Below are 242796 nucleotides of genomic sequence, written 5' to 3'. Positions count from 1 at the left end.
TTTCATGGCTGCTTAGAGCAGGGATTCCTACCCCCACCCCGGGATATTTCCCCACCATCTTTGTTTAAATGTGTTTGTAGGAACTTTATTACACCTCCCTGATGGTGATCAAAAATAAGTAGGTCTTGTTGGGGGTTTTTTTGGAAGGAGGGAGACAGGTTTTGAATTGCAGAAAGTTGTCAAGATGAGTGTTCATAGATCAATTCTAGATGTGATCAGCAACATTAAGACAAAGGCGGCCTCTGTATGAAAGACGAAGTTGGAAATTGGTTGGACTGGGACATGCAGGCAGTTGTCACCTGTTGGTTGAGTAACTGGGAACGTCAGACGCCTCCTTAAACCATTCCTGGTGAAATCACAAGGACTGTGCGCCAAAAGCACCTGTGTGCATACCTTTTGGGTTTCAGCTGGGCTTGCACAAGAGATGATTCCTCTGAGCTGTGCAAAATCTGAAGGTTAAAACTTCACTGTCACATGGGAAATGTATTGGGATTCTTTAAAAAGGCAAAACAAAACCAGTACGTTTTGGGATTTCTACGGTTTCCAGACAAGCAGCCATTTTTGCCGTGATGGTTGAATCTCAAATAAGCCACCCAAACTTTGGGTGTATCTTTTTTATATGGCAGTGAGGGATTTGGAAAGTCTTATGCGAATGTGCTGGTGGGTGGCAGCTTCCCCCTTTGCCGCTCTTTTGGGCCCTGGTCTGTGGATTTCTGCCAAGAACAAGGACCTGTAGGCTGTAGTTAGCTGGGGCTTTCATTTCCATGGGGTTTCCAGTTTGCTCAGCCACACATGGAGGCATCGCCTGAGCGGTGAGCTTTGCAAACACTTCTATGGTATAAGCAAGTCTGCAGGCCCAGCAATGTGTGTGTTTTCTGTGTCTTTAAAAACCCAACAAGGAGCAGTCGCCAAGCACCTATTAAATGACCCAGTCAGAAGAGATAGGCCAGGAGTCACAGCTGCCCTCAGGGAATGCAGGCTGGCTTGGCTGTTGCCTTTTTGGACCAGGGTAGCCAATGGAGTGCCTTCAAGACATGAAGGACTCCCATCAGCCCCAGCCAGCATGATCAGTAGCCAGGGATGAAGCCAGGAATGATGTCCTTGGCATTTGGAGGTCACGACAGCTGCTCAGGATGGGGCCCTGAGTGCCTCTAGGCTAGAATGATGCTGGAGTGGGCGGCCGTCATGTGAGAAATGTCCAGGCGGGGTATTACGGGAGTTTCCAATCAGAAGACCAGGAGATGTTACTAGCACATTTCCTCTTTTTGTGTGCCTTCAGCACACTCTGATGTTGTTTGTTCGTTTGAAGCTTTCTCATGGATGTACACTTCTAAATATATATTCCTTGTTTTTATGAAGATAGTTAAAAGGGGATGGTAAAATCTATCTATTTTCTTTTTTTGGACTTAAGCTTGGGTCTACCGCTTGCAATGGTACAAGGTGGTGGAATAGCTCTATAAGGTTACTGCTAAAGGGTTGCCCATTCTGACAGCCCTTCAGATAAAAGAGGGGGGGGGAATACCATCATGTAAACTGGAATCTGACCTGCCATGGTTGTAGGGTTGACCTGTCACACATGTTGCTTTTCTGCCTGATGGTCTCGTGATCTGGTGTCAAATTTTTTTTATAAAAAGGATTGATCATTCAGAAATGGTGAACCCTCCGCTTTGAAGTGGAACAGCCAGATTTCTGCCACATCAAGACTATACCACCTCGTGCCTCTGCATGTGTGTAGACTAAGCCGCTGAGGTTTACATGCACGTTCTTTAGCAGCATCGCCATCCCATGCCTCCTGCCTTATCCAAGCACTTCTGCAGAGATCTTGAGATGCCCTCAGCCAGTCCTTGTCTGTGACACAAAAGGTTGATGGAAGGGGATAGAGAGAGAGACCCCATGCTCCCTAAATGAATGGAGTTCTGTTGGGGTTTCGTGGCTGCCTTAGCATTAGGGAAAGTGTGTGTTTCACCCACCCTTTTGCAACAGGGATGAGGCGCCTGAGGGCCTGTAGATCCTGTTGGGCTACAACTCTCTGACTACCAGCTACCAAGGGACTCAGGCTCTACAAACAGGTTTTACAACATACACCTGAGAGTTTGATCCAACCAATTTTGCTGAGAGTAAACCCCTTGAAATGAATGGCCTTTAGTTACATCTGCTAATTTAAATGGATCTTCTTCTGAGGGAACCCTGAATGTTTCTCTTTCCTCCCCAGCGTCTCAAGACCTTGTCCGTTTAGTTTTGCGCAAAGCAAATTTTCAGCTCTTGACGGTAGCGTCAACTGCACTAAATTGTGTTATGTGTGCGTTATATATTTGTGAAAGGGTAACTATTGTAAATGTTTTGTGTGCTAGAATATTGGATTCGGGTTTGTTGGCTGGTTCTGAAACTGGGTCTGAATTGGGCAAAATGTTGTTGGCAACATTTGGGAAAGACGTTTCAACCAGCTTTTGAGATACCTTGGTTTCGCTTATATTTTATAGTACTGTATGGTTATGTTACCACTGGTTTTTTTTTAAGTCAGGGTTTTCTAGATGGCAGAGAGTGCACTGTTTTTGAATCACAGTCTTGCTTTCTAATCTGTGAAAATAGAGCTTTGCTTTAAAAAGGCAATGACGCCCCCGACACCCTTAAATGCAAGAATTAAGAAAAGGAACAGAATAAAGGACTTCAGGTTGTAGCCAGCAAAGCCCTCCTGCTAGGGTTGCCAGACTCAATAGAGGACAGGACCTCTGTGCCTTTAATTGCCCTGCTCTCTCTTTTGAGTCTGGAAACCTTAAAGAGAAACCAGCAGACCCTTTGTTTAATTTCCAAGCAAAGGGTCTGCTGGTTTCTCTTTAAGGTTTCCAGACTCAAAAGAGAGAGCAGGGCAATTAAAGGCACAGAGGTCCTGTCCTCTATTGAGTCTGGCAACCCTACCTCCTGCTCAGAGTAGACCCACTAAAATTAATAGACGTAAGGTAGTCGTGTCCATTAACACCAATGGATCTAACTAAAAGTAGGGCTGGTATTGAATAAAACCTTTTTATATGAAGTATGTTGAAGGATTAATATGCTGAGGAAAGACTTATTTGCAGATGAGATGACAAACTAAAACAAGCCTTATTTAGAAAATCTGAGAGGTTTTTTTTTTGTAAACTCCCCCCACCCCAAAATAAATTAATTCAGCATCTTTAGTGCTTCTTATTATTTAAACTAGTAATGTTTCTCAGGATATTTACAAAAGCAACCCTGTTTTAAGGTCTCCCCAAAAAGTCTTTCATTACTGCCTCCAAACTTGTTTCAGTTTACTAATGAGATCTTATAGTGCACAGGTGAGCTTTAACTTGCTCTGCTGGGATCCTGAGCAAATATCCCCCTCCCCCGTTTTCCTGATTTAATGGGTTAATTGTCTCCTTCTAACCTAACTGCTGCAGGCAGACAGGGGGGAGCAGGCAACAGAACCTCTCAGAAAGGCAAGCCGTGTTGATCTGCAGCCTAAAAAAATTGTACCCGGACTTTCTAGTTGTATTGTTGCAATTAAAGGTGGCATCCTGGTTGTGGCTAGGGGTGCATTTTTGCTCCCTCGCTTTCAGTACTCAGGGGTGGGGGCCTTTTGCCCTCTGGGTATTGCTGGACTACAGCTCTCATCAGCCCCACCAAGCATGGTCAGTGGCCAGGGATGTCAAGAACTGTAGTTCAGCAACATCTGGAGGGCCAAAGCTCCCGCCACCCTTGCAATGCACCATTGCCTTAAGGCCTCATCTGGTCCTTGCATCTGCTATTGGGGACCGCTGTCTGTCCTCTGCAAGGTTGAGAGCTCGGCTGGGCCCAAGGGCTACCGCCATCCTATGATGTGGTTGAGCACTGAGCCATAAGGCCTGTATGATTTTCTGCAGTTCTTGCAGGTCTTCCTCTTTAGCCGCTGATTGGAAAGGAAACTGGTTCCTGAGCCAGTTTCTGTTCAAGTGAAGAGCTCCCAGAGTACAACCCCATTTAACGTATGTAACATTAACACTGCAGCCATCGCTTCTCCTGAGGAACAGACAATTTGCCAACGGTTGGCGGTTGCACAGAGCTTCATTCTACAGGCTACCTACCGTGTGGAATATTAAAGCCCCGTTTTCTAGAGCAGGCTGAGAAAATGGGTAAGCAGAAGGCCTAGGCAAGGAGAGAGCAGGAGGAGTTAAAAGCTAGGTTCTCCTTATTGCAACCCCTCCTCAACACTGTCCTTTAAAGGAAGCACTGAAGCTAAGGTCAACGAACACCGCCTTCCTGCATTCTGAGTTCTTGTTTCAGCTAAGTAGCTGATTGGTTTTTGGCTTGTTTTTGATTCACTAGGTGTTTAAGATCTCAATCTCTCCCTGCCTGCCACCCCTTTACGAGCAGCAGTATGGTGAACTGATAGATCAGCTTGCCAGGAATGGGAGCTTGCAGGATGGGAGTCCTGACCAGGAGGTGGAAGTACAGTCAGGCGAGGGGACTGTTCACAGGGAGTCACTGTAGAATCATTGCAGAGTTGGAAGGGACCTTGGTTCCCTTCTGCATTGCAGAAATAAGTAGGTGTGCTGAGAATATGGCACGTCGGTTGGATCTCCAAAGAGGTCCTTGGCTTTTTCTTTAATTCAGCATTAGTTAAAATGTTTTTTTTGGGGGGGTGAACGGGTCTGATCCACTAATCCAGTAGGTTCCCCACTTGTCTTGTGTGACTTCTGCTTGGAAGACCTGTTGACATACCTGGCCTAAGCCCACTCCTTTTCCTTTACAGTGCTTTGCATAGGTGCCCATTCCAGGCTTCCTAAAACATGGCAGCCTTGTTGGGTGTAGCAGAGAAGGGACAGAGTGGCAGGCTGATGACGGCGGGGGGGGGGGGGCGTGTCAGGGAATGCACAGTCCCACAGATGCTGCTAGAATCCCACCTCCCATCGTCCCTGACCTTGCTGGCTGAGGCTGGGGCCTTGCTGGCTGAGGCCTTGCTGGCTGAGGCTGGGGGGATTTGGCGGGATGGGGGTTGTAGTCCTACTCAAGAGCAGACCCCTTGAACCCAAGTTTGTCAAGGTCATTAATCTCGTCGGGTACAACTCTGGGAGTCCAATAACGCCAGGAGGTCCACAGGCTCCTTAGCCCCCTGGAGTAGGCCTGATGTGGTTCATTCATTGTGTGTCAGAGGTCCCCCGCCCCTCCAAAGAGGCAAGCCTTGTTTCACTCAAAACTTTAAAAGTGTTGATGACATGGCACAGCGCCCAGAGTTCCGAACTTTATAAAGGAAAAAATAAAAAAAGCCTAACGTTTCATATTGTTACTGCTTTGAAAAAGACTTGTTAAATATTGCTGAGAGCAAAACTATTTTCCAGACCTTTTCAATAAACCTTTTTTTTTCCAAAGTTGGAGTTTGTGCCGTAGCATTTTTTAAAATAAAAATTCTTTGCTCTTTGCAAGGCATTAAAACACAGTGACTTGTTGCAGGGGGCCCACAAGCAAAGGACGTAAGAGTTCTGTTTTGGTTAATATCAGGTTTGTGGAAGGGGAGAGAGAGCTCAAGACTGGGCCTACTGCATCAGTCCTCTTAACGTCCCATCTGCTTTCATGTTTTCAGCAACGGCGAACCAATCTGCCCTTCAAATGTGCTGGGCTCCCAACTTCCCATCATCCCTTGCCACCATGGCCAGTCGTCAGGGATGACCTCCAGGGTAACCACATGGGCTATCTCCGGGTTGAGAAGCACCATGGAAACTAGAGAGCGTAAGAGGAATCTGCTGAATTAAGCCAATGAACCACCTATTCCAGCATCCTGTTCTCACAGTGGCCAATAAGATGCCTGTGTAGGAGAAGAGTGCTCTCCTTTCCTGCGTTTTCCACCAACTGCTTTTCAGAAACTTTACTGCCTCTGACCAGAACATAACCATCATGGCTAATAGCCACTGAAAGCCTTACCCTCCATGATTTGCCCACTCAAAGCCATTCCAATTGGCAGCCATTTTTCTTGTAAGTGGAAGCTCTCACAAGTGGAAGCTGCCACCATTTTGAAAGATTATGGGGAAGTGGAAACATTACAGCGAACATGGGTTGGCAATGAGAGCGCTACAGTACTTCTCTTCCCGCTTTCCATTAAGGAAAGGTTATTCTTCCAAAAGACAGATAATTTTCGTTTTGTCACAAGGGCGATGTTTGTGCAGGGTTGTTGGTGGTTGAGAGATAACAGGTGGGAGCAAAGTAAATAGAAAGGAGAGATGTGGAAAGAACTCTTTAAAATAAATAACCGGAATGGGAAGGGAGGAGATTTTTTTCTACCCAGCTCGTTGCCTTTCAGCAAGAGCCAAGTCAATGGAGGCAAACAAGGAGTGAGCAAACAAGCCCACTGCCTGGCAACTAACAATGAAAGTAATGGGCAATTATGTAATCTCACTATGTTCAAACTTAATATTTTCCTTTTTAAAAAATGCTTCCTTTTTGGAAAGGCAATGTTGAAAAACAAACCCTCTAATTGGTGGTATTGACACTTTATTGAAAAATACAAGGCCAGTAACAAACCTCTTAATAAATTAACAAAGCTTTGAATTACTGTATTAAACATTCTTTTTCCTTAATTAAAAAAACCACCCTCACTGCTGTTGAAAAGCGCATCAGTTAAGACACTCACATAGGCTTGGTTAGTTTGAAAAATTAGGACCAAAATAATAATTTAGGGTGTGAGGGGAAGAAATCAGGTAAGGAGGCAGAGAAATTATTTGGGACTTAGCAAGAAGTCAGCCACACAAATACCGACAGAAGCAAATTGCTGAAGCTTTAGCAAGTGGGAGGTGGAAGCACTGTCCAAGCAGCTTGTGGGCAGCTTCAAGGAAAGTGTCCTGTCCCGTCCCCACAACTTGGTGCCCTCCAAAGTTCTGAGCTACAACTCCTATCAGCCCCAGCCAGCACAGTTGGGGTTTGTAGGCCAGAACATCTGGAGGGAGCCAGGTTGGCAAAGGCTGTCCTTGAAACAACAGGGGCTAAGGCTTCCACGGCAAAAGCATCTTCTTAAGAGCCCTGTGTGGAAGAAGAGTTCTCCCCAAAGTGCTGTAGGACAAGCATTTCTGGGGTGGGATAGGATCAGCAAAGGCATGGTGGAACCTGTGCCCCCCCCCCACGTTCTTGCAACATTCAATAGCCCCAGCCAACAGTCGGGGCTGTTGGGAGCTGTAGTTGAACATATGGGGAATTGCCACAAGCTGCCCACCCTTTGCTTTGGTGCAGGTGTGTGGGGAAGCCTCTGGTTGTTTGCTGAACTACAACTCCCACTCAACATGCAGGCTGGTGCTGATGGGAGCCAGGAGGTCGACACAGCTGGTGGGCCAGAGCTTCCACGCAATGTCTGGGGATCTGCAGATTCCTCATGCCTGTCTAAATCTCTCTCCTGTTTAAGGCACAGACATACTCCTTGGAGTCAGATTCTGGAGTTGGCTGGGGTGGGGGCAGCCCTTCTCCATGTAACCTTTGGGGAGGGTGCCTTCCCTTTGCCCCAAATCTTCAACCATTCTGATGGTGCTGAATCAGCCACTCTTCCTGGGGCAAAACTGGAACTTGAGGCTCTCCTATTTCTCAGGCCCTCGGCCCTCCACCAAAGGGATGGGACCAGAAGCAAGAGTGCCAAGACGAGTAAAAACAGCGTATCTTGCCACCGTGAAGGTCTTCAGCAGCACAGAAGCCACCTTCAGCACACACCAACATCAGTACTTGGGTGTTGTTCTGCCAGGGCTATAGGTTATCGGCTAGATGGGGAAATGGCTGTGGCTGGCCAGAGGGGTCACGACGGTGGTTATGCAGTTTGAGCCGTATTTCCAGTTTCAAACCAAACACACCCATTTGGATTTGGGTTAATGGCAGGCAAGATGGCTTTGCAACCGCAGAGGTGCTGGGTTTCGAGCAGCCTCTGCAAAGCTTGCGCCCTCGAGATGTTTTGGACTACAACTCCCATCAGCCCCAGCTAGCAGTGCCTGGGGCTGATGTGAACTGCAGTCCAGAACATCTAGAGGTGGTGCGTCCTGAAGGCTGCATGTGGTCCTCATGCAACTTTTTAAGCAGCCCACGAAAGCTTCAAGCTGCCTTCCGCTAGAATTCTAATCTTTGGTTCTATGTGAGAGCCATAAATTTCACCGGATGGGGGCTGTCATCTTAAAACAGATAAAACTTTGGAGGAATGTCGGCTCCTCGTTTGCCAGGATGAGGCTCTCAGCAGTGAAATACGGCAAATGAGGGCACATAGTGTCGCCTAGGCCCTCCCCACCAGGTTTCCAAAGCCCAAAGCTAATCTAGGTGCAGGATTGTGCTCGAGGAAGAAAGCACCAAATTACTGGTCCGTCAGCAACACTCACCGGTGGTAGGCAAGCCACGGCAGGAGGGGGTCATCCTGGCAGCTGTTTTGAAGGTGGGGTAATGGGTGAAGTGGTATCTAGCGTAAACAAACAAACACACCGGAGGAATCTTGACGGGGTTGCTGCATGCAGGAGCTGTTTTGCGAAAGGACTCGAACTTGACGGAGCAGAGTTCTTGCAGCAAGCCCCAGGAGGTGCAGGGTTGTGAAACGTCTTCTGTTGAACTGTGGTCAAGCTGGTCCTGCTGCAACCTGCCTTTTGGGTCCCCACTTTCTTGGGTCGGAGCAGGGAACTGATCTCTCACAGCACACTTTCACTTTGTAGGAGTGTCGCCTCGTACCTGGAGAAGGCGTCATGCTTCACGAGTCAATCCTTCCATAGGAAGAAAACACTGCAGAAGTGGGGAAAAGAGTTGCGGTAAATGATAGGAAGAATCTCACCATTTTTTAAAAGAACGTTAAAGAGCTTGCTGGATCAGGCCAGTGGCTTATCTGCTTCAGCATCCTCTTCTCACAGTGGCTCAATGGGAAGCCCACCAGCAAGGGTGCAACAGCGACTCTCCCTACTTGCAATTCCTAGGCAACTGGGATTCAGAGGCATACTGCCTCTGACGGTGGAAGTATCACAAAGTCATCCTGGCTAGGAACAATGTATCATATGTGGTGGGAGTGTGTATATATCAAACAATTTTGGAGTGACGTTCAAGAGAAACTAAAAAAAAATGCTTAAAATATCATGTAATAAAAAAACAGAGGCGTTACTCTTGGGAATTATATTGACTGACATTCCTGCCGCTAGGAAAAAAGTTTTCTGATATGCAACTGCTGCGGCTAGAATGATTATAACAAAAAAATAGGAAGGGAGAAAAAACTCCCTCAGTAAGAGAATGGCAAATAAGATTTTGTGAATACATAGAATCAGCAAGACTTACAGCAGTGGTAAGAGGCCAATCAGATCAAAAACTGATAGAGGAGTGGACTTGCGTGAAGGAATATATGAAAAAAACATTGTTCTGGTATAAATATATCAATATGCAATGAATGAAATTTATAGAGTAAAAAACTAAGAAGAAATGGGTATAAGATGAGATAGTCAAAAATAAAATTGATAACACAGGGAAAAGAAGAAAAGAAAAAGGAAGTCACACATAGGTGGAGGGAAGTCAAGATTTATGTTTTTATGTTTAGTTTCTTTTGTAATTTAAGTTAAAAAATTTTTTGTTAACATTTGTTTTCCTTTGGCGGAATTAAGAAGTTGGTTGGTTGGTTGTATGTATAATAAGTTCGTTTTGTGTTTTGTTTTGCGTTTGTGAGTATTGTATTTGTCAATAAAAGTTTTAAAAAGCAAGAAAATAACAACAAAATCATCCTGACAAGCTGACCATTTCTTAGCATGCTAGGCAGCTCCTTCTGCACATACTCCTTGCACACTGATGCTGCAGGGAAAGTGCACCGAATGCAGCGGGAATTTTGTGCTGATTGGTGGCCCTCTCTATCAATCAGCATGCAGTCTCCGCTATTTGGATGGGCTAGCTAGATGAGGCTCTTCCCTCAAGTGTCCAGGGGCAGCTAGCATTCCATCAGGCTATAGCAGAGGAAGAGAGCACTGCAGAATCTTTCCATCAGCTCTGCTGGCTCCATCAGGTTCCTCTCTATTGCCTCTCTATTGCCAGCCATTCCAGGAGGCTGCATTCGGAGGGAGAGAGATGGGAAGCAGGGCTGCTGCATCAATGTCAGTGGAGAGACCAGCAACCGACTGCACTGGCTGCCATTTGGTTTCTGGGCCCAACTCAAAGTGCTGGTTTTGACCTATAAAGTCTTAAAAGGGCACAGGACTGCAATACCTCAAGGACCACCTCTCTCCATATGAACCAACCCAGACACCTGAGGCCGTTCTTCATGTGCCTCCTCCATGAGAGGTCTGGAGGGCAGCAACACAAGAAAGAGCCTCTTCTGTGGTGGCTCCCCACTTGTGGAATGCTTTCCCCAAGGAGGCTTGCCTGGTGCCAGGCAAAAACATTCCTCTTTTCCCCGGTGTTGGCTACTTAAACAATCTGTGGCTTTTTAACCTTTGTACTGGGGGTTATTGTTTCTGTTATTAAGATACTGTTTTTGTAAACTGTCCTGTGATCTTCGGATGAAGGGTGGTATAGAAATTTAATAAATAGTAATAAGTTTCACTCCTCCACTTCTCCTTGAACTCTCTTCCATTCCAGCTAATCACTACTAAAAGCTCTGTAAGACCTCCAGCCCGAATTTGCCTTCCTCCTCCCTCCCAATCCCTTTTCCTTTTCTGTCGTGCCTTTTAGATTGTAAGCCGGAGGGCAAGACTTATCTTACTACTGACTTTTGAAAACTGCTCAGGGAACTTTCTCCCACCCATCCACCTTAGCTGAAGAGCAGGGTAAAATGCTTCAAGTAAATACATGCCAGCTGTTTAACATGAATTTGGGCAGGGGGGGATAAAATTCTTCTCACTGTGCCCAGCCAGTGCTCCAGTGAAACCCATGAACTGGACATGATTGGTCCATCCTTCTCCCTTTGCCCTCAATCCCAGAATCCTCTGGGCTTTTCTATGTACCTGTGTGTCTGTTTTTCCTCCCCCTGGATTAATCTCCTCCAATACTCACTCCTTTCTCTCAGCCCTTGCCCAAAGCTGTGGTAGACATGGAACAACGCCCAGAACAGGACACTTTTGATCATCACAGAGATGCAGGAACAGGTGATGACAGCTGCTTCCAGCGCATAGGAACTCCCTTGCCCCCACTCTTCGATCACCTGGGAAGAAAGCACATTCCACATAAAGAAATCACATTTTCAGACGGAGAAATGAAAGGAGTGAAAAGGGCAGGATTGTCCCATCTACCCAACATTGCAGCCGGGGGGGGGGGGGGCGAAATGATGCACCTGCAGGAGAAGTGATGCTTGGGGAGGAAGAGGAGAGGCGATGGAGGCCCCACAACAACTGAGCATAAAACAATCTAGAAGACAGGCTTTGGGGCAATTTGCAATGCCAGAGGAGACAGAAACATTTTGCTAGTGGGGCACTGGATTGTCATGAGAACAAAATAGATTTCTCCTTAGAAGTGGGGCAAAATACATATGGAATGAATTACATGGGAAGCCAGCTGGTCCTCAGTCAGGCCATTGGGCCACCTAGCTCAGGACTGTCCGCAGTGACTGGCAGTGGCTTTTAGGCAGGAGTCTCTCCCCCCCCCCACCTTACCTGGAGATGCCATTGTGAACTGGACCTTCTGCACGCAAAGTGGATGCTCTATGACTGAGCTAGGGCTTTTCCTTAACATAGGAAGCTGCCTTCCACCAAGTCAGACTATTGGGTCCAGGTGGCTCAATGACTGGTGGCAGAGCTCCATGGTTTCAAGACAGGGGTCTTTCACAGCCCTGCCCAGAAATGCAGGGGATAAGCAGCTGCTCCGCCACTGAGCTCTGGCCCCTTCCAGAGCTACAGCCAGCATGTATGGATACAGCAGGAATGGCAGGCGCTGTCCCCTCTTCCTAGCCTGGACATTGTCGCTGACTCTGCTCCTGGACCTGATCTGGGATGGAAGCATGTTTCGAGGGGGCAGGCAGCAAGACAGCCAGAACTGCCACTGAAATTGGTTGTAACTTCTAAGAACTCAGGCTTGAGCTTGCTATCTCCTTCTCCCCTTCCTTTCTCCTCATGTGCGATGTCTTTTTGTCTTTTGTCTTTTTTAAGATTGTGAGCCTGAGTGCAGTTTCAGTACTTTGTAAGCCACTCGGAGGGTTTTCAGGCTGAATGGTGGAGTTTGAATGTCATAAGTAAATAAACAGGCAAGCAAGCAAGCAGGTAAGGCTCAGGTGAAAACATGGGAATTCCTGGGAAGAATTTAAATCATGTTACTGACAGCAACTGAGAGCAGACAGGGAAAGGAGAGGAAAGTGTGTATAGTTCTGGTTGCCTCAATTCAAAAATAGATATTGTTGAGTTGGGAAAAGATTCAGAAAAGGAAGGGGGAGAGGGCTCTTGTGCTTAGATCCTGCTTGAAGGTTTCCCAGAATGGGCATCTGGTTAGCCACTGTGAGAACAGGATGCTGAACTAGATGGGCCATTGGCTTGTTCAACAGGCTCACCATATTTATGAAAACTAATGACACCTCCCCCCAAAAGTTTTTTGTTTGTTTTTAATGGCAGTGCAAAATGGAACTTGGGCCAGTAGTCCAACAAGGGCATCATGCCCTAAAATCTCTTGTGTTGTCTCTCTCACTTCCACCTTGGACTTGCAATCCCAATCCCTTCACCTCCGCTGACCTTCTCGTCTCCCACCCCCACTCCTTCTTCCTAACCAGCCAAGCCAGCTTGACCTTTCCCATAAAGCCATGCTGCTTTCCACACAGCTGTGACGAGAGAAGAAGCTGTCAGATGGCAGGTTTTTGAAAAGCAATGCAGTCTTTGAGATCCCGCTGCTGCTGCTGCTGCTGCTGCTGCTGCTGCTGCTGCTGCTGCTGCTGCTGCTGCTGCTGCTGCTGCTGCTGCTGCTATAACATCAAGAAATCAAACACCCCCCCTGTCTCCAAAGAAAGGGAAAAGCTTTCCAGTTTCAGTGCAGCAACCAATCCGAGCCGCTGGTGTGTGAACAATTCATTCTGGTGTGTGAACAATTCATTCTGAAACAGCAGGTTTCATTTCCGTTATGGTAAGTGCCAAGATGATGGCTCCCTAGGGGAGCAATGAGATGCCAACTCTGTTCCCAAAGGATCATGGGAGTCTCATGACTGGGCTAAGTTTCTGTTGGCTGGCACAGGAACAAAGGGAGCTACTGCATGCAGAGTCAAATAACTGGTATGCCTAGCTCAGTATTGTCTACATCAGGGTCTCCCAAACTTGGTTCTCTAGCTGTTGTTGGACTACAACTTCCATCATCCCTAAGTAGCAGGACAAGTAGTCAGGGACGATGGGAATTGTAGTCCAATAATAGCTGGCGACCCAAGTTTGGGAAACCCTGGTTTCAGACAGGAGACCTCTCCCAGCCATACCTGGAGGTGCCTGCCCAACCTGCCCAACCTGCTCCACTTCAGCAAAAAAGATTCTCGAGCAGCTTCCAAAACGAGCTCAAAGATGGCCCTTCCTTGCCCCCCACCCACCCCCATTCACAATCTCATAAAGCATGCAAGGAAAAAGGGAAGGGGAGGGAAGAGAGAAAAGCAAGCTCAAGCACAAATCTTAATGCTATCGTTCCAAAGGCAGGGACCGTCCCTTCGGCTGAAAAGCGGGTTAACACTTTAAATACATAATCTCCCGGACCTCCTGGCTTCTGTGCCTTTCGGAGAAATTATCTGTGGATGAAACTCTGGGGCTCTTCCCCTCTAATCCCTGGGGCTTCCCTTCTTTATCCCTGCTGATACACATTCAGAGCTGCCTGCCTGCATCTCTGTGATGCATTTTTAAAAAAAGAGAGGGTTATTGTTGTGTCTGAATTTTCCCTGCTTTGCCTTGACCAGAAGCAAAATCCCAGGGCACCCTGACACAGAGGGATTTCAGAAGCCTTTTGAGCACCCCGACGCTAACCCTTGGATGCCTGGCGATGACGGGACGTGGGAGCGTTTGGCCGCAATCCTGGAATGTTCTGAGCCCGGCTTGAGTTAACCGCTTCCAAGGGTCATCAGAAATGTGGGAGTAGCACCGGATGGGCATCTGCATTGCATTTTTCTCAGGGGCTTTTGGATCGAATAAGCCACAGTTAGTGGGGGGGGGGGGACGGGACAATAATTTATTAGTCCCAGAGTTTTGGTGTTTATCTTGTTGGGTCTATTGGACCAATTGAGATGGTCATGTTAAACCTGCAGTGGGTGGGCCTTTTTGAGTCCTAAAGTATGCATGTTGTGGTGAAATAAGAGCCATACATTCACTCTTTTCCCAGCCCCACTGCAACTTCTGTACAAAGAGTTGTGAAGTCTAAACTTGCCCTGCTGGTACATTGAGCTCTCAGCAACCTCCTTGCTCCCCCTGTCAGCTGATTGGCACTGGGCACAGCCAAGAAGCTACAGGATTGGTGTACTAGTCAGCTCTTCCTGTCACGCTTCTCCCCCGTCCCCGACCCCCAGCTGTGATTGGTGCTGTTGACTACATTGCCCGCCCCCAGAGGCTGAGGAGAAGGAAGGTAGGTACAGGGGGAGAGCCACTCTTGTGGGTTTTCTTCCCTCAGGTAAATCGTGCTCCAAGCAGCAGTCACCGGGCAACCCACAGTGAGCCACATGGGGGCCCTGTAATGGTCAGATGCAGCCCACAACTTCCCCTCGCCCTGTGGGACCTACTGTGGCTTAAGTGCCTGGGAATTAGCCAATGGCTAGTGCACTCTCATCTCCCTTCTCATAAAGAGAAGGCAAAAGGCACAGTTTCCTGGTACATAGGAAATGTTAACGAAGAAACCAGGAGTTGGGTCCAATGCCCGCCTTTCTGGGGTTGGCCACCTGCTGTTAATGATCATCGGCCAACCTAGGCCTATTCAGTTCAATGGGTCTCCTCTGAGAGGAACTTGGCTGAATACAGGATCTGAAATGTCAGGTTTGTCCCAGAGTTACAATTAGTTAGGATCACACTGATAATCAGTACCGACTGCTTCAGTTTTGCATATTTGTCCACACAGCCTAGACCTGAAACCATAGGGGCTAGCAACCTTTCTTCTTAAAAATAAAGCGTTAAAACAACCCAACTTTATATGGTGAGACGGCCAGTTGCCTGCACTCTGGGAACATGCAGCCCTTCCTTCAGAACAGCCCCTACAAAAAAGGGCCCACGTGAAGGCAGCCAAGCTAGGGGCTTAACTTGCTTGCACTAGCAATCAGCATCTTGAGGACTGGAATAATTCCCCCTTCCCTTCCTTCTCATTAAATCAACAAAACCCTTGGCACGACTTACCGTATAGATCAGGTAGGCGAGATAAGCAACCTCAGGCAAATTCTGACTCAGAAAAATCCAGGCTAGAGGTTTTAACTCTTTTAAGATCTGGGAAACAAGGGGGGGGGTGAACTGAGTTAGCTTCACAGTCATTGGTTGGGTCTGCTTTAGCTATACGTACATCTAGCTTCCTCTCAAAGTAGTCTCAAGAGTTATCATAAGCATCAAAGGCCGTGGGGCAGAGCTAGGGCAGCCCCCCACCCTGCTTTCCCCTGCTGGTAAAACAGTGGCAAAACTAGGAGGCAATATGAGCAAGGACCCTTCCTCCTCCTTCCCAGGCCAAGAGGTGGGCTTTCCCAGCCAACCCTCACCCCCATGCTGGAGAAGCCAGCAGCAGCTGAACAGACGTCCGGTCTGGGAGTTGAGTGTGGCCCCCAGCCCTCTCTACCTGGCCCTCAGAACTCTCCCCTGACCCCGAGTGGTGTTGCCTGCCTGAAATGTGTCCCTGAACTCTGATCATGCCTCTTTCTTGTCTATATGGAGCAGAGAAAGGGGGTGCAGGCATTTGTAGAACCTGAGCTACTCCACAAAGGTAACGTTTAACTCTGTTGCCCCGCCCCCTTTTGCCTCTGTCCCTGCCCACTATTGGCATGCAGCCCCCCAGAAGGCTGCCCAGAAGGGATTGCAGCCCTCAGGCTGAAAAATGTTCCCCGTCCCTGCTTCAAAAGGGGAAAGGTGGCTCCTCAGAGCAGGCAGGGGCAGCTGCAAGACTAGGCTGCCCACCATGCAGAAGGCTTTTGCAGGTCACTGAAGCAAAAGCTCCCTTTCAGGCGGTGCTTGGTCCAGGGAATTTCACTTGGCCATGGCCTTGCCTCAACGCAGTTGAGCCACATCTGTGTCTACCTGAAGAGGCAGCACAAACGTAGCCTGCTTCCCTAAGAGCTTGGAGCCCAACTGGCACAAAAGGGGACGGGACAGACAGCCCCTTTCCCCATATAGCTGTAAGAACAGCAGAGCAAGGACAGCCACTTCTCTGTGCTGGTGGGATTCTGGCATCCGGCAAGACAGTAGCCAGGGCTCTGTGGATCCCTCAGAAATGGAACAGGACCCGATTCAGGATGCAGAGTCCAGCTATCTTTTCTTTTGAAGATTCTAGCCCTCATGGTTGTGAAGAATGTGCTAGCATCTGAAGGGCCAGAGGGGACACTGAAAAAGGGGTGACGACCCAGGGCCCTAAAGATCTCTGCCCAGCTCCCAAAGCAGCAAAAGCAGTGGATATGCAAATATATGCAAGGACGCATAATTCGCATAACTCACGCCAAGTTGCAGAACTTTGCAATTTATGTTAGTGCTTTGGCACAGAATGCTGGTCTTTCTTAAAAAACAACAACAACAACCAGGGCCCAGCATTTCTTAGAGGAAATGTCCCTGGTTTACCCCCAGGAAATGCCCAGTTGATCAAGGGGGGGGGTGCACTCACAGCAATGATGCCACAGACAACTTTCAGCCCAGCCCACAGAATCCCAGCCGCCAGGAAGATGCTGTGCAGAACTGAGATCTCCCGAATTGAGGTGAGCAGCAGAACGCACAAGCAAAGCTGGAAGGCAGAAAGAGAAGTTTAGGAGGTTGTGGCAGCTGCAGACATACCCCTTAACCATTTGCAGCCCCTGGTTTGTTGCGTTGGTCAACCAGCTCACTCTCCAGAAAGGCAGGCCATTTCATGACCTGCGCTGGAGTGTTTAAAAGAATCAAAGAATTGTAGAATTGAAAGGGCCCAATCCTCTGCAATGCAGGAATATGCAGTTGTCCCATAAGGAGCTCGAACCTGCAACCTTGGCCTTATCAGCACCATGCTCTACCAACGGAGCTATCCAGGCTAGAAGGAACACTTAACAAAAATGCAGCTATTCAGGGCTCAGCCCCTCCAAGCGACCATTCAGAACTGCTCTTCAATTTTAAGAAAAGTGGTGCCTGATGTACACTGATTTCAGTGGGCCTACTCAGAGTTAAACGTAAAATGTGACACCCATGCTATGTGCTTTTTTGTAAAACACGTTTAACAAAACTCTCCATTTCCTTGGCTTTTAATTTTTATACGAGTTGCGTGTACCTTGCAGAAAAGCAGTTGAGAGAAACCCAGGAGGCATAGTTGGGAGATAGATGGGCCAAGGGATTCAGGCCATGGTTTGGACTGAGGCCTGGGCCTACCTGAGCCTGGAGGTCAAAGGTCAGCATGGAAAAGCAGAGGTTGAGCATGAAGTATTGGGCCTGGAGGCTCTCCAAGGCTCCACCCACCCGGAAGGCCATCATGCTTTCGGTCTGAATGAGGACAACGGCGCAGATCACGTCGAAGGCGCCGACTAAAAGGATCAGGACGAAGCGGGCCTTAAGAGGGAAAATGAAAGCAAGACCGTCAGAATGGACCACATGCCCCTGCGGCAGCAGAAGAACCTCCACCGGGTTCAACGTGTTTGATGAGCTTGCAGAGGAAGGACACATGCTCGCAGAATTTACTAGAATGCTCCACATGTAAGGTCGCACCCGCACTGCACATTTAAAGCAGCACCATGCCTCTTTAAACCGCCGTGGCTTCCCCCAAAGACTCCTGGGAAGTGTCATTTGTTAAGGGTGTTGTGCATTGTTAGGAGACCTCCCTGTTCCCCTTCAAAGACCTACAATTCCCAGAGTTCTCTGGGTAGAGGGGCTGGCTGTTAAACCCCCCCCCAACTGGGAATTGTTGTTCTGCAAGGGGACCAGGGTCTCTCCAAACAGCTCCCAGGAGTCTTTTGACGGAAACCACAGCTGTTCAAAGTGCTGTAAATGTACCATGCAGATGGGGCCTAGGCAATGCAATCTGAGCAGCATAGAAGCAGGAATTTTAAATTCCACACGGACAAAGATTGGAGCCTGCTCTGGACAGAGGGGAAGTCCAGACCTGCCCCTCTCCGAAATCATAAACTACTCTGCTGCCTCTCCTAGCATGCACCATGCCCAAGCCCTTTGGGAGCAAGTTTATCCCTCCGTCAAAAGTGACCTGCAAGGAACTGAAGTGTACCGGTTTGGGGCGGCTTGCATTTCCGCCCTCCCTTCTCGGATCCAAACCAGTTATGCATCCTTCTAAAAGGGGGGCAGCCATCTTCTTAAAACCAGGGCACAGCAAAGAAACAGAAGGTGATGCAGGGACATCACGACACACACAACCCTGTGCTGAACTACGCTGACAACAGGCCCCAGAGTGATCTTGCACGCTCTAGGAAGCTCCCGCCAGGCCCTTGGTTCAAGGCAAAGACCCAACCGCTGACAACTCACGAGCAGTTTGGGCTTCTGCTCGGCAGGCAGGACACTGAAGTTGACGACTGAGCGCAGCATGACCAGCGCGACGGAGAGGACGAAGACGATGAGCTCCTGGCGGTTCTCTTGCAAGATGCCCCGGCTCACGTAGTAGATGCAGAAGACTGTCGGGGAAAGAGACAAATCCCGCCATCAGCCATCTGCACAGGGGAGAAAAAGGTGCCTTCGAAGCTGAAGGTTGACGTCAACCTAGAAGGCATTTCTTCGTTTTTTAAAAATATATATATTTAGAGTTAATTAGATTAGATTGTTGAGGCTTTTTAATCTCCAGGGTAGAGGAAACATCCATTAATTGGCTCACCTGTCCTCCCAACAACCCTCTTGTGAAGTAGGGAGCTGTTCCCTGGCTCTGAAGGCAGGGAGTGGAGGCTGAGCAATAGGGAGGTCATTTCAAAAGCCTGCAGCCTTCATGAGTGATTTATAACTTGTTAATGTGTTTTTAAAAGCTAGCACTATCTTGAAAGAGGCACTGGGTTGTATTCAACTAAGTTATACTGGCAGCAGACCCTCTCTGTCTCCCTCTTTCCAAGGGAAGAAGTTTCCTTAGGATCCAATGGCTGCTGCAACCCCAAATATCTCTGGAGAAGCCTAGAAAAATTAAAGGTGTGGATTTTCTAGGTGGGGAGTGGGCAGGAACAAACAGGAGACAACAGTAATGGTTCTGGATCGTGCCATCCAAGTCAAGACATTTCTGTGTCCAAATCTGATGACAAATGGGATCCTGTCCAGACGCATCTGCCCAGCAGTTGCAGGCCCAGAGAGAGGAAAGCGAGATGCTTTTCTGCAGAAATATTTCTGAGCAAGGCTAGCCCTAAAGGTGGAGTGGAGTGGGGGCATCGACTGACTTATCTGTCTCTTTTTTTCTTTTCCACAATGAGTAGGGAGAAGTCGAGCTTGCTATGAGGCAAGGGATTTTGAAGGTGGCAGAGTAGGAGGCAAACATATCTGACTTGGCAAACTGGGAAAGGACCAACTCAGTGGGGGACCTTAGGTTCAGGTCTGAGACCCTGAAGAGCCACTGCCAGCCAGTGTGGGCAATACTGAGATAGATAAACCAAGTTGATTATCACCCAATTCCATATAGCACAGCGCAGGGAAATGCTCGATTGGCTTAGTAGCAATTCCTTTTAATATACATTAACTGAGTGCAGTCCTCTCTCGCTTTAATTGTTGGCCACCCAGATTCTGTGCGAAGAAGAGATGCTGATATTTCTGATGGTAGAGAGCATAGCTTTCAGGTAGTTTTAATGAAGTTTGAATCAGAGCCTAAACTTCAAGCATTTGAGTAACCAAATATATTTAGGGCAGGTTCAATCAGCAGCCCTCCCTTATTGTAACAGAACTTCATCAATGCCCTTGCGGTTTTTTGTGCTTTGACTTTCAATGCCTCCATATGACACTTCCAAGAGAGGGTTTCACTAAAGAGTAAATCCAGGTATCTAAATAAGAGGGATTGTTCTATAGCTTGGTGATTTAAACACCATTTATACATAGGACTGTTTTTGCCAAAAAATCATCATCTTGGTCTTATCCTGTTTACAGTATGTGCAGAAAACCTGCAAGAGATTTTTGAAGCCCATTCGGGAAAATGAGAAGAGCACTAACCATGTGCACGTATCAAGATTACTTGTTCTTAATAACTGGAGATACCCTCTCTATATATCAAGCTCTTATCTCTCCATTTTTGGAGATAATTGTTCAAGGAAGGGGTGGGGTGGGGAATGAGACCTTGTCGGTTGATAAGAACAAGAAATGTTTACCTTCTACAGCCGCAGCCAAAATTAAATCATTCCTAATCTAATTATTGCTTATAACAAATCTCTGGAAATGTAATTAACATTCAGCCTGGGTAGCATCAAGAGTCAACATTATGGTTATTTATGATTTTAATGTATCCAGGACAGCAATTGCCTGCTCTTAGGGTACAGCTATACTCTGCCCATATTGCTAGTATTTTATTTTTTGAGGTGATCTATGCTATCTACTGTCCCAGTCAGACTTCTAGATGCATAGCAAATACACGGGGATCTTAGAAAAAGCTCAAAAAGGTCATCACTGAACTTAAGTTTACTGAGAATTTCAATGTCTTGGGTTTTTAATAGGTTTTTTCTCTCTTTAGAGCAGGCATCCCCAAACTGCGGCCCTCCAGATGTTTTGGCCTACAACTCCCATGATCCCTAGCTAACAGGACCAGTGGTCAGGGATGATGGGAATTGTAGTCCAAAACATCTGGAGGGCTGAAGTTTGGGGATGCCTGCTTTAGAGCCACATTTCTGGTTCTCGTGATTGCACAGGTGTGCTCCAAAGCTGCTGCTGAACCACATTGCTTTCCCGATCCTCAGGATCAGCTAAACCAGAAATTAAATTTTATCCTTATTTTTGTCAGTAAAAAATACACTGTGCAAGGTAGCATGCCATGGAAGCTGTACAAAATGGGAGGGAAAATGTGCAGATATTTCTTTACTGGTTTCACTGTTCTCTGTTAGGGAAGCCAGCCTTTCTCGGCAAAGAACATGCAGAATTGTTGCTGGAGCACAAATGGCCTCGGCCGCCTTATGTTCGTATCTTCCTTTCTCTAAGTTCTCAGGGCCCTCTTCATTACCTACTGCCCAATCGTTGCAACTGGAGTGAACCTGACGCCTTTTGGATTCAAAGCAGGTATTCCACTTTTGTGCTGGAACAGGGGTGTGAGGAACCTCAGGGCCTGGCGGCCAAATGTGGCCCCCGAGGACTCTCTGCCTGGCCCTTAGAACTGTCCCCAGGTCACACCCCTAACCAACCTGCTATGCACCTTGCCTGTGTGCTTTTGCCCCGCTGGAAAGTGCGACTGAACTGTGATAAGGTATCCTGCATGCCTGGAGATGTGTGTGTAGTCCCCTGTCCTAAGTCACGCCCAATGCTCTGCCCACTTTCCCCTCTGGCCCCACCTGCCACTGGCATCTGGCCCCTGGGAGGTTCCCCATAAGGGAATGTGGCCCTCGGGCTGGAAGAAGTGTTCTAACCCTGTGCCACTCTCTCTCTCCCCCCCCCATCTCTCTCTCTCTCTTTTTAAAGGGGGGCGAGTGGGGTCTCAATACTATATCCAATGGACAGGTTTATATGGGGAAATGGGGAATACCACCACGAGTTATTGGAGGATACAAATATAACCATTCAAATTTGTAAGAATAATTATTATTTATCATCAATGGGCCCTGCCAGGCTCGTTCTTCTCTGCCCTGCCAAAATCTGTGCCAATACTAAACAGCACCTGATGTTTTTGACCAATCAGAACCTCAGAACCTGCCAGCATTCAGATTCCAACTGCCAAACATCCCAGGAGGGCAGCGCCTGTGAAATATGAACCTTGTCAGGGGCCCCGTGGCAGATTCATGGTTTGATTAGAGAACATGAGGCAGGTGGCATGATGTTCACGAGGGAGGAGAGGGGAAAGGGAGAGTGTCGGTAGTGTTGCGCAGCTCCCTGCTTGCATCACGAGGTGGTTCTTGGCTCAAAAGGGTCCATGGGGCGCAGTGGTACAGAGCACAGGTAGGCAGCTTTGGGCTCTCCTCATGTTGCTGAGCAACAGCTCCCTTCAGCCCCCAACTAGCATGGCCAACGAGCAGAGATGGTGGGAGTTGTTGTTCAGCAACATCTGGAGGGCAAAAGGTTCCTCACATCTGGTATAGAGACGGGAAAAGTCCCTTGATCAGAAGTTGCCAACCTTTTTGGACCAAGGGGCACATTTTGGATTTTGAGAGAGGGATGCCAGTCACAATACGGCTGCCATGGAGGGTGGGGAGGTAGCATAACACAAAATTAGAAAGAGGATGAAGTCCCCTATAATACTTCCCATGGGTTCCACCAATTGGGGGCCTGCAATAAAACGTTGCAGTGTGATGTGCTTCTGTCCCAGGGTTCCATTCCCCCACCCAGTTTTCTTTTTCCCTCTGCCCACTGAGCATGCACAATCCACAGTGGGTTTTTCTCTCTCCTTCCTCCTTTTTTATTTTTTAAAAAATGCCCAGCTCCATGACAATCTTGAATGTCTCCTTTTGATTTGATGGGCAAGTTTCACCTCTGTCTGGGGTGGGGGGCATTAAAAAGAGCTTTCACGGTGTGAACGAGGAAACAACCTTTTCAGACACCAAGTTGGTTCTCTCTACCTTTTTTATATCTATGCGTCTCCTTTTCCAGCTGCCCCCATTCCATGCCCCATCCCACTTGGTTGTCGATTTTTCTCTTCTCTGTCGGTCAGCATTCTGTAGCCTTTTAGTACTCAATGGACAATTCTGGGGCGTTTCTGTGCTTTGGGACATTTTTTAATATTTTTAAAAAGTAGTCCTGCAAACCACCAAGTTATCCTGAGCCTGCTGATTTGTGTGGTTTTGGCTTTGTATGTGCAAGTATGCACAACCATGTCCAAACTTGAACTGGAATAGTTATCTACTAGGGTTTTGAAGTTTCACCGCTGGATTTGGACATAGCAAGCGGGAGGGGGAAATCCTAACCAGACTCCTATCAGGGATATGGTTGTGCTAGAGGCGCCACCTACAGTCCATAAGTAGTATTGCCCACAGTTCCAGGACAATGGAGGTCAGAAAACAGAAAAGGTCCAAAGTCCTGGGAGATTGGACTTGGGTGGGCACCAATGGTTATTTTCTTAGGCCTTAGTTTTTCACCTGCAGAAAGGGAATGATCTCTGCAATTGCACTGATGTGAACAGGAAACGATATAACAATTGCAGGAATGCAAAAGGAGCATAGAGAGCTGTCTCTATGGTCCATTTAGCTCAGTATTGTCTACACTGACTGGCAGCAACTCTCCAGGATTTGTGGCAGGGAGTTACCAGAGACCTTCTGCATGCAAAGCAGGTGTTCTACAGCTCTTTCCTGTGGGATTAACCATTAATAAGCAGGATGATGATGATGATAATTTATTATTTATACCCCACCGATCTGACTGGGTTTCCCCAGCCACTCTGGGCGGCATCCAACAAAATATTAAAATACAGTCATACCTCGGTTTGCGACTGCAATCCGTTCCGCGGAGCCGGTCACTCCCCAAATCGGTCGCACCCCGATGCACGCTTCTGCGCGTGCGTGAAAAGCCAATAGAGCACTTCTGCGCATGCGCATGCTGCGCAGATCGCTTCTGCGAATCCAAGCGCTGTGGAACCCGGATGTAAACACTTCCGGGTCCGCAGTGGTCGGAAACCGAAGCGGTCACAAACGGAGGCAGTCGCAAACCGAGGTATGACTGTACAATAGTCTATTAAACATTAAAAGCTTCCCATACAGGGCTGCCTTCAGCTTCTAAAAGTCTGGTAGTTGTTTTTCTCTTTGACATCTGGTGGGAGGGCATTCCACTCTCCCCCCTGGCCCTGCTCCCACGATGGAGTCTACCTCTTCCCGAATCTGAGTGACTTTATCTGCAAAATAACTTTGCAAAATCATTGCAGGAGATCATGTGGCCCGTACTGGGCTCTGATGGAGCGGGTGGTTCCGCTACATTGCGAACTGCCTTAAAGAGTCCCCTGCTGCTGTTCTCTGCAGATGCAATAGAGGCGGTAAAGAAAGTCTTCGTCGCCACTGCTATCGCCACTTGGTAGGCTCAACATTGAGCTCTAACCCGTGGCCAGTCAGCCTCAAAATGAGTTATTTGCCACCGGCGCTCTAGCCGTCTCAGCGATTGTTTCATTGCCCTCAGATCCGTGGAAAATCACGGGGCTGTCCGGGCTCCATGCAATCGGAGAGGGCGCTTCGGAGCCAAACAGTCAGTAAAGGTAAAGGTACCCCACCGGCATGCAGGTAGCGCTCTGGGTTAAACCACAGATCAGAGGGGCCCGATCAGAGGGTCGGCAGTTCAAATCCCCACATGACCCAGAAGCTGTATGCCGGCTTCCTCGACCAGTAAAGCGAGATGAGCGCCGCAACCCCAGAGTCGTCCACGACTGGACCTAATGGTCAGGGGTCCCTTTACCTTTTACCTTCCTGCCAGTGCAGTACCTATTTATTTACTTGCACTTTGACGTGCTTTCAAACTGCTAGGTGGGCAGGAGCTGGGACTGAACCACGGGAGCTCACCCCATCGCAGGGATTTGAACCGCCGACCTTCTGATTGGCAAGTCCTAGGCTCTGTGGTTTAGACCACAGTGCCACCCGCGTGCCTTTCAAACAGTCAATAGCCCTGGTTAACTCCACACTCCAGCGGGCCACCAGAGAATCAGCTGAAAGGCCATCAACATGGGATAAAGCATCCCCTATCACTCTCTGGAATCCATTTGGATCCATTAAGCGGCGGGGGCGGACCATCCAAATCGGTCCCACCTCCCTGCAGAGGGGAAGGGTCGCAGAGAAGTCCAGTTGCACCAGAAAATGATCTGACCATAGCACTTCTTTAGTCTCGCTTTTACTTAGTGTCAGATCACCAACATCCATAGAGGTGAACACCAGGTCTAAGCCATGTCCGCGGCTATGAGTTGGGCCAGACTTATTCAGGAACAGCCCCAGGGAGGCCATGCTTTCCACAAAGTCCCGAGTGGCCCCTTGTAAGGTCATGTCAGCATGAATGTTAATATAGGACAACTAAACTAAGTGTCTCCAGGAGAACATCCGCCACGACCTGAAGCAGCTCGGGCAGGGAATCCTTGGTACAGCGGGGATGTCAGCACACCAAAAGGAATCCTGTACTGCCCCTATTGCCCAACTTCCAGGATTAATAGTGTCTGGGAGAGAATAAAGTAGCTTGTCCCGTTCATCTCCATGCACACCTGAAGTCCGCTTTGCTCAATAATGCCATTTCTTGAAGAAATTATCTCCAGGCAGGGAGGCCAACAGTAGATGATGCCAAAGCCAATGAGAGGCAGAGCTGGTTAATTCTTGTTTGGCCCGAATCCACCTCCCTGCTCAGTTCTACAAGGTTAATACCGAGACTTAGGAGGAGGAAGCTGACAGCCCATGCTACCAGCTGGAGTCCTTCTAAGAAGACAGGCAAATGGGGGCTGGCTGAAGGCAGCTCCACTCACCCCAATGGACCAGACCTCCACTACTCTTGACTATCTCCCTTATAAACATGTTGCCATTTGTTGTATGGTTAGATTGCAGAGGGTGCAAAATGTCAGGCCGGCACAACCTCCATTAAGAAGAATCATGTGTATGTGTTTGTGTGCTTCCATGTGCAGACACATTTCCTCCACTACCCCTCACCTGAGGCCTCTGCAAAATATAGTCCTTCTTCCCACCCATCAAAAACATAAAACAGGCATTTTGCTGTAGAGTCCCCTCTTCCTTACCGACGCCGATCAGCTGAATGAGAGAGACAGTGAAGTCTTCGTCCTTCTGCTGAACGAGGTTCTCTATGGTTAATCCGATGACGCTCAACAGGGAGAGGATGGTGACGCAGAAATAGATCTTGACCGGAGAGGACAGCTCCGACCATGGTTTTATCTGCAATTGGAAAGGCATGTACATGTTCTCTAAGCAGCTTTGCAACTAGGTAAAAAACAACAACATGGTTTCAAAGCAGCCCTGCAAAATAATCCAGTGTTGTTTTGGCAGGGTGTGTTCTTTGGAACTCCCTGCTCATATGTAGCAGGCAGGGACCTTCCCTGTATTGTTTTCTGTGCCTGAGTAAAACTTTTTTGTTTAGGCAAGGCTACCCAGGCAGGTAATTTTAACAGGTATATCTATTTTCAAACTGCTTGTTTTCTTTATAGCTTGTTAAACATTATGTCAACTGGTTTTTAAGGGTTGCTTTTATCAATACAGTATTTTAAAATGAATCTATTGTGCCAACTGCCAATTAAGTGGTATATAATTTTTGTTAAATAAATAAAAGTTGGAGTTGGGGAATGGGTGAGACTGAGAGATGGTAGTTAATGACAAAGTGGTCCACCCCTGTTTTAATTCATTCATTCTATCTATATCAGGGGTCGGCAACCTAAGGCTCATGGCCCACAAGCAGCACACGGGGGTCGTTTTACTGGCCCACAAGTCGCCCGCTCAGCAAGTCCCTGCGCGCTGCGCTAAACCAGCACAGCACGGGCACGGGGACTCACTTCCACAGCGCCAGAAATCGCATCTGAGCATGTGCAGACACCGGAAATCACGTCTGCGCAGACGCAGACACCGGAAATCACGGGCACGGGCGCTCACCGCAGCAGTGAACTGGCCCAGGCAAGGTAAGCCTTGCGAACCCCTGATCTATATCGTGCCCTTCCTCCTGAAGGAGCTCAGGACAGCAAACCCATCAAGCAAACTTCATAGTGCTTTTCATCAATAGGCTCTGTTTCAGGCTTTCAAAATAATCAAGGTTTCCTGAATGATGTACATTTACGTATGTCAGGTTTCCCACCTATGCATTTATTATCTAAACGAAGCTAAATGAAGAGGTTTGACAGGTCACCACCCCAAGTGACTTTTAAAAAAATAGCCACATGGAAAACAGAGAAAGGAGATGGGGTAGAAGCAGGAGATAAAACCAAAGAGGGGTATGTCATTACTGCAACAAACACACAAGCCAGGTGTAGCTCTAAGCATGATAAATGCAACTGAAACTAACAAGAAATTGATTGGTTCAGATACTTACAGGGCCACATGGGGTAGGGATGAGGTCTTGATGTCTTGGGGTTAGATTTGGCACCACAGAGGTTAAAACTTCATTTGGCAGGGGAGGATCCTGCGTCTCCTCTGAAGGGAAAAGGAGGACCCTGGAGGGAGAGAACAACGATGAAAGGATGTCTGGAGGTGAAGCTAAGTGGAAGTGTCACATATACATGTGGGGTGGTTTGGGGGTTCACTGCGTAGCCTCTGAAAAACCATGGCTCCTGCCCAGCCAGTCTTTTACTGAGTTGATTTCAGTTTGAACTTCCTGATCCAACTTTTTGAATTGGAGACCTCATGGGCGGCGGGGGGGGGGGGTGTATCCCCACCAAGCTGCCTTTGCTGTTAGCTAGCATAGCTCCTGCCCACCTAGCAGTTCGAAAGCACATCAAAGTGCAAGTAGATAAATAGGGACCGCTCCAGCGGGAAGGTAAACGGCGTTTCCGTGCGCTGCTCTGGTTCGCCAGAAGCAGCTTTGTCATGCTGGCCACATGACCTGGAAGCTGTCTACGGACAAACGCTGGCTCCCTCGGCCTATAGAGCGAGATGAGCGCCGCAACCCCAGAGTCGGACACGACTGGACCTGATGGTCAGGGGCCCCTTTACCTTTAGCATAACAAACATACTTGTGGACACCACAGGCTGTTGTGCAAGAACAGAGGCAGCTCCTTTTGTGAGTCAGGACTGCAAAAACATGCATGCTTTTCTGCTGCATGAAAGTCTGGGCCACAAAGACATGCTCAATGATGTCATGATCTCTTCCCCCATTCTGTCTGCACTTCTTTTGTTGCTGATGTAGAAGCAACCAGGGTGGAACCTTCCCCATGTCATAGTGTGGTGTAGTGGTTAGAGTGTTGGATTAGGACCTGGGATAGCAGGGTTGAAAGTAAGCCACAATGTGTTACTTTGGACTGCTGACAATCTCTCTTGCCTAAACTACGGTACCTCATTGGGTTGTTGTGAAGATAAAATGAAGGGAAGCATGCATGCTTCCATGAGCGCCTTCTAATAATAAATACCGGTATAATTATTACATTTATTGTATGTATGTATGTATGTATATGTATATGGTATGTACCTACCACTGGTCACTTAAAAAAAAACCACAAGGTAACTAAATGCATCTGTATAAATTTAATAAGAAATAAAATACGTTTTTAAAACAAATTCAGAATTTTTGAAGGGCTTTTTTCTTTTCTTTTCTTTAGAAAAAGCACCTCAGACTTCTAAGTTTGGTGGTGGTGGTGGTGGTGAAATGTGACGTCAACGGTCGCAGTGAGGTCGCGGCGTGACGCGGCGCTGACGTCACAGTGCATGCAACACTTCAACCACTTTAATGCGGGCCAGAAGGAGAACTCTCCGGTCCAGACTGGTAGCTCCACCCTCTCACCCCATCGCCGCCCTCCCCCGCCCCACTCACGCTCGCTACGGGTCCCCGCGAGGCGCAGGCAGCGGCAACTACCTCGTGTCGGGAGGCTCCATGGTGACAGAGTCAGTTACATGGCCCGACAGGGAAGCGAGCGGGCGCCAGCTCCGCTTCCAGGCCTCAGGCGCGTTTTTGGGAGCGGGTAAGCCATAGAGACACTGGCCGAAGTTCCTATACCGGTGAAACTTCCGGTACAAACAGGAAGTCTATGTTCCCCCTCCCTTGCTCTTCGCTGTTGCTTATGTAGAGACTTCGCGTTGGGAGTTCAAAGGAGGAGAGCCTGTAGAGATATAAAAGGTTAGAGTGACGCATAACAAAAGCACAACTTGGGCGTCAGGAAAGAGCAGATACTAGATTTTTTTCTTTAATAAAAAGCCCCCCTTTCAATTTTAAAAAGTACTATTATAGGGGGGGGGTTTAAAAAAAGCTGCTGTTTCGGCCATCGCTTCGTATGACGCCTTGTGTGATGCAAACCCTCCACTTTTGACAGAAAAGTGGATATACAGAGATAGAAAGTTTAGAGTGACGCACTCTGGATTACAGCCAGTGTTAACCCTACTCAGAGTAGAATAATAGAAGGCTCATTTTATTTTATTCCAGACCCACTAGAATACATGGACAACAGCCCCAGCCAACAGGAATGATGAGGGTTGGAGTTGAACAACATCTGGCCACAGGTTTGCTTGTAGCCTTCCAAATGCCATTGCACTACAACTCCTGTCAATCCTAACCATTGACTATGTTGCCTAGAGTTGAACCATTCTGAGAGGCGAGCCAAAGTTTCCTCAGCCCTGGTTTGCAGAAAGAAAAATATTTAGGCTGGAAGTGCCCATGGGAACTGGGCGGTGGCGGGGTGTGTGTGTCTGTGCAGACACCCAAGCATTTAAATTTCACATCCCCCCATAGGAACTGTAATTTGTTTAGGGTGCTATGTGAGGGATAAACTACAATTCCTAGCATTCTTACGGGGTGGGGGGTCCTTTAAATATATTGTGTATGTGCCACAATATTCACACATATTTCCCCTCATTCCTGATACCTAGGTTGGAGTAAAGTAAAGGGGGGGGACTTCCTCAAGTAGTCTAGAAACTTGGATTTTCTCATAAACTGGGACATATTTTGTTTGCTTGCTTATTGGAAATATTTCAGCTTCATGGCGGCGAAAGAAAGAACGAAGGGGCGGGGGACATTATTTCCTCCCTCCCCTAAGGTGAGGGTGTGTGACCTGAGTCGTCTCTAGAAACTTACAACTCTGTTATCGTTAGCCCCTTCTTGTATTAACTAACGCTTGCTAGTTATATTTGGCTGCAAAATCGACAGTAACCCGGAAAAGAGACGCCGGGAAATTCGTCGCGCTCTGCACGTGCCTAGCGGCACAGTCACCTTTCGATGTCAGGTTTGGGGCCGGGCAAAGGAGCCTGGTCCTAAGTGCCAGTCGCTCTCCGTCGCCTTGAGAATTAAAGTATTCATCGCATTCATAGAATCAAAGAGTTGTTAAGGGACCGCGAGGGTCATCTAGTCCAACCCACTGCAATCCAGGAATCTTTTGCCCGACGCGGGGCTCGAACCTGGGACCTTGAGGTCTCTTTCTCACTTCCCACAACACCTTGCTCCGCCCGATCAGAGGAGGAGCCCTTTGCAGACCAGGCGGGGCTTCTCCATTCGCTGAAGCGGCCGTGATCATGGCTGCGGAAGGGAAAGGCGAGACTTCTCCGGGACTGCAGGCAGGTGGGTGTGTCGGGGGAAGCATTGTGCGATTGCATTGCAATGTCGGGGGTAATTCCCACCCCACCCACACCCCCAAAATTGGGAAGTTGCTGGAGACATTTGCAAAGCTAAGCGCATCCACATCCACCCCACCCCCCTCCAACGGTGGCGCTGCAGGGATTGCAATACTGTACTGTATATTGTTTTGTGTGTTCAGCACAGCAACGCGGTGCGTGTTTGTGTCTCTTTGAATGGTTATTTCTGCCGCGGCGTCTTGCAATTGTTAATTTTGGGGCGGGGAGATTCCTGGCTGGTTTTTTAATTATTGCCAGGGCTCAGGAGGTCTGAATATAGTGGTCAAACTATTGAAGTGGGTACGGGTATTTCTCATCGGCTAAACCAGGGATCACCAGCCCCCGCACCCCCTTCCAAGGGTAAAGTGTGGGGTGGTAGATACAGCTGAAATAAAGGCTGGCAGTGGTGGTATTGTAGCGGCGGTCTTTGAATTAACCCTGGAACTGAATCAGAAATTAGCACCTTAAAGTAAGGCTGCATGAGCACAGAACAGGGTTAACACACAATTTTTCCTCTCCCAAAGAATCCCTGGAACTGTAAGTTGTTAAGAGCTCTGTGAGGGGTAAACTACATTCCCCAGGAATCTTGCAGGGTGTGCTTTAAAAAGTTAGGTGGGGTATACAGCCTAAAGGATTAATTGTGCCATGAACCCTTTTGGACTTCACCAGATCATGTAGAGGTGTCTCTGTAGCTGTACCCACACTGTGTGTTTGTGTGTATGTAATAGCACACTGATGTTGTGGTGTAGTGCTTAGTGTGTGAGACTAGGATCTGGGTAACTGGGGTTCAAATCTCCCCCACTTAGCCATGAGAATCACTGGGCAGCTTTTTCCAGGGTCTAATTTTGCCTCTGTGTGTGATTAGGTATAGAATGATATTTATTACTGTCAGGTAGGTTAGGCCATGATAGGGTGTATAGTCAAAGATCATCAAAGAGCTTTGTCGCTGAGTGTGAACCTTGATCTTTCAAGTTGAAATCTGACACTTTCTGCATTTTACATGTTCCTCTTCTTCAGCAATCACTCGTAGCCAAGTAAGACTGTCTTCCATGAACACAGTCTTAACAGTGAGTCTGTAAGTGACTGTGGAGGCCAATTCTGGATCCACATATCCTTCCACAGTGGGGACATAGGTTTCCAGGCGGGAGTTGATCATGGTGAGGGTTTGCCAAGCGTGCCTTCCTCTTAGCACAGGGGTCAGCAACCTTTTCCAGCTGTGGGCTGGTCCACCGTCCCTCAAACCATGTGGTGGGCCGGACTATATTTGGGGGGGGGGGGAATGAATGAATTCCTATGCCCCACAAATAACCCAGAGATGCATTTTAAATAAAAGCACACATTCTACTCATGTAAAAACACCAGGCAGGCCCCACAAATAACCCAGAGATGCATAATAATAAGAAGAAGAATTTTTAATAAAAGGACACATTCTACTCATGTAAAAACACACTGATCCCAAGACTGTCCGTGGGCCGGATTGAGAATGCAATTAGGCCGCATCCGGCCCACGGGCCTTAGGTTGCCTACTCCTGTCTTAACACGTTTCTCCCTTTTGTCCTGAGTTTGAGCGTCTTCAAAGCCTATGGCACCTTTGGTAAAGACTGTTCTCCAACTGGAGCCCTCGCAGGCCTGTGTTTCCCAGTTGTCAGTGTTTATAATGCATTTTTAAAAGATTTGCCTTGAGAAAGTATTTGAACCTCTTTTGCTGACCACCAGCATTGTGCTTTCCATTTTCAAGTTTGGAATAGAGTAGTAATAGTTGCTTTGGAATACTATAATCAGGCATCTGAACAACATGACCAATCCAACGAAGTTGATGTTGAAGAATCATTGCTTTGACACTGGTGATCTTTGCTTCTTCCATTGCACTGGTATTTGTTCGCCTGTCTTCCCAAGTGATATGTAAAATTTTTGGGAGAGACCATGATGGAATCTTGGTTGGCAGTGCCCAGGCCGTGTGTGTGTGCAGGGGTGGGGGGAGGACACTGGCCCAGCCCTCGCCAGTGACACCACGGTGAGGACTGGACAGAGCAAAGGAGGGCCACTCTGTGCCTCCTGCCTGCCTACACCGGGGGGGGGGGGCGGCTGGCCAATGTGGCCCTTGGCGGGTAGAAAGGAGCAGCATGCAGGGCCATGCTGGGGTCACCTGCATGGGGGTGCCTGGTTCATGCCCCCTCAAAAATTGTGTGCTTGGGGCTATGCCCTGACTCTGAGAATTGTGTAAGTTGAAACTGTCCCATTAGGAAAGAGAAAAAAAGGCAAAATAGACTTTGCATATGGAAGGTCTGTTTAGAAATCGTGACTAACTGAATGACTATCAGTGACTAGCTGATAGACTTGCCTTTACCATCATGACTTTATCTAATCGTCACCATTACTGTACTTAATAAGCACCCTGTTGGGTTAGTGTAGGCATGTCCAAAGTCCGTTTCAGGGGCCTAATCCGACCCGCCTGAGTTTTGTCCTGCAGATGGTGACAGCAGTCATCACTGCAGATGGTGACAGCAGTCACGAAATTAAAAGACGCCTGCTTCTTGGGAGAAAAGCAATGACAAACCTAGACAGCATCTTAAAAAGCAGAGACATCACCTTGCCGACAAAGGTCCGTATAGTTAAAGCTATGGTTTTCCCAGTAGTGATGTATGGAAGTGAGAGCTGGACCATAAAGAAGGCTGATCGCCGAAGAATTGATGCTTTTGAATTATGGTGCTGGAGGAGACTCTTGAGAGTCCCATGGACTGCTAGAAGATCAAACCTATCCATTCTTAAGGAAATCAGCCCTGAGTGCTCCCTGGAAGGACAGATCGTGAAGCTGAGGCTCCAATACTTTGGCCACCTCATGAGAAGAGAAGAATCCTTGGAAAAGACCCTGATGTTGGGAAAGATTGAGGGCACTAGGAGAAGGGGACGACAGAGGACAAGATGGTTGGACAGTGTTCTCGAAGCTACGAACATGAGTTTGACCAAACTACGGGAGGCAGTGGAAGACAGGAGTGCCTGGCGTGCTATGGTCCATGGGGTCACGAAGAGTCGGACACGACTAAACGACTAAACAACAACAATCCGACCCGCCAGTTGGTTTAATCCGGCCACTGTAGCAGTTTATTTCCTAGGGTAAAATCCTAAAAAAAACCTCAACTACTTCAATCCTTTAAAAAAGGTCAACAACTTTGGTCAGCCCCAACGGCCCTTCACTTCATCAAATCTGGCCCTCTTTGAAAAAAGTTTGGACACCACTGGGTTAGGTTAAAGTCCCATCTAGCCAAGTATCCCATTTCCAACAGAGGCTGGCCAGAGGCCTGTTGAAACGAGGCATGAGAGCTACTTAGCTCCCTTGTGGTTCTCAGCATCTGATAACTGTGCATGTACATGGAGGTTCTACTTAGCTAACTGTTGCTAAATGCTATTTATAGCATGTCTCTCAAAGTGGCTTTCAAAAATGACTGTGTCTCCCCCCAGGTCACAATATAAAGAGATTTGAAGCGAGATGGGAAATGAGTGGGAGGGAGTAGGAAATGGAACATCTTAAAAGTTACAGATCTTAGCATTGCAGTTGATATCAGTGGCAGTTCTGGCCGTCCTGTTCTTGATAATAATAATAAAAACTCTTCTCTGAAGCACTCTTCTTCTTCTTCCTGCCTCACCCACAAAATCCCAGCACCTGCCTCACAGTTCTTCATTCAGAACTAGGATAGCCCTAGCCTCCACGAATTTGTCAAATTTTCTAAGTTATTTGAACTAGGGGCACCATTGAAATCAGTGGGACAAATGATTCATGACTTGCCTTCCACTGATTTCAGTAAACACTAAGTTCAACTACCTTAGTCACTCTGGACCCAACCCTATTCTTTGTTCAACTCGAGGAGGCTCCTTGCACATTGAAATGGTAGACGATCAAACATCTCCCGCAAAACTAGGTGAAGTAGAAAGCACCCACACCCCGCCCGAGAAATCACGCAAACCAGCAAGAGCTATCAGCACAAAAAGTTAAGAGCAGAGCACCAAAAGAAATATTTTTTATTTTATTAAGAACATTTTTCATCTAGCTCTCGGGATAGCTTACAGTTAAATAGAATTCTGGAAAGCAATGAGGTACTGTATTTTTCGCACCATAGGACGCACCTGACCATAGGACGCACCTAGTTTTTAGAGGAGGAAAACAAGAAAAAAATATTTTGCTTTCTTGAATTGTCCTAGGCTTAGCAGCCAACTCCTAGAGGCCTATGTGCCTTTGCCCTCCCCCCAATTTAATATTTGAGGAAGCTTATTTTGCAAAGGGTGAAAGCTCCATTTTTTTTTTAGGATCAGCTCAAAGTTGTGCAGCTTTTTTTGCAAACGGGAAAAGGCCCGTTTGCGGGGGGGGGGGGGTCAGCTCAGAGTTGTGCATCTTTTTTGCAAAGGAGGAAAGCTCCATTTTTTAGGATCAGCTCAAAGTTGCTGAGTTTCCTTGCAAAAGGGAAAAAACCTGTTTTTATGGGGTTCAACTCACAGTTCTGCAGCTTCTCTAGCTTCTCTGCATTTCTACAGTTTCCAGACAGATAATCTAATCAGCCAGTCACATGTCTCCCTCTGGAGACAACAATTGAGGCCTAGGCTAGCTCCCTTAATTCCCTCTCCGATCTCTTGCAATCAGCTGCTGAGCTGGTTCCTTTCTCTTTCCCTCTTGCTTGCCTTTCTTAAACACACACACACACACACACACACACACACACACACACACACACACACAAAATTGGCCTTTAGCTCCTGGGCAATTCGGCTCCAGGGGTCACGCATTCGCTTCATAAGACGCACAGACATTTTCTCTTACACGTACATTTTGGAGGAGAAAAAAGTGTGTCTTATGGAACGAAAAATAAGGTGTGTTATAAAAGGCAAAGGGGAAAGGACAACAATAGGAGCTTGTGCAGGATCTTACCTGCTGGACCCAGCCACTGTTTGCTATCCTACCAATTTCTTATGAACTCCCGTAGGCTCCCTGCCTCATACAGTTTAAATAAAATATACCTGCTTTGCCTAACCTTTTACTTTACTGTGGATACTATCACAGCTTGTTCCTTTAACCTTCTACTACATATAGTAGTGGGATAGAGGAGATGAACAGACCCACAGAATTGTACCAAATACTTTAATAAAAATAAATAAATGTAAGATTTACTTGCAAAGTAAACAGCTCTTGGCTTTGATTCTTGCTTAAATAGGTCACTCAAAGTATACAGTTGCTCGAACATTGATACTTTAAATTTTATCATTGCTGCTTCAAAAGAGGGGGCTATAGAGTTGCCCTCGTTCTTTGCAGGCCAAGCAAAGCTACTAGACAGTTTTGCTGGTCTCCTGCCCTAGTTACCTCTGGTCAGGGGACTACAGAAAGGATAAAAGACATCTGAAGGTAGCTCTGTTTAGGGAAGTTTTTAATGTTTAATGCTGTATTGTGTTTTTAATATTCGGTTGGGAGCCGCCCAGAGTGGCTGGGAAAACCCAGCCAGATGGGTGGGGGTATAAATAAATCACAAGTTTCTCCCTGGAATTCTGAACCCTCACTGGCCTATAACTAGAATTCTGAGTCCTCATTGATATGAAACGATGGTTTGGGATAGGATGGTCTGAGCGATGGTTTGGGATAGAATGCCCTCTGAAGGACCTTGCCACCAGCCGACCCTTTTCCATTCACCTGAACCATATAAAAAGCTGGATTCTGTTGCACTCGAAACAGGAAAGCCTTGCAATTACATAGCAAATGCACCTATTCTGAACAGCTATGCTGCTTCTTGGCAAACATACTTTGTATCTTTCCTGCTTCTGAGAGTTGTTAGGAGACCTCTGTTTCCCATAGTGGAACCTCGTGTTACGTACCGTCCTCCTTGCGAACGCTGTGGGTTACGAACTCCGCTAACCCGGAAGTAGATGTCCCTCGTTGCGAACTTTGCCCCGGGATGTGAGTGGAAGTCGCACACCAGCAGCGCAGCAGCAGTGGGAGGCACCATTAGCAAAAGCGCACCTCATGTTACGAGCGGTTTGGGGTTACAAGCGGACCTCCGGAACGGATTAAATTCATAACTGGGGGTATCACTGTACTATGCTCGCCAGAAATGGGTTAATCCCTCTTCCCAGAAAAACTCTGAGAATTGTACCTCTGTGAGGGAACAGGGGTTTCCTAAGAACTCTCAGCACCCTTTATGAACTACAGTTCCTAGGGGGAAGCTATGACTGTTAAAGTGATATTGTACTGTTTTAAATGACTAATGCAGGTGGGTGTATGGAAAGTAAATACAGATATGGCCAGTCTACTATTACTTGGTTCCTTTTTAGGGTCAAGCCCCCTTAAACACTGCTTCCAACAATATAAGCTTCCAAAAGTATAAGCTACTAGCTGGCCCTGCCACGCATTGCTGTGGCTAATCCCTGTGACTGTCCCCACCCTGTGCCGATCCATAATGTATCACATCCCCTCTTCCCCCCACTCCCCGGCTCATCTCTGTGAATGGTCCCACCGTGTCCTGACCTATCCCATCCCCTGCCCCCCCAACCCCCACCCAGGGAGTCAGTACCTCCATTCGGCCTAGTCTGTAAAGGCTTCAGCCTCCATTCAGCATAATCTGTAAAGGCTTCGGCCTAGTATGTAAACGGCAGCTGAGGTGCTGTTGAGTGGGAAGGTTCTATAGATGTAGTACCAGTGTAGCAGCCGCTAGAGGGCGCTGGTTTGCAACCTGGTTCTTTTCCCAGCATGCACTTTTGGCTGAGTGGTGCATTCTGGAACAGGGTTTTTTTGGGGTTTCACCTGGCGGAGGTGTGACACCTGTCTTTATAAGGGCCTTCGGACATTGGCTTTGGACGTTGTGTTCAAATTTGAACGGAATCAGTGATGCGGTTTCGGAGAAAAGTGGATAGTAACCCACATGCCCAGTTTACATTGATAGATAGATAGATAGTGCATTTAATGTATGAATTGCTTCCCATGGGACACCCTGAAGCAATTTAATCAATTGCTATCCCTCACATTTCATTTCATTTATTTCTTACTACTTTATTATATTTTATATCCTACCTTTTCTTCAAGGAGCTCAAAGAGGCATGCATGGTCCTCTCCCTCCTTTTATACTCACACCAACCCTGTGAGGTAGGTTTGGCTCAGAGTTGGCGGCTTTTCGCCCGAGGTCATGCCATTAACTTCACAGCCCAGCAGGGGTGGGGGTGGATCTGAACTCTGGTCTCCCTGGTCCACCATCCTAACCACTGTGCCACACTGCCCGCTGCACAGCAGGATCGCATCACACTCATTTTGTGGGGTGGATAGCCCTTTAACGGAACTTTCAAATATTTTTCTGTGCATGTGGTTCGCTCTGACCCTCCTCCATCTCTGTTCCAAGTGGGAACATGTTAGGAGTGTCTTTTTGCCGCTGTGGTGACCACAAAGTATTGTTTTCAACCTCATTGTTTTTGAAAATGCATACATGCATTCTGGCAGAGAGTGAGATTGGGGGCAGAGAGAGAGAGAGAGAGAGAGAGAATTTCCAAAATACGTGGCATATAATCACTGGCTTGTTCTGTGTTGTTTCCTTCCCCCGCATCTGTCTTGATGCCAGCTTAATAGCTCAGCAAACTGGTTAAAGTTCTTATGGCAGCCGTCTTCCCTGTTCCATTTTCCAACTTCTTGCAAAATTGCTGAGGATGTTAGAGGGTAAATATTTCATTACCTCTTGATTTATTTGTCTAGAAGCCAGTTTTAGTCAACCCGCCGTGGTTTTGTTGAGCTGGCGCTTGGAACGAGATCCGTGCAACGGCTTTAAAATGTTGTGGGTTTCTCCGAGAGGTTTCAAATCCCCAAGAGGCCCTGCTTCCCAAAAATGCGCTTCCCTGCCAACTACCTTCAGGATTTGAACCGAAATATTTGATTTGGGTGTGTGTAAGCAGCTGAAGAAATAAATCTTAGGCTGTAATTCTATACATGTTTAACTGGCACGAAGCCCCATTGAATTCAGTGGAGCTTACTTTTTAAGTATATTTACACAGTGTCATGCTGATACTGTGATTTAAACACACTGCCCAATTTGCGTATTATCACATTAGGAACATTAATTTCAGTGGGTCTACTCTTGAGTAAAACTTATAGAGCTATAGCCCAGTCTGTTCAAACAGCTGTGAAGCATTACTTGGAATTTTTGTAAACATTTCTAAGAATGACAACTCAACGGCAAATACTTCCATTGTGTGCATTTTCAGGATTTTTTTTGAGGGGGTAGGAACTGAAAATCGACACAGATTTAGCAGAGAATTTTAAGAGAATCTATATTATTGTTTTTTAACAGGGAATTGCGTGCATTTTTAATAGAATTGATAAGTGTGTATTTCACAGGGATAACTAGCTAGGAAATCATTTTCAGCTTTGAAAGTGCCCAGTTGGGCTGGTGGTATACTTATTTCTTACGTCACTCTGGTTAGAGTGTCAGGTTAGGACTTGGGAGCCCAAGGTTCAAATCCCCACTCAGCCCTTAAGCTCATTGGGTGACCTTGGGTCAGTCACTTTCTTAGCCTAACCCGACTCACAGGGTTGTTTTGAGGATAAGGGAGGGAGGGAGGATTATTTAGCTGTGATTCCTGCATTGCAGGGGGTTGGACTAGAAGGCCCTTGGGGGTCCCTTCCAATAACTTTGTCTATGTACAATTGATTTTGTTCCTGTAGGATCACAGATGGTGGCATTGCATTGTTATAGAACAGCCAGGGTTGGAAACTGAGATATGAAAACTAGGAGCCAAATGGCACTTTAAACCTATATTATGGGCACCACAACGGAGTGTCTAGGCACACTTTTTTTATAACAAGAATACAAAGCTGAAAATGAATGAACTGCAACTAAAATCTTAGGTTCATTTTTCACATGGTCTAGTCCTCATCTGAAGACTGCAAAAAACCAAAGCCATACTCCCCTTGCGCGCCTCCCCAATCTTCTTATGTGGGTCCCTTCTTCAGTCTTCAGAGAGTGGCTGGAAGTGGGGAGGCAGTGGCAGTTTAATCTGAAATCTTAGGCTCAGTACTGCCCCCAGAGCTCCAAAACTGCTCACATTAATGAAATTCCCTGTCACAAAACGCACCTAGAAGGATGGGAGTTTCGAACGCTGAGAACAGCTTTTCCTCATCTTGGTGGTTTCCAAAATGTTAGGCTGTATTCCCTGTCAATTCCCAGCCAGCAAAGTCAATACAGTAGTCAGGGATGATGTGAATTATTAACACAGTGTGGTTTAACAGACAATTCCCTGCTCCCATGTGGTGGGCCAGACTATTTTTTTTGGGGGGGGGTGAACGAATTCCTATGCCCCACAAATAAATCTAGAATATGTTAAGGAGTTTAACAATAAAGAGTAGAGTGTTTTGAAAACTGAAGTATGGTACCAATATTTTTATCGTAAACACCAAAATAAACATGTATTAACAGTTTCTGCTATAAAAAATGTGATATTAACAATGTGTCACTTATGTGAATTGCGTATTCATTCATGCTTATCAAAATAATAAATAAAAAGTGTTGCTGACCCCCACCCCCAGTGGTGACTAGACATTCTGTTTTGGCGCCCACAACCCAGGTCCCAGAAGCCATTTGGCTCCTAGCTTTTCCATCCCAGTTTCTAACACTGCCAGTGAGCTTCATGGCTTAGTGGGGGATTTGGACCCTGGTCTCCCAGGTCCTAGCGTGACACTCTAACCCAGGCACCCCCAAACTGCGGCCCTCCAGATGTTTTGGCCTTCAACTCCTATGATCCCTAACTAACAGGACCAGTGGTCGGGGAAGATGGGAATTGTAGTCCAAAATATCTGGAGGGCCGAAGTTTGGGGATGCCTGCTCTAACCAGTATACGACACTTGACTGTGGACTATTGTTTATTTTTTTATTTATTCAATTTTATAGACCGCCCTTTATGAAAAGATCCCAGGGCGGTGTACAAGAACACATTTTATGGAGTACAGTAAAATAATAATGATGATGATGATGATGACGACGACTAGACTAGCTTCTGAAATCATAATCCCTAGGAAATGTGAAGTCAAATTTTGCAAACCTTTTAGGAGGGGTGTTTTTTAAAATTGATTTTTAAAAATATATATTTGCAGAGAATGGAAGTGTACTCTGGAAAGAGCACTTGAAGTTCCCTGTGAGCAAGAACAACTTTGGAGGATAGCCTGTGTGGACTGCTGGAGGTGCTGAACCTTTCTCCCCACTTAAGCAGAGCGTCGCATTTGGCCGATGTTCGCTGGGCCCAGACAACCAGCTGTTGTTTTGGGGCCTCACGATGGCCTCCCTCGCAAGCGTCCAGAATTTGGAGAATGCTGACGGTGTCGCCGCTGCTTCTTCTCTCCTGGAGGAGAAGTCCAAAAGCAAAGGGTTTTTCCAGCTCGGCTCCTTCTTCCATTCCCGGAACGAGAAGTTTGTCATCGCCAGGAGCGACAGCGTCCCGGAGGAGAACGTGTTGAAGATCACCATCACTGAAACCACTGTCATTGAGTCGGACCTGGGCATCTGGAACTCCCATGCACTCATCTACCTCACCTTGTGGTTTTTCTTCAGCTTTTGCACACTTTTTCTTAACAAGTACATCCTTTCGCTGCTGGAAGGGGAGCCGAGCATGCTGGGTAATTACTTCTTCTTGCAGGGGGTTCCTTCTTGCTCTACAATGCAGACGTCTCTCAACAATATTGTATTTTAATATTTCTGTTGGAGGCTGCCCAGAGTGGCTGGGGAAACCCATCCAGATGGGCGGGGTATAAATAAATTATTATTATTATTATTATTATTATTATTATTATTATTATTATTATTATTATATAACTTACTCAGGGGTTACATTCCAGGGATAGGGCACGAAGCCACAACCACATATAGTCAAAACACTTTGTGTCCCATGGCAGGTGGGATTGCTTAACTCTTTTTTCTCAGACGCCCACCCCATCTCCCCCCTTTTTATTTTAATATTTGTCCAGCTGGATGCGCCCAAGTTAAATGTACGTAAGTTGCGAGCTACCTGTTCTACGATCCCATGGCTCTGTGAAAATGGTCTGGGCAACCTTTGGCCTTCCAGATGTTGCCAAGCTACAGCTCCCATTCTCCTGAGGGTTGCAGTTCAGCAACATCTGGAGGGCACCTTGTATACACAGTTTTGGTCAGGGTGGGGAAGCTCCAGATCTTGCCACACTACAACTCCCATCATCCCTGACTGTTGGCCATGCAGACTGGGGCTGAGGGACTTCTTCAGCATCTGTGGGGACACCAGTTCCCCCTCCCTGGTGTACAAAATGGGTTGGATCTAGACTAAGTTAGTAATATACTCTGGTTTCTCTTCAGATCGTATAAATCTTTCGCCCTTTTTAGACTAAGTTAGTAACTTTTGAGTCCCTTTGAAACCATCAGGGCTGGAGTTAGAGCATGCCTGCTTGCTTGATGTCCATGGTACTACTAAGCCTGACTAACTTAGTTTGGAGCAATCCTTTATTCATGTGTTTGTTTGTTTGTTTGTTTGTTTGTTTGTGTTGTTCTTTTAAGTGGCAAGCTGACGGTTGCAACCAGTATACATGGTTTATTTGTGTGTGTTTGAATAACAATGATAATATTTCTTGAGTTGTATCCAGACAACAGCCCGTCTTCACTATATATTTAAAGCAGCATTTAAAAATTCATGGCCTCCCCCAGAGAATCCTGGGAGCTGTAGGTCATTAAGGGTGCTAACAGACGTTAAAGAGGCCCCAATTCCCCTCACAGGGCTACAATTCCCAGAATTCCCTGGGAGGAAGCCTTGATGATTAAACCGCTCTGGGAACTGAAGTTCTGTGAGGGGTTTTAGACCGAGAGTCTCCCCCAGCCCTACATGGAGATGCCTGGGATTGAATGTGGGGCCTTTTGCGTGAGAAGCAGATGCTGTAGGATGAGACCCAGAGTCTTAGGGCTGTTTGAATGTTCAAGTCCCAAATTTACCATAGACCGTAACCAAGCCTTTTATGCAGGTTTTTTGAATGGGAGGGAGAGCAACGGGGAGGTAAGGATCTGTCTCATTCTGGCTCTGATTCTCCCAGGCGCCGTTCAGATGTTGTCTACCACTTTCATCGGCTGTGTCAAAATGTTCGTCCCTTGCTTCCTCTACCAGCACAAGACTCGCCTCTCATACCCTCCCAACTTCCTCATGATCATGTTGTTTGTCGGGCTGATGAGGTAAGAAGCGGCTAGAAATCTTTCTAAGGCAGGGATTTTCATCAGTAATAAAAAATGCAATAAAGTAATCAAAAGGTCACACACACTCTTTCAGCTCAGATCTTGTATCTGGGCCTCTGTTTCAACACAAAGGAGAATGTCCACCTGAGCAGCAAGAATGGGGATTTCGTTGTTGTTTGTAATCCTAAAGGCCGTATTCACTTATGGGCAACATTCTGAGGGTCCCATGTTAGGGGTGGATGGGGCCAGCAGTAAAAAAAAATAAAAAATTGGGCAGGGCAACACATGTAATTTTTTACCTTTGACCACTAAGCTAGCTTCAACACACACACACACACAGACACAGACACACACACACCATCCAGGCAACAAAAAAGGCATTATGAGAGTTCAAACACATAATCTGGCCAGGCAAAAATGTTTGAAGAGAGTTCTGCGGGCCAGATAGAGAGGACTGGAGGGCCACATTTGGCCTACAAGACTGAGGTTGCTGACCCCTAAGGAGAGGTGTGCTTGTCATTTATTTATTTATTTATTTGTTCATATATACATACATACAGTGGTACCTCAACTTACTAAGGCGATCCGTTCCGCGGCGCTCTTCATAAGTCGAAGTCTGCAGTTGTCGAAGCATCCGTTATGCATGAAGTGCGATTTTGCACGACTGCGTATGCCGCTTCTGCGCAGGCGCAGAATGCACGTGCAGCGAAAAGACTTCCAGGTTTGCTGACTTCGGAAGTCAAAACCTTCAGAAGTCGAGTCATTCGGATGTCAAGGTACCACTGTATGTATACATATATGAAATAATGTGGCTATTTTATATCTCACATTGGGATGAACAGATTCCAGGCTGCTTCACTTTTGCATGTGTTCATTTGTCAGTCTGTGAATTTCTTTTAAAAACTGCATGAGAATCCATGCTTCAATCCCTATTTAAACTTGTCATTCTGAATATATTTTCTCAAAAATATGCCTTTCTAAAGATATATTTCCCCCTGAAAGTGTGCATATCTAAACATGTTGTAAGCAGCTGAGAAATGGGTGTTTTGCTTTTACACACAAACACAAACACAGAAAAAAGCTGTGTTATTTAAAACTTTGTTACCCCTCTTCTCTTTTTAGGTTTGCAACTGTGGTCTTGGGCCTAGTCAGTCTGAAGAACGTAGCTGTCTCCTTTGCTGAGACAGTGAAAAGCTCCGCCCCCATTTTTACCGTCATCATGTCCCGCATGATTTTAGGAGAGTACACAGGTAAGTCTTGCTGAAACTTAGGCCGCATCTACACTATCCATTTAAAGCTGTATCACCTCACTTTAAACAGTAATGGCTTTCTCCAAAGCATCCTGGGAACTCTGTTAAGGGTGCCAAGAGGTGTTAAGGGCCCCCATTCCCCTCATAGAGCTACAACTCCCAGAGTTCCCTGGGAGTAGGGAATTGTCTGTTAAACCACTCTGGAAATGGTAGCTCTTGCAAAGCCCCTTGCATGGTGCTAGGTGAGAAAGGCTCACCTGCTGTCTTTGGGATATGCCCACCTATCCAACTTTGCCCAGGTGGAACCAGCAGGGGGCAAGGGGAGCCAAGGCTCCAGACCAGCAGCCAAATCCACTTGCAAGCCAGGCTGTTGGGGCGGCAAATCCTACGTGTGAAGAAGGGCTCCCTTCTGTTTGTCCTGGTCTGTCCATCCTAAATCGCAACAGGTCAGCCCAATCTCTGGTCCCTGAGCTTACATAACCATAACCCAAATGCCAAGCAGCTTTGGAAATACAGTATGGCTGTGGCCTGATTTATTGCCTTTAAAAATGTCTTTGCCTCCTTCCCCCTCCCTCTCTGATCAACCCCTTTTCCCCCTACAAAGGATTGCTCGTAAACCTGTCTCTTCTCCCCGTCATGGGAGGGCTCGCTTTGTGCACTGCGACAGAGCTGAGCTTCAACGTCCTAGGCTTCTCGGCAGCTTTGTCTACAAACATCATGGACTGGTAAGTACCGTATTTTTCTGTGTTTAACACGCCCCCACGTATAAGACAACCCCTAATTTTTTTGGACTACAGCAACAAAAAATGGGGGGGGATTGGCCAAATTGGCATTGCCGATCTCCTGCTGGCTGCTGCCCGTCCCCTCTCTGCTATCCATGTATAAGACGACCTGCAATTTTGGCCTATTATTTCTAAGGAAAAAATATATAGTCTTATACATGGGATAATATGGTATATTGGAGCCTGCAGACAGAAGTGTATGGGATGAGTGTGTGTGTATACAAGAGAGACAGACAGACAGACAGAGTTTCCTGTGGCTGTTAGTGGGTGAAGTTATTGTGCGTATGTCCGTGTGCGTGTAATAGATATAGATATGAATTGGATGAGTTGCACAGGGTTGGACCAGAGGACCCTTTAGCTCCCTTCCAACTCTTAACAGTTCTATAATTCCATTACTTCTGTTCATGATATACAGGCGTCATCCCCACCCCTTACACGATGGGGGTTACGTTCCAGGCCCCTGCGTGCCTGGAAAGTGGAATTGTGTAAAGTGTGGAGCACCCCACTTGAATAGGGAGGGTAGATGGGGAGGAGAGAAAGAGAGAGACCCACCGCTGCGTGGCCTGTTGAGAACCTGCCTGCCTCCTCGAGGGCAGCCAGCGCACATAGCGGCTGGCCGCGGAAGAGGACGGCCAGGAAAGGTGCCCAGCGAAACTCCTGCCAGGATACACATGCATGGCAGAGGCAGGGAAAAGCCCCCCCCCCCCGAATCACTGGTGGGTCAAAGGCTGCCTTCCCTCACTCCAGCAGCAGCCCCGAGTGACTTCCGGGCAGCTGAGCAAGGGAAGGCCCATTTATTCATTTAGATATTTATTTCACGGCATATGAAATAGTCATGCTTGAGTGGGGGGTGCATAAGTGTGTGTGTGGGGGGGTGCACCTGTAATGTATTTCTGTTTCTGTTTCTAAATTTATTTATCTGCTTACTGCATTTATATCCTACCTTCCCCACAAAGGGGCTCAAGGTGGCTTACATAGTTTCCCTCCCTGTTTTTTCCTTGCAACAGCCCTGTAAAGGTAGGTTAGGCTAAGAATTAGCGACAGGCCCAGCGATGTGTTGTGAAACTTGCTCGGAGACCTTTGTGTAGCAGCATGTCTAAAAAATAATAATAATAATAATTCCACACACACATATATATATGCATACACACACACACACACACAAACAAACAAACCATGTTCCTTCTCATCAACAAACGTGCGGTTTCCTCCCCCCTTGCAGCTTGCAGAACGTTTTCTCCAAAAAACTGCTCAGCGGAGACAAGTATCGCTTCTCGTAAGTACCTGTCATATTTCGGAAACCAAAAAACCCTCCGTATTGATGAAGCATTGGCGAGTCCTTCTTGTTTTGCCACCTCCCTCAGAGGACAGCAGCCAGTTTAGGAGGGCTCTCAGAGCCGTCCTAAATCCATCTCTTTCTTCACAGAGGTCTTAGCGAGTTCCTTGGCTCCTAGCACGTGAGAGGGCTGGGACTCTTCTCATCATTTGGGCTACTGCAAGGGTTGTCCATGTGATGATCTGCAGGTGTCATTGGACTCCAACTCCCATCAGCCCAAACCAGCACGGATTATTGAGGATTAGACAATAACAGGGAGGAGAAGGCTATTCATGGCTGCTAACCACAACGACTGTGTTCTGCTTTCACTGTCGGATGCCTCTGAAACGGCTGGGAATCCCTAGCGGCAAGAGTTGGTCTTGTGCTCAGTTCCTGCTGTTGGGTTTCCTCAGAGGCATCTGGTTGGCCACTGTGAGAACAGAATGCTGGACCAGGTGGGCCTGACCCAGCAGCTTCTTTCCCCCTCTTTATCTCTCACGCTTTTGACCAACATCTGTGTTTTCTCTGGACTGAGCTGCCTGTCTGTTACACAGGACAAAGGGCCTTTTGGTTCTCTGCCCAGGCAGGCTACTCAAGCTTCCCCTGACCTCTGATTTACTGGACATGATCAGATAAGCATGCAAAGCAGGCTGCATCTGCCCTCTGAAAGAAGCTTGCTTCTTCCTGTGTTGAATTTTGTTTCATTTAGCAGGATTTGTATCTAAAAGAATTAAGCAGGTCTCTAAGCCTGGGGACTAGTAAGGGTCCCAGTTTAGCACCCAAGGCTACTTCCCCTAAACATATCCACCTGACATCATATATGGGGCAGGGAGAGACAAATCTGGACTGACTGAGTTCCATGTGGGAAGCTTGGTCACTCATTCAATCCCCTCTGAAAGCAGGCTCCAAAGGCATCACGTTTTCAGAGTGATTGACCATCTATTTCCACTCATAGAGCTGAAATTCCCGGAGTGGGAACTTCACCACTTTTAACAGCAATGGCTTTCCCTGAAGAATCCTGGGAACTGCAGTTTGTTAAGGGGTGCTGAGGGTTGTTAGGAGGACCCTGTTCCCCTCCTATAGCTACAGTTCTCAGAACTCCCTGGGAAGTGCCACTTTGGAAATTGGTGGTGTGTGGGGGGGGGGGGAATAGGAGTCTCCTAACAACTCTCTGCACCAATAAAAAATTACAGCTCCCTGGATTCTTTGGGGGAAGCCATGACTGTTAAATTGGCATGATGCTTCTGTATAGTGCAGTTTTGTATGTGTTGATGCCCAGCATAAGCCATGCACCTTCCATGCATTTAAAGCCCATTCCCCACCCCCCCTCAAAAAGTATCCTGGGAACCGTAGTTTATTCATACGGAGCTACAATTCCCAGCACCTTTAACTACCCACACTTCCCATGATTCTTTGGGGGGAGTCACACGCTTTAAAAGTACGATGTGTAAGGAGCCGTATGTATGGACCACTGCTGTGGGTAACCATCACTCTGTCACAGCTGGTTTTGCTTTTCTTTTAAAGAACATCTCCGGTTTCATCAGTGTATTGAGTTTGGGTGTTTTTCCATTTCATCCTTCTGACTGTTATTTCCATTGCAGCCCATGCAAAATACTAATTTCACTTGGTTAATTCTCCCCAACCAACACCACTTCCATAGCGCTCCCGAGCTTCAGTTCTACACCAGTGCAGCCGCAGTGATCATGTTGATTCCAGCTTGGATCTTTTTCATGGTGAGATTTTTTGCACATTCTCCCCCCCCCCTCCACCCCACTATAAACTAAGAGTCCTTCTCCATTTTCAAAGCACCCAAATTCAAATCTTGCCTCTATTTCTAAGCAGCCCTAAACAAGTTAGGGTCCCTCGGCCTCTACTTGCCTCCTCCTGATCAGCAGTATGGGAAAAAGAATGCCAGCTTGTATCAGGCTGTTGTGGGGATTATATTGACATGCTGTATGTGAAGGGCTCTGACCGCCATAAAGCAAAGATGAGGAGGGAACCTGTGGACTCTTGACTTCTAGCAATGAAGGGCCAGAGCTTAGTGACAGAGCATCGGCTTGGCATGCAGAAGGTGCCAGGTTCAATCCCTGGCCTCTCCAAGTAGGGCTGGGTGAGATCCATGTCTGAAATCCTGGAGAGCTGCTGCCAGTCAGTGTGGACAGCACTGAGCTAGATGGACTAATGGTCTGACTCAGTACAAGGCAGCTTTGTTTGTTCATAGGAAACCTTATAGGTGGTGTATTTTGTCCGCATCCATCTGCAGGCCACAATTTTTCTCCCAGCTGTTCAAAAAGGAAACTGTCTTTGAAACATCCCTTTGAGAAATCTGTCCCTAGGAGAATTATACAGGAAGCAATACTGCACATAATGGAAATCTGAATAATGTAAGAAAAATGCACATGAGTGTCCAGAATCTGAAAACCTTGGAGAGCTGCTGCCAACCAGAGTCAACAATAATGAGCTTATATAGATCAAACACAGCTTCCTGTGTTTCCTTACTCTTCAGCGACCCCTTTTCTGTGTGTTTTAATGAGGTCTTCACTGCATCTCATATATCTCCCTGTTTCCTTTTCTTTCCTTCTTAGGATGTGCCAGTAATTGGGAAAAGCGGGAAGAGCTTCCAGTACAACCAGGACGTCGTCGTGCTCCTTCTGATAGACGGAGTGCTGTTTCATCTCCAAAGTGTTACAGCCTATGCCTTGATGGGAAAGATTTCCCCTGTGACTTTCAGGTTAGGAATCCCGCTTCCATTTTGTCTGGGTGGGGGGGTTTAAAAGATTTGTTTGCAGATATTTGAACGATGGATTTCTTTGCCTTTTTGACCAGAGATTGGTCTCTTATGGCGACTTATACAAGGTGACTGCCTGGTAGGTCAACCCTAAGGGAGCGGAGGGTGGCCTTTTCAGTGGTGGCTCCCCGTCTGTGGAATGCTTGCCCCAGGTAGACCCACCTGGAGCCATCCTCGTCCATCTGCAGATGCCTCCCATGGTGGTGTTCATATTTTCATAGAGTGGGTAGGACTGAATGAGTGTTTTATGGGTTTTGAAAGTTTTAAGAGTTTTCTGGTTCTACTTTGCTTTCATTTTGTTGTAATTTATCTTGTCAAGTTGCTCTGACATTGTGTCTTCAGTATAAAGTGACTGATGCATGTGGTTAATACCAACAGATAGTAATAATAAGTTGCTGGATAATTTGCAGTACATGGGCAAAGGTTTCCTGATTCCATTGCTGTTTTAACGAGTGGGAAAGACAGTATAGTGGGGTGCAGGGTCTGCCAACATGGTGCCTGTGGGCACAATCACCCTGATCAGCCCTTCACTATATTGGAAATAGCAATCAGACAATCATGGAAAATATAACCAAACAAAAAACAGAAAGCAGTGACAATTGACAGTGAAAAATATTATATATATATATATATATATATATATATATATATATATATATATATGTATGTATGTATGTATGTATGTATGTATGTATGTATGTAGAAGGTCCATGTTTGTTAAGCCGCGACGTTCTCCGAAACCACTTGCCCGATCGCGTTCAAATTTGGCCACAGCGTCACATGGGGATATCCAAGTGTTTCCATGCGCTTAGATTGCCCACATGTCACACCTGTGCCATGAAAACCAGGTAAAACCCACTGGTTTGGAACCCTGAAATCAGAGGGCCAGGGAAGCTGGGAAATAGAAGGCAGAAGAGGTTGCAACACAGCACCCTCTAGCGGCGGCTACACTGGTACTACAGCTAGAAAACCTTGACCCTCTTTCGGAGGCTACACTGGTACTGCAGCTACTAGGCCGAATGGAGGCTTGCCTTTACAGACTAGGCCGAATGGAGGTGGGAACTCGCCTGGGTGTGGGTTGGGGGCAGGAGGGGACGGGATAGGTCATGGATCAGGACAGGGTGGGGGGAATCACAGGGATGAGCCACAGCAATGCGTGGCCTGGCCAGTTGGTATATTATAGTAACAGTGTAAATAATAATAACAAAATATCTATGCAAATGCAATGGCCTGATGCATACATTCAATGGTGTACAAACATTACTAATCTCTTTCAGTCTAAAGTGCAATAGTTCACTTGGGAATCATAAATGTTCCAGATAAGTATAAAGGTGATATTCATTGGTGTTCTTTTTCCAGCAAAATTCCTCAACTATCCTTGTCTACCCTGACAGGTTAGATAGACGAGGATAGTCGAGGAATTTTGCTGGGAAAATTGGGGTGCACATCTGTTACGCCACATGCTAGTGGTTAAAAATCCCCACAGCCCCAACCGGTCCACCTTTTGCTGGTTTTGAATCTCCAGAAAGCAATGCTCTTGACCCTCTTGGGCTTTTGGGCTGAAGTGGTGGCTGACCTTCCCCTATCCCAACTGACCATTGCTTTGTAGTCTTTTCGAAATGCAGACGCTTCAGCTCAAGTCCCTGCAACAGATGTGAGGGATCTGCGGCACTGTGGCAGACGACGGGAAAACTTGCTGTATTTTGCATTGCATTCCCAATTGAACTATTGCACTTTAGACGGAAAGAGATTAGTAATGTTTGTACACCATTGAATGTATGCGCCAGGCCATTGCATTTGCATAGATATTTTTTTGTTATTATTTACACTGTTACTATAATATATTTAATATTTTTCACTGTCGATGGTCACGGCTTTCTGTTCTTCACTATATTGGAAGCTGAAGCTTAACAGTGGTCATGGAGCAGAAGAGCCAGGGCCAAAACTCCTGAATGCAAACAGTTTGGCCCTTGCGGGGGGCAGGGGGGAGGCATAGCTCAGTGGTAGAGCATCTGCTTTGGAAGCAGAAGGTCTCCAGTTCAATTCCCCATCGCATCTCCAGGTGGGTCTAGCATTGCATACAACCCAATGAGCCTCCCCGGAGCATAATGTAGGCCCCATATGTTTCAAGCACCACTATACCACTTAAAACGACCGTGGCTTCCCCCAAAGGATCCTGGGAGCTGTAGTTTGCAAAGGGTGCTGTGAGAGCCCTATTTTCCTCACAGAGCTACACTTTGCAGAATATCCTAGGAAGGAGGATTGATTGATAAACCACTTTGGGCTGTGCACCTTTGTGAGGGCGAAGAAAGCCATAAAAGCCTGTAAACTCCTGGGTCTGGCCAATAAAACTCAGGAGCCAGGAGGAGATAAGAGTCCCATGAGTTATTACTTTACAAGCGATAGGTTCAGCAGATAATCCACAGAAACCTGAACGCTGTCCTGGGGGGGCATTTATAAGTTTCTTACACATAGGATTCCAATTTCTTCCAATCATATGCACAGAAACATTTCCCATTACATCATCATTTTCTTCAAGCGATAGGCTATCAATTTTGGGGGGCCCTGGGGTCCCCCATCAAGGGGAATGGGGGGGTCTATTAACAGCTCTCGACACCCTTAACAAGCTACAGCTCCTGGGATTATTTGGTGGGGAAAGGCCTGACTGTTGAAAGCAATGTGATGGATGCAGCCCTACAGTTCTCTGTCTCACCCAATCTGTTGACCTGCTCTGGGAGCCTAGCTCTGTTTTTCTGACTTTGTGTCTCACTCCATCTTCCTCTCCATTTCCAGCGTTGCCAGCACGGTGAAGCACGCCCTGTCCATATGGCTAAGCATCATCGTGTTTGGCAACAAGATCACCAGCCTCTCGGCCATCGGGACTGTCCTGGTGATGGTTGGGGTTCTGCTCTATAACAAGGCCAAGCAGCACCAGCAAGAGACCATTCAGAGCCTGGCAGCAGCCTCTCCTCCCCAAGGGTCCCAGAGCCTGAATGAAGACACCGAACCACTGATTCCCAAGGACTTGAAGCCCTACGAATGAGGCCACCCTCTGTCCCTCTGCCACAACTTTGCTGCAGAGAAGCATGGGGTGTTTTTATTGGGGGTGGGGTGTAAAGGATACAATCCCAGCGATTAACGCTGCTGTGGGCGCTTCCTGGGGACAAGGCCTATTTTCTGCGGTTGAGAAAAATGAGTTGCATGCCAACAGAGAGAGAGAGAGAAAGAGAGAGCGCTCTTTAAGAAATGGATGTATAGAATGGAAACATATGGACTTTTGACTCTGTCTAAAAAGCGGGCAAAATGTCAGGCGGTTGCTCGGGGCCCAGCCTCCACCAAAGCAATGTGGACTGCAGCAAGTTTCTCCGTCGTCTGTACAGCGCCGCCGACCCATCTCATCCGTTGCAGCGACTTGAGCTGAAGCGTCTGCATTTCGAAAAGACTACAAAGCAACGGTCAGCCACCACTTCAGCCCAAGAGGGTCAAGAGGGTTGTTTTCTGGAGATTCAGAACCAGCAAAAGGTGGACCGGTTTGGGGCTGTGGGGATTTTTAACCACTAGCATGTTGCGTGACAGGTGTGCACCCCATCATCCCTGAGCCCCAAACACACAATGGACTGAAAAGGGGGGATACCACTGTCTCTCACTTTCTCTTATTGGCAAAACCCTCCAGAGACCTTTCAGCCATATAATCAGTTCTGATAACAATCCACACACACACAATTTTGGTAGCCATCTTACACACACACACCCCAAGTTTAATTTCTAGGTGCCTTCTGAATGAAATGTACATTATTAAAAGCATGGCTGGGAAATACTTTGCACTAGAGGTCAGGAAGGTGGGCAGCTTTGAACATCTTCTCTCACCCCACCTCCAGTTTTGAGACTGTGTAAGTAGGCAGTAAATAACAGACTCTTGGGAAATGTGGGAGTACCAGCTTGATATACATAGCAAAACTTGCTTCTGAGAATTATGAAATGGGAACCAAAGGAGGGAGAAGAAGGGTCCCTATTTTTTTTTAAATGGAAGAAAGAAAAATAAGGAAAAAATGGCAGAGGTGATCCTACCTTCTCGTGAGGTTTCAGGTTAGTTCACAAGGTTGTAACAGCAGGGGTGGTGGGGACACTGGGGTTTTCTGGTTCTGTCCTGGGTAAATGGCTCTAGTCAGCAACTAGCACGGCCAGAAGTTTGCTTTGAGAAGGAAGCAGAGGCTGGTGGGTTGTAGCCCCTGCTTGCCCTACTTAGAGGAGACCCACCGAAGTTAATAAGCAGGACTCGCTTATTTCACTGGGTCTTCTCTGAGTAGAGCTAAAGTTGGATGCAGCCCATAGGAGCAAAGGAAGCTGATTCATACTGTGTTGGCTCAGTGTTGTCTGCACTGACTGGCAGCAACTCCAGTGTTTCAGACAGGACTATTCCCAGCCTTACCTGGAGATACCAGGGGTTGAATCTTAGGCATGCAAAGCAGATGCTGTAACACCTGAGCTGCATCCTTCCAGGTAGAAGGTGACAGGACAGACTCTGCCTGCAAACTCACAAGTAGACAGCAGCAGGCCAGCATAGACCAGTGATCTAAGACTTGGCATGATTTTGAGTAGGTTTGCATGAAATTTTGTACACTCTCTTGCAAGGACAATTGCACCCTAAAAGGCATTTTATAAGTTATATACGGTGCCATCCTAATGGTGTCTACTCAGAAGTAAGTCAGTGGGGCTTCTTCCCAGGTAGGCACGATAAAGGATTGTAGCCTGTGGTCTTTGTGATCCAAGTTTTGTGCTGGATAGAACGGGAAAGAGGGAGAGAGCCCATAAGCTAGGACCTCTCCGGCCCACAGAGATGTGGTTGCAAATAGCAGAGTAATGGCAGAGTAAACACGCTTAACTTAGGGTTGCGCTGCCCAATACTGTTTAGCATTGTGTTACATTTCAGCAGGGACACCTTCCCTTTTGCAAAACAAACAAACAAACAAAAACGGCATGTCATGAGCCACAAGAACACCAGCCACATTGCTACAGCTCAACGGAGGCTGGTCCATCTGGGCATGTTGCCCCACCAACCTCAGCCGGCCCCAACCTGCCTGCCTTCTTACTTGCAGCAAGACCAGGAGGTGGGAGTGGCTGTCATTCTTAATGTTTCCTGTGGAGACAAAATTAGAATTGGTTGGCTCTGGCGCCACCTACTGTTGGACTCCCTGATTTCCGCCCTACCAGACACCACTGACAGGACTGGCAGCTGGTAAAATTTTACCCAAGTCTGCCAATCACCAGCTAGTTTAACATCGCCATCCTATGCATGCCTACTAAGAAATAAGCCCTCGCTGAGTTATTCAGGGCTTACTCCCAGGTATGTGTGTATAGGATTGCTGCCAAAGTGAAACGCAGCCATAGCTGTAAAGACAAGCATTTTGTGCATTACATATGTTAGACCTGCATATCACAGTAAGTGCCACTTTATGGGGTGTTCACTTCCATGTGTAAGAGAAATAGGAGTACCTCTTTCAAGCTGACATATTTTTGTGTGTTATCAGTGTTTTATGCTGTAGTTGTGTGTGTGTTTTTAATCAGCCACGCGATGAACAGAGGAACTTTTAAAAAAACTTACCAGTAAGCTTATCGTCGGGTAAGCAAATCAATTAACTTATACTAAACATTTACCAACTGAATGTTTGTTTGAGGAGTTGCCAACTTTTTTAGGCCTGTCTGCGACACTGCCTCTGGTCACCTCCTCCCCCTCCCCAGTTCAGCCCTGCCCTCAAGGGCCAGAAATAGAGAACCTGTGTACTGTATTTGCATACTTTGTGTCCCCCCCCCCTCTGTGTAAACATCAGATCCAGTAGAGCCTTGAAAAGAGTTGAAAGAGGAAATGGGAAAGTGTGCCTCTCTATCAGCTTCCTCTTTCATCTCTTTGTATCTTTCGGTTGGGGGGCGGGTAACCACCCTCACCAGTTTGTGACAGAGGAGACAGTGAGTGGATAGGGCAAGGGGCTCAGAGGCTTTCTGGGTGCCAGAAGACCTCAAGAGCCCTATGATGCCTGCGGGTTTCATGTTGGCAACTGGTGGTTTAATCACTAAGCATTCCAGCACGAATCCTTATAAACAGCATGTCTATGTTTCAGCATTGCATGGGCTTTTGCAATAAGAATGACCTCAAATAGTCAGGTTCAGGATGGTTGTACCAATCTATAAGATACCTCATCCCACGATACCTGCCTCATCCTCTGGGCTGCCCAGAAAGAGGCATAGCCTGGCTACAGACAAAACTGGTATAGCCACAGATTCCTCCCCTAATAATCATGGGAAAGGTAGTTCCAAGAAACAAACTACTAAGAGAATCAGCATAATTCTCGGCCCTCTTGTCAAGCTACAATTTCCAAGTCTACCAGGGAAACAGTGACAGTTAAGCACCTCATGGCCATCAAACCAATTTATGTCTCTGGTGTGGAACAGTGCTTTTCCACTAAGTCCCTAGTTGATGGTGGGTGCAAGTCCCGCTGTCCCTGACTGCTGCCACAGCTGGCCAGGAATGATGGGAGTTGTAGTCCAGAAGCATCTGGGGACCTAAGGCAGTCAGTTTTTGACGGTGTTTTAATCAAAGATGGTGTTTCTGGGAAATGCCTGCAATTTAGATAAATCGTTCACATTTGCTCTCCAGAAAAAGGCAATATGTTTTTTCCTGCGGAAACTTGAACACACAATCTCTCATGGGTGCTTTTTTTTTTTTTTGCGACGGGGCCAAACCTTAAGTATACTGTATTGCAGGCATCCTCAAACTTCGGCCCTCCAGATGTTTTGGACTACAATTCCCATCTTCCCCGACCACTGGTCCTGTTAGCTAGGGATCATGGGAGTTGTAGGCCAAAACATCTGGAGGGCCGCAGTTTGGGGATGCCTGCTGTATTGGGATACCAATATGAAAATAAAAGTGCATGTAATACATAATTGAGTATGTTCACTCTTCCAGTATTGACTTAATGTGGAATGTCCATCCGCTTTATAAACCTGCTTTCAAGCACAACCAATTTGATGTAACTGTGACATCCGCTTAAAGTCTCCAAACGGACCAATCCTGTGGATGAGCTTTTGCTACCTGCGTAAGAGGCAAAAATACAAGCTGCAATGTTGTTTGTTTTTAAAGGAAAGAAACTTGTAACTGTACATAATCCTGTTTTTGTTCACTGTATCTTCTAAGAATTCTCTTTTTGGTAAATAAAAACAAAACCATGTTTTGCTCTCTGTTTACTTATCCCGTCTACGTGAGTTGAGGGAAAGAGCAGGGCTGGGGTGGTGAGGGAGGCAGGAGGCCGAATGTGGGGAACCCTCCCTCCACAAAGGGGGTGGTATGACTTGGTGGGTCCCCCCCTCAATCCTCACCCCCTGATATACCTCAGTTTTGCCCAAACCAAAGCCCAGCTTCAATTCCCCCCGCGTCTCCGGATAGGGCTGGGAGAGAGACATGTCTGAAATCCTGGAGAGCTGCAGCTTGGCAGTGTAGACAATGCTGAGCTTTATGGGTTGTTGTAAAATTTGGAGGTCTCTGGGCACCTGGAAAAAGGGATCTTGACCCAGGTAGAGTCCGCAGATCCTGGTAAACTAGCGCAATTGCCGCTGCTTACCGCTACGAAAGAACAGAGCCCCAGCCAGAGCTGTCAAAGCAAGGCAAATTTATTAACCCACAAAGAAACAAAGAAATAAAAGCCGTTGCAACAGCGGTTCCCCCCCCCCACAGCAAATGAAGTGGAGAAGAACCCCGAACAAAGGAAGGTTTGGACTTTTATAAGAACAGCTCTCCATGTTACTCAGTTAGAGAGAAAAAGGCGGGAAGCGGGCGGGGAGGAAGCAATCAGGCATGTACAAAGGCTTAACAGTCCGTGATGGGGAGCGACAAAAGGTGACGGTCTTTGGTGATAGCCGATTGATGCGTGGGTAATTTTCTTCTATTGTTTCAGGATGACTCAACGGAGATGCGGAGAACGTCAGCGATAACAAAATCTAAATAAAGTTGTTTTTCTTCCTTGATTTGTATATTAGTGTCATTTGTCCGCGGCCAGCTAGATGGCAGTGTGGTATCGCACATGTCGAGGCGGGAGGGACAGTCAGTAAAAGTCCGTGGAATATATGAGAGTTAATTTACAGGAGTTCATAAACATCATAGAAGTCAAGCTTGCAGTAATGTGCTGATCAGAGTATACAGTATTGATGAAAAGTAGCAAGAAGTTACAGTTCATGTGCATTCTTATAGAAGGTTACATACAATTGTAGCGGGTGAAAGGAAAAGGAGCGGTTACCTTCTGACAGCGATCGTGCAGTGACAGCTCAGCGGAACAATTTGGCATTCAGTAACAAAGTATAACGAAATCTCAGGCCAGACAAGTATATGGAGGGAAACATTTGTTAGAAACAGTATAAAACAATTTCTCCTTTATTTAGGCACAGTTTATTGCAACAGGATCGGCTGGGTTCCTTTGGAATCAATAATCTCCCTTCCTGGGAGGGGGAGGGGGAGACGCTTCGTCAGCAGCGACAAGGAGTTTGTGTAATTAAACGAGATAGCTGTCATTTCCAGACATCCTGGCTTGGCTTTGTTATGTGTATCTTTCTATGGGATTAGGGCGGGGGTTGTGGTGATCTGATTATGTTGATTGGGGTGGCGGAGAATACCGGGGCATGTCTGGTTCAGACAAGGATTTCCCCATTCCCGGTCTCAAGTCAGCTTCCCCTTTGACCTGATTTTTGGTACCCTGTGAAACATGGCCTCGGTGTGGCCAAGAAATGCGTGTCCCCCTCTCTGTTCATTACTGAACCCTTATTTCAGGGTCAATGATCTCCATATAAGGCAGCTTTGTATGTTCCTATGAAACCATATTAAGGTAGTACGGTGGTACCTCAGGTTAAGTACTTAATTGGTTCTGGAAGTCCGTACTTAACTTGAAGCGTACTGAACCTGAAGCAAACTTTCCCATTGAAAGTAATGGGAAGTGGATTAATCCGTTCCAGACGGGTCCGTGGAGTACTTAAATTTAAATTACTCAACCTGAAGCGTACTTAACCCGAGGTATGACTGTATAGTTATCCCTATCCATTAGCAAGTAAATTTTTCTCCCTACAATTCAGAAAGGAATCGTTCTTTTATGAAATCCGTCTCTGGGAGAATTGAACGAGAGAGCAAAACATAAACTGTTGAGCTGCCAATAAGCATAGGATGGCATCCGATCCAACTTAAAATGGAAACAAGCCACATGTACACACACAGAGAACCTGAATTTGAAATAGGGTTTTTTTCCTGCCCAGCCATAATTAAATGCAAATATACTATTTTATCCATTGATATTCGTGGGCAGCTCTCCCTTAATTCCACAGCTGGGGGTGGGATTTTTTTTTGGAGTGGGGAGCCATAAAAAAACACCCTGGAAGTTAGGGAGCCTTTATAAGTCCACACTTTATGCATGCCTATAGAAATTGTGCATTGATGTCCACAAGAAAAAGTTTGATTTCTGTCTTGGAGCTGGGAGGCTTAGTGGACCCAGAAGTACGCTACCCCCTCACATGTCTATACGAAAGTCTATGGGCTTCCGGCTGACGTTCTGCGAACGTCCACAAGCGGATGGGCCTCTCCCTTTAACTGTCTCCGGACCGGGATGGAAACTTCGCCCTTTCCGGTGACGTAACGGACCCGCGCCGGAAGAAATGCGTGCGCCACGCGCCGCGCTTCCGGGCACTGCATCTCCGGCAAGTGGGTCGTGGAGGCGGTGGCGGTAGGGGCGACAGGGAAGGTAAGGGAGGGTCGAAGGCGGGGAGGCTGCAGCTGCGGTGGGTCGCCTTCCCTTCCCCGCTCCCCCGGGGCCGGGGACCGGGTTTCAGAGGGGAGGGAAGCGGGGGTTTGCTGTGGCGGGAAGTTGGGCCGTGGGAGGGCGGCCTACCTTGCATGGGTGGCGTGTTGTGGGGCTAGGCCAGGGGTAGACAACCTAAGGCCCGTGGGGCCGGATGTGGCCCAATCGGCTTCTCAATCCGGCCCACGGACGGTCCGGGAATCAGCATGTTTTTACATGAGTAGAATGTGTCCTTTTATTTAAAATGCATCTCTGGTTTATTTGTGGGACATAGGAATTCGTTCATCTCCCCCCCCCAAAAAAAATTAGTCTGGCCCACCACATGGTCTGAGGGACAGTGGACCGACCCACGACTGAAACAGGTTGCTGACTCCTGGGCTAGGCCTACCTTGCAGCGGGTGGTGATGAGGCATCCTCTCGACCTCTCCTTAGTTTACTAGGATTTGGAGGTTTTCTTCTTGCCTTTCCCCCAAGACGCTCGGAATGGCACGTGGTAACTTCCTTCTCTGTCCAAATCCCTCCCCCTTTCATTCAGGTTCTGTTCACTTCATTCAAGTCTGGAGCCCCGTCAGGGCTCTTGGCTGAGTGGGTGTTTTATTTATCTACCGTTATTTATTAATTAAAATTATATACCGCCCTTTTGCCAAGGGTCAAAACCAAACAATAACATCCACCCCAATTCGAGCTTTTGATCTTCCTGGTCCTGCCCTGTACCACCACTACAAAAACGATGCTGTATGGGGTTTGTGTGTGTGTGTGTGTGTGTGTGTGTGTGTGTGTGTGTAAGGCTGCAAAATTCAAAGGCTAGCTTGTGGACTATGAGCTTTTTCTTTTAAGGAACTTTTGATGGTGTGGTTTGTTCATGGTCGCTGTACCTGCTGAAATTCCTAGCTCTAGTACAGCTGTGCAGGGGCCCTGCCTTCTGAATACCTTTAGCAATGGTGCAAACTGCTTGTGGAGGCTGTTGCCCACCAGTCGATAATAAATGGGGAGGAAACAGATTGAAGGAGTGGGGGCTGCCTGCATCGCGTCCCATAAGCCCCAGGTTTAAACCTTTGGCCTTCCTATTATAACATGTGTTGGAATCCTTTGGTGCTATAGATGTTGTTGAACTACAACACCCATCATCCCTGGCCATTGGCTGTGTTTTCTAGGGCTGATGTGAGATGTAGTTCAGCAATGCCTGCAGGGCCAAAAGTTCCCAGTGTCGAAGTTTAAATAATAGGTAGCAGGTTATGGGAGAAACCTGTGTCTTCCTGAGAGGCTGGAGAGCTGTTCAAAGGAGACAATAGCTGAGATAGGAGAATCAGGTGACTGATGTGCTCCAAGGCAGCTTTCTATGACCCTATTAATAAATGAATGCTGTAGTTACATTATACTAGCAACCTCTTACCCAGCGTTGCTTGGGAATTGTATATAAACAACCCAAAACCAGTACATTGAAATCTGCAGTTTTGAATGGTTCAGTCCACCATTTCAGTTCAAATGACCTTGTATCCAAACATAGACAAAAACTTGCTCTTTGAGCTCATTCAAAATTTTTGTTGCAATATCTTAGGAAGTGTCCAAATGCATAGGCAGCAGACAAGCAACTTTCTGAAATATATAGTAGATGTTTTTCATGATGCCGACCCAGCTAGCACTGGCCTGTTTGTTTTGGGCTAATTATAGTTTCCAAGTGCTTTTCAGAGGCAGCTGCAGGCAGAGTACCTTATCGGTAGTTTTAATCTCGGTGTTATTAAAAAGTGGACAGCCAGGTGCATGATAGGGTAGTAGCAGCCTCTTTTGATGGTTGTCTTTTCTTTTAGTGCCTTTTTAAACACAAATGGGTGATGAAAAGGAATCTTGGAAAGTGAAAACGTTAGATGAAATTCTTCAGGAGAAGAAACGTCGCAAAGAGCAAGAGGAGAAAGCAGACATAAAGCGCATCAAAAATGTAAGCTGCCCTTTTAGAGCCAGTGCCTATAAGGGACATGAGTATGTCTTCTTTTCCCTCATTTTATTCCCCCCTCTTTAATTAGAACAAAGCTTCTTCTAGTATTCTCAGGCTGCAGTCCTGTGCTCACCTGCTTGAACTAACTGAGACTTGCTTCCAAGTGTAAACACATAGGATTGCATGTCTGGTGAAAGTCCTTTGTGCTAGTCGAGTACCACTCTCATGCTGACATTGTGCAGTTTAGAAAACTACCCAAACTTTGCTCCCTCACTTCTAATTAAAGGGAAAGAGTTATATAGCTTGTTATAATCTGCCCTGGGACCTGCTGGTGGAGGGCAGGTAATAATCGTAATCTCCTCGGGCGGGGGGGGGGGTTATCCTAAATATTATTTTGATTATTTTTATGTTTTATTTAATTTCTATACTGTCTAATAAATTAAAAAGATCTCCAAGTGGGGTACAAAAAACTGAAGCAGCAACAGGCAACTTAAACAAAATATTACAAAAATACAGTTACAGTTATAATGTTACATTGATATAAAATTACTAATATATCTATACCTATATAACTAATATATCTATACCTATACATGAGTTCATTTTCCTCCTGACACACCCTTCGGGTTATCACCCAAGGTCCAAACAAACACCCAAAAAAGTATCATAACAAGAAGAGTTCCTGCAAACAGCATACATCGCCCATGTCTCTTACTCTAGACTTGCTTTTTATGGGCAGGCCCAAGGGGGATGATACTTCCTCAGGCTGCCCGCAGCTGTGTCCCATTCAGCTGCACTCTCCACACCCAGTTCCAGGTACAGCAGGTTTGTACTTTTGCAAAGCTCAGTGTTGTTGTTGTTGTTGTTTACATTTATATACCGGTACCACCCTTCATCACAAGATATTAGGGAGGTTCACAGAACCAAACTGTCTTGCCAAAGGCAAGGTGGTTCTTTTAAAATGAGATTCAGAAGCAATACAAAACACACAAGTGAGTGGGAAGATTAAAGTTTTTATTCTAAAACACCAAGCAATATATAAATACCAAGCAAGCACTTCAATCTCCCACTTGGAAGCACTCAAGAAGCTGTGAAGCGACTCCCCCAGGTAGCCTCAGTTTGCACAGCCCTGCGGCCACTCAGTCCGTGCACAAGCTTCAAAGAAACTCTGCCCAAACTGTCCAATTTTATAGATAGCCTGTGTGGCTTCCAAGACTGACTACGTGCAGATCATCCATTAACCACCCTCTTCCCAATGGCTTACTTTCTCAAAACAATGTCCAACATCAAAGAAGGTACTCAGCACTATCCTCCACACCTGATTAAGGCAGCTGTGTGTGGGGCTTCACCTCCTCCCAATGTTCTCAGGACATTAAAGACTGTTCTCGCACCAACAAAAAACTTAACAAGAGCGAGGGAGGGGGAAGGAACAGAGGCAGGAAGGGTAACCATGTGAGATCAGTAACTCCTTGATACATTTTTGTCTTCCGGATGCATTTCCAATACACAAACACAAGATAAAAACACAGTGTTCCGCCTAACCTGGCAAAATTATTGCAAAAGAGCTTCCACATTCACTTACCACCCCCTATGCCATACACATTCACTTGTTCACACACATGCACATACAGCAGCCAATTAACACTTGCTTCCAGAAAGAAAGTGAATTGGATTGGAGAGTTCAAAATAATTGTCCACAGCAGCAGCATGACACTACCCAGGTTGGAAATAAAAACCTATTGGATTATGGTGGCATCCTACTTATGTGCACTGATCCCCAGAGGTGAAAGAGTGTGCCTGCATGATCTTCTTTCCCCACTATACTTTGGTTCTACCTATTTGTCCAAACTTCCCCGGAATATTTGTATGAAACACTGCATCAAAATACACGTCAAGTAGCATCCTGGGATTCCCCCCCCCCCCCTTGAAGTGAATATAGCACACAAATAGGTCAGGTTTCCCCTGTTTAAATGTCTGTGTGATCGGGTAACAAAATAATTGTGGAGGTAAAAGTATGAATAATCTTTCACTGCACAATTTCTGAAAGCCAAAAATATGTGTTTCCTTCTATCGCCGTAGTCTGATGATCGGGACTCAAAGCGTGATTCCCTTGAAGAGGGAGAGCTGAGAGATCACCGCATGGAGATAACTATCCGGAATTCTCCTTACAGGAGGGAAGACTCTATGGAAGACAGGTAAGAAAGCTGCTAGCACACACACACACCGGTTTAATTGCGCCTACCATACGATAGGGATGTGTATGGGGGGTCTGTAACCCTTCCAGATGTTATTGGACTGCAAGTCCTGTCATCCTTGAACACTAGGCCTGAAGGAGGTTGGAGCCTAGCAATACCTGGTGGGCCACAGATTCCTTTTCCTCGCATCGAAAGAAAGCAGAGTTGTGATGGTTGTAGCTGGGGGCAATAAAGGCAAGGGATTGTCTAGCTCAGGAATGGGGAGCTTGTGACCCTTCCAAGATGTTGAACTGCAACTCTCACCATCCCTGACCATTCTGGCTGGGACTGATGAGAGTTAGCAACATTCAGAGACTTCTGGTCTTTAGAGATGTGGCCGTTACGATGGGCTGCACCTGAATTAGTAGGCTGGCAGGTTCTAGTTCCAACTTCCCTTCGCAGCTGGCTTTGCTTCATTGGCAGTATTCCCTGTCATCGTCTTTGGGACCATCACCTCTGCCTTCCACAATTGCTGTACTCTTGTAGTGTGGTATACTTCATTTCTCATTTTTAAACAGCTGTGTTTTACTAAGCACTGTGCACACATTATAAAAGTCTCTGCTCTGCAGCTTACATGAGGAAAACAAGGTGGGGAGGGTTAAAATAAGCGATCTTGGGCATGTACTTTTAAAGTGACATAGTGATGACCAGCTTGAATAGAAGCGATTCAGGGGAGGGAGGTAGCCAATGAGCAGCTGGTTTCAGTTGCCACTATCCCACCTCTCAGGCTGCTGCCGCCAGATGGAATGACTCCTGATAAACAACAGTAAACAAATGAACTCTTGTTCTCCATACACATGATACTTTTCCCATTCCCCCCCCCCAATTGTTGTGGACTGCAGGGGAGAGGAGGACGACTCCCTGGCAATCAAACCCCCCCAGCAAATGTCACGGAAGGAGAGGGCACACCACAGAAAAGACGAGAAGAGGAAAGAGAAGCGCCGTCATCGCAGTCACTCGGCAGAAGGTACTCAGGTCCCTTCTTAGCATTTCCTCCTCAGTGTCTCCTAACCTCTGGTATCCTTGGAAGAGGGTTGGTCTCTGGAACCCAGCACAATGATGAGTTCAGTTAAGGCAGCCTTATATATACGGCCAGAAAGTTTTGTAGCCAGCAGGCTCCCTCCACCCCAGCCCGCTTAGAGCACAGCTAGCTAACTTACAGTTCAAGATTCTGATCTGGGCTTCAATAATTATTTTTGCTGGCCCTTTAAGGACTCAGCAATCTATACTGGCAGTGGTAAGGGAACTTCTTCAGCCATTGGCTCAATCGCTCATCAGGTTGACCGTTCCTACTTTTGACCACACCCCATTATGTTGGGCTAACCAATGAGCTGTAAACGGTGGACCTTCTCATCTTAGAGGCTAATAGCCTCTGTTTCCATCTCCGCCTTTCAGGGAGCATGGAAATGCAGAGGGTTCTTTAAAAGGGTAGTTTAAAAATGCTGTGGCTTCTACTGAGCCCATCCCTTTCCCTCTGCATTTCCATGCAAGTTGTGGAGGAAGAGACTTTCCTCCCTATGCAACTAGCCTGGGAACCAAGCAGAGGGGCTGATGTGCTCTGTCCCTCCTCCCCCAGAGCACTCACTTACCTGCATGGAATCCCTGGTTGCCTATGGCAAGCGGTTGAATATATGAGCTGACCCTCCCCATGTAAGGTGGTCTGCTGAGACACGCCCAGCATACTTCAGGGTGTAAGCTCAGTCCATGTGGGGCACTGGGTCTTTCGGGCCTCACCATTGATGTATGTCAACTGAGAACGCACCTTGGGTCTATCAGTTGTCTGCTGGCTAATAGGCCACTTGGTACCTTCTGGTTGCTGGCATCCATGAGGAGAATTCTGGACCATCAAGAAGCTTCTTATGTTCTCAGGTGAGAGCTCGGAGCCAGGGTAGCTTTTACCCTGTATCAGTAGAGTAATATTGTTAATAGTGCCAGCTACAAAGTCACAAGGAAGGGAAAAGTTCCAGCTTTTATGGAAGTCAGTTTAATTTTAAAAAGCCCTTTAACTGATGGCTAATCTTAGCCATGGTGGCTTGTGTGTTGTTGTTGTTTTTTTAGCAGAGTGCCAAGAGAAATGATTCTTTCATAATCTGTGTTTCTCCCTCCTCTTTTTCATCTGGTCCCTTTGCTCATTTTGCGACTTCCGAATGCTGTTTGGGAGGGGGGGTAACGGTTTGGCATTTTTTTTGTATCTCTATTATTAGGGAAGCATGCTAGGGTGAAAGAGAAGGAGCGCGAGCATGAACGTAGGAAAAGGCACCGCGAAGAGCAGGATAAGGCCCGCCGTGAATGGGAGAGGCAGAAAAGGAGGGAATTGGCTAGGGAGCATTCCCGGAGAGAGAGGTAAATCCCCCCTGGCCCTGGAGCCCCAAATCCAGCATTTCCTCCCCAGAACCAGCTTCTTAGGGACATTATGCAATCAATCTAACAGCTGTACACCTGCTCCTTTGATTCTATGCTTATGTCACCTGCCACTAAATAGCTGTCTGGGGGCCGTGATCACAAGAACTGCAGAGATGTGGCAATTTGCTTAACAGTGTAAATCAAGCACTTAACTGGTTTAACTGTGTAAGCAAAGGTATGGGCTATTGGAATGTGGTATTATTTCCATGATGCCACATAGGTTTGATGCAGCTCCCAGTTGTTGATTTGGGGTCATGGAGAGCTCCCCAGAAAAGCTGAACTAGACCATGGAAGCAAACTTATTGGTTTGGCTGAGAGCAAAATGCACACTTCTATTTTTTGAGAAGGCATTGGCTCTGCTGTTTTACTGTCATGAATCAAAAAGAAGATGCAGGATCACAGATTAGCTATTCCTGACTTAACAGGACATGGACAAAGCCTAATAGCCCCCTGGGCTCACACCCTCTCTCCTCCTCTGTGGCTGGGAGGATGAGCTTGAAAGCTTTCACGTCCACTTGTAGTTCAGCACAGTTTGTCTTGTCATTTGAGCATGGAACTGTGGTTGACATTGACTGCGGTTGGTTTAAAAACAAGCCACTATCAAACCATGGTTTCTGAAGCTGTGTTGTTGAAAGGAGTCATACTTAACGCAAACCACAGTTCCTGGTGTGGGTGGCATGGCAAGTTGCACTTAACCAAAAATACAAGCTGACAGAGTCCTCCCAACTGCATAGTGGGAGGAGAGCAGGGAGCTCGTAACCTCTTAGCTGCTGTGAGAGGGAGGGGAAAGGGTTGGGGGGCATGTTGGGGGTAACAGCTAGGCTCCAAATCATAGCTTTGTGTGATATCTGAACATAGCTTTTAATTGATTGAGAGACTTAATAAGCTGAGTTCGGCCTTCTGTATCAGGCATCAGAAGCCATGGTTTGGGCATCTAACTGAGTGTGCCTGTTGAGCGATGGGTGGAGCTGGGGTTAAGAGTTGCTCCTTGTGCAGAAATCTAGCTAAAGGAGGACATTCTGCACCTACCACCCATGGAGGAGTCCTGTAGCCCTTTGGACGCAATTGATATGTGAGCTTGGAGAGGAATGTACAATAGTGATTTGAACCAACATTCAGAAAACCACCTCTAATATGAGGGATCTTACAACTTAAGAAATGGACCATGCATTTCACACAGCTTACTCCTGCATATCTGATTCACCCCAGTGGGCATCAGGAACACAAAAGCTGTCTTAGCACCTGTTCAGACTATTTGTCTGTCTTGCCTAATATTGGCCACTTTGTCCCTCCAGCTGCTGTTGGACTCCAACTCCCATCCGCCCCTGCCAGCATGGCCAATGGACAGGGAAGATGTGAGTTGGAGTCCAGCAGCATCTAGACATAGTGCCTCCCCATTCCTGGTCTGCTATGACTGGCAGAGGTTCTCCATGGTATTGGACAAAGAGAGGACCTTCCCATCTGCTGCTACCTGCTGTTTAACTGGGAATACCTGGAATTGAACTGGGGACCGTCTGCATCTGAAGTAGGTCCTCTGCCACCAAGGTCTGTGATCCCTCCCCTACAAAATTCTCCAGCGTGCAGGCCTCAAGTCTCCTACCAGCCCATAAAGCAATGTTACAATGGCTTCCCCTTAAGAGAGAACATTTGGGCACTAGATCAAGTGTATGGTTAAGAAATTGTGGGCTGTATCCAAGGTCCGCCCTGCTCCAAACAGATCCATTGAAATCAGTCCACGTGGCTGATTAGGGCTCCTTAATTTCAGTGTGTCTGCTCTGAGTAGGGCTAATACTGGATTCAGCTATGTGTTACAGGGATGGAGAACATCTGGCCTCTTTTATCTTTTCCTTGGGTCTCTTCCCAGGCCACCACCTCTCCTTAAGTGGTTTTTTGTTTTTGTTTTGCCTAGCCAGAATGTGCCCTTGAATTCTGATAATGCCTCTGGCTTTTCCGGAACAAGGATAAAGAGTGTAATGTAGAAACTCACTTGCTGGTGGAAGGTGAAATTCACACCTATTGCTCTGCCCGCTTTTGCCTCTGGCTTCACCCGCCACAGGCATGTGGCCCCCAGAATGTTGTCAAGAATTGAATGTGGCCCTCAGACTTAGAAAGGTCCCCCACTGCAGTTGTACTACGTCGGTGGTACTATTGCCAGAACCATGAGCCAGGGGGGATGTTGGTAGTCACTGTCCTCTTGCGAATTTGAGGAGGGTCGAAAGCAGGTTAGGTGGGTGGGCAGTCAATAAATCTTTTAACATCCCGATTTGTGTTGGTGCTGACATGGCTAAGCAAAACCTCTCTTGATAAGGGAGATTCGGCCTTTGTGCAAATGCCAGAAGCTACGCTCTTGAAATAAATATTGCTAATCTTTCTAGAGGGAATGCAGCGAAAGAGACCATATAATTCAAAATTGTTAATTAAAACAAACAAAAACCAATTCGATAAAATAACACGGGCGCCTGATGAAACCCTTCGTAGGGACCGCCTGGAGCAGCTTGAGCGGAAGAGGGAGCGAGAAAGGAAAATGAGAGAGCAGCAGAAAGAGCAGCGGGAGATCAAGGAACGGGAGAGGCGAGCGGAGGAGAGGCGTAAAGAACGGGAGGCCAGACGAGAGAGTAAGTAGCTCAGAGGTGGGGGCAGAACGGTGCGAGGGAAGCCTTATTTCCTTGCGGGTACGGATCGTGTGTTTATTTCGTCTATGACGTTTATGCCCTGGAAACCTTTGACACAGACATGCTCGGCTGTCTTACGCCGCATCAGATTCTTGGGACGTCAAGCTCAGTACTGCCTCTTAATTGACTTTCCATTGGTATCAGCTCTCCGGGGTTCCAGGAAACCCTACCTGGACACAATGGGGGATCAAACCTGGGACCTTCTAATGCAAAATGGATGCTCTGCCGCTGAACAGCAGCCCTTCTCTTAAGACCTGGGAACATAGGAAGCTGTGTTCTCCTGAGTCAGACCATCGGTCCAGCTCGCTCAGTATTATCTACACCAGTGTTTCCCAAACTTTGGTCTCCAACTGTTTTTGGACCTCAAGTCCCATCCTCCCTATCCAGTGGGACCAGTGGTCAGGAATGATGGAAATTGTAGTCCAAAAACAGCTAGAGACCAGAGTTTGGAAACCCTGATCTACACTGACTGGCAGCAGCTCTCCAGGGTTTCAGACATGAATTGCTCCCAGCCCTACCTGGAGATGCTGGGGCATTGAAACTGCTCTACCACTGAGCTACAACATTTCCTAAAAATAAAAGCAGGGTTCCAGTCCTCATGTTTCTGAATAAAGAGCCAATTTAAATAGGAACATATTAAGCTTCCTTGTAGGGACGTGGTGGCGCTGTGGTCTAAACCACAGAGCCTAGGGCTTGCCGATCAGAAGGTCGGAGGTTTGAATCCCTGCAACAGGGTGAGCTTCCGTTGCTCGGTCCCAGCTCCTGCCAACCTAGCAGTTCGAAAGCACATCAACGTGCAAGTAGATAAATAGGTACCGCTCCAGCAGGAAGGTAAACAGCATTTCCGTGCGCTGCTCTGGTTCGCCAGCAGCGGCTTAGTCATGCTGGCCACATGACCCAGAACCTGTCTGTGGACAAACGCTGGCTCCCTTGGCCTATAGAGCGAGATGAGCGCGCAACCCCAGAGTCGTCCGAGACTGGACCTAACGGTCAGGGGTACCTTTACCTTTTAAGCTTCCTTGTACAGAATGCATCTATTTCAGTGTTTTCTGCACTGACTTGCAGGGGTCTCTAGGGTTTCAGACGCAAGTCGTTTTTTCCAGCCTTGCCTGCAGAAACCAGGGGTTGGACCTGGGACCTTCTGTAAGCACAGCGCATGCTAGTCTAGCACAACATTGTGTTTTTGTCTCAGGGCACAGAAGAGCCAGAAGGGCATGGGCTCTGGTTCTGGCTGCCGAATTGCCACTTTGCAGGAATCTCCACTTTCTTGTTTTAAAAGAGAAAAAGAGTTTATAGCCTTTGCTGCTGCCACAATAGGCTTGGAAGTGTGTGGGCAGAACATGGGAGCTGAAGGCATTGCCAAAAACAGCTTCACTATGGTTGGATGCAGGAGTGCTGTGCTGCAAGATGCTCCTGTGGTTATTGGAAGCAGGAGAGCAAAATAACACCCAAGCATGGCTGCTCCTTTGCTGGTTGTGCAGTGGCCTTACGATAAGCAGAAGGTTTGCGGTGGAGGAGGTTCCTCTTCCTGGTGCTCAAACTACAGGGCATGCTTAACCTTTTTCGTTGTCCCCCCCCCCCCAGGTACTCCTTTTATTTTGTAGAAAGCTTGGGGGTGGGGAGTGGTTAGCTAAAAGTGGGTGGGGGGCAGGAATAGTGTTTGGATTTCATTAAGTCCTCCCTCCGCCACCCCCCACATTAATTTGTATTTTTTTTTAAATCCTCCACATTTAAATTTCCAAATGGGTTTTCAAAATATGTAAAACTCTCTCACCCCACCCCCAGTATTATTTCCTGCTCCACATAGTCTCTTAAAGTTAGCTGGTGTATTGTTGCTGTGTCTCAGTGCTAGCTCCTGCTGTGATTTTGGGTTTGGCATATGGGGAAACTGACATATTGGGGTCTAAATGGACCCTAGCATGGTGTGAACTACTCATATTTAGCAACCTAATAACAACTCTAGGTTAATCTTTTATTATTGTTATTAAAAAGCACCACACATCTGTATATCTGCTATATATATTTTTGGAGGTTGTTCATTCGCTGTGCATTTGCATCACTTTTAAGGTATCATAGCCAAATTTTTGCATGATGGTTCCTGAGATCAAGGAGCAGGTTATTGTCTGTGTTTGGCTACACAAAACGGATGCCATTTTGAATCAAGACTGGGCACTGAACCTTTCAAAACCTCTACTTTTAACCACTGATTTGAAAACTACCATGGTTTTTTTATGTTGTTGTTGTTCCTTAGAATCCCAAGAAACGCTGAGTACGGGGCTGGTAGAGAGAGTGTGCGCGCTTGCTTGCTTATCTGTGTATATATTTTATTGCAAAAATAACTGAAAGAAAAAGGAAATAAATGTCAGATTGCATTAACAATCATGCATCAGTCCAAATTTAAAAAACCACATATATAAATGCAATGAGTCTGGATGTCCAAACAGATATCCAAACAGGATTGATGGTTGTATACATTAAAATGTAGATAGGCAAGTAAAATCTCCATGCTGTTGAGTAATGGATGGTGGATATTTCCCCTTCCAATTGTAACGTAGAAGTCTCTTTGTCCCACCGTTACCCTCTTAATCTTCTGGAAATACTGAGTTTGAGGAAATCGGGCAAGAGTAAAAGACCTGTGATTTGTGAGACCTCATAGGTCCCCAGGGAGTCACTATCTTCTATTGTTTCCAAAGTTCAGGTTGTCAGTGCCATTGATTATGTAGCAAAAAGGGTGCTGTCTGTGCAGGAGAGAGAGGCATCTGCAGACTAGGGAGAACCCCAAGGTTTGCAGGTGGACATATCTTCTTATATGTATAAAAACATAAGTCTGTCATCACACTGCCATCATAGCCACCAGTAGGCAACCATACCAACATGACAACAGAATGGCAGGCAGGTGAATGAGCAAGTGGCCTAGGAGAGCTGTTTCATGGGGGGAGCTGCAGTTTGGACATTGAGGACTGAGCATGCTTGGTGGACATGGAATGCTGACTGACCGGGGGTGGAAAACAGTATGTGAGATGACATGGAGTGGCTGAAATGCTGAACAGCACCATTCCACATTTGCAACATGATATTGCGAGTTCCACATAGGTAGCTGGCTTATACTGACTCAGATCATTGGTCCATCTAGCTCAGTATTGTCTGCACTGACTGGCAGTGGCACTCCAGAATTTCAGAGAGGGCCTCTCTCCCACCTCTATCCTGGAGGTGGTGGGGTTTGAACATGGCACCTTCTGCACTCAAAACAGGTGAAGTCCTGACTTCTGGCTGCACTTTTAGATCTTGACATCTGGCTTGTTTCACTCTGATTTGTTAGCAAGGAGGTTATCTAGGTAGCTGTCTTACACTGAGTTAGAACTTTGGTTCATCTACCTCAGCATTGTCTACCCTAATTGGCAGCAGCTCCAGGATTTCTGTCCATCTCTACCTGGAAATGCCAAGGATTGAACCTGGGACAATCTCCATGCAAAGCAAATATTCTGCCACTTGGCTACAGTTCATCCTTGTATAGACTCTGGATTCCTTCCCTGTCTAGCTATTTGCTGGTCGTTTCCCCCACAAACAAGTCATAGATAGATTTCTGAAATAAATAGTTCTTCCGTGCTATCATAAATATTTGATTCTTGGTACATATTTTTAATGTTTAATTGGAGTCATTGTGAGAGTCTTCTGATTGATTTTAAAGCCATGTCTTAATCCGTCTGACCCTAATAGCACATCACCGAGGTGCATTTTCAACCTTACGGAAGGTTGAACCTTAATTAAACATTGCTCCTTATTCGAATGTACCAGCGTAGTACCGGTAGGCAGGGAAGGAATTCTCATTTGTGAAGCAAATTGCCATGGTGTAAGAACAAAGATTTCAGTTCAGGACTCACAAACAGATGTTTTGTTTTTTCTTGTGCTGACCAGTTTCAGCACACCACAGGACGGTGAGAGAAGACTACAGCGAGAAAGTAAGGATCTGGAGCCGCAGCCCGCTACGACAACAGAGAGAAAAGCTTGAACAAGGAGAAATCCGAAAGCCAGGTAGCTTTTAAAAGGCATCAATGTGTCTTCCATGTGCCAGGGAGGAATTGGAATCCATCAAGCTGGCCTAAAGTATATGGCATTTTAAAATTATTTCTACTTGGCTATTATCCACCCTTCAACCTAAAGTCCCAGGGTGTGTTACAGGAATTAAAACACAACATTAAAAATGTTTTTTGTTCTCAAAAAAACAAAACAAATTTACAGTCATAAAAATACAGTAAGGTGGATCCTAAGAACATGTACCTCAGGTGCCCAAAGCCAGGGTAAAGATGTGAGTGTTCAGCATCCTCTGGAAGCTGCATATTGAAGGGGTCAAACACACCTCTGTGGGGAGGGAGTTCTACAACCTGGGGGCTATAGGAAAGTTTCTACTCCCTGTATATCATTTGAGCTCAGTGATTCAGTTTACTTGGCTTTTATTTAGTAAACAAAACACAAGGCTGCCTTGTAAAAAATTATCTGCTCATAAATTATTTCCAAGTGTTTTCGTGTGGCTTAAAGTTAACAAACTGAAATACTGCGTTAAGAATAAATAAATAAATAGATCATCCTTCCAGGGCAACTCCGTGCATGTTGACTTGGTTGGCCAACTTGGTGGCAGATATTTTCCTTGCATTCTTCAGACCAAGGAGAGGGAGGGGAGGTGTTGGCCCTTTGTTTGTTGCTGGGGCTGATGGGAGTTGGCTTTCGGGTGGTCAGGGGTTCCTCACCCCTGCTTTAGATTTTTAAGGCAGAAAAAAAACTGCAATATTGTACGAGTAGAATTCCTTAGTACTTTTGAGAATTGGGATTTCTCAACCCCTGTTCCAATTTTTTATAATTAAAAATAAAAAACAGTGAAAGAAGAAAAGCCAGAAGAGAGAGACCCCCTTTCTGATCTACAGGACATCAGTGACAGCGAAAGAAAAACCAGCTCAGCAGAAACATCCTCAGGTAACCGCTGGGGTGTAAGGAATTTAGGGGTTCTTTAATGAGCCAGTAGCAGTTATCTTGAGAGTTGAGATCAGTTTGAAGGGTTGGGGGTTTTTTTGTTGCTGTTGTTGCATTTTTTTCATCTTTGTGTTTGCTTTCTTCAGGGGAATCTGCATCCGGTTCGGAGGAGGAAGAGGAGGAGGAGGAAGAAGAAGAGGAGGAGGAGGAGTCCAGCAGTGAAGAGTCAGAGGAAGGAGAAGAGGAGGAGGAAGAGGAGGAGGAGGAGACAGGAAGCAACTCTGAAGAAGTGACAGAGCAGTCAGCTGGTAAGTGTCTCTCTCTCTCTCTCTCTCTCTCTCTCTCTCTCTCTCTCTCTCTCTCTCTCTCTCTCTCTCTCTTTCTCTCTCACGCACACAGCAGCATTCATGTTTCTACTGTGGTCTCTTTGGAAGAGTGTGTGTGTGTGTGTATGTGTATGCATGCACACTTTCTGCCTCTCAGGGTTGGGGGAGCTGAGCAAAGACGGTCGCACCCACAGCACTGGCTCAAAGACCCAGTTGTGCCCATGAGTCTAAAAACGTTGCCCACCCATGAAACCAGTCTTATGCAGCTCTACCTAGGGATGCCATTGATTGAATCTGGAACCTTTTCCATGCTGTACCGCTGCTGTGTCACTCAGCCACGGTATCATTTTAGTAGTGTTATTTCCTTTTAACCATTGCAACCAGAAGGAGGTCATAGTTCAGTGGCAGAGCATCTGCTCTGCATGCGTAAGTCCCCAGGTTAAATCCCTGCCGTCCCCAGGCAGGGCTGGGAATGTTCCCTGTGTGAAACCATAAAGAGCCGCAGCAGAAACGTCCTTAATTGAACTTGACATCAGCCTCTGTTCTAGAGGTTGCAGGATCTGGAGCTGAGCTTCAAAAGAAACTTATGGAAGACTATAGTCCTTGAGATAAGTCAGGTCTAAAGTTGTTAAGGGTTTTATAGGCTGATGCTGCCATCAGCTCTTAAAAGTGCCTAAAAGTTACAAAGCACCGTACAATGATTAGAGGACCAGCAAGATGGCCCCCACCCCCTGCCCACAGAGGTATGAAAGTAATCAATTTCTTCCCAGCATGTCTCATTCTTTCCCCTTTTTTTGCCTTGCAGAAGAGGTAAGCGAAGACGAAATGAGCGAAGAAGAAGAGCGGGAGAACGGAGATCACCTCCCAGTGGGTAAGAAAACAAATGGCGAAATGTGGCTTTCTGTAACCTCTCTCTCTCCTTATGCTTGTTACATGACCTTGGTGATCTTTTGATGGTTTGGAGTCACCTCCTAAAAATATGGTTTGCGTACTAAGGGTATCCCCTACCCACCCCAGGCTGGTTCCCGTGTTTGCAGTCTAAAGCAAATACTGTATAGGGAACCTCAAATGCGGCCCCCAAGCCTCTCTGTCCCTTGAGACTCTTGCCAGGTCACACCCTTCTCCATGCAACACCTTTTTAAAATTAACTTTGCTACATTAAATATGCATTCTGCAGCTGTCCTCCTTTCTGGTGTTTCATTTTGTAATCTTTAAGGTAATATTTTAGTTTCCTGTTAAATTAGGTTGCTTTTGAATGTGTACTGTGAAGTGTCTTACTTGCGTGGCTATAGAAATTTCTGGCTTTTGCATGACTTGAATGTATCTGTGATTCTTGCATTCCAGGGGTTTTGGACTAGGTGATCCTTGGGGTTTTGGACTAGGTGATCCTTCCAGCCCTACAGTTCTGTGATTCCAATGTAGCCTACTGTACAAAGGCAAGAGTCATAATTGTTGCTCTGCCCATTTTCTATTTAACTCAGGCTTCAGGCAGAAAAAATAGTTCTGCACTCCTGAACTGGAGCTCCCTCCTCCCTGACAAATACAAATATTTGGCAGCCGCTGAACACAGATCCTGGCCTGATTTGGCTGCAGGTTCTTGAAGGGCAAAAGGGGGAGAAGCTTTACACAGTATATAATTTGACTTGCGGACCTTGCTGCCGCAAGACATGGTTAACAGGTGGATTCAGGAAGGATAGGTCTATCGGAATAGCCATGGGAACCGTGTCTAACGTTAGTTCTACTTGCAATGAGTAACACAGGTTCATTGATTTCAGTGGATCTACAACTTAGATACAATCCATGATATTGAAATGAAGCCTCCACACTCAGAGGCAGTTTTGTCTCTGAGCGCTTTTGAAATGTCCCTTTTGAACTTCTGGGGGGAGAGGATTCCCAAACATCCGCTTCCTGCCACGATTTGATTCTTACGTTTGAAGTTGCAGAGTCGAGGTTTGACCGGGATTCCGTGGAGAGCGAAGGAGAGGAGGAAGACGCTGGCGAGGGGACCCCGCAATCCAACACGATGACGGAGGGCGATTACCTTCCTGACTCACCTGTGTCATCACCTGTGGAACTGAAGCAAGAGTTGCCCAAGTATCTACCTGCCCTCCAGGTTAGGGGGCCACCATAGATCTCTGGCCTTCCTGTGGAGGGGCCAGGCCAAGCCATTGGTGTCTTTTGCTGACCTCCAAATGAACAGAGACTCAATGAACCTATCACAATGGCCCACTGAGATTGGGCAATCTAAGGGTCTGTCCTACTGGCTGGAATCGAAAAATGCAGCCATTCTGCTCCTTCCCAGGCCCTGCTGCCACTGTGCTACCAAGGTCTAAGCCAGCATCCCCAAACTGCGGCCCTCCAGATGTTTTGGCCTACAACTCCCATGATCCCTAGCTAACAGGACCAGTGGTCAGGGATGATGGGAATTGTAGTCCAAAACATCTGGAGGGCCAAAGTTTGGAGATGCCTGGTCTAAGCCATGGTTCTTCTTAACTTTACTTCCAAACCTGGTCTCATGGTTTGTCTTGCTCCAGACAAGCCATTGGCAGGGTTTGTTCTTGGTTTGCTGCGTGTGGTTTGTCTGGGAAAGAAGCAGTATAAGCCTTGTTCAGCTGTGACTAGGGTTGCCAGACTCAATAGAGGACAGGACTTCTGTGCCTTTAATTGCCCTGCTCTCTTTTGAGTCTGGAAACCTTAAGGAGAAACCAGCAGACCCTTTGTTTAATTTCCAAGCAAAGGGTCTGCTGGTTTCTCTTTAAGGTTTCCAGACTCAAAAGAGAGCAGGACAATTAAAGGCACAGAAGTCCTGTCCTCTATTGAGTCTGGCAACCCTAGCTGTGACCCTAAGCAAAACCACAGCTTCGCTTTGGGTACTGCAGCAGCAGGACCAGAGGGGAGAAGCAAAGCACTCACATTATTTGCTAAGTGTATCTGCATACGTGCTCATTCATGCTAAACCATGGTTTGGGCTGGCATTGGATGAAAACTGGGTCTGCGAGAGCCTCAAAACAATACTCTACACCACAAATAGAGAGAGACTGAAACATATCCATATAGTTTCTATTTTATAATAATACAAATTAGCATGACAAAATCCCACATGACAAAAAAAACCCACCCACCCCATCCTCCGACTATGGATCACATGTAACTAACTCGTTTCAATTATGAGTCTTTCTCAAGTTCCTGCATACTCCTGCTATCAAATATTATTTCTAGTGTCTTATTTCCTTGGAGTTGGGAGGGTTTTTTTTTCAGATTCCAGCTCAAACCAGAGATGAGCACAGCTCCACTCAGGATAGTTGCATGATAGATGGCTTTGGCTCTTACACTGTGCTTTGAATAGAGCTTGAATTGGCTCTCTCTCCACTCCCATTTCTTTCTTCCTTTTCTAAAGTTTCTAGTCCCTATGAATGTGAAAAATCACAGGGACAATCACAGGAACTAAGAGGGATTGTCTTGTGGCCCTGCGTAATTCCTTGCCCCTCCACCCGACTTCTAGAAGCAGAGCAATTTGAAAACTAAGAGAAATTATGTACATATGCAACTTTTATTCTCTCTCTCTCTAGGGCTGTCGTAGTGTTGAGGAATTTCAGTGTCTAAACCGGATCGAGGAGGGAACGTACGGGGTGGTTTACAGAGCAAAAGACAAAAAAACAGGTTTGTTGTTTCTTCAGCACTGGCACTGCTTAGAGCCTATAGTAACGAAGCAGTGCATAAATGGTCAAAATAAGTAGATAAGTTAATAATAATACTACTACTAATAATAAATGCTTTCCAGATGAGATTGTGGCACTGAAGCGGCTGAAGATGGAGAAGGAGAAAGAAGGTTTTCCAATTACTTCTCTAAGGGAGATCAACACCATCTTGAAAGCCCAGCACCCAAATATCGTCACTGTTAGGGTAAGGCCGCCACCACTTGATCGCTTGTTGATGTGTTAGCTGGGTGCCTTGGAATTGTCCAGGGTTCTAGTCTGTGGCATTCCCTTGTTCTAACAAAGCTGCAGCATATATACCACCCTTGCGTGGAAGCCTATATATGTAGCTCCATATCACTTAAGCCCCCTTTCCCCACCACCACCACAAGGCAAGGGGACATTGGCTTTTATGAAAACATAAGAAGAGGGTGATGGATCAGGCCACTTGCACCTCTGGTACCGCATCCTGTTCTCACAGTAGCCAGCTAGATTCCCGAATGGGAAGCTTCCAAGCAGAGGCTGGATAGATGGCTCATTAGCATGAGCCAGAAAAGTGCTTATTATGTTCTTAATTTAGCACTACATAGCTGGGATATATGGATGATTTGTTTTTGAGACCTGAAAGAAAATCAGGGCCTGAGCACGTGAGCACTTTGCCCGCTTCCTGTGGCTTCCAGCAACCTGGTATTCAGAATATTACTGCCTCCAGCCACGGAGGCAGAGCATACGTCAATATGGCTAGTAGCCGTTTTTAGCCCTTTCCTCTGTGAATGTGTCTAATAATATTTTTAAGCCATCCGAGTTGGTGGCCCTGCCTCCTGTGACGGTGAATTCCATAGTATTTACTAGGCGCTGTGTGAAGATGTACTTTCTTTTATGTGTACTGAATCTTCCAACATTCAGCTTCACTGGATAAGTTCCAGAAAGGAAGAAAAACATTTCTATCTAGCCTTTCTCTAACCTTGTGTTTTAAGCACTTGGCTGCAGAGGCGTCGTTAGGGCATTTAAAGTGTGGTCCCAATTCCTCTCCTAAGTGTCCTAAGTGTTTTGGGGTAGGTAATGAATTCAGGAGATAAGTAAATTGGGGTGTGTATCCCGGGCTACTGGCTAGGGGAGGGATAGGGAGAAATATTATTTCAAAGTGACCTTATCTAGAGGTCACTCGAAGGGTATTGAATGGGAGAAATTGAACTGGGTTTATTTGGAGCAGGATACATTGGGAAATTTGGGGGTAGTTTGGAGTGATCTGAGGTGAGGAGCAAATTTATTCAGGGTGGTTCGGAAGGGAAACTAGTTGGCTGGCCTCCAGTTTCATTTTAATTGAAAAGAGTCCACACCTGTTACATATTACATGTTAGCATATGTTAATTTGTATCTGTGTGCTGATGCCCCAGATCTTCCCAAGTATCTAGTTATGTCTCGGCTTGGCTGGTAGTCATAGTCTGCAAGGAATCCCATACACTTGAGTGAGATGTAAGTAAGCGCAAAGAAGGAAGGAAGGAAATGATGAATTAAACCCTGCAGTCATCCAATCTGTGGCCTTTAGGATCACTGGTGCGTCTCATTTCGGTTTCCAGGAAATTGTCGTTGGCAGCAACATGGACAAGATATATATTGTAATGAATTATGTGGAGCACGATCTCAAGAGCCTCATGGAAACGATGAAGCAGCCATTCTTGCCAGGTATGTGGCGTTTCTCAAATTCTAAACACACTTGAAATAAACTGAAGCTTAGCAGGGTGACAAACGGATGAGTGGGTCTTGGCTTCTTTCTCCACCCTCTTAGGATCTCTGCTGTTGTTTATTTCAGGGGAAGTGAAAACCTTGATGATTCAACTGTTGCGAGGGGTCAAGCATCTTCACGATAACTGGATTCTTCATCGAGACTTGAAAACCTCCAACCTGCTATTGAGCCACGCTGGCATCTTAAAAGTAAGAGCCAACTTTCTGAAGCTGTTGCAAGCAGTCAGATGTGTTCATGGCAGGCTCTCTGCAGAGTACATTTTGACCCATCCAGGGTTGTTGTTGTTTTTCCAAACGCAACGTAAAATGATACATTTTTATTGCATTTATTTATTAAGCTGTATGCCTTTCCTTTCTATAAAACATTCAAGGTGATTGTCCAAAGCTGCAAGAGAACCCAACCACCACCAGTGGGGTCTGGCTTCATTTGGTGACACTGCAGAATTTTAGAGTTGATAGAGTATTTAGAGGTTTATCCAGCGCACTCCCCACTCCTAATACATATCTTGCCACTACACATCCCTGGCAATAGGTCGTCCAGCCTCTACTTAAACAACCCTCACCTTCAAAGAGCTGGCAAAATAGGGGCCTCTGGTATTTCAGCAGAAAGAGCATTTCGCAATACTGGTTCCACTAGTGTAAAAGCCCCCCTCTCTGTTACCAGACTGAGTGAGTGGACTTGCCAGGATGTCCTGTTCCCAGACAGATTGAGGGCTTTAAAGGCTTAGAAAGGAGTGCCTTACTCAAACAGAAGCCAGGACAGTGACACAAAAAGCTTGTGACTTTCTAGGGGCATGAAGCTGACTGCTGCCGAAAACCATATAGCTTGTGGTCCCATTTGTTCCATTTCTTTCTCACCAGGTTGGAGACTTCGGGCTGGCCCGAGAGTACGGATCGCCTCTGAAGCCGTATACCCCCGTCGTGGTGACATTGTGGTACAGGGCGCCTGAGCTGCTACTTGGAGCCAAGGTTTGTGACTTGTAGCCTTTCCTGCTTGGGAGTTTCCAAAGGCAGCTATTTTTCATCATTCCCCTTTTAACATTTATCGTGGCTGAATGTACCGTGCAGCTGACGAACGGCACTCGCTTGGTTGGTTTTCCTTATTAAGTTGAGTGACCTCAAAGTTTCATAAACCTCTATAATATTCACCCTTGGCCATCTTTTCCCTGTATTTTAAAATAAATCTGGGGTGTTTGCATCTACCTTCCCTCAATATGATGATCCCACCCATATATTGGGGTGGGGGGAGGGGAGGAATAAGTGGAGGAAATGGACGCTGCTCGACTCAAGTGCCAAATGATAACCTGCCATCGTGACTTAACCTTTTCAACCTCACCCACTCAGCAGCACAGTTTCGGAATTATTGCCGGGGACTCTTCGCTCCCCACCCTGCAAAACGAAAACAAAAAACCCTTCCTTGTTCCAGAAATCTTCACATGCCTGCATGCCACACCATACTGATCTGCCTTAACCAAGGCAGCCATGCTTGCCGGCCCACAAAATTAAGCAACTACAGTGGTACTGCACAACAAAAAACTTGCAAGACGAAAGCGTTTTGCTGCGATCTTTTTGTTAACTCTCAAGATGAATTTTTTTGCAATTTTTTTTGCTTTGATTTGTTTAAATTGGAAAACCGCAAGACAAAATTCTTGCAATTCAAAACGACTTGCGGAACGAATTAATTTCGTCTTGCAAGGCATCACTGTAACTTAATTTCTTATTCTCCTGCCTTCCAGGAATATTCCACAGCCATCGACATGTGGTCCGTGGGTTGCATATTCGGAGAGCTGTTAACCCAGAAGCCACTGTTTCCAGGGAAGTCGGAGATTGACCAAATTAACAAAGTTTTCAAGGTATGCCCTTAAACCGTCATGCAAACACATACACCGCCCCCCTCATCATATATTTGCGTAATGCCTGCAAGGACAAACAAAACAAAACAGGTGCTAGCTTTCTCTTTTCTGCTGCAAAGGCCCCCTAAAGAGATGTTGTTAACTCCCCATTTTTCACTTCTTGATATTCTGGCCCCCGGTGGGTCGAAAAATAAGATGCTTGTTTTCGATCCAATCTTCCTCCTTTGTTGCCAAGCAACTAGCTTGGCAGGCTATCAGTGTCTTGCTCTCCACCTGACATGGTCTGGATGGCACAGACATGCATTTAGTGACTCACTAAGGACACGGGTGGCATTGTGGGTTAAACCACAGAGCCTAGGGCTTGCCGATCAGAAGGTCAGCGGTTCGAATCCCCGCGACGGGGTGAGCTCCCGTTGCTCGGTCCCAGCTCCTGCCAACCTTGCAGTTTGAAAGCACGTCAAAGTGCAAGTAGATAAATAGGTACCGCTCCAAGCCGGAAGGTAAACGGCGTTTCTGTGCGCTGCTCTGGTTCGCCAGAAGCGGCTTTGTCATGCTGGCCACATAACCTGGAAGCTGTACGCCGGCTCCCTTGGCCAATAACGTGAGATGAGTGCCGCAACCCCAGAGTCTGTCATGACTGGACCTAATGGTCAGAGGTCCCTTTACCTTTAGGGAGCTGTAGGCAACTAGAAATTCCTTGTGGGCGAGTGAACCCTTCTAGTGGGCCCCCTTCCCCCCCCCTTTGATCCTGTACTAACTGCAGAAGAAGGAAACTATTTTTCTTTCCCCACCCACATAGAAATTCAGTGAGTCTTTTAATTTTTTTACTAGCTGAGCAGTGGCTCTTGGTACCCCATGGTAGATACTTTTAGGGTGTAAGGCAAGGAGCCCTAACAGTATTGTAGGGCTGGAGCCAATCACAACTCACTTGAATTTTGTCCCCACCCTCCCTTCCTGCTGAGTTCTACAAAGGCCATACTGACTCGGAGGAGGAGGAGGAAGCAGCTGACAGATGCCTTCCTCTGGACAGGTTGTATGTTTTAAGGTAGGGGCTGCCTGAGGTCAGATTGAATTTTCAGTAACAGAAGCCGAAGTCACTAACAACAGATGCATACCAAAGGCCACAAAAGTTCCTAACAATATATCACCCAAATGGGATGATACTTCCTGGTTTTTCAAAACTTCTGTTCTCATTCTGTCTATGATCCTCATTCCATTTTCTTGATCTTCACTATTTTTGTCCACAGACGATCCTTGGTAGTATCATACTGACTGGGGCAAGGGGAGAAGGGGGGGGGGGTTGAGCCATTTTAAGGCAGCTTCCTTACATGGTTTTTCATAATTATTCTTTTTCGAAGGATCTGGGAACCCCCAGTGAGAAAATCTGGCCTGGGTATAACGAGCTGCCGGCAGTGAAAAAGATGACGTTCACGGAATATCCTTACAACAACCTCCGCAAGCGGTTTGGGGCACTCCTTTCAGACCAGGGATTTGATCTCATGAATAAGTAAGTCCATAAGAATATCAAAAACGTAAGGTGAGCCCTGCTGGATCGGACCAAAGACCCATCTAGTCCAGCATCCTGTTCTCACAGTGGGCAGCCCAGTACAGGAGGAGGTAGAGCATAGCCATCATGACTAGCCGTCCTCCATCAAATCCTCTTTTTAAGCCAGGCATCCCCAAACTTCGGCCCTCCAGATGTTTTGGACTACAATTCCCATCTTCCCCGACCACTGGTCCTCTTAGCTAGGGATCATGGGAGTTGTAGGCCAAAACATCTGGAGGGCCGCAGTTTGGGGATGCCTGTTTTAAGCTGTCCGAGGAGAGAACCATGAATTAGAACATTAAAATAGGCCTTTGGGATCAGGCCCATCTGGTCCACTTTCCCTATTTGTAATTCCCAGCAGCTGGTATTCAGTTCCCTCCAAGAGTAAACTGCTTTGAGGTTTTATTACAATCATGCTGTGAAATATACTATATAATTTGGAGAGCTGTTTGTCCTCTGCATTCAGGCACTCCTGAAGTTATTGCCACCCAGTCTGGCCTGATGGTTCCTAAGATGTAGGAGTGGGTTTCAATCTCTGTTCAAGTAACTGTTGGACACAGATGGTGGAATGACCCTTTTCAAACAGCACTGATTTAGGCACCTCTAGAGATGCCACCACCCGCTTTGGCACAATGGTCCTTGAGATGAAGGATTGGGTTTTGATCTATCTATGTTTGGATACCATTGGGTGCCATGTTGAATGGTGGGTAGACTGATTTTAACCAAATTTGGCAGGAAACCTGCAAATCGCATTATATCCGTTAATGAATCTCAGTGCAGTTTCTTTGGTTTTTTTTTTGTTTATTAGAATTTCTGAGCAATGCTGCGTACTTTCTGCTAGTTAATGAATAAATAAATAGGCAGCACAGAGAAAACACAGTGACCATGGCTAGTAGCCATTGATAATAGCCTTATCTTCTATGAATAGCACCACATTCAAGAGGCAGATGCAGCCCAGCGTTGCAGGGAAAATTGAGCCGCTTGGGTAAGGTTCTGACCCAAACCCACCCGACCTTGAGGCACATTGTGATCGCTGCACACACCCCCACACCCCAGATGCTGTGCCACAGCAGTTCTTCCCAGTGGGGAGTGAAGTGGTGTATGAAATTGTGCTAAGTGAACAATTTGCAAAAAAAATCATCTTTGGCGGCATCTGACTTCATGCTCACCCGCATTTTTCTGCCCGAAGCTGCCTGCTGCTTTTTTCCAGCACAGCGAGCAAATCATCAGACATGAGAATGTGAAGTTCTGGGCTCCTGCTTTGTTTTGTTTCTAAAAGGGCTTTCAGTGAGCTCTCATCCAGGTAAAATAGAGGCCACTTGGCATTGCAGGGTGGCTATGGTTTGTACTTGCCCACTCTGGCTCACTTCTTCCGAAATTCATTTTCTTCATCATTCCCATCAGCTCATTGTGCTAACCCTTTCCCAGGTTCCTGACGTACTACCCAGGCAGAAGGATCACCGCTGAAGACGGCTTGAAGCACGAGTATTTCCAGGAGACGCCGCTGCCCATCGAGCCATCCATGTTTCCGACGTGGCCAGCAAAAAGTGAACAGCAGCGAGTGAAACGTGGGACGAGTCCACGGCCGCCAGAGGGGGGCTTAGGATACAGTCAGCTGGTAAGTTTCCTTGCAGTCGGCGAAGCTCTGTGTAAAAATTCACCATCCTAAAAAGGCCTCTGTTTTAAAAGAGAACAAGTTTCTGGACCTCACTGAAATTTTCAAAACAGGAAAACCTAAGGTGGAAGATGGTGCACTTTCAGTCTATAACGCTTCCACCATAAATCCCCCTTTATCTGTATGTTATGCCAATTTTATGTTCTCATTCTTTGACCAAGATGAAGTAACCGGGTGAAGAAGTTCTGGGTGTGCTTGGTTTCTGAACAGCCTTTTTCTTTTTAAAAGAGGAGGAAGTCACAGTCTTCCTTCTCTGGGCTGTACCGGGGGGAGGAACAGTTTTGAACACTCGTCTTGCACCCTTCCAAGCAAGAGCAGAACCAGATGCTCTAAGCCAGGAAGGAGAGGTGGAACACAGCTTTCCTGGAACCAACTTCCCCCTCTTCAAAATCACCATGTGCCACCTCTTTCTACAAATTATGCAGATCATCCTTGCCCCAATCTGATGCCCTCCACATATTTGGACTATAGCAGGACCAGCAGCCAGGCAAGATGGGACTTGTAGTTCCAACAACAGGTGGAGACCCAAGTTTGAGAAACACTGGTCTACACTGACAGCCGTTTTCAGGGGCTTCAGGCATGGGACATTCCTTGCCCTACCAGGAGATGCCAGCTGGGTTTGAGCCAGGGACCTTCTGCATACAGGGTAGATTCTCTGCCATTGAGCTATCGCCCTTCTCCAGCAGCGCTGTAACAGGAAGAAGGTTCTGTTACATAGCTCAGTGACAGAGCACTCCACTTGGCATATAGAACACCCCCCCCCCCCGGCCCGTTTCTATCAGTCCAAAGGATCAGAGATAGCAAGCTGGCTCCTTCATCTCTCCTTCAAAGGTGGCTGGCAGCAGTTAAAAACTCACTGCTAAGCCTGCTGCTATTGCTCATATTGCAACCACCATCCCGTCTATCTTGGTTCCCCCCCCCCTCAGTCCCAGACAGTGACTGCATTTGGCTTGGTGGGTTTGCCACCAGCGCAGGCCTGATCTAACTGCCAGCAGGTGGCGCCGTTGCTTTGTGGAAGGCTTTAAGGATATATGTGTGAGAGAGCCCTTTTGGATCAGACCAAAAGGCCTCTCTAGTCCACCATCTTCTTCCTCACCATGGCCTTTGGGAAGCCCACAAGCAGGGCCTGAGAACAGTTGCCCTTTTCCCACTATTGGCTCCCACAGACTGGTACACAATTGAAGCTGTTGCTTGAGCTACCCTCTTCCGCTCATAAGCCTCATTCCCTTCTCGAGTCATCTTGAACTAACAGCTATCGGTGCATCTTGTGGGAGTCAGTTCCATAAGTTAACTATGCACCTTGTGACAAAGTCCTTGCTTTTGTCTGTCTTGAAATCTCCCACCATTCAGAGGCCTGACATTCTTAGAATCTGCGGCCGACTGTTGACTAGTGGAGCATCTTAAGTTCGCTTATCCGTTTTATCATTCTAGGGTGACGACGACCTGAAGGACACTGGCTTCCATCTTACGACCACAAACCAAGGGGCATCAGCCGCAGGACCAGGCTTCAGTTTGAAGTTCTAAAGCGTAAGGCGAAGCAGCGCAGGAAGGAGACGGGGAGAAGCCAGAGGGGAAGCGAACACTTTGCTTTTCTGCTCAAGCTGTTGGCAAGCGTGTCAACAAGCGCTCCCCATGTGTCTTTTGCCCTGGAAATCCACTCCTCTTGGAAGGGGGGGGGTGTCTTTTTGTTTATTGCAGGTTGTCACCTGCATATGTGAAAAACGTTCTTCCTGGATCTGGCACAAAAAGGCATTGTGATTCCATTTCAAGGATTGGAATTAATCTGAAAAGCCAAGGACTCTTTTTTGCAAAAAGAAGAAAAGAAAAGGCAAAACAAAAAAACAAAATCCCAACGAACTTGAATGGTACAGTTTTGGAAATGATTTTTTTTTCCTTTTCTCTTGTTTGTATTTAAATCTTCTACTCTGGATGGGATTTTTGTTTTTGCTTTTGCTTGTACATTTGTAGAATAAAGAAATTCAATTTTTAATTGTTTACCCTGTGTAAAGGAAACTCTTCTTCACTAGTGCCAGACTTGGAAACAGGAAATTATTTGCAGAAAGGCACGCAGATCTTCACCCCTCCTTCATTTTCACCTTTATCAGCACTTTTTGTTTCTTTTTCTTTTTTTGCACTGCTGTAGTTTTCCTCAGTTTCACTTCTGGAAATCGAATTACATTTCCAGCAGGGGAATAATTTGGTCAGCTTGCATTTTGAATGTGTACATTTTCCTTGGAAGTTTTGTGGTGCAATGTTGAGTGGCATGTCAAAATGTTTAGGGGGAAGCGTGTATGAGTCCAATGATCGATGGCAGATGCCTGCTAAGTTACTCTGGTGGTTGCTAACCCACCAAAGTCTGGGACGATGAGTGCTTTTGTTTCTCTGTCTGCCTCCATGTCTTCCATCCTCTATTCCCCTCAAGTGCAGAAGGCCAGGGCTGCCAGAGGCAACACCTTTGATGCTCACCTTGAAATTGTGCAAAGTGCAATGCCCTTTGATTGCACCCAAGAGCACAGGAGCGTTCTGTTGCACAAGCTTGTTGGAAACAGAACAACATCAAGAGACAGTTGACCCAGACGACATCCGGAGTCTTTTGAGTTCTGACTCAGCCTGCCGGTTACTTTTTATTGTTAATCCACAGAAACGGGCTCACGTAGCTGTAAGGGACAGGCACGTATGATTGTATCCAACTAACTTTTACTCCCAGTAGACTCATCAAAATTAGTGGACCTAAGTTACTTGTGTCTATTAATTCTTAATAGGTCTCTACTCTGAGCAGGACTCTCACGGGTTACAAAGCTGGTAGCTTTGGGGAGCTGTATAGCTGAAAGTTTCTCCAAGCAAATGCAAATATCAGTCCCTCGATAAAGCAACTCTCCCCACTCACCAAAGGTGTTGGGGACTGTTCAGTTGAGGCAGTTTGTTCTGCAGTTGTTAAAACTGTCCTTAAATGAAAGCAAAGGATTGTGTGTGTGTGTGTGTAATATATTTCATATATATATTAGAAGTTCTACCAAGTAATCAGGGACCGTAATGCATTGAAATTGTTCCACTGCATCTTCCTGGCAGGTATTTAAACACAGAGAGTGGGATGGCAGCTGACTCGCTCGCAGCGTACATTTCTGCCAAATTTTCATTTATGCCGCCCCCATGGACTAGAGTATCATCAGGTACCCTCTTTTCTTTTTGTCTCCTCCTGTGGATCCAAGTTTGTTTTCCAGGTACCTCTTTTGCCTTCCAAGATCTGACGAGAATTGGATCTGGTCAGTGTTTAAAAAAGCCCATTTTAAAGCAGAGGTGAGCATGTGGCCTTCCAGATGTTGTTGGAATACAAGTCCCATCTTGACTGTTGGGCCATACTGGCTGGGGCTGATGGGTCTCACAGCAGTTGGAGGGCCGTAAGATGCCCCACCCCACCCCCTTTTCACCACCACAGTTGGAAAAACTAGATTACTTCCCCCACCCCCAACCAGGATCTGCCTGCCGTTCTTAGAATCTCCTCATCCACAACACATCCAACCCACCTCGGTTGAAACATGTTTGGGATGCACTTTAAATGTACAGTGTAGATTTGGCCTAAGACTGTGTGAAATTGATTTGCCAGGCTGTCGGCGTGCAACGAAACCTGGGAGACGTAGCATTGGATGCAGAGTCCTGCATCTTGAAAATCTCAGGGATAACCGCTTCCATTCGAAAACAACAACGGTGTGAGAGTTTCTAGTCCTCGTGACGGTGGAAATAACGCTTGGAAGTAGGTTGGCCAACGTCTGCTGAAATTTCATATGACAGAGAAGTGGCAGAAAAAGATGGACAGAACCTAGAAACTTGCAGCAGAACAAACCCAGCTCAGCCTTGCCTACTCAGACTGGCAGTTGTCTTCTAAGATCTCAGGCTGTGACCTTAACCCTGGGACTTTAGGTGAGAGGCAGGTAAGAAATCTGATTCATAATAATGAACAATGATGATACTGTTTGAGCATATCTATGCACACACTCTTGACAAGTGCTGTATGTGCGCATGTTACACTGTCATGTGGCCAGTTTTTTTGGTCACGTGAAGCTCTTGGTCAGAATCAGGTTAATATTCCTTGTTTAACTTTTATTTTTGTACGTTCACCAAGCAAGGAATTTTGTTTTGATCCCGAAGTGTTCTGCTGGGTGTGAAACCAGCAGAGGGGAGTGTGGGGTTGGTTTTTTTTGTACTTTTGCGGAAGAAATATAATCATGACTTGTACATAGTGTTTTCATGTAATGTCAATGGTTTTGCTACTGTGCTGGAAAATGTACATATATTAATACTTGTGTACGACTGAAATGTTTTTGGGACTTTTCAATATCGTTGGGCGTATTGAAATAATGTAAATGCACAAATTCAGACTCTCTCTCTCTCTGTGTGTGTAGAAGCCAGCCTACTGCACCCAAAGGTACTATTTACATTCATAGCTCTGCCCACTTTTGTCTTTGGCCTCACCCACCTCTGGCCTTTGGCAGAAAAGGGTTGCCCACTGGGTGCTCTAGGGTTGTCCTTGTAAACTGGGCATTGTAGTCAGAGTAGGCCCATTGAAATCAAGAGACCTAAGTCAGGCTGGTTAATTTTAGTGGGTCTACTCTGATTAGGGCCACACCCATACCACACAGCTTCATCTGTGGTATGGATGTGACCCGGGACTTCTTCGCTTCTTTGTTTGTTTGTAAGTTGCTTTGGGTTGGGGCTAAAAAATAAAAATGTTAGATACAACCCCATGCTTCCCCAGATATTCTGCTGCCAGAGGGAAGCCAGCTGTTTGTACATCTGATCCTTTCGACTGAAGATGGAAGGAGGGGGGGAATGAACTGAGCTATTCCCTCTATGAATTATTATGTACTGCGATTCATTTTGATGGCTTCGCGAATGCAAGAGGGTGGGGTAATTATAGGTCAAGAAGGGTTTTAACGCAAACTTGCATCTGTCTGCCATTGCTCTCTTAACCTAATTTATTGGGGGATCTGGTTTTCTCTTAGAAGGATTTGCGGGCAGCATAATTTCTACATCAACGACAAGAATGACGGCAGAGTCAGGAAGCACTTTATTCAAACAGGAGAACCGCAGTAATTTACCAGTGAAATTCCTAGAGGATCAACTGTCCTTTAGCTTTCCAGAAGCTGTAGACAGCTCTTCAAGAGGCTCGACCGAGGGATAAGTGCATCACAACATATGCAAGGAATTTAACAGTGTCTCGTAAGCTTGCTTGAGTTGCCATCACAGAGAGCAAATCGGAGAGTCGATGGCTCATGGTGGACAAATCTTTTTTGTTACTCTGAGGAATACGCGATCGTTACACCTAGGAGCTACGTAGCATCTTCAAGTGCCGCTGAACTACAGCTCCCATCAGCACCAGCAAGCAGGGATGATGGGAGTTGTAGCACAGCAACAACTGGAGGGCCAAAGGTTCCCCACACCTGATTCTATATCTTATCATCACTTTTGTAAGGAAAATAAAAATTAACTGCAGCAATAGCAATATTGCAGCTGAATTTATTACCCAAGGTGACATTTCAGTTATTCTCCATCTGGTAGACACTAGACATTTCCACTTCCCAAAGCTGTTGGGACCTCCCCAGACCTAATGTCCACAGGTGTGTGGGCTTTGTTTGGGTCCCCCCACCTTGTACATTTTACAGACTCTCTTTTCGTAATGGTAGCAAGATAAACAAAACAACCGTTCTAGCTCCCATCTCTTTGACCTGCTAAAACTAAAATATACAGAACAGATGAATTTTGTACTCATCTCCTTTTGGAAGCGGTAATCTGTTGGGGAGGAAGGCCCAGCCTCCCCACACATTGCCCAAGCCACACCTGTGGATGGGCTTTGCCGTTTTTAAGATTGGGTGCTGAAAGTTAGATATACAAAACGACAGGCAGAAAAGAGGAAACCCAACATAGGACAGAACCACTTGGGTTATACCAAAGTCCTTTGCAAAGGGTTCCATGCTAGTGCTTCAGCCTGACCCTCCAGGAATACGTGGTGAGGATCTGAGACTTTTTCTTCACTACACAAGTATAGGTCCCTTCATTGATGACGTTGGCTATGATGCTCATGTGGTCGTCATTCAGAGACAGGTATCCCGGATAGGAGTATTCCAGAAGCTCCTTCTCTTTATACCAGCTGTGAGGGAAAAGCAAGAGGGGAAGATCGATATTCACCAGGTTTGATCCCTTTAACCACGGCCTGGAGTCCTGGGTCCAGTTCTGGGCACCTCATTTTAAGGAGGATATCGACAAGCTGGAACATGTGCACAGGAGGGTGATTGGAACCAAGCCTTATAAGGAATGGTTGACTCCGTATAAGGCAGCTTCCTATGTTACCCCTGATGCTGGTTGTCCCTAATTCAAGGTAACCCGCTTTCCTGCATTGCAGGGAGTTGGGCTAGATGAGCTTTGGGATTCCTTCCAACTGCACAATTCTAATGATTCCCAAAGATCACATACAGACACACACTCCAAACCAAAAAGTTAAAGAGGCATGCATGCATGTCTGGCTCAGTCCTAAGTGAGATTACTTACTAAACTTTGCCTTTTTTATTAATGATCTTCTGGCCACAGCGGAAGGTAACATTCCTGCCTTCGGGAACAATCCTCGTTTTCATCCTCGGGGGAGGCGGAGTTGGCATCACCGTTGGGAATGGGAATTCTGCCAGCAGAACAAGGAAGGGAAGGGAGATCAAAACAAAAAGGACATATTGTCAGCTTCGAGCTACAGATTTAGGATTGCACGATTGTTTTCCTGTTTTCTTACTAATTTTGAAAATCGAGGAATCTTGGGAAAGGGCTGGAGTTCAGTGGTTAGAGCATCAGCTTTGCATGCAGAAGGTCCCAGGTTCAATCCCCAGCAGGGTTGAGAGAGACCCCAATCTGAAAAACTGAAGAGCTGCTGCCAGTCAGTGTAAAAAACACTCATAGAATTATAGGGCTGGAAGGCACCCCAGGGATCATTTAGTCCAACCTCCTGCTGCAATGCAGGAATCACATCTTAAGAATCCCTGAAGCAACTACCAGAACTACTGAGCCAGGTTCAAGGGCCTTGTCTTAACAAAGCCCTGAACAGCTCAGAGACCACATGAGCCCTTATATCTGGCTTGATAACCTGCAGGAGCATAGCTGGTCATTTCCCCAATCGGTGATGCTAATTTGAAATCAACACAAAATGCAGCCTTTAGTGCCATTGTCCCAGTCATGTGGGAACTCAGCCCATAGAGGTTCATCAGGCACCTTGTTTTTCCATTTTTAAATGCCTGCTGAAAACTATGCCTCCAGGCTTACGCAGGCAATTAACAAACAACAGTTATCCGATATCTGATCTTTTTTTAATGGCTTCATGTGTGGTTGTTGTAAACCACTCGGAATTTTTTTTAAAAAAAATATGAGTAAAGGTATATACATATTCTATTAAAAACTACATGATCATATTATCATTTATGAATAGCTTCCCATGAGGCATCCCATCTTCCTAAACGGTTTTGGATGTTGCATTCCAAACACCAGAGAGAGACTCCCAGCTATCAGGAGAATGTGGCCTGTCATTAGCTCCCATTAATAAAATATCAGCCCATTATCCTGAACAGGCCAAGCTACCAGTCTAGCAAAAGAGCATTCTCCCCTAGTGTCTATTGCTTATAAATATATTATATATCCCTTTTAGAAGCAGATATCCTGGAATGCTAGATTCAAAGCAAAGTATATTCATTACCTGAGCAAAAGTCGCAGCTATACGGACAATGTTTCTTCATAAACTTCCTGCGTGTTCTGCAGTAGCCTTTCTGAGACCATGAAGGACATATGAATATTCGATCTTTACAGCCTGAAATAGGAAGATTCATTAAAGGTGGAAATAAAAACTTTTAAAAAGCTGATTGAACTTTGTGCACTTTGATTTCAACCGATGTTAGTACTGCCAACGGAACTGTACCCACATATTTATTTATTGGAAGCATTTTTTTAATCCTGCTTTTCAGCTGAGAAAGGCTATACAGTACATGAGTGGCTTACAGATATCAGTGGTAAGACAGCCCATGCCTTCAGGCTTATGGAATAGCATAAAAGGAAAAGACATGGGGAGGGAGGTGGAAGAAAGCAAGCTCAAGGCACTAGTTACAGGGTAAAAGTTCCTGTAGTAACCAGCCGACATGAAAAACTTTGTAGAGAAGGAGTCCAAGGTAGCTGATCTTTCAGCCGCGCCTTTAATTTTTCTTTGATCCAACAGTTGAAAAAGCATGCTTTTGAGGGTGGATGGTTTGAGTGGAAGAAGCATATTCACAAATATATGTGAAAACTTGCCAGGTCACACAAAGGGTTAAGAGTCATGCATCCACTGCTCCGCCTACTTTTTTCCTCTGGCCCCGCCCACTTCTGGCAGGTGGCCCTAGAAGACAATGCAGCCCCTTGGGGGCTGCAAAAATGCCCCCCCCCCGGTTGTGTTTTGCATCCAGCATTGCAGATCCTGAGTGGAGCAGGAACATTCGCCTACCTCCAGGTTCCCTTCTGACCCCGACTCTTAAAAGATGCCCAGGTCAAAGGAGAAAGGGGAAAGAAATAAATAAACCAATATCCCCCCCCCAAAAAAATAGGAATATCAAACTCAGCTGGAGCCCATTTTGGCTACACAACTATCGGCACTTGTTATTAGAAGGAGTGAAATGTGCGACTGGGTAGGTGGCACAGGCTTGGCGCAGAAAGCAGTCCTTCGACGGCAAAGCCAGTTCAACCCTTTTTTCAAACTGTAGACAAGGCTGGCTCCTGATCCCTCCACTGCCAGAGCTATGTTCTCATCAGGCCATTTTCTCCTCGCCCCACCTCACCCTCAGCTGTAAATATAGCATTTCACAGAATTTCTATGATGGACCAGAAACGTATCATTTTCTCTCCCCAATACTAGTTTTCAGAGGCCCAGCCTCGGGAAATCTGGGGAAGTCGGAGCCAGTAGCTGCCAAACTGAAGACATGTGGTGCGGCCCCAGGGATAAATGCTGCTTTCAGGAGAGCAGAGGGAGCCACTGATGTAAACACGTTTCAGCAGGGGGCAGGCAAGCTGGCACTCAAGAAGGCAGCTTGGTGTAGTGGTTAGAGTGCCAGAGCAGGACCACACAGCCACGAAGAGCTCCTTGCAGGGCTAGCTTGGGGCCAGTCCCTGTCTCTGTAGCCTACCTCACAGGATTGTTGTGAGGATAAAATGGGGGGGGGGAGCCACATACAGCCTGCATTGTGTGTTGGAATTGTTTAAAAGGTGTTTTCCTAGAGGAATCATAGAATTGCAGAGTTGGAAGGGACCCTGGCGATCATCTAGTCCAGGCATCCCCAGACTGCGGCCCTCCAGATTTTTTGGCCTACAACTCCCATGATCCCTAGCTAACAGGACCAGTGTTCAGGGATGATGGGAATTGTAGTCCAAAACACCTGGAGGGCCGAAGTTTGGGGATGCCTGATCTAGTCCAACCCCCTGCAATGCAGGAATATGTAGTTGTCCCATACAGGATCGAACCTGCAACCTTGGCATTATCAGCACCACACTCTAATTTTAAAGTGTTAATTTTATTAAAATTGTTTTATCGCTGCTTGCCACTCTGGGTTCCTTTTTGGAGAAACGGCAGGATTATAAAGTTAATAAATAAGTAAATTATATGTCACCATGAGCTCCTTGGAGAAAGGCAAGATAGATATGAAATGATTTTTTAAAAAAATTACAACATTTGGCCCCTATAAGCTCATCATCTAGCCACTTTGCAGCCTCCCACTTCAGAGCCCCCTCCCCCTGCCTGAACCCAATCCACAAAGGGCTTTTTACCCCCTCCTCCTCCAGGGAGCCACCATTGCCACTGAGCTAGAAGCCAGTCTCCACTATCACCTCTCAGGCCATTTTGCACATGCAGCAACCAACGCCTCTTGCGTGAAGGGACAGGGCAACAGGGCTTAACCGTGCAATTGTTGGTTGAGTCCTTCCTTTCCCACCTTGCAGCCAACAATGCTCTCGCTCACCGTAAAGGCGGAAGATCCCCCACATCTCGTCCTGTGAAATGGTGTTTTTCCCAGTCAGGGTGGCATTGATGTGCATCAAGGCATTGGGGTCCAGGGAGTGCATGAGGCCCAAAGCGTGGCCGATTTCGTGGGCTGCAACGTGGACCAGGTCTGTAAGCCAAACGCCTAAAGAGAGAGAAGGAGAAAGAAAGGTGTGTGTGTGGGGGGGGGTATGAATAATCAGTGTCCTTAATAACACAACAGACCAGAGCACCAACCGGATGTACAAAGCCACCTTTTGCCGGATCAGACCATTGGGTTTACCTAGCTCAGTACTGTGTAATGTAATCCAATCTGATTTCAACCTGAGATCACAGTGATGCTCACACACCGGGGTCCCGAGTTCGGGTTGATGCCACCTTTTCACTGCTAAAAGCAGTCAGGAGAGTTGGATGGAGAGCAAGCCAAGCAAAACCTTTTACAATCTACCAGTTGGGTTTTATCAATCTGATTTGGAGGAAAGATGCCTTGTGGACTGTTGGCAAGAAGCAATCTTTAAAATGTCCATTCCCCCCCCCCACCCCGCTTGGCCCAAAGTGGAGGAGTTGTGAAATCTGCGGTGATGGCGGTGAACTAATCTATACTGGTCAGTTAAAACGTTATAAATGCATTATAAACATGTGACACCAGAAGGCTCTGCGGAACAATGTAAAATCATCAATGTAACATAGCATTGAGAGCTGTATAACTTTATTTAAAGCGTTTTTACAATCAGTATAGATCCAGCCGGTGTTTACGCACAATAAACCCCAAGGTGATGCAACACCTTTCTATTTTCTCCTAAATATGAAATGGGCTTGCAAAGCCGTCTCAAGACAGGACACATGGGAAATCCTTCCCTATCAAGCCAGAATGTGGATAGAGATGGAAGCCAACCATTCACATTTCACAAGGTCCGTGCCTCAGCAAATCTGTGCATGGAACCAGAAAGATGTGAGAGCCTGCAGTTAAGTGCATTTCCCTCCAGTGATTTTACAGCTCTGGGTTTTAACGGAGGGTTTCTACTGGTCAGAGCAACCCACCTCACGCTTGGAAACCACAACCCAGGAACTCGTGAACTGAATTTTATGGGCTGGTTTCGTCTCTTTGCGCCTGGCAAGGAGGGGGTCTCCTATGAGCCTAGCAGTCAACCCTGTCATGGGAAGCTGAACCATAAAACAAAGCAAGCAATAAGGACGAGGGCAAAGGTTAGCCTCACCTTTCCAATTGGTGCTCTGAGGGAGATAAAACTAAGGCCACCATAAGTTTAAAGCACTGTGATACTACTTTCAACAGTCATGGCTTCCCCCCCCAAAGAATTCTGGGAACTGTTATTTGTTAAGGGGCACTGAGAGTTGTGAGGATAAATCTCTTCCCCTCACAGGACTACAATTCCCAGGGTGGCATAACAGGCAATATCTTCCCAGGGAACTCTGGGAATTGTAGCTCTGGGAAGGAAAGAGGGGCTTCCCAACAGCTCTGAGAGCTCTTAGCAATAACGGTGTGAATTAGGAAGGTTCACCTTTAAATGCAATCTGACCCCAATTTCTCTTCCAGCTCTGTCTCCAGATGAGCTTTTTATCCAGCATTTATCCTGACCTGCTTGTACAAATCTTATGCGGCAGTTAGACTATGTCACTCTTATTTGTTTACCGGGCGGTTACACACAGTGCTATTTTTCTAGAAAAAGAGGTGCTGGAACTCACCATGAACACCTCTTCTTATAATGGCAATGGCACCCACTTGAGAGGTGCCAGAACTAAGTTCCAGTGAGTTCTAGCTGAAAAGAAGCCCTGAACACTCATCCCAATTTACTTTTACATGTCTCCCCATAAATCATTCACCCACTGCAAATTTTTCAACACATATCCCTGTCGCTTTCTTAACCGCCAAAGTTGATTTTTAAAAACAAAAGCAGATTTGCCACGCCATTTGATCTGTGCCAAGTGCGCCAAGTTCCATACCCTCCAACATTTCTCTGATGAAAATAGGGACGTCCCAATTGCATAATTTATACCCCACACATCTTATTGGGTTGCCCCAGCACTCTGAGCAGCTTCCAACATATATAAAAACATAATAAAATATTAAACATTTTTAAAAACTTCCCAATACGGGGCTGCCTTCAGACGGCTCAGGGGTCGGATAGCCTCCAACATTTCCAATGAAAATAGGGACATCCTAAGAAAAACCAGGACATTCCAGGATCAAATCAGAAACCGGGACGACTTTTCTAAATTAGGGACGTCCCTGGAAAATAGGGACACTTGGAGGGCTGAAGTTCTGGTATGTGTCCGAATGCTCATAAATTCTCCATCTGGTCACACTGTGAGGACTGTTGTAGGGTTAAAAAATTGGGAGGTTTGGAAAAAATAAAGGGGGCTGGGCTGGGGTGGGGACAACAATTGTTGCAGACACTTCCCGTCCCTATTAAAGACCCATCTGCTTAGCATTTAATGTCAAATGGAGCCTTTTAAAGAGCAACCCGGTCCGTAATGGAGGCATCTGCTGCCCACAAAATGTCCACGTCTGCAGGAAAGCTGGTGATCCAAGTGAACAAAAATGTAAACAGCCCACCCACCCCCACCCCGCTTTTTTCTCTCTCTTTTGGATGAGAATTCAAGGGAAGGGACAAGGCAAAACCTCTCCCCACTGATAGCACAACTGGCTGGATCTATGCTGGGGGGGGGAATGCTTTGTGCAACTGTGGTTGCAGCAGCCCCACTGAGTCACCGAAAACTGAAGCTGGAACCGGCTACCCCTAAATCTGGAACATTCTGTGTGCAGAACTCCTTCGTCAGCTCACGTCGCATACATTTTTCTCCCCCCCCCCCCAATGTCTGGCAAGACAGACGTTGAACCAGAAAGGGGGCGGGGAGCTGTCTAATCTAAGTCAACCCCAGTGAAGGTCAACGCATCAGAAAGCTTTGATGCTCCTCGTGGGAAGAGTCTGGGCACATCTTAATTGTCTAGCAAACCACTCAAGAGGATCGCAGGCAGTTTTTTGTTTTGTTTTTAACAGTTCCCACTCCCAACCAAACAGTGTAAGGAGCCCCAAACAAGAATAAAAATAAATCGATATCTTTAAAATATCTGTGATGAAAGTGAGGCTGTGTACGCATTACAGTATAGGCTTAAAGAATATTCCAACGTGCGCCCCCCCCAAAAGAATCCTGGGAACTTTAACTCACAGAGCTACAGTTCCCAACAGCCTTAACAAACTACCATTCCCAGGATCTTTTGCTGGGTGTACTCTGAAGGATAGTAGGCGGCCTCTGAGTGACTGAGAAATCCTGTGACCTGTATATGTATTTATTATGACTGAGTATATTTCCATAATGTATGCCACAAGGCTGAGTTCACACAGTATATTCACAGCACATTCAAAGCACACCCTTCCCCTCCATAATTATGGGCAATGTAGTCCCCAGAAACCCCATATAAAACTGCAGTGTCCAGAATTTTTTCAGGGAAAGAAAGCATATTTTTCACGACCAAAGGGACTAGAAACTTGTTTAAAAAAACCACAAAGAAACCCGGAAAGCACCTGCAAAATAACACACAAGAAGAGCTATGTGTAAATTCCCTGAGGAAAGGCAGCGAAATGGCACCACGTTACCCACGATGACATCAGCCTCAAGAATCGAGACACGCGATTCCCTTACCCTTTTTCCAGCTGAACCTCGTGTTGCCCACGATCCAGTATTCATGGTCGTCAAAATGGATCTCGCCTGTCTGAGGGAAAAAGGCATGTGCAAGCTCTCCCGTTGTGCCATCAAAACAGTGGTGGATACTGGACTCCAAGCAGTCTGTATGGTTTATGGAATAGAAGCCTGAGGAGAAATGAAAACGGTGAAATGGGTTCACTTTATAACGGTGGAAGCTGGTCCATTAGGGCCAAGGAAGCACTTTCCCAACAGCCTTAGTTTGCCCTCGGCCCCCACCTGCCCAACGGTTTAATTTAAAAAAGGAAAAGGGAAAATATTATATTGATTTTTCAAAGTCCAGTACTGAGGGGATTCTGGCGGTTCCCTCGTTGCGAGAAGCCAAGTTGCAAGGAACCAGGCAGAGGACCTTCTCGGTGGTGGTGCCCGCCCTGTGGAACGCCCTCCCATCAGATGTCAAAGAGAAAAACAGCTACCAGATTTTTAGAAGACATCTGAAGGCAGCCCTGTTTAGGGAGGCTTTTAATGTTTAATAGATTATTTTATTTCATTTTTCTGTTGGAAGCCGCCCAGAGTGGCTGAGGAAACCCAGCCAGATGGGTGGGGTATAAATAATATATTATATTATTATTATTATTATTATTATTATTATTATTATTATTATTATTAAAGTAAATGAAATCCCCCACAGCCAACAATGCCCTCTTCCCACTGCACCCTGCAAATGCAGTTTCTTTGTGGGAAAACATTGAGTGTGTAACAAAAGAATGCCATAAAGTTATCTTTCTGGTTAATGCCTTGACTTCCTTAGTTAATTTTTCAGCGAGTGCCGAGGTCCATACTTCTTGTTGCTACTGCGATTATTCCAAATGTCCTAGGGTTGTGGGAATATATGTGCAAGGAAGCAAACATCACTGTCCTAACTAAGACAGGGTGAACGGACAAGATGGCTGCCTAATTCTGAGGTTGTACACACATCCATGTCTTAAAATGCAGAAGCTGGTTTGAGGGAAAGTGCATCAAACAGGAGCATTTCTCAAGAAACTACAGGATGGATATGGGTTGTGGCTGGTGTCATGTGCCCTTGGTTTCAAATGCCAGCAGTGGGAGCTAGAGTAAACGCTAATGTGTACACAGTCTGAGTCAGACCATTGGTCCATTTGGCTTAGCATCATCCACACGGACCGCCAATGGCCCTCTAGGGTTTGCGACAGGGAGTCTTCCCTGCCGTACCTGGAGAATCCCCAAGATAGACCCTGGGACTTCCTCATGCAAAACCACTGAGCTGTGCCCTTTCCCCATATCAAAATGGTAACTTCAACAAAATGTTGCAGTGCTGTTCTACAAGGTGTGACCAGAAAGTTTGGTGAATGGTCACAGAAATTTGACAGCAAGAAGTATTCAAACATGCAATCATCATTGGAAACCCACAAAATGCTCACAATTGTGTATGGAGATGTAACTCAAAAGACAGTGTATGAGTGGTTTAAACATTTCCGTGAAGGGCAGCAAACCTTCAAAGATTACCCTCTATCTGGCAGACCGTTGACAAGCATAACAGCAGCAAATGTCAACAGAGTTTGTGAGTTATTGATTTTGTCCGTCTGAATGATGGCGGAAGAATTGCATATTCCACGTGAAATCGTTCCTGAGGTTACTGAGTTCTCCCACCCTCCATATTCTTCCGATCTGACCCCACCGGATTTCTTTTTCCAAAACTGAAACCAAAACTGAGATCTGCACTGAAAGGGCACAGATTTCCCAACATTTCACAAGTCCTAGCTGCTGTGGGGACACGGGTGGCGCTGTGGTCTAAACTACTGAGCCTAGTGCTTGCTTATTGGAAGGTCAGCGGTTCGAATCCCCGCGACGGGGTGAGCTCCCGTTGCTCGGTCCCAGCTCCTGCCAACGTAGCAGTTTGAAAGCACATCAAAAGTGCAAGTAGATAAATAGGTACCGCTCCAGCGATAAGGTAAACAGCGTTTCTGTGCGCTGCTCTGGTTTCACCAGAAGTGGCTTAGTCATGCTGGCCACATGACCTGGAAAAACTGTCTGCGGACAAACGTTGGCTCCCTCGGCCAGTAAAGCGAGATGAGCGCCGCAACCCCAGAGTCGTTCGTGACTGGACTTAACTGTTGGAGGTCCTTTACCTGTACCTTTTTAAGCTGCTGTGATGAGAGAACAGAAAGCAGTACAAAAAGAGGACTTCTCCAGAAATTTCCAACAGTTTTATGAACGTTGTCAACAGTGCATTGTATCAGTGGTCAACGAAAGAGGTTTAAAGACTGTCTCAAGGCAAATTTTAAAAAATGACAGAGTGCCTTAAGAACTATGGATGGAGGCTTGTAACATTATACAGGAGGCAGCAACGAAAACCATCCCAATGAAAAGGAAATGCAAGAAAGCAAAGTGGCCGTCCAATGAGGCCTTACAAATAGTACGGGAGAAAAGGCAAGCAAAATGCAAGGGAGATAGTGAAAGATACAGGAAATTGAATGCAGATTTCCAAAGAATAGCAAGGTAGTATAAACACAAACAATTGAGAAACACTGGCCTGCGAGTACTCCAATTGGAGAACAGCCTTTACCAAAGGTGTCATGGGCTTTGAAGACGTGCTAAGAGGAAGGCACGCTTGGCAAATCCACACCATGATCAACTCCCGCCTGGAAACCAATGTCCCCACTGTGGAAGGACGTGTGGATCCAGAATTGGCCTCCACAGTCACTTACGGACCCATTGTTAAAATTGTGTTTATGGAAGACAATCTTACTCGGTCGGCTTTGAGTGATCGCCAAAGAAGAAGAAGAAGTAGTATCAGAGGGGCTGTACTCTGAAGGCCTGTAAGGCTCAAATATTTCTCGCTGTCCAATTTCTGTACTCATTCACCAAATTTTTCGGTCACACCTTGTATGTTCCAGCCAGCCATGCCCTCTGTAGGGTGCTCCATTCCATCTTCCTTGTCCTTCCCCCACCCTGACAACAAAGCATTCTGTAAGCAGTGAGCATGTTTAGTCCTCAGGGGGCTTGCTGTGGGCCGTCTCCCACCCCCTGCCGCCGCCTTTCAGAGTTTTCTTCTGAAACCAGCACTATAAGAGGAGCCCCTACCAATTTTTAGGTCACTGGCTGCCCTCGGCGGCACCTCTCGGAAGCTGAAGGGCGAGACGTCACTCCACATGCGGAAAGCAGCAGACAGGCCCTTCCTTGTCTGGCTCTCGTTGATGATGTTCCTAGGAAAAGACAGGATCCTGGAAGGAAATGGAAATGAAATGAAATGAAAACAAGAGGCAGCTTTGGAACTGCCAGAGGGATCGTGGCCAGAAATGGCTGCTCAGCCCTACCCAGGCTTCGAAGATCACATCATATCACATACAGAGAGAGATGGGGGTTGGGAATTATAGGGACAGAACTACCCAAACTGTATAGGAATTTATTCATGTATGCAATGACAGCAGCAAGAATGTTACTTGCCCAAAAATGGAAAGAAGAAGCCGTCCCAACGAAAGAAGAATGGATAACAAAAACTTATGGAATATGCAGAAATGGCAAAACTTACCGGAAAAATAAGAAACCAATATTAAAAAAAAAACACTTTTAAATAAAAGAATGGAAATGGTCTATTGGATATTTACAAACAAACTGTAAACAGATAAGAACACTGGCAGGATCATTGTAATAACCTGCAGTTTTATATTTCAAGTACTGTAGATGAACAAATGAGTAAATTAAGATAATTTGGAATATGCAGAAAATATAAAAAAAATAAATTTAAGAAACCACAGAAAGAGGGGGAAGGAAGTCGAGTTTCGAAATGTTAAAATGCCGGTAATTGTAAAATTATTGAAATGTATACAATTGAAAATCATATTTTTTTATTAAAATAATGGTGCGGGGTGTGTGTGTGTGTGTGTGTGTGTGTGTGGCACAGATCCCTGCAAAGGGTGCCTGATTAAATCCTTCCTATTTGAAACCTTGGCTTGCAGCTTAGACCCGGGCTGGAGAAACTGTGGCCCTCCAGGTCTTGAGGATTCTAGCCAGCCATGCCCCTTTCCAGCATACTCCATTCCATTTCCCCTCCCATTAGGCTTCCTTGTCTGCCCACCTTCCAAATGGAAAGTCAGCATTGTGGATGGAAGACAGAGCCCTCCCCTTTATCGTTTCCAACCCTTCCCAGAAACCAGAATTCAGACCAGGAAAAGGGAGAGAAACTTACATTGCAATGTATTTCCCCCAAACAATCCCTAATCTGCACTTCCTCCAGTGTTAGCCAAATCAAAATGCTGTTAAACTTAGAAATTCCCGTGCCTCCGGCGCAGTTTGCCGAGTCCCCCCAAAAGTACAAAAATATGCGTATTTGAGGTATGCAGGAAAATGCGTATTCATTTGTAAAAACAACAGGCATAAATGTAATTTAACAGAGAAAATCCGTTGCAAAAACTATTAGTATTTCTACAAATCCTGGCCTTACTTGTACGTGAGATTGAAGTGGTCCCACTTCAGGTGACCTGGCGTGAGCGTGTAGCGTTTCTTCCGGCTATGGGGATGGGGTGGAAACTTGCCATCTCGGAGAGCAGGGGGAATTCCAGGAGGGAAAGCGTGAAGTGCAGGATCTGCCTTTAAAAAGCCAAGCCAAGCAGGTCAGGAGGAGAGCTCAGCATGTCAGCCTTGCACCAAAGCCTCTGGGTTGGGTCCCTGTTATGTGAGAGGCAGCGTGGTGTAGCAGTTAGAGTGATGGACCCAACTCAGCAATGATTCAAACCGGGATGACTGTGGGAATGAATGTCACAGAATTTGGATGAAAACTGAATCAGAAAAATTGTTCCGTGGCCAGAAAGGAAATCAATCCAGCAAGTACAATCAGGATCCGCTGTTTTTGCTCGGTCTGCAAACAATATGTTGTTCCATCTGCAAACAATACATAATTTATTCCTTGCCCCCTCACTGCCCAATTTGCAATGTGTTTCCTTTGCATTGAATGAATGGGGGGTGGAATAACATCATTTACACAATTAATTATGGAAGCCGTGTGATTTTGCCACAGTGAACAGGATATACCAATAGACAGAACAGATATACCAATAGACAGAACTGCCACGGATATACAGTACCAATAGACAGAACATTCAATTGGGAGGCTAAAAGAAGACTATAAGGGACACCTCATTCTTTTATGAAAATGCTAATGTCGCCATTCTGCCACTAGGTGACAGTCTAGAGAACAAGGTGGTTTGAGGGCAAAACTAACTCCGACCAGCATTTTATTTTTGTAAACTGACCCCAATCTGAAACACTGGAGAGCTGCTGCTGGTCATTGTAGACAATACTGAGCTAGGTGGACCAACGCCTTGGTACAAAGCCAGCTTCTTATATTCCTCTCTTCTGCCGGGCAAAGGGAAACCTGAATGTTAAACTAGCATGAGAAGTGGGCTCTGGATCTCAGCAGGGGAAAAAAACAAGCGGTGCAATTCAAGGAACTGCCAGATCCTGCCTTGGATTTCCCCCCTAGCTCTTGTCAGCAATGGTTAGTCTTGGAGCTGAGGCCAAGCTGGCTTAGTTGAGATGTTGGACTCAGACGACCTTTCACTAGGTACGCAGCCCTCGGTCTGAACAGCCCTGATGAGCTGCACACAGTGGAGGCTGGTCCATTAGGGCAAATGGGGCACTGCCCCACCAACCTTATTCTGCCTGTCTTTTTTATTACACCAAGTCGAGGGGGTGGCCCTGCCTGCCAGCGTCCTCCTCCTCCTTAGTCTCAGGGACAAAACTAGAATCAAGTAGGCTCTGCCCCTCACTGGCTCTGGCGCCACCTGCTGTTGGGCTCCCTGCCTTCTGCCCCATCAGCCTCTTCTGCCACATGATGCCAACCAACTCCCAGCTTCACGTGTTTTTTCCAGGAAAGGACCGTGAGCCAGGGAAAGAGCTGGCTGGTTCCTTAAAGAGCTCGGCTGAAGGCAGCCAAGCACAAATGGGCTTTCTTTAGGGCTGCCAGCTCTCTGGTTGCAGCCCCAGAGACTCTTGTGTTTCAGGGTCCTTTTTTTCAGGAGCTTGGAGCTGGAAATTTTAAGCATCAAGGCTATCAGCTTGTCTCTAAATCCCAGGCTTGAAATCCAGGGGTGGCTGGTGCACACTGGGGGCTGGTAGGTTGGAAGGCAGGGAGGCAAACACTAGGTGGCGCCAGAGCAACTATGGGCTGAGCCAACTAAGCCTATGTTTGTCCCCAGCCTCTTCCTCCCTGTTGAGTTGTACAAGGGGCAAGACCAAGGAGGAGGAAGCTGGCACCTGGATTGGATGGAAGTAAATGACAGTCAGAAGCTGCCCAATGGCAGGTTGGGGTTGGTGGGGCAGGCCCTCATTTGCCCTAATAGGCCAGCCTCCACTGTTCAAATCCCCACTTGGCTACAAAGCCCACTGGGCGATCTTGGGCCAGTTGCTCCTTCTCAGCCCTGCCCTGCTCTACCTTGCAGGGTTGGTGTCGGGCAAAAATGGAGGGTGGGGAAGTGAGAGTGAGCTATCTTGAGCTCCGTGTCTGTTTGCCTCCTCTGTGTAGTTGTAATAAACCGGCTCAATTAGCAATGCGTTGCAGGGGGTTGGACTAGATGATCCCTCCCAACTCTGCACTCTCTTCACAAAAGCAGGCGGCTTTGAAACATCCTACCCCTTGTGGAAGTGAGGAAGGGGAAATGCCACATTGAAACAAGGCTCTTCTCTAGCTCAGGATCTGTCCTGAAACTTATATAGGGCACACAGACATGTGCTTTTCCAATGCATCTGTAAGTAGGTCAAAAGTCTGATCTCACTCCCAAATCTGAAAGAAAGAAAGAAAGAAAGAAAGAAAGAGTGTGTGAAACTTCCATTTTTGGTCCCCTCCCCACAAAAAAAGGAACTTGCAGAGATGGAAAAGCTTCTGAAAAAGGAAGCCAAAAGGATCAAGGGGGTGGAAAGACACCCCCCCCCCAATGAGGAAATGTTGCAGCATTTGGACTTTGGGACAAGGAGAGGTGTGCAGGATAGAGGGGCAGGATAGAGGTGTATAAAAATGCTGTAAAGTATGGTGAAAGGAGAGGCTTCCCCATTCCTTCTTCCATAATACTTGATTTTTGGGCCATCCCAAGGAGCTGGATGTTAAAAGATTGAGGACAGACAAAAGCAAGGACTTCTTCACACAATGTACCTTTAAACTGTGGAATTTTTGATGGTTATCTGTCTGGAAGGCTTTAAATTTAAAAGATTAGACTAATTAATTCATGGAGGGTAATTGTCTGGGGAAACTGAAGTTCAACCCATCACTCAGCCCTGAAAACTCAGTTGGCAATCTTGGGCCAGCTGCTGTCTGTCGACATAACCTGCCTTGCAAGGTAGTTGCAACCATTAAACAATTGAGAGGTGTGTGTAATAATAAATTAAATCGGTGGGCCTTACTTCTAATTAAGCATGCACTGTTAACCCCACCAGAAGCTTTTTCTGCCATGCCAGGAATCTAAAAATGAAATATCAATAGGCAATACTTGAACTCTTTGCTATCTCTTCTGCCCAGGCCAGTGGGCAGGGTTGCGGGACCCGAGTTCAAATCTTTGACCTCCTTGCAAAAACAAACAAACCCAAAACCCCAAAAACAACAACAAACCCACAACACCATGAGATATAATGTAACAGATGAGCAAATATTAAAGTTCCCATTCCATAGAATATGACCACACAACAAAGAAAAATAAATGGTGAAATGTAACAAACCTGAGTTCAAATCCCTGTCCATTGGGGCAATCTTGGGTCAATCACAATCTCTCCGTCTAACCTACCCCACAGGGCTGTTGTTAGGATGAAACAACCACCTTGAGCCAATTTGGGGTGGGGCGGAAGGCAGGATATTAAAGCAGCACACAATATTTGGAAGAAAACGGGTCGCATCTTACCTCAGTCTCTCTTGCTTTCGTCTCAAGCAAACCTTCCCGAGCAGCCAGTAGACCCAGGAGCGGAATAATGCATAAGAAACTCAAGATGCAAGGCCATTTAGGGCTTCTCTGCTTCTCCGTTGGTAGAAAGCCACGAGAAAAGCCGGCGGAAAACTTTTCCATATGCTCCATGCCTGGCTTTAATTTTAAAAAAAAACATCAACAATGCAACACAGCATGCAAGCGTCTGCAGCAGTGGCAAACTTTGCTGGAAATTGACAAAACTATTTGGAGGGGAGTGTTGAAGGGGGGGGGACAGGAGGGAAGAGAGGAGTAGACTTTACATTAAACTTTGGTTTGATGAGCCAAGTGGATTTAAAAAAATAAAATAAAATAAAATCAGCTCCTGCCAAGCCGTTTCATATTACTCTGTGATTTTCTGTTAACAGAGGAGGGAGAAAAGGGAGGATGGACCGCTGGACAGCCCAACAGCTGTGCTCAGGGAAGAGAGAGAGAGAGAGAGAGAGAGAGAGGCAGCTGTGTCTCAGCAGCTGGAGCAGGGAGGCGATTTATGCAATGACACCCTGCTCCAAAAAAGTGGGGGGGGGGAGTATAGGAGGGGAGGAGAAAGTGGTGGGATGGAAAGCAGAAGCAGAATCCAGATTCAGAAGTTTCCCTTTGGAATATTTCATCGTGTGTGTGTGTGTGTGTGTGTGTTCCGTGTTAGGAAACGGTGTTGTTCATTAACAGGCATCTTCTAGGAAGGCAGGGTGGGCAGAGACCAGTATGAGCATCCGTTTCATCTGGTTGCTCTGCTCTCAAAAGCTGGTAAACAGCACTAGATCAAAGAGAGAAAACGAGAAGATCCAGGGCAATGCCAGTAACCGCTGCTATTCTTACTATTCTTATTACATAGAAGCCTCATGCCCAGTGTTACTCAGGAGTTCTAAGAAACAGAACACAAAACAGTGGAGTCTTGCCATTGGTGGGATTTGGAAAAGTTCAATCCGCCATCTTGATTCAAAATGGCGCCCAGTTAAGGACTCAAGAAGAGCCTGCTGGATCAGACCAGTGGCTCATCTCGTCCAGATACCTGTTCTCACAGTGGCTGTCAAGATGCTTGTGGCAAAGCAGCAAGCAGGATTTGAGGATTCTCCCCTCCTGGGGTTTCCAGCAAGTGGTATTCAGAAGCATTGCTGCCTCCAACTGATGAGGCAGAACGTAAACATCACGTCTAGAAGCCACCGACAGCCCTCTCTTCCAAACGTAGCCGAAAACCAGCTCCATTATCTCAGGAAGCATCACGCAAAATTTGGATAAAACCAATGTGGTTCTAAAAGGTTGGGTCGGCCATCTTGTTTCAAAATGGCTTCCCTTTGTTTCTAAACGTCGGTGGCAACTGGCTCCTCGATCTCAGGACCATCGTGCAAAATGTGGTTCACCTTAAGAGGTGTCCAAATGCACAGAAAGTGAACAACTATCCAAAATATGGATACAGATTATGATCTCTTCGATTTCAGCCCCACCTTTTACCAGAAGGTCAAGGTCACAGTGCAAGGTTAAAATCTGCAAAGCAAAGTAGAAATATGAAGAACTGAAAGCAAATAATGTCGGGGTGGTGCCAAGTAACAGTGTGGTATAGTGGTTAGAATGTGCAAATGAGGACCAGGGAGAGTTGAGTTCAGATTTTTGCTCAGCCAGGAGGTTCAGGGCTAGCCAGTCTGTTGCTTGAAGCAAAGGTCAAGATGGAACCCCCCTCCCAAAAAATGCATGCATATAAAGCAAAGTGGACAAGGAGAGGAAACTTATGTCAGTCTTAGCAAGGCTGCAGCAGAGGTATGGGGGGGCAGGTGAGGCCGGGGGGGGGGGTGCAGAAGGGGACTCCGGGGGAACAGTTTGGTAGAAGAAGGGGCGACCACCACTGCTGCGTAGCACCTACAACTTGGCTGCAGTTGCCTCTACCTAATGGTTGGGTTTGCCTTGACGAAGCTCAACGGGTGACTCTCGGCCAGTGGCCATCTCACAGCCTTGCCTACCTCACAGGGTTGTTGTGAGCACAAGAAACAGTGGGGAGTGAGATTTGTGCACTGCCCCAAGCTGCTGGGAGCAAGCTCTTGGTTTCAGGGGAACCACCAAACTCTAACTTCCAGCTGATGCCCTAGATGAGCAGAGTGCCGCTCTGAGACCTGGTGGGTATTGCAAATGTTGCCTCCAAGCTGCTTGCAGGGAGGGGCTGGAAAAAAAGGGGGCTGGGGCATAGGAAGCTGCCACCTGCCGCTGTCAGACCGCTGGGTCCATCCAGCTCTGTGCTGTCTGCACTGACTGGCAGCAGCTGTCCAGGGTTTCAGATAGGACTCTCCCAGCTTGGCCAGCGAATGCTTGTAGCTTCGTGGCAGAGCATTTGCCTTGCACCCAGAAGGTCCCAGGTTCGATCCCTGGCGTCACCAGGTAGGGCTGGGAGAGAGCCCTGCCTGAAACCCTGGAGAGCTGCTGCCAGCCAGTGCAGGAAGTACAGAGCAAGATGGCCTGACCCGTTATAAGGCAAGCTTCTTGTATACCTGCAGATAGTAGAGATTGAACCTGGGACCTTCTGCGTGTAAGGCTCTACTTGCTGATCTGCCTCCCTCTCTCTACTCCAGGCATCCCCAAACTTCGGCCCTCCAGATGTTTTGGACTACAATTCCCACCATCCCTGACCACTGGTCCTGTTAGCTAGGGATCATGGGAGTTGTAGGCCAAAACATCTGGAGGGCCGCAGTTTGGGGATGCCTGCTCTACTCCATCAGTGATGAGCCCTAAACTGGCACCACCCCAGAGCAGGGTAAAAGAAAAAAAGAGGATTATAGGAAGCAATGAGGAGATATAAGATACCATTACCCAGTTCTTTCCCCTGGAGCCTCCTTCAATCTGAGACAGGCAGAAAAGGCTGCAGTTTCCCCGGAGCAAGAGAAATGGCTTGCTATCCCTGGGCAGGTTAGGGTCATGCTCACGCCAAGGCGAGGGTGGAACGGTTTTCTTTCAAGCCAAAGAGCACTTTCTTGGAAAGCAAAGCTCTCTCGTTCCCCTCGTGCTTCGAGGCGGAGACAGACAGAGCTCCTAATATGAAGTTAGGGGGTGCTGGCTCTTTTTAAAAAAAAAGTCAGGAGAAGCGAAATGTTTGCTCTGAAGGCAAGATAGCCAAAGAAAACCTTTGGTGTTCGAGCAGCGGGCATTGCAGCTGGGAGGTGTGTGTGCCAGGGGAAAAATTAGATGGAGAAAGGGACTCTGGGGAGAGCTTGCATAGGTTTAGCAATTGAAGACTGGGAAAATAAGCCCCAATTCTCCTCCCTTGCAGGGAATTGATAAAAATCAAAAGGGTGGCAAGACGAGACTTGAATGAGGTGCAGTCTGCAGCCCCAGTGGGCAGAGATGCCTGAGTGGGGTTCGAAGCCTGGGCAAGCCGTCAAGGTTAAGTCTGTGATCCGGGCACAGGAGACGAGTTCAAAGCCTGAAGTACTCGTGCACAAGATCCATTGCGTAGGCCTGATGTGGCCCACCAGGCCTTTTGATCCAAATCACGAGGCCGTATTGGCCAAGTCATACCCACAAGCCACAACATCAAACGTGCATGGTGTTTTGCAGGCTTGGGCAATTAAGCTGCTAAAGAATCATGGGCGTTTTTTCTTTTTAAAGCCTATAATATAAGCAAGTTCATTGAAGACAAAAGGAACTTCGATCTGGCCTAGGCATGCTTCGGAGAGAGGTGGTGGAATCCCCAGGTCAAAAGTTTACAGCTTCAGATCCTAAGTGGGGGTTAGGCTTATCTTCCTAACCATAATGAGGACTAGCAACTTGTGGGCTTTCTTTAAAAATGAAAATTGATAACACTTTGCACTGCATTCTATCCCCTGATTCTATACCAGGCCAGGGCTTGCCCCAAAGGATGGAAAATAGCCCTGTCCTTAATTGAACCATGCTGTTACTTTCTCCATTTTTTTAAAAAAAGGAGAGGCTGGCCGTGTTTACATGCTTTGACACACAGCCATGGTAAATGGCATTACATAAGCAGCACAACAGGCTATTCTTAATTCTCCCTTCTCTTTAATGAGTGTTTCTACCTTTCCCCCCCTTCTTTCAATTTTCACATCTGGCTGTTTGACTTGGCCGGTTCTCAATGATTGTTGAATCCAGCTCAATTTAATTTTGGCCCAAGGAGAGGGGAAAATATTCCTTGCAACCTTGCATGTCTTTTTCAGTCCTGTGTCAAGAAGCGAGATAGAAAAGACGGCGGGGAGGGAAGGTCCTATGGAGGTATAAGAGAAAAGCCTGGGCATTGTGGTCATTTGAGGATGGGGGGGGATTTGATGGGGGGGAGTTCCCCTTTACAGGTCAGCCTACCTAAGTCACGCTTTCTGAAACAATAAACCAACTGAAAAGCAGCACTTGTTCAAAATTTGCACTTCTCTGAATTTTGCAATGCAACATACAATAATGTTTTATAAGGGAACATTGCATTCTCAAAATGAGCACATTAGCCAACAATGCAGACAAAATTGTGTGTACGTCAGGAAAAAGTACGCACAGATGGGTTTGCGCGAGGACTAAGGAAGTCGGTCAATCTGCAAACTGATGTGGAAATGTGTAGAATGAAACTTAATATTGGAAACTGAGCGAACATGTCATGGAGGCAATAACAGCACATTCGTGGTGGATATATACTGGACCGTCCCCACCTAATTCTGCTTTATTAGTTGGTTCTGCAATACTTCCCAAATGTTGCCGCACTATAGGGCAACAGAAATGGAGGCAGGGGAACAAGAATCCCTGGAAAATTTGTGGTACAAAAAGTTATAGGGTTTCAGCAGAAGTCACATCACAGGCACTGATTGGAAACGAAGCAGTGTGTGTCCACCTCAAAACTTTTGCAGTGACACCACTGCGAACACAAATAATCATGAGCGCACAAGGAAAGCATATGCCTGGAGGGCCTGAAAAAGATGAAGAACAAAAATCTAAGGAGCAATGGAGAAAACGTCTTCCGTCAAGAGAATTCCAAGAATTTTAAAATTTGTTTGCGGGACAAGATGTCCCAGACAATTATGCAGACCCACAACTCGCAAACAAATCTCTCTCTCTCTCTCGTCAAAAGCAGCAGGCTCAAAAATATATCTGAGATTAGAACGGAAATGCAGACAGAAATTAAAGAGAAAAACATCGAGACTTAAACCAGCTGCTTGCGGAGAACAGCAACACAGTTTATGTCTTTGATTCACTGCCCTGTTTGCAACCACAGCTATCTAGACACCTCTAGCAGCTCATAAGCAGGGAAGGAGGCAAGTGTCTGCTGCCCCCTGGTGTTTCTCCCTAGGAACTGGCATTCAGAGGTATCCTGCTCCTGTACAAGGAGGATCCACTCTTTAAAATTCTTTAATCTTTAATACCATTAAAATGTACTCATATTGTTCAGCAGCAGCACATGCTATTTACCCATATACTGCCTCTGATGCTGGAGGTTCCATTTAGTCATCATGGATAGCAGTAATCGAGGTGTGTGTGTGTGTGTATCCAATCCCATTTTAAAACTGCCCAGGCCAGAGAGAAAAGGTGTTACATGGGCAGGACACGATTAGACTCGCATACATTTCTCTCAATTCACAAAAAATATTTCCTCCTAAGGAAAAGGTTGGTGGTCTTTAATAAGCTACTTTATAGGTAGTGAGGATTAGAACCCTGGTCTCCCAGGTCCTAATCTGACATTCTAACCACTGACTCAATTCTGAACATTGGGAATTTCTGCTCCAGCATCTGTTTTTCATCGAACTTCTCCAACATCCCTTTCATTTACCTAGGAATTGGGCCCAAGCTAACACCCTCACTCCCTTCTTTGCTACTTATTCCTCCAAGGTAGGCCATGACTTTCCTCCTCCTCCGCTCATCACAATGCAAAGGGTGAGAAGCCAGCTCACCCAGAGGTTGGCAGAACTCTCAAATCTGTTTCAGCAAAATAAAGCAAACAAACATCTATCTGGAGAAAATGCAGGTGGTCACTATTCAAAGGTGGCCTTTTGTGCTTCCGATGGATGCCGCTCCATGACTTTCCCCTAGGAAAGCCAAACATAAGAGAATGGGAGAGGAGGAAACAATCTTTTTCGATTCCCAGAGGAGGAAACAATCTTTTTTCGATTCTAAGTCTTTGTAAGACTTGTCAGTGACCTTTGTAGGCCGCCCCGGGAGCCTGCTCAACTGGATAAATAAGCCAGGCTCCCCCCAAATCCAGATGCAGCCCACCTTGACATTTAAAAAATAAAATAAAATTGGCAAACTTGAAAGTGCACCAAGAGCCGGAATCATCCAACCCACAAAACAGCGAGTTCCCGGGGCTTTGTAATGAGCCTGCCAGGGCAGGACCTGCTTGATCGCACCACGGGCTTTTTCCGTTCTACAAAAATCGAGCAGGGAGGAGATTCTCCCTGCCTTCCTCTTCACAGCAGGCTAACCCCGACTTCTCCTGCCCTTCACAGCTGGGCAGAGAAAGGGAACTATTTGTCCGTGGTCTCTGAACACTCTCCGCCTGTTCACTCAAGGTGCACGTCTTAGCACTGGGCTAAGTGATGGAAGAACAGTTTGCTGCAGGGTTGGCCAGGGGTGGAGACAGCAAAGGGGAGAGCTTGCAAAACTAGATGCAGTCGACACCCGAGGGCTCCCCTGGACCAATGTCTTTTTTGTGCAGCATGTCATTGACAGAGTGATGGTGCACTGGTGGCGGATTTCACCAGATTTGTAGGAGGGACTCTCTGAGGGTCATCTAGTCCAACCCCCTGCAATGCAGGATTCATACAGCCCTGTCCACACATCGTTCTGCTGCATTAGCTGTTTGGTGATGCTCTCCTGATATGATCGCGGATGACAAGGGCATTGTTGCGCTCTGTCATAATCACTTATGTTTATTACGCACACTACGCCAAAAAGTCCCAGGGTCGCTTGCAACTATTTAAAATTCAAATTAAAACAAATTGCAGTCCCAGGAAGAGAGCAGGTGCTGAAAATCTATGTCTCTCAGGTGTCAAATGCTAAGGTTGAAGAGGTGCTGCTTACTTATGTTACTGAAAATGTGTAATTGATTAGATATTATATTATTATAATGATGTAGCAGCCGTAAGCCTTTTTAGCATGTAAATGGCAAATAAATAATAGAATCATCAAGGTGGGAGGGACCCTGAGGATCATCTAGTCCAGGGGTCAGCAACATGCAGCCCATAGGGGTCATTTAACCGGTCCACGAGCCGCCCCCGAACCGAGCCGCCCACTCGCGAGTCCCCATGCACTGCACTAAACTGGCACAGCACGGTGCAGAGACTCACTTCCATGGCACCAGAAATTGTGTCTGCGCAGACGTAGGAAATCGCGTCTTTGCAGATGTCGGAAATCGCACACGCGATCTGGCCCACGGAGGGATCTTCGCTGGAGTGAACCGGCCCAGGCGAGGTAAACCTTGCTGACCCCCGATTCCAGTCCAACCCCCTGCATTGCAGGAATATTGAACCTGCAACCTTGGCTTATCATCATGATGCTCTAACCCAGTGTTTTTCAACCTTTTTTGGGCAAAGGCACACTTGTTTCATGAAAAAAATCAGGAAGCACACCACCATTAGAAAATGTTAAAAAATTTAACTCTGTGCCTATATTGACTATATATAAAGTAATTCTCCCACAGCACACCAGGCAACATCTCACGGCACACTAGTGTGCCGCGGAACAGTGGTTGAAAAACACTGCTCTAACCAACTGAGCTATCCAGGCTGAGTGGGGTGGGCCATCCTCTTGGCCCCCTTTCAAAGCTACCTCACGACTGCAAATTCCATACAATAGAATTAACACTTCCTGATTTTGCCTTGTTTTGCTTTTTGCTCTTTGTCGGGTGGCTCAAGGAGCTGCCCAGGCTACAGAAGCCTCTCGTCGCCACCAAAAGCGCAGAAAACCTTAACTAGCCACCCTTCTGAGATTTCAGCCATGGGGACTAGAAACTTTTTATAAAAAACCCACAAACCCAATATCATCAAGGCAGCTGAATTCTGCAGCCAAATGCCACACAGTGGTAGGGAAAATAAGACAAAACACTCACCTTGCCATCTGTTCAAGTCGACGCATCTCACTGATATTGTCCAGAGTCCTTCAAAAGGAGCAAAGGCACTGGTGTTTGTTAAACCTGGGTGTCATGCCAACCATGGTTTATTGTGCCATTCTGGAGGCAGAGGATACAGTTCAGGATCCTCTGCTTGGTTAATAGCCATATAAGGTCCCATAGCTCCAAACCTATTGCCATGTGGTTGGTTCCACAGAATAAGAGTATGAATTAGCCCCCCATGGGAGAACCTCTTGTGAATGAAATATCCCCAAAGAGGGCATGGACAGGTGGCTGGCTGGCTGGCACCATAAAATGAGCACCCTACACTACCACATTTTACTGCAGGCTCCCTTTTATCAAAATACATACAGTTGTACCACGGGTTACAAACACCTCGGGTTACAGACACCTCAGGTTACAGATTCCACTAACCCAGAAGTAGTACCTCAGCTTGAGAACTTTACCTCAGGATGAGAACAGAAACCACACCCCAGTGGCACGGTGGCAGTGGGAGGCCCCATTAGCTAAAGTGGTACCTCACGTTAAGAACAGTTTCAGGTTAAGAACGGACCTCCGGAACAAATTAAGTTTTTAACCAGAGCTACCACTGTATAAAACTCCTACTCAGCTTGTGAAACATATAGCCGTTAAGGGATTTTGGGAAACCAGCTGTCTTTGGACCTCCCTCAGCTCTGTCCTCACGGCCAGTGTCCAATCAGGCTACCTGAGCAGATTCTATCCCAGCTGGCCATCATAGTAATTTTCGGCATTGGTGCCTTGTGTTTCCTCCTCCCTCACCAGTCCTTTTTCCTTGTGTGTCATGTATTTCAGATTGCAAGCTCCAGGGTTCAGGGACTGTCTCAGAGCGACCTGGAAAAATCAGGAAAGCGCACCGTTTGGGGCTCCAACTAAAATACATATTAAAAAAACAGTAGCTCCCCCCCCCATCACTAAAATCCTCTGCAACACGCAGAGACCAACAGCAAGGCAAGCCTAGCAAAGAGAGTCCCTGGGAAGTTTTGAAACAAGGTTCAGCAAATGCCTTGCACATTTCCACCAGACCTGTGTCAGGATCTGCTTGACCCTACGACTCACAGTTGCATGAAGAGTTTGGACGAGCGTGGCTGACTCAATTTGGTACGTTGCAGCAAACCATGGTTTCCCAACACACAACTGAACTGTGGCTTAGAGCAACTAGTTGGTTTTCATTCTCAGCCCCCACCCCAACCTACCCAAAACATAATAAATTATCCTTCTTTCTTTATGATGCAACAGCCTCTGCAAAGGGACTGTTGCGTTTGCTGTGGCTTGTCAACGTTCAGTTCACACCAAAGCCCAGATTTGGCTCCCTTTAACAACAAGGACAGTGTTAAATGCCTGAATCATTTGCACTAGGCATGGCCAGGGGGTGGGATGTGGAAAATGTCTTAAATCAAGGGTGGGATGGAGGGGGGGAATTCTTTGTCAAGTCATTTTTCATTTTTATTGTAATCTCTCGACTTTTAATAGATCTCTCTCATTGGAAAACACCTGCGTGTGGCATTTTGGGCATTTTGAAGAAATAAAAACATTTGCACTTCAACATAGAAGAATATTTCTGTTTCAGTGTTTTGGGTTTTTGTTTTTTTACCCAGTACCTCTCTCTCTCTCCCTCTCCCTCTTACACACACACACACACACACACACACACACACACACACACACACACACTGTCCATCACCATTTATCATATTGGATCATGGCTTTGTTAAAATAGAGGATCTTCAAAACTGGAAGGAGGCCGGGGTGGGTGGGAGAGGGGAATGTGTGGAATATTTGGTTGTGAGCGTCCTCTCTCCGAGGCCTGCCCCTCTCTCCAGGAAATGAGGAACCCAATTTACCCTCCACTTTTCTTTTTTAAAGTGCAAGAATACTGCTTTCCTTGCCCCCCCCCCGCCCCTCCCCAGTTTCCCACCCTCCATGGAACTGAAAGAAACGTGCTTGTCTTTTCTCTCTCTCTCTCTTTTTTTGGAAGATCGTGTATTTTTGTCCCTTCAGAAGCTGGATAAGGCTACGAAGAAGGAATAAGAGTCCACGCATTACACCAATAGGTCTTTCTCTCTGCACACCACTGTTTTTGGCCCTCGTGGGCTTCCGTACACAGCACCCCTCAGTTGCATCCAGTCCGCCTTGTGGCCCTTGACCACGCTTATTCTAGTTATTCTTAAAAAGGGGAGGGGGAACGGAAAAAGCAAGCCATGTTGGGCCTTGGAATTCAGGGGGCCCCAAATCTCATGATTCTCCCACCACCAACTGCCTCTCCCACATTCCTTCATGGCTATTAAGAAACAGGCCAGGCCAGTCGTGATTCTCATCCAAAAGGGGGGGGGGACTTAAAAGGGGAGGGTGGGTTTGCGGCGGGGCAGAGAAGGAAGAGCGAGCTGTCTTCAAACGAAGATGTGTATCCTTTCCCGGATGGTCTGCCGGCAAATGGGGCAGACGGAGAGGGCAGCGCTGCACTCCTGGCATGATCCGTGCCCGCACTGGAAGATCAGTTTGATTTGGTTGTCGATGCAAATGGGGCAGGTGATCCGCTCCTCCATCTGCCGGTAGCGGTTCTGGAGGTCTTCCATCAGCTTCTGTTGGCCGGTGGATTCCGAACCAGAAACACACTCCACCTCCGTGCTGTCTGTTCGAGGGAAGAGAAAGAAGACATATTTTGAATTCACAAGTCACGTTACACCTTTTCAGCGCCTCTTTCCTGGAATTGGGGATTTGAAAAAAATTCAACACACCTTAATGTGAGAGTTTAAAACGAACTGTCCTCACCTTGCTTTAGCTTCTTGGTAATTGTCATTTGGCATTTGATGCATTTCTTCATTCTTCTGGAACATTCTAAGGACGAGGAGAGGGGGAAATGGTTGGAACAGGTTCCGGTTTATTTATTTATTACATTCACACCCCGTCTTTTTCCTCCAAGGAGCTCAAGGGGGCCTACGTGGTTTTCCCCTCTCCGCATTTTATCCTCACACCAACCCTGCGAGGTAGGTACTGAGAGGCAGGGATTTGATCCCTGGGCCTCTCCTCCCCATTTTGGTGCAATTTTGCTTTACAGCACCCCAGGGAGGAAGTGCAAACAGGAAAAGAAAGGTATGCCCTCAGGGATCAAAGATGACATGCTCCCCTCTCATACCTTCACACACGATGCTGTGCTGACAAGGGGAGAAGTGGATGAGCAGCGCCAGCTCAGAGCAGACCAGGCACTCGGAGGGAGCTGCCACCTTCGCCACGCTGAGGTTGGTCATGGTGTTGGGGGTGGTGTGAACTCGCCTCTGGCTGCACACCACCGTGGAGTTTTCTGAGGGGTCCTGCTGCTCCCTGCAGACGCCAGAAGCAGAAAAGACACAGAGAGGAACTAGGCGTCGGGTCTGAAGCTGGGTGAGCATCCGCAGTAATGAATGCTGTGAGTGTGTGCTGTGGGCGCCAGCTGCAAAATGGCCGCCGTAGCAGCACAGCACAGACACAAGATGGCTGCCATGGGCGTGTGGCGTGACACAAAAAGGCTGTCACCTCTACAAGAGCAGAAAGCGGGGTGCCAACTTGAATAAAATATTGTGGGGGCCCAGGTGAGCCCTGCCCCGCATAATCAATCACATGACACAGAGCACACGCATCATTCGAATGGGAAAGCCCATCAACTTTGGGGGGGGGGGCAACCCCCTCAAATATGTTATTGTGGGGGCCGGAGCCCTACGGCCCTTAGGAGTTGGCTCCTATGGCATAAAGGGAGGTAGAGGGCCACAAAGTGTGTCAACTCCATCCCATCAATGGAGGGGGAAGGCGCTTAAATCAGCCACTGTCGCACTTGCTCCCAGAGAAAGCCTTTGCTCCACCCTCTGTCAGAACAGGAGGGAGAGCGGGTGTCTGGGCCCAGTTTTCATGGGCAAGCCGGGGGGGGGGGAAGAGAGCTGAACAGTGCAAACAAGAATGGAGAAGGAAGAGCAGTGTTTTGTGCATCACAAATTTTTGAGGACATATACTTTGTGGGCAATGTGTTGGGTCACAGTTGGCATAGAGCATTTCAACGAAGGAATGAGGAGAGGGGGCCCTGGAACGAAGACAAGGAGGGAAGTCAAATTGGGAGAGGATGGGGCTGGTCCTACCTGAATTTTTGGGAGAAGTTCTTGATGAGCTGCGCTATACTTCCATCCGAAACGAGGTCAAGGGGGGACTTTCCCCTGTGGTTGGCGTAATTGACGTCAGCACCTTCTTGAGCCAAGTAGCACGCGATGGCCGCCCCCACATTCAGCTCAAGATTTCCAAGGAAGCCAGAGGCCTGGAGCTAAAATGAGGGGTGGAGAAGTAAATTTTAAAAAATGGTTTTAATCATTTATTATATTATAGTTGTCAAAGAATTAAAATACTCATTAGCCCCCTTTTAAGGAAAGTGTCTTAAGAAAGCGGCTTCCATAAAAACATAAAATAAATATACCAATCTACTATATACAGGTATTTTGCACCTGCAAAAGTTTTGGGGCAGACATGCTGCTTTTATTTCCAATCCGTGTATGCCCCGTCACTTACTGCTGAAATCCTGCAACTTTTTACACCACAAATGTCTAGATTTTTTTTTGGGGGGGGGTATTTCCTACTTTTGTTGTGCTACAGTGCAAGACTTGTCTCCTCCAGGCTGCAAGAATGGTATGTGGGTGAGTACAGTTTAAATCCACCGCAAATACACAATTGTTGTGTCAATGACATGCTGAATAAGACACCCGCAAAAAAAAAAGACAATGCAGCCTTTCTTATCTAAAACACAATTTAGATGCAATTAGGATGTAGATGGGGAACTGCAGCCTTTCAGATGCTGCTCGACAATTCCCATCATCCCTGACCACTGGTCCTGTTAGCTAGGGATCATGGGAGTTGTAGGCCAAAATATCTGGAGGGCTGCAGTTTGAGGATGCCTGATCTAGGCAATTGGTTCTAGGAGATTGGTTCAGAAACCCTCCCTCCCTCCCTCCCTCCCTCCCTCCCTCCCTCCCTCCCTCCCTCCCTCCCTCCCTCTCTCTCTCTCTCTCTCTCTCTCTCTCTCTCTCTCTCTCTCTCTCTCTCTCTCTCTCTCTCTCTCACACACACACACACACACACACACACCTTAGATAAGAGGCTTTCCTCTCCCTCCTCTTGCTCCTTGGCCATGATGGACATCAGGTGCTCCCTCTCCAGGACGATGTGCATGGCTGTGTCACCGTCCTCGTCCTCCGCGTTGACATTGCAGCCCTCGCTCACCAGCAGCCGCACCATCTCCATGTGGCCTTGCGTGACAGCCAAGTGCAGTGGGGTCTGGTTGCGGTTGTTCTTGAGGTTGATGTCGCAACGGCCCTGAAAAAGGGAATAGGGTATGCAGAGGCCATGGGCACGCTGGTCGGGTTGAGGGCAGAAGAAAGATGGCGGTGGTGCTTGGCTTGCCAAGACGACACCATGGTTCCAGTTTGCAAAACCTGGCTCCTTCTCCACATCGCTCAGCTCCAATTGTTTGTCTTTCTGGGCCTGCAGCGCTGCAAGAAAGCAGGCTCTGGACTCTGCCCCCAGCGGGGGAATATGGGTTGCTGCTTGTGTGTGCGAGACAGAACCTGGATCAGGCCAAAGGCTCATCTAGTCTACAGCCTGCTGTTCTCGCTGACCAGTGGGAAGTCCTTGAAGACAACAGCTCTTCCTCGTTGCTACTCGTAAGAGGAGGCTGGCTGGTGGATCAGGCCAAAGGCCCGTCTAGTCCAGCGTCCTGTTCGCACAGTGGCTAATGAAATTCCCCAGTGGGAAGCCCAGAAGACTTGAATTGCACTCTCCCCTTTTAAAGCCGGAAAGAGTATGATGAATGAGATGATAAGGAAAGGCCCAACTTATGATGGCTAAGTTCCACCTCTACCGCCACCCCATAACACTAGAGCTCATAGTCACCCAATGAGGCTGAACGCTGGGGAATTTGGGGCTCAGGAATTTGTGCCCCCCCAAAGATGTAGTGTGGGCTGCCAAATTGGATAGCTTTAAAAGGATGAGACAAATTCAAGGAGAAGACCGTCAGGTCTAGCTTGAAAGCTTCATCCCTTTGGACACTGTGAGATCAGGTTGCTGGACTAAGATGGGCCACTGGGCTGATCCGGCAGGGCTCTTATCATGCCCTTATATTGATTTCCTTGCTGCTTACCTCTTTGATTAAGATCTCCGCCACCTCCTTGTGGTTGTTCAAGGCGGCGAGATGCAGGGCGGTGAAGCCATCTTCCTTCTTAGCGTCGACCAGCTGCCGGGCTCTTGCCAGGATCTTCTTGATGGCTCTGGGAGGTGGGAAAGATCAGAGCCAAGCGGAGTGGGAGGGGAAGGAGAAAAGAAAAAAGAGAGAGCAAGTCTAGGGCACCGGATGTCTCAAAGGGCAAGCATGCATTGCCACTCAGTGGTTACTAGTGGCCTAAATGGTGGCTGCTGGAGGTGACACAGTCCAACAGGCAGGAAAATAAGGAGAGGCAGAAGAGCAAGAGAGCGTGCACTGATCTTCCCAGGAACTGAAATTAGGAGAGGAGAAGGGACGCTTTGGGTTTACCACCGGTGAGATAAAACAAGTGTGGGGGAACCTTTGGCTCTCTGGATGTTGCTGAACGACAACTCTCATCACCCTGACCATTGGCCATGCTTTTTTTCTTTTCTTTTCTATTCACATAATATATATTCTTTATAACAGACAAGTCCAAAATAAAATCATATATAGCAAAACCATCAGTCTCATATTATCATTTACACTGATCTCCTCTCTGATACCTTTACTTGATATTTCTTGATGCTTCTTTCCTTATTTTAATTCTCTTAAATCCTGTACCAATCTTTAACAATTTTGATTAATACCTTCACCTCCCTCCTCCGTAACCCAGTGCTTCCCTCCCCCCGTGTGCGATCTTTTTTGCTTACTATTGTTTTTGTTATTGTTGCGTTACTCACTTTATTTGCTATTCCATCCTTATTATTTATTTGTTATTCCATCCTTAATATAATATTATTTATCCTGTCTCCATGCGCCTTTTGAACTTTTGCATATTAATTTTTAAGCTTCATGTATTCCTTAACGCATTCCCACTCTTTATTAATTTTTTGATTAGAGCAGCCTCTAATTGATGCTGTTAATTTTGCCATCTCCACGAATTCGAAAAGTTTGGTTCTCCATTCTAATAATTCTGGTATTTTGTCAGTTTTCCAATTTTTCACCACTACAATTCTGGCTGCTGCGGTTGCGTAAAGGAACACATTCCTTTTATCCTCGGGGATATCATTCGATACTAAACCCAGCAAAAATGCCTCTGGTTTTTTAGAGATTGGACTCCTAATTTTTTTTTTAGCGCTTCATGTATCATAATCCAAAAGTGTTTCACCACTTTGTACCCCCACCACATATGGTACATCGTCCCCACCTCTGTTTTGCATCTCCAACATAGGTTTGATTGTTTTTTGTAAATCTTTGATAATTTTACTGGGGTGAGGTACCAGCGGTAAAACATCTTCCTTATGTTTCCCTTAATCAAATAGCACGCTGTGAAATTTATATCGGTTTTCCATAGCCTTTCCCATCTATCTAAGTGAATTGTCTGGCCTAGCTCTTGTGACCATTTTTATCATTGGTTCTTTTATTACCTCATCTTTCAGTTCCCATTCAAGTAGCAAGCTGTATATTTTCGGTATTATTTTCTTATTTGGTTGCAAAAGTTCACTTTGTAATTTTGATGTTTTCTGTTCAAATCTGATTTGTTTTTTTAATCTTGGTTTGAAGATATGCAATACCTGGTGATATTGCAGCCAGCTGTTACAATAGTTCTTAACCTCTTCATATGGTCTTATTTTTACCTCACCAAGTTCTTTAATTAATAACTGTTGATATGTTGGCCATCCCAGATTGCTCTAATATTCGTATCCTGTGTTTTATTTATTTCAAAAAATTCCTTTAATAATTCTTGTGCTTTTTTCCACTATACTTTCATTGTTTAGCAATGTTTCGTTTATTCTCCACCTTCTATTTATTTCCTTTCTATCTTCTAACTCCAAACTAACTGGGTTATGGTCTGTTATAGATTTAGATCTTATTTCTTAAGGTCATTTCACTCTTTTGCTTACAGCTTGTTCCCTTTCAGAGCCGAATGTTGCAACAGATTGAATCCTTGTTGGTTCTGGACGGTGAAATCGATGTTGGGGACTTCGGTGAGGGCCTCGATGATGCACTTGAAGTCGGCCGTGATGGCGTAATGCAGGGGGGTGTCGCCGTACGAATCCTTGAGGAGGAGAGGTGGGACGGTACACAAAATCTCTGTCAGGTGTCTCCAAGAGGGGAGGGAGGAACAGACACATCATGGCTAGCAGCCATTGATAGGCTGATCCTCTGTGAATTTACCCATCGCCCCTTTTCAAAGCCACCCAGGGAGAGTACAATGAATAAAAACACAAGAAGATCCCCCGACTGCTGGATCCCGTCAAAGGCCCATCTAGGTCCAGCATCCTGTTCTCAGCAGTCACCAATGGGAAGCCTGCAAGCAGGACCCGGGCAAAACAGCTCTTCCCACACTCCATTCAGGGGCACCATTAATGCCCTGACCAGCAGCCAATGACAGACTTCCCCTCCGTCAATGTGCCTAAACCCCTGTGGATGTCCTCTAAGCTAGCCACTATCACTGCAGGTGTCTACCTCTTTCAATCCATAAAGCCCTTGCCTGTTAGCTGCTCAAATCACCTCCACTTCACTGACGGGCACAAAGAATCCACAACACAACATGCCTCCCCCCAACCAGCTCAGTTGGCTAGAGCAGGGTGCTGATAACACCAAGGTCACAGGTTCAATCCCCACGTGGGACAGCTGCAAATTCCCTGCGTTGCAGGGGGCTGGATTAGATGATCGACGGGGTCCCTTCCAACTCGATATAATTCTATGATTCCATGAGTTAGAATGCAAATGCAAAGATTCATAAAACGAAACAAAACCCACCGGCAGGTTGACGTCGCAGTTGTGCTCACAGAGAGCCTGCACGACCTCTGTGAAGCCTTTGTTGACGGCAATGTAGAGGGCTGTGCACTTGGCGTTGTTCCGGAGATCGCCATTGGCCCCTTTGCTGACCAGGAATCGGGCCACGTCTGCTTGGTTCCTGGACAGCGAGAGGGGTGAAAAATCAAGAGGAAAGAATGACAGGCCACAGGTGTTGAGGAACACTGAAAGCTGCCTTCTGCTGAGGCAGACCATTGTCCCACCTAGTTCAGTATTGCCTGCACTGATGGGCAGCAGCTCTCCAGGGTTTCAAGCAGGCATCTCCCTCCGGGAAATGCTGGGGGATAAACGCGGGACCTTCAAATACTCTTGCACTGAGATACAACCCTTCCCTTAAGACAGTGGTTCTCAGGTGGATACAAAAACTTATGGAAGATGCAGAAATGGCAAAACTTACCGGAAAAATAAGAAATCAAAACAATGAAAATGCTTTATGGAATAGTTACAAACAGATAAGAACATTGGCAGGATTATTGTAACAACCTGCAGTTTTATAAGAGTACTGTACGTAGATATTTAGAGTAGATGAATAAATGAGCAAACTAAGCTAATTTGGATATGCAGAAAATATTAAGAATAAATTGCAGAAAGAGGGGGAAGGAAGTCAAGTTTTGAAATGTTAAAAGGATTGTAAAATTATTGAAATGTATGAAACTGAAAATCATAAGATAGATATAAAAAGATGGTGGTTCTCAAACTTTTTTCTCTGGGTCATGGTTTCAGAATAAAAATTTGCTCCCACCACACCAATTTTTTTTTAATTGATAAGGAATACACTGGAAAACAAAGAAACAACTCCTACCAGTGCATGATTTATAACACAGAACACAACTACTTTATAATATGAACATGGGGCATCCAGAAAGTATAAAACAAGAACACAAATCATTCCCAAAGTATAATTCTAAATGAGCCTGTACCTTAAGTATGTATACAAACTCAAGAAGAGGTGTAAGCTTGTTTTTGCTCATTTATATTAGGTCTAATTTGAGACAAACTCTCATCTTATCAACACGAAGAAGCCTCTCTCTTTTCTGATCTTTCCTATTTGTCAGAGTTGAAAATCCCTGTTCACAACAGTATGTCGTGGAGAACTGTAAAAGAGTAGCCAGTGCCCTTTCATTCTGAAAAGATATCTATCCATATTCTGCAAATTAAAAGGAATTATTTTGATACCATAGTATCGGTGTGGCGACACTGAAATGTTTAAATGTTTCTTTGATTGTCCTTGAATCTTCCTGCCACGCTTGCCATTCCCTCCTGCCACACCCTTTGAAAACCTCTGCCTTAAGACACAGGAAGCCGTCTCGTACTCTGAAACATCTCAAAGCAATTTTACAATGCAAGAAAACAGTGTACATTGAAGTACTCCTTGGAGTAGACCCATTGAAATGGGTCTACTCTGAGTAGGACTATCACCCTACAAAAGCAGTTTCAAATATATAAATTGTACTGCCATATTTAGGCTTTTGTGTGAACTGCTTTGAGCAAGCCCGACTTGAAGAAAATAGGGTGTATATAAATAGAACAGGCTATTATTAGAACTATGCCTGCTGTGATCGGCAAGGAGGGCTTAGAAGAACTTTTTGGAGCGGCCCCCAGATTCATATTACAAACATTTATTCTTCAGAGGTTAAGTCCAGGGGTCTTAGTCAGTGGTGGCTGGTTCCCTCTGAAGTTGACAGGGAGGAAGGCAGGTAGACCAATGGGAGGCAGAGCCAGAGCAAAGACAGACAGAGCTAAGCCCTGATTGGTTGTAAGTAAGAAGGCAGGCCAAGGCCACATGGTGGACAACTTCCATTGGACTAAGAAGGCCAAATGCACATGTTGAGTGACAGCTGTTCTCAGGGGTCACCACCTACCCAAATGCTGCGTAATGCAGAGCTGTGTCCCCTTCCTCGTCCCACAGGTTGATGTTGGCGTGGGCCTGCAACAGGATCTTCACCACTTCCACCTGTCCCAGGTAAGAGGCCACTTGCAAGGCTGTCCTGCCCTGGTTTTTGACGTCGACCTGATGAGACAAGGTAAGGTCATCGTTTCATTTATTCAACAAGAAGGCTGGTAAACAGCCAACTCAAAGCAACAACAACATAAAGATCACGAAATTATGAAGACCAATAAATTTACAGAACAAGGTGGATGACACTGAATCAAATTAATTCTCTAAAATTCAATTAATTTTTCTTTTTTTAAAAGGAAAAAACTCGTCAAAATGAAACAAAGTTTACTGCAGGTGATGAAAGAGCAGAAGTGCAGGTGTCTGTCTGGTTTCAAGGGGAACGGTGTTCTCAATTGCTAGTGCCGCTTCACTAAAAAGTCTTTGCGAGTTCCCCTGAATACCAGTTCCTGGGAATCAACTGGGGAGAATGTTGCTGCTGTATTTGCAGGCTTCATTGAAGGCATCTGGCTGGCATCTGTGAGAAAAGGATGCTGGTCCAGGTGGACCTTTAGCCTAAGCTACCTGCAGGGCTCTACTTAGCTTCTTACTGTTGTTTGCATTTACATCTGATAACTGGATACAACCCACTATTGGTTTTTTAATGTTCTAAGCAGTTGTTTTAATTGTTTTCACCAATAATTTTTATTGCTTTATCCTTTTCGTAAACTGCTTTGAAACTCTTTTTTAAAAAAGACCACTCTCTCCTGCAGTTTTCAGCGAATGGTAACGCAGATTTGGTTGGCATGCATACTTTTCGTATGGGAAAGGTAAGGTACACAAAGGATTCTATAATCACTTAATTAGGAGATCATTAATGAGAGTGTGGGAAAGAAGGAATAAATAAATACTTTTAAAACAAATTTGAACACATACACAGGAAGTTTTAAGATATTTTAAAAAATGCAATATGCGTCCCATTTCCAGAGACGACTTGCCTTCTCAGGATATTTCTGAACCAGATCGCGGACCTTGGATACATTTCCATGTGCTGCCTCTATGACCAGGCGCCCAGGGCTGTCCGCTTCCGTCTTTTGGGACAGCAGCCTTCCCACCACAGAGAGCAGCGTGCCTGTTAGGAGAGATGGAAAACAGTCCTCCAATTACTACACCAGGCAGACAGGGACGGCATGAGATCCCCCCGCTCCCACTTGTGGATTTGCATCCCGTCCTTCCTCCTGAAGGAGCCCAGGGTGGCAAAAACACCCACAATTTTTTTAAAGCATTGTAAAACCTTCTAAACACAGTTGTAGTAAATGTGTAAAACTATATAAGATCTATAAAAATGATCTAAAAACAGTGACAATTAAAAATGTGATTTCATTCAGTGACCTCGGGGGAGGGATGCTGGGAACAGTATTCTTCAGCCACCAAATGCTTTTCAACAGGGCTGTTTTCAGTTTCCGCTGGAAACTTAGTAACATTGGAAACAGACGCATCTCACTAGGGAAGGGATTCCACAAATGCAGAGCCACCATTGAAAAGGTCACATCTGTGGCAATTGTATCAACAAAACATTCTTCTTCTTCTTATATTAATTTATACGCCCCTTATATGCCCAAATGGCTTTTAAGCGGTTTACAACTATAAAATCAATCCCTAATTAAAATACACAGTGACATCAAAACACGCTTAGTTAAAATATACAATGAAACAATGAAAGCAGTTAAAATAAAAAATCCTAAGTTCAGTTCAGGGGACCGGTGCCTAGACAGGTGTGCTTTGGGGAGCCGACAGAATGCCCATACTGATGGGACCTCTCATATTTCAGCAGGGAGGGGCATAGGAATTGAACATGGCAACATGATGGCCATAAAACATGTTTTTTATTACATACAAAACAACATTATTGGGAGGTCCATGGGCCACTTTCGAAAGATATTATAGGCAAACACGCTACAATGGGCCCTCTCTGAAAGACAAGGAAAGGCTTGTGTATTTTTTGGTATTGTATTGTTGCTTGAAAAATAAATAAAAATCAAGAGGGATAATTGTCTCAGTACCTGTGTTCAATCTAATCAATTTTAGCAAGCCGCATAAATGTACAGCAGCCCACAAGGAACTGCAGAAACGTCTCTTACACAGGCCGGGCTGCAAACAGTCTGAACTGCTTTATCCTTTTAGCAGCTAGAAAGCTCCTGAACATTCTGTGCCATCACATCAACTCAGCCCATCAGTGCCAAGGAAATGGATGCTTTAGCTTTCTGCATTGCAGGGGGTTGGACTAAGTCTAAATGACCCTTAGGGTCCCTTCCAACTCTACAATTCTATGATTCTATTAATTCAAAACACAGGTGGGGCTTCCTGTATGCCCTTCTTATGTCCTTAAATGAAATGTAATACAGATTATTAAAAGGTTTCCCCCCTCCCTCCTAAGCTGGTTACTGCTTTCCTTTCAGACTCCTCACTTTTAGATTCCTTGGCATCCTCGGTGGTCATGAGGTTTGCATCTTCCTCCCTCTGGTAGGCCGTCAGGCAAGCGGGGTTGAAGGTCCAGGACTGGCCTGCAAAAGACACCCGCAAGTCCCCATCTCCAAACACTTTGATCACCTTGCCAATGTGCCCCAGGGTCTGCAAAGGGAAAGGGAAAATTGAAACGTGAGGGGTCGGGGGGGAAAACCTCCTTCTTGTTACTCATCCTTTTTGTTCCGTCTAAGTAAGAAAAGCAGCAGAACATTACATTGTGGAGTACTCCTGTTTCCAGCCAGCCATGTCCTTTTGAAGAATGTGCAATCAATTTCACTAGCCGGCCAGCCATGCCCCTTTCCAGTATATACCATTCCATACCCCCTCCCCACAACTGTCAAGTCAAAATTCCATAGCCAATGAGCAATATATAGCAGGTGTGGGTAACCTTCAGTTGCTGCTGAACTACAACTCCCATCAACCCGAGCAAGCTTGACAAATGGTCAGAGGGAAGATGGGAGCTGGCAGTTCAGCAATATGGAGGGCCAAAGGTTCCCCACACCTGGGACATGGGATTCCAAGACAGCAAAGCCTTAATGCAGGCATCCCCAAACTGCGGCCCTCCAGATGTTTTGGCCTACAGCTCCCATGATCCCTACCTAGGAGGACCAGTGGTCAGGGATGATGGGAATTGTAGTCCAAAACATCTGGAGGGCCGAAGTTTGGGGATGCCTGCCTTAATGCAAGGAGAAGTCAGGCGCTTTTAAAAAGGTATGTGTGTCAATCAGCTCCTTCTCAGAAAAAAAACAAAACCATGAAGTGCTATGGAATAATATCATAGCTGTCAAGTTTTCCCTTTTCTCGCGAGAAAGCCTATTAAGCATAAGGGAATTTCCCTTTAAAAAAGGGAGAACTTGACAGCTATGAATAATATACTAGATGCGCAAAAACTCAAGACGGGCGGAGCAAGTTACGATCTGTGGGTTGAATGTGAGATACTGGTCATATTTTTGAATGCTTCCCCCTTTAGCGCTGTTACCAGGTTTTTAAAATGTCTTGCTGAATGAATCAGCGATCCAATCAATTAAAAGCGGATGCAGTGAATCTGCACACAACTCAAAATCCTGCATGCAAATGAAAAGAGAGAGGGGGGAGAAATCATTCTTTGATTTTAGATGTCATAATGAAGGCTTTGGAGATTTTTAAAAAATTGATTTATTCTAATCATTTGAGCAAGGCCATAATCCTTTTTTAAACAACAACAACAACACATTGACATTTTATGATTATTTTACTTCACAAAATGTATATATCGTTCACTTGACCATTAAACTGTTTGCTAGGGAGCAAGCCTTGCTGAACAAAGTAAAGAAATTGTATGCAATGTATACAATGTTTTTTTTAATAAAAAATATGTATCAAACCAACCAATTAATCAAGTCAGGCTGCAATCCTTAAAAGAAAGAAACTCACTCACTAGGGAGTAAGCCTCACTGACCAAAGTGGGACATATCTCTGAGGAAATATGCACATCTCCAGAATTAACAAAATATAATGTTGCATCCAAAAATATTTTGTTTGCAGGAAATGAACACTGAATGCTTCTTCTCTTTTGTCTGTGTGTCAGCTGGGAAACAGTGTTTTATTTATTTCATTTCATTTCTATCCCACCTATTTTCTCCAAGGTGCTCAAGTTGGCATATGAGGTTCCCCCCACCTCCTCATTTAATCCCCACAACAACCCTGTGAAGTAGGATAGGCTGAGAAGCAGTGACTGGCCCAAGTGAGCTTCATGGCTGAGTGGGGATTTGAACCCTGATCTCCCAGGTGTTAGTCTCTGACCCAATGGTGGCCAAACTTGGCCCTCCAGCTGTTTTTGAACTACAATTCCCATCATCCCTGACCACTGGTCTTGTTGGCCAGGGGTGATGAGAGTTGTAGTCCCAAAACAGCTGGAGGGGCAAGTTTGGCCACCACTGCTCTAACCACACCACACTGGCTGGGGGACATAATAAGGCAAAGATTTGGTAGTGGGCAAGATGGGATTGAATACCCCTTTGCCGGGGTCAGCTTGGGCAGAAGCCAATCAGTGGGCAGAGCTGATGTTAGGAAAACAGGAAGCTGCCTGATGCAGAATCAAGACCATTGGGTCCATCTAGCTCAGTACTGTCTGCACTGTCTGGCAGCAGCTCTCCAGGGTTTCAGACAGCTGCCTCTCCCAGAGATTGAACCTGAGACTTCCTGCATGCAAAGGGGATGATCTACCAGTGAGCCCTTCCCCTACATGGTGGCAGCTGGAGACCTGCGTTCGAGTTTTAACACACCAGGGGAGAGGGGGGAGGGCAAAGCATGGACTGGATTGTTTTAAGTAACTGAGCTGTCTTGGAATAGGAAGGACACTCACAGGGGTCATTTCATCAGTCCACTCCCCGTGACCAGCTTGCAACTGCTTGATTCTTTCCATATCATCTATCACCCGGACAACATCATCAACCCAAAAGGTGTTGAGCTACAAGGAAAAAGAAAATCAGAAGCTTTTTTCTTTTCGGTGCGCGGGGGAGAAAGGAATCATAGGAAAGAAAGAGATAGATAGATATATAATATATTTTATATTATAAAATAATATAATATACACAGCTGCCCAGAGCTGCTGGGGCAACCCAGATGGATGGGGTACAAATAACTATATAAGTATTGGTTACAGGTAGGTAGCCGTGTTGGTCTGGATCGAAGTAAAATAAAAAAATTCCTTCAGTAGCACCTTAAAGACCAACTAAGTTTTTATTTTGGTATGAGCTTTCGTGTGCATGCACACTTCTTCAGATACAGTGAAATGGAAGTTTCCAGGCACTTATGTAGAGAAGGGGTGGGGAGGGGTGGGGATGGGGAGGGGGGATCACTCAGAAGGGTGGTGGAAATGGGTGATTGACTGACTGATAGCTGTTGATGACCGCAAACGACTGCAAATGGTTTTGCATGAAAAAGCAAGGGTTGAGATGGCTGAAGATCGCTTATCATGTATAATGAGATAAGAACCCGATATCTCTGTTCAAACCAGGTCCCTCCATGGTTTTGAGCTTGCTGAATTGCAACTTATCACCAAGCTCAAAACCATGGAGGGACCTGGTTTGAACAGAGATATCGGGTTCTTATCTCATTATACATGATAAGCGATCTTCAGCCATCTCAACCCTTGCTTTTTCATGCAAAACCATTTGCAGTCGTTTGCGGTCATCAACAGCTATCAGTCAGTCAATCACCCATTTCCACCACCCTTCTGAGTGATCCCCCCTCCCCATCCCCACCCCTCCCCACCCCTTCTCTACATAAGTGCCTGGAAACTTCCATTTCACTGTATCTGAAGAAGTGTGCATGCACACGAAAGCTCATACCAAAATAAAAACTTAGTTGGTCTTTAAGGTGCTACTGAAGGAATTTTTTTATTTTATATAAGTATTATTATTAACTATTGTTATTGTTATTATATTTTTTAGACAGCTAAATCCATCAAGCATTAACCGTGGAGACGCAGGATGGTGGCGGTGACCATCCCTGGGTAAGATTTCGGCAAACATTCGTAGGGCCTTTTAACCCAGTCGCAGGCCCCCCAAACGTTTTCGACCCCAAACCCTGCCACTCACAACAATCCACAGTGGATTTTTGTGGGCGCCATTTTGATTCAAGATGGCGGACTCACTGAACCTTTCAAAGCTGCCTCAGTTTCAACCACTGCACAGATCTGATGGTTTCTTATAATTCCCAAGGAAGGCCAGGTGAGAGGCTCCTAGTATCTACCATTTCTTAACATTGTTAAAGTATGTGGGTCCTCCCCTCGCATTTCAGACAAACATATGCCCTTTAAATTAAAGGAAGTGAAGCTAATTGACAGGGCCGGCTCATCATAGACCCCCGGTGGCGCAGGGCACGATGGCGCCGGCCCGGGGCGGGAGGGCGCCGGAGAGATCGCGCTGTGTCTGCCCGCCTGCCCACCGCGCAGCAGCGCCGCGCCCACCGCGTTGGGAAACGGGGCGGAAGGGCACCGGAGAGATCCGGCGCATCATGGCGACAGGCGCGCTTAAGACGGCGCTGCTAATTGATTTCTGTGTGAGGGGACCCCCTGTTTTCTCTTTACGCTGTGTGCTTTAAATGGGCATGTGTTTAGGTTCTCTTAAAGACCAGGGATTGGGAACAAGATTTGGCCCTCCAGATGCTGTTGGATTCCCAGCATCTGCCAGCCCCAGCCAGCATGACTAATGGTCAGAGCTAATGATGGGTCATGGGAGCTGGAGTTTACAGTAACAGATGGGGGGGGTCGTGGGCCACCCCATCCAAGTTCTTGAGCAACATAATAGAAACTAAAGCAAAATAGAGACTACCCTTGTTCAAACAGGAAGGGACTCCTCCTCCATGAACATCTCCATTTGCTTAAAAAACAACAACAGGTAGCCAGCTTTTTTCCTTCGATCACGTGTTTCTTGTTCCTTTAATCGAGCAACTGATTAAACTTCACTTTGATTAACAAGGGGCTTCTGGTGGGGAGGGTGAGACAGCCACAACTGCCACTGACATCGGCAAGGGAGGAGGGTAATGCCATCGAGCCCCCTCCCATGAGGAATCTGCCATCAAGACTCAAGCTGTGTGGCAGGAGCTGCCCTGGCCAGGACATTGTCACGTACGATGTTCCTGGATCTGGTTTGCAGGAGGCGGGCGAGAGCGCTTTCGGGGGAGAGACTACCCCAAATCAAGAGCAAGTCACCCAGACAAAAAGAGTGCCACTGACAAAAAGAGTTGCTTGTCGGAACTTGTGCTGGAGCCAAGGACAGCCGGAGAGAAAGCGGATCGCCTTTCTCCCCACCCCTTCGACACAACAGCAAGCAAACGCTGAACGTCAGAATTAAGCGACTGCCAACATCTTATTGGTGTATCTCTACACAACTTCACATTTGTCACTTGGGGAGGGAGAAGGATTTGCGGACAATTGTCCACGAATGTGACAATGACCAATTCTTGGTAATTCACTGAAATATACACTTGCTGGGACAAAACAAAGATCTGCGGGGGTAATAACATAGGAACATTGGGGAAGCGTCATGGAACAACTAATAAAGCAAAAGGACATGTGGATGGTCCAGTATAAATCCACCACTAATGTACCCAGGTGGCGCTGTGGTCTAAACCACTGAGCCTAGGGCTTGCTGATCAGAAGGTCGGCGGTTCGAATCCCTGCGACAGGGTGAGCTCCCATTGCTTGGTCCCAGCTCCTGCCAACCTAGCAGTTCGAAAGCACGTCAAAGTGCAAGTAGATAAATAGGAACCGCTACAGCGGGAAGGTAAATGGTGTTTTCGTGTGCTGCTCTGGTTTGCCAGAAGCGGCTTTGTCATGCTGGCCACATGACCTGGAAGCTGTACGCCGGCTCCCTCGGCCAATAATGCGAGATGAGCGCGCAACCCCAGAGTCGGTCACGACTGGACCTAATGGTCAGGGGTCCCTTTACCTTTACTTTTTAATGCACTACTATTGCATCAGCGACATGTTGCAGCATCCCCCCCCCAAAATAATACATCAGCCAACAAATGTTATTCTCCTGCTAACAGGCTCACTTTCCATTCCCTCTCCTCCCCCCCAATCTGTCTATGAACCACGGCACAATTTTTAGATCCATCGCCAGGATGTGTCGGCCGCACTCACCTTGGTCAGAGCACCTGGATGGAACGTCCAACGGGTATCGCTATTGAACTGGACTCTGACGTCTCCTCTGTCTGTGATTCTGTGGACAGTTCCTGTTTGGCCAATGAACTTTGGAAGGAAAGGAAAGGAATGGAGAAGTATTGGGGAGGAGCAGGGAGATGAGGAGAGAGAAAACTAAAGGTTGTCATTTGAAAGCAAGAAATGCCAGATTTTACCATTGGATGCCTCCCCTGCAGCAAGCCAGTAGCCCCTCCTCGCTCACAAATACACTTTCAAACCGCTGAAATATTTATTGCTGAAGTCCATGGCCAGAATAATATCCATGGATCAAAGTAACAAAAGTTTAAAACACAAGTTCACACAAACAGCAACCATCCTGAAGTGGGTTACAAATGGTTCTTATTATTTCTTAAGATTTATCTTTTGCTGGCAAATGGTGATCAAAGTCTCCAAGCGACTTACCCGCATTTAACTTGCATGCATTCACCTTTAAACACTCGACAAAAACAAAACAAACAAGAACAACCAAGGGGGTGGAACGTGGGCAGGCCCCTGGGAAAAAAGACTTTGGCAATCCCGCCCGCCATTGAACCCAATGTGTTTTGACTATACACGATTTGGATTTTGAATGTAACCTCTGTGTACATTGTGTCTCACCTGCATATTATTCCATTAAAAAGTAACATGAAACATTAATATTCTCATACGCCGGCTCCCTCGGCCTATAGAGCGAGATGAGCGCCGCAACCCCAGAGTCGGACACGACTGGACCTGATGGTCAGGGGCCCCTTTACCTTTACCTTTTTACAAGCACATATAATTTTCTCTTACACCTGCACGCACAACAGGAACAGTAAGCTTTGGTAGCACACTAACTTGGGTCCAATGCTTTCAATGGGTCTACCCTGTGTGCAGGTTCTTCTTCTTCTTCTTCTTCTTCTTCTTCTTCTTCTTCTTCTTCTTCTTCTTCTTCTTCTTCTTCTTCTTCTTCTTCTTCTTCTTCTTCTTCATATTTACATTCTATAGATGGGTTAGGCCGAGAGAGACTGACTGGCCCACGTTCACCCAGCAGGTTTCATGGTTGAGTGGGGATATGAACCCTTGTCTCCTCCTAGATCCAATCTAGGACTCTAACCAGTATACCACACTGGCTTAGTTAGAAAGAACTTAGCTGAATACAACCCCTGCCAGCAGCAGAAAACATTTTAAAAATTGATAGCACAAATGAAAACTGCAACAAAATGTTGCAGCGTGGAGACCTTGCTGTCTAGGATTCTGTTCCATTCTTCGCCCACCAACAGTCCATCACAATTCTGTGGCCACTGAGCATGCTCAATCCTCCTGGAGTTGTTTTTGGACCTCCTCCCAAGTTTAAAGCCCCCCCCCCCTTTTTTAAATGCGGTCCCCTACCTCAGCCATTTTCGGGTTCCATCCCCCGTGCCCTTCCTGCATCTCTCGTAAGATGTCGATATCCAAGAGGCATTTCACTTTGTCCCCATGCTGGAACGGGTGCCTCTCAGTGCTCTCTTTCTTCTGCAACTCGGCCGGCTTACCTGGAGAAAGAGAGAGAAAGAGCAGCTGCCGACAATTTTGCATCTTGAGTGCATTCAGACAACAAACTAAATCCTGGGGTAGATGGGCAATCTCTAAAAGCAAGACCATAGGCACAAATTGCTGCACATAGGAGCTGCTGCTGTTCAATTCCACTCCTCTCCTCTCTGACCCTCTCTGAAATCAGTCAGCAATCCATGTTTATTTGAGAGGGTGTTATTTTAATTTTTAGGGAGGGCCCCCCTCTTTTCAGAACTTTTTCCTTTTTCCTGCAAACGCTGGATTCCCCAAAACCTGCACGTGGTGCCATTCGGGCTACACAATGAACGGCACTCACAGCTGGAGCATTGGAAGGAGAAGGAACAGCAGCCCGATCTTCTCTTCAGCTCCTAAATCGGTGCGTGGGTTTTGTTTTCGCTTTTAAAAAAAGTCCCAAAAAGTTACTGGGGGAAACCCCCAAAAGTGTGCTATTCAAGACCAGCATTTAGCATGACCGCAGTGCAAATTACACTGCAAGTACTCGATGGGTAGAACTCCCCCCCCTCCCCTGAGAGGGTTTCACACACGTACCTAATCTGGGGAGATGTTCCTTGTAGTAAAAGCCCCCCGTCACTTCTGCAACGCACTTCAGGTCCACTTTCCCTTTGTGCCCGACTCGGTACACGTTTGTGGTGCCGTCGGCCCACGTCACGCTGGCGACGCTCCGCCCGGTTTCCACATCCCAGCCACGGATGTCAACCACGCGCCCAGCTTTGCCTTCGCCACCTGTCCGCAGGAATAAGAAGAGGGCACAGTTGAAACGTGCCAATTCAACCATTCTCCCCCATCCATAACACACACACAGAGGTTTTCATTTCAAGCTCTTTGCCAGGAGGTTGAGACGGCTTACGTGAGGCCACCTGCAGATCACGACCTTCCGTGGCTCTAACTGCAACAAAGCCCCAAAGATTAGAAAGAAGTTCCCAGGAAAACAGCAGGGAGGAAGAATCCCTCGCAGGAGAAGGGGAGCTTAATAGGTCAAGAGTGGAGCCTGTCTGACCCAGTGGCTGCACGTCTCCAGTCCTGTCAGATCACCTGCCTTCAGGGGTGGGGGGAGTGGAGTAATAAGGCGACGTACACAAAGGGAACCCGCTCGAATCCAGCCTCCCTGCGAGGCAGAGGATTCTCAAAATTCCAACCGCACAGCAAAACAAACACGGGCTGCATTCGCAAAATACTTTTAAAGTGCTCCATCCCTTTAATAGTCATGGCTTACGCTCCCTCCAAAGAATCCTGGGAGCTATAGTTTAAGGGTGTGGAGAGTTGTTACACGACTCGCAGAACTACAATTCCCAGAGTTAGAATAATAAAATCACAGAATTGTACGAGTTGGAAGGGACCCCCAAGGATCATATCGTCCAACCCCTGCAATGCAGGAATCCTGCCCACAGCTGTCCCTGAGAAGAGGGATTAATTGCCAAACCACTCTGAGAAGTGTGGGTCAGTAAGGGAAATAGGGGGCTCCTAACAGCTCAGAGCACCCTTAACCATAGCTGCCAAGTTATCCCTTTTTTAAAGGGATTTTCCATTATGCTGAATAGGCTTCCTCGTGAGAAAAGGGAAAACTTGGCAGCTATGCCCTTAACGAACTACAACTCCCAAGATTCTTTGGGGGAAGCCATGACGGTTAAAGTGGTATCGCAGTGATTTGAATGTGTGGTGCGGAAGTGGCCTAAGTTGTGCAAACATTAACACATTTGGGTGTTAAACCAACCTAGCCATACTCGAGAGTAGACCTACTGAGATCAATGGGCATGACTGACTCAAGTCCGTTTATTTTGATGGATATGATCTTGTTGGATACGACACCCCATCCATTTTTATACAATTTACCGGGTCCTGATCCAAGCAAAACTATTTGCTGAGAGTGGAGATTGATTCACAAGCGCTCTGCCCTTGATGGTGTGATTCCCATAATGGGCAAGAATAGGATATTGATCTGGATAGACCAGGCACCCCCAAACTTCGGCCCTCCAGATGTTTTGGACTACAATTCCCATCTTCCCCGACCACTGGTCCTGTTAGCTAGGGATCATGGGAGTTGTAGGCCAAAACATCTGGAGGGCCGCAGTTTGGGGGTGCCTGGTCTAAAGCCCACTGAGTAACTCTCATTTAGATTGTCCCACTGCAAGCAGTTGCAAGAAGGTTCCAGAGACAAAATGCTACTCACTTCTTAAAGAGTCCCCCCCCCAAAAAAAAAGAACAGAGGAAATAATTCAACCCTGTAGCTTGGGCCCTTAATCAATCACACATACCGGGTTTACGAAATTTAGGACAGTAGCCTCAAATACTAGTCCTACACAGAGTAGAAAATGTATCCTGACATAATTTTCTGTTTTTATACATAAAGCTTCATTTATTTTCAGGTTATGTCTAAAGCTATGTGCACCATTTGTTTGTTTGTTTGTTTGTTTGTTATTTAATTTAATAATTCAATTCCTCTTTACCCAGGCCTATGACTACTAAATAATCTATGGCCTGTGAAAGTGTGGGGGATTGGACTGTTATTATGATGATTATTTTATTATTAGGCCATCTGTTATTATGTTTTTTTTTAATTATGTTTTTATTATTGATGTTCTGTGATGTGTTTTTAATGTTGTACACTGCCCTGGGAACTTCTGATAAAGGGTGTTATTTAAACTGAATAAATAATAACAGGGTGCAAACAGATACAGAATTCTAAAAGCTATAACATGCAACACACAAAGAAAGACCTTGCAGGGCAAACTCTACCTGCTGCGCGCCGTAGTACATGGTTGTGCTGACATCCCCCGTCATACTTATATCGTCAACTTCCAGTTTCTCTCCCCTTCAGCGCCTGTATTAACTGCTATTATTATCTGCATCTAAATTATGCCCTTCGGGTTGCAGGCAACAGGGTGTGTTCTGCTTCTCTCATGCCTAGAAAGCACAAGACCAAACCGTTTTCTGCTTGCCTCGTGCTTTCTAGACATGGGTAATAGCAGTCTTGCTTTTGCCTCACTGCTTTCACCTGGAAGGCAGTAATCCATGGAAAACCCAAGCGTCGTTTGCTCTAATTGAGTGCTAAACCATGGGCTTTCCAGGGGAAAGAGGCGGGGCAAATGGGAAGTGTGTGAGAGCTCAAAGTTTCAAGGGCTTGTTATTTTTGTTTTATTTTGCAAGGCTCCACAGAACTAGTGCAACTTTCGTTCATTCAGAGTGGACCCATTCAAATTGATGGGCATGACATACTGAGTCCCACTGGTTTTCAGCAGGTCTATACTGAGTAAAACCTGGCTGAGCGCAAGCCACCAGGCAGATTGAGGGAAATGTATTCCCCCCCCCAAGGCCCTCTCTACAGATCCATTAGGCCCTAGGGACAGAGCCTCTTGCTTCTTGTCTTGAATATAGAATTTCTCTGCCCACATCAATCACAAGGAGCCAACTCCCACTCCCCTAAAAGGCAAAAAGCACCTCACCGTCCTGGTTACCCCATTCCCAGTCGGGGCCCCGAACCACTTTCGCGCCCTGAAAAGTCCCCTTTAACGCGATGCGTGGCAAGTTCTGTCGTGGGCTCACAGTGACTCTGCAAGAGGGAAAGGAGAGAGAAAACACCATGTCATTTCCCCTGCTGCTCATACAAACAAAGCCAGTTTGGAGGTGAAACACAGCCAGTTTGGAGGTGAAACACAGCCAGTTGGGAGCATCACCAATGCAGACAAGTGCCTGTACACCCATATAAAGTACAAGGAGTCCTCTTCCACATTGCGTACCATATTTCCTTCAATTAAAGACTCCTGTTATTTAGTAGTCAGCCTACCCAATTAGTATATATTTCCCATTATAAGCTCCTTGGTTATCTTCCCTTACCCGTGGTTTGGGCTTAGTGTTGGCATGCTAACCAAAAAGCTATAGTTTGTCTCGCTCCAGCCAAATCACATGCTGTAGCCGAGGACTGTTGCTAGCTTACTGCTCATGCTTTTCGTGTAGGGGAAGAGAAACCAAGAACCTGGTTTGGGACACAACGCTAAGCCAAACCATAGCTTAGCTCTGGGTAGCACGGCAGTGGTAGGGCCAGAGGAGGAGCACAGCACCCATATCCCCCCCTCCACCCCTGTGAATACTTATACTTAGCCACACTTTGGCTTAGCATTACATTGGGGAAGGGCTACAGCCCAGTGCAGAGCATCTGCTTTGCATTCAGAAGATCTCAGGTTCAATCTCCAATGGCATCTCCAGGTAGGGCTGGGAAAAGACCCATCTGCGAGCCTGGAGAGCTGCTGCCAATCGGGGTAGACAATACTGAGCTAGATGGACCAATAGTCTGACTGAGTAGAAGGAGGTTTCCTTTCTTTTTCGTATGTTCCAGGTCTTTTTCTTGTTTTACTGACGTTTATGTCTGCTGTCCTGGAAATATAATTTGTTGAAAGGGTGTGTGTGTGTGTGTGTGTGTGTGTGTGTGTGTGTGTGTGTGTTTGTAGGGTGGAATTATTTATTAAATTATGTGTACTTATATCTATATCTATATAGCTAGCACCAGGGCTAAGAATGCAGTGGTGGCTGGTGCCCATTGGGACCAGTAGGGCAGAATGGAGGGAGCCCAAATAGTAGGCGGAGTCAGAGACAATAACTGGCACGGCAGAATATATATGTATATCCTCCTTGCCCGCAAAGAGAACATAGCCTTTCCACAGGGCAGTTTATTGTGGAATCTGGGCTGCTCATAGAACACCGGTCCTGAAAGACGTTTCCGAGCACAATTAAAAAATGTTGGTGCTGACCTTTAAAGCCCTAAACGGCCTCGGCCCAGTATACCTGAAGGAGCGTTTCCACTCCCATTGTTCTGCCTGGACACTGAGGTCCAGCTCTGAGGGCCTTCTGAAAGTTCCCTCACTGCGAGAAGTGAGGTTACAGGGAACCAGGCAGAGGGCCTTCTTGGTAGTGGCGCCCGCCCTGTGGAACGCCCTCCCATCAGATGTCGAGGAAATAAACAACTATCTGACTTTTAGAAGACATTTGAAGGCAGTCCTGTTTAGGGAAGTTTTTAATGTCTGATGCTTTGGCGTGTTTTTAATATTCTGTTGGGAGCTGCCCAGAGTGGCTGGGGAGGCCAGGCCAGATGGACGGGGTCTAAATAAAGAATGATGATGATGATGATGCTAACTTATCACATTGTCCACACAACATCATTCTCATCAAAATGCCACCCCATCTCTCACAGCCCCCCTAAATCTGGGTTTATAATTTTAACAACAACAACATAGTCGATTTTCTTTCTGCAGCCAACAATAAACTGCCCTACTCACAAGCCCTTGCAAGGAAGCTTACAGGTAAATTTAAAAATCACAGTGAGACAACTGTTGAGAAAAATAAATAAATACAGTAGAGGTCAAATATCTATCTCAATATAAGGTTCCCCAGGCTTGTTTTAAATCAGAGCAGCAAATCATGCAGAGACATGGCAAAGAAGCCTCCTTTCTTGATGATGCTCCCAGCTCCCGGAAGCTTTTAGTTCTCCCAGCACTCCCTGCTGGACTATGGCTCCCATCATCCCTGACCACTGGCCATACTGCCTGGGGCTGATAGGAGTTGGAGTCCAACAACACCTGGAGGACCATAGGTTGCCCATCCCTGATGTAGAACCACAATTTATAGGAGCTCAGAGTAGACCCACTGAAGTTAATGAACAAGACTAACTTAGGTCCATTCACTGTGTATCATCTAGCTGGATGAAACCAAAACCATTTTCATACACAATCATGTGTGACTTTTTCTTTTGTTCAGAGGGATTGAAAGCAACACCACAGAATCCCTAGGCACGATGACATGGGATGGGTGGACATCACTCAGAACTTGTCTCAATAAATATCAATTTGTTTTAAATGAAGAAACGCATTAGCCACCTCTTCACCTGTAACGCCTTGCCATGTTTTACTTTACAACATAATATGTATTTTCGGAATGTTTTGTTTAAGATGCTGGTTGTTGCTTCTGTTTTCTGCACACCGCTTTGAGATATTTTTAATATATTAAGCGGTATGGAAATTAAACAATGAATCAAAACAATCAAGAATGATTATTTAAACCAACATAAAATTTTCGTGTTGCTTCTCTGCTTACAACAACTCTCTGTGAAATGTATATTTTAAAAAATCAGTAACTGAAACATTTAGAACAGCAAACAGAAAGTCAAGCAGTATAAAAAGGAGAAACAGTCATTGACACACATTGTTAAAAATTAAGGATACAACAACAACAAAAACAACAACAGTTCCTGGTTTCCTTGCTTAGAAGGATCTCAGAAAGCAGTTGATGGAAAAACAACCCTTTTCTCCCCAAGACCCTGGAGAGGTGCTGCCGGTCAGAGTATGCAGCCTTGTTTGGCCGGGTCTCAGTTTTGCCACACCATCAGATTCAGCCAAGAGGCAAAGGTTTCAGGTTGAATCCAATGACAGTCCCATGCAAAGTGCATCCTCTGAAGCTAATGGACATGACTCACCTGGGTCTAGTACTCTGAGCATAAGCAAGCTGAACACATGTTCTTAAAATGTGCACTTAAACCACACCACACTAGGTTTTACTGAGAGTTAACCCACAAAAATTAACGGACCTAAGTTAGCCATCACCAATAATTTCAATGGCAGGATAACACAGGACACAAACCTTTACGTTTCTTCCTGAAACAAAACCTCGCTTGCACTACTGAGACTTACAACCCAACGCTTCCTCCTCCCCAGAAAGTCAAGCTAAAATCTACAAAAGGCTCAGGGCAAGCAACAAGGATACGTCTCTGCACGGTACCCACACAATGGTGAAGATGGGATCTGACGTCCGGTTAAAGCAGCTGCCAATGCCCATAACGGGATCGGCATTCGTCGCGTCCCAAAATCAAACCAAGTGCATTGGATTAAGCAGAAGCTTCGGGCCAAGCCCTTCAAGAATTCCAGCTGGGGGTTGAGGAAGCAAAAAACTCTCCCACCGCCATAATGAAACCGCTTCCACATTTGCGCGGCTTCCGTAATGGGGGAAGAAGAGGCATAACACTTCCAAGCCCCTTATTTAGCGCTTAATACCCAGCAGCAGACGGCAGAGACTTGGGCGGATAAACCCCTGACGCAGCCTGGGAACCAGCAGCCCACTGCGCCACTAAAATTAACCTTTGGCTCTCACCTTGGCTCATTAATGGATTGCTTCGGTGGCGTGGCATGCCTGGGGAAAGGTGCTTAGGGGAGAAGACCAGGGGGCAGGTTTATTTGCACACACGATGGCTAATCGGTATCTTCCCAGCGGCTTTCCGTGATCCAGATTGTAACGTGATAGGAGCCAAGAGCGAGGAGGGAGGGCAATCCTGCTCAGCCAGCCTCTGGTACTAAAATTCTGTACCGGGGTCACATCAATTCAGCAATCAAAAAAAAAGAAAGAAATGAAAAGGATTCCACAATTGGAAGCAACTGATACGTTTTTCCTCCAAGAAGTTCAGGGACATACAGAATTCCCTCCAACTTATTTTAAAATAGCATCATAGTGCTTTAAACGTATAGTGTCATTGTGGTCTTGGACTGGTTCAAAACCAGAGGACCGTCCTCTGTAAAGTAGGGCATGCTACTAGACATAATCCTGAGTGCAATTTGGGGTTCTTGTTGTTTTAATTCAGTCCTTCCCTGCCCAAAGATATTTTTCTCCTCTGACACAGCATCCCCCTAAGGAAGTGGAGAAACAAATTGCACAGAAGAATTCACAGTCAAGAGGCAAAGCGCCTCAGGCCTACCCATTCCCCTCGATCAAAATTTGTCCTGGAGGGTCCCTGCCTGCCTCAGTCAATGCCGTTTTATTCACAGCAATTTCCTCCTAAATCCTCGACCAGCAAAAGGGCCAGCTGGAAATCTGACAGAGCTGGAATCCCTGGGTCAGCACCGATCTCGAAAATGAAGGCCTTAATTAAAATGGTTATTAAAAGCAATATTGCAGCGATTAAATGCACCCCCCGGGGGTGAGGTCTGCGGCACTCTTTAATAGCCTTGGTTGTTATCCAGTATTCGGAAGCAAAACAACTCAAATTAGATTAAAATCCAGGAGGCGCTTGGCTCCTGCTGCATCACTTGGCTTCTTCGTGGCTGGGTAGAAAGCAGAGACGGTTCAGTTCAAGGTTAATGTTTGGTTCTCGAGGGGCTCGGAAGAAAAAGTAGCCCTGTCCTGCTTCTGTGGAAGCTTGTCGGGACAAATAAGGACATCAGAAGAGCCTGGCTGCAGGATCAGGCCAGTGGCCCATCTAGTCCAGCATTCTGTTCTCAAAGTGTCGAACCAAATGCCCGTGGGAAGCCTGCAAGCAAGCCTGGAGGAGCACAAAAGAATTCTCCCTTCCTGTGGTTTCCAGCAACTGGTATTCAGAAGTGTTTCTGCCTCTGACAGTGGAGGTACTCGAACACACCTCCATGAAATTGTCCCACGCCTCTTTCAAAACCATCTAAACCGGCGGCCGTCACAACATCGTGTGGGAGTGAATTCTTCGGTTTTAACTAGCACGTTCCGCGTTCCTCTAGCTGTAACAGGATACAAGACAGCACTTGAAGGACAATGGAAGATCACCTGCAGACACGCCCCCCCTCCACCAAATTTCTCTCTCCTCCCTACTGAACTTTGCTGCCTCGGTGGAGAGTGTAACTCAGGGAGGATCCACCCCTGTGCGCCTTCCTCTCCAAGCCCATTGCAAGGGGGCAACAAAAAGGGTGCCCACCCCAAATCTAGCAGTCAACAGAGGCCAGAACATCCTTCCTCTTCCCTCTGCAAGCTGAGTCCCCTTGGCTCCCAAGGTAGCCAGGTTTTATTACTTGAGCCAGCTGAGAGCTTCCTAATCAACACATTGCCATATGGAGCAAAAAAAACCAATAACCTTGACTTTCTGGAGACAATGCCTCAATGGAAACATCTGGTCTCCATGCCGGTGTGTGTGTGTGTGGGGTGGTGGAATTTGGCAATCCACCTGATGCAGTCCTGTAAGCTTTATTCAGATTTAATGGCCAAAGGAGAGAGAGAGAGAGGAGGGAGGGCAAGAGAGGGACCTTGGAGCCAGGAGGCTCAGCCCAGCCACAAGAGAGAATAAAAGGATCATCTCAAGCAGGAAAACGGAATAAGCCTCCACACACTGACCTTGGAGACAGAGATAAGGCAATGTGAAGGTCCCAATGCAATCTGTGGCACTGCTCTCCACACCACCATGGCCAACAAGAAACACACAGCAGAAGATCAACAGAACTGGGTCTCATCAAGACGGCTGTTTTATCACGGGTGTACCGGTATGCAGCAGCCTGTCATTCACCCATGAGCAGCACATTTGAAGTGGATTTACCCTGGACCACCCTGCCTTATCAGTTGTTCAGTAATGCTTCTCCAACACTCCCGCACTAATGCCTCTATACTTTTAACTCTGCCATTCCACGGTCCTTGTCTCACACCTCACCCCACCCCACCCAACATAGCTGCACTAAGACACCGTTGCACACACAGCTCCATCCAGACAAGCAAGAGGCATCGTCAGTATTCAAGGGCAAAGTCTAGCATGGCAAAAACACTCCAGGAGGATGCAAAGAAGCAGCCAGTGAGAGAGAAAGGCCTGGAGGGCCACTTTCAAACTTGACGTTCCTGACCTCTGCTCTAAGCCAAGAAAAATGAAGGTGAGGAACTACATTAAAAGATCAAGATCACAGCAACTTCATATTATTTATTTATTAATTAGCATTATTATTCTTATTATCTCGACTAATATCCCACCCTTCCTGCTGAAGGAGCCCAGGGTGGCAGAACAGATTCTTTTGCATGCTGATTTCTCCTGGCAAAATGGGCATGACACAAGCTAAAGTCTCCACCTCACCAGCTCAGACGCTGTTTCTCAAAGCATTTCTTTTTAAATAAAGTCCTACCAGGCACATACTCGAGAAGTGTCACAACACGCAACACTGGCTATGTTTCCGCCTGGGAATCAGGTCGACAGGCCCAGCTGGGCTCGCGTTCCCCAATTACCATCACCGAGGCAGCGATGAGGCTGGCCAAATTTCAGAGAAGGAAACAAAACAAAAGGCGAGAGAGTTCTCACTTTGGGAGTTCTCTGCCCAGAGTCCAGCCGTTTCTAACTGATTGATCTGGCCTGGTCTCCAGCCACGATGCCATTGTGAAATTAGGGAAGTCCCTTGGATCCTGCAGGCGGGAAAGAACAGCACGTAGCAGGGAAAGTGTCATTAATTCTCTGTCGCAGGAGAGCTCTGGCCCTTCAAATGTCGGTGGACTACAACTCCCATCAGCTCCAGTCATTGGAGGGATCACAGGTTACATACCCAGCTCTGTTTGGAAGGGTTCAAGATTCAGATAGGTAGCCGTGTTGGTCTGACGCAGTAAAAATATATTAAAAAATAGTCTAGTAGCACCTTTGTTGTTGTTTAGTTGTTTAGTCGTGTCCGACTCTTCGTGACCCCATGGACCATAGCACGCCAGGCACTCCTGTCTTGCACTGCCTCCCGCAGTTTGGTCAAACTCATGTTCGTAGCTTCGAGAACACTGTCCAACCATCTTGTCCTCTGTCGTCCCCTTCTCCTAGTGCCCTCAATCTTTCCCAACATCAGGGTCTTTTCCAAAGATTCCTCTCTTCTCATGAGGTGGCCAAAGTATTGGAGCCTCAGCTTCACGATCTGTCCTTCCAGGGAGCACTCAGGGCTGATTTCCTTAAGAATGGATAGGTTTGATCTTCTTGCAGTCCATGGGACTCTCAAGAGTCTCCTCCAGCACCATAATTCAAAAGAATTATGATTAGAGACCAACTAACTTTGTTCTTGGTATGAGCTTTCGTGTCCATGCACACTTCTTCAGAAGGGTTCAGGCAGTGTCCAGCGACCTGGAAAGATACCCCATCTAGGAGAAGGAAAACTCTGGTGCTAAATCTCCTCGGCCTATTTTAGGGACTTGGCGTGGAGTCCCTAAAATAGTTGGATGGCGCCTTGTAGGTCTCCTGCATCCAAGCTGGTGCCAAACGTATTGCTCTGCTTTCCTTTGGACCACATCTGTGAGGCCAAGAGGGGAGTCTTGTTATCTGGGCAGCCGAGGACCACCGTACACACTGCCCAGGCTTGTGCCCCAAGGGGTCACTTAGTTGCTATGAACGCAGTGGTTTGACTGCACCCCTGGAGGCACACTCCACTGTCTCTCGAGACAGACAAATACCAAATACCAACAAGAATGCATCTTCTTAACTTATTATTACCAGTACTTATTATTTACCCACCCTTTACCATAAGGTCAAGGGCAGGTTATTACATTAAAACACAGTATTAAAACAGTTTTAAACAACTAAAAATCACCAAAGTAGTGGGGGTCCCAAAATATACCATCTCAAGTGTCAGAAGGCCAGGTAAAGAGTTTTTCCAAACAGTTTAAAAGTAATCTTTACTTTCTGTGTTTTTTTATAATCCAAGATAACTGCAATTTTTCTATTGTTTGGGAACTGGAACGTTCGACTCCCAAGACGTTCGGGAGCCGAGGTGCGACTGTATTGGAAAGTAGTTCCCTCGGTGCGTATACGGAATGAAAAATTCATTGCTCAATGGGCTTTAAGGGTCTGTTTGCTTGAGATAAAACTATTTGATTAGCTGAGAAATATATATTTTGAGGTATGAGCAGCCAACTTGTTTCCAGATCTCTGAATATTTCTTTTAGTTAGACTCCTATCAGAGGGTTTTATTTTTTCTAGCAGTCTCTTTATTATGTGCAATCCCTTCTGTTTCCAACCACTGAATTGCATTTCTCTTGGCAATTATTTAAGAAGCCTGTTTTGTAGGTGAGGTAACAGGAAGAAAAAAGTGATTTTAAAACATATTGATAGCAAGTGCCACATAATGTCTGTTCTGCACTTGTAAGCAATCAATCTTTTAGTGCTTGTTCAAACAAGCCTACCCAGATACGTGAAGTTGACATGCATTTTTGCCTTGTAATATAAGGGTTGTAGCCTATACTAATCCTACTCAAAGTAGACCTGCTGAAAGTAATGGGCATTAGGACCATTAATTTCAATGTGTTTACTCCAAGTAGAACTTCGTTGCAAACATCCCCCCCCCTTTCTTTTTACATAAACTGCTCATCATGCTTGTAATTTGAACTTTCACCAATCATTTTAACATGCATTTTATTTTATAGAAACAACACAGATGATTTTACGGTTAGCGATTTACAAACTGTTAAATAAAGAAAGAAGAAGAAGAGAGGGTGCCTGAGCAATATCAGTCAGCAAAAGGAATAGAGAGATTGTAAAAACTGCGCAGCAAAAAGTTAGGTTGACATTAGCTGAACTTGCAATGTCTTCAGGGGAAAAGAGGGTGTGTAGGGTCCAATTTCAAACTTAGACGGATGCAAGCCTAGCTTTGCCATAGATAATAAACTTTTTATCACCTCTGGAAAATCAGCATCAGTGTCTCCATGGGCATCATTTGTGCTTGCCTAGAACGGTTGAAAAAAAAGAGATAGAAATGCAGCTATTGATCTTGTTGGGAGAAGAAAAAGTTTGCTGTTTTACGTTGAGCAAGCAATTTGGAGAAAGGTGAAATGGCTCTTCAGAATGTAAAAAAAAGAAAACAGCTTTGTTTCCTGGTTTCTGTGGCATTAGCTATGTCTTCGCATCTAGGCTGTAGGTTTGCAAAATGCAAATTGCTCGCAATTAACAGGATCGGAGCCAGCACAGAGGGGAAATTTCACATTTTCCTCTCCAGAGGAAAGTCCCTCCTTGAAGCTGATATTTTCTTGGGGGGGGGCAGGAATTCCCCAGTGGTACCTCTCTGTACCATCTCTGATCCCCCACAGTGGAAGCGGTCTACATTAAATTAAAATACTGTTCTTACGTCTCATCAGCAACCAATCTGCCACTAGTATCAAGCACCTTGCCACCTAGCAGGTTAAAATTAAAACAAGGGCTTGTCTCAATTGCAGAAACCGGGGGTGGAATTCTTCTTGCAAGGAGAGCAGCAGCATTGCTTCAAAGAACCTAGGGATACTGGGATACTGTGGTCACATCCACACCATATGTTCAAAGCATGTGGTCCCCCCCCCCCACCAAGAATCCTGGGAACTGTAGTTCACCGCTCAAAGAGCTACAAATCCAAGCACCCTTGACAAGCTAGCTCCCAGGATTCCTTGTGGGAAGGATCTATATATAGAAGGATGATTTACATTGGCAGTACCTCTCCAGGATTTACGGCAGGAGTGTCTCTCAAAGCCCTAGCTGAAGATGCCCAGGGTTCATCATGAGGCTCTTAATCTCAGGGTCGTGTGTTCAAGCCCCATGTTGGGCAAAAGATTCCTACATTGCAAGGACTAGATCAGTGTTTCCCAACCTTGTGCCTTCAGCTGTTTTCGGACTACAATTCCCATCATTCCTGACCACTGGTCTTGCTAGCTAGGGATGATGGGAGTTGTAGTCCCAAAACATCTGGAGGCACAAGGTTGGGAAACACTGGACTAGATGACCCTCGTGGTCCCTTCCAACTCTTAGGATTCTATACCATAGTTAAAGCTATGGTTTTCCCAGTAGTGATGTATGGAAGTGAGAGCTGGACCATAAAGAAGGCTGATCGCCGAAGAATTGATGCTTTTGAATTATGGTGCTGGAGGAGACTCTTGAGAGTCCCATGGACTGCAAGAAGATCAAACCTATCCATTCTGAAGGAAATCAGCCCTGAGTGCTCACTGGAAGGACAGATCGTGAAGCTGAGGCTCCAATACTTTGGCCACCTCATGAGAAGAGAAGAATCCTTGGAAAAGACCCTGATGTTGGGAAAGATTGAGGGCACTAGGAGAAGGGGACGTCAGAGGACAAGATGGTTGGACAGTGTTCTCGAAGCTACGAACATGAGTTTGACCAAACTGCGGGAGGCAGTGCAAGACAGGAGTGCCTGGCGTGCTATGGTCCATGGGGTCACGAAGAGTCGGACACGACTAAACGACTAAACAACAACAACCATTCTTCTATATGCGGAGTCACATCCTTCATCCATCTAGCTCAATATTTTCTACACAGCAGGCAGGTGCTCTCTGGGGTTTCAGACAACAGCCTCTTCCATCTGCCCACAGCGGATGCTCCTGGCTTTAGTTTGGTAGACTTTGCAGCTCTGGTTATGATACGTCTATATAGTATATGAGAAGTATCTTTTAAAAATATAAAAACAATTAATAATGTCCAAAGCAAAAAAGGTTTCAAATCCGAATGAGGCGGAACAACCAAATGACCACAAGCTGCTTTTTATGGCTCAGGAGCTGTCATAAAATACACACAACAGATAAAAGTCAACAACGTAACCAAACACTTTTTGACTATTTGTTCAGCAAATAATAGGTCAAAAATACTGGATGTGCAAATCGCCAAGCGGCATCACTGGTTTGAACTTTTAGTGATGATGTTCATCTGGCCCCAGGGTCACTTCCAAATGTAATCCCTTCAGCATGCTCCTCCTCTAAAGGGGCCTCAAAACAAGGATTCAAAAATTATCCGGCTTGTTAGCCTTTCAAGTCCTGCAGCCTTGAGCTGTTATCTGGATCCTCCGGACTGAATTGAGAGCTCTGTTCTTTTTGCTGTTTCAAGAGCTCCCACCGGCATGGCCACTTAGAAATGATTTACACTTTTGCAAAACCCTCGAATGCAAGGACGAGGCCGTTTTCGCACCCAGGTGCCTTCTTAATTAAATATCAGTATTCCTCAGCCTTTTGGTTTTTTTCATAGATGTCTTCAGTTATCTTCCGCCTCTATTGAGATCCGTATATTTCAACAGTTTCATTGGGTTCTCGCGCATATGGAATTATCTTGCAAGTGCCCTGGCTTGTATTTTACTTATCTAACTATTGTCAAAAGACATATTCTGAACTGCCTGCATAGCCCTGGATAGAGAAGTTTTCAGCAGGCATTTAAAATTTGAGACAGAAGGCACTTGCTGAATCTCCGATGGCGGAGTGTTCCACAATAAAGAGTTAATGGCACTAAAGGTTCAGTTTATTGCTGTTACTAGATGAACCAATGATACTCCTGCAAACGATCTCAATAATTCTGACAGTATGAGCTGTTGTACAGTGGAAGAGACTCGCATGAGAGGCAGTGGACTCTACTCCCTTGGAGGTTTTTAAGCAGAGGTTGGAAGGCCATCTGTTATGTATGATCTAGCCGAGTTTCCTGAATTGCAGGGGGCTGGACTTAGATGACCCTCATAGGCCCTTCCAACTCTACAATTCTGAAAGAAGCAGCTATAAGGATCTCCTCCTTGCCCCCCACCTCGAACAATGTTTGGGGCCTGTACCCTACATGAACCAAGAGATCAGAAGATGGGCCAAATGGTCCGAGGCCAATTCAAATCCCAGAACATACAACCCTGAGTGGTGGTCTAGCCAACGTGCTAAAAGCCCTCACCACATGTGGTAACAGAGAACAATTCTGCTTCACTTTTGGCGTGTCTGAAGGCAGCTATTGCATCTGTCCTGAATCTTTACTGCCCAGTGCTAACTTTATCCCACTTTCCACAACCGTTCTTTGTGAAAACTGCTTTCAAGACCTCTTACTCATTGTAGGGCATGAGAGAGAGAGAGAGAGAGAGAGAGAGAGAGAGAGAGAGAGAGAGAGAGAGAGAGAGAGACTTCACAGTGTTTTCACCTTGGAGGCAACCAACACTGCGAGGAATCAATACATTCTGCAGGCCTTGTTGGGATTTTCAACAGGAAGTATCCATTATCTGAATGAAACCACGAAACCATGCGTTGGATTTATTATTATACACAAAAAAAGTCACCAGAGATTCCAAACTTAGGTGCTTCAAGTGATTTCTCCTCCTTTTCACCTTGAAAGCCCTGGTGGGAAAGTGACGCACTGTCTGTCCACAGCCTCATAAAGCATGGTTTATGAAGTCACAGATGAATGTCATGGCCGCACAATCCTCCCTTGGCGCTCCCCTTTTGTCCTTCTGCTCCGCCGCCACCCCCCCCCCCCCGTGGAAGCAGCTTTGAGACACAGATCCTGACTTGTGTTAAGCCAAACTTCTACGTTTCCCCCTCCAGGACCAGAAAACAATTGCATAACATCATATCACAAGCCAGGAGAATGTTTGGGGGGGGGAGGAGAGATTGTCCCTTATTACCCTGGCTTGTCAAACCAACAAAAGCTAAAGAATCGTCGTTCAGACATAACAGGGAACCTGGGCTTAAAGGAAACCAGAATCTCGATAGCTACTAACCACAGTGGCTATCATGAGTCCTGAGGTGTTGCTGGGTTCAGGAGTGGGGTAGTGGGTCGAGGTGGACCAAGAGGGGGAACGGGAGTGAGACATGGGGGTGGGAGGCTGGAGGAAGTGGGTACCTGCCCCTAACTGGGGATGCATAACTCCTATCTCCCTCCTCCCCCCCCCATTTTGCACGCCTCCTTCAGAAGACAACCTGCCAACGGCACTGAGCACCTGCCCCCTCTCTTTCATCCCACGCCCCCACACCCACATCCAGCTCTCCTGCCCCACGCACAGAAAGCTTAAAAGTCACTATTAGTCACCCCTGAGTTCCTTTCTCTTCCAAGGACTTCACACAGTGGCACTGGCAGCTCCTCTACAATTTAGGAAGCAACATTAGTACGGTGTGTGTGTGTGTGTGTGTGTGTGTGTGTGTGTGTTTTAAAAAGAGAACGGGGTAGGTTGCCTAGTTACCATTGCAATCGTCTACTGAAAAAAGCCCTGGAAGCCCTTAGCTTAAGCAACCCCCCCCATCCATTTTCTATTTGCTCCAGTTTTGGAGAAGCTTGGTTCTCTTAGAAGCAAAAGCATCACACCTGGGGACAGATAAATCTTTTCCATTTTGGTTTCTCTCCGTTTCTCATTTCCCCCACTCTTTTAAGGTTCAGTTCTCCCCATCGGTTTTCCGCACCTATAGCTCAGTCAGCAGAGCGCGAGACTCGTAATCTCAGGGCTGTGGGTTTGAGACCCACATTGGGCAAAAGATTCCTGCACTGCCAGGGGTTGGACTAGATGACCCCGGGAGTTCCTTCCCGCTCTACAGTTATAGGATTCTATGAGTCTTGACCAACTGCCTGAAGCTATAGAGACATTGGGGGGGGGGATTACCCAGGTGACTGATATGTAGGCAAGCCGCAACCATTTTTCAAACTTTTTGTTAAAAAAACAACCCTCCGTCTCCGTCAGTTGTCACCTGGGGGCATCAGGCTGCCTTAGTAGAAGAAATATGAAAGAGAGCTCCTTCTGCCAGCTTTGCCAAAAGACCAGCTCTATCAGGCCCCTGAACTGTTTCTCTGCCAGCTGGTCATGACTGGAACAACTGCTTAACAACTGGTGCCCAAGTTTCATTTTTTTCTCATCCCTTCCTGTCCCCTTTCCCTTGCATGCCATTGCTTGTTTGTTTGCTTGCTCGTTTTAGACTGTAAACCTGCAGGTAGGGACCGTCTTGTTTTCACTGAAAGTATGTAAGCCACTCTAGGAGTATTTGCGGCTGAAGAGTGAAATGACACCACACACTGAAATTCACAGAAATAAGTTAGTCACACCCATTAATTTCAACAGGTCTATTCCCATAAACCAATAGAAGCAGTGGTGTATGGTCACTGGACTAGGGCAGGGGTCAGCAAGGTTTATCTTGCCTGGGCCGGATCGGTCCCACGGAGATCCTTCCATGGCCTGGATCATACGCGCCCCCTCAATTCGCGGCATCTGCGAGTGCGCAGATGTGATTTCCGGCGCAGCAGAAGCGAGTCCCCGTGCCGCGCTGTGCCAGTTTAGCACAGAGTGGTTCGGAGGCGGCTCGTGGGCCAGTCAAATGACCTCCGCGGGCCGCTTACAGCCCATGGGCCTTAGGTTGCTGACCCCTGGACTAGGGGGACTAGGCTAGTCCCCTAAATGTTTACCTGGCGCCTCCTTCCCAAAGCCCAGGAAGCTTCTCCCCGGCTTGGGGAAAGGGGCGCAATGCTCACAGGCACAGCATCACCCACCCACCCCAATCACCATTGCAAGCTGGTAACTACGGGCCTACAAAAAAAATTCACTGCATGCCACTGGATAGAAGCCGCACAAATGTCCCCAACAGGTATCCACACAAAGCTGATGTTTATAAGAAATATGTTCAAGATGTAGCCAAGGCAGTAAGGTCCTCAGACTGCTGCACATTAGACAACAGATGCCTTCCCGGCTCCAAATATAAGTCTCTTAGAGACCTAAAGCAAAATACAGTTTTCTTGTTCTTCCATTAATCCCCATACTAAAGGAATATCACTTAAAAGTACACGAGCAAACTGCAAATATCAAGGATCTGATAGGTACAAAATTGAGGAGGACGACAACTTCAAACCAAGAGGAATATAAATCACTGGGCATGTGCCCAAGGGATTTCCAGCATCACACCACATGCCGAACTTGGCTTGCCAGGGGGCGTGTTCCAATTTCCCACCCCTTGAAGTGAAATAAGTACAGATAGAATCGATCCTTAAAAAGAAAGAACACGTCACCCTCTTGTTATCCAAATCTCTATACATGAACATTTCTTTTGCTTACAATGTACACGCGGGGGGGGGGGTGTCAGAGAGTTGGACTAGATGACCCTTGGCACACCTTTCCAACCCAACAAAGCTCTGATTCTATCACTTACGGCTGCGAGTGGGCAGTCTCGTAGCGCTCGAAGGCGTGGGAGAGGTCGTGCTTGTTGTTCATGTAGCACTGCATACACAAGTCGTAATCGAAGCAGACCTTGCATTTCCACCGCATCCCACGGATCCCGTGCTTCTTGCAGCAGTCACAGATGATGTTGGGGTGGCGGACGCCTAATTGAGAAAGAAAGAGGCGAGAGTTGCCATCAGCAGCTTCAGCAACTAAGGAGATCAAAGGGGTTGGAGAAACTCCCTTATGGAAGTAAGGTTATCAACATGTGTGGCTTTCAGTAAGCTGGAAGTGTGTGTGTGTGTGTGTGTTAGAGGTGTATGAAATAATGCATGGGCACCCAGGATCCCCGAATCATTCCTGGGAAGGACCCGACTCTGAAACCTCTAAGCCAGCCAGTGTAGATCAGCTGGGGGTAAACTGTGGCTTTTCAAGTCACCAGCCAGCAACATTGTCAAAGGACAATTGGGAGTTACAGACCAACAACCAGGGGAAGGCCACATGTTCTTTACTCTGACTGGTGCAGACAATGCTGGATGAATGTTTGGTGTGGCTCAGCAATGCGGATTCCTAGGTTTCGGGGAAAACCGCAGCTCTGTGCAAGAGCATCTGCCTTGAGTGCAGAAAGTACCAGGTTCCAATCCCGGCATCTCCAGGGAAAGGTGGAAATGTCACCTGCCTGAAACTCTGGAGAGCAAGTCAGTGTAGACCAGTGTTTCTCAAAATGTGTGGCAGGAGAGGATGGCAAGCGTGGCAGAAAGGTTCAAGGGCAATCAGTATTACATGCTGGGAATGGTTCATGTTCTTATGTATCCGCCTAGTTTTTTACTTTCTGGATTTCCTGTTATCATATGATAAAGTAGCTGTGTTCTGTTACAAATTAAACCCTGCCAGGAGTTGCTACTTTTTGTTTTCCAATGTTTTTTTTAATCAATTTTTTAAAAAATGGGGCGAGCAAATTTGTATTCTGAAAATGTGGCCCAGAGAAAAAACGTTTGAGGCCCACTGGTGTAGATAGTACTGACACAGTGGCTTAATTCAGTATAAGGCAGCTTCCTGTGTTATTTACTTACCTATTTGTGCATTATCGTACAGAAGAAGATCGTATGCTCCCTGAAACCCAGTCCGGTAGTTGGTGCGAGTTCCTTGGTCCCACTGGACCACCACGGTCTTATCTGGGGTCGTTGGGCTGCCCTGCCGACCAATCTCCACCACCGTCCCGACATTCCCTTCGCCGCTGTCTTGGTTGCTCCACTTCCAGTCCACCCCACGGACCACCCGCATTCCAACCTGCATGCTTGCGTAGGGGTCAAAGTCCATCGCCCGGCGCAGGCAACCTCAAGTTGACGGCCGGACGGCCGGCTCACAGCACAGAAGGCAAAGCATTGATGAAACCTGGAGAGTGGGGAGATGAAAAAAACACACACACATGGGTTCAAAAAGCAAGCTGGGAAGAAGATTGAGGCAGTGTGGCTGCTATGCACCAGGTGTGTGGGTGAAACTTTAGTCTTCCGGGAGTTGCTGAACTACAACTCCCATCTGGCCCGGCAAACATGGGGCAATAGGGAGTTGTGGTTCAGCAACATCTGGAAGGCCAATTGGTGCCTCTCATGCAGCAAGTGGCATATATTGTTCTTCTTTGCTCTCATATATTCTAACAGGGACATCATTCTCCAGATGCCATAAGATCAAGTCAAGTGGACTAACTAGTCCAGCATCCTGTTCTCACAGTGGCCAGCCAGATGCCCCAATGGGAAGCATGTCAAAGGGACCTGAGTGCAACAGCAACTCTCCACGCTTGCAATTCTCAGAAACTGGTTTTCAGATGCATAGTGTATCTGATAGTGGAGGCAGAACATAGCCAATGTGGCTAGCAGCTACAGTCAGTCTCCTCCTCCTCTGAAATTCGCTTCCTTTAAAACCAGTCAAGGGGAACAGAATGAGCATAAGATGATCACCAGTAGGCCCCAAACTGCTGGTTTCAGTTTATGTGGTCAATACAAATCTCAGATGACACTCGGGCAACCCAGGAAGCAGCAGCTCTCACACACAGTTCTGTGCCAGGGTATTTTGCAGCTCTGATCACCCCCTCCACCCACCCTTTTACCGAGAAGTTTCAAAACAGAAGGAAGCTTTAAAAATAAAAATAAAAGTACATATGAATTTCTGACACAGTCCCTCTCTCTCCCCTTTCTGATGACAAGGCCTAAAATTAGACCAGGAACTAAAAATACTTGCACAGGAGACAATGAAAGCTTCTCACCCCACCTGCATTAATGAAAAGAACACAAAGCCACGATCTCAAACACACCATCAAACACTTAACAAGTCAAGGGCAGCCCATGACAGGATGAAGTAGAAAATGGATGCTCTTTTAAACATACAAGTAGAGCACCATGAATTAAAAGCAATGGGAAATTCATCGGTTCAAGGACCTCAGAAATAAATTAGGAAAGGTCACACATTTATTTATTTATTTTAAGATCAAAGTTGCTGTCGCGTTCAAAGCTGAAGCTTGGAATAGACATACTCCCCTTATGTTATATAGCTCAAACAAATATTCAGAAATATTTAACACAGGATGACATGTCCAGCTCTGCCGCTCGCACTTTGAATGGACTAGGACCTGGGAGACCAGGGTCCAAATTCCCCAGTCAGCCATGAAGCTCACAAGCCCAACATTGGCCCAATCACTGCCCCTTAGTCTATCCCACCTCACAGGGCTGTTGTGAGGATAAAATGGGGAGGGGGGAACCATGTACGCTGCCTTGAGCTCACTGTAGTAAAGGGGGGGTGTAAGATGTAATAATGAATGTAACAACGGTACAAAATAAATAATCTTTTGACAAAACACTCCAATTTTATACATGCAAAAAAGTCTGCAACACAAAGCGCGCTTACTTAGCAAGCAAGCCTCAGTGAACAGAGCAGCTTTAACTTCTGGGCAAAAACACAGGGTTGTCTCCAACTGAGGCCCCATTTGTACTAAACATTTAAAGCAGTATCATAGCACAGTAATTCCCTGAGTGGTTAAACAGACTGCAACAGTACAGATGGGGCTTATCATACTAGTTAAACAGTCATGCCTTTCCCCAAAAGGATTCTGGGAGTTGTAGTTAAGGATGCTGAGAGTTGCCAGAAAGTGAACAGTTCTTAGAGCGGTTCAGGAGTCAACAGGGAGCAACGGGAATTGTAGCTCTGTGAGGGGAGCTGGGGTCTCCTAACAACCCTCAGCACCCTTAAACTGCAATTCCCAGAATTCTTTGAGAGGTAGCCATCAATGGCTATTTAAAGTGGTGCCACAGCTCGTTGGTGCAAATATGGCCTTAATATTTGATGCCTGCCAAAATTGTGTGGCAAATGCTGGCAAGATTAACAGCACAGCCCTCTCTTTGTATGTTGCATCCAGTGCTAGCCCTGCTCAAGAATAGATTCATTGAAGTTAATGGACTCAGCTAACTTGGCCCCATCAATAAAAGTGGGTCAACTCTCAGGCTTGACTTCAGTGGATCTACTCTGCATAACACTAGCTCCGTGAAGGGGGAATAAGGGGGTCTTCCCAACAACTCTCACCACCCTTTACAAACAAACACCAGCTCCCAGGATTCTTTGCGGGAAACCACAACTGTTTGAAGTGGTACCACAGTGCTTTAAATGTATGGTGTGGATGTTTTCTGTCTCTGGAGCTATCAAAACGTTAGATACCACTAATGGTATGCCAGTTATCAAAATACTACAGAACATTGCAGGTCCCTGCTTCACGGGCTTTCTGCGTAGGCCTCAGGCTGGCCGCTGTGAGAGCAGGATGGGGTCTAAATGGACCTTTGGCCTGATCAAGCAACGGCTCCTTTTAGGTAATTCTAGTAATAATAAAAAAACACAATTGATGAACAGATATCCGAACAGAGTTTCGGTGCTGAGCGGCAGTTATTTTGGCGAGTCCTTTGGCAAACGTTCAGAGACAACAAGGTTCTTAGAAGATGAGAAAACAGAAAGCGAAATACGTTCCCTCTCAAGCCCGGCTTCCTAACCTTTTCTCGAGAGCCGCCCAGAAAAGCGATTCCATGGCTCCCCTAGGCCTCTTGCTCCATAGATAATGTCCTCTCATGGTTAAGAAAGGGCACCTTCCCTGGAGTTTAAGCGCATGACTTCTACACTTCAGGTGAAAAGGCACCCACCTAGAGAGATGTCCCACCTCCACATGTGGTGGAGTCTAGATACAGCCATGGGTGGTAGAAGCTTTCATTTGCCCTGGAAGATGCACTTTGCAGTTGCCTAGCAACAGGGGAACACGACGTTACATAAGGAGAGTCCTGTTGGATCGGTCCAGCACTCCATGGAGTCTTCTTACCGTGTCCAACCAGAGGTGCTGATACCGGTAGTTGTTAGAACTCCCCTGGAAAAAAAAACTACAGCTCCCAGAATTACTTGAGGGAAGCCATGATAGTTTAAAGTGGTACCATAGTGCTCTAAAAGTATGGTGTGAATGTGGCCATATACACTTTAAAAAATTATCAATGAACCCTTCAAGGATATTTGGGGGTGTAGCTAGTAGCTCTCTCTGTCTGGCCCGCACCATGTGTCACCCAGACACACCCCTCACCAGACTTGCTTTGCTCCCTCCTTGAGTGTTTTTGCCTGGCTGGAATGTGCCCTTGAACTCGGGATCATGCCTCCTGGTTGCCTGGATAGGGAGCTGCATGCACCTATGTGTGTAGAAGTACCCTCCTGTACAAAAAGCAACATTTACATTTGTTGCTGCACCCACTTTTGCCTCTGGCCCTGCCCACCTCTGGCATGCGGCCCCCAGAAGGTGGCCCAGAGAGGAATGCGGCCCTCAAGCTCTGAGAGGTTCCCACACCATTCTGTGTGTAAAACCATGAGCTCTACCAGTTTGCTCTATGGGTCTGAAGTCAAAACTCTTAACAGGTAGCTAGAAAAGAATCCCACTGCGATGTGTTCATATAATAAATTTATTTGATTTCTATCTGAGGAGTTCCTAGGTAGCATACATGCTTCCCCCCCCCTCAGAGACAGTGACTCTCCCAAGGTCAGCCAATGAGCTTCATGGTCAAGTGGGGAAGTGAGTCCTGGTCTCTTCCAGGCCCTAGAGTCCAGCACTCTAACCACACTGGCTAAATAAGTTAAAAGACATCTCAGGTGCCAAAGGAACAGCTAAAGAAACCAGACGGTTAAAAATAGATAGATACCTTCTCACATGAGAGGAAGAAAAAATTAAATATACCAGCATGGCTATTCTGGGATCCAGCTGCATCACAACCAAACGTGTCATGCTTCAGACATCACAGGCAGACCGATTATGAAAGGGGGGGGGGACAGGAGGAGCTCTTTCAACTGAAAGAACAATTAAAATCCTTGCCTTAAGGGGATTATGTCTGTCAGTCTCAATTAAAAGGGATTAGTAGACAGTTACAAAAACATAGGAGTGGATATGTAACCTAGACATCATATTTAGAAAGGGAGCGGGCAGGGGAGGTCAGTTACATTGTACGATGTTTGGAAGGGGCTAAAAATAAGTTGACATTTTCAATTGAAAATACTATTATTAGCACCGATGTGATTCGTAGCGTTTCTGCAAAAATTTCCCACACATTGTTCTTTGATAGTAGAGGAGGCTGAATGTCTGCGATGAGGGGAGAGGAGGAGGGGGGAACCAGGAAGAATGGCAGGTGGCATTTCGACACAACCAGAGAAAACCTTGGTTCTTTCTCATTGCATCACACAGTGTGCCCGGGCCTGGAAAGACTTGGGTGTGGGAGCTTAGATCTGACGCAGGAGATAAAAAAAACACAGTATATTATTCAATCCATCAATTCATATATCACTCTTTTATCAGAAGATCCCAAGTCAAGGAGAATTTTCAGAATCTTCAGATTGCTATAAAGCATGCTTTTTAAAAAGAGAAAGAAAGAAAGAAAGAAAGTTTGAGAGCTTCAGGCAAGTGGACCTGTTCACCACTGTCTCCTGTGAGATTGAGTTCCATAGTTTAACCTTCACTGCATGTCCATGCATTCTAGTATTGCGAGAGAGGGAGAAACCCTTTCCTCATGCCAAGCATCATATTATGAACTTCTGTCATGTCACCTTCTTCAAACGAAAAGGTCCCAAAATGTGCAAACATTTCCTCACAGGGGAACTGCATCATCAGGTTTTCGACTGCAGCTCCCAGCAGCCACAGGGCGCAACATGCATGCTGGCTAGCTGGAGGATGGGAGTTGTAGTCCAAAACATCTTGACGGCACCAGGTGACTTTCTGCAAATCAGGGCAAATTCTCTGCTGATGTAGTTATATTAGAGGCCGACAGCAGAGAGCTGTAGCTCAGGGATAGATCAGAACACAGGAGGTCCCAGGCAGGCTTGGGAACGACTCTTGTCTGGAATCCGATGAGTATAAGGCAGGATCCTATCTACATTGAATTTTGGAACATTTGTTTACTATGTATTTGGCACCTCTTAGCATATTGTAAACACATTTTGCATGACTTCCCCCGAGGTCAAGGAGGAAGTTGTCGCCTATGTTTGAATGCAACTGGATGCCATTCTGAATCAACCCTGTTTCCCCTATTTTAAGACGTAGTCATAAAATAAGCCATAGCAGGATTTTTAAGCATTCAAGGAATATAAGCCATACCCCGAAAATAAGACATAGTGATAGGCGCAGCAGCAATGCCGACCGCAGCAGAAGGAGGGAAAAAATAATACATCCCCTGAAAAATAAGCCATAGTGTGTTTTTTTGAGGAAAAATATATATAAGGTGGTGTCTTATTTTTGGAGAAACACGGAAGATGGCAGACAGAACCTTCCTAACTGCCCTGACTTTAACCACTAATATTTTTTTTTCTTGCTTGTTTGTTTGTTCCATAGAATTCCTGAGCAACTTGGGATATGAGGCTGGTAGCGTTCCAACATTATCTGAGAATTCCTCATGGAACCCAGACATCTCTTGGGCACTTAATTTGAAGAAGAAAAATGGGCATTTTCTCCTTCCCTCTGTCTGGTGATGTCCCTTGAATGCCAAATGAAGCCTTACATAACCCGGCTTTGGGGCGGGGAAGTGAGAAATAGGCAAGGAGATGGCCCAGATCTCCCCACCAAAATACAAATACAAATACAAACACAAACACGCTTTCTAAAGGGTCCAGCTATCACTTTGTTAAAACACATGGAGCTAATTCTGTTCACAGCTAGCCTGGAACTCTCCCCCCCCCCTTTCAGGCACACACACTCTCTCCTGCTGTTTTTGTAAACCAAACCCAGGAAATGCATTGTACCAGCTGGGCAGCTGGCTGAGGCTTCCAGTCACTTCAAAGCGCTGCCAATGCTCGACAAGGTTATGGTTAAAGAGACCGCTGTGCATTAGTGGAGAATGATTCCTCTCTACCACCACCATCACTTTTTTGAAGCTGCACGTTTTGTACATTTCCCAACTTTTTCCTCCGCATTAGACCAAGTCCTGCTGGATCTAGCCAGTGGTGCATCTAGTCCAGCATCCTGTTCTTGCAGCGGCCAACCAGATGACTATGGGAAGCCCGCAAGCAGGGCCCAAGCACAGCAGCAACTGCCCCCACTTGTTATTCTCAGCAACTGTCTGTTCATTGTCTCTGACACCGGAGAGGTATCCTCTGTGAATTTATCTAATCCTCTTTTAAAGTCATCCAAGGGGACCGTCGCTTCCTCTTGTGAGAGTGAATCCCACAATATAACTTATGTGCAAAGAAGTACTTTCAGTTGCTTGCCCTAAATCTTCCAACATTGAGCTTCACCGGATGGCTCCGAGTTCCAGTATTACGAGCGAAGGGGAAAAAACTTCTCCCTAGTCGCTTTTCCTGCACCATGCAAATATTCAAAGCCGCAAGATAACGAGCTGTATGGGGAAAGTCTTGTCTCCCTCCTAAATTACTCACGTGGTTTTATTTTACCATTTTATCCATTTATGTCAATTTAAAAAAAGGGGGGGTGGGTGGGGAGGGAGAAGCGCACATTTTGGGAGCGATTCACAAAACAACGAAAACCCAACAATAAAATAAGGAGGTGAATAAAACACCAGCAATTAAAAGCAGTTTCCATCACAGACTAAAAGCCTGGGGGAAATAAAACAAGGTATTTATTATTTTCAGCATTTAGGCTAGACTCCTTGGGGAGAGCGCCGTAAAAATTATTACAATTATATCCTGTTTATTTTCCAAGGAACTTGAGGAAATGGATGTTGTTCTCTACCCACACTGATCTCTCCCCCCCCCCCCCGCGCGATTTTATCATCACAACAATCTTGCAAGGAAGGCGTGGCTGAGTGTAAGTGGCCCTCAAGGCAGCCAGACTCTGGCCTGATGTCAATAAAGTGCCAACTGTTAGTTTCATAGGAAGACCATGTTATTTTCAAACACACGGGGGGATTTTGGAAGGAAAAGGAAAGAGTGTTCAATGTAGAGCAGATGCGAGGAACCTTTCGTCCTCTCGATGCTGCTGAACAACAGCTCCCATGTTCCAAGGCCATTGGCTATGCTTGCGGCTCCGTTCATGGGAGCTGTAGTTCCGCAATAACCGTAGGGCCAAAGGTTTCCCCACACTGGTGTCAAATTTTGTACATGCTGATGCAACGGGCTTAAACAACAAACTTCAAAGCCAAAGCTGAATTCCCAACACAGCTATGAGGTCTAGGAGCTTGCTTTTAAAACCCGTTCTCAAATAACAAAAACAAGCTAGAGGCCACTAGGAACCCCCTTTCCAGACCCAAGCCTGCACCGTGTACTCCATTGCAGGTGTGGGGAAACTCTGGTTCCACCTCCTGATGCTCCGAAACTCCAGTTTCCATCTGCTCTAGCCAGCATGACCAATGGCAAGGTATGTTGGGAATTGTAGTTCAGCAACTTCTGGAAGGAACAAAGATTCCACACGCATACTCTACTGGAAACACAGCTTTGGTGTTCCTGCCCCATCCCCATGGACCAAGGGTCAGCAAAGGTTTTCAGCAGGGGGCTGGTCCACTGTCCCTCAGACCTTGTGGTGGCAAGGACTATATTTTGGAGGAAAAAAATGAATGAATTCCTATGCCCCACAAATAACCCAGAGATGCATTCTACTCATGTAAAAACACACTGATTCCCAGACAGCCCGTGTGCCAGATTTAGAAGGCGATTGGGCTGAATCTGGCCCCCAAGCCTTAGTTTGCCTACCCATGCCATGGACTAACAGGGGGGAAAGGTAAAATAGAGTAGTAGTAGTGGTTGTTGTTATTTCTACCTGCCCTAAGATCACAGATGCTGGTGGGAAGCCGATAAGCAGGATCTGAATGCGATAGCAATTTCCCGCTCTTGTGGTTCCTAGCAACTGGTGGCTGAGGATAGCCAATATGGCTAGTAGCCTTGGAAAGCATCCTCCAGGAATCTGTTCAACCCTCATTTAAGGCCATCCAACCTGGTGGACACCACCACTTCCTGTGGCAGCGAGTTCCACATTTTAATTACAGTACGCGCTATGTCGAACACAATGTTAAAAACCAGTTTGAAATTTAAATTTAAAATATGCAACAACAAATCCACCAGGGCTTTAAAACATCCTGAACTGGAATACAGGTATCTCGAAAGTTATGCGTGTTTAACTTGTACGCATTATTCAGCTTTACGTGCTTGGCAAGAAAATAAAAAAATTAAAAGGGGGCCGGGAAGGGGGCAGGCGTCCAGGAAAAAAAACACTTTGGCAACCCCACCCACAACTGAATCCAATGTTTTCCGACCATATGCAATTTGGGCGTTAAGACACTATCCCTGGAACGTAACCCGAGCACAAGTCTCAAGTCACCTGTAGAGAATAAAATGAGTGATTGAAAAGTCGCAACAATTAAACCAGAGGTTTGGTGCAAGGGGAATGCTCGCCTAAGCAGATGTGTCTTCAGGAGCCGGCGGAATGCCAATATAGATGGGGCCTCTCGTATATGATAACCATCAGGCCTCCTGTGCGATCAAATTCTATGACTGAACTATACGCTTGGGAAAGCCAAGCTGGGGTGGAGGCCAGAAGGGAGGGTTGAAGGGGGAGAAGAGGATAAAGGCAACATGCTCATGGCCTTTTCGTTCAGCAGGAGTCTTACAATTGCAACCCAGCTGGAGTCACCTGCGCTACAAAGACAGAGAAAAGCTCAACCAACCACCCTCCATATCCCTTCCTCAGACCTTCCCTCTCAATTCCTCGTCAAAGGATACCCCAAACAAAACTGACTGTCCGCAAAACTCAGGCCAACCATACCAGGCGTTCTCCAGCAGCAGAAAGTGATATCACCTTCATCAGACTACCTTCTAAAGTAGCCCAAGGTAGCAAAACACAACTAAAAACAAGAACCCTGGGTTCTGTCCAGCTAAGTCATGGGTAGGCAAACTAAGGCCCAGGGCCCGGATCCATCCCAATCGCCTTCTAAATCCAGCCCACGGATATGATATGAGAACAACAAGATGAAGGCAGTAACGAAGATATTGGAGATATACTTCAGAGGTCCAGACTATGGGAAGCCCGGGGAAAAAAATTCATAATTTGGATTGTAATTTGGTTGGTTTTTTATTTTATTTTATTTTTAATTGGATTATGATTTGATGCATATGTTAATTGGCGGGTATTATTGGAAAATCAATAAAAATGATTTTTTTAAAAAACACCCAAGTGAAGATACCTGGGGACCAGGATGGTGGCTGACGTCTCCTCCACCTGGAGGTGCATGCCTAGAGATCCTTGGATCTTGACCATTTTCACTAGCAACACATCCTGTAGAATTCCACCTGTTATATTTTAACTGCACAATCAGAATGAAGTTCAGGAACAAAGAAGCCGTACTGTATTGAGAAATACAGCTTTTGAGCCGCCTGGCCCCAAAATGGCCACTAAGGCATTCCGTTTTGGCGACTGCAACCCTGGTTTAAGAAGCCATTTGGCGCCTAGCTTATATATCTGAGTTTCTAACACTGCCCCTGTCCTAGAGAACTGCTGCCAGGTGACACCCAGCCAGATGAGCAAGAATTGGGACATCCCAGGATATTTTATCGGTCAAGTCACATGCTGGATTTTTAACAGGGAAATGGCAGGGTGGGCGGGAGAGAGAGTAAAGTCACACGGTGCCTTCCAGATGATGTTGTTGTACTACGACTCTCTGCATTCTTGACCACCCCTGACCATGCTCAGGTCCAAGCGACCTGTATTTCAACACCATCCCAAGGGCACAAACGCCACACACGGCAGTACCATAAACACCATGTGCTACCTCAGTGAATTCGGTGCCAAGCAAAAAACCTACTTCCTGTGGGAATCAATGCAAAATTAACACCAGCATAAACTGCGCAAATTAAAGCCATTTATATCTCTTACCCGGTGCAGCTAATTATGTTTTTGCTAGCCATGATGGGCATGAGTTGAGTTGGGGTGGGGAGGGGAGGGGGAGAAGGTATGCACACCAGGAAGTGACACTGATTTTTAGTATGGCTGCACATGCACTTTGGAACTCCCTGCCTATTGACATTAGGCAGATGCCTTCAATGAACTCTTTTCAGTGCTTGCCTAAAGCATTTTTGTTCAGGCAAGGCTCTCCAGACAGGTAGAATGTGGGCATGGGCTTTAATCTCTTTTTGCCAATTTTAATTAACACTTTTTTAAAAAACAAAACTGTCTTTATCTAACCACTTCAATTTTTTAAAAGTTTTTGTAAACTGCTTAGAGGCTTTCTTACAATCGAGTGGCACATAAATGCTGTGAATCAAATAAATGAAACAAAGCGGAAGATTTCCTGCTTTCGAGATTGCCCCTGCCATTGCCCTCTGCAACAATAAGGGCTAGAAACTTGGCGGATGCTTTTAAAAATGAAGGCTGAGATTCCCTAGGAGCTGCATTCCAGGCTTCACCCCCGAGCTCCTGTGGAATCGTGAGATACGTACGTTCTCACCTGCACGATCAATCGGGAGGTATCTTCAGCGGAGTACTAGGAAAAAACCGAAGCAACAACATCTGGAAGCTTATCTGTAAGCAGGACAGCAGGTGCTGCTTCGCTATGGCGCCTATATTTAAATTGTCTCCTTAGCGATGGTTTAGAGTTTATCTTTATGGTCTCTACAATGGCACCACAATTGACGCCCAAGGAAGCAGCCACAAAATCCCATTCATAGTGCGTCCATTTTGCACCTCATTCTCCGAAAAGTGTCTCCCAAAATCCTTGCTGGACTGGAACTCCAACAGGGCAGAAAATTATGGGAACAAATCAAGACAGAAAAAACAGCAACAACGTCCTTTAAGAGGCCCACGTGAAAACAAAAAAATTGCACTTCTTTAAAAAAAATAGGGAGAGAAAAAAAATGCAATTTCCAAAGTACCTAGAGGATGGATAGTGAGATCCTGAGGTTTTGTTTATACCACCATTTGGATACCAGGGTGTTCTTCTGGAAGCTTACAGCCAAGGCTGACACAAGCAGGTTGCAACAGAACGGGTGGGTGAGATGGTGGTTTCGAGGTCCAAAGGTGGCGGTTTCGAGGTCTCCAGACAATGCTCAGCAGCTGCTGCCGTCCAGTCCCTCAAAATCGGATTATTTCCCTGGGGCCGCATTAAGAGCTGCCAGACTTCTGGGCTAGACCCAACAAAGGTGTCGTGAGATAAACAGAGAGGCTGGCGGTGTGAGAGACCCTCGTTCTCACTCATCCGCTGAGTTCTCCCGGCTGGTCGCTGGCAACCGCCCAAGGCACCCTGTCCTCTCCTGATTCCTGGACCTGTCAAGCAAGCTCCCTCCTTCCTCCTGTTTCTGCTGCTGCTTGTCAGGAAGAGAAGTGTCACGGATGCAATTGCAAGAAAGGAGTTTTGGGTGGGTGGGGGGGAACCCTCCTCTTTCCAGGAGGAGAAGCTGCTTTAAGAGGTGGGGGGGAATCATAATACAGATGCCTTCTCTCTCCCCCCCACCCCACTTTTAGCTGAATGACTGGAGGCAAGGCAGAGAGAAGGATAAATGCAGCAGCCCTTGCCCTTTAAACACGCACACGCACACACAAAGTCGACCAGCCTTCGCTTTTTTCCTTTTTTTTTGCAAAGGAGGCTGGCCGAGGCACAGAAGAGCTCACTTATCCAGGCCCCCTTCCTGACAGATGCTTCTCTTTTCTGCACCAACAGCTTGCATTTTTAAAGCAGCAGTTGAAGAGGAGAGATCAGGAAGGAGGGTGGTGCTTGTCTTATGGCCCCACCCCTTCCCTCTCCTCTAGCCACGCCTCTTTGGCACTTGGCCCCTCCCACCCGCTTCCCAAAAGAGGCCTGTTTTCATTGCACGCATTCCATAAAATTTACACACCGCCTGATTGGGGAGGGAAGCCGCACAAAGCGGTTTGCAGAGAGACTAAAACGGCAAGATTATCAGTACGCAACAATCAAAGGATAAAATCGGTGCTAAACAAAATGACATTGAAACAGGCACCCACATTCCACATGTCTGCATAGTCTTGCAGGGACAAAAACGTTTTTTGCATGCGCCGAAAAGAGCACAGTGATGTCAATAGGCAGGGAGTTCCAGAGTTTAGGTCAGGGGTCCCCAAACTAAGGCCCGGGGGCCGGATGCGGCCCAATCGCCTTCTCAATCCGGCCCGTGGACGGTCCGGGAATCAGCATGTTTTTACATGAGTAGAATGTGTCCTTTTATTTAAAATGCATCTCTGGGTTGTTTGTGGGATCTGCCTGGTGTTTTTATGTGAGTAGAATGTGTGCTTTTATTTAAAATGCATCTCTGGGTTATTTGTGGGGCCTGCCTGGTGTTTTTACATGAGTAGAATGTGTCCTTTTATTTAAAATGCATCTCTGGGTTATTTGTGGGACATAGGAATTCATTCATTCCCCGCCCCCCCAAATATAGTCCGGCCCCCCACAAAGTCTGAAGGACAGTGGACCGGCCCCCTGCTGAAAAAGTTTGCTGACCCCTGGTTTAGGTGCTAAAAGACTGTTTTTTTACATACACGGAAAGGGAATTAAGTGGCACCTGGAAGAGTGCCCGTTCCGCAGACTGATAATATAAAAGTCATATGCAAAGAAAAAAAATATATGACCTGAGTACAGCCAGAGTACTTTCCTCTCACCCCACAGCCTTTCGGGAATTATGTGAGTGTTTATCTCCCCCCCTAAAATTTAACCTAAAAACAGGTGGCCTTAGACAGGGATAAGCCATATATTTTGCAGAGAGTTTGGTTCCAGTTTGTAGCTCACCCACCCAGGCAAAGATTTACTTCTTTGCAATCATCCTGTTTTAAAAAGTTACTTGGTTCTTAGGCTTCTGACAGCTCCTCCAGTTTCCCCTCTGTATAAAACCTTTTTTGTTACAGTCACTGGTTCAAAATCTATTCTTTCCCTGTAAAATTGTTATTTTACTGTGCTCAATAAACTTCCTTTAAAAAATAGATAGCTGCAGCAGCAAGGTAAGATTAATACAGTATAAAAAAACGTAATGCCATAGCAGGTCTTTTTCAACCATCATTTGATGATGTGTTGAACAATCGTTTCCCCCACGCTACCCAAAGCTTCCCCCACCACTTTCCTTACTGCAAACAGACTAGGGTATTTTGGCGGGGGGGGGGGCGGAGAGAAAGTGGGCTTGTCATGCAGGAAAGTGAATCAACTTTAATTGCGTAAACTGAATTTGCCAGTATGTGATTGAATCCCACACACACAAGAGTGACCACCTGGACTCGCCCTTAGGGTACATCTACGCTGCATTTTTAAACCCGCACAGGGTTTCCCCTAAAGAATCATGAGAAGAACCGTTCGCCTGTGCAAATATATAACTCCCAGCACCCTTAAACTACAATTCCCAGGGTTCTCGGGGGGAAGCCATGTGCTTAAAATGTGTGGTGTGGATGTGACTTTAGTTAAGGAAGGAGCATAGAATCATAAAATTGGAAAGGACCCCAAGGGTCATCTAGTCAGGGGTCAGCAGAGGGCGGTCCACTGTCCCTCAGACCTTGTGGGGGGCCGGATTATATTGGGGGGGATGAATGAACGAATTCCTATGCCCCACAAATAACCCAGAGATGCATTTTAAATAAAAGGAGACATTCTACTCATGTAAAAACACGTGCTAGACCGTCCGCGGGCCGGAATAAAAAGGCGATTGGGCCGGATCCAGCCCCTGGGCCTTAGCTTGCCTGGCTGCCCATGATCTAGTCCAACCGCCGGCAATGCAGGAATCCTGGAAGCTGCCTTCCACAGGATTCCCCCTGAGCTACTGCCCTTAGTTACTCCTTTGTATGTGAAATGTCCCTTTGGCTTGTTATGGGGATGCTGAACTGCCCTGCATTGTTGTAGGATGTAAATAAAAACACCATAAAATAAAGAATGTGAGCGAGGAGGGCAGGGGAGGCCCAAACGCTTTTACAGCAGAGCCATTTTAAACCAGTCAATGCAACTGTTTGCTGGCGGGTCTGTTAAAAAATAACAACAACCACCCAACAATTTTAACTGGGTTTTAGGAACATAGCAAGTTCATACTGAGTCGGGCCATTGGTCCATCTACGGTAGCTCAGTAACCAGCATTAGCTCTCTAGGGGGGACATTCCCTGCCCTACTTGGGAGTTGTTGGGGAACGAAATTGAGACCTTCTGCATGTGAAGCAGATGATCTAACCATGGAGTTAGGGCCATGAACACCACTTGCCATTTTCTTTCCCTGTACCGTAGTTACCCACCCTGCATTCTCCTAACCTTTACAGAACAAAGCAGGCACCCTTGGTATGAGGTCACCTTAATACAAAAGAGGGGGGGGGAGACGCTCATAGCCAACTCCTGAGGTTGCATTTTTAGGTCTTTTAACAATCGAGTTGGACACCCATGTTTAGAGGGTAAACAGAGAGCTGGAAAGCAAGGACTTTACACCTTCAGTTTTCAAAGGAAAGACAAACATCAATGCGTATACTGTATATTTTTTGGCCCTCCGAACACCCCTCCTCTCTCAAGAGAGAATGGAGTGCACCTTCAGGAGTGAATTGAAACCGTACAAAAGTGACCCCTGGGGGCACAATCCTGGACAGTCTTTGCCCAGCTGCCACTAATAAGGCCGGGAAACTCGTGAATCGAGCGGTGACACGGAAGGTGGAAATGCTGAAGGGCCAGGCGATTGCACACCCCGCCATTACGTTCGGCAAAGAGGCCTTGTTCCGTGATGATGGCGTACATCTTTTCAATCGGGGAAATGATGTGTGGTTGGCCGTTGTCATTGAGGGCATTAGGTGTTGTGCAGTTGTGAGGGTATTGGCTGCGAGCCTTTGGCTCGAGTGGTGGGTAGGCATTGGTAAAACCTGGTGCTGGGGAGGGGAGGTGTGGCCATCACCTGCCCCTCCATTTTAAGGGTATTCCCTTAAAGGGATCCGGGGGTGTGGATCTCGTTCGAAGCCCGGGTAGGGGCTAGGGCCATGCCACGACCCCATCGGGGACCCTGGCGGAGCTCGCAGTTGATGTACATCAATGGGGCTCCCCCTACTGGTGGTTGACCCTTACTGATCTTCCTGCATGGCGGGTAGGAGTCAGATATAGTCAGTTCAAGTTCAATGCCTAAGCCAATACCACTTACATTCTGTAACCATAGCTGCCAAGTCTCCCGTTTTCCCCGGGAAATCCCCGTTTTTCCAGCTGTTCCTAGGATTTTTTTGTTTTTCCCCGGTTTATTCTGGCGCGGCAGCCATTTTGGAACTGGGCAAAGCAGCATCAAAAGTCACTTCTGAGCATGCTCCGCCCAGTTCCAAAATGGCGGCAGCGCTACTTCCGGTCTGCTATTTCCGCCCGGTCCCTTATTTCTCTGACAGCAACTTGGCAGGTATGTCTGTAACCAATAAAGCTGTGGCCGAAATTTGACCATTAACCTAAAATACTGGTGTCCGTGTGTTTTATAATTCAACATATGGGGGAACTCGGGGCCTTGACGCGCAACTCCTGGGCTACCCAGACGACAAGACGCACACACACCCAGCCTTGATGTGGTCCCAAAGGAAAGCAGAGCAATACATTTGGCACAGGCTTGGCTCCAGGAGTTGCTGGAAGAAGGCGTACAAGGCGCCATCCAACCGTCTTAGGGACCCCGGATTTGTGTAGGGCAGGGGTCAGCAAACTTTTTCAGCAGGGGGCCGGTCCACTGTCCCTCAGACCTTGTGGGGGGCCGGACTATATTTTTTGGGGGGAAATGAACGAATTCCTATGCCCCACAAATAACCAAGAGATGCATTTTAAATAAAAGGACACATTCTACTCATGTAAAAACACACCGCTTCCCGGACCGTCCGTGGGCTGGATTGGGAAGGTAATTGGGCCGGATCCGGGCCCCGGGCCTTAATTTGCCTACCCATGGTGGAGGGTTAGCTCCTTAGCCTTTTCTTCTCCCAAAGATAACCCGCAAGGCAGCAGAGGTTTAGGGTCAGAGTTTTCCTTCTCCTAGACAAGCCCTATCCGCCCCTCAATTCCCTCCACATCACATGCAGAAACTAGCTTCTTGACCGTTGGACCCACTATTGGTCTCACCCACCAGCTGGTTTAGCTGGCCAGTCAAAGCCATTCACCGGGGGGAGAGACAGCTTCTAGCAGCCACAGGCAAGAGCTGAGTGCAGGGGTGGGGGGAAGCAATGTACCCTTCACAGAATCATGGTGCCAGAAGAGACCATGGTGGTCATCTAATCCAGGGTGCAAACCTCTGAGCATTCACATAAATATTTAGCAGATCCCGTCGCTTCTACGCAGGCTGAGTCAACAGGGCCTTGCATTGTTGAGAAAGCTCAGGAACAAGTAGCTGGCAGAAGGACACGTGTCCAAGGCCAGATTTGGCAATGAGGCTGCATTTCCCTTGCGCCCCCCCCCATAAAATAGTGTCATACAGGCATATATATATATTCCATTCCAAAGTTGCTGATTTGGCTAGGGACACACTAGCAAGAGAGAACAAGCTGGAGAAGGTTCAGAAAAGGGTGGCTGAAATGATCAACGGGTTGGAACAGCTCACCAACGAAGAAATGGTACAACTTTTTTGGGGGGGAGGATTCAAGGAGATAGAGGTTTTACTTCTTCTCTCATGGTAGAATGGAGATTCAGAATGGAATTTTTCACACAGCAGAGAGAACTGTGGGATTTGCTCCCAAGCAAGATGTACCGATGGCCACAAACTTGGGTGTCTTAGAAAAGCTATCAGGCAGATTCATAGAGGATATGAATCTACTAGCCGCAATGACCATCTTCTCCCACTACTGTTGGAGGAAGGAGGCCTCTGATTACCAGTCGACAGGGAATCCCAAGCGGGGAGAGTTTCTGTTGAGCTCAGGTCTTGGCCATGGGGGACGCGGGTGGCGCTGTGGTCTAAACCACTGAGCCTCTTGGGCTTGCCAATCGGAAGGTCAGTGGTTCGAATCTCCACCACAGGGTGAGCTCCTGTTGCTCTGTCCCAGCTCCTGCCAACCTCGCAATTTGAAAGCACGCCAATGCAAGTAGATAAATAGGTACCGCTGCGGAGGAAAGGTAAATGGTGTTTCCATGTGCTCTGGTTTCCGTCACGGTGTTTCCATTGCACCAGAAGCGGTTTAGTCATGCTGGTCACATGACCCAGAAAGCTGTCTGTGGACAAACACTGGCTCCCCTCGGCCTGAAAGCAAGATGAGCGCCGCAACCCCATAGTCACCTTCAACTGGACTTAACTGTCCAGGGTCATTTACGTTTACCTTTACTTTGCTATGGGCTTTGATGAAGCATCTGATGAACCACAGTAAGAACAGGATGCTGAACTAGATGGGCCATTAGCTCTTCCTATGTTCTTCAGAAAACCCATCCAATGCACACAAGGTATACCCCAATTTCACACACACAAACACATCCCACAAACCATTAACTTATTTTTCCACAGACGTCCACTCCTGATTGTAGAAAAAAAGCCTCTGCAATTGAAGCAGAATTCTAGGTATACTGGGAAACTCAAAAAATATAGGGCGTCTAATATAGGGCACCAGAGAATTCTCTGAATAATAGATGCTCCTCAAAATAAAAGAAAGAAGGGTCTCTGGCAGTCCCAAGCAGGACTGACGGCTTACAGTCGCTGCAGGCCTTTTCTCCCAAAGGCTCGCCAAAGTCATCTGAATGAGGCAGGCAGACATCATTTTATTTGTATGCCACATGACTACAACAAAAGTACGTAGTCATAAACAGTAAGCAAAATATTAAAAATATATAACCAAACTGAACAATTTCCACATGAATCCTAACAGGATCTAAAATGATCGTACAAAAAACCAACAGCAACTCCCCAGCCCAAAAGTCTGTTGTTCAGAAACCTCAGCTTTTGCAGCTGGAGTCAGTCCAGGCTCTGCCCTCCCAGGCCAAGTGGGGAAAGGGCTTCCAGGACTCACAGCCAAGATGGGTGCATCCCTTATTGCCAGCCAGCCAGCCTTGCGATCTAGCCGCTTTTGGATTCTTTTTGTACAGCTGAATAAGGAAAGCTCATCACTTCTGGGTACCACTGCCCTGGCAACAAAACCACCCATTGAGCCTCACTCCTTACCATCAGCAAGCATGCCTTGTATTGTGAAGTGATGCTGTGATGATAAAAACCACAGAATTGTGGAGTTGGAAGGGAACCCCAAACGGTCATCATGTCCAACCCATGGCAATACAGATAAATACAGCTAAAGTCTGTTGGAAAACGTCCAATGAGAGAGAGTCTACAACCTTCTGAGGGAATCCATTCCACAGACAAACAGCTCTTACGGTCAAGAAAGGCACTCCTAATGGCTAGCTGGAATCTCCTTTCTTGTAATTTGTATCCATTGGTCCGGTTCCTACCCTCTGGAGCAGCAGAAAACAAGAAAAGCACATCACTGCGTAAACACAGGAAGGATGGGGAACCTCAGGCCCAGAGGCTGAATGTGGCCCTGCAGCCCTCTTGTCTGGCCCTCAGGACTCTCTTCAGGCCACACACCCCTCACCGCCGTGTTTTTGATTGGCTAGAATGTGTCCTTGCATTCTCATAATCCTTCTTGCCTGCCTGGATGCAGGACAGAGGTGTATGTGAGGAAACTACCATACAAACGTAAAATTGACATTTGCTGCCCCACCCACTTTTGTCTCTGGCCCCGCCCACTACAAGCATGCGGGCCCTAGAAGGGAATGCGGCCAGTGGTCTGCACCAACTCAGGCTATGGCGCACAAGATCGGGCGGGTAATGTGGTGGCACAACATTCCCCACCTCCCCCCTTCTAGGCTTTGCCACCCAGCCTTGCAATTAGCCACTGGCCTAGTTGCCTGTGGCAAGTGGGGGGGGGGAGGGAAGTCACCCCCTGGGTAATCAGAAGAATGTTCCAGATAAAGAGAAAGCTGGGGTATGGTTGTTTCCTCCTGGTAACCACCTCTGGAGTTTCAAAAACCACAAGCTCATTACCTGGGCCCTGAAAAACAGAGCTATCACAGCTTCCCCAAACTCCCAATCCTCTAAGGTTGCAAAGTCTCTTTCTGCTTTCATTTTTGCTAGCTTGCATTCTTTATTCTCCTTGTGCTAGCCACACAAGGAGTCACGCAGACCACCTAAGCTTCTGCCACCAGCAAGCAGATGAAGTCTTCTCCGATTACCCGCTTTTCAAGCACATCTTTGCCCTCATATGGGCTAGGAACTTGGTTCTTTTTACAAATCAAAGTCAATAATTGCAGGGAGCTGGACTGTCCCGGCTCCTGTGCTTCCACCCTGGCTGTCACAAGCCCAGCAGCTGACACCGTCAAAACAAGCAGAAGGGATCAATATCGTTTTAGGTCAAGCATCAGAGCTTTTGGAAAGAAGTCAAATCAGTGACAAAGCTTTTGTCAAGCCCTGAACTTTTGCTTTGGGACATGAATGCATTCCTTTACCAAGGGAAGTAGGAGAGACAAAGAGAAGGCTTCTCCCCCCCCACCCTCTTTTAAACATCTCAGCGCATTTGACTCCTTAAAACACTGATTTGGCGATTTAATAACTTCTCGATCCGCTGTGCTTTGCTCTCGGAGGGACCCTATCCAACACGGTGCCTCAAAGACGACCCAGCCAGGTTCACAGTGAAAAATGCACCGTGCCCCCGGGATTAACATTTTGCAGCATCAGCACCAAACTTCGTAATTGTTTTGTTACGAAGACGTCTCATGAGCCCGGACCTCAAGAAAACAAAGTAAAGGGCAAAAGCTTCCCTTAGGAAAAAGCAGGGCAACCAACAGCAAACACATCTACTCCATACACTTCTGTGACGAAGGCATGTCCTTGATAAAAACACCAAACCATTAATTCTTGCAAAGCATTAAAGCAAATTTCGAGTCCAGCGAAGTATAGTGGTTAAGAGTACAGGACCAGGACCTGAGAGACTGAGGTTCAAATCGAGACTCGGTCATGAAGCTCACTGGGTGACCTTGGCTCCCACTCACCATCTTTCTCAGCCCAAACTACCTTGCAAGGTTGTTGTGAGGATTTTAAAAATGGGAGTGTGGTTGGGGAGAGAACCATGTAGTCCACCTTGAGCTCCTTGCTCCCTGTCACATCAAATCAATCTCGTTGGACAACTGACCAAAGCCAGACCCCCATCCAACATGCTTTCTGCACCTCTACGAATGTACAGAGCAGCTGTAAACTTTGGGGAAAGGGTCAAGGTTTTTGGGTTTTTTTAAAAAAAGTATGGGTTGGTGGCAGCAGTTGTAGTAAATGGATAGGGGGAAACAGCCTTGCAAATAAGGCAGTAAGTAAGTAGCCTGCAGGACGCGGGTGGCGCTGTGGGTTAAACCACTGAGCCTAGGGCTTGCAGATCAGAAGGTTGGCGGTTCGAATCCCCGCGACAGGGTGAGCTCCCGTTGCTCGGTCCCAGCTCCTGCCATCCTAGCAGTTCGAAAGCACGTCAAAGTGCAAGTAGATAAATAGAGATCGCTCCAAGTGGGAAAGTAAACGGCTCTTCCGTGTGCTGCTCTGGTTCGCCAGAAGCGGCTTTGTCATGCTGGCCACATGACCTGGAAGCTTTATGCCGGCTCCCTCGGCCAGTAAAGCAAGATGAGCGCTGCAACCCCAGAGTCGGTCACGACTGGACCTAATGGTCAGGGGTCCCTTTACCTTTAAGTAGCCTGCAATCATCTTTTACCAGCATGATCAGACGCAGGATGGAACACTCTGTCACTGCTCTACCAGCCCACTGCTTGCAATTCCTTATCATCTATGGGGAAGGGTTGTCGCTCGGTTGTTAAGAGTGTTAACTTGGCATGCAGAAGATCTCACGTTCAATCCCCAGCATCTCCAGGTAAGGCTGCAAATGCCCCCCCCCCGAGTCTGAAATCCTGGACAGTTACTGACGGTCTGTGTAGGTGCTAGTAGACAGGCAGATAGCAAAGGGAAAAGGCAGCTCCCTATCCTCCTAAAAGGAGAGGGCTTAATATCCAAGACTGGGTTAGCAACTGATGCAAAAGGGCCTTCAGATCATAAACCACGACTTTCAAGGATACTCTGCCACTCAGGTAAGGCTCCTCCTTTCTCTATAGCACCTGACACAACAAACGAAGGATAGGGTTGAGCAAGAGGCAGCTGCTTTCACACACTAATACCCCACCCTGGAGAATTCTACCAGTTCTATTTTATCTGCACCATAGGAATGAATTTCTGGAACCAAAATGCTTTTTTCTGTGCACCCTGAGCAGGAGCAGTCACCACTAAGAGAGAGAGGTTGGAATAATAATAATAATAGATTTTTATTTATACCCCGCCCTCCCCAGTCAAAACCGGGCTCAGGGCGGCTAACACCAATAAAATTACAAAAAACATAAAAAGCAATTGATTAAAATACAGATTAAAATACAATATTAAAATTTAAAATGCAGCCTCATTTTAAGTAGTCCATAAATCCAAGCCATGAGGGAGGAAAACATAAGGGTCAGACTAAGTCCAACCCAAAGGCCAGGCGGAATAGGCCAATATAGACGTGGGCTGTCCCTGCATCAAGTGACTTTCCTTCTTTAAGTTCTCAAAGCGCTTAACCTAGCTCAAGGTTGTCAACTGAACTAGCCAGATGTTTAACTGAGAATTAATCACAGTTTGGTGCATCGTTTGAAACGTAAGACTTTAGAGCCGCCTTGCCCCCAAATGGCAACTAGACATTCCGTGTTAGCAACTACAACCTTGGTTTAAGGAGACACTTGGCGCCTAGCGGATATATCTGAGCTTCTGACACTGCCCAGGAAAGGTCTCCATAAAATAGGTGGAGAACTTATGGTGCGCATAGAAGGTCCCAAATTCAGCAGCAGTGTGTCCAGTTACAGCAGGGATGGGGAACTTGAGGCCCAGAAATGTAGCCCTCCAGGTCTGTCTATCTACTACCCCTCCAAACTCTCTCCCCTCACCAGCCCTGCTTCACAACCTCCTTGAGCATTTTTGCCTGGCTGGAACGTGTCCTTAAACTCTGAGCATGCCTCCTGCTTGCCTGGAGAGAGGCTAAAGAGTAGAGTGTGTGTGTGTGTGTGTGTGTCTGTGTCTGCGACTGTGTGTGTGTGTGTGTGTGTGTAGAAAATAGTCCCATTGGCAAAGATAAAATGGACATTCATTCCTCTGCCCATTTTTAATTCCGGCCCCTGGCATTGGCATGTGGCCCTTGGAAGGTTTCCCAGAAGGGAATCTGATCTGGGAAAGGTTCCCCATCACAAGTTAAAGGATCTCAAGTAACAGGTGGCAGGAGGAGGGGGTTGGGAGAAGCCACAGATTAGAAAACCCCAAAAGTTCATTTTAGAATGGAATAATTTCAAGATTTGAAAAGTAGTTGTAATCTAAGCACGGTAGTTGCCTTTGAATGATTTCTGTAAATAATGTATATGAAAGAAAATGATATTGAAATAGAAAAGAGAATTATTATAAAATAATGATAAATTAAAGTAAGATGTTTATTATAAAAGAAATATGGGGAGGATGGGAAGTCATAGGTTTGTGTAGAAAAAGCATAATTGAATTTGTATGCATTTTTTGTGAACACAGACATTCTTATTGGACTGATTGAAATGAAGATAATTATGTGTTGTATATATACAGTATGGAAAATGAACAATAAAGCATTTAATTATTTTTTTATATAAAAGAACCCAAAATCCACAGGTGAGCATTTAAGGATCAACCACAATGCTATGAACTTGCAAGAAAGCTTTCGAGTTCACCACAGTTCCACATCAGGCTGGAAGTTAAGGGGAGCGGAGGAGAAGCTGCCTTGATATCGAAACCTGCATTTAGTCCACGGCTTTAAGATGGAGCTAAGGAAGAGACTGGGACTTAACACGCCTCAGGACCTCAAAACCTTAAGGGCAGCTTCTCCCCACACAAACAGACCCAGGCCCTGTGCTTGTCATCCACGGCCCTTCTCTGTGTCCCCTCTCCCCAAGAAGTTTGGAGGGCAGCAACGCGAGAATGGGCAATTTCTGTGGTGGCTCCCCGATTGTGGAATGCTCTCCCAAGGGAGGCTCGCCTGGCGCCATCATTTACATGTCTCCAAGCAAAAACATTCCTCTTCACCCAGGCTAATGGCTATTAAATAATCTATGGCCTGCAAAAGTGTGGGAAAGAGCACTGTTAGTTCTACTATTAGGCTATCTGTTACCATACTTTTTACTGTTTCTATTACTCTTTTATCACTGATACTTTGTAATGTGTCTTTAATGTTGTGCAACGCCCTCAGATCTTTCGATAAAGGACGGCATATAAACTGAATTAACAACAACAACAGGTTTCTATGAAGGGTTCAGGTTGGGCTCCGGTTGTTCCTGGGCCCAGGAAGAAAACAACAGCCGACCCCCCCCCCCATTTTTCTAGAATACATTCCAGCTAGGCAACAGTGCTTGAGACGGGTGGGAGTGCAGGATTGTGAGGAGTGGGGCCTGGGGAAGGTCCTGAGGGCCAGACAGATATGCCCAGAGGGCTGCATTCAGACACGAGGTCACGGCAGCCTATGTTCCCCCCAGATTCGCAAGGACCGGGCCCTTCTCGCGAAGCAAGAGCAGATCAGCGGCTGTTAAGCCTAATCCGCCCTGATGGTCTCAGGCCCACAGGGCCCCAACTGCCAGAAAGCAGAACAAATTCAGTAGTGAACTGCCTCAACACACGAGATCAGGGGTTCCCAAACTAAGGCCCGGGGGCCGGATGCGGCCCAATCGCCTTCTAAATTCGGCCCGCGGATGGTCTGGGAATCAGCATGTTTTTACATGAGTAGAATGTGTCCTTTTATGTAAAATGCATCTCTGGGTTATTTGTGGGGCCTGTCTGGTGTTTTTATATGATAGAATGTGTGCTTTTATTTAAAATGCATCTCTGGGTTATTTGTGGGGCCTGTCTGGTGTTTTTACATGATAGAATGTGTGCTTTTATTTAAAATGCATCTCTGGGTTATTTGTGGGGCATAGGAATTTGTTAAAAAAAAATTCAAACTATAGTCCGGCCCCCCACAAGGTCTGAGGGACAGTGGACCGGCCCCCTGCTGAAAAAGTTTGCTGACCCCTGCTCGAGATCCTCTTTCTCTCTCTCTCTCTCTCTCTGTGTGAACAAAAAGGAGAGAAAAGGGACTGGGGTTTAGCAACACTGACCGGCGAGTGAGCACCCGGCTCTACAGAAAGCGTTTATTCCCAACGACTGGCTGCCCGAAATATTTCGGAAGGAGGCAAGGTGGCTCGGAGGAAACTCTCGGAGGGAAAGACAAACCACCGTTTGTTCTTTCGAGGCCTTTCAGAACTCGGGAGAGTCAGATCCCCTAGCCTAGGCCATCTAAGTTCTCTACTGTCAATACCAGGGACAGAGAAACTTTCTGCAGCACAGGGGCCGCGTTAACTTCTGAGAAGCCTTCCGGGGGCCAGATTTTAGTGGTGTGGTCAGGGAGAGAGGCAAAAGCAGGTGGAGCAATGAATGTAAATGCTTTGATTTCAGCCCAACATGGCGATGCCCCGGGGGAACAAACCTGGGACCCTCTGCAGGAAAAAGCTGGTGATCCACCCTTCTGTGGCCTCTGCACTGACACGGTGGCCTAAAACGGGGGGCGGGGGGGCGGGGCCTGCAGAAGTTGTTGGACTCCAACTCCCACATCAGCCCCCTGAGCAATGGCCACACTGGCAGGGGCTGATGGGAGTTGGAGATCTGCAACATCAGACTCCTCCATTCCTGACTTTCCTGCAGCCACATGAATTGTTATTGCCCCACTGGAGCTGCTCAAAGAGATTTTGCACAGCACATTAAAAACTATATACAAAACAATTGGCTTGTTTTTGGCCTCTGCCTGTCTCAAGAGACAATGGAGTGTGCCTCCGGGGGGGGGGGGTGAAGTCAAACCACTGTGTTAGTGTAAGGTTAGCAGATTTTTTCCAATGAATCCGGGGACAATTTTCAACTTCAATGGATTATGTATGGGGACTGATTTGTAAATCCGGGGACTGTCCCCGGGAAATGGGGACGTCTTCTGGTAACCTTATGTTAGTGGCACTGAAGTGACCTCCCCAGGGCACAAACCTGGGCAGTATGCATTGAATGGAGGTCCTGGGCTGCCCAGACAACAGGACTCCCCTCTCGGCCTCGCTGATGTGGTCCAAAGGAAAGCAGAGCAAGACGTTTGGGCCCCGCTTGGCTGCAGGAGTTGCCAAAAGTAGGCATACAAAGTGCCAGTCTCAGTGACTCCACTCTGGATTTGTGCAGGGTTCACTCCTAAGCCTTTCCATCTCCCCAAAATGTGTTGCAAAGCAGCAGGTACAGATTTTACTGTAACTCTCTAAAGCATTAACCAAAAATAAAAGTTCACACAATTGTGTGTGCATGCCCATGCATGTGCGCATACATATACACACACACACAAAATAACTATTTTGAATAAATTCAGATACTGACTGGGGTGAAAATCTCCGCTGAGGATTGTTGAAAGAAGCAAGTCCCAAGATTCAATCCCTGACCATCTCCTGTTAAAGGGACCGAGAACAGGTGATGAAGCAGATCTTTCCCTGCCAAAGAATCCCAAACAGCCTTTCCAAGTCAGAGAGAGAAATCCTGGGTTGGATGGAAGAAGCCTGGCCTGGCAGAAAAAAGCAGCTCGCATCTTCACGCTCTCCAAAAAGTCATTTGTCACCTTCATTTCTCCCTTACACACATACCCTGCAAGCCATTTCCTGCACTCCTCCATCTAATACTTAAGATTGTAAGGCCCTTGGAGGTCGTATCCAGCCACATTTCGCTCAGAACAGAAAGGATGAAATTAATGGCCCAAATTCTGCTCTGTGCATGAACTCCAATAGGTCTACTCTGAGTAGGACTAAATTGTGGCAACCCCCCCCCTTATTTCACTCTGCAAAAAGCACCAGGTAATATAGAACCAGGTATTATAATTATTCCCAATTATTTTTTTAAAAAAATTATAGTACCTTCTCTATTGAAAAAACCTAAGATGCTTTAAAAGGAATGTACAAGAACAGCAGCATGCATGAAAATTTCATTTTCCAACAACTTTTTAAGTGGACATTTTTTATTTTATCCATTCTTTATTGGTACCAGATTTGAAACTGATTATATATATAAAATCGTTGGTATCCAATGCTAGCCCTACTCAGAGGAGACCCACTGGGGTTAAGGAGACATGGCTAACTTAGATTAATTCATTTTGATGGGTCTACTCTGTGTAGGACTACAAGCCTGCATCTTCATATTGCTGATTTCTTTCCCCACCCACCCCCACCCAACACACACTTGATTAATTACTTTGGGGTGATTCATAACTGAAATAGCAACAATTATGAATATTTTGGGAAGGTGGAAAAAAACAAAGCAAGCATCACAAAGCCAACCAACTAGAAATTTTACATGCATGCATTTTAAAAATAATTTTAGGTACATTTTAATTTGTTTGCCCTGAAGTCTTATTTCATTACTGCTTTATTGGTTTCATGCTTTGTTGTTGTTGTTTTTGCTTTGGTTGTGTTTCTTATTGCTTTTAGGTTGTAGAGAAGCTTGGGGTTTTTATATTTAAGCGGCTTATAAACGCTTTTAAATAAACATATAGTTAGAGAGACAGAAATGCTGGTAGAGGTCATCTGTGAAATAGCATCAATTTATGATTATCCCATAAAGCTGCAATCCTAAACCCACTTAGCCTGGGAGTCAAGCCCCACTGAATTCAATGGGACTTAAATTTAAGTAGATATTTGTTAGGATTGTTCTCTAAGGGTTGCCCAGGCATCCTCAACATCCTCCTCCACTCATAAGAAAGCAAATGAGAAGGAGAGAGAAAACCCCAGCTTCTTTCCAAAACCACACTGATGTCCCACACAATCAACAGGTACCAACAGCATCTTAACCTTTTCTGGTATAAATCTCCCATATCAATGAGACACAAAGCAGGCAGAAACAGCAGCAAATCCACAGAAAAAAGCATAAATAACTATCGTACCAAGTTAAAGGTCTGTGCAACTCATGACTCCGTTTGAAGGAAGATCGCCAGCCCCACTCTGGGAGGATTTTTTCTTCTTCTAAACTCTGGAGGGGGGGGAATCATGCAGAGATCCTTCTTAGCCCACAGCAAGAGGAGATTCCAGACCCTGCCTAGCCATGCTCATGAAATGTCCTGCTTAAACCTCACCTTACCCCCTTTTGCTGGCCAAACACCCCATTCATAGCCACCAATATTTTCTTATTTTTTAAGCCTTGCAGGTTCTGCTTGGATTGGGGAACCCAGCTGTCCTGTTTAGCAAACTCTGCCAACAAAATCCCTCCAAAGCAAAAGATAGCTAGATAGATATTTGGGTCACCTAATCCCTTTCCTCTAAAAGACCCTTCCTCGCCTAACCAACCCCCTGGAAATAGCTTTAAGCCAGTCCTCCATCCACTGATCACCTTTAAACATTTGCAGCCGGGTGGGAAGGTAGAGGAAATGCAAAAGAGTCCCACAAAACGCCCCTGGTAACTCCCTACCGCCAGAGAGGAGTTGCCAACTTATGCACCGGCCTCCCGCAGCTGTGCCCGTTTTGCAGGGAAGCCGAGCGCAAAAGCCCACATTTAGGCTCCCTTTGTCCACCTGCCAGGAGGGGCTGCGGCTGGATCTGTCGTGGTTCTGGCACGCCAAGCCTTCGCAGCTGCTGCTCTGGTGGTTTCAAGGGCGGCTTTTAAGAGCACAGGAGCCACGGCAAGTTGTTTATTTGTGGTCATCTGGCAACTCCCTCCCTCCCTCCCCTCCTAGCTCCAAGCAGCCCTGCAGATTCCTCTCCCCCGGAATCCAAACTTACTGCAAAGTTTCTCTCCCGAGGCAGCGCCTGATCCACTCTCTTATCGGAGCTGCTTTCTCCCTCCAGCTGTTAAGCAGTTCTCTCTTGAGTCCGGCAGCCTCTGCTGCTGCTGCTGCTCCCCGCCCCCCCCCTTTTGAGCTTCCTGTTCCTTCCTTTGCAGCAAGCTCAAAAAGCAACCAGTACATGCACACGCACCCACACCCCCTATCCCTGGGTCTTTTGGGCGTCCCTATGACCGCCTGAGGGCGCAAAGGCTTCCGGGAATTGTAGTTCTCGTTCCTCGGCAAAGCAGGCATCTTGCGCCCTTCAAAAACTCCATTTCCCAGCAGGCACCGCGCCACGCTCTGGTTGCTAGCATGAACCAGCCCGGGGGTGTTTAAAAAATTTCCCCCTAAACTCCCTCCCCTGTCGGTGGTGTTGGAAGGTTTGGGATTGCCCAAGGACAAGCGCCATCTCGTGGGGTTGCTTTGTCGTGTAAGCGGGGGAAACAAAATAAAAAAATATCCTATGCTTGGTTGCAAAGAAACATTAGAAGCCAACCGCAACAAGTCCCATGGCACTAGAAAGGGTCTTATTTCCCCTGAAATAATTCTGGGAACTGTAGTTTACTCCCTCGCCGAGCTACAATTCCCAGCACCCTTCACAAACCACAGTTCCCGGGATTGTTTTTTTTTGGGGGGGGGCAAACTAATGTGCTTCAAGTTACAAGAAAGGAGATACCGACTAAATAGAAAGAAGAATTTTCTGGCAGTAAGAGCTGTTCGACAGTGGAACAAGACTGTCTCTTGTGGACGCTCCTTTATTTGAGGTTTTTAAGCAGAGGTTGGAATGGCCATCTGTCAAGGATGCTATGATTTAAGTCAGGCATCCCGCCAAACTTCCGCCCTCCAGATGTTTTGGACTACAATTCCCATCATCCCTGACCACTGGTCCTCTTAGCTAGGGATCATGGGAGTTGTAGGCCAAAAAATCTGGAGGGCCGCAGACTGGGGATGCCTGATTTAAGTGGATGGTGGACGGCACACAGCAAAACAGGTGTATTGTGTGTTAACCCGGGTGCCAACAGCCCCTCGGTCTGACCTACCTCATCGGGTTGTTGTGGGATTTAATGAGGAGAGGGAGAAGTATGTGCACCATCTAAGGTGGGATATAAATGCAATAAATAATATCATCTGTGCTGTCTGCATTTCATTTCTCTGATACCACCACTAGCAGTTCCATAACTGCAACCCCACCAGCAGCAGGTTAGGAGCAGTAGCCAAGTCAGCTGCAAAACAGGTAAAACTTTTGTTATACAGTAATCTTCCTGCTTTTCTTTGCTACTGCTCCTCCATGAAGGGAGAGGAGGAGAGATGCTGGACTTCTGATTTGCAACACTTCTGATCGTGACACCAGACCTCTGGGTGGGGTAAGGAGGTTAAAGGGAGGAAATAGTTGGTCTGATGTGAATGATTTTTGGACTGGAGGAGGTTGAGGTTTCGCTTATTTCTTAATTAATAGGTCTGATTATTGCTTTGTTTATTATTTGAGTATATATATTTTAAAAAAAATGGGTGTTATGTCATAGGAAATATTAATGTATTAGTGCATTATATTATTCTCCCCACTTTTCCCCTCTAAGGTAATATGCATTGTATATCTTGCTTTTATTTTTGCTTTTGTTCTGAGTTTTGCTTGGAGACCTTCGGGTGACAAGCGATTAATAAGCATAATAAATCAAATAAAAATGAAAATGAAATGAGAACTTTGTAACTAAGAACAAGTGTCTGAGCTTAGGTTCCCACCCACCCCACTTCCCCCCCTTTCCTTTTGTGTTTTGCCTTTTCCAACTGTGAGCCTGAAAGCAGGGAGTCTCTGGCAAAGAGTCTCTGGAAGCTGCTCTGGGTGCCTTTCTTTAACTGAACAATGGGGTTTTAAAAAGCGCTTTAAGCAAACTTGTTTTCTTTTTAAAGAAAAGAGGAATTGAGTCTGCGAACAGAGAGGAATAAGAGGCAGGTGATCAGAAGGGAAGTGAAAACATGGGGGGGGGGGACAGGAGAGAAGGGGAAATGGAAACAGGGGGTTGTATATAACTTAGTTCTACTCAAAGTAGGTGCATTGAAATCAATGGCCTTGAGTTGGTCATGCCTATCCATTGAATTGGGTATACTCTGCGCAGGAGTAGGGACCCAGGTGGCGCTGTGGGTTAAACCACAGAGCCTAGGGCTTGCTGATCAGAAGGTTGGCGGTTCGAATCCCTGTGACGGGGTGAGCTCCCGTTGCTTGGTCCCAGCTCCTGCCAACCTAGCAGTTCGAAAGCACGTCAAAATGCAAGTAGATAAATAGGAACCGCTACAGCGGGAAGGTAAACGGCGTTTCCATGTGCTGCTCTGGTTTGCCAGAAGCGGCTTTGTCATGCTGGCCACATGACCTGGAAGCTATACGCTGGCTCCCTCGGCCAATAATGCGAGATGAGCGTGCAACCCCAGAGTCGGTCACGACTGGACCTAATGGTCAGGGGTCCCTTTACCTTACCTGCGCAGGAGTAACACTGAATAGAACCCATCCAGAGGTGACTTACAAAGAACAAGGAAGTAAGGCAGATGTTGTGGACTACCAATCCGATAAGCCTTAGCTTACTCACTGCCTTGCGGGAAATCTTTGGGAGAAGAAAAGGCTTAGGGGTAAACCCTAGACCAGGGGTCAGCAAACTTTTTCAGCAGGGGGCCGGTCTACTGTCCCTCAGACCCTGGGGGGGCAGACTATATTTTTTTTTGGGGGGTGAACAAATTCCTATGCCCCACAAATAACCCAGAGATGCATTTTAAATAAAAGCACACATTCTGTTCATGTAAAAACACACTGATTCCTGGACCGTCTACAGGCTGGATTTAGAAGGCAATTGGGCCGGATCAGGCCCCCGGGCCTTACTTTCCCTACCCATGCCCTAGCTAGACAAATCCCTAAGACGGTTGGATGGCAACTTGTAGGCCTCCTTCTGGCAATTCCTGCAGCCTAGCTGGTGCCAAATGTATTGGTCTGCTTTCCTTTGGACCACCCACGATCCCACAATGTGGGATGCAAGTGGCGCTGTGGTCTAAGCCACTGAGCCTCTTGGGCTTCCCGATCGGAAGGTCGGCGGTTTGAATCCCCACGACGGGGTGAGCTCCCATTGCTCTGTCCCAGCTCCTGCCAACCTAGCAGTTTGAAAGCATACCAGTGCAAGTAGATAAATAGGTACCGCTGCGGCAGGAAGGTAAACGGCGTTTCTGTGCGCTCTGGCTTCCATCACACTGTTTCTGTTGCGCCAGAAGCGGTTTAGTCATGCTGGCCACATGACCCAGAAAGCTGTCTGTGGACAAACGCCGGCTCCCTCGGCCTGAAAGCGAGATGAACCCCATAGTCGCCTTTGACTGGACTTAACCGTCCGGGGGTCTTTTACCTTTACCTTTTTACCTTTGGGACACATCAGCAAGGCTGAGAAGAAGAAGAGTTTGGATTTGATATCCCGCTTTATCACTACCCGAAGGAGTCTCAAAGCGGCTAACAATCTCCTTTCCCCTCCTCCCCCACAACAGACACCCTGTGAGGTGGGTGGGGCTGAGAGACTTCAAAGAAGTGTGACTAGCCCAAGGTCACCCAGCAGCTGCATGTGGAGGAGCGGAGACACGAACCCGGTTCCCCAGATTAGTAGTCTACCGCTCTTAACCACTACACCACACTGGCTCTCAGTGAGAGGGTGGTCTTGTCATCTGGGCAGCCCAGGACCTCCATACACACTGCCCAGGCTTGTGCCCTGGGAAGGTCAGTTCAGTGCTGCTAACGCAGCAAAAGCAATGTGGGAGGCAGCAATTACAAGTTCCCGGTCTCTGCAGCCACAGCAGGTGCTGTGATTCTGCAGCAGTTTGACTTCAGCCCCAGAAGTGAACTCCATTTTCTCTCAAGACAGATGGATGTTGACAACAACAGTCCGGAGCATCTTCTTGACTGTTTGCTGAAGTGAGGGAAACCCCTCCCCAAATCCACCAAATTATGCCATTACTGTAAGGGAATGAAGACTGAATATATACTGAATGCTTTTCTAAAAGAAAACTTTGTAAGTTTGTGATATGGGGTAGGTGAGAATGTCTCTGCCTCCATGGCTCAGTGGTTGGAGGCAGCACAGAGAGGAAGAATCGCCAGGGCCCACCCACAAAGCGCTTTACAGAAAGCACAAAGTGATTAAATTGTTTGTAGAAACGATTAAAACATCCAGAAAGCTAAAACCAGCAAGAGAAAAACAGCTACCAGATTTTTAGAAGACACCTGAAGGCAGCCCTGTTTAGGGAGGCTTTTAATGTTTAATAGAAAAATTCCTTCAGTAGCACCTTAAAGACCAACTAAGTTTTTATTTTGGTATGAGCTTTCGTGTGCATGCACACTTCGTCAGATACACTGAAACAGAATCCACCAACCCCTTATGTATATTCAGAGGGTGGGGGGTGGGGGTGATGGGAATGGGTGATGGGCTGATAGGAGTGGTAAACCTGTAGATGGCTGTTAACGACTGCTGATGACTGCAATTGGTCCGGGGGGGGGGGAGACAAGGGCTGAGGCGCTAAAGAGTGTTTAATAGATTATTGTATTTATGTTTAATAGATTTAATAGATAAATGTTTAATAGATTATTGTATTTTATTTTTCTGTTGGAAGCCGCCCAGAGTGGCTGGGGAAACCCAGCCAGATGGACGGGGTATAAATAATAAATTATTATTATTATTATTAAAGCTAAAAACACACCAGCATTCTTGGTAAATGGGTAGGCTTATCTACACAAAATGTTTTTAAATAGGTGATGAAAAGTGTCAAGTGAAGGCACCTGCAAGATATTAATAGGCAGGGAGTTCCAAAGTTTATGTGCCACCACACTTACGGTAAATATTAATTTATTCCAGATGTGGAACAGGTATTACGTGGCATATATGGGATAAGGCAATCTCATAGGTAAACTGATGCCAAGTTGTTAACAATGGCTTGACAAGCAATCCTTCACAGGATTATGTTTGTGCAGGATTAAAGGATTACGTTTGTGCAGGATTAAAGCATTCTGTCACCCTGGAGCGACAAATGTATTTTTTTTAAAAAAGAATTGGGCAGTTTGCAGTTTGGAAAGTGACAGGAAATACATTGGAAAACACAGAAGGATTGAACAATCAATGGGAAGACATGTAGAAACCTTGCAAGTGAATGAGGATAAATGCTGATTGTGGTAAAATCCTCACTGAATGCTCAGCAAAGACCTGTGGTTTATGGAAATTAAAGGCCAGGGTGAATGGCCCTTAACGAACAGGTCATCTGGAGGAGCTCAGGGAGGTGTCAAAACCCGCATAGAAATCTTATGCAAATGTATGTATGTATTTATTTAATTAAGTGGTTGCGAAAATGTGAAGAACAGAAATTAAGACTAAGAAAAGGAGAATGCTGGAGAACCAAAACGGACAGATTTGCCCACATGCGTGGCACCAAATGACCTTCCTCTGGGCCCACACTTGAGCTGCATAAAACTTTGCCAGCCCACCCCCCGGGCTTCGCCGTTGCTTTTTAAGTCTTCCTCTTGGTCGGTTAAGGACCGCAGTGCCCCAGGTGGCCACAAGAGGGAGACGCAGCACCACGGCTCAACTTGAGTGTCGCTCGACAGCGTGGAAAGTCTTTTGCCGCATAGAACCCCGTGCGTCTTCTGCACATGAACCTCCCACGGTGGGAGCCACACTGTCCGGGATGCGCATGGTGCTCAGAGCTCTGTGCAAAACACCACATCCAAAATGCAGCTCTCCGAAAACGTGCCAGATGATATACACAGTGCTTTAAGATGTGGGGGGTGGGGGGCCTTGTCGCCTTTAACTTGTGCATTACTTTCTGGGGGTTCAGAGAAAATTGACCTTTTGGTGCAAGAAGACAATATTTAGGGGTGCTGAGTGTGTATTTGATGTGTTTGGGGCTTGCCAGTATTTTTACTAGCCCAGCTGCTGTGCTTTTAATAGTAGCCCAGCAAACAGAAAATGCACAGGATTAATTTTTATGCTACCTATCCACCCACTCAAATAAAACATTTACCTGCTCTCTCTCTCTCTCTCTCTCTCTATGTGTGTGTGTGTGTGTGTGTGTGTGCGTACGCGTGCGTGCGTGCATGTGAGTGAGAGAGTTAGTTAGTTTCAGGCCAGTTAAAAAACATTGGCACCCCTGCCCTTGGAATAGTGTTGGCCTCCTGCCTGTGTTTACACCAGAGGTGGTGAACTCCAGCCCGTGAGCCAAATTCGGCCCCCAGACCTCTCTACCGGGGCCCTCAGGACTCTCTCCATAGAATCATAGAGCTGGAAGGGACCCTGAGGATCATCTAGTCCAATCCCCTGCAATGCAGGAATCTGCAGCTGCTCCGTCCAGGAATTGATCCTGCAAACCTTAGTGTTAGCAGCACCATGCTCTAACCAACTGAGCTGTGGCTCAGGGTTGCGGGTTGGGCAAAATATTCCTGCATTGCAGCGGGGTGGGCTAGATGACCCTCGTGGCCCCTTCCATCTCTGCAATTCCACGGTTTAGGCTCCAAGGTGCATTATTAATCCTAAAAATTAATACCTACATAGGGTTTCCGTAGGATGACTACTGAATGAAAAACTATGATTTATTTATTTTATCACATTTGTTCTTCATCAAAAAGGCTGAGATGCTATTGGAAACTTCCTATTTTATTTTAGTAAAGATTCATGATGCCAACCACAGCACAACTGAGGTACCCACCGCAGTAGACCCTTCAGCATTCTAGTCCTCGGCATATTTCTATTCTGGGAGAAGCCTAGAAACAGAAACAGACTAGAAACTAGCGAACAGGCCCCGCAGGTAGCGCTCTTCGGGTTTGGTCAGCCTCAGCAGCAACAGCTTCACCATGACACACTTGGGATAGCCTGGCCTGTGGATCCCGATCCACTTGTTGAAGACCTGTGGTTTATGGAAATTAAAGGCCAGGATGCATACTCAATGAACAGGTCATCTGCAGGAGCTCAGGAAGGTGTTGAAGCCTCCAGAAAAAAGGCCCCAGGGGTCAGCACGAGATCCAGCAAAGCCCGAGTTTATAGTGTAAGTGTAAACTAGACAAGAATTATCCCAGTCCAGTACTGGGGAGGGAAGAATAATCATTGCTGTGTTTTTCAGTCTCTGGGAACCTGCCCACAGCAGAGCGGAAGGGGAGAGGAGCAATCTAACAATAAGGCCTGCAGGAATTTATATATATATATATATATATATATATATATATATATATATATATGCATCATTCACTTGCAGTTTAATTGCCTCATTTACTGTATCAAGGCAAAGTGATCATATTCATTTTTTCATTATAAAAAAAAAAAAGCTCAGGAGAAAGACAGAATTAGAATCACAGCCCGGTAAGCAAACAAAAAATTAGCAGGGGGGAATGCTGGGTCAGGCTGAGGAACAATGGACTCAAATGTTTTGTTTCCACCAGTCACTGGCCAGATTTTTCTGAGAAGCCCGCTGTGTGCTTGAGGCACCAGGCCTCAATATTCAGAATCCCACTGCCTTCTAAACATGGTGTTTTTCATTTCTCTTTCAGGACTTCCCTTGGCGTGATTGCGGACATCCACCCCAGTATTCTGATCCCGACAGAGGATGGCTACGTGTGAAGCTGGTGAAGAGAGGACCTTGAAGGTAATCCCTCCAGCCTGTTGTTTTACCATATACGTGGCATGGTGGTGGTGCTGCTCCTGTTGCCACCTTAACTTGGATCAGGCCGCGACCCACTTGTGGATCCATTCCTGAACCACCAATTAAAGGCCACTGGTTTAGAGGTTCCCTTCCTCGATCTGGGTATTCCAAGGAGGGAGGACTGAATCGCTAGGCTGTCCTGTGGGTGCATGCAGTAATTCAGCAAATACCGGGGGCATTATGCATTTCAGAAAATTTATGTACCATTTGGTTTGTAAGTATTTGATCCCTGGTATCTTCACTGTATGTAACGAGCTGAGATTGGAAGCACCTGCTGTAAGGGAGAGGTTTTTACCTGTAATCCCAGCTCGTTACAGAAGCAATCAATCCAGCAGATTCCAAAGTAGCCACCGAATACTTATTTCACTCATTATAATGCACATCAATCTCTGACTTTTGTCCTCTGGGTTTCTGGGGTTTTTCCTGTTATTCTGCCTTTCACAGCTACAATAAACCTACCATTAAAATTATGGACTGGTCATTTCTTCGTCAGAGGGCAATCGGGCAAATTTAGCAGGGGATCAAATACTTTCGCCCGCTCACTTTATTACAACCAAGGCTGAAAACAGCAGGCGCAGTGCTGTGCAATTTGGCAAACTGCCTTGTTTGCTGGAACGGTGAACATTGTTCTCATAACCACTAGGGGCCGCTGTAAGATGCTGTTTGTTTCTCCTTGAGCTCGTAGAATCCTATCATAGAATTGTAGAGTTGGAAGGGGCCACGAGGGTCATCTAATACAACCCCTTGCAATGCAGGGATTCTTTGCCCAAGGTGGGCCTCTAACCCACGAACCCGAGGTTAAGAATCTCATGCTCTCCCGACTGAGCTGTCGTGCGGCCTAAAGCAAAATCTGCATTCTCTGCCCTCGATGGGGCTGGTGCAGAAGCAGAGGGCAAAAATGCAGGGAGCCCAACAGGAGGTGGAACCACAGTCAAAGACAGGCAGAAGGATAGCCATAGCCAGGTGGAGCCAGCTATAGTTCTAGGTTTGTCCCCATTGATATAAGGCGTAAACCCCATATACAAGCCTTATGAGTCCAGTAATACACAGAGAGGGGAACCACTGCCTTGACCAAACGAGAGCCATTTTATTCCTTCAGAAAGCTGGGGTCAAGGGAAGGTTAGCCCCTGCTCCATGGCAGAAAATAATCCCCACTTGACCCCAGACCTTCACCTGGATACACCTCACCTCTTTTACATAGCTATTGCCTAAACCCTTTCACTTCACCCTTCCCTGCTTATTTAACTTATATGCAGAATTCATCATGCGAAAGGCTGGACTAGATGAATCCCAAGCAGGAATTAAGATTGCCGGAAGAAATATCAACAACCTCAGATATGCAGATGACACAACCTTGATGGCAGAAAGTGAGGAGGAATTAAAGAACCTTTTAATGAGGGTGAAAGAGGAGAGCGCAAAATATGGTCTGAAGCTCAACATCAAAAAAACCAAGATCATGGCCACTGGTCCCATCACCTCCTGGCAAATAGAAGGGGAAGAAATGGAGGCAGTGAGAGATTTTACTTTCTTGGGCTCCTTGATCACTGCAGATGGTGACAGCAGTCACGAAATTAAAAGACGCCTGCTTCTTGGGAGAAAAGCAATGACAAACCTAGACAGCATCTTAAAAAGCAGAGACATCACCTTGCCGACAAAGGTCCGTATAGTTAAAGCTATGGTTTCCCAGTAGTGATGTATGGAAGTGAGAGCTGGACCATAAAGAAGGCTGATCGCCGAAGAATTGATGCTTTTGAATTATGGTGCTGGAGGAGACTCTTGAGAGTCCCATGGACTGCTAGAAGATCAAACCTATAAATTCTTAAGGAAATCAGCCCTGAGTGCTCCCTGGAAGGACAGATCGTGAAGCTGAGGCTCCAATACTTTGGCCACCTCATGAGAAGAGAAGAATCCTTGGAAAAGACCCTGATGTTGGGAAAGATTGAGGGCACTAGGAGAAGGGGACGACAGAGGACAAGATGGTTGGACAGTGTTCTCGAAGCTACGAACATGAGTTTGACCAAACTACGGGAGGCAGTGCAAGACAGGAGTGCCTGGCGTGCTATGGTCCATGGGGTCACGAAGAGTCGGACACGACTAAACGACTAAACAACAACAACAAACCCTTTCACAACTTCCCCAGAATCATACATAACAATGCCTTAGCTCAGGAAGCCCAGAACCGACAGCAATTGCGCATTTTCGCACCAACCCCTCCTCCCAGGAAGGAGACTTACTGATTTTAAAACCCTCTTTAATTCTACCTGAATAAAACTATGTTGTATAAACCTATCTGTTTGATTCTACTTTTAAAACAAGGGTTTCCTTCTATGTACTCTTCTACGTGTGGTTTCGCTAAACTTCGAGATTTTCGTAAAGTGTCAAAACGTTGCCTTAAACCATGAATGTATTACTGTTGCTGAAATGTATCCCTCCTTTCACTACTACGGTAGTTACTTTATTTCTGTAATACTCTGCGGAACTTTGAGTGTACGCGTCCTCTCCCTCTAATATAACACCATCCTCTTCGCTGCTAAGGACAACACTGAGACTAAGGAGGCGGAAGCTGATAGACAGGCACATGTCCTTTTTACATTTATATATATATAGATGAGAGGGAGGGCTCCCTGGAGCCCAAAAGAGAACAGGAGTCTGAATTCGAAGAGCATTTGGGCTGATCCAGAAGCACTTTCTGTTCTCTTTAAAACAAAATAAAAATTGTTCATTTGGTTTTCAGATCCAAGTTTTACAATCACATATCCAACATACAACATAAAAACAAGATTCCAAAGAATCTCCTGGACTTCCCTCCTCCCCTTTGTGGGTCCTATTGTTAATCCTTCCCTCCTGGATCTTTTATAATAATCCAGATCTTTTACATCTCCATTAGGTCCAAAATTCACCATTAAACTACAAGTGTTATTCCAGTCCTGCTAACGGTTTTAACTGTTTACAATGGTTTTTAAGATAAATTATATATTTCCCCCATTCCTTATGAAAATTCTGGTCTTCCTGATTTCTGATTCTTCCGGTCATTTTTGCCAATTCAGCACAATCCATCAACTTCATCTGCCATTCTTCTCTGGAAGGGACTTTTATCTTATTTCCATCTCTGGGCCAATAACATCTGTACAGCTGTGGTCGCATGCAGAAATAGTCTTTTCTGCTCCCTTGGGATTTCGGCACCTAGAATTCCTAAAAGAGATGCTTTGGGGTTTTTAAAGAAAAAGTTATTTTAAACATTTTTATCAACTCATTGTAAATCATTTCCCAAAATTCTTTTACTACCTTACATGTCCACCACACATGATAAAAGGTGCCTTCTTTTCCCTTACATTTCCAACATACATTTGACCCTGTTGTATACATTTTTGCTAATTTACTGGAGTTCTTTCTGTTCTCAGCAGCAGCAGGCTCCCGCGGTCAGCAGGGGTGTTGGGTCTCAGCAGCTGCCCAAGCATGCCATCCCCCCCCCCCCGAGAAAGCACAGGTCCTTTAGCCTCTGCAAAGAGCCTGGATCTGACTTTGTTTTTTCCCTCAAAGCTGTTCTTTATTACCATCAGGAGCTGGGAATTTTCCTTGCTCCTAATAAAAATGCAGAATGTCTGCGCCGGGTTATAAAGCAGCTGAGGAGTGCCCTTGCATATCTTAAGAGAGAAATGGCTTCTTGTTCGATGACTCAGACTGGACCACCACTGACTTTTCTTAAGAAGCTGCAGGTGAGCTTGGAATGGTGTGTGGGTGTGCTTTGCCGTGACATTAGAATTGGGAGGGACCCGGAGGGTCATCTAGTCCAACCCCACCGGATGTGCAGGAATCTTTTGCCTCTAGGAAGGATCCCACGTTCTCAGTGGCCGTCATTCCTTGGGTTGGAGGGGAAATTGGAAACAGTTGGCCTTTTAAAGCAAATCTACCTATCCTGTACTTTCCAAACAATAAGGGAACAGGAAAACAGTCCAGTTTCATACTTCTCTGAATTTTGCAGTGCCAACGACTCCAGCCTAAGTTATGAGTGTAAAAGAGCTGCACTGTACTGGGGTAAAGTACGCCTTAAAATGCATATAAGTAGTGAAAATAATATACAGAAAGACATTCTATTTGGGGGAAATCACTTTGCAAAGATGCATGTGTGTGGCAGAATTGAATATACAAATGTGTAGATCGGCAGAAGTTTGTACTAAAATGCCTGTGGATTTTCATGAGGACTTAATTTTTTATTTTTATTTTGCAAATTGATGTGGAAATACGGACAGCTGGAGTTAAGAGTAGAAAAATAGAGAGATGGGCAGAAATTGAAATTAACAGATTGGCCCACTGAATTGAATTCTCCCCACATCCCTTAAAGTATCAGTGATTGTCATACACATACGAACACACCGCTGTATCAAAAAAGCACGTAGAAAAAAAGAAAGAAAAGGAAGGGAAAACATATAAAATAAAAGCACACAAAATACTAGAATTGTAGAGTTCCTGGATGTCACAATTCAGATGACATGTTAAGTATTCCATGCTTGAGTACATCAAAAACATTGGCTTAGAGAACAAATATTCTTGAGGAAGAAATGTGCAGAACATGTGCTGACCAGGTTATCTCAATTAATCTGGAGTTCAAAAGCTAAGAGACGCAGATGTTGACAAGTTTTAATCTCATTTTAAAAATGTTAATTGTCTTTAAATGGCTTTTAATTGGCTTTAACAACTTTTATCGATCATTTTAATATTTCCTCAGAGGTTTTATGACAATCAAGCGGTGTATATGCTATTTTGTAAAATAAACAAGTACGGAAACATGTGCACATTGTGAGAAACTTGCACTAAAACACTGACCAATTTTCATGTAGGTTAAAAAAGTGAAAACCATAAATTGCTGCAACAAAGGGAGAGCCAGTGTGATGTAACAGTTAAGAGTACCGGCCCAGGAGACCCGAGTTCAAATTCTCGCTCGGCCATGAAGCTCATTGGGCGACTTTAAGCTAGCCACTGCCTCTCGGCCTGACCTACCTTTCAGGGTTGTTGCGAGGGTCAAACAGGGATGGGAGAACCTCACCCCCCCCCCACCTTGAGTTCCCTGGAGGAAAGGCTAGCATATAAATGTAACAGATGATAATAATAGTCAATGTGAAGAGATGAATTTAAAGGTTGGGGAAACGCGAGAGACGGAAACAAACAGGTCCATCCATCTCTGTCTCAGAGGCCTTCTGCAAATGGGACTTGGGTCTAGATGGGTTTTCCTCCCTCCAGCTCCAAGCTATTATTAGCAGCGTGGGTGGCCCAAACAGCCTCTCCACTCTCTGCTTCTAGCCTATTAGCCAGAGTGCCCATTTGGCCAGACACAGCAAGAATTTCCATCTCACAGAGAAATGCTTCATCTTCTGGCTTTGATGGAGCTTTGAAAAGGGGGTGGAGAGATTGGGATTTTTTTATTTAAAGCAAAATACAACAGTCTAGCTATAAATACGCCTATCTGGACCCATCTCATAGCCATTCTGAAATATTGATTCTCTCTCTCTTTTCTTGCAGAGAGGCTGGTTTCAGGTCTGCCTCGGTATCGATCCCATTGCTAAGTAACTTGGACTGTTGCAAAGACCCCATGAGAAAGAGCTGGGAGAATATCAGAACACGGGGTGCTATGCAAAAGTTACGGCGCCTCAAATCTATCTGGCCGCTCTTAATTCCCATGACGTGTGTGCCGTCAAAATAATTAACAACAGCAATAGTAATGTTTATTATGTAGCATAGGAGTAGACAACCTTTTTTTCAAACCAAGGGCCACATTCCCTTCCAGGAAATCTTCTGGGGGCCACATGCCGGGGGTGGGCAGAGCCAGAAGCAAAAGGAGGAGGTGGAGCCACAACAGTAAATTTACATCTGTCCAGGCAAGCAAGAGTTCAAGGGTACATTCCAGCCAGGTAGGAACACTCAGGGAAGGTGAAAAGGGTGTGGCCCGGGGAGAGTCTTGAGGGCTGCAGAGAGAAGCCTGGAGGGCCACACACAAATGGCCCTGGGACTAAGGTCGAGGACAGGCAGTGTCAAAACGTGAGCCGGCAGCATATCACACTGTTCAAAGTTGGAGTTAACTCTTTATTAGCAAAAAAAAACCACGATCTTTGCATATTTGGCTGAGTGTCAGACCTAATGAGCAGAGTAGCTCATTCCTGGTGGTCTTACTCCATGAAAATCATTTGCAGACACTGAAAGTCCCTGCCTCCGCGCAGCCATCTAAGTCCTTTCCTTTCCAGGGCTTTCCCCAAGCAATCGGAGACTGGGCCTGCATGTGAGCCTGCTGCTGCTCTGCCCATTTCAGCCCTCTTCTGGTTCTGGGAGACAAGTGGGGAGGGATCTTGTGGCAGCACGTGGGAGAGACACCCCTGACTCTTCCTCAGCCTTACCCATCTCTGCCTCTTGGCCTCCATCCTCACCTGCTTCTGCCTCTGATTCTGGACTGCTCTCTGCCACAGATTCTCCCAGCTCACCAACCCCGGGAACTATAGTTTACCCCTCGCATTGATACAGTTCTCACCAACACAGAACAGGAGGCAGTTTCCAGGGAACTTTGGGAGCCGGCCCAGCCAAGGTTAGGAAGAGGGCGCAAGGGATCTGTGATCCCCTAACCGCGCCACTGAGCCGGATTTCAGCAGCGATCCCCGGCGGCCGGTCAGCGGGGCTTACTTCCGAGTGAGCGCGCAATGGGCTTGACAGTCTCGCGCGCAAAGCACGCCCCACTCCTCCATTGCAACCCTGCTCTTTAAGGAGGGCTGGCGATCCCTGGGATTTTATTCCTCCGGCTCCTCCCCCGCGCCTCTCCCCTCCCCTCCCCCGCCTCTCCCCTTTCCCCTGATGCTCCCACCGCCGCCCCCTTTCCTTCCTAGTTCAGCTCCGCCCAGCTCCGCATCCTCCTTCCACCGCCGCCAACCACCTCTCTTAATCTCTCTCTCTCTGCATATCGCAAAATTGTCCTCCTCCTCCTCCTCCTCCTTTTGGATCCTTCCTCCACCTCCCCAGCCGATCCTTCCCACCACCGCCACCACCCCGTTTCAAGTTGGAGGAGGGAGAGTCCGGAGGAAAGGAGAACAGAAAGGAGTTAATGTTTTTGCAGCCGCCTGCAAACCCTGCGGTCCGTTTCCTGGTCCGCTTCCACGCTTCCTTTGGGGATCCTGCTTCGGCTTCCTCTCTCCGTGTTAAGATTGTTGCAAGTTTTTAAGGGGAGGGAGAGGGTAGCTCGCGATAACAAACTGCCCCCTAGTGTTGTGCGTGTAGCTGCTGGGCTGGGCGAGGGGGCTGGGCGGGAAAGGAAGTTCCTTAAACCTGGGAAAGTCCTCCGTGCGCACAGAAACTTCGGTGATCCGTATCTGTGATCCTGCTTTGCGCTCCCCTCCCCAACCCCAACTCCCGCTTCCTACAGCGCAAGGAAAAAGGAAGTTTAAGAAAAAGTTGTCTCCTGTGCACGCGCACACACCTGGACTCGAGAAGAAAGGAAACAGCGGAAGGAGCTGGAATAAAACGGTACAATCTCTGGTAGGTTTTTTTTAAAAAAAAAATTGTTGGGGCTTATTTTAAACCCCAGCAGTTTCTAGCTGGAAAGAGATGAGATTTCCCTTTTCCCCAGCCTCTATTTCTTCTCACTGACTATGAGGATTGTTAAGCCAGCTTGGTCCTGTAAAGAGAAGAGGAAAAGGAAGGATCCTCCATCTGGGAGAATTTAAAGAAAGACCATCCTTACTGTTGTTGTTATTTCAACGGACTGGCCGTTCGGAAAGAGGGGAAGCTGCTGTTCTTGGGTGCTCACAGAAACTTGGACCAGATGGTACAGCGGTGAAGAAAAGTAAAAAAAAAGATAAATCCTTTGGCAAGGAAGCTCCCGGGATGGGGACAGGGCTGTGCACCAGGAGGCAAAAGGGCCTCTTGCAAACAGGGTTTTGCCTGGTGGCCGTCGCCTGCCTAGCATCCGGAGCTTTCCTGTACAACCACCTCCAGCAGAAGGTGAAGTCGGCAGAAGCCTTGGCTTTGAAATACAAGCAGCAACAGGAGGTGCTTTCGGCCCAATTGCAAGGTGAGAAGGCGTCTTGGCTTGCTTCGTTTGCGGTTGCGTTTCTTCTGCATGCAGCGCCCCCCCTGCAGGGGAGGCTGGCTGGTCTGTTAGGGCAGATGGGGTGCTGCCCTACCAACCTCAGCCAAGTCTCCCTGGCCTGCCAACTTCCTCCTCCTTAGGCTCAGTGGTGCCCCTTGTGGGACTCGGCAGGGAAGAGGATGGGGACTAAACTAGAATTAGTTGGCTCTGGTCCATTCCCATCATGTGCAGCACACATGCATACAATTTAATATCTAAAGTAACTGGCCCATGCAGTCCAGGGGAACAGAGCCTGGGGGGCGTGCAGGCTGTCTCTTTCTGGTTAGTCCTGCAGAAGCTAGTCTGAGGTCGAAGGGTGCTTGGTGTTGTTTTTTTAATTGTTTATTAATTCATGTGCCATTTATAGGCCAACAACAATAAAATCCACACATAATTAAAGCATGCAATAAAACAAGTCCACGTAAACCTTAAAAATGCTCATAATAAAAAAAATTACACAAGCCATGACAATTACATAAAAAGCATGACAAGGAAAATGGCTAAAACAACGAGATCAAAAGTTCCAGTTCAAGGGATTGCTTTTCTAGACAGGTGTGTCTTCAGGAGCCGGCAGAATGCCAATACTGATGGGATCTCTTGCATTCCAGCAGGGAGGGTGTTCTGCAACAGTGGGGCCACCACTAAACAAGCCTGCCTCTGTGTCTCAGTGAGTTGATCATCAGGCCATGGCAAAACTAACCAGGTTGCATTTGCTGATCACAGTGCCCTCACTGAACAGTGGAAGGGAGCATGGTTTTTCAGGGAACCTGGTCCAGATTTTTTTAAGGCTTTGCATGTAAATTACAGGTAGGTAGCTGTGTTGGTCTGACGTAATTGAAACAAAATAAAAAAATTCCTTCCAGCAGCACCTTCGAGACCAACTAGGTTTGTCATAGGTATGAGCTTTCGTGTGCATGCACACATGTAAATTGTTGTTTAGTCGTGTCCGACTCTTCGTGACCCCATGGACCATAGCACACCAGACACTCCTGTCTTGCACCGCCTCCCGCAGTTTGGTCAAACTCATGTTCGTAGCTTCGAGAACACTGTCCAACCATCTCATCCTCTGTCGTCCCCTTCTCCTAGTGCCCTCAATCTTTCCCAACATCAGGGTCTTTTCCAGGGAGTCTTCTCTTCTCATGACGTGGCCAAAGTATTGGAGCCTCAGCTTCAGGATCTGTCCTCCCAGTGAACATTTCCTTAAGAATGGATAGGTTTGATCTTCTTGCAGTCCATGGGACTCTCAAGAGTCTCCTCCAGCACCGTAATTCAAAAGCATTAATTCTTCGGCGATCAGCCGAATTGCATGTAAATAGCATAGAAATTGCATGTGACTTGGTGGCTAATAGGCAGCCAGTGCAAATTCCTCTTTCCTGTTTTGTGTCCCACCTTGTGCTCAGAAGTGTCTATATACATCTATGGTAGGGAACCTGTGGACCCACAGATTTTGGACTCCACCTCCCATCAGCCACAGCCAGCAAGGCCTGTCCTTAGGATGTTGGGAGCTGTCATCTAGCAACATCTATAGGACCACAGGTTCCCCAGCTCTGGTGGACATGGAAGCTCCATCAAACTATCATCATGCCTCTTCACCTATCGTCCTGCCCTACATGGATGTGTCAAACCGTTGGCGATGGGTAAGCTTTGAGCTATCTAAGTTTATCACCATATTTTGTCCATGGTGCATCTAGTTGATTTTAGATTTAGGTTAGTAGTCTTAGGCTGCGGTCAAAGGGCAGTTTATACCATTTGCCCAGCTGCTGAGTTCTGCATCACACCTGAGCTTTCGCAAGACATAAAAACCACTTCCAGAATTGTAGCAGTGACTTCAGGGCTCATTTCCAAATTGCTTTTTCCTGGAAGCAAATAACATGGAACCGAGCACTAACCTTGGGCTCCACTCTGATGCCTTAGAGGTCATTGGTGGGTTTGCCTGCCCAGCAGGGAAAGGCCAAAGGAAATGATATCAGACTCATTGAATGACCATTGGTCATGCCACCTGGGGGCTGATGGGAGTTGTATGTCATCCAGAACTTCGGGAGGGCACCAGATCAGGGAAATCCAATTCAGGGGGATTGCTCATTATGCTCTTCAGGGTTTGAGAGACCAGGCCTTATTCTGCTTGAAAAACCCGAGGTCACCCGGGATGCAGAATCACAACACAGGCAACACACAGCGTTGCTGTTCTGCTGAGTCAGTTCCAGAGCTCGCCCCCCTGGGATCAAAAGGCAAATAGCTTCTCCTGGCACCATGTGCTGGCTATAAATCTGGAAGGACCAACTGGAGAGTTCAGGAAGGAGCTTTAAACGTACCAGAAGCAGAAGCAGCACACTGTTTGTTTCTCATTATCTCTTCCCTGCCTCCAACTCGCATGCAGGCATTCTTCAGAAACTTGCAGTTACTGAACTCGGCGCTCATGTCCAATGGAGGGACGTTCTTATTTTATATAGCAAAATGTCCCCTCCTCCCTGCTCCCGGATTGACGGGTAACTGGTGGTCTCTGGGACTGGATCCAGCTGCTGGGCAGATTCCGCCCTTCCTGCCTGCCTGCCTCTTGGCAGGGTTCTCATCCAGGCTTGATCAAACGTTTGGCAACCGTTTTACTGGTGTGGGAAAGGGAAGGCAGGGATTGATTTCTGATTTCTGGAAGGAACATGTCGTATTGGCCTGAATATAAGCCGCACCTTTAAAATTGGAGGGGGGAAAGGACAAAAAGGAAAAATACCCCAATATACTGTAAGCTGCTCTATTCCTCACTGCTCCTGGCTGCATATTGGGGGTGGGGGAGCCGCGCTGCATGGCCAGCGTTGTGGGCACCACCTTGCCGTGCTCCTGGCGCTGTTTGCCCCACACTCCTGGCTGCATACCGTAAGGTTGCGAATATAAGCCACACTTTAACTTTTCACAGTCGGAATTTGGGGGGAAAGTGAAGCTTATATTCAGGCCAATATGGTATTCCACACTTTGCTGTTTTGGGGTTTGCAAAATGCATGCAGGTTCCTTACCTCTCTCTCTCTCCTCCCCCCCCCCCCCGGGTTTGAGGGCCTGCCACTTCCTTTAAAAACATAGCAAGGTGCTGGTCCTCATGATTCTTAATAACGGGCAGATATAAATAGGAACATAAGGTAAAGGGACCCCTGACCATTAGGTCCAGTCGTGACCGACTCTGGGGTTGCGTGCTCATCTCGCATTATTGGCCGAGGGAGCCGGCGTATAGCTTCCAGGTCATGTGGCCAGCATGACAAAGCCACTTCTGGCGAACCAGAGCAGCACACGGAAACGCCGTTTACCTTCCCGCTGTAGCGGTTCCTATTTATCTACTTGCATTTTGATGTGCTTTCAAACTGCTAGGTTGGCAGGAGCTGGGACCGAGCAACGGGAGCTCACCCCGCTGCAGGGATTCGAACCGCTGACCTTCTGATCAGCAAGCCCTAGGCTCAGTGGTTTAACCCACAGAGCCACCTGGGTCCCTCTTATAGGAACATGGGATTGATCTAATCAGATGCATTTGCAGAAGCCAGAGCAAGAGCTTTCACACAGTGCCTCTCCCCAGATCCACTCTGGAGGGTTGGGAGAACTCCAGGACAGCGTATGGGGGAAGAGGGGGGGGGAGATAATCCTGTGAAGTGCTTGTGGTAGTGGAGCAATTAATTTCACTGGGTCTACTCTGAGCAAGAATTAGTTGGGCAGAAGCTGGAAGAAGCCGGAAGTTCTTTTTACTGTGCCTGTATCGCGTTGCTTATAGGTGATATTGCTTTGCTCCTGCAATGGTTTTGGGATGGGCAGGCTTTTTTCGTTTCCAATCCGTGCATGTCCTGTAACTTCCTGGTGAGGCCTTGCAACTTTTCCATCTCTCTCTCTCTCTCTCTCTCTCTCTCTCTCTCTCTCTCTCTCTCTCTCTCTCTCTCTCTCTCTGTTGCTGTCCTGTTTTTGTTGTGCATTGGCGCAAGGGTTGCCCCTCCAGATGAGAACGATGTGTGGTGGTCACATTTATTTTTTAAATATTTGTATACTGCTGCATCGTAACAAATGGTATCACAATGGTACCGTGATAAAAAATGCAAAACCAAATGACAAAAACCATTCAGAAAGTTAAAAACAGAAACCAATTAAACCATAGTGGAAGGACGTATTCTTAATAGCCTGCAGAAACCTGGCAGGAGAGAAGGGTTTTCAGCAGGAGGCGTTTAAAAGTTGGCACAGAAGGTGCCCACTGAATTTCTTGTTAGCAGGGTATTCCACAGGACTGGGCTGGTTGTAACAGTCTGATGGAGACAGCGCTTTTAATGACGTGTTGCAGATACACCCGCCAAAAACCCAGGACGCAAACAGCAGCCTGGAGAGGGACCCCTTTGGTGTCCACATTTGCTAATTGGGGAGGGTTCCCTTCAGTTCTCTGGCATCAACAGCTCTGATTTCAACCGCCACCTTGGTGGTTCTTCCCGTAATACTTTTCCCAGAATGCTTAGGGAAATGCCGCCTCCTGGGCCATTGCAGAGAGGGAAAAAAAAAACCCAAACCCAAATTCCGGCCCTTTCACCCATGCCAGATTGCTCGTTTGAAGGAAGGGCTATAGCTTAGTGACAGAGCACCTGCTTTGCATGCAAAAGGGGCTGGGTGGCGTAGTGGTTAGAGTGTCAGGTTAAGATGTGGGTGTTCAAGTTCCCACTCAGCCAGAAAGCTCACTGAGTGACCTTGAGCCGGTCACTGCCTCTCAGCCTAACCTTCCTCACACGGTTGTTGTGGGGATTCAATGAGGGTAGGGAGAGAACCACGCCCACCAGCTTGAGCTCCTTGGAGAAAAGGGTGGGGCAGAAAGGCAATCCGTCAATCAATCCCTCCCTGGCATCTCTAGGAAAGGCAGAGGTAAAGAGGCCCAAAAGCCTAGGGAGCTGCTGCCAGCCAGTGCTGACAGTACTGAGCTTCATGGGCCAAATTGGTGTAAGACAACTTCCTGCATTCCTTTCCAGCCCTCCATTTGATATCTGAAGGGTTTCTAAATGTTTTTCCTGCATGCTTTGCTTGGGGCCCGGCCGTGAGCTCAGGCATCCTGGCCGAGTGCCAGTTCTGGTCATTACGGCTAGAGATGCCCGCCCTGCTTTCCCAGCTGGCTACACTTTTCTAGAATAGAACTGTGGAGCAGGAGAGAGAGAGAGAGAGACCCTCAAAGGTCCTCTAATCCCATCGTCCGGGCCGAGCTTGACGAAAAGCCCTGGCAGAGACTAGATCGAAAAATGTTTGAGCTGCGGTTGCAGGAGGGGGGAGGACGACCCAAAAATCTTAGAAGCATGGAAGAAGAAAGAAGCACAAATGGTTTCTCTCTCTGTGTGTGCATAAGTCACATACGGATAAAATCTCCCTTTAATAGCAAACTCAGCTGCTGAGTGCCAATCGAAACAGAGCCAAAACAGGGCTGTTGAGAAATATAAGGGGAATCTCAACAGACTTGGGAGAAGAGTGAGGTTGGTAGAGGTACAACACATGACCCTTTAAAAGCAACAGACCTAAGGGTGCTGATATAAGCAAAAATCTGCTCTTATTCCCTTATTGGGTTCTCCATCGGTCGGAGAATGTAACAGAGGCCAACCAGAGAATTTTGAGAAGCAAAGCCTTTATTTTTGCTGTTGCAACAGGGTCCTTCCCCTCAACACAGGAGAGCAAGGAAGGAACCCAGAACAAAAGAGAACCTCCACTTTTATCAGTTTTCCCATCACCAAGAAACACTCCCAAAATACATCATTCCTACATCACAGCTACGTAATCAATACCTCACAAAAAGGGAGGGTTCAAGGTAGAAATCTGAGCACCTTTGACACCTCTCCTAGTCCTCTCACCCCTCCCAGGTGTGAATTCCTAAACACAAAGAGAAATTAACAGTTTCCTAAAAGTTGATCACTATCTTTTGTTCGGAGGAGTCTTCCATTGTGAAAGAGATGGCTAGCAGTCTGGCACCATTGATGGGGAAATGTCCAGTTGGCAGAGCCTCCGGCTTACAGGATTATGGCTCCCAAATTGATAGTCATGTGGAAAGGTGTGTGTGATTCTGGTCAGAGAGAGTCAAAATGGTGTCAGTCAGGCCTGTCTTCAGGCAGGCATGACTGGGGCACATTTAAAGCCCGTGGCTTCCCCCCAAAGGATCCTGGGATTTGTACTTTAGCCATCTCAGAGAAGCAGATGTGAGCACCCTTAACAAACTACAGCTCCCAGGATTCTTTGAGGGTAGTCACATGCTTGAAATGTATGCTGGGTTACGCAGGTACCTGAAACAGAACCATTTATTCCAGGTCCTATCGGGCAGCATGCAAATGGTATAAAGGCATATCTTAAAAGGCAAGGGCTTTAAAAAATTGCAGAGGGCATTCTCCCTTCTCTCTCTTACACACACACATGCGCAAGAGGGAATGATTCTTCCCTAAGAGATTGTTCCATGGCTGGGTTTAATCCCCTTCTGTCAAACTCCCTTGACCATCATTGCCACATCTTAACAGGATGGCAACTGGCATGTGCCCCCTACCCCTGTGTGGCTCAGTGGCAGAGTGTCTGCTTTGCACACAGAAGGTCCCAGGTTCAATCCCCTCCCATCTGAAATCCTAAAGAGGTGCTGCCAGTCAGTGTAGACAACACTACTCTGAAAGAACCAAGGGTTTGACTCAATATAAGGCAGCTTCCGATGTTTCCTCGAATTTTGAATTGGTTCACTCCAGGGATGGATACATCACTCCCCCCCCTTTCCCCCCTGAGTGTGTAAATCAGCTCTTAGCTGGCTGGCAAAGTGTATTCTCCCCCTCTCTTCTTTAGAGATCACTTCCAAAATGGCAAACAGACAACAAGAAAGAGAGAGGAATGTTCTTAAATTCTGCGGAAAGCCTGCGGGAATGGTTATTTCTCCACGCTGAAGCCTGCTGGCACATCTGCCTTGCTGGAAACGTTAACAAAGAGAAGAAGCTCTCTCTGCAAGTTATTGCTCCTGGGGGATTTTTTAAAGAGGCGTTTTAGTAGCTGCTCGTAATGGCTGGATGGGACAGCAGCCAGCTCAGCTCATAGTTCTGCAGTTCTCTGCGTCTTGGAGTCTCCTGCCCCCTCCTCACAACCTTATTTTTGCTCTGTTCAGTCATCTGCGTTGGTGCCTAGAAAGACAGGGCAGTGTGGGATAGTAGTCAGAGCATGCATGGGGTGAAAACTTTGGTCCTCCAGATGTTGCTGTACTGCAACTCCCATCAGCCTTAGCTAGAATAGCCAATGCCCAGGGAAGATGGGAGTTGTGGTTCAGCAATAACTGGAGAGGCAAAGGTTCCTCGTACTTGGATTAGACCAGACATCCCCAAACTGTGGTCCTCCAGATGTTTTGGCCTACAACTCCCATGATCCCTAGCTAGCAGGACCAGTGGTCGGGGAAGATGGGAATTGTAGTCCAAAACATCTGGAGGGCCGAAGTTTGGGGGGTGCCCGGATTAGACTGTTGGACTTGGACCCAGGAGATCAGTCTCAGATCTCCAGTCCGCTGTTAAGGCCACCGGTATGGTGTGGGGCCCGTCACTGACTCTGAGCCTAGTCAACCTCACAGGGTGTTGTGATGATAAGAGGGTGATTCTGAGTATAGGGCTGCCATATGCCCAGGATTTCCCAGACATATCCAGGATTTGTCCATTGGAAGTAGCATCCGGACGGAATTTCCGAAAATCAGAAAACCTGGGCACATGGCAGCCGCCCATGTTGGAAGTGTTTAATTTTTTGGTGAATTTCCTTTAAAATAGCTTTAAAACTTTGCCCCAAAAAAGCTCAACAACATTTCCAGATTTTCACAAATATGGCAACCCTGTCTTGAGTAGGACTAGCATTGACTACCACCCCTAGCAATTGACAAAGCCCGTTGGGAATTGAGTCCAGCCCAATCTCCCTGCCTTGGATCTATCTATTACTGCCGTGATGGTGAATCGTGGACTGATAAATGTTGCTAGACTTCATTTCCCATCAGCCTCAGCCAACCTGGCCAGTAGTCAGGGATGGTGGAAGTTGTAGTCCAGAGGTCTGCAGCCAGAGAGGATGGGCTGTTTTTTTTATTTCTAATGGGTTTTGTAAATTTCCAAGTTTTGCATATTATTCAAGCCCCCTCCTCTTAACGTGTTTTCCGTTTGCAAGCTAATGTACACATCACTTATATTAGGGGAATAATACTTCCCAGCAGTCAAATCTTCATCCTTTTCCAGATAATTTTCCTACCACCAATGTCATATTCTTTATGCAATTTAAACCATGGTTTGGGGGACTTGTTAGGCCCAGAGGGTCAGATCTTTATCTCCCCATGCCATGGGCCAACTTTGTCATGATGATGCTGGCTGACTGAGAATTGGGCAGTACCCGCCTCCCTGTCAAAGTTGACGCCCCGGTGGGGTTGGTTAGTGAAGCACCACATAGGAAGATTGAACTTTCCACTCACGAGCTGATGAGCAGAGGGTTCAATCCTGCTGGCTCAAGGGGTCTGCTTCATTGGCACATTCAGCAGTATTGAACAGTGTTGTTGTTGTTGTTGTTTATACCCCGCCCATCTGGCTGGGTTTCCCCATCCACTCTGGGCAGCTCCCAACAAAATAATAATAATAGTGATAAAAGATCAAACATTAAAAACTTCCCTTCAGATGTCTTCTAAAAGTCAGATAGTTGTTTATTTCCTTGATATCTGATGGGAGGGCGTTCCACAGCCCCTCTGCCTGGTTCCCTGTAACCTCACTTCTCGCAGGGAGAGAACCGCCAGAAGGCCCCCTGATCTAGACCTCAGTGTCCGGGCTGAACAATGGGGATGGAGATGCTCCTTCAGGTATACTGGGCCGAGGCCGTTTAGGGCTTCAAAGGTCAGCACCAACACTTTGAATTGTGCTCGGAAACATACTGGGAGCCAATGTAAGTCTTTCAGGACCGGTGTTATATGGTCTCGGCGGCCGCTCTCAGTCACCAGTCTAGCTGCCGCATTCTGGATTAGTTGTAGTTTCTGGGTCACCTTCAAAGGTAGTCCCACGTAGAGCACATTGCAGTAGTCCAAGCGAGAGATACCTAGAGCATGCACCACTCTGGCGAGACAGTCTGCAGGCAGGTAGGGTCTCAGCCTGCGTACCAGATGGAGCTGGTAGACAGCCGCCCTGGACACAGAATTAACCTGCGCCTCCATGGACAGCTGTGAGTCCTAGATGACTCCCAGGCTGCGCACCTGGTCCTTCAGGGGCACAGTTACCCATTCAGGGCCAGGGAGTCCTCCACACTTGCCCACCCCAGCAGTATTGAACTCCACCCAGGGGATGCACAGGCAGGTGTGGTTTGGGAAAACTGGTCTCCAGGCTGGAGGTTTCCCACCCACTATCCTAGCCCAAAAAGCCACTGTCACCAAACTATTACGGTACCCTCCTCTTCTGCATTGGATTAGGATTCTGTTGCCGGAAAGATCATCTTGGATAAACTGGCTAGCCAAACAGACAATGTTATCGCTGTGCCTTTTCAAGATCTAGCCTAGAACTGCTCCACGACTTCTCAGCTTACACCCACCCCAGTTAAAAGCAAAAATATATTTTGGAGTTTCAGCCTTCCATGGAGAATATTTGGTAACAACAACCTCTTGCTGCTTTTCACCACCTGCGGTTACAGTGGGGAAATTTCAGGTGTAGCTGTGGATCCTGCCCACTAAGTTTTAATCTAGTCGAAGGGAGCGATGGGCTCAGACCTTTGCTTCTCCTAGTGTTCCTCTCTATCCTCATGGCTTCCTTCAGTCCAAGAGTCTTAACTCTAAACTAACAAGAGTGTTTGTTGCATCAAATATTCTAGAGGCCGAAATTTCTCACAATAGTTAATTCCTCAGAATTTCCTCCCCACGCCGACTGTTCAAAAATTCAACACCCTTTGCACATTTCACTGACCCCCACCCAAATGTCTGTGGCTCCTATTCTTTTTTAGCTGTACATAGAAGAGAATACTTTGAGGGGAAACCCTGGGAGTGATTTCGGCTTACCTTTAGAGTCTAACTATCTTTACATTGAAGGAGAGTTTGTGAGATCCAGAGAGGAGAGCGAAAGGCAGTGGTTATATCATGCGGACGGTTCGTTGGGCGTAAGAAATCTTTAGTGTGAGCTGGGATAAATTCCCAGAGGACTTGTTCATATCCTGTCACGTTGTGCCTGGCGAGACTCTGTGGTATGCGGCTCGAAATACATCCTCCTGTGCAAGGCAGGTCCGTTCTGAGGCACCTCTGAGGGGGCAGAAACAAATATATACTTCTCTCCTATTTGGGGCACAGATAGGCGGACAGACAGAAAAAGGACAGTGGTGATTCCCCACCCACAAATGCTAGAGGATGACATTACAGAAAGTGCCCACATGAAGTTGGTGGGATATGCATGTGTGGTGGAATGCAAAAAAGCCACAGAATTTGGCTGCAATAAAGGCAAGCTTCCTGAGAATCTCAGCTTCCACGTTGTTATAAACGGAACAGGTTCCTAGTCCTTAGTGTACTGCTGCTTCTGCTTTGAGCCTGCCCTTCGTACCACCTGTTCACTTCAGTCATGTATATATGCCTTCCCCAGTCCAGTTTTGCAACCCAAAATAAGCATCTCCCTCGTTGCCACTTTGAACTCCATGTAACTTGGTCCAAAACAGAGCTCTGTGTCTTATCTCTTAGACCCAAAAATCCATCAAGGCTTCATCAGAAGGCCAGATCCTCGGGCTTGGCATTCCCCCTCGCCACCAGAAAGCCCACTGCTCGGTAGGGTTCCAAGTGCCTTTAAAAGTGCATTAAAAGTCATTGTTAAACATCCACGGAGGTTGAAAGGGATGCCTGGGGGTCCTTTTCACTTAGCAGCGAGAAATCAACTGGAGCCTTGCACTTGTTCTTTCTTGATCAAAGAAAGAAAGAAAAAAGGAGAGGGAGAGAGAAAGAACTCATCTGTCACATCAAATGCTGATTTTAAACTATTTTTGTTCATTTTTTGCCCTCCCTTCCTCTGGCAAGCTAGGTTTGGCTTGTTTGCCTCCATCGTGCTGAGTGCTCTTGTATTTACTGGGCCTCTGGCTGTGATTCTTTTGGGGTGGGGGTGGGGGGCAGAGGGACACACAATGTACTTGCCTTGAGACATCTATGACCTGAAAGAATGCCGTTTTTACTTGGATGTGTGGTGAGCAACTCTTATTCCTCCCCTCCCTCCCCTCTTTATATGAATAGATAAAGTAGTGTATTGTTTCGCTCTTTCTTTGAATGCCAGGAAGATCAGGGCAGCCTTTGAATATGGGGACCCTCCAGAATGACCCTGTACCCTAGTGTGTTGGTTGCAATGTGTCGTAGCCACAACCATAGTGCATCAGCGGTTGATTTATACCAGGCCATCTGCACGTCATTCTGCTCTATTACCGTAGTTGTTCTGCTGTGTTCCCAGTATTACCACATGATTGTAGTCCAGAGGGGCAACTTTAGAGCTATAGTGCAAAAAAATTGGGATGGAAAAATAAAACAAGGAACATTTATGGTGTACAACGTTTACAGACGAGAAGCGAAGGGAAGGTTATCCACGCCACGCAAAAATACGGTTCCGATATCCCAGTGAGGTGTCAAATACCTAGTGAACAAACAACCGTTTAAAATATATAGTAGACAAAGCAGGGGAAATGGCAGGATAAATAACACAGAGACACCAAGCAGGCTTGTTCCATTTGCACCCTTTATGCTGGCAACCTGAGCTTGGCACAGAACCCAGGTTTATTTACAGTATTCGTTTTTAAATCCTCGCCTGAAAATCACTTGGGTAGAGTGTTAAGAAGTTTTGCTGCTTCCTATTTGCTTTTATTTCCTTCTCCTTCTCTCCCCCTCAGTTGTTTATGAACACAGATCACGGCTAGAACGATCCTTGCAGAAAGAACGAGGGGAACACAAGAAAACAAAAGAAGGTAAGGTTGTGGGTTTTTTTTTTGCCTGAGATAAATTCGAAGAGGCGTTTGCTCAAAACAGCAGAATACGCTGCTTTGGAAAGGGCCTTTTTGGTGGCTGCTCCCAAATGTTGGAACTCCTCCCTCAGGATGCTAGATTGGCTCCCTCCTCCTTGTCTTTCCGCCGGCAGGTGAAGACTCTTCTTGTTCCAACAGGCTTTGGGGGACCTACCTGCTTTTAATGAAAGGCTTGGCACTGTTTTTATTGTAATTACCAGTATGGTTCTAATAGATTAGAGAGAGTGTGTGTGTTAATTCAATCAATGCTTAATTATTTTTAAGTGAAGATCTGAAAAAAAATGTTGAGGGTTTTTTTGGGAACAAAATTACATTTCCCGGACATATGGCAGCCCTAGTAAAAGGGATGCTGTAGCACTAAGCTATGAGCCTCGTCAGGAACTTGGAAGCTGCTCCATGCTCCCCATGCTGAGTCTGACCATTGTCCCATGCTAAAGTCTCCTCCTGTCCTGTATAATACAGGATTATCCCGTATTTCAATGTAAAATGCTGTGTCCTATATTGATTCAGTACAGGAGGCAGTTTGTCCTGTACCTGTATTTCTGTTTTGCTGATTCTCTCTCCCATACCCTCCAACACTTCAAAGCCAAATTCGGGACGCCGTCTTGCTGTATTTTACCATGAAAGGAAGGTGGCCATTTTGGTTGCCATGAGTACCTCTCTTCCCCAGTCCATAGGGTTGCCAGACTCAATAGAGGACAGGACTTCTGTGCCTTTAATTGCCCTGCTCTCTTTTGAGTCTGGAAACCTTAAAGAGAAACCAGCAGACCCTTTGCTTGGAAATTAAACAAAGGGTCTGCTGGTTCCTCTTTAAGGTTTCCAGACTCAAAAGAGAGCAGGGCAATTAAAGGCACAGAAGTCCTGTCCTCTATTGAGTCTGGCAACCCTACCAGTCCAAAAAAGTACTTTTTCACACACACAGCACCCACAAATGCATGTTTGGGGGCAATGCATGAAATTGCAGCCCTGGAAAAAAAGCACTTTGGGGGGAGGGGGAATTTCACTGCGAAATCGTGTGAGATCGTGGCAACCAAAATGGCCACCGTGCTCTCGCAATAAAAAATGGGATGTCCTGATCTGGGACACTTAACGGGGTATGCAGTTCCCCCACCCTGTTGTGTATTTTGCCAGACCAAAGTTGGCAACCTATCTAGCTCAGTATTGTCCACACAGACAGGCGGCAGGGTGTCGGACAGCAGACATTCCTTACTTGGAGGTGGCAGGAATCGAACCTGGGACCTGCTGTGTGCAATGCAGAGGCTGCCTCACTGAGCTACCATCATTTCCCTTGTTGCATCCCTCGTTCCCAAACCTCCGGGGTTTTGTGCTGGTGCCCCAGCGCTTAGCCACATCGCCCCGCTAGAAAAGAAATAAGCATTTATTAAAAGGCTGGCTCGACTCTTGTGTCTCGGAGCTTTTGCAAAAGATCAATATAGCAGTTGTTCTACTTGGAAGCATTTATGAGCAGGCTGCAAGTGATCTCTAATCATCTTGGATAAAGATGTGGCCTTCTGTGCCATGTGCGCTGGGTGGCTAATCGCCACTTGACGATTGGAGAAGAAGTTGCGAAGGAGTTTTGGTTGTAATTGAGGGGTTTTAGACAGCAGCGATGGGGAATCTTGTATTAGAACTCCCAGCATCCCAGGGTATCAGTCATGCTGAATTATACAGCATTGTATGGTATTCTTCTTCTTCTTAGACTAGAATCCCAACATCCCTGACCATCGGCTAGGCTGCCTAATATATATGTGTGTTCGTTCCGTGTGTGAGTACAAACAATTGTTGTTATTGTCAGCAACACAGAGTGTTTCCACTGGTGCTCCTTTCAGACACGGGTTTCACTTTGAATTCTTTTCTGAAATACAATGGAGGATAGGCTTCTGCGTTTTTAAACTTTGGATTTCTAGTTAGTTGCTTTTCCAGGGATTTCTTTAAAAAAAATAAAAATAATGGTGGGCACATTCCTTCCTATTAGGTTCACAGGCTTTCAAACAGCTTCCTTCTTCAAATGTAAACCAGATTCTAGTAAATTCCGTCTCACTAATTTCCCTGGTTGTTCTCCCTCCCAACCCCCTCTTAGATTTTTTAGTCTACAAGTTAGAAGCTCAAGAAGCCCTCAACAAAGAAAAGGTGGGTGAAATTAGATTCCTCTGTGGGTGTGAGAGGGAGGTGGGGTGGGGAGGGGTAGAAGGGGATGAGAGGCAGGGAAAGGGAGGGAGGGAGGGGTAAAAGGGGGGAGGGAGAGGGAAGGGAAGAGAGAGGAGAAGGGAGAGACAGGGTGGAGACAGAAGGGATGAGAGAGGGTTGGGGAATATGAGAGGGAGGGGTGAAAGGGTAGGGGAAGGGGCACACACATACAAAGGAAAAATATCCTTTATCAATATGATCGATCCTTTAAAAATAATATTTACTATCCTTTATTAATAATATTCACTCTACATGGTTTTTCGTTGCACTGGATGAAACCCGTGTGTGTGTGTGTGTGTGTGTGTGTGTTGTGTACATACATGCATATAAAATTAAATTTTCTGATTTACATTTCAAAATATTCATTTAAACAACCTTAAATCAATGACTTCCCTTCTTCTCTTTCCGTGGTTCATTTTGCATGCCACACATCCCTGCATATTTTACATGAACCAAGCCATTCAGTAAACCATTGTTTACATCCATCAGAACTTATTGACACGGTTGAATTTATCTTAATGCTACCAGCATTTTTAAATGAACACAATTTCCACCCATTTATTCAGTCAACCCTCAAATCTAATAATGGAGGACAAAATTTAAATTCTCCACATCGTAACCTCCATCCCCCCCCAATCGTTCCTTGCAACAATATGCCCAGTGTTATTTTTCCAGGAAAAAAATTGTGCCGGAACTTGCCCTGAACACCCCCCTAGTTCTCTTAGAATGGCCATGGTTCCCACCTGAGAGGAACAAAGTTCCGGCAAGTTCCGGCTGGGGGAAAAAGCCCAGGTTATGCCACTGCAGCTGGCCTTGCTTCGTCACAGCTCCCTTGTCACCAAAGACCTAGACGAAGTGGTGGGTTTTTAATTGACACCTCAGACTAGACAGAATAGGAGCCGGTCACTCTTTGAGGAGGGGAGAGAGAGTGTTCTGCAGCTGGTGTGCCACCACCAAGAAGACCACCACCATTGTGCTGGGTAATACCCGCTTTCGGTCATTTTGGTTACTGACAGTTGCGCTTGTCCCTTTTTCCTTGCAGCAAGATTCTATGAACAGATATGGAGCCCTGAGCTCGCAGCATAAGATCCTGAAGGTAAACGGACCCTGCTTCTTTTTGGCACAGGAATCTCGGCCATTTTTAGGGATGGGGGAACCTGCCTCCCTCCAGACGACAACTCTAAGCATTGCATTCCCATCCTCCTCTCTAATACTACTACTACTAATAGTAATGGCGTATGGTGGAAGCATCACAGAACGATGTGGAATGTTGTCTGGATGGTCTGGTATTAATCCACCATTATTGTGTAAATGGCATGTGGCAGAATTTATCCACTCAAAAAAAACCCAACCCAATCTAGAGTGGTCCCTACATACTCTGGGGAAGGTGTCCAGAACGACTGCTTTAGAAACTGGCCCTAACATTTGTACGCAAAGGTCTCACTATCCAAACACGACATGTTCTCAGGAAGTTATTTGTTAGGCTCGCGTCTGCTTAATGAGTCCCCGATTTACATTGATTCCTATGGGGAATTTTTAAATGCGTTTCCAGACACAGAATTTTGGGAGTTGTAGGCCAAAACATCTGGAGGGCCACAGTTTGGAGCGTGCCTGGTCCAGTCTCTCCTGCTTCCTCCCTTCTAAGTCTACAATTATATAATTCAGTGCCTACTTATGTGTTTGTTTAGGCAGGGCTATCCAGGCCTGTAAAAGTTACATATATGTATTTATTTTAGCTACTGTTGATCTTTTGGATGTTTGAAAATACATTTTTTATTTTACTTTTACTTACTTTTTATTTTACTTTTTTTACTTTTTATTTTACATTTTTTATTTTACTTTTTAAATCAAAAATATTAATGTTTCACGTGATATTTTTGATAAACAGCTTGGAGCTTTTCTTACATTGTGTGGCACACACACACAAAATATAGTTTAAATAAACTTCAATGGGTCTATTTTGAGTAGTATTGGATGCAAGCCTTAGATTCTGTGGGATAAACGATGTCCCCGTTGTGGCTATTGGTACACATTTACCAGGATTTATTATTGTTTAGCAGGATTTATTATTGTTGTTAAATTTTGTTAATTTATAATTTTATTGTTTTATCTTTTTTGTAAGCCACTTTTTTATATAAAAGCACTGTATAAGTTTTAAATAAATAATAAAAACAAAAATCAACGAAATCTTCTAAGTGGTTCACACAAAAGCATATAAAAGACTCATTTAAAAATACTGATAAAATAGAAACTTTAAAAACAAACATTAAAAAAATCTGTTGAATGGACAAAATCTCAGTGAAACTCCAATCATGAACATTTCCCAATGTTCTAGTTACAGGTAGGTAGCCATGTTGGTCTGATGTAGTCGAAACAAAATAAAAAAATTCCTTCCAACAGCACCTTAAAGACCAGCTAAGTTTTTTATTTTGGTATGAGCTTTCGTGTGCATGCACACGAAAGCTCATACCAAAATAAAAAACTTAGCTGGTCTTTAAGGTGCTGCTGGAAGGAATTTTTTAATTTTATTTCCCAATGGGTTTTTTTAAACACACACACACAGTTTAAAAAGCCTGAGAGAGGGAGAGGTGGAATAAAGTCTGTCTTTGTTAGTTTCCTTCTGGGTCACTTAACCCAGATTTGTTATGCTTTCACTGTTAATAGATTCTGAGTACACACTCTTTAATCTGGACTTTTACAGCACATTAATTGGCTACAGGGATTCCAGTTTTTCTTTTCTTTTTTTTAAAAAAAGTAACCAATGCAAGACTGAAGGTGGTGGTGGTGATTTTTTTACCTGCCCTTCCTTGCAAAGTCCCAGGGAGGATTGCAACAATATAAAAATACAATATTAAGATGAGTTAAAACAAAAGAGTATCATCATCATCAACATCATCATTATTATTGCTTTGCTTTATTGGTCGCCCTCCAAACCACTGCCTCAAGGCGATTTACCTGTAACAAAGCTAAAAACACAAAAGCAGCAAATATGTTTAAAGCAAGACTGACAAGTGGAAAATCGTGGCAAAGACCCCATTATTCAGCTGGGGAATACTTTGATTGTTTCTGGGAAGCACACATAGCTCAGCCTTTCTTTCTATGACTGAACCGAGAACCCCCATGTGAGTTTATAGCTCTGTCTTTCTCCGCCCTTTCCCAAGCTAGGGACCTCTAAAAAACACCGGGGAAACCCTTTCGCACGGTGCCACTGACCCAGAATTCACCTCCTTCCGTGTTCCCATAGTAACTTGCAGCGATCGTGCTCTGCTTGGCTTGGCAGCACCAATTATATATGTAGATCGATGGGTGCTCAGGTGAACCCCTGGCCCCTTATAGACAATAGCTAATTCTTCACAGCCACCCCAGTTTTTGAAGCTAGATGGGCAGGGTTGGTTAGAGGGAATGCTTGGGGGAAGAGAAGGGAAGAAGTGGTGGCAGTGGGAAGGAACTGCTGTCTTCCAATGCAGCCACATCACTGAGTCTTGCCGAATGGTCCCAGTTGTTTGGATGACGGTACAGTATGTCTTCCTGACCTGGGAATAAGCCTTGTTAAGCTCCGTGGAGTCTGGGGAGAAAACCGGCATAGGGCCGTACTATAAAAGTTTGCTCTCATTGGTACAAACGAAGCTCCCACTACAGTTAATCAACTTGAATCTATCAGTCAATTAATTTTAAAAGCTGCTGCTGCTGAGAAGGCTATCAGCCAGTTAAAAACAACTGATTGGTGAAGTGATTGAATCTGAATAAATCACTATACAGCTTTAAGCCCTAATCCAGGGGTCAGCAATCTTTTTCAGCCATGGACCAGTCCACCATACCGCAGACCATGTGGTTGGCCAGACTATTTCTTGGGGGGGGGGATGAATGAATTCCTATGCCCCACAAATAACCCAGAGATGCATTTTAAATAAAAGGACACATTCTATTCATGTAAAAATACGCTGATTCCCAGACCGTCCTCTGGCTGGATTTAGAAGGCAATTGGGCTGGATCCAGCCCCCGGGCCTTAGGTTGCCTACCCCTGCCCTAATGTGATTAGAGAGCCTTTGGAGGTGAAATTAGAAACGTACAATACAAGTGGGAGCTGCCACAAAATGTTGCAGCATGGAGTATTCCAGTTCAGGACACTACATTCCATTCCGGCCTTTCCTGATTTCCTTTTATTTTCTCTTGCCACCTGCCTGTCAGCCTTCAGTGGCCACTGACCCCGCTCACTCCTTACCAGATATGAGTCCCCACAACCCTTGGGGTTTCTTCCAAACCTAAGGATTCCTAACTTTTATGTATATACTAGCTGGCCCTGCCACGCGTTTCTGTGCCTCAGTCTGTTAAATAGAGCCTCAGAGTCCCCCTTCAGACTCCCCTGACCTTCAAAGTCCCCCTGTTTTAAGCGTGTTCTGTTTACACAGGCCCATCCCTGTGACTCCCCCATCCTGTCCCGACCCATGACCTATCCCACCCCCTCCTCCCCCCATCCCCCACCCAGGCGAGCCCCCACCTCCACTCGGCCCAGTCTGGAAAGCCAAGCCGACATGCTGTGGAGAGGGAAGTTTTCCTAGGTGCAGTACCAGTGTAGCTGTCGCTAGAGGGCGCTGTTTTGCAACCTCTCCTGTGCTCCCAGCATGCACTTTCATCTGATTTGTGAGTTCTGGAACACGTGGTTTTTGGGGTTTTACCTGGCCCAGGTGTGACATCTGTCTTGAAAACGGTATGGGGTCACTCACATAGTCACATTTGACTTTGTGTCAAAATTTGAACGCAATCGGTCAAGCGGTTTTGTTGAACATTGGAGACGAACCAACATACCCAGTCAACATTTATATATATATAGATGGCATGGATGGTACCATTTTGACTGTATGAGTGCTTTGAGAGTTCTGTTTACAGTCAAGTGGCACGTACATTTTATGAAACCAACCAACCATTGGCACTCATTTCTGAACCCTGTAGACAGAGCGACTGATTCCTTGTTAGTAATTTGGAAAGGTTCTGAATGGGGGAAGAGAAAACTTGAGTGTGTCACACTGTCTCTTGCACCGCCGCTCCTGCCCTGCCTCATTTCTAATTTTTATTTTTCCTTTGGATTAGAATCAGCATGAAGATGTCAAGAAGCAGCTTCTCGACCTGCAGATGCAACACAATGGGCTGAAACTGGAACACCGCAAGATAACAGAGACCCACAACCAGAAATACTCCCAGCTGCAGAGGGAGAAGGAAAGCGAGGTGGGAGGTTTGCAAGGTGAGTGCGGGATATTGCATTCGCAGAGAGGATGGGAGAAGTCAGCAGTAGATATTTGGGTATCCTCCTTTGACTCCAGAGATAGGGTCATCCACCCACTCGCCCCGTCACCCCTTTCCCTTCACCAGGGGTCATCTTCAGGCGCCACACAATAGTCCGTTAATGTGGTAGCACGTACACTTTGGTACTCCCTGCCCATTGACACCTGGCATGTTCTTTCATTGTATTCTGCATTGGGCAGGACTGGATGACCTCTTGCAACTTCAGTTTCTAAGGCAGCTACAGCCGTTCTCGGATCAGGAAAGCTTGACCACGGTTGTCCATGCCTTGGTGACCTCACATGCTGGAGTACTGCAATGCACTCTGCGTAGGGCTATCCCTGATCTGGTTGCAGTCGGTGCAGAAGGTGACGGCTAGAGGTCGCTTGTGAGAGTTGCATATAATGCCTTGGTTACAGAACTCACGCTGGGTGACCTTTTGCTGCTGGGCCAAATTCAAGGTGTTAGTACTAACATGCGAGTTCCTATTTAGCTCAGGGCCACCTTGCTTGAGAGACCACCTTATTGTTTATACACACAGTAGCTGCGGGAGCTTCTCCAGCAAGTTCCAATAGCCTCCAAAGCCCGCTCTGGAGTAAGGGAGCAGGACTTTTAGCTGACCTTGTTCTACAGAATAGCGTCCTTGTCAAAATACAACCGATGTCCACTCTCTGCACTTTTTTGCTCCAGCAGGCTCTCCCGGCTGAATAAACGAGTCTTTGCCACAAGTGTCCATCTGTTAGGATTTTCCTTTAAAATGTACCTGTTGCTTTTGTTGCTTTTAGCTATTTTATGTGTAAATCGCCTTGCGAAGGTGATTGATAAACCAACTGCCATAATTGCAACTCTGCAATTAGCTTGGAAACCTAAATATTGTTATTTAACTGGAGCAACATGCAATTATTGTCATTTATCTCCCCCCCCCCCCCGCAGACACAGTTTACAAGCTCAGGGAGGAGAGCAAGTTGCTTCGCAAAGCCCACCAGGATGTTCACTCGCAGCTTCTCAGTGCTCAGGTAGGCTCTGGGGGTGGGCAGTGCGGTGCAGTGGTTAGAGCACTGGACCAGGATGTGAGCAGGGAGGGTTCAAATCCCCACTTGGCCATGAAGCTCAGTGAGTAAACTTGAACTGCTCACTGTCTCACTCTAACCTACCTCACTGGGCCGTTGGGAGTATAAAATAGGGAGCGAGAAAGCAACACACACCATCTTGCTACCCTTGGAGGAAAAGCTGGGATATAGATGGAATATACATATTCACTCAGTGATTCATAGCGCTCAGCCACAGTGGCCTCCTTGACATTACAGCCTCTTTCGTTGTGAAGACGGTGCCCCATCTTTTGGAATTTTTTCGAGGGTGAAGTGTTCATACAAGTTACCGGTGATTGTAAACAGCCCACTTCCCCCTTTTTTCCTGATGGCACAAGGGGAAAAAATTGGGGAGAGGGGCAGAGAAGAGGCAAAGTACAGGTGAAACTCGGAAAATTAGAATATCATCGAAAAGTGCATTTATTTCAGTAATGCAACTTAAAAGGTGAAACCAATACTGTATATGAGATACAGTATGACATGCAAAGCAAGATATGTCAAGCCTTTATTTGTTGTGTTGTTGTTTAGTTGTTTAGTCGTGTCCAACTCTTCGTGACCCCATGGACCATAGCACGCCAGGCACTCCTGTCTTCCACTGCCTCCCGCAGTTTGGTCAAACTCATGTTTGTAGCTTCAAGTCCAGCTATCTCGTCCTCTGTCGTCCCCTTCTCCTTGTTTGTTGTAATTGTAATTATTTGTCATTAGGTGGGTCAATTATAAATGGCATGTAATTAATGAAATATAATAGCGATGTTTATTTTTGTATTATTGTAACTATTTGTTTTATTACTGTGGAATTTCCAAAAGAAAGCATTTGTAAAAATTAAAAGAAAAATAATAAATAATAAGTTGCATTACTGAAATAAATGCACTTTTCGACAATATTCAAATTTTCCAAGTTTCACCTGTATATACAGGTGTTCAGAAATGTGGGGGTCAAAGGAGGCATGACCTCTCTGTTTATGGGGTGCATGCCTTCCTTCCCCCATGCCCCCCATCCCCACTGCTGATCAGCATCTTGTGAAGATGATGAATTGAATAGGGAGCTGTCCAGGGTCCTGATTCCTGCTTTGATAGACCTGCCCAGAAGAGCCTTTGCTGAAAACGTCCTCGCTGGAGAGAAACGGATGGTCTCTTCTGCCCAAAAGCAATTGTTCTAACTCCTTTGGGGCCCTTTCTTCTCTGGTCTGCCTCCAGGTCCAGATGGAAGAGTTCAGGCAGCTCAAGGAGACCCTTCAAAAGATGCCGAGCTTTAAGGAAGTGGTTGGGGCCAAAGCACAGCTGAAGAATGAGCAGCCCCCGGGACCAGGACTTGGCATGTTGCAGATTGTTAGGCCAAAGGTAGGATGTCTGGATGTCCCTCTCCCTCCTCTCTCACTCTCCAAACCTTAGACCAGGCATCCCCAAACTTCGGCCCTCCAGATGTTTTGAACTACAATTCCCACCTTCCCTGACCACTGGTCCTGTTAGCTCGGGATCATGGGAGTTGTAGGCCAAAACATCTGGAGGGCCACAGTTTGGGGATGTCCACCTTAGACCCAGAGGAAAGAGCTTCACACTCAAGTAGGGTAGTAGTAATAATAATAATTTTAATAATAATAATTAATAATTAATAATAATAATAATAAATATATTTATACCCTGCCCATCTGGCTGGGTTTCCCCAGACACTCTGGGCAGCTCCCAACAGAATATTAAAAACACGATCAAACATTGAAAACTTCCCTAAACAGGGTTGCCTTCAGACATCTTCTAAAAGTCAGATAGTTGTTTATTTCCTTGACATCTGATGGGAGGGCGTTCCACAGCCCCTCTGCCTAGTTCCCTGTAAACTCACTTCTCACAGTCAGGGTACTGCCAGAAGGCCCTCGGCGCTGGACCTCAGTGTCCGGTCAGAATGATGGGGGTGGCAATGCTCCTTCAGGTATACTGGGCTGAGGCCATTTAGGACTTTAAAGGTCAGCACCAACACTTTGAATTGTGCTCAGAAACATACTGGGAGCCAATGTAGACCTTGCAGGACCGGTGTGATATGGTCTCGGTGGCCACTCCCTAGTCGCATTCTGCCGCATTCTGGATTAGTTGTAGTTTCCGGGTCACCTTCTAAGGTAGCCCCATGTAGAGTGCGTTGCAGTAGTCCAAGTGGGTAAATGTGGCCCTCGAGGCCTCTCTGCCTGGCCCTCGAGACCCTCTCCAGGCGACACCTCCTCTCTGCAGGCCACACCTGCCTTTGCTGGTCTGGAATGTGCTCTTGCACTCATTCTGTGTCTTGCTTGTCTGCATGAATAGGGGTGGAAGAGTGTTTGTAGAAACAGAGCTACTGTAGAGAGGTGACATTCAGATTAGTTGACTTGCCTGCAGCTGGCAAGTGGCCCCTGGAAGGGAGTGTGCTCCTCAGGTTCCCCACCCCTGCCGTTTACCAATATCAAACTCATTCACCGAGGGTGGATTCTCATGTAGGCAGACTGGCACTATGCAAATGCCATAGGGAGATACCGTAGTATCCGCAGGCCTAGAGGAATCCCAATTTTTGAATTGTCATCGTTATTATCTCTGGGAATGGGGTGTCAAAAGGGAAAATGCCCAGCGAAGGCAGAGCATGCTCAGTGAGCATGGAATGCTGAAAAAACCAAGGAAGGGGAACGGAATGGCATGTTCTAGATAAGGGCACGACTCACAGACTGGCAGAAAGCACTCCATAATGCAACATTTTGTTGCAGGTCCCACTTGTTCTGGATGAAGTGCAGTTTCTGGGGAACCTCTTCCTGTCTAAGCTTGTCTTTCCTGGGCTTTTTCCTCCATCTAGGCCTCACTAGGCAATGAAGCAAAACCACCCCTGAGTCCCGTGGGGCAAGCTGCAGTTCCAGCAGGGAGTTCTCCTGTTGCTCCGGCCTCTAGCGTCAAACAGCAGGGAGAAGCAATCTTGCATGAAGGCCAGGCTTCACAAGGCAACGGCAGGCCTCAGGGCAACGTGCCATTTGGCCAGGTGGCCCCGCCCCACGAAGCCCACCTGGCGCCTCCGGCCTGGCCTCAGGCGGGGCAAAGGGACAACCCTATAGTCCGCTTCACGAGGATGGTGAATAGCGTGCAGAATGGGAACCAGGTAAGAATACTCAGTTGCCTCCAGCTCAGTTCTACTCAAGAGTGGACCCCATTGAAATCAACAGACTTCATATCTGTTTACTCTGATGGGTTTGCTCTGAGTAGGACTACCCAATAATAGTGCTACTTTGTAGGTCCAGGGTGGTGCAGTGGTTAGAGCGTTGGGCTAGGAATTGGTTCAGCCAAATTCAAATCCTCCACTCAGGTGCTGGGTGACCTTGGGCCAGTCCCTGTCTCTCTGCTTAACCTACCTTGCAGGGTTGTTGTGAGGATAAAATGGGAAGAGGGAGAATCACAAATACCACCTTAAGCTCCTTGGTGGGAAAAGATGGGCTATAAATGGAATGAATGAATCAATATTTAGGCTCAGCGTACCCATTCTGCTGGGGGAGAATTGGGACTAGTCCACATGACAGTTTATAGTGGACTTACGGCTGCTCATTCATGCATTTTTTTAAATGCAACATTCACACAATGCTGTCTTCATCAAAGCACCGCCCCATATTATCCCCCTTCAACTTTCCAATTTGCATTGATTGAGAGCATTTGTACCCCAAAGCTTCCCGAGAGGCTTACATGTAATCCATTTGAAGCAAGGCAGTCCCTGCTCGCAGACTTAGCAATCTAAAAACAACAACACCCACGAAACTCAAGGTAAAAGGGACAGGGAGCAAAGAGGGAAGAAGCAAACTCAGGCACTAACTCTTAAACAGTAGTTCTTATGGCAGCTGGTGTACAAACAGTCAAGGCTAGAAGGTGGCTTGATGGAGCTGGTTATTGTCAAAGCTGCTGGAACGAACCCTGCTTCCCATATCTCCCACTCTGGCAGTGTGATTTTCTATGGAAAATCCATTAAGGAAAAAGAAGGGAGGAAACAACCCATAGGAAATGGTAAATCTGGAATAAAATCTGAGGTGAAAAGATATGCCTTTAAAAGCAGCCTAGGAATCAGCCAGCGATGCTTGTTTTGGCGTTCAGGAATAGCCCCGAATCCACAGTGAATTGTTATGTGGAAGTGTCCTTTCTCCCCTCAAAATATTCTTCCACTGGGTCTCCCCAGGCCTAGTCATCGCATTCTAGCCACTCTACCACACTGTCTCTCCAGTTCTGTTTTAAGGGTATGTGTCCCCCTGTCGCTTTTTTTTTCCTCGGTAGGATCAAAAAGCTGCTCAGAGCATGCCGGGGGAGAGTGAGGAAAACGTTCATTCTGAAGCCATGGCAAACAGCTTCAGACTCGATCCCGCCTCAGAGGAAGCCCAGGATGTGAAAAAGCAGCCCTCTGTGGGGAGCCAGCGGGATCACGCCGTGCAGAGGTTTGTAGCCTTTGTGGGTTGGGGTTCACGGTCACACCCCCTGTCAGGACTGAGCCAGCAGTAAACCACACAGTGCAAGTTGGACTTAACTCTTTATCAGCAAGAACATGATCGACACAGGAGTGTCAGGCCTAATGAGCACAGCTCATCCCTGGTAGGTCTTCCTCCATGAATCCGTTGCTGAGACTGAAAGTCCCCGCCTCCCCACAGCTGCCTAAGTCCCTTCCTCCGCAGGGTTTCCCCCACAAGCAATCAGAGACTGTGCCTATGTGTCGCCAGTCTCTCCTCCACCCATTTCATGCCTCTTCTAGTTCTGGGAGATCAGAGGGGAGGGGAGCTTGTCGCAGCAGGAGCGGGAGACACTCATGACTCTTCTCTAGCCTGACTCATCTCTGCCTCTTGGCCTCTCTCCTCCCGCCCCCCTGCTTCAGCTTCTGACTCTGATTTTGGACTTCCCTCTGCCACGGACTCTCCCAGCTCCCAAAGTCCTGTTACCTCTTCAGCTTCCGACACCACCTCTCCCCAGTCATCTCCCTCTGACAACTCATCGTTGTCCTACCACCAATCCCTGAGCTCTGAGCCTTCTTCCGTTGGGCGTTCCCCAGCTGGTTCCTCCCACCATTCCTCTGTGTCCAACCAGTCCAAGACATCATCCTTAAGAAGTCTTACCGGATCAGGTCGATAAGCCAACTACTCCAGGATCCTGTTCTCACAGTGGCCTACTAGGTGGCAATGGGAAGCCCTCGAGCAGGATTTGAGTGCAACTGCGAATGTTGCACTCCTGCATTTTCCAGCAGCTAGTATTCAAAAACTTTCTGCCTCTGTCCTTGAAGGCAGAGTAGAGCCATGATGGCTAGTAACCACTGCTAGCCTTATCCTTTGTGAATTTGCATAATTTTCTTTTAAAGCCATCCAGGTTGGTGGCCGTCGCTGCCTTCCATTGGAATGAATCCCAGAACTGAACTTGCACACTGTGTGAAAAGCTCTTTGTCTATCCTGAATCTTCCAACCTTCCGTTTAATTGGCTGTTCACCTCTTCCAGTGTTAATAAGAGACCAAAGGAAAACTTTTCCCTGTCTACTTTCTCCATGCCCAGGCATCATTTCATCTGCTTCCATCACATCACATCGCCTTTTCTCTGATCTTAAAAACCCCAAATGTTGTAACCTGTCCTCATAGGGAGTTGCTCCACCCCATCAGCATTTTGGTTGCCCTTTTTCTGACTCTGCGATATCCTTTTCGGGATGAGGCAACCAGAACTTGTTCGAGAATGTTGCGTGGGTGTTTCTGCTTAAGTATAAAAGGCCGACAATCTGCACAGGGTGTTGCAAGCTTCTGGTCTTTTGGTAACATGGCCTGCTCAGCTCTTCTCATTAAGGAGGCCTTAAGCTGTTTATTCGAAGGCTCCTTCCTTATGCTTGCCTCTAATTATTCAGTAATCCATCAGACTCTGTGGGAGAAGTCCAAGCTAAGTAGGTGTTGTTTTTCTTCAAGGTTATATGGAAATATGAAAACAGCAGGTGATAAGTGGAAGCCGAGGAGGATAAGAATATATTTGGCTCTCTCTCTCTCTCTCTTCCCAAAGCTCAGGCAAAGGCTGGAAAAGAACCATAGGGACATCAATTTTCTCCACAACGGCCATCACTTTCACAGAGCACTGCTCAGCCTTCCCCAACCTGGTCCCCTCTGGGTGTTGTTGTTGGACTAGAAATCCCCATCATCCCTGACTGATTGTAAGGTTTTTTTAATAAAAAAAATGGAGGGCAAAATTATCTGTGTGGTTTAACCGTCAGTCCCTCTTCCCAGCAAACTCTGGGAATGGTAGCTCTGTGAATAGGTGTCTCTTAACAACTCTCAGTGCCCTGAACAAGCTGTCATTCCTAGGATTCACTGGGGGAAGCCATGATGGTTTAAAGTGGTATGATCCTGCTTTAAATCTATAGTGCAGATGGGGCCTCAGTATAAGGCACCTTGCTATGTGTCCCTGTTCCAACTTTATGAAAAGGTGGAAGAGGCAATTCCTGAGAAATTCTTCTGACTTTCTCTTTCTTTCTTTCTTTCTTTCTTTCTTTCTTTCTTTCTTTCTTTCTTTCTTTCTTTCTTCTGCAGCTGGCAAGACATAGTCAACAAGGTCAATGCTCAGGTGGATGAAGAACAGGCTCCGCGTTACCCACAAAGCCTCCACCTGGGCGGCCGACCCGGGCAAGAGCAAGCAATAGCCGGCGTCAATCAAGCGCTGGCCAATCCACAGAGAGGGGCGGGGAAGCAGCGAGCCAGTTGGGAAGACAGAAAAGGAGGAACGGATGACGAGGAACTCCATATGGGTATGGGTTCCGGAACTCGCTGTGATCTTAAGGGGGCTGTTATGGTGGGCGGGCAGAGGAGGATTCTGGGATTGCTCTACGTGATGTCACAAGGCGCAGCCTTCTGCACATGCATGATTTGGGGTGGTGAGCAGGGAGTGGGAAATGAACTCCTCTAAATAAAATACAAAGATGGGCAATCTGTGGCCCTCCAGTTTTGCCAAACCCCCACCAGTACCAGAATGTCTGGCCAGTAGTCAGGGATGGTGGGATCTGTGGTCCAACTGTATCTCTGTATCTCCGATATAAAGTCTTGTCCAGCCACTAGATACACACACACACACACACACACACACACACACACACACAGACAGACATCTTTTGTGTGGAACAAAAGCAGGAGAGCCAGAAAGCATTCATTCATTCATTCCAGTTCCTATCCTGCCCTCCTTCCCAAAGGAGCCCAGCGCAGCAAATATCAAAATGTTAAAACTGAAAATGAAATCACTTAAAGGCCGTTAAAAAACAACAACAGCCAACAAAAAAAAACATTCAGAACTCAAAGCACATGTGTGTGTGTGAGAGAGATCCTTTAGGATAATGGGGGTCATTTGTGTGGGTTTGGCATTGTGCCTTGTACAAATCTCCGTAGAAATACAATAATCATGGAAGCGATGTGGAAAAAGCTGGGCGGGGAGGTTGTTTGTCTGCCAGGGGCCCAGTAACTAACTGGCAGGGCCAGGGACTCCATTGGTTCCCCCCTGGGATCTTCCCATCATGCCGTCCCCTCCACTTCCCTGAACGAAAGGTACTTGTTGCCATGACAATGGAGGGAGCATCCATGCTGCGCTCCATCCTGCCACAGCATCGGTAGGCCCACAAGCAGCCATCTTCACTGGCTCTGCGGCTGGGTGGTTTCCATGGATACCTTGCAAGTCCTGCTCTCACCTGAAGGAAAACCCCTGCCACCCCACCCCGGCCGAAAAGCATGTGAATTAATATTATTATTTATTACATTTCTAGGCTGTCCTTCCTCCCAATGGAGCCAACTCAAAGTAGAGAAACAGTGCCATTAAAATAAAATAAAAAACCTATTGAAAAGCATTCCAAACATCTGTTTTTTAAAAAACAGAAGAAAGAAAAACAATGGTCATGTTTTAGCATATAGGGTGGCAATGACCAGGGCCAGAATAATCCTGGTCAGGCCACACAGGCCCTAAAGTAGCCAGAGGAACTCCATTTTCAAAATCTCTCTGTCTCTGATAAGTAAACCAGACAGCACTTTGCACACAGGCACAGCATGTTTGCACATCTAATGCAAAGATCTAACCACACACAGCACTTCTGAGAAATTCTAGCAAACTAGACAGGGCCTGTTTCAACCCACTGTCAGAGGATGTAGCCCTGCCACAAAACCGCAGTTACACGTGTATGAAAGTACCAGGTACATAACGCCACTTAGTGGAGTTAGGTAAATGACTTTGCATCTTGGGGTGCTCTCTCTTGATTGGTTGATGAAGTACTGCAGAAAGGCTGGCCTTCACTCTGTCAAAAAGGTATAAAAGCACTCTGTGTATGCCCATGGGTCGGGCAGAATGAGAAACTCATTCTCACTGCCACCATTTATTGCAATAAATGTTTTAATAAATCTGTTTTATAATATGTACAACTGCCTGAGATTTCGTCTGGTCAATTTGGGAAGCCAATCATCCATATTACATTTCTGGTGTCCTAACAAGCATAGCTAATAAATAATTTCCAAGGTTGCTGGGAACAGTCTCTCTCCGTCATCAAATGCCTGGGTGAACAGGAATGCTCCTTTAAAAATCTCTGCTGAGTGTTAATAATGAGGGAGACAGACTCACCTCACCCTGGGAGGTGCTCCGAATTTAATCCCCCTGCCTTTCTAAAAGGAATTGGAACCAGCACACAGACATGATTTATTTTATTTCATTTCATAAGATTTACACACTGCTTGATTGTATAAAACAAACAACAACCCTCAAAGGATGCTTCTAGGATGAAGCCACCAATTAGTATATATATTGTACTAATTTAAATATTAACACCTGTGGAAAGAATCCTCCTCCGAGTTCTTGTTCTTCAGCAACTGGACACATAACAGGGGGGAAAAGTAATACAAGAGCCATATTTCTTAATTTGTTCTTTACTGGGTTTTTAAAATTGTAGGTTTTGCTGGAAAATATATATATATAAATACATTTATAAAAAACAAAATACGAGATTGGAAAAGTGAGAAACCAAGAGAAGCTGAAATACACTTTGCCCTTCCCTACTGTTGAACTTGAGATTGTATATTCTTTGGGGCAGGGATCCTGCCACTTTGGGGGTTGTGCTGCTCCCATTGGTTTTGGGGTCGCAGGTTTTTAGAAGCAGCACAAAAATTTATCTGCTTGATGCTGCAATCAGTCTTACAAAGTGCAATTGGGAGAAGTGGGATTTGAACCCACACCACCTGAAGAGACGGTGTTTTGTCAGGTACAGGGCAACAAACAAGATGGATGGTTCCTCCACATACAGGAGCTGGCTGGACTGGAGACAGTCATTGTTAAGAGGTTTGACACTTTCACCTTTTTTTAAACTTTTGTTCAGATGCTGGCATGATTGAGAAAGGAGGCAATTCTCAGCCCCAGAAGGATGCAATCATCCAGGAACCAATGGTAAGAAGAGAGGAAACTGGGATTTTTACATAGTCGGGAAACAACATGTGGTGGCACCCCACTTGTGGAATGCTCTCCCCAGGGAAGCTCGCCTGGCACCTTCGTTGCATATCTCCATATATTATTTTTTTGAAATAAATTTTATTTGATTTTAAAAGTATAAAGTTATAACAATACACATACACATTTGGAGATTCCTCCGAATCTCTGGACTTCCCACCTTCCCCTCTGTCCTATTATTAAACCTTTTCTGCTGCATCTTTTTCAATAGTCCATATTTTAAATAAATCCGTTATCTCCATAGTACTTGCTACATTACGAGTGTTATTGCAATCCTGTTAATGTTTTCATTTTCATCTGCTTACAGTGGTCTCCAAGGTAAATTATAAATTTCCCCCATTCTTTGTTAAAGTTTTGGTCTTCTTGGTTCATCAGCTTTCCAGTCAGTATAGAAAAGCCTCTGGTTTTTTAAAATAAAAGTTATTTTAAACATTTTTTTCAATTCATTATAGTGTGGTGTAGTAGTTAAGACCGGTAGACTCATAATCTGGGGAACCGGGTTCGCGTCTCCACTCCTCCACATGCAGCTGCTGGGTGACCTTGGGCTAGTCACACTTTTCTGAAGTCTCTCAGCCCCACCCACCTCACATCTAGTCCAGCATCCTGTTCTCACAGTGGCCAAGCAGATGCTGCAAAGGGAATTCCACACCCAAGCACAAAAGCACTCTGCCCTCCTGGCATTCAGAAGCATTACTGCTTCCGACTGTGAAGGCAGAGCAGAGCCACCACCTCCATGAGTTTGTCCCGTCCTCTTTAAAAGTCATCCGAGTTGGTGCCAACACTGCTTCCTGCGGGAGTGCGTTCCACAGTTTAACTGAATAGGACTAGCGTTGGAGACAACTCTGTGTGGGTCCCTCATTCTTTGCTTTCCTGCTCAGGTGCCTGATGCTGACCCTGCCAAGGACCCCAACAATCAAGGGGAAGATGAGTTCGAGGAGGCAGAGCTGGAACGCCCAGACTTTGAAGAGAAACTAGGTCAGGCCGTTCAACTTGGCAGCACCAACGGGCCAGCTAAAGATGCAACAAAGGGAAAGATCCAGAAGGTAAACCTTTTGTTTCTTGTTTGGAGTTTGACCCTGGAGCTGTAAATAGCGTCTGGAACTAGAGGCAGCTTAGATGACAACACAGTAAACCATGGTTTGTTTGGGTGGGAGATGCACCTCAGCAGCCCTTGAGCTCCACCTCCTGCTCTTTTCTCCAGCACAGCCGCAAAGATGAGCTTGGAAGTTTTGTCGTTCTGTTTTCGATCAACTGCCGTGGTGCAGAGACCTGATAAACCGTGGTTAATCTTAACGATGCGTTGTGAATAAGAACATTTCCCGCAGGCTTCTGGTTGGCCTCTGTGAGAACAGGATGCTGGACTAGATGGGCCATTGGCAGACTCTTATGTTCAACTGAAGGTTGCCCAGAACGAAATGTGTGCCTCCTGCTGAAAAAGATCCTTCTGCCCCTGATTTCTGGCCTGGAAGGTGTTACGGGAACTCAGCAGAGCTGTTCCCATCTGATACCCTTTAAAGCTGCTGGCGCTGGTCGGGCTCCTCCAACAGAGCAAGCAACTGTTTGTTCAGGCTCTCAGACCTTCCTCTTCCTTCCCCTCACTTGCCTGTGGGTTATTATCCGAGAGACGAGATCCCCTACCTTGTTTTGACAAGCTGCCAAGCCTTCTCTGTGTCTCCAAGGCTGCATTTTACCTGTCAAAATCTAAAACAAAAATTGGTAGGTAGGTAGGCAGGCTCGGTTAAAAACTACACTCACGTAGTGGCATCTGAGCAGAAAGTGTGGCCCTCTCTAGATGGGTTTGGCTGTAGACTCGGGTGGATCTGAGTGCTGAGTGTTTTTGGAACTAGCTTGAAATGTGTAGGGTGCGGAGGGAGGGAGAGGGGGACAGAGAAAGAGAAAGGAAGGAAGAATTATGTGTGTGAGTGTGTGAGAGAGGGGGACCTTTTCTGACACCTGAATAGGCCTTTCCTTGCAATCCTATGCCATCTCTGGCCTTCCTAGGGTCTGATGCTACTCAGGGGTCACTGTAGGGCTTAGGGCAGGGGTCAGCAAACTAGGGCTTAGGGCAGGGGTCAGCAGGGGGCTGGTCCACTGACCCTCAGACCTTCTGGAGGACTGGACTATATCTTGAAAAATATATATGAAGGAATTCCTATGCCCCCAAAATAACCCAGAGATGCATTTTAAATAAAAGCACGCATTCTACTCATGTAAAAATACGCTGATTCCCAGACTGTCTGCGGGCTGGATTTAGAAGGCGATTGGGCCGGATCCGGGCCAAATGGCCTTAGTTTGCCTACCTGTGGTTAGGGTATAGTTGGAGGTTTTTGAGAGGCCCAGGCGACATATTCATGCGGACTAGATGCTTGTTATCAAAGCAAGGCCTACCCAGAATTGCGCCTTGAAATTACTGAATCTAAGTTAGTCACATGTAATGATTTTGGAAATACAGTGGTACCTTGGTTCTCAAACTTATTCCGTTCCAGAAGTCCATTCTAAAACCAAGGCATGCTTCCCCACAGAAAGTAATGCAAAATGGATTAATCCGTTCCAGCAATTTAATATGAATTTTACTATCTAACGAGACCATTGATCCATAAAATGAAAGCAATAAACAATGTACTGCAGTCACACAATCAATCAGTAGCTGAACTGGGTTCCACACAGCCACAAAAACAAAACAAAAAAAAAAGAGCCACAAAAACACAAAATAAATAGCAAGAACAGACAGACCTCAGTGTAACACTCAAAACGGAAGTGTGGCACTCAAATCGTCAGCGTAATGCTCAAAATGGAAAACATTTGGCTTCCGAAAAACGTTTGCAAACCGGAACACCTTCTTCTGGGTTTGCAGTGTTTGGGTTCCAAGTTGTTTGAGTACCAAGGCATTTGAGAACCAAGGTACCACTGTATCCTTTTTTCAGACCACTGACTCTATTGGGTTTGTGTTTATAATTCTCTCTCCCTCTCTATCTCACTTTCTCTCTCTCTGTACATATTTTATACAGTGGGTGTGGGTGTGGGTGTGGGTGGGTGTGTAGAAAGGAAGGAAGGAAGGGAGGGAGGGAGGGAGGGAGGGAGGGAGGGAGGGAGGGAGGGAGGGAGGGAGGGAGGGAGGGAGGGACCTAAGTTAGTCATGCTGATTAATTTCAGTGGGTCTGCTCTTGAGTAGGACTAATGTTGGCTACAACCTTGTTGGCTGCCTTAATGACTGTAGGTGGTTCTCTCTGATTTCCAGTTATAGTGGGGCTCTCTGAAGGTGTCTCTTGCCTCCCACTGAAGAGTTTCTCCCCAGAGTCATGATTGGGCAGGATCCTGACAACTCCTTAATCCAAAATATTTACTGTGTGCATTTCAGAGAGAAGGGAATACAGTATAGTAAAAAAATAACAACAATGCCGTATTTACTCAAATGTAATGAGCAACTTTTTGGCCAAATTACGTTGTGAAAATTAGGGTGCGCTTTAGATTTAGTGGAGCCAGCAAGTACCTTTTTTGGTTTCAAGGTTTTGAAAATTGAGGTGTGCATTAGATTCAATGGTGCATTAGATTCATGTAACAACAACCCAGTCTTGCCAGTCCTAGGACAGCAGTCTTAACCACTACTACACCATGCTGGCTCGGAGCAGATCCACTATTTCCTAAAAAAAAAACCAAACCCACCCTCTTTGTGCCTTCCCTTTCCTTTCCAGGATGCTGGTAGACCAAAGAAAATCGCAGATGACCCAATGGATGATTATCAGGAAGACCAGGAGCAAGATCTTGTATGAAACACAGGTTCTTCTCTTTTCTCTGTCCCTCCCCAACTCTCTTAAACTCCTCTTGAGAATATGCCTTAAAGAAAAATGCTAATGCTGTTCAAAATTCCCAGTCATCTTTTTTTTTTTTACATTTAAGGCAGGTCTAAAAAGTTACAGATTTCAGCAGGAAGTTACAGGATGTGCGCCAACTGAAAATGAGGTGCCCCAGTCAGGGAAAAGAATAATGGAAGCTCAGTATTTTAAGGTTCCTGGAAGAGTCCTGGGGATTGCACTGCTTAGTAATCAATTGGTTAATCAGTTAACTAAGGAGTAGTGGAGGGTGCCCCACTAACCTCGGGCTTCCCCCAGCCACCCCCCCCCCACTGCCTGCCTTCTCCATTGTCTGGTCTCCTTTTCCAGGCATCCAAGTTGGTAGCTGTCACTGCCTCCTGTCCCGAATCTTCCAACGTTCAGCTTCATTGGATGTCCGGCAGTTCTAGGGAGAAAACAACTTCTCTCTGTTTCTCCACCCCCTTGATCATTTCGGTTGCCTTTCTCCTGAAGGAGCCCAGGGTGGCAAACACACAAGCAGTCGAGCATCTTAAGAACAATTCTAATACAGGAGCAGGCTGGGAAGGAGCTCTACTTGAAAGCCTTGCTTTCCAGTAGGGAGGACTTCAGCAGGTTCCCCAAAGACGGTGCCTGCCTATTATTTAATGGGAGGGAGTTTCAAATGATGGGGCCACCACACAAAAGGCCCCATTCCTGTGTTGTGTGTGGTATGGACCCCCTGATAAGATGGCATCCCTTGGAGGAGGCCTTCACCTGCAGAGCGTTCAGGTATCCTAGTCCCAAGCGGCATAGGGACTAGCCCCTTGAATTAGCCTGGTAGCTGAAGGGCAGTCAGCACAAGTCTTTCAGCAGTGGCATATCATGATGGTGATGTCCTGCCTCATTTAACGCACTCTTATTCCACTTGTAACAGCCATGGCATCCTGGGAACTGTAGTTTAAGGGGGAATGAGAGTCATTAGGAGTCCCCTGCTTCCCTCACAGAGCTACAGTTCCCAGAGTAGTTTAACAAGCAGTCCCTCCTCCCAAGGAGCTCTGCATGCAAAAGGTTCTGGGTCCAATTCCCAGACAGGGGCGGGAAGAAACCCTGTTTGAGACCCAGTCAGTGACAAGAATACTGAGCTAGATGGGCCAATGGGCTGACTCAATGTAAGGCAGCTTCAAATGCTCCTTTTAAAACCACCCTTTTTTCCGACCATGAGGACTAGAATGTTGCTTCGTTGTTAAGGGAAGAGCCATAGCTCCCCAATGGGCCATTTGCTTTGCGGGTGGACAGTCCCAGGTTCAATCACAGGCATCTCCAGTGAGGATTGAGAAAGATCCCTACCTGAAACCCTGGAAAGCTGCTGCCAGTCAGGGTAGATAATATTGAGCTAGATGGACCGATAGCCTGACTCTGTATAAAGCATAGAATCTTAAGAGCTGGAAGGGATCATGAGGATCATCCAGTCCAACCCCCTGCAATGCAGGACTCTTTTACCCAAGGTGGGACTCGAACCTGCAACCCTAAGATTAAGAGCCTCATGATCTACTGAGTGAGCTATTCCAGCTGTAGCTTCACATGTATTAGGCGAAGAGCTTGTAGCTTGGTAGTAGAGCATCTGCTTTGCATGCAGAACGTCCAACCCCAGCATCTCCAGGTGGGGCGGGGAATGTCATCCCCCTGAAACCCCGGACAGCTGCTGCCAGTCAGTGTAGACAGTACTGAGCTAGACATCCCAATGGTCTGACTCGGTATAAGGCAGCTTCCTACATTCCCAGCTGTGCCACCTCCATCCCAGCCCATGAGCTGCACAAAATGCAAAAGTGTTTCTCTAGCAGCAGCAGCAGCATCAGGCAGTCCTTTTCTTCCACCCCAATTAATCAGCCCAGCTAACAAGCCGAGGCAGCTCCCTGACCTACTTTCCAAAATGCACGCCCCTGCTGTTCCCAAAGACAGGTAATCTCCTTCCCCCACTGTCCCCCAAATACAAGGCACTTAGGAAGTGGCTTTTGAATTTTTTATATTTGCCATGCACTCTCACGACTTTCTTTTTCTGCTCTTAAAAAGGAACAGCAACAGTGGCCTTCTCTGGGTGTTTATTCCAAATTAAATCTGCCATGTTACAGGGGAGGCCAGCCCACTGGGGCAAATGGGGGTTTCACCTGCCTGCCTTCTCCCTTACAACCAGTCCAGGTGACAGCAGTGCCCATCAGCTTCCTCCTCCACCTCCGTCTCATTGATGCCCCTTGCAGAACTTATCAGGAAGGATGGGGGAAAAACAAAAATTAAGTCGGCTCTGCTTGTCATTGGCTCTGGCGCCACCTACTGTTAGGCTCCCTGCCTTCTGCCCTACCAGTCACAATGAGCACCCGTCCCCGCTGATATTCAGTGATGTAGAATCATAGAATCATAGAGTTGGAAGAGACCACAAGGGCCATCCAGTCCAACCCCCTGCCAAGCAGGAAACACCATCAAAGCATTCCTGACAGATGGCTGTCAAGCCTCCGCTTAAAGACCCTCCAAAGAAGGAGACTCCACCACACTCCTTGGCAGCAAATTCCACTGCCGAACAGCTCTTACTGTCAGGAAGTTGACTCCTGGGTATGGCTAGGATTGCAGCCTTCATTGCAGACATCTGTTGAAGGAGCAACAGCTCTTCTGTCTCCCAGAACTGAGCTTTCTATGACTCTGACACACCCTGTCTCTACTGCCGAGCACCCAAACAGGGATTATATAAGAGTGGAAGAAGGGTGTGGCTGCTGGACCATCTAGTAGTCCAGCATCCTGTTCTCACAGTGGCCAACCAGATGCCTTAATAATGTGCTTTTCCTCTGGCCCACCCTGAACCTCCCATCATTCAGCTTCTTTGGATGCTGCCTGGCTATAGTGTTATGAGATGCAGGTCTGGTTGTAAATGAGACAGAAGACAGATAAGGGGGTCAGCTTGAGGTTAGACTAGCTTTGCAGGTGTGCTCTGACTGGCAGCTGCTCTCTAGGTTTCCAGAACCTTGAGACATCTTTTCCAGCTACCAGGTCCTTAAAAAACAACAACAACAACAACAACTAGAGAGGCCAGGGATTGAACCGGGAATCTTCTGCATGCAAAGCAGAAGTGTCCTAGAGTCTGCACCATTTGAAATGCCTGGCTTGCGCACCACAATGGCTACTCCTTGCATCTTCGTTGTAACCTTTCACCACCTTCCTTTTCTCTTAAGACATTCAGCTCCTCTTCTGCTGCCCTTGCAGAGCTGCCTCCCATTAGCATATAAAAAACAGCCACCTGCCGCAAAAAAAAACAGCGAGAGCAAGCCCAGCCGCCCATGCCTAAGCAAATTGGGATATGGAATCGGGAGTGAGGATGTTGGAGAATTCTGATGAAAACAGCATGGAAGTGGAAATTCCTCAGTGTTCCCTTATTCATTTCAATGTCTGGGGCAGAAATTAATTCGGCAAATTTCGATCAATATCCGCCGTTGTTGCTTTCAGTCTGCAAACGATGCGGAGTTCTTTAAACACACACACCAACCATTTGCACTGTGTTCCCTTTTTTGTATCTTAATGAACAGTCTGGAGTAACGCAAGGACAATATAATTTCCTTCATTAATTACGTAAGTTGCGCTATTTTGCCATTGCGGACAGCGAGGCACGCAGTGGGGTTTTCTTTTTTTGCAAAAGATGAACCACAGCAGAACGGAAACTGCGGCATGGCAGAATGGAAAATGGTGCCTTCCTCCATCCCTACCCCAGGAGATGCAAGGACACTGATTAGGTTCATTTGAGGACAGTTTTCCTTTGTCTTTCTCACCAAGTCACGTCCCCCCTCCCCTCCCCTCCCCTCCCCTCCTGCCTCTGAACAAAGTGACAATGTATACAGAAAAGAAACAACACCCAGACGCTTAAAATAGCTTTTCAAAGTCCACGCTCCTTTCCTTAAACCATAATAGGAGAAGGCTCGCAGGGCTGCAAAGGGCACATTTTGTCGTGATGGGGTGGAGAAAAGGCCACTGAGACTGAGCCCGGTTTGTGGTGCACAGCAGAAACTCCTAGAGAGGCAGCTTGGGGGCGGAGCCAACTTGTGCAGAGGTGTGCACCTGATCGTACTTCCCAGGTCGAGCAACTGCCTGAAATTGAACACTTGGCTCTCGGCAGGTCACCAATAATCCTTGGAGGTTTTTTAACAGGGTGGTCATCTGCCAGGGGTACTATAGCTGCGATTCCTGCATTGCAGGGGGTTGGTCTAGATGGCCATTGGGGTCACTTCCAAGTTGACAGTTATTCTGTGACTTGGGATATAATCGTTGGAGGTTTTTCGTTTAGGGGGGAGAGGTAGGTGGGGGTAGGGGAGCAGATGGTAGAAGGGATATAAAAAATAGGCACTGTGCGGAGAAAGGGTATAGGAAACTTAAGAGGAATTCATGGCTGTCAGTGGCTGCATGCCACAATGGCTACGCCCTACCTCTGCTGTCTGGAATCGCAGGTGAGAAGAGGGCTGTTGCTCTCATGCACTGCTTGCAAACTTCCCACGGGCCTCTGGTTGGCCACTGCAAGGACAGGATGCAGGAATAGATGGTCCATCAGCCTGAGCGAACAGACAGTCTATTCCAGGCACCCCCAAACTCGGCCCTCCAGATGTTTTAGGACTACAGCTCCCATCATCCCTGACCACTGGTCCTGTTAGCTAGGGATGATGGGAGTTGTAGTCCCAAAACATCTGGAGGGCCGAGTTTGGGGGTGCCTGGTCTATTCCTTTGGGGTTTTTTTTTATACAAATTAGTCTAGGGCTTGCTGATCAGAAGGTCGGCGGTTTGAATCCCTGCAATGGGGTGAGCTCCTGTTGCTTGGTCCCAGCTCCTGCCCACCCAGCAGTTCGAAAGCACATCAAAGTGCAAGTAGATAAATAGGGACCGCTCCGGCGGGAAGGTAAACGGCGTTTCCGTGCGCTGCTCTGGTTCGCCAGAAGCAGCTTTGTCATGCTGGCCACATGACCCGGAAGCTGTCTGCGGACAAACGTCGGCTCCCTCGGTCTATAGAGTGAGATGAGCGCCGCAACCCCAGAGTTGGACACAACTGGACCTGATGGTCAGGGGCCCCTTTACCCTTTACCTTTAAATCATAAATACATAAATGTTTGGTGCAGATGTATCTCTGGTCTCACTTCCCAATTCCCCCTCAGAAATAAACAAACAAACAACTAACTGAGCACTTCCCCCCCCCTGCCCAATAACAGGAAGATCATGGAGGTGAGATGGACGACACTGATGATCTGGAACTGGCCCAGGAGCCCAGAGGCCGAGTGGAAAGAGACTACTAAATTTCACGCCAGCTCGATGGGGGATCCCAGAGGAAAGAGCCTCAAATGGAAGAGCTGGGCCAGAACACCACTGCAATGTGGCTGAGAATCTTCTGCCTGTAACATTCAAGAGGGGCTAGTGCCCGATCTCTGCTTCCAGTAAATCACAGATGTATCAACGTGACAAGTTAGCAAGGTCCGGGGCAGCTTGCAAGGCAGATTTTGCTCTCTCGATGCTCTCTGGACGTTTGTTCTAAGGCGGAAGGGAGCTCAGAACAGGAAAATAAATTGCAGTTTCTCTTTTGATGGTTCTGTCCCTCCTGCCACACGCATACTTTCCTGTGTTTCAGAATTGTTAAGATTTGGGCCGTGAGGAGGGGCTGATGTTGTGTAGCCTCTGTAAGCCTTGGACGGTTCGTATCCTCCTCTTCCTGCCCTTTGTCTTGGACTCAATCCCGTTGCTCTTTAATGCAAAATCTATTCATCTTTATATTAAAAAAACAAAGTCTTTTGAGAATGAGATTCTCTTTTTACATCCTGGTCTGTTTTGTTATGGGTAAGTTATTGGGGGACGGGGGTAGAAGGCGATGTGGCCGGTGTTTTGGAAAAGAAAGAACATTCATCATTGAGACGCGCTGCTGAAATGCAGGTTTATCATGCGGACCTTATTTATTTACTACATATACAGTACACCACTTGATTGTAAAAGCAGCAACCTCAAAGCGGTTTACAAAAAGATTAAAGCAAGAAAAAAAATCCTTTCAGTGCTTGAGCGCTATAGGAAGCTGCCTTTAGCTGTGTTGAACTTATGAGACCATCCAGCCCTGTATTCCCTACACTGACAGGCAACAACTCTCCAGGGTTTCGGACAAGGGCATTGCCAGCCCTACTGGGAGATGCCAGGCATTGAACCTGGGAATTTCTGCATGCAAAGCAGGTCTTCCATCCCTGAGCTCAACATGTTGCTCTCTTTAAAAGGTGTTCTTGATTATCACCAGTCAGCAGGTTTGTATCATAAGAATTCGGTGTTATCAACAGCCAGGGAAGAGAACCTCTGGCCTGTGGGCCAAATTTGGCCCAAATGAGCCCCAATTTGCTTTCAGGGCCCGCTCCCCCCCCAAATGTGCACATGCCCTGCATCTGATGACAAATGTGACTTCAGGTGTAGGCAGCGAGAGACGTGGCTGGATCGGGGACACGACTCAGTTTTGTTTTTGTTTTGTTTTTCCTGCAAATAATTTATATTAGTTTTACAACAAATAAGAAAAACAGCAAAAGCAAACAACACAGTAAAACACAATAACATAACAATAAAAAGAAAATGCAAAAATCCAAATACACAATCCTTTTCCTTTTAACATTGTCTATAGGGACCTCCTCGAGTTCCCTCGATCTGCGGTTCATTTCTCTTTTATCTGTAGCAATTTCCAATGGACTTTTTTGGTAAAAATTCCTTACAATTTCAAATCTCTCATACCTCTATTTACTTCACACAATTCCCAAATCCACAGCTTTTATACACTTCTAAATAATAATAATAATAATAATAATAATAATAATAATAATTTATTTATACCCCGCCCATCTGGCCGGGTTCCCCCAGCCACTCTGGGCGGCTTCCAACAAGATATTAAAATACAGAAATCCATCAAACATTAAAAGCTTCCCTAAATCAAATCTCAATATACGACTCAGTTTTGTGTGAACTCAATTACACAGCTGATCTCCGCCACTGTACCAAACGTTTGGCTGTGAGAACAGGATGCTGGGCCGGATGGGCCTTTAACCTGATCCAGCAGGGCTTTCATTCATGGTGTAAGGAAGGATGCAGGCAGGTGGGGAGCTGGGTGGGGCCACAGTCACACTAATGTACCAGACTCGGCTGGTAGCAGCCAGGATGCCAGGTGCAAATGTCAGCTCAGAAGCCCAAGAGTTTGGAGCTGCGTAGCTGACAAAACTCTGAAGCCGGGGATTTTTGTGCTCTTCCCTCGCAAACTTTGATTTAATGCATCCCCATCCCTCGCTGCCTGCCATGAATAGCTCTTTCCAAACAGATTAATCAGAAGCTAATTCGTCTGCCGGGCCATGTAGCAGTCAAATGACATCCCCAACTCACTCCGGGGATGCGGCCCTTTTCATCACCAGCCGGGATTCTGATCTGAGCTGACATGCTCTTGGTTTCGACACGGCCGTTTCTCTGCCAAAGCCTCCGCTGAGAAATGAGTAATGGGGGTGGATTTTCTGCCTGAACCTTTGCTCCTGTCCTCCTTCCGCCAATCTGCTTGATGGAATAAATGAGCTGTGCTGCTTGTCCCAGGCAAAGTCCAGAATTATTAGTAGTATCAAAGCTAAAATGTAAACGCTACGGCAGCCTTTCTGAAGCTTGGGTTTCCCCAGATGCTGTTGGACTATGACTCCCATCATCCCTGACCACTGGCTCGGCTAGATAGGGATGATGGGAGTTGTAGTCCAAAAACATCTGGGACCCAAGGTTGAGAAAGGCTGATCTGGAGGGCCGCAGGTTCAATTTAAATAGACTTTTAATTGACAACAAAGCTGACCCCAATTAATTAGGCAGCTGATCTATTTTTTAAAAAGCCTTTGTACATCGGTAAACAGCAGGTGGCTAACACTATCTCAAGAAGTTTTGGCTTCTGTAGTGGTGGCAAGTTGTCATTGGCACAGAAAAGAACACTCCTTCCTGTTTCCAGATCATTTTGAGCTGTAATCAGTTGCAATAATTTGGCCTGACACACAAGCCGTCAGGGAAAATCTGGGGACTAGCAGGCCACCAAAAATGGCTCAGTGGGCCTATTTTGGTCCGGCTTTGACACCCCTGCTGTAGGTTCCAAGCATTCACACTTCCCATGTTGCTATTTTAGAAGCTCAGCTCAGCAAGAGTCAGTGTGGTGTAGTGGTTAGCATCAGACTAAGACCTGGGAGGACCAGGGTTCAAATCCCCCAAACTCATTGGGTGTGTGACCTTGGGCCAGTCACCTTCCCCCAGCCTATCCTACCTTGCAGGGTTGTTGTGCAGATCAAATGGGGAGGCAGGTGAACCATGTACTACAACTTCAGCTCTTTGGAGGAAAAAAAGCTGGGATAATTCATGTAATAATAAATACACTTAGCTCTTGGGCAATGGACACACCTGTGGCCTAGCAGGTGGTAGGGCACACGCTCCTCAGGCATGAACTTCACCATGTGACCCTCAACTTAGTTACCATCTCTCTGCCTAGCCTACCTTACAGGGTTGTTGTAAGGAAAAGGGGGATTCAGTACATACACCACTCTGAGCACTTCTCAAAGGAAAGTAGGAAGAAAACGTAATAACTATCATATTCATGGATGGGACCACGGGGAACAGCCAGGGGTCAATGGAAGACCCCAGGCCTCATTTGTGGAAAGTCCTTGGTTCATTCCCCAGTGACAGCAGGCATGGGGAGCCCGGAGCCCCGCAGATCTGCTTTGTATGCAGAAAGTCCTGGGTTCAATCCCAGCTTGGGCTGAGAGAGACCTGTCTGGAATCCTAGAGTGCGGTTGCCAGTCAGCGTAGATCAGTCTTCTTCAACCTGGTGTCTTATTTCGGACTGAAACAGGTGCCCAAGCCACCTGGTTTCTCCCACCATGATGAGATGTATCATTTCCCATTTTAAAATTATTGCAATTATTCCAAACATCTACAAAACCCCTCCTCCTTGATCTCTGGAGCCATCATGCAAAATGTGGTTATGGCGTTTTAAGAGGCGTCAAACGATCTCCAAAAATAAGCCATACCCCGAAAATAAGACATCCTCTGAAAATAAGCCACCATGTGGTTTTTTTGAGGAAAAATATAAGACAGTGTCTTCTTTTTGGAGAAACACGGTATTGCAGCTGTGCCTATAAATCAGCATGTGCAAATTAGCATCTTTTTCGTCTTCTCTTTGAGATGATGATGAGTGTCTTGCCCTCTCTGACACGGAGGTTTGCCCTGGGAACAGAGCAGCAGAGTCAAAGATGGGCATAATGCTACTATGAGCTGTGGTTCTCCCCCCCCCCCTTTCACTTTCCAACACTGCCAATTATTCTCTATTTGTCACCATTTACGGTTCTCTGTCCCTTCTTTAAAAATATCAGCGGCAGTGTCCTTTCTAAAAATGGGACGGAACAGTAGCTCTAATCTAATTAGCCTTTTCTCTTACCCGGAGGGATGAAACAGAAAAGCAATAACCCATAACCCTTAGTTACATGCAGGGTGTTTTGCAATCTTGCTTTGATGAGTCCAGCGCATCTCAGCAGTGAGCAATCTTGAGCAGGGTCTGCTCAGGCAGGGGTGTGCTACCTGAGAACCGCGGGCCTAATGTGGCCTTCCAGGCCTGTCAACTGGCCCCCGCAGGACTCTCTCCGAGCAACATTCCTCCCCAGGTGACATCCTTTCTTCGCAGGCATTCTCCTTTGTTGGCACAGCTCCGTGTCCTTGAATGACGAAAAGGCCTTCCCTGGATGGAGTGCAGGAACCTCAGAATTTGGCACAGCTGGATTGCAGCCTACTCTACAGAAAGAGTAGGCTTTTCCTTCTGGCGCTGCCAACCTTTGCCAGGTGGTCCTTGAAAGGTTGTCTATGAGGGCAGCATGGCCCCTAGGCTGAAAAAGCTTCCCCACTCTGGCATGGGCGTAGGCAGGGGGGGCAGGAGGGGGCAGCTGCCCCCCCTAGAAGCAAAAAATTATTGTATTTTACAGACCATAACCAGCACTTTTCCCCTCCAAAAACTGAAGTGGAAAGGGCTTTGCTTTAGCGAGAGCAGCTCTCCACTTGCGGGGGGGGGGGCGGGAACACAGCTGTAACAAAAACACATCAAATAAATAAAGCAAAGTGGCTACCGGTACTTAAGCAGTTAAGACAATGGAGCAGAAAATCCCTTCAGGCAAGGTTTGATAGCTGACCAATTCACCCTATTGTTCTTCAGTGGTAGTTGTTAATGAGCATTCAGTGATCGCATTAAGAGTTCTATTGGCGATTTAATGAGGGTGCATTGACTAAGGTGGCTCTGCAAGGCTAAAAGGAAATGAATAAGAAAAGGGGGGGGGCTGTAGCTTTTGATAGACACAGTGATGTTTATAAAAAGCAGAGGTGTTCCAGTCTGCCCCTCCTCCTGCATCTGTATACTGTAAATCAAGCAGAGAGAAAGCTGCTTGCAAGGCTCCTGTACAGGCGTACCAGTATCTTCCTCTTGCTGCAGAGTTCCAGCATCACAGCGTCACCCAGAGGCACCCACAAATGTGAGTTATCCCTCTCTCTATTTCTTCCTTCCTTCCCTCTTCCATCCTTAATACGGGGGGGGCAGAAAAGCCCCACATAGAAAGCCCATCAACATGGGGGGGGTGTGACTCTTTAAAATACAGTACAGTCGTACCTCGGGTTGCGAACACCTCGGGTTACAAACAACCCGGGTTACGAACTTCGCAAACCCGGAAGTATTTTCGCCGTGCACGCGTGCGCAGAAGCGCCGCACGCCTTTGCGCATGCGCAAAGCGCAAAAATAGCGGAAATAGCGCTTTGCGCATGCGCAAAGCGGCGGTTCGGGCCCTTTTCGGGTTACGAACTTTTCGGGTTACGAACTGCGACCCGGAACGGATCGCGTTCGTAACCCGAGGTACCACTGTATTTACCAGTAATTCGGGGGGGGGGGGGAGATGCACCTAGGCCTCTAGGAGTTGGCTGCTATGCCTAGGAGTAGGACAATTCAAGAAAGCAGAATGATGCATATGCTATGGCTATATATCAATAGAATCATAGAATTGTAGTCAGAAGGGACCACAACGGTCATCTAGTCCAACCCCCTGCAATGCAGGAATTTTTTCCTAAGGTGGGGCTTGAACCCACAACATGGTTGAAATATTATGCTGATATGCAGCAACGCCTTGGAACCATCGTGTCTGCGGCCGTGCCTTGCCTCGCCCTCGCCCTGTCACCCCCTCTCGCCTGCCCGACCCTCCAGTCCTCTCCAGCCAAGCAGGGTAGCCGCCGATGCTGCCAGCCCCAGAAGCACAAGGTGGCCGCTGCTGCTGCCGCCGCCACGATATCATCAGGCCAGCTGGCCCTGTAGCCCCGCCCACGTTCCCAC

The 242796-nt window shown here is 46.6% G+C and overlaps 6 protein-coding genes and 1 long non-coding RNA gene across 22 annotated transcripts; 4 read left to right on the top strand and 3 right to left on the bottom strand.

Annotated features, from left to right (window-relative positions):
• Positions 1-6460: 6460 nt before the first annotated feature.
• LOC118086906 (uncharacterized) lies at positions 6461-28821 on the bottom strand. Of its 2 annotated transcripts, XM_035118975.3 has the most exons (9): positions 28599-28821; positions 27123-27243; positions 25828-25981; positions 18513-18658; positions 17412-17588; positions 16684-16800; positions 15225-15311; positions 10957-11104; positions 6461-8718 (listed from the first exon to the last, which is right to left on the bottom strand). In XM_035118975.3, exons 1-9 carry the CDS (start codon positions 28616-28618, stop codon positions 8687-8689), a joined length of 1002 nt encoding a protein of 333 aa, XP_034974866.1. In that variant the 5' UTR covers positions 28619-28821; the 3' UTR covers positions 6461-8686. The 2 variants fall into 2 exon arrangements, with proteins under 2 accessions (XP_034974866.1, XP_060132173.1); XM_060276190.2 differs by lacking the exon at positions 16684-16800 and having other exon boundaries at positions 28599-28803.
• Positions 28822-30184: 1363 nt separating this feature from the next.
• SLC35E2B (solute carrier family 35 member E2B) lies at positions 30185-55895 on the top strand. The gene is made up of 9 exons (XM_035119941.3): positions 30185-30290; positions 40449-40967; positions 42402-42537; positions 43660-43787; positions 44392-44512; positions 45792-45845; positions 47545-47617; positions 48470-48615; positions 51466-55895. The coding sequence occupies exons 2-9, from the start codon at positions 40628-40630 to the stop codon at positions 51713-51715; spliced, it is 1248 nt and encodes a 415-aa protein (XP_034975832.1). The 5' UTR covers positions 30185-30290; positions 40449-40627; the 3' UTR covers positions 51716-55895.
• Positions 55896-58360: 2465 nt separating this feature from the next.
• Positions 58361-85542, top strand: LOC118087535 (cyclin-dependent kinase 11B). 6 transcript variants are annotated; one of them, XM_088671637.1, is made up of 20 exons: positions 58361-58442; positions 60308-60435; positions 62604-62627; positions 63509-63633; positions 64871-65009; positions 67548-67684; positions 71657-71773; positions 72614-72709; positions 72853-73014; positions 73838-73903; positions 74970-75145; positions 76602-76692; positions 76814-76935; positions 78308-78413; positions 78541-78662; positions 79335-79442; positions 80210-80326; positions 81685-81833; positions 83301-83490; positions 84979-85542. In XM_088671637.1, coding segments are annotated over exons 2-20 (2142 nt in total). In that variant the 5' UTR covers positions 58361-58442; positions 60308-60433; the 3' UTR covers positions 85072-85542. The 6 variants fall into 6 exon arrangements, with proteins under 6 accessions (XP_088527763.1, XP_034976172.1, XP_034976170.1 ...); XM_035120281.3 differs by having other exon boundaries at positions 62512-62627; positions 74976-75145; XM_035120279.3 differs by having other exon boundaries at positions 62512-62627.
• A 1049-nt stretch (positions 85543-86591) lies between these two features.
• On the top strand, positions 86592-89067 carry LOC148685258 (uncharacterized). Its single transcript, XR_015950452.1, has 3 exons — positions 86592-86717; positions 87152-87476; positions 88548-89067. It is a non-coding gene; the product is annotated as an uncharacterized LOC148685258 (long non-coding RNA).
• MMP23B (matrix metallopeptidase 23B) lies at positions 88590-113314 on the bottom strand. 2 transcript variants are annotated; one of them, XM_060276194.2, is made up of 9 exons: positions 113225-113314; positions 105145-105321; positions 101703-101848; positions 100343-100482; positions 97238-97405; positions 93555-93719; positions 91274-91384; positions 90091-90217; positions 88590-89692 (listed from the first exon to the last, which is right to left on the bottom strand). In XM_060276194.2, the coding sequence occupies exons 2-9, from the start codon at positions 105313-105315 to the stop codon at positions 89518-89520; spliced, it is 1203 nt and encodes a 400-aa protein (XP_060132177.1). In that variant the 5' UTR covers positions 105316-105321; positions 113225-113314; the 3' UTR covers positions 88590-89517. The 2 variants fall into 2 exon arrangements, with proteins under 2 accessions (XP_060132177.1, XP_034976177.1); XM_035120286.3 differs by lacking the exon at positions 113225-113314 and adding an exon at positions 108001-108127.
• A 1370-nt stretch (positions 113315-114684) lies between these two features.
• Positions 114685-182015, bottom strand: MIB2 (MIB E3 ubiquitin protein ligase 2). Of its 7 annotated transcripts, XM_035120289.3 has the most exons (21): positions 181775-181980; positions 180943-181028; positions 179394-179461; positions 153594-153915; positions 152513-152684; positions 137344-137450; positions 134432-134626; positions 133721-133863; positions 132311-132418; positions 129026-129130; positions 126624-126786; positions 125154-125287; positions 124142-124290; positions 122223-122379; positions 121361-121515; positions 119415-119541; positions 118364-118591; positions 117370-117548; positions 116400-116584; positions 116036-116101; positions 114685-115895 (listed from the first exon to the last, which is right to left on the bottom strand). In XM_035120289.3, the coding sequence occupies exons 4-21, from the start codon at positions 153838-153840 to the stop codon at positions 115654-115656; spliced, it is 2862 nt and encodes a 953-aa protein (XP_034976180.1). In that variant the 5' UTR covers positions 153841-153915; positions 179394-179461; positions 180943-181028; positions 181775-181980; the 3' UTR covers positions 114685-115653. The 7 variants fall into 7 exon arrangements, with proteins under 7 accessions (XP_034976180.1, XP_034976179.1, XP_088527761.1 ...); XM_035120288.3 differs by lacking the exon at positions 179394-179461 and having other exon boundaries at positions 181775-182015; XM_088671635.1 differs by lacking the exons at positions 129026-129130; positions 179394-179461 and adding an exon at positions 156699-156795 and having other exon boundaries at positions 181775-181932.
• Positions 182016-196423: 14408 nt separating this feature from the next.
• LOC118087288 (uncharacterized) lies at positions 196424-237211 on the top strand. Of its 3 annotated transcripts, none has more exons than XM_088671652.1 (14): positions 196424-197560; positions 209462-209536; positions 211674-211723; positions 212823-212876; positions 216869-217019; positions 217991-218073; positions 219343-219486; positions 220952-221248; positions 222403-222560; positions 224670-224884; positions 227477-227544; positions 228483-228647; positions 231297-231368; positions 236627-237211. In XM_088671652.1, the coding sequence occupies exons 1-14, from the start codon at positions 197374-197376 to the stop codon at positions 236708-236710; spliced, it is 1803 nt and encodes a 600-aa protein (XP_088527778.1). In that variant the 5' UTR covers positions 196424-197373; the 3' UTR covers positions 236711-237211. The 3 variants fall into 3 exon arrangements, with proteins under 3 accessions (XP_088527778.1, XP_060132179.1, XP_060132180.1); XM_060276196.2 differs by having other exon boundaries at positions 196449-197560; positions 231297-231381; XM_060276197.2 differs by having other exon boundaries at positions 196820-197025.
• Positions 237212-242796: the final 5585 nt, after the last annotated feature.

Source organism: Zootoca vivipara, chromosome 6 (assembly GCF_965207765.1).
Source record: "Zootoca vivipara chromosome 6, rZooViv2.hap1.1, whole genome shotgun sequence".
Classification (NCBI taxonomy): Eukaryota; Metazoa; Chordata; class Lepidosauria; order Squamata; family Lacertidae; genus Zootoca; species Zootoca vivipara.
The sequence above is the reverse complement of the archived record's forward strand: the minus strand, read 5'-3'. Positions and strand labels throughout refer to the sequence as shown.

Excerpts from the sequence above, each read along its gene's own strand:
- MMP23B (XM_060276194.2), bottom strand. The coding sequence starts at position 105,315 with ATGGAGCATATGGAAAAGTTTTCCGCCGGCTTTTCTCGTGGCTTTCTA. Across the intron at positions 90,218-91,273 it reads TAGCTGCGACTTTTGCTCAG|AATTCCCATTCCCAACGGTG; the intron begins GTAATGAATATA and ends TTCTGCTGGCAG. Across the intron at positions 89,693-90,090 it reads AATAAAAAAGGCAAAGTTTA|CTGGTATAAAGAGAAGGAGC; the intron begins GTAAGTAATCTC and ends TTTCCCTCACAG.
- LOC118087288 (XM_088671652.1), top strand. The coding sequence starts at position 197,374 with ATGGGGACAGGGCTGTGCACCAGGAGGCAAAAGGGCCTCTTGCAAACA. Across the intron at positions 212,877-216,868 it reads CGCAGCATAAGATCCTGAAG|AATCAGCATGAAGATGTCAA; the intron begins GTAAACGGACCC and ends CCTTTGGATTAG. Across the intron at positions 228,648-231,296 it reads CAAAGGGAAAGATCCAGAAG|GATGCTGGTAGACCAAAGAA; the intron begins GTAAACCTTTTG and ends TTTCCTTTCCAG.
- SLC35E2B (XM_035119941.3), top strand. The coding sequence starts at position 40,628 with ATGGCCTCCCTCGCAAGCGTCCAGAATTTGGAGAATGCTGACGGTGTC. Across the intron at positions 42,538-43,659 it reads TTGTTTGTCGGGCTGATGAG|GTTTGCAACTGTGGTCTTGG; the intron begins GTAAGAAGCGGC and ends TTCTCTTTTTAG. Across the intron at positions 45,846-47,544 it reads GGAGACAAGTATCGCTTCTC|CGCTCCCGAGCTTCAGTTCT; the intron begins GTAAGTACCTGT and ends CCACTTCCATAG.
- LOC118086906 (XM_035118975.3), bottom strand. The coding sequence starts at position 28,618 with ATGGAGCCTCCCGACACGAG. Across the intron at positions 27,244-28,598 it reads ATGGAGCCTCCCGACACGAG|GGTCCTCCTTTTCCCTTCAG; the intron begins GTAGTTGCCGCT and ends CTCTCCCTCCAG. Across the intron at positions 17,589-18,512 it reads AGCAGAAGCCCAAACTGCTC|GCCCGCTTCGTCCTGATCCT; the intron begins GTGAGTTGTCAG and ends TTCCCTCTTAAG.
- MIB2 (XM_035120288.3), bottom strand. The coding sequence starts at position 153,840 with ATGGACTTTGACCCCTACGCAAGCATGCAGGTTGGAATGCGGGTGGTC. Across the intron at positions 134,627-137,343 it reads GGAATGGGGTAACCAGGACG|GTGGCGAAGGCAAAGCTGGG; the intron begins GTGAGGTGCTTT and ends TCCTGCGGACAG. Across the intron at positions 132,419-133,720 it reads GGAACCCGAAAATGGCTGAG|TTCATTGGCCAAACAGGAAC; the intron begins GTAGGGGACCGC and ends TTCCTTCCAAAG.
- LOC118087535 (XM_035120279.3), top strand. The coding sequence starts at position 60,325 with ATGGGTGATGAAAAGGAATCTTGGAAAGTGAAAACGTTAGATGAAATT. Across the intron at positions 67,685-71,656 it reads ACGGGAGGCCAGACGAGAGA|TTTCAGCACACCACAGGACG; the intron begins GTAAGTAGCTCA and ends TGTGCTGACCAG. Across the intron at positions 76,936-78,307 it reads CAAATATCGTCACTGTTAGG|GAAATTGTCGTTGGCAGCAA; the intron begins GTAAGGCCGCCA and ends TTCGGTTTCCAG.